This window comes from Eleutherodactylus coqui, chromosome 11 (assembly GCF_035609145.1).
Source record: "Eleutherodactylus coqui strain aEleCoq1 chromosome 11, aEleCoq1.hap1, whole genome shotgun sequence".
Lineage (NCBI taxonomy): Eukaryota > Metazoa > Chordata > Amphibia > Anura > Eleutherodactylidae > Eleutherodactylus > Eleutherodactylus coqui.
In genome coordinates, this window is record NC_089847.1 from 92,300,879 (window position 1) to 92,589,236 (window position 288,358).

Below are 288,358 nucleotides of genomic sequence, written 5' to 3' on the forward strand. Positions count from 1 at the left end.
TGAGATACATTGCTACATCATCGCTGGCACCTCTCAGTTTGACATGTGACAGTACATCCGGTTATTATTAACCCTTTCCAATCCACTGTCTGACGTCTAAAGACATTCTTATTGAAGGCTGTACAGCTGCGATGTCGGAAGACGTCTAGCAGGATATTCTTACTGTAGATCACTGGCCGCTCTGTTGTCGGGGGCCTCTCCAGCATATCCCATACCGCAGTACTGGCTCTAGCCAGCAGATGGTGCCATTGTATAATGGCAGAAAGAGAAAGCCCCCTAGGAAACCTTGAATCTAAAATTGGATTGCAAAGGGTTAACAGTCTCCCCACCCATTCGGAGAATAAGTTAAATTAGAGGTATCTGTTTCTAGCACACGCTTTCTAAATAGAGTCGCATTGTCATATAGTTGTGGTGTCCTGTGGCAGTCAAGGCCAGCCACTATAATTCCTGCTCCATTATCAAGGAACAAGGGTTTTGAAGGATACTGACATTTTTGGGCCTCGATGGGAAATAGACAACTCTCTGTCCCAATTTCTTTTGCTCTACTGCATCGCTAGTATTGGATTATTATAGGTTTGTCTGTGTTTAGGTAGTAGTCCCCGTTCAATTTTAATTTACTATCAATAAAAGTTATGTTTTAGTGGTTCCCATCAGTGATCTTGCACTGTCATATGTAGTGCAGGCACTGCAGTGTACAGAATATAGTTTATTAATAACTACTTCTCTTTTTTGGTCTAAATTAGCCATTTCATCCATCAGATATATTCCTGCCTGGATGCATGCGCTGTATGAGGAGAAGCCATCCTGTGCTGCATACAGCTTCTCCTCCTCACGTCGTGCCTGCTCCTTATAGAGACCCAATGCACTCTGTCAGTGACTCCGTGCATTTGGTGTAATACTGAATACTACAATATATTGACACTTGTTGCAAAATTTGTTTAAAATTAAAAAAAAGAAAAAAAAAAAAAGTACTAAAAACGTATAAAGAAAAAACAACCAAAAAATAAAGATACAGTAATTCCTGCCTTAAAGGGATTGCGTCATCATGAAATTATCAATTTTTTAAATCTAAGTTTTATGTTAAGCATAATTTAATTTTTTAATATAAAACAGTTTAATTTTCCATGTCATTATATTTAAAACCATCCTGAAATGTTGTAGTGTTGAGACTTCCTGTTCTGTATAGATTACTTCTCAGTAGTCATCTCATTATCATAACAGGCAAGATTATAATAGCAAGTAACACCTATACATAAAAGGATCTAAAATTCACAAGAAGTGACAATCAAGGCTCACCTACTTCCAAGTCAGCCCTATGCTGGTCACTGAGCATGCCTAGAACACTCTTCCATAGAAGTTAATAAAACCTCTCTAGACTACAAGACCCTATGGTTCATGTGTTTCCTGTAAGCATATAACTCAATGCTGTTAAGAGAAGCTTATTAAAGATGGCTCCCATAATCATGTACAGAAAAGAAGAATAAAAAGAAATCTTCAATTTGAAAATATTTCAATATGTGGTTTTAATTAGTAATATACCTTTAAAGCAAACTTTCGTTTTGGAACTAAAATTCTGTCCCGGGACCAGAAGGGTTGGGGATAGATTACTTGCAGTTCTTCTCTGCCATCCTTCCAGCCCGCCGACTCCTGTTTTGGACTGTCCTGCAATTTTCTAACCACCTACTGCTGAGCTCTGTCGTTGGCGGCAGCGCCTGTGACGTCCCATAAAAAGGATGGAGCAGCCTGTAAATATGATGTCAGATGGGAGACCCGGAGCGGCGGAGAGAGACACAGTGGGAGCCGGAGGAGGGGTGTATATGCCAATTTGTTATGTTGGTTCATGGAGAAGAAGCTTTTATATGGAAGCTTCAACACAGATAACCCCTTTAAAGATATATTCTGGGCAAAAACTATTGATAATCTATCCTCAGGATAGGTCATTAATGGTAAATCACTGAGAATCCCTATCGAGGCATAATCTCCGAGCGCGTTATCAGTGCAGTGGCCCAGATGTGAGTCAGAGGGGATGGCAGAAGTGCCCTAAGCTGGCTTCACTCCCATAGGGCACTAACCGCTAACCTAACCTCAGGATTGTATCCATAGGTTTTGTCCAGAAAACTCATTAAAAATATTTCCCAATACGTTGTTTGTGTAAATGAGGCAAAAAAAGAAAGGCTATGGTAAATGTGTACTGGATGATTTTTGGAGAAAACCAACTGATGATTTGGACACCAAAAACGCTTTCAAGAGCTACAACTTCTGAACTCCTATAGCACTGCATATAGATGGATAGGCCAAGAAACCTGCTAATCAATGTAGGAGGAGATCACGGCTGGTACTTGCACATGCCAGCTGGAGTGCTCAGGTTATGGTGGGTATAAGCAAGTCCAGTTCCAAACTATGCCGTTTCTGTACCTGTAATACAGAAGATTACTTCCTTATATCCACCACGACATGAGCAGTGGCCTCCTAGTGTACAGCTATTCCTTGGGGCTTACCCAGGGCTTCATCTTCAAGTGCGAGAACCAAACTGTGTACTACAGAACCTCTCTAGGTGAGGGCAATACTTACCCTCTGCTTTCCCAAAAATATATCCTGACTCAGCACATGAGGAACTTATTGCATTTCAAGTTTGCAAGATAGCTACAAGTATATATAATGCCTACAAATTATGTAAAGGTTTGGTCCCAATTGTTACCCATATATTAGATGCTTGAGCCTGTCTTCTATAAAGCTTGCTTTCTCTATAGAGGCCTTGTCTATCAAAGACAACCTCGATAATATGACAGCCCCCAATTCATTCAGCTAATTGATGTTGGTTCTGCTCCAAAGATGGCAGCAGCCCACCGATTTTGCCAGTCAATGTGGTTATCCCTTTACTACTACAGTGGTAGATGTGAGCCTTTAAACGAATGGCTAACCAGAGTCTCAAGCAAAAGTCTCCTCACCCATGATATCTAGAGTAGAGCTTGTTTTGAGTCGACAAGCCTTGTAACCATAACCCAAGATACAACAATAAGAGTGGCCATCATCATTAAATGCATACTGTCCCAACCTGCTGATTTCAGCAAGTCCGGACAATCATCTAATATGTATGACAGCCCCCAGCACTCCATTGATGGCAGATGTTGGGGGAAATAAGGATTGGGTAGCTGGATTTCAACTGCCGGTTTCATTGTATTCGGGAGATAAGCAGCTGCCAGAGGCTTTTCTTCCCTCTACTCTTAGGATATGTTCAAACAGCAGAATCGCCATGGAATTTCCTCCGTCAATGCCAATGGAGTTCTCAGATGCCGTTTCTGCATTGGAATTCCGCGCGTGGGTTTTGCCCATTGACAGGGCAGATTGCACGTGCCAAGCTGTGCCAAAAACCATAGAAAAATGCATGGTTTACAGAGGTGGGAATCAGAGCCGAATTCCGCTGAACATACCCTTCGAATGCATACTCGGCAGAGCAGACGGCCATCTAATGTGTATAGCTGCCCTGAGTGAACATACATGAAGATTACGTAGTTTACAATTTTACAGTCTTGTATGTAATCAAACAATCTGCAATAAAGGTCCATGAAAAGTTAGTACACTAATGAAAAAAAAGGAAAAGTAAATATAGCTATTATAAATGATTTTTATTTCTTACTGTATAGATATCGTGGGGGAAATAACTTGTACTTCACAGCAGCTATGGCTCTTTTTCAAGCACCAATCAGCATGTCACACACATCATACTGAATACTTAAATTAGGATCTTACTTAAATTTTGCAGATTTTCAGACTATTTCAGGTCTGAATTTTTTTCTTACTTCTTGGTATTGTAATGGACATTAAAGGGGTTGTCCCGCGCCGAAACAGGTTTTTTTTTTTTTTAACCTCCCCCCCCGTTCGGCGCGAGACAACCCCGATGCAGGGGTTAAAAAAACCACCCGCACAGCGCTTACCTGCATCCCGGCGGTCCGGCGTCTTCATACTCACCTGCTGAAGATGGCCGCCGGGATCCTCTGTCTTCATGGACCGCAGGGCTTCTGTGCGGTCCATTGCCGATTCCAGCCTCCTGATTGGCTGGAATCGGCACGTGACGGGGCGGAGCTACACGGAGCTACACGGAGCCCCATAGAGAAGAGGAGAAGACCCGGACTGCGCAAGCGCGGCTAATTTGGCCATCGGAGGGCGAAAATTAGTCGGCACCATGGAGACGAGGACGCCAGCAACGGAGCAGGTAAGTATAAAACTTTTTATAACTTCTGTATGGCTCATAATTAATGCACAATGTACATTACAAAGTGCATTAATATGGCCATACAGAAGTGTATAGACCCACTTGCTGCCTCGGGACAACCCCTTTAATCAAGAAGTACATAAGCAGACATGTCAAGGTAAAATTCATTACTTTGGAGCATGCCAAACAGATCCTTGTAATCAATGACATGACGTATTCCTTAAAGGGCCCTTCGGCTGAAATATGGGCATTGCATGCAGGACCAGGTTGCTCATCCAGAGATCCAGATTTACCTCTAAGGAATGATACTGATATTAGTACCATAATGACTAATAAGTTGTAGATCCGCTGAGTTGCCAACAGTCATGTCATTAACCCTTTTGTTGGCATTAATACTACCTGTGGTATACACTCAGCACATCCAGAAGGCAATACATTCCTGGATATGGAAATATAATACCCAGGTAATCATGGTTGACGGTTTACAGACGTCTCCACAGAAGGCTTGATGTCTTCTAATCTCTTCTAATAGTTATCCACCTGGGTATCTGGCACTTGGCCGGAGAAGCAGAACAGGGGAACACATTCAGGTCAGACTGTGACCTGCGATCCTGACAAGACAAAAAAAAAAAAAAAGAAAAGTGTAGTGTTATAACAACAACATGGTTGAGCTTTCCTGCCAAATTAGTGTTTACTTCACCTCTTGCTCTGCTCTGGGTGGTTTTGGGAGCCAGCTGGTAACAGCAGCTAAGTGGCTCAAACCCCTGACCAATTGAACCTGTTGCTCCGGCAGCATCTGTGTCATATTACCTCTACTTAAAGGGGTTGTCTCGCGAAAGCAAGTGGGGTTAAGCACTTCTGTATGGCCATATTAATGCACTTTGTAATATACATCGTGCATTAAATATGAGCCATACAGAAGTTATTCACTTACCTTCCCTGCGCTGGCGTCCCCGTGTACATGGCTCCGTCTAACTTCAGCATCTAATCGCCCGATCAGGAGGCTGGAATCGGCACACGTGACGGGGCGGAGCTACACGATCATGCGTAGAAGGGGCGGGGCCAGAACGCCGCTGCTGTCGAACAGACCCGAAGGCAGAAGACCCTTCTGCGCAAGCGCGTCTAATCGGGCGATTAGACGCTGAAGTTAGACGGAGCCATGGAGACGGGGACGCCAGCGCAGGGAAGGTAAGTGAATAACTCCTTATGGCTCATATTTAATGCACGATGTATATTACAAAGTGCATTAATATGGCCATACAGAAGTGCTTAACCCCACTTGCTTTCGCGAGACAACCCCTTTAAGTTACATGGGATTATAAATCATACTAAATAAGACATGCAGAGACCGATTTTAATGCATCCATGTTATACCACATTTCTAGATTTTTGTCCACCCGTTGTATATCTATTCTCCATAAACTATTTTATGCTATGACATGGGCAAAATGGGCAAAAGCAGTAGCCACAATAAATAGCTGACAATTTAATCTTAAGACCATAGACGTTTCTTAAAAGGGAACCCGGTCAGTCCCTTATATGTCTATCTGCGGGCAGCACAGTATAGTGACAGACATGCTGACTTCAGCAGTCTGTCACTTATACTGGTTTCACTGGGGCAGGAATAGTCTGAATTTACTAAACTTCATCACTGATTGTACTATAAAAACAATTAAAAAATAACTTTTATTATTATCACTAAAAGTACCTATACTCTGAACAAACACTCAACACAGAATGAGCCGGTTAATAAATTCCCACTAGATGCAAATGGAAGTCAGAATCAGGGCTTGGTGGAATACCAACTAGTCGTACATCCACCTCCGTATCTACCGTGCATGGTGTATATTGGCTAAGCCTCCTTTAGTAATTGTCTGCCAAAGTGTTTGGGGAGTAACCCCAACCCCCTTCCTCCTCTGGAGTGCTCCCAATCCAGAAGCAGTGACATACAGAGAATATGGACCGTATTCATCCTTTGTATCCTCCCTGTCTCTGAGCTGTAGCCTGTTACCATGTAAAGTGAATTGTACTTGCATTATCTGTTATACGAGTTATTCTTCAGTAAAAGTAATACTGGGCCCTAACTGTTCCTGGGGACCCGAGGTACTAAAGTCTCTGGGTTCATTTCTCCACCGCATAGAATACCGGTGTGTGGGAATGGTGGCGTCACAAGTGATTTGTACAACTACTCCCCCCCCCCATCCCTTTTATTGGCATTCTCTATCATAGGGGTGTCGAAACTGGCCTGCAATCCTGCTCTGGCCTTTGTAACATGTCATCCCTCAGGGACCAGAGCCTGGTAAGTACCACCGTGACGAGACAACACTTATCCCTTATCCCAGCTCTTCATGTTAGCCAGGTGCCCAGGGTCACCCCTCTGGGGTGTTGCAATTATCCTTCCAATCTAATTTTCATGAACTTTGGGCCAATTTTCCACCCTCTTATTTACGAAAAAAAACGTTTCTATGAATATAAGGAGTTTCGCTCAAGTCCTTGCCAACCACCACTGGGCTTTTTTTCTCCAAGAATCCCACAGCATCCATATAGTATGTTTCTATGGTGCGCACGCACGCACGCACGCACACACGCACGCACTGTGTTTTACAGCAGCAACAGGTTGATAAATCGGTCCAGTTTCTCCACAGAAAGAATAATTATATAGCTCCCTTATGTGGCCAAATGAATCTATTACATTAAACTGTACTTTTGTTAAAGTGACCCTTTTGGATTTAAGACTAAATTCTATCCTGGGACAAAAGGGTATATTATCTGCAGTTCTCTGCTGCCCCTCCGATCCCCAAGTCTTGAGTCCCATTTTCAGGCATCAAAGACGGCTGCAGCAATTTTCTCACTAGCTAAGGCACACTCTGTACTGCCTGCTGATTGACCAGTGCTGATCACGTGATCTGCTGATTGACCAGTGCTGATCACGTGATCTGCTTTGGCTAATCAGAGCATGTGCAGTACATTATTAGTCTATCTAATCCCCACAGTGCATTGGTAGTGTTAGTCTGATGTTTGCATCAGCCATCTCGAAAGGCTGAAAATGGAGGCTAAATCTGGCAGCAGGTAATATACCATTCTCCTCCTGTCCTGAGATACAATTTTGTGCAGAAGCCAGAGGGTCAACTTAAGGTTTTAAAACAAAATTCTGTATTTATGGAATGTGGGGAGCATTTATGAACATTTTGTTAGAAAACAGCGGCTGGCGACTTGCTTACCAGGGTCAGGATACAACGCACTTGCAGTTCAGACATCCCTTCTCGCTCTCATCGGGAGGATTCAGCTTCCGCAACTTATGCTGCCGGATCTCTCGCACGAGTGTGTAAAAGGCGTCTTCTACTCCCTGCGAGATACAGGAGACACCAAGGTACAAGACCACTTACAATCCAGGACACCAGTTGGAAGGGCAGAATAATATTATATACACACACCTGTATACAGATTTGTATAAAACCTGCCAGAAAGACCTGGTAACATCTGTTTCTCCTGCCCATGTGGAGAATCTTACATTTATCAACATTAACCGTCATTTGCCATTTTTCTGCCCAATCCCCCATCTTATCTAGGTCCTTTTGTAGCCGCACATTGTCCTCCGTTGTATTATCTTGTATCATTTTACTGTGCAGCCGCTCTATCAGGTCATTGATAAATATATTGAACAGAATGGGGCCTAAGGCCTCATGTCCACGGGCAAAAGAAGAATTAAAATCCGCAGCAGATTTTAACTCTTCTCCTGCCCGCGGATCCGCACCCCATAGGGATGCATTGACCACCCGCGGGTAGATAAATACCCGCGGATGGTCAATAAAAGTGATTTTAAAAAAAATGGAGCATGAAAAAATCTGGACCATGCTCCATTTTCGTGCGGGTCTCCCGTGGGGACGGCTCCCGCGGGCTTCTATGGAAGCCTATGGAAGCCGTCCGGATCCGCGGGAGACAAAAATCAGATTTTACTCACCCGCTCCGTTTCTTCTCTTCGCAGCGGCGCCATCTTCTCTCAGTCGCGGCCGGATCATTTTGCTTCGGGCCGGCGCATGCATGGGGCACGTCACCGACGTCATCCTGCGCATCCGCCGGGCCGAAGAAAGAAGATCCGGCCGCGACGCAGAGAAGATGACGCGGCAGCGAAGGAAGGATCCGGAGCGTGCGAGAGGTGAGTTAATTCTGATTTATTCTTATTTTCAGCGCTCATGTCCGCGGGGCAGAAGGGACCCGCTGCAGATTCTCCATGGAGAATCCGTAGCGGGCCTGATTTTCCCCGTGGACATGAGGCCTAATACTGAACCTGTGGCACCCCACTAGCGACGGTGGCCCAATCGGAGTACGAAGCATTTATTATCACCCTCTGTTTTCTATCTCTGAACCAGTTCTTAACCCAGATACACACATTTTCGCCCAGATCGAGCTGTCTTATTTTGTATATCAACCTATTATGTTGCACGGTGTCAAATGCTTTAGAGAAATACAGATATACAAGATCAAAAGACTCTCCCAGGTCCAGCCTAGAGCTTACTTCATCGTAGAAGCTGATCAGATTGGTCTGACGTGATCGACCCTTCATGAACCCATGCTGGTGAGGAGTTATTCCGTTGTTCTCCTTGAGGTATTCCAGGATGGCATCTCTCAGAAACCCCTTGAATATTTTTCCAATTAAGTGAGACTTACCAGCCTGTAGTTACCAGATTCCCTTCTTGACCCCTTTTTGCATATTTGAACCACATTGGCAATGTGCCAATCCAGTGATTGTCCAGTCTAAATAGAGTCCCAAGATGTAAGAAATAGCGGTCTGTTTATCATGTCACTTAGTTCTATTAGAACCCTTGGTTGGGGGGAGGGGCGAATAGTCATTTTGTTGCATTGTATACACTGTAGAAAATGGAGGAAACAAAAAAAAGGGGCCATGTCCTTAAGGGGTTAAAGGGCCAGTGCTTTCAGGGCAAATCCTTTTTTCCATTTATGTAATTGAAAAGTAGTTTAAGGGTTTTTTTGCTCTTTTTGGCAATAAGTCTTTCTGCCTCCTCCTTTGCAGGTTTTATCTTTTTCTTACATAATTTGTTTTTTTCAGGTTTTTTTAGCGCTTTTTCACTGTCCACTTGTTTTAGTCATTTAAAGGCTTTTACTTATTGCCCCCTTATGGTCATGTTGAGCCACATGAGGTTGGAGTATGAACTGCTCACATAAGGTTAATAGGATGTTTTTTAACTTCTCCCATTTGTCTCCTGTACTGTTATTTTTGAGGATGTTGTCCCATTTGATGTTGCCAAGAGTAATTCTCAGCTGATCAAATGTTGCTTTACTAAAGTTCAGTTTTTTTTGTTGCTCCCTGATAAGGCTTCCTATTGAATGACAGCTGGAAATTACTTATGGAGGTCACTATTTCCCAAGTGTCCCTCAATTTGCACTTAGGTCGATGGATAAATAAAAGTGTGACTCCTTTCCTAGCTGTACAGGACCAGACATGGTTTGAAAATTCTAGCAGTGTGAACAAAGACTTACAGCCATCGGTAAAACAGTAAAACAGTCATCCATACCAGTCAGATTGTATCTCATTACCAATAAAGCAAAATACATCCTGCTCCTACCTGCCTGGTTTTAGCAGAGGTTTCAATGTAAGGAATGCCATAACTTCTGGCCAGGTCCTGGGCTTGTCGGGTCTCCACAGTTCTAGCTGGGAGGTCACACTTATTCCCCACCAACACCATTGGAACATCATCAGAGTCCTTTACCCGTTTTATTTGTTCCCTGTGTAAAATATTAAAAAGGACTTGCATTAACATTAACCGATCGCTTTAGAGCACACAAGTTAAACTTGAGGCCTGAAGGCCAGACAGTGACCCAGCAGGCATTCCACTCACCCAGCCTGCATCTCTGGCCTGGTGGGGCAGTGCAGAGTCAGTGACCGCTGACCTCTTCCTCCAATGTCTGAGGGCGCCGTCCTGTATGCAGTTCAGATGCCAAGGGGAGAAGTCAGCGGTCACAGACTCAGCTGCAGATCGGACCAATGGAATGCCTGTATGGATGCTCCCTGGCCAGAGACAATAGAGAAGGGAGGGCAAGACAAAAGAGTCACTAATACTACTGGGATTACTATGGGGGTAAATTATTACTCCTGGGTCCAATATAAAGAACACCATTACTACTGGAGCCACTATGGGGTTCACCATTACTACTGGAGCCACAATGGGGGACCATATTACTACTGTGGTCACTATGGGGAACACTACTATTATACAGTTTTACAATTACAAATGACCCTTTGAAGGCAATAGGGCTGATACGGCCCTCGGTGAAAAGGAGTTTTTACACCCCTGCTTTGGAGACTCTAGACTACAAGTTTATCCTGATGCCCCAGTAAGGCATGGATGTGGGCATCAAAGTGTTCCCCACACGTGAGCACCCTTTATGAGCAGAGCAAGCTGCTGGAAAAGTCGGGTCCCATTCTAAGATAATGAACATGGCCGTGTATTACATAGTCGCTCATTCATCAGCTAAATATTAGGTTTCCCCAGCAGTTGGCATCTGATTGCAGTTATTTAGTGAATTTAGTTAATCCCTGAGGTTCAGTAGCTTCAAACCAAGAAGAGGTTGCCAAATGGGGTAAGACCTTTATGGGGACTACACATACAGAAGTTGTTGTTGACTGACAGCAGTCACGTTATAAACTTCTTCACGCAGTTCAGCTGACCAAGTATCTTAGTTCAATGGCAGACGGAGTGCTTGAGATAAAAGAGTCTACCAGATACATTACTGTTGTGGTATATCATCAATGACTGGGTGGGTTTATAATGTAACCTACCCATCTGGTTTCCCTGATCAGATGTCAAGGAACAGTTAGGAAAAATTCAACTACATCAGAGTTGTTGCAAAACTCTTTGTTCCATATATCCAGGAAGTGCATGGATTTTTACAAACCCCATTCAAATCAATGGGACAATCGCAGACATATCACCAACAAATCTGCAGATACACATTAGATCATATCCAATATGTAGGGTCACTTTCAGGGCCATTAATAATATGGGTGTCCATGCCTAGTATTACATTGGCAGGACCAAGATTAGTCTACGGTTTTCTGAGATTATCTATATTGTAACCAAATATTCTCACGTCACGCCAATTTTAAGGCTCTTTACCTTATACAATAAGTACATGTGCTGATATACTTCTGCAGAATGCAGGAAGGTCTTGGTGATATCAACCTCTACAGAAGGGCTCGGTACTATTTTCACTCTCCATCCTCTTTCTATGACCTTTGGACAGATTTTCGGGCGGCACTTCTGTGAACGTTGCAGTAACTATTGCCAAGCAGCAAAGGGCATGGGACCAACCATGATCTGGTTCTTGCTCGCCAAGGGCCCTATAGCATTTGCATGGGTAATCTATATTGTACATTCACGCATGGTGCCTTGTATAATGGTGGTATGTGCAGAGGAACATTGAAGGCAAAGTCAAGGAGATTCACAGAGCTCCTTACTTGAGGATTTCAAGCTGCAATGTATTGGTGGTGAAAAGGTTTTATGGGCTAAGTGTCACTTGAGGTTCTGGGTCACACACCTGTACTGGTGAATATCCTCAAAAGACTTGGTGTTGTTAATGGCAAATACACATAAAAATCCCTCTCCTGTTCTCATGTACTGGTCCCGCATTGCACTGTATTCCTCTTGACCTGCTGTGTCCAGGATGTCCAGCAAACAAGTTTCTCCATCTATGACAACCTGTTTTCTGTAGGAATCCTGAAATGTTAAATGGTAAAGTACGGGTTAGTTAGAAACCAAAACATGCCCTTACTTATTACTTACCACAGACTGAAGAATAGGACACATTTCATAATCTACGCAATTTAGTCAAGCCCAACTCGTCTGCAGCTGCATTTGTAGAAGCACTGTAAAGTAACGCAAAATGATATACCCAGTTTCCCTAAAATTAAGACCTACCCCAAAATTAACCCCTAGCATGATTTTCCAGGATTTTTGAGAATGCAACATAAATTTTTCACGATTTTTGAGGATGCTTGAAATATAAGCCCTACTCCAAAAATAAGTCCAAGTTACAGTTAAATAAAAAAAAAACAATTTTAATAGTGCCCAACCAGCTGTCCATGTAAAAAAAATGAATATTATGGAGCAAAAAATAATATAAAGACCCTGTCTTATTTTCGAGGAAACCGGGTTATGTTCAGTATATGTTTTGACGTTGGCTATTGACAACCTTTGGAGCAAACGTTTTTTCACATATATGCATACATTATATTACAGACAGACAGACAGACAGACACACACTGCTGACAACACTGGCCCGTTTACATGCAATGATTACACTGGTTAACACTGAAACTGTTTCTGACATAAAAAGCTCCTAATCTGTATCATCTCGGTGTGCTGAACACGAATAGGACCACAATTTTTTTTTTATGAGCTCTCGTTTTGAAGATATTGCATATAGTTTATTTTCTGTTTCACTGTGGAAATTTATCCAGGACTGTAACAACGTCCTTACAGTTATAACTTACACAGCTACCAAAGTCCATTGAGTATAACAAGTACAGGTGGCACCTCTGTGGTCATTTGAAGGTAGTTGCCCTTTTAATGGCACTGCAGCAGGGATATACATGTGTTTCTTATTTGAGTGAGATAGCGGAGTAAGGAAATTTCATTACTTGTGGAAGGAATGGACTCGCAGACAAAAAGTAGCAGTTGGAGAGAAGAATATCCAGCACCTGGCTCTGGTCAAGGCTCACAAAATCCTGCGGCCACCCCTTCACATCAAAGTGGGTTTGATGAAGAACTTCGTGAAAGCCATGGACCGGACTTCAACTTTCCGATACCTTCATGAAAAATTCCCTCTACTCAGCGAGGCAAAGATTAAAGAGGGAGTTTTTGTGGATCCTTAGATTTGAGAACTCTTCAAAGATGACCGGTTCAACAACTTTCTGCAGGGTAATGCGAAACAAGCATGTAATGCTGTCTGCCTAGTGTCTACAAACTTTCTCGGGAATGTTAGGGCAGATAACTACAAGGATCTAGTACAAGACCTGCTGATGCAGTATCAGAAGCTTGGCAGCAATATGTCTCTAACTTCCGCCAGTCCCATCTGGATTTCTTTCCAGATAACTGTGGTATGGTTAGTGATGAACATGGCGAACGTTTTCATCAGGATATCGAAACAATAGAACAAAAGATACCAGGGAAAATGGTCCACTACCATACTGGCTGACTACTGCTGGACAGCCTACAGAGATGCTCCCGAACAGCTAGACAAGAGGCAGGCAAAGAATTCTAAGACATAGTCTATGACCTGATTTTTACAGGTATTAACCATAGGCCTATTTATATTGCAATGCAGTTCATGATGTAAACAATTGTTGCAGATTACAAAAAGTCGTGTTGAGCACATAAAATTAGTCATTTAACAATTTTTATTTCAGTAACATGACTTTTGTAAATGTTTGTTGCTGACCAGTGCAATCATTTTTGCAATAGGGTTTAATAAAAAATTTGGTACCATTTGTCTTCCGCAGCTTCTACATATCACTGTATATAGACACTGCAGTCTAAGTCCTAATAGGAGATCAGCCAGTGAGGCTGGACTGATGACATTTCTTTTGCACTTTTTATTCAGCTAATTTCTGTTCACGGTGAAAACTTTGGTCATAAATTAGCTGATCAGAACATTTAAGCCCTTAACGACACAGGACATAAACTTATGTCATGGGCACTTAGTACTTAGTGCACCTGCACGTAAACTTAGGCCCCCTGTCCACGGGCATGTGTGAAGCTTTGCATAGTGTTGCTATGGAAAGCGCCGGCCCCCTGTTCACGAGCGGAGAATCATTGCGATCCTCTGCTCTCGGACGGCAATTTTCAGCATGCTGCAAATTGCCGCGATTCTCCACGGTCAGCCTATCAGATAGACGGAACTCCGCGGTCAGCCTGCCAACTCCTGCTCCCGCGGTGAATACCATAACGCCCGTGAACGTAGGGCCATACGTCCTGTGTTTAAAGAGTCGCCACTGATTATCATGGCAACATTTTACTGATAGCTGCTGACATAGCCAGCAGCCAATCACTACTTGCCACTGGGTGACCAATCACAGCAGTCCTGCCCCAGCGATTACTGTGATCGGTCAGTATATTAGTCTAATTAGTAAAGTGTAATTAGTCACCGAAAAAGAAATGTAATTCAGATTACTAACTTTATTAAATATTACTTTAAAACACAAATTTTGGACAGACTTACACATATACATAGAGTGAGGTGGAAGTCTAGTTGGATAGGAACCAGAAATCCTAACACCTCATGGTCATATTTCACTACGGGTACCACATATCCACCAGACCAGTATAGGTATTGGTGTGACATGTGGAAAACCCTGACACCGCAATGGTGCCAAGATATCACTGGATTGGGAAGGCACTTCCTTTTTATTATCCGAGAGCCTCCTTATTAGCTTTACAGCCTACAGATTGTGCAGGGACAACCTGCATATAAAGAAATTTCAATGAATCCATCAGATCAGAAATAGTCAGTGGTTCTTTATATCATATATTGGCCAACACTGCCTTCCAGACTCAGACACTTTTTTGTATGTATAGTTAAAGACAATTTTTTGTATGTAGCTCTCTTTGTATTCATTATTTTACCCCTTATTTCTGATCAGCAACAGAATACCCAGATATTAGGGCTGGTCCCCCTAAAAATCCATGACTTGATTTGATTCCTGGGGACTAATCAGACTTTTAGGGAAAGCAAAAAGGTATGAGTGCGCTAGCTGATATACAAGCTACACTCTATTGTCCCCCCAGTCCCTGGTAGATGGTCATAACGACACTGAGAAGGAGTTTGCAGCACTTAGGTTATAATTGGCTTATTGAGGCGCCCCTTCTAAAAGGAACAATATCCACTTTAGAAACTTTCCAGAAACTGAAGGACTCTCAGCTCATTGAGTTTCTCATGGACTTCAGTTTGCTGCTATTCTTCCAGATGCACATGAGACACCTCTCGACTGCGCTCACAGGGTGCCTACACCTAAGAACTTGTCTTCCGGTGTTCTAAGGGATGGCTTGGCCAGACTACATTTCTATCACTTCAAGGATGCATTGCTTAACCCCTTAGTGACGGCGCTATCGTAAAACTACGTCCTGCTGTTGCAGGATGTGTATGGAGGGAGGTAGCGGCGCTATCTCCCTCCATACAGCGCTGGCGTCAGCTGTTTATTACAGCTGACACCCGCGGGCAATAGCCCCACTCGGGCGTTTGGCCGATCGCGGCTATTAACCCTTTAATTGCCGCTGTCAATTCTGACAGCGGCATTTAAATCCCCCGACCGCTGTTCGGGGGTCCCGCACGGCCCCCCCCCCCCGCGGTGAGATCGGGGGAGCCATGCAGGTGTCATGGCAGCCGAGGGCCTTTAGAAAGGCCCCAGGGCTGCCTTAGCAGACTGCCTATCAAGCCATCCCCGTGGGCTGGCTTGAGAGACTGCCTGTGAAAAAGCAGTATGACGTAATGCTATAGCATTACGTCATACTGCAGGAGCGATCAAAGCATCGCATATTAAAGTCCCCCAGGGGGACTTCAAAGTAAAGTTTAAAAAAAATTCAATAAAGTTTTTTTAATTGTAAAAAAAAATAAATAAAAAAAAAGTTATAAAAATTTAAATCACCCCCCTTTTGCCATATCTATTATCAAAAAATCTAAATCATAAAATAAAAATATGTATTTGGTATCGCCACATCCGTAAAAGTCCAATCTATCAAAGTAACGCATTATTTTTCCTGCACGGTGAACGTCGTCCGAAAAAAACGCAATAAAAAGCGATCAAAAAGTCATATGTATTCCAAATTGATACTATTGGAAACTACAGGACATCCCGCAAACAAAAAAACAAAACAAAAAACAGAAAAAAAACCCCGCAGAGGGTCGATGGGTTGGCATGGCAACTACCGCCATACGCTGGTGTCCGGTTCTGCCATGAATTGCAATGACTATTGTTGAGTGATAATGAATTGCAAGTACAGAAATCTTGAGCTCATGTCATCCACAGGACGCAAGTCTAAAGGCCCATTTATACGGAACAATGATCACTCAAATGACAGTTTGAGTGACAGTTTTGAGCGATTATCTTTGCATAACTAAGTAGCTAATTAGCTAATTAAGAGTTAATGCAGGCAGAGCAGGATACCAAGATAGCTCAGAGAACAAAGCAGCTGTTTTATATATACAAACAGCTGCATTGTTCTCGGAGCTTTCAGCTGGTGACCCGCTGAGAACTGCCAGCAGGATACCAGCTGAAAGAATACCATCAGTGCCGCCTGCTAAGAAAATCAGCTTCTTAGCAGGCGGCACTGATGGTACGAATAGTGCACAATGGCCACGTGTTTAGACGCAACAGTTATCGCTCAAAAGATGGCTTTTGAGTGAATTTTGAGCATTAATCGTTGAGTCTAAATGGGCCTTAAGTCCTTGTGCATAGAATGCTCCCCTAACAGAATGTATAGTTACATCCTGTGACGTAAAGGTTAATGGATGTAATAAAAGGAGTAAACAAGGACTATTGGTTTGAATTTAGGAGTTACAGGGCGGCAAATAGTAATGCCAGGTTCAGATCTGATTGGAAGGTCTGTCTGAATAGCAAATGTAATTTCTTATCTAAAGGCCCATTTACACGCAACGATTATCGCTAAAAATTCATTCAAACGACAAGCAAAAGAGTGATAATCATTACGTGTAACCGTGCGACCATCGCGCACAATTTGTTCACTTATTGCTGAGTTTCAGCCGGCATAAAAATAGTTAGTTCATTTGATTTTCATTCCAGTTAAATGGCAGTAGTTCTTTCTTTTGAGCAACTTAAAGGGGTTGTCCTGCGGCAGCAAGTGGGTCTATACACTTCTGTATGGCCATATTAATGCACTTTGTAATGTACATTGTGCATTAATTATGAGCCATACAGAAGTTATCAAAAGTTTTATACTTACCTGCTCCGTTGCTGGCGTCCTCGTCTCCATGGTGCCGACTAATTTTCGGCCTCTAATGGCCAAATTAGCCGCGCTTGCGCAGTCCGGGTCTTCTGCTGTCTTCAATGGGGCCGCTCGTGCAGAATGCCGGCTCCGTGTAGCTCCGCCCCGTCACGTGCCGATTCCAGCCAATCAGGAGGCTGGAATCGGCAATGGACCGCACAGAAGCCCTGCAGTCCACAGAGAGACAGGATCCCGGCGGCCATCTTCAGCAGGTGAGTATGAAGACGCCGGACCGCCGGGATTCGGGTAAGTACTACCCGGTGTGTTTTTTTAACCCCTGCATCGGGGTTGTCTCGCGCCGAACGGGGGGGGGGGGGGGGGTTAAAAAAAAAAAAAAAACACGTTTCGGCGCGGGACAACCCCTTTAATCACTTGAGTGGAGAGGTGTTTGTTTGCCATTTTAAAGACAGAGACTACTTGTTTACTCATGTCAGTAGGAGACAAAGCAGATTCTTCACACTAATTAAAGTCCTCTGGCCAGAGTTTATCACATAAACACCCCGCCCCCCTTCAGCTAACGAGGGAAATGGAGAGATTACAGATGATTATCTGCACATATAAATGTTCAGCATTTTATGCAAAAAAGTCATTAAGTTGTTTAGTTGTTTCAGCGATAATCGTTGCGTGTAAAAGGGCCATAAGATATCTGCTCAGTCAGGAAACTGATTCCACCTTGTTTGACTATGTTTTGTTAACATGCTCTTTTCCTTGTTTATACGTTAGCAGCTACATTTGTTAGATTTGTTTGTACAGTCACCTTTTTCATTGTTTAAAAATCAACCTTATAAAAATTATGTTAGTAAAAAACCCTCCAGGGAACAGATAGATGTTTTATAGTGCACAGCGACATCTTGTGGTTAATTTCAGGTATGGCAGAAGTGTATGACAAAGAATGAAAACCACCGAATCAATTACTGACACCTATACAATAAACCCTGGTATAATACTAACTCACAAAACAGCAAGAGTTTAGTCTTATCTCATGTGACATTTCCTTTTCGTTAGGGAATACACTTGAATTGCACTGACACATGGAATAAATATAGTGTTTTGGCATGCATAAAAGGTAATGAGGTCTATGGATACACACAGAACAGAAAAAAAACTATGCAAAATGTAAATGTAAAAGAGCCTAATAAATACAGTATAGCCAAAAAAAGGAAAAACCTGATTGTTTGCTATGAGCAACTACTCAACTTTTCCGCTTTACGATTATAAGGGTATGTTCATACATGATGAACTTCACTCCTTGGGATGAATGGAGTGAAATCTGCTGTGAATCTACAATCTCAATATCAAAATCTGTACCTAAATCCTCCCTACTGACCACAATACATTAATGCATGATTGGCAGAGCCACATTGGTATCTGGGCGAAAGCATTATCTACCTTTAAACTTTTGATGGCCAATTAACTATTAACGACTTAGCTGATCTGTAGGAGTCCCAGGTAGTAGACCATGTCCTATCCTCAGGATGTCTGCAGAGTCAACGGGTCAGTGAATGGAGCTGGAAGTAGAGCGCTCTGAACACAGTCGGCTACTGATAAACTATTGATCTATTCTGAGAATAGGCCATCAATACTTTGTTAAAGGGGTTGTCCACTTTTGAACAGGTAAAGGCGTTTTTAAAATTTAAACCAGCTGTACACATTGAAGTGGACAAGATCGGCGGATGATCTACCGTGTGTGGGGGGAACCCAAACAGCGCCATGATGTCCACTGAGGGATGAGGCATATCGGATTTCAATATGCACAATCCAGAGATGTCAACCTGGGAGAGACTGTCACAGGACGAGTCTCTGGTCACAGCAAGAATGTGATTGGCCTTTTCATGACGTGGCTTATATAAGGGCCATGGCTATCCTACAGCAAGAGTAGTACATGGAGACACAATGGAGAATAAAGTACATGAGAGAGAAGATGAACAACATTGTTGCTGCTACACCAAGAACAAATATTACCATCATACAGTATCTATATACGGCTATTGAACAAAACAGTATCTAAAAACCAACAATACCTCCACATCATGACCACCAAGTAGTGAATGAATACCACCAGACTGAATAAAAACCACTGTCCTAACATCATAGTGAAGGTAGTGTTGGCACGCTGAGGGCTTGTGTGTGGGGGATGCCAGGGCTGGGGACATGCTCAGCCTCTGTAGTATGACACTGGGCGAAACAGAGAGGTGATTGGGTAAAGAGGCTTAGGAAATCGGGAGACTCCTAGGAATTCTGCCTGGGCTGACATGTATAACAATCGTATGTATGTATATATACACACTTGGCCAAGTCCAGTGTACATGTGAATGAGCAGTCTGACCGCAGCTGAGTATTCCCAAACACAATACAGATGTATTGTTCAATCACTAGGTTTTATTGTTGTTACTTGAAATACTGCAGGCTTGAAAAGGAGAAGCGTCCATCTTTGAACACCCTTTTGATTTTATTTTGTAGATCTTTATAGAAGTCAGAAGTCTGTTTTTCTGTTCTAGATCCATTCCATAGCCATTCTGATTGCCATGCAGCCTTATGAGCCTACTGCATACTATACTGTCTCGTTAATAAAACCACACGCAGTAAGCTCCCCCTAGTGGTGGCAACAAGCAGCCAGAATATCATCATTTAACCAGGTCTCTGCAGGAGAACTAAAGTTCTGTATCTATATGATTGTATTCCTTTTTTAAATTGTATACTGGTGTCCAAAATCCTTCCAACTTCTGATACACTTACTACTTTAGATGAATGTCAGAAAAGTGGAAAAGGTAATAATTTGTCACCAGCAATTGCTCCAAGCATGAATGCTGTGCAAGAGTTTGATCACACAGGACACCATTTGTTTTTTGTGAAAAGGGTTTTCCAGAACTTAGATACAGAAAGTCATCAATATCAGATCAGTAAGGATGCAACTCCCAGCATCCTCGGCAATCAGCTATTTGAGATGGCCACACCACTCAGGAGAACACTACGGCCTCTTCCTTGGCCTGAGACGTCACGCTCATTGGTCAGAAGGACTTAGCACAGCTCAGTCTCATCCAAGCGAATGGGACCGACCTGCAAAACTGGGCACCGCCACTACGAAATAACCTGCACTGTGCGTGGTATAAAGGTCACATAGGTATACAGTGAGGTGGCCAGGAGTTGGACCCCCACGGACGCGATATTGGCGACTTATCCCAAGGATAGGTTATAACCATCTACGTCATGAGAACCCCTGTAAATAACATCCCACTCCCCCCCAAACAGCTCTGTGTGTACAAGGGTATAGAGCGGTATTTGCCATATGCCGCCCTTTTGGTTACGTTTTTACACTTCTCCTCAATGAATAAAAAGCAAACATGAAAATATTAAAAACTATTTATAATAAAAAAATTCTTAAAACCCTTAGTTGTAATGGAAGCATGTTCAATATGATTCTGAGGTAAAACATAGTCCAGCGGGCGGTGGATTACATGGAGTCTTTTTCCGGTTTGCAAACTCAGGCCCTTTGGGTAAATTGTTCTATTCGCCATTAGCACGTCCATTCGCTGCCATCTACAGCCTAAAGCTTTGACCTAATTATGTACAATACAGAAAGGTTTTCATCACTTCTCCATATACATGTGTGAGAAGAGGGGTCTCCATGCAGATACACAGATACTAAAACGTATTTACATATACACATCAACTACTATATACTACAGCTATACAATCACATTGCTAATCCCATCAGCTCCCCTCCCTGTATCGTAATGCAGCATCACAATGGGCACTGCCAGCACAGCTGGAGTGGCAACAGCAGCAGCAACTTCTGGGCACCAGGATGGGGTCCGCCAGGTCCTTCCGGAGGGTATCCAGCTTTCTTCGTCAAACACATCCTTCTCATCTCGAAGCTTTTTGTTCATTTCCCTAGAAAATACAAGTTCACAGCTGCATGACCAGTTATAATGCAAGGTAATGTTAGAACAACGCTGGCACTTGTACAGAAGGCACATGGGGGCATATCTACCATAAATGTAGGGTACACCATCGCTAGGGTTGTTTTTGGTAGCGGACTCTAACCAAACTTGGCATTGCATCCTTATGTGCATTTTTTGCATTGTCCAAGTTCTTCACTTGCCTATCTAGATTTCTAGAACATTCAGGACTTTTTAAAGTCAGAAAGCAAGATAGAGCGCGTCACTGCCACGTTGTGTGTCTGTGTAGTGGACCAGGAGGCAGGGAGACTCTGCTGCTGCCATTTCCCCAGTACAGCTTACCCCTGACAACAATGGTATAATACTGGCAAGAACTCTTGCTGTAAGGTAATGAGCTGCATGTGTCATCGATGAGGTGAGTGATACTTTGTAAGCGGTGTCAGTGAGGTCATGCGCTATAATGGCACAAATGAGATGATAGTCTAAGTGGGGCTAGAGATGTAATGTCAGACAGGTGATGCCAAGAGGGTGAGGTGTGAGGCGGCTACTGCCCACTTTCATCACATTCTGCAGCACAGATTTTGAGAGGATTGGCTGCATTCTAGTATCTTTCACAGGCAGCAGAACTGGTGAAATAATGACACAAGTATGACCGCTGCTGCATTCATTCAGGCACACTTGGAATCCCAATTTTCATGACGATGGAGGCCAGGGGCGTACCTAAAGCCTAAGGGGCCCGAGTGCAAAAGTTCAGCTGGGCCCCCCCCCCTCCATCTGTACCCGTACCTATACCTAAAATGTGCTAATTTACAAACATGATGCAGCCCCTTGACGTAAGCCTTCTCATCAGGACTCCTTTCCTTGACTACGTAAAAACCTGTTGGTAATGTCTTAGGCTGCTTTCACACGGCCGCAAAAATTGCGTGAGATTTGTCCGTTGCAAGAACCACAAATCGCACATGAATATGACCCAATTCTTTTGAATACAATCATACACAGGAGCGATGTTTTGGTTTTCTCTGCATCGCACGAGAATCTGATGATGTGATGCGAGCTGGTTTTAACTTGAGTTTCAAGGCCCAATATCAGACTCACTCGTGTAAAATTAGCGTAAGGCCGGCTGCACACGGCTGGATTTGCATTGCGGAATATGGAGCGGGCGTCCGCCTACGGATTCCGCAGCATGTACCGGCCATAGCATGTTATGGAAAAGCGTTTTTTTCTTTACACGAGCGGAAAGCAATTGCGGTTTTCCACTCACGGAGGAAAAAGCATGGCGTGCTGTATTATAATGCATGTATATACCCAGGTTATACCAACTGTACATATATAATTATATACAGGAGAGGTATAACCTATACCAGCTGTACATATATAATTATATACAGGAGAGGTATAACCCATACCAGCTGCACATATATAACTATATACAGGAGATACACAGGTTACACCAGCATGCTACATATAGCTATGTACAGGATGTGTATCCCCCTGTATATAGTGGCATGTCCCATGCTGGTGTAACCTGTGTATTCCCTGTATATAATTATATATGTTCAGCTGGTATAACCTATACCAGCTATACATATATAATTATAATTCCTTCTCTACTCACCTCTGCAGCAGTCTCTGGGCAGCCTGTAATGGAAAGTTCCCCGTCGTTTATCACATGACCAGAGCCTGGTCATGTGATCTGCAGCCACAGGTCCTGTTACCATGCAGGGCGACGCTGGGTCCCGCGGCAGGCGCGCGCCGCTCCGAGGTCGGCTTCGGCGTCCCGGGGCTGTGCTGTCGGGGCTCTCCCGACGGCGTGGAGCAGCCAGAGTGCAGCGGCATGGGCGTGTCTGCCCGTAGGGTGCCGCCCGCTCTCCTCCACCTTCCATATGCAACAGTGGGAGAGTCGGCTCCTCCCACTCTCCGCCCCTGGGCGGAGGCTTTAAGTTAAAAGGCTGGCAGTGACCTGAGCTCACTGCCAGTTATTGGTTCTGCTAGCCTCTAGTCAGGTCTGGTCCAGTCTGCCCTAGTTGCTTGTCAATATCCTTTCGTTTGCCTGTGAGCTCCACCTCCAGCCTTGATTTACCTAGTAAGTTTTGTTGGTCTGTTACACCTGCCTCTTCTCTCAGCACTCTGTCCCCCGTTAGTTAGTTCCATCGTGGTAGTGGCCAGGTCCCTAGCTAGTACAGGGACCGCCGCCCAGTTGTCCGCCTGGGGTTAGCCAGGGCCGAGGCAAGTAGGGAAGTTCAGGGCACCCCACCTGGCGCTCGGGGGCACCGTGCCGTAACATAATAACTGGCCCTGGCCGTTTAAAACTGTTTATCATGGAGGCGATCAGTTCCCTCACGAACCAGCTGCAGGCCCTGGTGCCTGTGATCCAGGATTTATCTGCCCGCATGGTGGCCCAGGAGCAGCGGGGGGTGTCGCAGGGGTCGGACGCCTCAACCAGCCCCGATCCCAAGTCCCCTTCTCCCGAGGTGTTTTCTGGGGAGAGGAACAAGTTTTTTTTGTTTTCCGACAGGCGTGTCGCCTGTTTTTTCGGATGCGTCCCCGTTCTTCCGGGTCGGAGGCTCAGAGGGTCGGGCTGATAATGTCCCTGCTGCGGGGCTTTTTCCATCCCCGAGGGTTCCTCCTGCCTGCAGTTTGTGGACTCCTTTTTTTCAGGAACTCAGGGGTATCTTCGCCAACCCCGCTCGGTCGGGTTCGTCGGTTTCGCGGTTGTTGGCGCTGCGGCAGGGGTCGTCTTGTGTGGAGGATTATTGCTCCAACTTCAGACGCTATGCGGGGCATACGACATGGAACGATAGCGCGCTGAAAGACGTTTTTCTGCAGGGCCTCTCAGACGCAGTTAAAGACCTGTTAATTTCCCATCCCGTTCCCGGGTCCTTAAGGGAGGCTATGGAGCTAGCGGTGAAGGCAGATAGGAGGCTCAGATCTAGGAAGCAGGACAGGCAGATCCGTAGAGTCAGGGAGGTCGGTTGCCCTGGTCCCTCTCCCTCCTTACCAGTCTCTGTGCCTGAGCCGATGGAGGTGGATCCGCTGGACCCCAAAGAGCGCCGCCGGATCCGTTTGTTGCATCGTCTCTGCCTCTACTGCGGGAAAGCTGGACATCGGGTGAAAACCTGCCCACTGAGGTCTCAACGCTCGCAGCCGGAACCAGCGGAAAACTCCCGAGTCCTAGGCGATTGCAGGGAGGATCGCCTAGGACTTCAGGTACTTCCTAAACTTTTGGTACCGTGTCATGTTAGATTCCGGGATTTTTCCCGATCAGGGCAGGCGTTTATTGATTCCGGAGCAGCCGCTAACTTGATAAGTCTGTGTTTTGTCCGTTCTCTGATGGTGGAATTTGTGGCGCTGAAGGCGCCAATTCATTTTACCAGTATTGATGCTACCCCTCTCTCTACAGGCTTGGTACGATGGAGGACCCCAAGATTACAGTTCACGGTGGGGATCCTCCACTCGGAAGAACTGTCTTTCCTGGTTATGGAAAAAATGTAGGTTGATGTGGTGCTTGGTATGCCCTGGTTGGCACTGCACAATCCCCAATTTGATTGGTCCACCCGGGAATTGACTCATTGGGGATCATCCTGTCATAATCACCTGTCTACCATAGCTGTGTGCTTCGCAGATACTGTGCTCATTCCGGAGTGTTTGTCAGACTTTCAGGATGTATTCTCCAAAAAACTGTCTAAGGCTCTACCTCCTCATAGGGAGTGGGACTGTGGGATTGATCTGGTTCCCGACAGTCCCATCCCTAAGGGAGCCATTTTCAATTTGTCAGGCCGTGAGCATGAAGCCCTCAAGTCCTATGTCTCGGAGGCTCTGGCCAACCGACATATCCGGCCGTCCAGGTCCCCCGCCGGGGCAGGTCTCTTCTTTGTAGAGAAGGACGGGACACTAAGGCCTTGTGTGGATTATCGGGCCTTGAATAAAATCACTGTGAAGAACCAGTGCTCCTTGCCCCTAATTCCTGACTTGTTGAATCAGGTGGTAGGGGCCCACTGGTTCTCCAAACTGGACTTGCGGGGGGGCTTACAATTTCATTCGCATTAGAGAGGGAGATGAATGGAAGACGGCGTTCAACACCCCATTAGGACATTTTGAATGTCTGGTCATGCCTTTTGGACTTTGTAATGCCCCCGCTGTGTTTCAGGGTTTTATGAACGCAGTCTTCCACGACTTCCTGGGGGTATTTCTGGTCATCTATCTTGATGACATTCTGGTATACTCGCCTGACTGGGACTCACATGTGCGGCACCTGAGGTTGGTCCTGACCCGTTTACGCGAGTATCAACCTTTTGTCAAGTTAGAGAAATGCACATTTGGTTCTAAACAAGTATCTTTCCTTGGTTATGTGATCTCACCCACAGAGATTCAGATGGAGTCTGATAAAGTAGCAGCAATCTCCCAATGGGTAAGACCCGACAACCTCAAGGCTCTCCAGCGGTTCCTAGGTTTTGCAAATTTTTACCGCAAATTCATTAGGAATTACTCAGTTATTGCTCAACCTCTGACCGACCTGACTAAGGGAGCCGACTTGGTAAAGTGGTCGCCTGCAGCCCTTGAGGCCTTTAGCCGTCTAAAAAAGGCATTCACGACTGCCCCGATGCTAATACAGCCGGACGCACAACTACCCTTTTTTATTGAGGTAGACGCGTCTGAAGTGCGGACAGGAGCAGTATTGTCGCAGGAAGTCAGTGGGAGGTCTGGCTATAGCCCATGTGCGTTCTTTTCGCGAAAGTTCAATTCAGCAGAGCGCAACTACGATGTGGGTAACCGTGAATTATTGGCTATCAAATGGGCTCTGGAAGAGTGGCGACACCATCTTGAGGGTGCTAGACACACAATTACCGTATATACTGATCACAAGAATCTGGTATATCTCGCCAATGCGAAAAGACTCACAGCCCGTCAAGCCAGGTGGGCATTGTTCTTCGCCAGGTTTAATTTCGTCGTGACATATATCCCAGGAGAGAAGAACGTGAAGGCGGACGCCCTGTCACGGAGTTTGGGGGTACCGGATAGTGAGACCATGACTCCCGAGAATATCTTGGGCCCCGGCGTGGTGGTGGCAGCTGTAGAGTCTAACTTCGTCCCTCAACTACAGGATGCTCAGCAGGACGCTCCTTCGGGGGTGCCGGAGGGCAGATGGTTTGTGCCAGAGACCCTACGCCCTAGAGTCATGGATGAGTCTCACTCGTCGGTTCTCGCCGGGCATCCAGGGTTCCAGGGGACCCTGGAGCTTTGTTCCAGACACTTCTGGTGGCCAGGCATGTCTCAGGAGATCCGCAACTTTGTGAGGGGTTGCTCGGTCTATGCTCGCAATTATAGTCGGCGGCGTCCTCCGGAGGGTCCTCTGAGACCGCTACCGGTTCCTTCCAGCCCATGGTCGCACCTATCAGTAGACTTCATCACGGACCTACCAGAATCCCAGAAGTGCACCACTATCTTAGTGGTGGTCGACCGGTTCTCAAAGATGGCACATTTTGTGGCGTTAAAAAAGCTACCCTTGGCCAAAGAATTCGCCACAATTTTTGTAAAGGAAATAATTCGCCTCCATGGGGTTCCCCAAAATATTGTATCTGATCGCGGGGTTCAGTTTGTGTCGCAGTTTTGGCGTGCCTTCTGCAGGAACCTGGGAACATCGCTTTCCTTTTCTTCGGCGTTCCACCCGCAGACTAATGGTCAGACTGAGCGGAAGAACCAAGACTTAGTGCAATATTTACGGTTGTTTGCTAGTGAAAAGGCTCATCAGTGGGCAGAGTTCCTGCCGTTGGCAGAGTTTGCACTAAACAACCGCCTTTGTTCTTCCACTGGGGTGTCTCCATTTTTTAGTGTATACGGTCAGCATCCTCGCTTCCTTACAGCAATCCCTACTCCGTCGGTCTGTCCGGCAGCTGATGACGCCACAGATACGCTTCGGGGAGTATGGAAAGAGGTACAGAGAAACTTGGAGGCAGCGGGGGCCCGTATGCAGTTGCGTAGTGGGAAGAGTCTGTCTGTGTCTGAACCTTACAGGGTGGGACAGAAGGTATACCTGTCTTCTAAAAATCTCAAATTGCGGGTCCCGTCCTTGAAGTTGGCGCCACGTTACGTGGGGCCGTTTGCCATCACACGTGTGGTGAACCCACTTGCCTACGAGCTGGGGTTGCCAGCCACATGGAGGATTCACAGGGTATTCCATAAGTCGCTACTGAAACCTTTTGTCCCTTCGGTGATGCCCACCTCCGGTCCCCCTCCGCCCACCTTGGTCCGGGATGAAGTTGAATACGAGGTCCAGGAGATACTGGACTCTCGTCAGTGTCGAGGAATCCTACAATATTTGGTGGCTTGGAAGGGGTTTCGACCAGAAGATCATTCCTGGGTGGCCGCACGTGATGTTCACGCTCCCGTGTTGGTACGGCGGTTCCACCGTCGTTTTCCGGATAAGCCTGGTCGAGTTTCCGGGGGCCCGGAGGTCCCCCGTCAGAGGGGGGGTAATGTTACCATGCAGGGCGGCGCTGGGTCCCGTGGCAGGCGCGCGCCGCTCCGAGGTCGGCTTCGGCGTCCCGGAGCTGTGCTGTCGGGGCTCTCCCGACGGCGTGGAGCAGCCAGCGTGCAGCGGCATGGGCGTGTCCGCCCGTCGGGTGCCGCCCGCTCTCCTCCACCTTCCATATGAAACAGTGGGAGAGTCGGCTCCTCCCACTCTCCGCCCCTGGGCGGAGGCTTTAAGTTAAAAGGCTGGCAGTGACCTGAGCTCACTGCCAGTTATTGGTTCTGCTAGCCTCTAGTCAGGTCTGTTCCAGTCTGCCCTAGTTGCTTGTCAGTTAGTTAGTGGGTTAGCCAGGGCCGAGGCAAGTAGGCAGGGACAGTGGGGTGCGGGAAGTTCAGGGCACCCCACCTGGCGCTCGGGGGCAGAGTGCCGTAACAGGTCCTCTCCCAGGTCCTGTGCATCCAGCGCTCCGGAGGTGAATAGAGCCGCAGTAGCCCCTCCCCCTGGTAATCGCTGGCTGGCAGAGACTGATAGGCTGCAGCTGTGAGTGGTCACAGCTGCAGTCTATCAGTGGGGGGGCCGCGCGTCGTGGGAGTCTGCAGCCTGTAATTGGCTGCCGGCTCCAAGTCTAACAGCCCTCCCCTCTGCTCTTGCCGACCTGCGGCGCTGCCTCCCGTCTCTCTCCTCTCCCTTCTCAGCCATCATGCGGCCGACAGCACCGATCCCCTGGGCCCCCTCAGCTCAAGGGCCGGGTATATGCACTGAATGTGCATGTGGGTATGGCAGAGGGCGGCCCCGGGGCCGCCTGAGCGCAGGGGCCAAGTCGCCATGGCGACCCCAGCACCCCCTGACGCTACGCCTATGATGAAGGCCTCGGGTCGAATACCCACTGATCAGATACTTGGCTCCTAGGTGAGATAAGTACATTTTGTGTGCCGTTTAATGAGGAATGTTAGTTTTATTTAAATTCTGCCAACTTTCATGTTTCATTTCTTGGCCACATAACAGGTACACTCTAAGCCAAGTGTCAAACTGAAGGCCCGCGGGCCAAATCCAGCCCACTTTCCCAAGAGGATGGAGACGCAGGCAGCGCTTGGCAGAGGTGGCCGTTGCCATCTCAGCCCCCAAGCTTTAGAACACACCTCCACACCACTCTATTCAGCAACTCACAAGTGGTGGCACAACTGTGACAGCCCTACCCAGGCAAAAAAGGTACATAAACCATAACAAGTCTGCTGAGGCCCTGCCATTTGGTGCATTATACATCCTGTGTAACTCCTGCCCATTTACACGTTTTGTATGCAATCCAGCAAAACCTCATCATAGTGCATTAAGCTCTATAACCAAGTTAGGGAATGGTTACATTTAGGGCTCATTCACACGGGAGTATACAGGTTTGGTCCATGAAATACACAGCGTTTTCACAGACCAAAAATTAACGTATTCAGACCTTCTTGTGTTTTATATGTGCATGAGAAGAAAAAAAAAGCATACCGCCTCTAAGTTGGATACAAGATGTGATACGGGTGGGCATGGAGGCTCTAGTACCCTGTTGTACCGCCTCTAGCTTGTATGCAAGATGTGATACAGGCGGGCATAGAGGCTCTAGTACCCTGTTGTACCGCCTCTAGCTTGGATATAAGATGTGATATGGGCAAGCATGGAAGCTCTAGTACCCCATTGTACCGCCTCTAGCTTGGATACAAGATGTGATACGGGCGGGCATGGAGGCTCTAATACCCTGTTGTATCGCCTCTAGCTTGGATACAAGATGTGATACGGATGGGCATGGAGGCTCTAGTACCCTGTTGTACCGCCTCTAGCTTGGATACAAGATATGATATGGGGGGCATAGAGGCTCTAGTACCCTGTTGGACCGCCTCTAGCTTGGATTGAAGATGTGATACAGGTGAACATGGAAGCTCTAGTACCCTGTTGCACCGCCTCTAGCTTGGATTGAAGATGTGATACAGGTGGGCATGGAAGCTCTAGTACCCTGTTATACTGCCTTTAGCTTGAATGTTAATTGTGATATGGGCGGGCATGAAGACTCTAATACCCTGTTGTACCGCCTCTAGCTTGGATACAATATGTGATATGGGGGGCATAGAGACTCTAGTACCCTGTTGTACTGCCTCTAGCTTGGATTGAAGATGTGATACAGGTGGCCATGGAGGCTCAAGTACCCTGTTGTACCGCCTCTAGCTTGGATACAAGATATGATATGGGGGGCATAGAGGCTCTAGTACCCTGTTGTACCGCCTCTAAGTTGGTTACAAGTTGTGATACGGGTGGGCATGGAGGCTCTAGTACGCTGTTGTACCAGCTCTAGCTTGGATATAAGATGTGATATGGGCAAGCATGGAGGCTCTAGTACCCTGTTGTACCACCTCTAGCTTGGATTGAAGATGTGATACAGGTAGGCATGGAGGCTCTAGTACCCTGTTGTACTGCCTCTAGCTTGGATGTAAACTGTGATATAGGCGGGCATGGAGACTCTAATACCCTATTGCACCGCCTCTAGCTTGGATACAAGATGTGATATAGGCAGGAATGGAGGTTCTAGTACCCTGTTGTACCACCTCTAGCTTGGATACAATATGTGATACGGGTGGGCATGAAGGTTCTAGTACCCTATTGTACTACCTCTAGCTTGCGTACAAAATGTGATGCAGGAGTAGTGATGACAGCAGAAGATGAAATACTAATGACATGTGAAGGCTGGGAGTAGTAGTGACAGCAGAGGATGTAGTACTAATGATAGGTGGAAAATAAGAGTAGTAGTGACAGCCAGAGGTGTAACTATAGGGGGTGCAGTGGTAGTAATTAGAGATGAGCGAGCATACTCGCTAAAGACAATTGCTCAATCGAGCATTGACCTTAGCGAGTATCTACCCACTCGGAAGAAAAGGTTCGGCTGCCGGCGCGGGTGACAGGTGAGCAGGGGGAGGAGAGGGGGAGAGAGATCTCCCGTCCGTTCCTCCCCGCTCTCCCCAGCCGCTCTCTGCCCGCCGCCCGCACCCGACTCTTTTCTTCCGAGCGGGCAGGTACTCGCTAAGGACAATGCTCGATCGAGTAATTGCCCTTAGCGAGTATGCTCACTCATCTCTAGTAGTAATTGCTACCGGGTCCAGGAGACCAAAACACCAGTATTATAAATGGCACATGGTAGATAGGGGGCCCTGTTACAGATTTCACATCGGGGCCCAAGAGCTTCTAGTTGTGCCTCTGGTGACAGCAGAGGATGGAGTACTAATAGCAGGTGGAGGATGGGAGTAGTAGTGAAGACAGCAGAGGATGAAGTACTAATGACAGGGGGAGGATGGGAGTAGTAGTGAAGACAGTAGAGGATGAAACTAATGACAGGTGGAGGATGGGAGTAGTAGTGAAGACAGCAGAGAATGGAGTACTAATGAGAGGTGGAGGATGGGAGTAGTAGTAATGACAGCAGAGGATGAATTACTAATGACTGGTGGAGGATGGGAGTAGTAGTGATGACAGTAGAGGATAAAGTACTAATAACCGGTGGAGAATGGGAGTAGTAGTGATGACAGCAGAGGATGAAGTACTAATGACAGGTGGAGGATGGGAGTCATGAGGAGTGACGGCCGCGGGGGAGGAGTTCAACAAAAATTTTGAAAACGACCACGCTGACAATCAGAGGGTCATTTCCCAGAGAACACTTATCGGTCATATCCCCTGAAATATAATCTAAATACTTTATTATTCAAAAAACAAAGACAACATTGAAAGATATTTAAAATAAAGGGGCAAATGGTGGTAGCAATGAGATGTGACCAGCAGTCACCAATTAGTATCATGTGTGTAATTGTGCATATACACACTAAGGGCTCCTGCACACGAGCGTATATCACAGCGGCCCGATATACGCTACCCATCTGTTGCATTGGTTTCCAATGTAGGAGTTCAGATGGGCGTATACCCGATGTATATAGACATCTGGCCGGCAAATATAGCTCATATGGTATGCATTCCTGCCAGACGTTTTTACGCCAGCCAGAAAAGTTAGTTCTGTAACGGCAGCCACTGCCATAGCCTCCTATGGGAGCCTATAACAGTTGCTGGAGAAGGGAGGTGGGAGGGAGTCTAGCAGTATCCCTTTGCTGGCTACTCCCATAGGCTGGAGCAGAGGGGGAGGGACTAGCTCTGCTAAGTTCCCACCCCCTCCCCTTGTTGTAAGCCAGCAGGGGGCAGAAATGGGGCGGGAAGGGTGTTGGAGTTTAGCAGAGCTAAACTCCCAGCTGATGGTATCCCGGGGCTGCGGCGTATATGCACCGCAACCTAGGCCGTTAAAACGGGAGTTGCAGACGTGCTTTGGTCAGGACTACATCTTGTTTACGTGATTTTCGGCCTAAAACATAGGCCTGGATGGTCAACTTCCAAAAACCTATGTAGAGATTAGAAACTCAGCACTACGAAAACCCTATTAAAATCTAACCCTTAGCCACCCTGACATGTTTTACCTTGCGGTCTCCTCAGGGGGTACAAATACTTCTCAGAGCTGAGGGTTTACTAGACAGTCTCTGATCTCCACAGCTTCAACTCCAAACTGATACATTAGAACAAACTATCAGGGCACAAGAGAGATTCCCATTCACAGACAGCAAGCAGAGATCTTACAGAGAATTGTTCACTGTTTAGTGATTAGAGGGTCTGTGCTAAGTTTGAAACTTCTCCCCTGATTGGTGGGGTCCCACTGATTACAAGGTGTTGGGTCCCCACAAATCAGTAGTCACCTTCACTGCTCGTCCCTTGTGGTCAGCTCTGGTCTCCGCTGTCTACAGGCAGCTGTGATATCCCGTAAACCTGCTGTAGCAGCCAATTACAGCGCTCAGCCATGATCACCAAGCACTGTCATTGGCTGCTGCAGCTTGTTTGTAGATGGGCTCAGCATGCAGAGTGATGTCACAGGGAGATCAGAGCCGGATGATAAACGGGGGACCCAGTGACAGGGGTTTCCTTAACTCAGACAACCCTTTTAGGCATAGCTTCTTTAATTGAACCGTCCCCTTCTATGACATTCACGTTTTCCAGTCCTGTCATTACAGTTTGGCTGATTGCTGGGACTTGTAGTATTATCTTTGTAGACTGAACCATTAACAAATGTAGTCCACACTTCCTACAAACAAATTGAATGCGCAAGTTCATGTACACCATGGCTGAAACAATACAAGCAGCTGCAGCACTACTGCAAGCACTCAATATCTGAAGTTACATGACATTGTTGTATTTACTGACACATAATCTTGTGAGGTTCTTAGCACACATTTTGATCAAAACATGTGAGCCCATCTGCCACGTCAAGGCGACCTCTTGTAGATGGGACCCTACACTACACTAACCTCTCTTTAGGCCTGTTGGGCTAATCCCTGTAAGTTCTCCCTGTGGCAAGGGAAAACCTAGGAGAAGCGACAAGTGGATGCCTGCAGGGGGCGCTAGAATTTATGAGGAATCCATTACAATAGTCTGATATATTTGGTAAATTGTAGTGTGACTGATACTTGGGGTCGGAATTGCAAGACCTTTTCCCATCATTGTAGCTGTCTGAGGGCTTGTTTTGTGCAGGGCAATTTTTATTTTTTTAATTAGTGGACCATATGATGTACTGAAAAACTTACTGAAGATTTCTAAGTGGCGTTAAATGGAAAAAAAGCAATAATATTATTTTTCAAGTGTGTTTTTTACACAGGTTGCATAAAAATGAGATGATAACTTTATTTTGTGGGTCGGTATGATTGTGATACCAAATTTAAGTAGCTTTTTGTTGGGCGACTTTTGAAAAAATGAAATATCTTCTTAAACTAATTATTTTCTGCTGCCATGAGTTTTTTTTATTTTCCCGTTGATGCAGCTGGGTGAAGGCTCGTTTATTGTGGATAACTGACGGTTTCTATTTCTACTGTTTGGGGTACATATAACTTTTTGATCGCTTTTTATTACACTTTTTTCTTGGAGATGGGGTGAACAAAAAAGTGGAATTCTAGTGTTGTTCACCATGCAGGCAAAAAAATTACACTATTTTAATAGATCAGACTTTTATAGGCGTGGCAATACTAAAAATAGTTTTTTTAAATTAATATTATAAAGGGTTTTTTAAAAACTTTTAATATTTAGTATTTAAAAAAAACTTTTTCAACTGATTTTGAATCTTTTTTTAGGCTCCTAAGGAGACTTAAACTTGTGAGCGTTTGATCACTTAAACAATAAGACATCCAAATGGAATGCTGCAATCTTATTACTGGGAGGGGAGGGGCATTCAGGCAATGTAAATGTCGATTGGACCATTTAAATGACGCTGTCAGAATTAAATAGTTAACAGCGATTAGAGTTATCTCCAATCAGGGTTGTTGTGGCTGGGTGTGAGATGTTATAGACAGCTGACACCCTCAATATATGGAGCAGGCTCCGCTCCCGAGCCCACTCCATACAAACCCTGCACACAACTGCCAAACATGTACAGTGTATGTTGCCAGGATGTTTAAAAAAAAAAAAAATCCGGCCTCCTTCCACCCCTTAATAGCCGGCCATCGCGCACCAATGTGTTTCCCCTTCACCCGTGGCAGCACCATCAGCTGCTGCTGTCATTGGTTCGGGGAAATCCATCTACTGGTAAGAAAAAAACGGTATTTTTAAGGTCTTTAGTATAGTGCACATGTCTATGATTCTACATGGCGCAGATGTTGTGGCGCCGGTACTTACCGCCAGCTGGGTGGTACTGCTGGCACACTCCTAAGGGGTCCCACGGTGTCTTTTCTCCTGATGTACTCATGGGGGCTCAGGAGGACCGCTCGCTCTGGTGGTTGTAAAGCCGGAGTCCAAGAGGGTCTTCAAGTTGGAGAATGAAAACCCTCTGAACATGGCCTGGTCTTTAGCTGATGGGCGGAAGTCCTTGGCCTCTGCTGCTTCCACGGCGTCCAGGTGGAATGGCTGAAGATGTTGAGGTTTAGATGACTGCAAGAAAAGAAAATACTATTCTGATTATGGTGAGAAGGGTTTTCCCATGTAAGACAAACTACGGACGTGTTTGCTGACTGCATTCGAATCAGTGGGATTGAGCTGCAATACCAGGCATAACCACTAAACGATATATGACGCTGTGCCTGATATACAAGGAAAATGCTGCAGCGCTCACTTTTCACTGTTCTAATATTGATGACCTATCCTAAGAATAAGTCATCAATATTAGAAGTTTGGGGTTTTCCAGTTGTGAACTATTGATGGTCCATCCTCTAGATAGGCAATCAGTAGTAGATCAGGGAGGGAGTCCCTCACCATCCAGGATCTAGTACAATTCTGCTCATTTACTTACCTCAGGGATGTGCGGTGGGGGCACTCTAAGGGATTCCAGAGTCCCAGTCGATCAGCTGGAAGAACAGGTGCTTTCGGATGTTTCTGTTGACTCCGACGCTTGGCCGGGTTCTCTTTGAGGAGCTGAAATGAGAAATGTCACTGTTATTACTGACTATAATTACAAGAATCTGACTAGAAAAGGCAATAAAAGCATCACAAATTATTACAACATTAGAACTCAAAGAAATAAAAGTAACACTCTTACCTGTAAGATGATGTTCTTCGCTCCGGAGGTGGTCTCATTAAAGAGTTTTGGTTTATACTCACGCTCGCCAGTAATCATTTTATTCATGATGACTCCAAATGAAAACCAATCGACGGCGGCGTTGTATTCCTCTCCGGCGTCCATCTGCCATAAACAGTAAACAGTAAGTTGGGAAATAAGTTTTACATCATTACATGGGATCTGGGCACTGCACTAGGCGAGCGCTGAGACCGCAGTCCTCTATACCATCCCTGGACTGCTGTCTCCAGGATCCATGACCCAAGAACATTAATACACTTATGGCAAAAAATAGTATAAAGAGTCTATTCCTCTCACCTCAGGAGCAATATAGCCTTTGGGCCCAGCATGATCGGTGGCCGTTCGGTCTCCGTGCATGTTCTCCAAGGCAAGACCGAAATCTGTGATCTTCACATGGCCCGTCTCAGCCACCAGGATGTTCTCGGGCTTCAGATCTCTGTGGATGATCCCCTTGGCGTGGAGGTGCTGGATGCCGCACACCATCTCTGCAGCGTAGAATCTGGTGCTGTTGACATCGAGCCGTCCCTTCGACTGCAGGAGTTGGTCCAGGTCCCCGCAGCTCAGATACTCCAGTCCGAGTAGAACGTGCGTCTGTAATGTAGAAGAGACATATGAGAAGGTACAGGTCCATACAATGGAAGAATCTGTCTCAAAATGGCCGCTAGATACAAAATGGAGCATTATAAGATGTAAATAAGCTTGTGTGTAGTGAAACAATAATTAAAGCAGAAATAACTTGCAGAGCATGGCATTCGGTGCAATGTCTAATGATTTGTTTTTTTTCTATTCATCCGAGAACATTTGCCTGGTACAGTCGCTATCAGAAGAGACTCCCCCACTCCTGAGCTATGGGAAAAGAGCAAATCGTGCTGATATGACGCTGCGATCATCCAAACTCCAAGGGAGGACGGGATAACGTCCGGGAGGAGTAATCATTTGAAGGACATTTCACATATTTATTCTCACTGCGCTGATTGTTGAACAAAGCACAATTCTTGATGTTTTTTCTAACCCAATGAAATTAACCCCATGACTAATGATGACGTATTCCTTTCCTGTATTTAGAACTATACTCAGTCAATAAACGCTCAGAGTATGTACGCCTTAAGCAGAGTGAGCTATATACTTGCCGTGGCTCTCTCTCCGTATCTGATGAGAACTGGAAACCGACTCTTGTGTGGTTCTTGGCCTCCGTGCTGCAGCGGATACGAATTGATTTGGAACCCAAGACTTGAAAGGTTAATGTGACCTAGCGGTCCTTAACACATATAAGGAGGTTGGTTAGTATGACGTTATATTACAAAGTCCACATCTACGGGGCACATAGCGGTGGAGTTTGCAGATGTGCGATAACAACTATACCTTGGTCTGAAATGCGAATTCTGCATGGACGAGGAAGGGACTCCCAATCGTAAGCTGCAGAACACGGTGCTCCACCATCACATCCGCCATCTCCACTTCCGCTAGCAGGGCTTTCTTCCTGATGACCTTCACTGCGAATTGCTGGCAGGTAGCAGTGTCCTCTGCCAGCACGACTTTCCCGTAGGCTCCCCGGCCGAGTACATGTTGGAACCGCAGTCTCTCTCGGATGGTCGTAGAGGTGGTGCTTCCTGAGCCAGTTGGCCAAACACCGCTGGGTCCTCCTAACAGGGAGCAGAATAGTAGAAGTGATGATGTTTGTAATATCTGCTGCACATTATTCACACTGATGGGAATAATGTACATGTGTAATGTATATGTGGTGTAGATATTTTCGAATATACATACAGAAGCAGTAAATACTACCTTAAGGGCCGCTTCACATGAGCGTATACGCAAAAGCTCTCTCCAATGCAACGTATTTGCACATAACAAGGTTGTTGAGGTTGATTTGCAGTCATGCCTAGTACTGTACTTTTTGTGCACACGGGGCCAGGTCACGTGACACCCCCTTCCATGGATTAAAAGGCTATTTATCCTAATGAAGTCCAGATGTGTTTTTTAGCAGTTTTGCACAGTGTTTTACGCATTCCCCTGGCATATTTGCGCACCTATGACTTTAGACTTCTATGAGGGGCATTTGCTACGCAAAACACAGAAAGATGGAGCAGAACCTAATTTTTTGCGTGTAACAAGATGGCGCACCACCACACTACCAACCGAGCCGTGATAGAATATCTCCATGATGGTCTGCCAAAATGCTGGATAGGATGGAGAGGTGCTGTTGAATTCCCTCTCTGTTCCCCTGATGTAACCCCCCTAATGTCTACCTGTGGGGAGCCCTAACGGATGTGGTATACCGTGGAAAACTGGCTGCACTATGGAAAGAAACTGAAACTTAATGCAGATCAATCCCTGCGGACGCTGTAACCAGTGTTCTTCATGCAGAATCCCTTTTCTCCCTTTTTCCTTGGGCTATCTGATAACACATTTATATCATAGTGTACCCTTAGAAGTCCAAGTTGTTGCATATTTTTTCCTATCCATAAACATCCTTATTCAGGATCGCTGATCCTCTTGGCCACAATCGGCCTTCAGGGATTCCTGTCTAGTTGTGTAAATGTGGTATCCTGGTCTTGGGTTTTAAATTAATTCTGTATTTTTGTCAGTCAATCACTTTCACGTTCATTCCAGTATCTACTTGGTCTGACGTGGATTATGTGTGTTCAAGTGCCCTGGTTTTTAATAGTATCTCAATAAAGTTTGGTTTTAGACATCTAATATAGGGGACATTATTGCAACTGGGGCTAATACAGGGGTCACTATTGCTACTGGTGCCACTGTGGAGGTTACTGTTACTACTGGGGCTAATATGGGGGACACTTACTACTGAGGTCACTATTACTACTGAAGCCACTATAGAAGTCACTATTACTACTGGATAAGAAAAGTCAATTATAAAAACCCTGCGCTGGTTGGACAGCCTAATAACAATATTCAGCAGTCACTGGTGACCCTCATATCCAAATGAGAAGAGAAGAATAATGTGTGTATACATAAAGCTGATTGAAGCGCACCCCCATGTAAGGGAAGGCGTTATTGTTAATTTAACACTGTAGTGACCCCACAGCTGCATTGAGCGCATAGGCGTGGCGTCACGGGTTGCTGGGGTCGCCATGGTGACCCGGCCTCTGCGCTCAGGGGGCCCAGAGGCTGCCCTACGCCATACCTGCATGCACATTCAGTGCATTAATGGGTGGCCGTTTTGTGTGCAGCATGATTCCAATCAGGCTGCATGCAGAACGGCCAGCCCAAGTGTAGCCCGGCAGAGCAGGGGGGAGGAGGAGGAGGGAGGAAATCACATGGGCCGGCAGGGCACAATGATCATGTGCTGCCCCCTGCTTCCTGCTGAATGTGGAGTTGCAGCGTCGGGGTAAGTCTGTCCCTATCTGTCCCTATCTGTCCCTATCTGTCCCTATCTGTCCCTATCTGTCCCTATCTGTCCCTATCTGTCCCTATCTGTCCCTATCTGTCCCTATCTGTCCCTATCTGTCCCTATCTGTCCCTATCTGTCCCTATCTGTCCCTATCTGTCCCTATCTGTCCCTATCTGTCCCTATCTGTCCCTATCTGTCCCTATCTGTCCCTATCTGTCCCTATCTGTCCCTATCTGTCCCTATCTGTCCCTATCTGTCCCTATCTGTCCCTATCTGTCCCTATCTGTCCCTATCTGTCCCTATCTGTCCCTATCTGTCCCTATCTGTCCCTATCTGTCCCTATCTGTCCCTATCTGTCCCTATCTGTCCCTATCTGTCCCTATCTGTCCCTATCTGTCCCTATCTGTCCCTATCTGTCCCTATCTGTCCCTATCTGTCCCTATCTGTCCCTATCTGTCCCTATCTGTCCCTATCTGTCCCTATCTGTCCCTATCTGTCCCTATCTGTCCCTATCTGTCCCTATCTGTCCCTATCTGTCCCTATCTGTCCCTATCTGTCCCTATCTGTCCCTATCTGTCCCTATCTGTCCCTATCTGTCCCTATCTGTCCCTATCTGTCCCTATCTGTCCCTATCTGTCCCTATCTGTCCCTATCTGTCCCTATCTGTCCCTATCTGTCCCTATCTGTCCCTATCTGTCCCTATCTGTCCCTATCTGTCCCTATCTGTCCCTATCTGTCCCTATCTGTCCCTATCTGTCCCTATCTGTCCCTATCTGTCCCTATCTGTCCCTATCTGTCCCTATCTGTCCCTATCTGTCCCTATCTGTCCCTATCTGTCCCTATCTGTCCCTATCTGTCCCTATCTGTCCCTATCTGTCCCTATCTGTCCCTATCTGTCCCTATCTGTCCCTATCTGTCCCTATCTGTCCCTATCTGTCCCTATCTGTCCCTATCTGTCCCTATCTGTCCCTATCTGTCCCTATCTGTCCCTATCTGTCCCTATCTGTCCCTATCTGTCCCTATCTGTCCCTATCTGTCCCTATCTGTCCCTATCTGTCCCTATCTGTCCCTATCTGTCCCTATCTGTCCCTATCTGTCCCTATCTGTCCCTATCTGTCCCTATCTGTCCCTATCTGTCCCTATCTGTCCCTATCTGTCCCTATCTGTCCCTATCTGTCCCTATCTGTCCCTATCTGTCCCTATCTGTCCCTATCTGTCCCTATCTGTCCCTATCTGTCCCTATCTGTCCCTATCTGTCCCTATCTGTCCCTATCTGTCCCTATCTGTCCCTATCTGTCCCTATCTGTCCCTATCTGTCCCTATCTGTCCCTATCTGTCCCTATCTGTCCCTATCTGTCCCTATCTGTCCCTATCTGTCCCTATCTGTCCCTATCTGTCCCTATCTGTCCCTATCTGTCCCTATCTGTCCCTATCTGTCCCTATCTGTCCCTATCTGTCCCTATCTGTCCCTATCTGTCCCTATCTGTCCCTATCTGTCCCTATCTGTCCCTATCTGTCCCTATCTGTCCCTATCTGTCCCTATCTGTCCCTATCTGTCCCTATCTGTCCCTATCTGTCCCTATCTGTCCCTATCTGTCCCTATCTGTCCCTATCTGTCCCTATCTGTCCCTATCTGTCCCTATCTGTCCCTATCTGTCCCTATCTGTCCCTATCTGTCCCTATCTGTCCCTATCTGTCCCTATCTGTCCCTATCTGTCCCTATCTGTCCCTATCTGTCCCTATCTGTCCCTATCTGTCCCTATCTGTCCCTATCTGTCCCTATCTGTCCCTATCTGTCCCTATCTGTCCCTATCTGTCCCTATCTGTCCCTATCTGTCCCTATCTGTCCCTATCTGTCCCTATCTGTCCCTATCTGTCCCTATCTGTCCCTATCTGTCCCTATCTGTCCCTATCTGTCCCTATCTGTCCCTATCTGTCCCTATCTGTCCCTATCTGTCCCTATCTGTCCCTATCTGTCCCTATCTGTCCCTATCTGTCCCTATCTGTCCCTATCTGTCCCTATCTGTCCCTATCTGTCCCTATCTGTCCCTATCTGTCCCTATCTGTCCCTATCTGTCCCTATCTGTCCCTATCTGTCCCTATCTGTCCCTATCTGTCCCTATCTGTCCCTATCTGTCCCTATCTGTCCCTATCTGTCCCTATCTGTCCCTATCTGTCCCTATCTGTCCCTATCTGTCCCTATCTGTCCCTATCTGTCCCTATCTGTCCCTATCTGTCCCTATCTGTCCCTATCTGTCCCTATCTGTCCCTATCTGTCCCTATCTGTCCCTATCTGTCCCTATCTGTCCCTATCTGTCCCTATCTGTCCCTATCTGTCCCTATCTGTCCCTATCTGTCCCTATCTGTCCCTATCTGTCCCTATCTGTCCCTATCTGTCCCTATCTGTCCCTATCTGTCCCTATCTGTCCCTATCTGTCCCTATCTGTCCCTATCTGTCCCTATCTGTCCCTATCTGTCCCTATCTGTCCCTATCTGTCCCTATCTGTCCCTATCTGTCCCTATCTGTCCCTATCTGTCCCTATCTGTCCCTATCTGTCCCTATCTGTCCCTATCTGTCCCTATCTGTCCCTATCTGTCCCTATCTGTCCCTATCTGTCCCTATCTGTCCCTATCTGTCCCTATCTGTCCCTATCTGTCCCTATCTGTCCCTATCTGTCCCTATCTGTCCCTATCTGTCCCTATCTGTCCCTATCTGTCCCTATCTGTCCCTATCTGTCCCTATCTGTCCCTATCTGTCCCTATCTGTCCCTATCTGTCCCTATCTGTCCCTATCTGTCCCTATCTGTCCCTATCTGTCCCTATCTGTCCCTATCTGTCCCTATCTGTCCCTATCTGTCCCTATCTGTCCCTATCTGTCCCTATCTGTCCCTATCTGTCCCTATCTGTCCCTATCTGTCCCTATCTGTCCCTATCTGTCCCTATCTGTCCCTATCTGTCCCTATCTGTCCCTATCTGTCCCTATCTGTCCCTATCTGTCCCTATCTGTCCCTATCTGTCCCTATCTGTCCCTATCTGTCCCTATCTGTCCCTATCTGTCCCTATCTGTCCCTATCTGTCCCTATCTGTCCCTATCTGTCCCTATCTGTCCCTATCTGTCCCTATCTGTCCCTATCTGTCCCTATCTGTCCCTATCTGTCCCTATCTGTCCCTATCTGTCCCTATCTGTCCCTATCTGTCCCTATCTGTCCCTATCTGTCCCTATCTGTCCCTATCTGTCCCTATCTGTCCCTATCTGTCCCTATCTGTCCCTATCTGTCCCTATCTGTCCCTATCTGTCCCTATCTGTCCCTATCTGTCCCTATCTGTCCCTATCTGTCCCTATCTGTCCCTATCTGTCCCTATCTGTCCCTATCTGTCCCTATCTGTCCCTATCTGTCCCTATCTGTCCCTATCTGTCCCTATCTGTCCCTATCTGTCCCTATCTGTCCCTATCTGTCCCTATCTGTCCCTATCTGTCCCTATCTGTCCCTATCTGTCCCTATCTGTCCCTATCTGTCCCTATCTGTCCCTATCTGTCCCTATCTGTCCCTATCTGTCCCTATCTGTCCCTATCTGTCCCTATCTGTCCCTATCTGTCCCTATCTGTCCCTATCTGTCCCTATCTGTCCCTATCTGTCCCTATCTGTCCCTATCTGTCCCTATCTGTCCCTATCTGTCCCTATCTGTCCCTATCTGTCCCTATCTGTCCCTATCTGTCCCTATCTGTCCCTATCTGTCCCTATCTGTCCCTATCTGTCCCTATCTGTCCCTATCTGTCCCTATCTGTCCCTATCTGTCCCTATCTGTCCCTATCTGTCCCTATCTGTCCCTATCTGTCCCTATCTGTCCCTATCTGTCCCTATCTGTCCCTATCTGTCCCTATCTGTCCCTATCTGTCCCTATCTGTCCCTATCTGTCCCTATCTGTCCCTATCTGTCCCTATCTGTCCCTATCTGTCCCTATCTGTCCCTATCTGTCCCTATCTGTCCCTATCTGTCCCTATCTGTCCCTATCTGTCCCTATCTGTCCCTATCTGTCCCTATCTGTCCCTATCTGTCCCTATCTGTCCCTATCTGTCCCTATCTGTCCCTATCTGTCCCTATCTGTCCCTATCTGTCCCTATCTGTCCCTATCTGTCCCTATCTGTCCCTATCTGTCCCTATCTGTCCCTATCTGTCCCTATCTGTCCCTATCTGTCCCTATCTGTCCCTATCTGTCCCTATCTGTCCCTATCTGTCCCTATCTGTCCCTATCTGTCCCTATCTGTCCCTATCTGTCCCTATCTGTCCCTATCTGTCCCTATCTGTCCCTATCTGTCCCTATCTGTCCCTATCTGTCCCTATCTGTCCCTATCTGTCCCTATCTGTCCCTATCTGTCCCTATCTGTCCCTATCTGTCCCTATCTGTCCCTATCTGTCCCTATCTGTCCCTATCTGTCCCTATCTGTCCCTATCTGTCCCTATCTGTCCCTATCTGTCCCTATCTGTCCCTATCTGTCCCTATCTGTCCCTATCTGTCCCTATCTGTCCCTATCTGTCCCTATCTGTCCCTATCTGTCCCTATCTGTCCCTATCTGTCCCTATCTGTCCCTATCTGTCCCTATCTGTCCCTATCTGTCCCTATCTGTCCCTATCTGTCCCTATCTGTCCCTATCTGTCCCTATCTGTCCCTATCTGTCCCTATCTGTCCCTATCTGTCCCTATCTGTCCCTATCTGTCCCTATCTGTCCCTATCTGTCCCTATCTGTCCCTATCTGTCCCTATCTGTCCCTATCTGTCCCTATCTGTCCCTATCTGTCCCTATCTGTCCCTATCTGTCCCTATCTGTCCCTATCTGTCCCTATCTGTCCCTATCTGTCCCTATCTGTCCCTATCTGTCCCTATCTGTCCCTATCTGTCCCTATCTGTCCCTATCTGTCCCTATCTGTCCCTATCTGTCCCTATCTGTCCCTATCTGTCCCTATCTGTCCCTATCTGTCCCTATCTGTCCCTATCTGTCCCTATCTGTCCCTATCTGTCCCTATCTGTCCCTATCTGTCCCTATCTGTCCCTATCTGTCCCTATCTGTCCCTATCTGTCCCTATCTGTCCCTATCTGTCCCTATCTGTCCCTATCTGTCCCTATCTGTCCCTATCTGTCCCTATCTGTCCCTATCTGTCCCTATCTGTCCCTATCTGTCCCTATCTGTCCCTATCTGTCCCTATCTGTCCCTATCTGTCCCTATCTGTCCCTATCTGTCCCTATCTGTCCCTATCTGTCCCTATCTGTCCCTATCTGTCCCTATCTGTCCCTATCTGTCCCTATCTGTCCCTATCTGTCCCTATCTGTCCCTATCTGTCCCTATCTGTCCCTATCTGTCCCTATCTGTCCCTATCTGTCCCTATCTGTCCCTATCTGTCCCTATCTGTCCCTATCTGTCCCTATCTGTCCCTATCTGTCCCTATCTGTCCCTATCTGTCCCTATCTGTCCCTATCTGTCCCTATCTGTCCCTATCTGTCCCTATCTGTCCCTATCTGTCCCTATCTGTCCCTATCTGTCCCTATCTGTCCCTATCTGTCCCTATCTGTCCCTATCTGTCCCTATCTGTCCCTATCTGTCCCTATCTGTCCCTATCTGTCCCTATCTGTCCCTATCTGTCCCTATCTGTCCCTATCTGTCCCTATCTGTCCCTATCTGTCCCTATCTGTCCCTATCTGTCCCTATCTGTCCCTATCTGTCCCTATCTGTCCCTATCTGTCCCTATCTGTCCCTATCTGTCCCTATCTGTCCCTATCTGTCCCTATCTGTCCCTATCTGTCCCTATCTGTCCCTATCTGTCCCTATCTGTCCCTATCTGTCCCTATCTGTCCCTATCTGTCCCTATCTGTCCCTATCTGTCCCTATCTGTCCCTATCTGTCCCTATCTGTCCCTATCTGTCCCTATCTGTCCCTATCTGTCCCTATCTGTCCCTATCTGTCCCTATCTGTCCCTATCTGTCCCTATCTGTCCCTATCTGTCCCTATCTGTCCCTATCTGTCCCTATCTGTCCCTATCTGTCCCTATCTGTCCCTATCTGTCCCTATCTGTCCCTATCTGTCCCTATCTGTCCCTATCTGTCCCTATCTGTCCCTATCTGTCCCTATCTGTCCCTATCTGTCCCTATCTGTCCCTATCTGTCCCTATCTGTCCCTATCTGTCCCTATCTGTCCCTATCTGTCCCTATCTGTCCCTATCTGTCCCTATCTGTCCCTATCTGTCCCTATCTGTCCCTATCTGTCCCTATCTGTCCCTATCTGTCCCTATCTGTCCCTATCTGTCCCTATCTGTCCCTATCTGTCCCTATCTGTCCCTATCTGTCCCTATCTGTCCCTATCTGTCCCTATCTGTCCCTATCTGTCCCTATCTGTCCCTATCTGTCCCTATCTGTCCCTATCTGTCCCTATCTGTCCCTATCTGTCCCTATCTGTCCCTATCTGTCCCTATCTGTCCCTATCTGTCCCTATCTGTCCCTATCTGTCCCTATCTGTCCCTATCTGTCCCTATCTGTCCCTATCTGTCCCTATCTGTCCCTATCTGTCCCTATCTGTCCCTATCTGTCCCTATCTGTCCCTATCTGTCCCTATCTGTCCCTATCTGTCCCTATCTGTCCCTATCTGTCCCTATCTGTCCCTATCTGTCCCTATCTGTCCCTATCTGTCCCTATCTGTCCCTATCTGTCCCTATCTGTCCCTATCTGTCCCTATCTGTCCCTATCTGTCCCTATCTGTCCCTATCTGTCCCTATCTGTCCCTATCTGTCCCTATCTGTCCCTATCTGTCCCTATCTGTCCCTATCTGTCCCTATCTGTCCCTATCTGTCCCTATCTGTCCCTATCTGTCCCTATCTGTCCCTATCTGTCCCTATCTGTCCCTATCTGTCCCTATCTGTCCCTATCTGTCCCTATCTGTCCCTATCTGTCCCTATCTGTCCCTATCTGTCCCTATCTGTCCCTATCTGTCCCTATCTGTCCCTATCTGTCCCTATCTGTCCCTATCTGTCCCTATCTGTCCCTATCTGTCCCTATCTGTCCCTATCTGTCCCTATCTGTCCCTATCTGTCCCTATCTGTCCCTATCTGTCCCTATCTGTCCCTATCTGTCCCTATCTGTCCCTATCTGTCCCTATCTGTCCCTATCTGTCCCTATCTGTCCCTATCTGTCCCTATCTGTCCCTATCTGTCCCTATCTGTCCCTATCTGTCCCTATCTGTCCCTATCTGTCCCTATCTGTCCCTATCTGTCCCTATCTGTCCCTATCTGTCCCTATCTGTCCCTATCTGTCCCTATCTGTCCCTATCTGTCCCTATCTGTCCCTATCTGTCCCTATCTGTCCCTATCTGTCCCTATCTGTCCCTATCTGTCCCTATCTGTCCCTATCTGTCCCTATCTGTCCCTATCTGTCCCTATCTGTCCCTATCTGTCCCTATCTGTCCCTATCTGTCCCTATCTGTCCCTATCTGTCCCTATCTGTCCCTATCTGTCCCTATCTGTCCCTATCTGTCCCTATCTGTCCCTATCTGTCCCTATCTGTCCCTATCTGTCCCTATCTGTCCCTATCTGTCCCTATCTGTCCCTATCTGTCCCTATCTGTCCCTATCTGTCCCTATCTGTCCCTATCTGTCCCTATCTGTCCCTATCTGTCCCTATCTGTCCCTATCTGTCCCTATCTGTCCCTATCTGTCCCTATCTGTCCCTATCTGTCCCTATCTGTCCCTATCTGTCCCTATCTGTCCCTATCTGTCCCTATCTGTCCCTATCTGTCCCTATCTGTCCCTATCTGTCCCTATCTGTCCCTATCTGTCCCTATCTGTCCCTATCTGTCCCTATCTGTCCCTATCTGTCCCTATCTGTCCCTATCTGTCCCTATCTGTCCCTATCTGTCCCTATCTGTCCCTATCTGTCCCTATCTGTCCCTATCTGTCCCTATCTGTCCCTATCTGTCCCTATCTGTCCCTATCTGTCCCTATCTGTCCCTATCTGTCCCTATCTGTCCCTATCTGTCCCTATCTGTCCCTATCTGTCCCTATCTGTCCCTATCTGTCCCTATCTGTCCCTATCTGTCCCTATCTGTCCCTATCTGTCCCTATCTGTCCCTATCTGTCCCTATCTGTCCCTATCTGTCCCTATCTGTCCCTATCTGTCCCTATCTGTCCCTATCTGTCCCTATCTGTCCCTATCTGTCCCTATCTGTCCCTATCTGTCCCTATCTGTCCCTATCTGTCCCTATCTGTCCCTATCTGTCCCTATCTGTCCCTATCTGTCCCTATCTGTCCCTATCTGTCCCTATCTGTCCCTATCTGTCCCTATCTGTCCCTATCTGTCCCTATCTGTCCCTATCTGTCCCTATCTGTCCCTATCTGTCCCTATCTGTCCCTATCTGTCCCTATCTGTCCCTATCTGTCCCTATCTGTCCCTATCTGTCCCTATCTGTCCCTATCTGTCCCTATCTGTCCCTATCTGTCCCTATCTGTCCCTATCTGTCCCTATCTGTCCCTATCTGTCCCTATCTGTCCCTATCTGTCCCTATCTGTCCCTATCTGTCCCTATCTGTCCCTATCTGTCCCTATCTGTCCCTATCTGTCCCTATCTGTCCCTATCTGTCCCTATCTGTCCCTATCTGTCCCTATCTGTCCCTATCTGTCCCTATCTGTCCCTATCTGTCCCTATCTGTCCCTATCTGTCCCTATCTGTCCCTATCTGTCCCTATCTGTCCCTATCTGTCCCTATCTGTCCCTATCTGTCCCTATCTGTCCCTATCTGTCCCTATCTGTCCCTATCTGTCCCTATCTGTCCCTATCTGTCCCTATCTGTCCCTATCTGTCCCTATCTGTCCCTATCTGTCCCTATCTGTCCCTATCTGTCCCTATCTGTCCCTATCTGTCCCTATCTGTCCCTATCTGTCCCTATCTGTCCCTATCTGTCCCTATCTGTCCCTATCTGTCCCTATCTGTCCCTATCTGTCCCTATCTGTCCCTATCTGTCCCTATCTGTCCCTATCTGTCCCTATCTGTCCCTATCTGTCCCTATCTGTCCCTATCTGTCCCTATCTGTCCCTATCTGTCCCTATCTGTCCCTATCTGTCCCTATCTGTCCCTATCTGTCCCTATCTGTCCCTATCTGTCCCTATCTGTCCCTATCTGTCCCTATCTGTCCCTATCTGTCCCTATCTGTCCCTATCTGTCCCTATCTGTCCCTATCTGTCCCTATCTGTCCCTATCTGTCCCTATCTGTCCCTATCTGTCCCTATCTGTCCCTATCTGTCCCTATCTGTCCCTATCTGTCCCTATCTGTCCCTATCTGTCCCTATCTGTCCCTATCTGTCCCTATCTGTCCCTATCTGTCCCTATCTGTCCCTATCTGTCCCTATCTGTCCCTATCTGTCCCTATCTGTCCCTATCTGTCCCTATCTGTCCCTATCTGTCCCTATCTGTCCCTATCTGTCCCTATCTGTCCCTATCTGTCCCTATCTGTCCCTATCTGTCCCTATCTGTCCCTATCTGTCCCTATCTGTCCCTATCTGTCCCTATCTGTCCCTATCTGTCCCTATCTGTCCCTATCTGTCCCTATCTGTCCCTATCTGTCCCTATCTGTCCCTATCTGTCCCTATCTGTCCCTATCTGTCCCTATCTGTCCCTATCTGTCCCTATCTGTCCCTATCTGTCCCTATCTGTCCCTATCTGTCCCTATCTGTCCCTATCTGTCCCTATCTGTCCCTATCTGTCCCTATCTGTCCCTATCTGTCCCTATCTGTCCCTATCTGTCCCTATCTGTCCCTATCTGTCCCTATCTGTCCCTATCTGTCCCTATCTGTCCCTATCTGTCCCTATCTGTCCCTATCTGTCCCTATCTGTCCCTATCTGTCCCTATCTGTCCCTATCTGTCCCTATCTGTCCCTATCTGTCCCTATCTGTCCCTATCTGTCCCTATCTGTCCCTATCTGTCCCTATCTGTCCCTATCTGTCCCTATCTGTCCCTATCTGTCCCTATCTGTCCCTATCTGTCCCTATCTGTCCCTATCTGTCCCTATCTGTCCCTATCTGTCCCTATCTGTCCCTATCTGTCCCTATCTGTCCCTATCTGTCCCTATCTGTCCCTATCTGTCCCTATCTGTCCCTATCTGTCCCTATCTGTCCCTATCTGTCCCTATCTGTCCCTATCTGTCCCTATCTGTCCCTATCTGTCCCTATCTGTCCCTATCTGTCCCTATCTGTCCCTATCTGTCCCTATCTGTCCCTATCTGTCCCTATCTGTCCCTATCTGTCCCTATCTGTCCCTATCTGTCCCTATCTGTCCCTATCTGTCCCTATCTGTCCCTATCTGTCCCTATCTGTCCCTATCTGTCCCTATCTGTCCCTATCTGTCCCTATCTGTCCCTATCTGTCCCTATCTGTCCCTATCTGTCCCTATCTGTCCCTATCTGTCCCTATCTGTCCCTATCTGTCCCTATCTGTCCCTATCTGTCCCTATCTGTCCCTATCTGTCCCTATCTGTCCCTATCTGTCCCTATCTGTCCCTATCTGTCCCTATCTGTCCCTATCTGTCCCTATCTGTCCCTATCTGTCCCTATCTGTCCCTATCTGTCCCTATCTGTCCCTATCTGTCCCTATCTGTCCCTATCTGTCCCTATCTGTCCCTATCTGTCCCTATCTGTCCCTATCTGTCCCTATCTGTCCCTATCTGTCCCTATCTGTCCCTATCTGTCCCTATCTGTCCCTATCTGTCCCTATCTGTCCCTATCTGTCCCTATCTGTCCCTATCTGTCCCTATCTGTCCCTATCTGTCCCTATCTGTCCCTATCTGTCCCTATCTGTCCCTATCTGTCCCTATCTGTCCCTATCTGTCCCTATCTGTCCCTATCTGTCCCTATCTGTCCCTATCTGTCCCTATCTGTCCCTATCTGTCCCTATCTGTCCCTATCTGTCCCTATCTGTCCCTATCTGTCCCTATCTGTCCCTATCTGTCCCTATCTGTCCCTATCTGTCCCTATCTGTCCCTATCTGTCCCTATCTGTCCCTATCTGTCCCTATCTGTCCCTATCTGTCCCTATCTGTCCCTATCTGTCCCTATCTGTCCCTATCTGTCCCTATCTGTCCCTATCTGTCCCTATCTGTCCCTATCTGTCCCTATCTGTCCCTATCTGTCCCTATCTGTCCCTATCTGTCCCTATCTGTCCCTATCTGTCCCTATCTGTCCCTATCTGTCCCTATCTGTCCCTATCTGTCCCTATCTGTCCCTATCTGTCCCTATCTGTCCCTATCTGTCCCTATCTGTCCCTATCTGTCCCTATCTGTCCCTATCTGTCCCTATCTGTCCCTATCTGTCCCTATCTGTCCCTATCTGTCCCTATCTGTCCCTATCTGTCCCTATCTGTCCCTATCTGTCCCTATCTGTCCCTATCTGTCCCTATCTGTCCCTATCTGTCCCTATCTGTCCCTATCTGTCCCTATCTGTCCCTATCTGTCCCTATCTGTCCCTATCTGTCCCTATCTGTCCCTATCTGTCCCTATCTGTCCCTATCTGTCCCTATCTGTCCCTATCTGTCCCTATCTGTCCCTATCTGTCCCTATCTGTCCCTATCTGTCCCTATCTGTCCCTATCTGTCCCTATCTGTCCCTATCTGTCCCTATCTGTCCCTATCTGTCCCTATCTGTCCCTATCTGTCCCTATCTGTCCCTATCTGTCCCTATCTGTCCCTATCTGTCCCTATCTGTCCCTATCTGTCCCTATCTGTCCCTAGCTGTCCCTAGCTGTCCCTAGCTGTCCCTAGCTGTCCCTATCTGTCCCTATCTGTCCCTATCTGTCCCTATCTGTCCCTAGCTGTCCCTATCTGTCCCTATCTGTCCCTAGCTGTCCCTAGCTGTCCCTAGCTGTCCCTAGCTGTCCCTATCTGTCCCTATCTGTCCCTATCTGTCCCTATCTGTCCCTAGCTGTCCCTATCTGTCCCTAGCTGTCCCTATCTGTCCCTATCTGTCCCTATCTGTCCCTATCTGTCCCTATCTGTCCCTATCTGTCCCTATCTGTCCCTAGCTGTCCCTAGCTGTCCCTAGCTGTCCCTAGCTGTCCCTAGCTGTCCCTAGCTGTCCCTAGCTGTCCCTAGCTGTCCCTAGCTGTCCCTAGCTGTCCCTAGCTGTCCCTATCTGTCCCTAGCTGTCCCTATCTGTCCCTAGCTGTCCCTAGCTGTCCCTATCTGTCCCTAGCTGTCCCTAGCTGTCCCTAGCTGTCCCTAGCTGTCCCTAGCTGTCCCTAGCTACTGCATGCAGGTTCTAAGGCCGCTCTCACACACGTGTTCAGAAAACGCAGCTTGAAATAGTGAGCAGTGTTTTCTAACACAGGTTACAGCGTTTGACGGCGCTTTTTAATGCACCCCATCATTGTGGTGGGTGATGAGGTGTGTTAAAACCACGAAAACGCAAAAATAGAACAGACAGCTCTGAAAAATCACAGTGATAGGGATACCGCGTTCCAGCGCGGATGTGAGTAAGCTCATTGATATCTATGGGAGTGTTGTACCGTGGTTAGTACGGCACTCGGGGCGCTGTGCTCATAGCGGTAAAAAGCGGTGTGTGTGAGAGTGGCCTGCGGAGCTACAAACAAATTTTCATGTGCAGGAAAGATTACGTAAAGGGGCAGATCATGTTTGCAGCACGATCTAGGTATGAGTATGGGGGAGTGTGGGGTGGAGGCCCCAGGGGGGGGGGGGGGGGGGGGCCCGAGCGGAACTTTTGCACCCGGGCCCCTGAGCCCTTAGGTACGCCCCTGATTGAGCGTGTTCTCTCTCCAGTACTTCTATGGAGAAGGAACGCGCAGCCACAATGACGTCGATACCCAGACATCGGCACACTATGTCCTCTGCCCTCCGAATGGAACACAATATGCGTAGCAGCCGGAGATTAGCAGTAGAGACAGCGAGGACGTAATAACGTCACCAGGGGATACACTGGAAGAATGACCTCAGGATGGAGCGCAATGAGCATTCTTGCAGGAGACTAACAACGTGTGGATGTAATGACGTTACTAGGTGACGTACCAGTAGAACCGCCCCTCTCCCCTGGAGCAGATACAGGAACATGTGCTAACTACCTACACAATCATATGGGGTAAATTTGAATACTATACTATGTTTGTTTGTTTATGTATGGCTTAATAAAGGGACTGTTATGCACAGAAACGTGTTGCCAACTTCATCTATATACCGTCCGGAACATCGCATCTATACCTTCTATATACCTTGATGTACCATCACTAGGAGGGGCTGCTGTAGTTACCATATCCCCCTCCTTCAAAGAAAGTGCCAATTACTTCTCTGGATATTGTCACCAGTGACCGCTGGATATTGTTATTACCTGTCCTACCAGCCAGGGTTTATATAAGTGACTGTTTCTTTTCTAATCTATATGTCAGGGAGGTCCCCTCATTGGAGAGCTCCCCCGTAATCCGTATAGCTCTCCCCTTCTACAGTGGATACCACCGGTGTAGGAAACCGCCTATTAGACATATATCCAGGACCACAGGTGAGACACCTGGAGATCCACACTGGGTCCAGGTCTTCACACCAGGTGAGTCCTGATCCTTTATATCCCAAGGCACTTTCCTGCGGCTATATAGACTATTACTACTGGGGCTGATATAGGGGACACTATTACTACTGGGGTTAATGTAGGGGACACTATAACTACTGGGGTTAATGTAGGGGACAGTATAACTACTGGGGTTAATGTAGGGGACACTATTACCACTGGGGCTAATATAGGGGACACTATTACTACTGGGTTTAATATAGGGGATACTATTGCTACTGAGGCCTTTATGGAAAGTCACTATTACTACTGGGGCTAATATAGGGGGCACTATTACTACTGAGAGTGGAGAAGGCGCAACACTCCAGGTTAAAGCAAGTAGGAAGTGACCAAAGGTGTGGAACACTTCTCTTATTTCATAATTGGGACCCACCAATAGCTTGTATATTTTAAACACCAACCAAACTGATGAAGGGGTTATCCCCGAAACGCATTTTCATAAGCTTATCACGTACTTTATTAAATAAAAGGAGAAGTTTTCCACACCTTTGGTCACTTCCTACTTGCTTTAACCTGCAGTGTTGCGCCTTCTCCACTACCCGTTTTTAGTCCTATTCTCTTGCTCTATCACACCCCCCCAGGTGGTGCGTCATCTGGTCAGGCAGCACCTCCACTATTGAAGTTACCACTCCACTCTCTTCACCACGTATTTAGTATTATTGTTCACACGCCTGTACGCGTTTGGCTCCACCCTTTTCTTTCCTCCTCGTCCACAACTATTACTACTCTGTGGAAGTCACTATTACTACTGTGGCTAATATAGGGAACACTATTACTACTGGGTCTAATATAAGGGACACTATAACTGCGGGGTTTAATATATGGCACACTATTACTACTGGGGTTAATATAGGGGACACTATCACAACTAGGGTTAATATAGGGGACACTATTACTAATGAGGCCTCTGTGAAAGTCACTATTACTACTGTGGCTAATATAGGGGACACTATTACTACTGTGGCTAATATAGGGGACACTATTACTACTGGGGCTAATATAGGGGACACTATTACTGCTGAGGCCACTATGGAGGTTACTATTACTACTTGGGCCAATATAGGGGACGCTATTGCTACTGACGCCACTCTGCACGTGGCAGCAAAACTCAACTTGACTTACAGTATGGAAAAGCACACAGTGGAAATGCTGCGCAATGTCCGAATTGGAAATTTCTGCACCAAATTCCATAGCATTTCCGCATCCAAAAAATAGTAAAAATCTGCTTCATTGGTGCAGATTCAGACTAGATTTCGTACTATGCGGCGCCCCCCTCGCCTCCTTTTGTAGGTTTCCTGCCATCAGCGCCCCCTGGCTTCCGGTCCCAGCGGCCTGGTCAGGCAGGACGCCGCTGGTTAGGTGAGGCCAGTACAGGCCGCTGGGAACCAGAAGCCAGGGAGCGCTGACAATGGGAAGCCTTTGGAGGAGGCGAGGGGAGCGTAGCATAGTATGAAATTAGCTGCGGGTATGCAGCTGATTTCCAGTCAAAATCCGCACCATTGGTAATCCTGTGCTCCAACTTGGAAAAAGATACAGGGCGATCCTCGCTTTCTATTTTAAAATGGCTCTGTTCTTATTATAATGACGGTGGAAAAAAATATACATTGTCATAAGCCCCGCCCCCTGTCATATTGGCATTCTACGATAAATAAGTGGGTTTTGAGCACTCTGTCCCAAGCAGGTTTGCCATCACTGGTCTAGGTAATAAGCTTGGTTCTTGTTCTTGTTGTTGTGTCTATGTAGTAAGCTCAGTTCTGGTACTGTATCTATGCAGTAGGTTTGTTGCTGGTATTGTCTAGGTAATACGTTTGGTTCTTGTATGGTATTTATGTAGTATTTCTTCACAGAATAGGATTAAAAATTAACCTTTATGGACTTAGATTAAAACCAAAGTAAATTGGCAATTAGTGCCAGAACAAAATACAACATTGATGAGAGGTGAGCCTAGATATGGACTCATCCCTCCGATATCTCCTTATTACAGGGATTCTTACGACCAAAAATGATGCTACACTTCAGAGAGGCCCCTTTAGCAAAAGGCAGTCACCAGAAATGGTGTCTCCTCAGGGGTACCATCCTAGGTGTAAATCAATTATGTGATAAGGTAGAAGAGAATCTATTATGACCATAGAAGCATCAGATATTGTGTCTCCCAAAGACCACTTTACTAGATCCCTCTAGATTCTTGGTGGATACCTATGGTGGGTAATCCAGTGGCTAGTCAGACTGAGTAATGACATAGCATGACCCACCTGGCAAAGTACCACCATATATCTATGAACCCTCTTATCCTCCATGGGGACCCAAATTGAGTGTCAGCCCAACGAATACTAAATAAGCATAATGCTCACAAATGGGTTCCAATATTATGTTAAAGACTTAGCATAGCCCACCTATAGAATACCTAGTGTCTATGGATTTACACTGAATCACCAGTGGAAAACCAAACTGAGTGCCCGCCAAAGATGGATACTGACTGTGCGTAACACTCACAAACAGGTTCCAATCTATATATATAAAATTGAATGTATGTCTGTGTGTGTGTGTGTCTGTCTGTTTGTCCTTTATGCGCTACTACACCATTCATCCGATCGCCATGAAACTTTGGGAAGTTGTTGAGTACACTCCTGGGAAGATTACAGGCATAGTACATTTATGCTACGATAAATGGCGCGAATGCGTGCGTCGTCGACTGTTACGACCCCCCCACGTAGATCGTTCGATTTCCATCATTGCCACTAATTCTCTCACTTCCCGATGTTGTAGAAACATGAAATTTGGCAGGAGCATTGATTATGTCATAAATAGGAAAAGCTAATGGGTCCCAACTCGATTATTCAATTCTATGCGCAAAAGAATTAGCGTCCAAATTTTACGTACGGAATCGAATTCTCTCGCTTCCCAATGTAATACAAACTTGAAATTTGACACGAGCATTGATTATGTCATAAATAGGAAAAGTTAATGGGTCCCACCCAACTCGATCATTCAATTTTAAGCGCAAAACAATTGGCGTCCAAATTTTACACTAATAGAAACTTGAAATTTGGCAGGAGCATTGATTAAGTCATAAATAGGAAAAGTTAATGGGAAGTTGTTGAGTACACTCCTGGGAAGATTACTGGCATAGTACATCTATCCTACGACAGGTGGCGTGCGTGCGAGCATCGTCAACAGTTAAGCCCCCCCAGACAAAGATCGTTTGATTTCCATCTCAAGCACAAAAGCAAAAGGCCTTACGAGTAACGGGATGCGTGTTCAACTACAAAATGATGCATCCGCCGAACGTTTCGCAAGACAATTGCTGGATATTGAGAATGCTGAGGTAAAATAAAAGCTGTGCTGTGATTGGTTGCTATATATTATACCGCTGAGGTAAAATGAATGCTGTGCTGTGATTCGTTGCCATTTTTTATATTGCTGAGGCAGAATAAAAGTTGCGTTGTGATTGGTTGTTATTTCTCTTACTGCTGACGTAACATGACAGCTGCACTGTGATTGGTTGTTATATGTTATACTGCTGAGGTAACATATAAATCTGCGCTGTTATATATTATAAAGCTGAGGTAACATGAAAGCTGCGCTGTGATTGGTTGCTATATATTATACCGCTGAGGTAAAATGAATGCTGCGCTGTGATTCGTTGCTATTTTTTATATTGCTGAGGCAGAATAAAAGTTGCGCTGTGATTGGTTGTTATTTCTCTTACTGCTGACGTAACATGACAGCTGCACTGTAATTGGTTGTTATATGTTATACTGCTGAGGTAACATATAAGCTGCGCTGTTATATATTATAAAGCTGAGGTAACATGAAAGCTGCGCTGTGATTGGTTGTTATATATTATACCACTGAGGTAACCTAAAAAAGCTGCGCTGTGATTGGTTGTTATCTAGATATATAAAAACGAATGTATATCTGTCTGTCTTCGCAGCAACGCGAGACGGGTAAGCTAGTGTTTTATAAAATATTCAGAATACCGCCATATATCCAGGAGATTTATCTAAATCCTCAGTGGAAAACCAAAGTGGGTGCCGGCCAAAATAGATGCTGACTGTGCATAACACTTACAAATAGATTCCAACATGTTATAAAAGATTCAGAATATCACCATGTATCCACAAGTTTTATCTAAATCCTCAGTGGAAAACCAAAGTGGGTGCCCGCCAGCTGGCCACAGGGTCAGATTTTGCTGTGGGATTCCACATATGGAATCCAGTCTGCCCGGGTGCAGCCGGCCTTAGTGTGCCCTGCCAGCTAATAGAACAGATAGCATTATCTTCTCTACCTAGCTTTAGACTCCTGATAAGAGTATTTATCCGCATCTTAGAAAGGCGTTGGGTCTTATATAATGCGCTGGTATCCATTTGTGGATGTTACGCACAGTCAGTATCTATTTTGGCTGACACCCACTTTGGTTTTCCACTGAGGATTTAGATAAAGCTCGTAGATACATGGTGATATTCTGAATCTTTTATAACACATTGGAACCCATTTGTGGGTGTTACGCACAGTCAGCATCCATCTTTGGCGGGCACTCAGTTTGGTTTTCCGCTGGTGATTTAGTGTAAATCCATACACACAAGGTATTCTATAGGTGGGCTATGCTAAGTCAGTACTAAGTCTGGCCAGTAATCTGATCACCCACCATAGGTAGAGTCTTTGACATAATATTGGAACCTATTTGTGAGCATCATGCCTAGTTAGTATTCGTTGGGCTGACACTCACTTTGGGTCTCCACGGAGGATAAGAGGGTCCATAGACATATGGTGGTACTTTGTGAGGTGAGTCATGCTTTCTCATTACTCAGTCTGACTAGTCACTAGATTACCCACCATAGGAATCCACCAAGAATCTGGAGCAGTGATTCCCAAACTTTTTCCGCCATAGAGCCCTTTTTGAAGCAAAAGTTTCTCATGGAGCCCCAAAGTGGGACAGAGGGTGTGGTCAGGGGAGGGGTTAGGGGCGTGACTTACCACAACATGATTTTTTTACCTCTGTCCTTACAAAAAGGACAGGGCCATTAAAAAAAAACCGTAAGGAAAGCTAGGGGACCGGATGGGCTATTGATATACATTATATTTTAAATTAATATGCTGCGGAATTAAATCTCGCACCACATGTCAATATCTGCACGGGTTTTGTGCAGATTTTTTCCACAACATGTGGATGAGATTTTCAATATCTTATCAACTTTGCTGCTACAGCTACTGTAAATACCACAGCAAATCCACCCCATGTAGTAATAGTGACCCCCCTATATTGGTGGCCCTAGTAGTAATAGTGACCCTTATATTGGTGGCCCTAGTAGTAATAGTGACCTTTATATTGGTGGCCCTAGCAGTAATAGTGACCCATATATTGGTGGCCCCTGTAGTAATAGTGTCCCCCTATATTGGCCCCTGTAGTAATTGCATCCCCAACAGTGGCCTCAGTAGTAATAGTGTCCCCCTATATTGGTAGCCCTAGTAGTAATAGCGTCCCCTATATTGGCCCCTGTAGTAATTGCGTCCCCCACAGTGGTCTCAGTATTAATAGTGTCCCCCTATATTGGTGGCCCCCAGTAGTAATAGTGACCCCTATATTGGAAGCCCCAGTAGTAATAGTGACCCCTTATATTAGTAACCCCAGTAGTAATAGTGTCCCCCTATATTGGTGGCCCCAGTAGTAATAGTGACCCCTATTGCGGCCCCAGTAGTGATAGCAGCTTCAGTATTGATAGCGGCCCCGGTAGTAATAGGGTTTAGCAATGCGGATTACAATACGGACGATTGGGATGGCCGTGGGCTCACTTGGAGTCTTGGGCCTGGGGCGGTCACCCTTATTATAATCCTCCATTGGTCCCAGAGTCGGCTCATGTGATCCACGTTGCTATGCCAACCGCGGGTCTTGCATGCTGATTTTCTCTGTACGGACTATCCAGACACTGCTACAGCGGAGCACACTATGGGAAACCCTGATCTAGAGGGATCTAGTAAAGTGGCCTTTGGGAGACACAATATCTGATGCTTCAATGGTCATAATAGATCCTCTTCTACCTTTTCACCTTTGGGTGCCTTCACACTTGCGATCGCGATATCGATGCGTTTTTTTAACGCAAACGTCAATGGGACTTTCTAATGTTAAAAATGCATCACACAAAAATCGTAAGTTTGTGTTTTGTGATTTTTGTGCGATCCGTTTTTAACATTAGAAAGTCCTATTGACATTTGCGTTAAAGAAATGCAGCGATATCGCAAGTGTGGAGGCGCCCTTAGGATGGTATCCCTGAGGCAACACCATTTCTGTGATTCCTTTGTATTTATGCAGTAAGATTACTTCTGTTATTACATTTATGTAGTAAGCTCAGTTCTGGTAATGTGTCTATATAGTAGGTTTGGTTCTGGTAGCGTATAGGTAACAAGCTTGGTTCTTGTATGGAGTTTATGTAGTAAGATTAGCTCTGTTATGGTATCTATGTAGTAAGCTCAGTTCTGGTAATGTGTCTGTGTTAAGCTTGTTTCTGTTATCACATCTATAACAGCTTGGTTCTGTTACTGTATTTATAAAGTAATCTTGTTTCTATTGGAGTATGTTCCCATCGGAGATAAGCCTCTGCCGGAGGTGTTTGGTAGTAGCTCAGGGTACTTCTACACGGGATGATTTCCAGGTCCTGAAGCGCCCCACAGTCATCCCAGCGATAATTGTTCCTTTGCTTTCCCAGAGGAGCGATGATCGGTCAGTGACTGGAGGTGGAGCGGCTGGAGATCGCTTCGGCCGCCCCCATTCCCAGTAAACGCACAATCATTCATAGACCAGCAGCTGCCTGTTCACACGGGCGATCGGCGTTTGGTATTTATGCTACACAAAGTAAACGGTGAATGATAAATGAATTTTCATTCATCCTTCTGTCGCTGGTAGCATTTACACTGAACGATTATCTTCAGGTTCGTGCGATCCGGCGACAATCTGAAGAATAATCGTTCCATGTAAAAGGACCCGAAGTTCTTCTCCCCAATGGAAACTCCTTCACCCTCCGCCGAGCGTGTACCTGTATGGGGAGGTTGGGAGTGATAGTTGTTGTCCTAACGAGGGTTAAAGGTAAAAGGGATGGCATGGTGGAGGAAGAAGCAAAGGGGGACGGGTAGAAGCCAAGGGGTTAATGGGGTTCTTGTAGTCTCTCCAGTGTTTGAAGCAATATCCATCATGTAGTTTATAGACATAGACTTCCTTTGTGGCACACCAGCAGTCAGAGGAGCGGTTATTTAATATACATTACTAACATCCAGAAGTTAAGGGCACTTTGGATAAAACACACCGGAGTAAATGGTTTTATTTATTACACTCATTTATATAGCACATACATACTCCACAGCGCTGCACACAGTTCATCAGTTACATTGGGCTTTGTCCCCGTAGGGGCTCACAATCTATATGCACACATGAGGATGTCTTTGGAGGAAGCACACAAAAACATGATGGCAGATATGATACCTGGACCCAGTGCTTAAAGGGATTGTCCAGTTACAAACAATTGATGGATCCATCTGGAGGACAGCAGATTAGCAGGTATCTGCTTACCGAAATCTCTGCTAGTCAGTTGTCTTTTGTGTCAGTACACTTTTGCACTGAACAGATTTCTGCAGGTAGCAGACAGCTCCATTCTCGCTGCAGTGGCCTGGTTTGGTACTACAGGCCAAGTTGCCATTAAAGTAGCTTTGCTTGTAATACCACGTCTGACCTCTACAGTGGTAATGGAGCTGTCTGCTTCCTGCAGAACTCTAGGTAAATGCACAAGCACATCAGCCCAGATAACAGCTGATCAGTGGAGATCCTAGGTGGTGGAGCCCCACCAATCTACTATTTATGGCTTATCATGCAGATAGGCTCATCAATAATTTGGAACTGGACCACTCCGTTAAAGACAACAGTGCTACCAACTGAACCGTCATGTTGCCTGTAGTAAATCTGCCCCATAGTCTTTTTTTATTCAAAACCTGCACTTTTTTGAATTATGGTGTTTTTTAATCACATTTGTGCTGCAAAAAATGCTGCATCTACATGTTATCTGTCAGTGAATAGTAAATAATAAAAGCCAAAAAACCTGGTGTGTGTTGTGTTTATTTTTGTGGCACATTTTCTCTCTTTTGCAGCTTGAGTTCATGAAGTTGTTTTGGCAAACAGCGGCCTGTATTTTGCTGTAGCTCCTCAGTGGAGGTATTCACAGACCTGCCGCACTTACAGCGGGTTCAACGCTTGTCTGTAAACACTAATCTCTGTGGCTTTCATGTAACACAGAGGACGGGCAGCGATGGCGCTGTGATCACCTCCGCTGAGGAGCAATGGCCGGACATACACATCTCCTTATACCCACATTAAGGCTGCGTTCACAAGTCGGTGATTTGGTGCAGATTTTTTCACAGATTTGTATGCGGATCTGCAGCAGATTTCATCCTTTCAATTAAATTCAAATTGTATGGGTGAATTCTGCAGCAGATCTGCACCAAAATCCACAGCAAATCAGCAAATTGTGAACGCATCCTAAAAACACGTCATCTAAACACGACCTGGAAGAAAGCCAAAAACTGTACTTTTCAGCAGCACATCTATTAATCACAGTAACATTTCACATTACACAATGTACATAAATACAATATAATACAATGTAACATTTCTATCACTTTCCCCTTCTTTCTCCCCGGAATACAACATACATGAATTGTAAAAAGACAACTAACCAGAAAACTGTACATTTCAGCAGCTCATCTATAATCACAGTAACATCTGGTATTTCACATTATACAATGTACATAAATACAATGGAATACAATGTAACATTTCTATCACTTTCCCCCTTCATTCTCCCCGGCAGACAACATATAAACCATCAGACATGGCGGGTACAGTGTGTGGGACCCTGAGGGAGCGTTCACACCCAGCAGATCTGGTGCCGAAAATCCACACCAAAATCCATGTCCAATCACATGCCAAAACCCCCCTCACAATCTGTACTATTGGCGCGGACTCTGACACAGAGTTTGGTGTGGATCTGCACCAACATCTACCACATGCAGCGCTTCCCAGACCTCCGGCGGTACCTGAGCCTCCCGGGTCTTCTTTCTTGATCTTTACAGGTGGATCCTTTTCTTCCTCTGAAGAATCCAGATGCCTCTTCTTGGGTTGTTTCTTACCCCTGAGGTCTTTCTTCACCGAATGAGTCGGTGGAATGATGGACTTCATTGCAGTCGATGTTTTCTTCCTCCTCTTCCTCCTTTGGCTTTTCTTTGAAGTCAGTGATGAGTCCAAGACGTGTGTTGGTCTTTTCTCTCCTTTCTCCCTCCGAATTTGCTCCATAAAATCGCTCTGCCCTGGTCCAGCAGACATCGCCTCCTTCTCCATCGCCAGTCTCCAACACTCTCAACTGCCAACCACCGTGACAACACAATTGCCCTGGCTGTTACCATGACAGCAGTCATGTGATCAGTAACTGACCAATCACAGCCAACCATGATAAGTTTGAAAGCGTATGTCCACAGGTACTGAGATGTGAGGAAGGACATTTACAGGAATATTCTCACCAGTTTCTTCAGACTAATGATAATCTTTATTAGTAAAGTGGGAACTTGCCATGTCCGTGTGCTGAAGCTGTCCAGAACTTGCCGGGGGATGATATTTGAGGGGGACATTCACATACTTACAGTTTGTCTTTCTATTTGCCCTTTACTATTATTCTACACAATATCGTCAACTTGTATAAAATCGTGAATCCGTCCACCATATTAATCTGCTCATAGAGATGAACATCTGTAATCATCCACTTTGGGGTTGTGTCATTGTTTAGTAGATTTCTCATTATGTCCCCATTTTTCCCCATATGACATGATGATAGCTGATATCCCGGCCCGGTCTCTTGTATAGATATGGTGATTAATGATGATATCTCTCTACAAGGTGCCTCAATAATTCTACTTGTAATTGGCGCACACGCGTTCTGGGTCTCTAAATCCTTCGCATCCCCACGGCACGGACATAGAGAAAATGATAAAATCCTGACCGCCGCTGGCACCATCAGCTGATTATTGAAGACGGATCTATCAGGTGATTAATGACCTTTTAGGCCACTTTCACACAAGTGTGTCTATAAATGTATGTAATACGGATCCGCAATCTAGATGTATGACAGCGGAAATTGTATCAGTAACCGGATGCAGAAGCCGCCATGTGTATCAGCCATCCCTATACACCAATCATAATGGCGCCAAGAAATAATGAAAATCACAAAGTTCATTAAACATGTAATTATATGTACACACCACTAAAACAATTAACCCCTTAGTGATAAAGCCCGTTTGCACCTTTAATGACTAATTTGTCAGGTATTTTCATTGCCACATTCCTAGAGCCATAACTTTTTATGTTTTCTGTCACCATTGCCATATATTCGGCTTGTTTCTTAAGGACATCATTTGTAGGTACACAATGTACTGTATAAGTTTTATAAAAATTTTTTTACGGGGATTGGGGAAAAAAAAAAAGAAATTCCACCCTTTGTTTTTTGTATTTATTTATTACTTTCAGTGTGAAGGATAAATAGTGTGATAACATTATTCTCTGGTCGGCCCGCTCCGGCGATACCAAGTTTATACAGTTTTTTTTAATGTTTTGTTTTAATACTTTTGTGTATTTGGTATCGCCTAGGGCCGCCTTCACACGGGTGAGGAAATCGCACAAGATTTGTGCATTGCAAGACGCACAAATCTCTCATAAACATGAACCCCATTCTTCTGAATGGGTTCATACACACAAGTGAAGTTTTATCACATCACACCACAATCGCAACAATTTCTAAATCTTTTGTCACATCTCCCATTGTTCGTGGAGAATTCACATGGTGGCAAGTGCAATATTTGACTGTGATTCACGGCCTGACATCGCACTCGCCCGTGTGAAGTTAGCCTGAGGAGAGCAGCGAGTGTCTTAAATGTTTCCATGTGTAATTTGTCTAATCGTGGATGTATAGCCCGGTCTTTAGCAATGCTTTGGTAGCTTTTTCCAACTTTCTGCATCTCTAGAACACGTCCGAGGTCTTCTGGAAGTGTTTTGGCATTGAAACATAGTTTATGCTAACTAATCATTCATTGGAAGAACAGATTTGCTGGTAGCTGGACTTTTAAAAGCTTTGTGTGCCTTTTTTAGGAAAGGGCAAAGCACACGTGAACCGATTCTATCAAATTAGTCCTAAGGTTATTCTCACACATGCGTTCAGAAAATGCATTTTACCACGGTGAGTGTGAGAGCGGCCTAAGAGAAACCAAATGCAGAGGTTCACTTACTTTCTCTCCCTGCACTGTGGATGGTTACTCAATGCATTCAATAAAAGACGTGAACGGAACAACTGTTTGTTACAATTATAGACAAAGACAATGTAAATGATGTGACTGAGGCCTCCCTCACACAAGTATATACAGAAACGCATTTTTTTTTTCAACAGTTTGTTTACTGTGGTTTCAGCAGCGCTGGCATGCCTTGTGGCAGCGCTTTGGATACCTTTTCAGCACAGCTGAAAACATAGCCAATGAAGCTGAAAAGAAAAAAAAAAGCAATACTCACCTAGGAAGTGCCGTCAGGGTCCCTCCCGCTGGTCTCCAGCGCTGCTTCGGGCTTCCCCTGCACTGACAGATCATCTATTGTTGGGAGCGAGGTTTGAGAACCCCATCTCCAACAATAGATTACTGTGATTGGTTCTCAGCGCTGGCTCAGCCAATCAGAGCCGTGAAATCATTTTCAGCCAATCTGAAACTGCTGCCCATTCATTTCAATGGGCAATGAATGGCTGAAAATGGGCAAAGATAGAACATGAACAACTTGCTGTTGAAGACGCTGCATTTTGACGCGTGTGTGAACAGCCCCATTGAAATGAATGGTAGAGTTGTAGAGCATTTAGCGCAGGGCTGAAAAGGCACTGCTAAATGCTATACAAAAATATCTGTATGAGGGAGCCCTTAAGCAACATTCAGACCAGGTTATTAGTAAGCAATGCAGAAATGCAGTGGATTACATAGTAACATAGTATGTTAGGCTGAATGAAGACAATGTCCATCTAGTTCAGCCTGTTTCAACCCCTAGTTGATCCAGGGTAGTGTTTCCCAACTCCAGTCCTCATGGAGCCCCAACAGGTCATGTTTTCAGGATTTCCTCAGTGTTGCACAGGTGATGTAATTATAGTCAATACCTCAGACATTTCCACAGGTGTTCTTACTATAGGAGATCCTGAAACCATGACCTGTTGAGGTGCCTTGAGGACTGGAGTTGGGAAACACTGATCCAGAGGAAGGCAAAGAACCCCAAGAGGCAGAAGCCAATTAGACCATTTGGGGAAAAATTCCTTCCAGACTCCGTAATGGCAATCAGAATAATCCCTGGATCAACTTTCATAGTTCCTACCTAAATATAAGTCCCAGAACTACAAACCTGCTGGTCACCTAATGTCTATATCCTGTAATATCCTTCCACTCTAGATAGATGTTCCTTCCCCCGGCGGCGACTGCGGTGGGCCACAAGCAGCAACCCCCCAAACTTCGCCAGCAGTGAGGCCATCCTCAAGTGTGAGTGGTTTCCGTGGAGCACCCGTGACGGAGCACTGTTGCGGACGGCGCAACTGCAGTGACAGCCGAGGTCCGGGACGGAGCCCTGAGGCAGGGATGGAGGCTGCGGCCGGAATGAAGAGGTGAGCGGCCGCCCACCTATCACGCTTGGCTGAAATGCCGGGCGGCATGGAGAACACATGCTGCAGCGTCTGCATACATGTTTCCCAGCGCAGCAGCCTTACCCTTACTATAGTACTTAGCCTTACATCATGACATGTAAATGCTGCGATGTTACACCCCTAACATGCCAGCATTTACAGTTAATAATGCAAGGCTAACTACTACAGTAACCTGTAGGGTAAGGCTGCTGGGATGGGATCGATGTATGCACACTGTGCTGCTAGGAAATTTCTACCTTCACGCTATTGGGAGCTAGAGTTGTGAGAGGGGCGTTCCTCCTGTCAAACCCCTAGCTTCCGGTGGCGTCAAGGTACACTAACACCCCACCTTCCCACCACCTACCTCTGGGTTTACTTTGTCCAGAGGTAATAGGACCCCCCTCCCCCCAGTGGGGAACGACCCTCCCGAAGAAGAGGGAATGCCGCCTCCCTTCCGCATACCCCTGATCCTTGAGTCCTCCGCAACATCCTCCTCAGAGGATAGGAGCGGGTCCTCTCCTAGGAGCCTGTAGGGGTTATAGCATTCCACCAGCGGGGAGTCTACTTTACTTTCTTTTGGTATCTGGGCTGGTGGTGATAGAACCCTAGTACTTTTCCCCTGGCTTTTATGCTTCTTGGTTCCCTTCTTCCTTTTGTTTTCTAGCCACTCTCTACTGTCCTCATTCAGACTGTCTTTTGGATTGAATCCTGAAGCGGCATCCTCCCTTGCTAGTCTCTTGGCTCAGCAGAGGGAGAGGTCCCACAGCATTTTTGCTCACCACCACTGACTCCTGCACAGTGCTGAGCTCCTGCCACACACCAGCCACACCTGGGAGTGGTCAGACCCAGAGGTTGGAAGAGACCTCCAAGGTCATCTGGTCCAACCCCCTGCTCAGTGCTGGATTCACTAAATCATCCCAGACAGATATTTCTCCAGCCTTTGTTTGAATACTTCCATTGAAGGAAAACTCACCACTTCCCATGGTAACCTGTTCCACTCATTGATCACCCTCACAGTCAAAAAGTTTTTCCTAATATCTAATCTGTCTCTCCTCCCTTTCAGTTTCATCCCAATGATTGTGCAAATAAGAATAGGGCTGCTCCCTCTGCACTGTGACAGCCCTTCAGATATTTGTAGACAGCTATTAAGCCTCCTCTTGATTTAGTGAATCCTGCAATGAACAGGGGGTTGGACCTGATGACCTTGGAGGTCTTTGATTCTATGATTCTTGACCACTGGTGCAGCTGATTTCTGCCTGCAATGCCACTCATCTCAACTCAGAATACTGAACTCTCACTACAGTGCATGTGCTACTGAGCCAGCCGTCGGTCAGGTGATTTGTCAACTTCCACATCACCTGACTGGTGGAGGCACTTAGAAGTGGTTGCCACTTGAAGGATGTGCTCTGCAGCAAGGATTCAGTGTTCTGAGGCGAGAGGAGTGGTGTAACAAACTGAAATCGGCTCCAGGTCTGTAGCTGAAACCAAACCAAAATCCACGCCGATTTTTTTTTAAAAGAGAAAGTGCTGCAGACTTTGCTACAGAATTTTCTACTTCAGAAAATTAACAGCATTTTCACTCTGTGTGAACATACCTTACTACCCCTGGCTAGGGTGGACTTTACACTGACCACTATCACATGAGGGTGGCAACTTATTATTGCAGGTACCTATTTTAAAAGTGACTGTACTTAAAGGGCTTTTCAATATATTTTCATATATATGGTGATTTCAGCTATAGCAAACTGTTCACTTTGTTTCTAATTAGTGTACATGTTATTCTTGATATTGCTTCATTGTCCAATTTTCAGTAAAGTATTGTTCTTGTTATGAACCTGTATGCAGCCTTTCCATAAACGACATCATATTCCAAACCGGTTACACACAGAAGGACCCCACTCTATGACATATTAGGATATATGAAAAAGTCTTGGAGATATGAGACAACCCCTGTAAATAACCTCGCTGGTATCTTCTGCCACATCATCACATCTAACAGAATGACAGTACAATATGTTACTAAGCTTTACCAATGAACACAAAAAGGAGGACGGCAAAATTACTGTGATAGATTAAGAATTTGTTGAATTTGATGTGTAAAGAGGAAGGAATAGGATTACAAGTTAATATCTGCAAACATCCATTTCCTTGAGCTTATAAAACTCTGATGAAGTTTGCATACGCTATTGTTACAGTGCTTTTAATTAAAGAAGTTGTCCGAGTATAAAAAATTTTTTAAACGGCCAAACATGTGATAAAATATATGAGAGGCAGCACTTACCTCTCTTCTCCCTGCAAGAAACAGTGGAGCCGCTCTGGTAAACATCCGACTGTCAGTTCAAAAGTCAGCTGACTGCTCCAGCCAACCAATCCCATTTTGAACTCCTGGCATCAGGAGATGACACTTGGCTGTAGTGGTCCCCTGGCTTCCAGTCTGTGCATCCTCACTGGAGCAACTCTGCAGCTTCTTTTGTCATTTTATTGCATGGCCGACAGTTTAAAAAAAAAATTATTCTCGAACAATCCTTTTAAGAATAGGAGAGGTTCCAAAAGTAATCCCAATTGACACTGTAATTTTTCAGTACTGTATTCTTCAGTGTCATGCATAATCTAAAGGGTCCATAACAGCAGTCTTGGACTGGGTTGCCCAGGGCTCTTCTGTAAAATTAATTTTCGGGCCCCATTATACTGCCAAGTGTAAGCATTGACTGATTCCTGTTCGCAAATTCCCAGCCACTGTATTCTCCATACACTTCAGTTACAAAGGTGGCTGCATGCAGCCCTTCTCCCATATTGTAGATCAAAAGGGGTGTTGTTTCTCCTTAAGGAGAGCACCCAAAAAGTGTGTGGAGACACCTAGGGGGATGAGTGGGTCGCAGGATGGCATAGTCTCCCCCCAAGCAGAGCACCCAGAAGGGGTGTGAGAAGACACCTGAAAGGTGAGTGACTAGACTTATACAGCCACGCATGCTCTTGGTAATTAATGCAAATAAGGAAGATGGAACATGATGGCAGCATTCCTTCAAATCAATGTACAATTTTTTAACAAGTCTGTAAAACACTGATTGGGAATAGGAAACCAAACCAGAAAACCATACACAGACAGCTGTTTCAGGGCGTTTGCTCCTCATCAGTGTGCAGTAGGTTTCTGGGTTGGCTGGTGTAAGGCCTGTGATGTGGGTCAAGAGGGGTGTCATCTCTCCATAAGCACCCAAAAAAGTGTGAGGAGACACCTAGGGAGTGCGAGGTGGGGGTATGGCATCTTCTCTCCCCAAAGAGAGCACCCAAGAAGGGGTGTGAGAAGACACCTGAATGGTGAGTGAGGAGACTTATATGAGCATGCATGCTCCTCTGGGTAATTTATGCAAATAAGGAAGATGGAACAAATCACTGAAAACAGCATTGAGACCATACCCTGGATGGAACAAAAGTGAACGATGATCATTCACTCTAAACGCACGCCGACGATGAATGATTATCGTTTACTTTTCCCTTATCATTAATTTTATGTAGGTATAAAAATCATTGTTGGCTTGTTGAGTTTAAATAGCACTCGTTCAGTCGTTCTCATTCACTAATACAGAGATTGGGAACCACTGGCCGATTTCTCATTTGAACAAGCCAGCGATGTATCTGCCTGCATAAACAGTGTTAAGGACAGCGAGTGTGGATCCACTGTGCCAACTAACTGGGCTAATCCTAAGCGCATTATCCTGGCGGTTCTCCAGTGTTTACCCTTTAACCCCTGTACAGGGATCTGGCCTTCGCTTAACTGAGACAAACTGACACCAATATTCAGGCAAGGAGGAGGAGCCCCAGCTCTTATAAATAGAAGAGCAATCGCTTATTACCCTACAGCTGGGCTGAGAGCACTGGGGAGGATTAACATCTGCAGTGCTGATGGAAAGCACACAGCTATGAACCCATTCATACAGGAGGAGCAGAGTGATGCCTGCGTCTGCCCGGAACAGCAAGAGGCGGCAGACATGGGTAGCTGGCCTAACAAACAGGCTGCACGAGTGAACTAGCAAACTCTGATGCCATTTGCTCATTCAAATGATAATAGTTTGGTGTAAACTGACCCTTACTGTATACACAAACAGAGTGGTGCGGTTGGCAGCTAGTGAAGATTATCAGGGTGATGGCACACTCTTCTGCCATAAGTACATGTCCATGATGTAGTGGCCCAGTACATGCTTTCCTGGCCCCTCCATAATGTCATACATGTCTGTCTTAGGGCTCACACCCACTTGCGTTTTTTTAACGCTGTGATATCGTTGTGTTTTTTTCACGCGATCGTCAATGGGACTTTGAAATGTTAAAAACGCATCGCAAGTTGGTGCTTTGCAATTTTTGTGCGATGCGTTTTTAACATTAGAAAGTCCCATTGACAATCGCATGAAACAAATGTAGCGATATTGCGTGAAAAAAAAGTGCAAGAAAAACGCAAGTGTGCAGGAGCCCTTATGTAGATGTGCTGTGCAAAACTGTCTTGTCATTCTGTTATGTGTATTGCACAGCTGCAGCAAATGAGAGGTTAATGTCTGGTGAGCTGACTGTCTGGTAAATGTAACAATTTCTGTCCTGTCACGTGGTATGAGAGAGAGTATAAATGTGAGTGCTTGAGAGCGGCCAATGTAGTTGGGGGTTCCAAGGTCTTCCATCTTGGGTTCCATCTGGCTTCCACCTAAAGTACAGCGGCACATGGGGGCACCTTCAGCTCTCATGTGTTGAAGATAGAAGAGGAGCAGAGGTTTCCCGACAGCAAGAATCAGCCTGAATTGTAAGTGAGCCCCCAGAGAGAGAGAGCGTGAGCCAATCCAAGTCTTTTTCCTACACAAGGCCCATTGCAGAGGTTCTCTTATCTTCTCAATTGTTCACACCCAAGTGTCCTGAAGTCTGGGACTGCTGGGTGGAGGTATGCGATTACAATTGTCACACACACAAGTGTCCTAAGGTCTGGGATCGCTGTGTGGAGGTGCTAATCTTCAAGTCTGTCTGAATATGCTTTTAATTTTACCTGCGCTTGGAATACTGCTGATTTTTGTCTTGTATCATTGAAGTTACTATCCGGTAAAGTTATTCCATGCCCTGACCATTCCCGGGGACTTGAGGTACTCTATTACTGTCTGTGGCTCGTTTATTTCCCCGCCGATGTTCATGCCAGTGGGTGCCGGAACGGTGGCGTGACCCGTTACAACCCCTTCACCTGTCCTAATGTTTATTGGGCATCCCCGTTCCGGGGGTGTCCGGAAGAGACTCAGCGGTGCCCTGGCCTTGGCTATGTACGTCCCTCCGGGAGGGAGCATGGTAAATGCCGCCATGGCAAGCCAGCATCTTGCCCTCCCAGCTCCTCAGCGTATGCCATGTGTGTGGGGTCACCCTATGGGATGCTGCAATGAGAGGTCATGAGAGCACAGGGGCTCATTCACATTTACTTCACTTTTTCTGATGCGAAGATTGCTGATGAATACTAATGAACAGTGTACATCAGGTAGTCAGAGAAGCGGTACGGCCATCTTGGTTTGTTCAGTACTGAGGGTCGCTTTAAGGTTTCCAAGTCAAAACTTTCAGGGATTCCTTTGATTTAAGGACTGTTCCACCCTGAACGGACCTCATGTAGTGTTATTTAACATATTACGTGACTTTGCTCAGGAGTTCTGTGACAACTGCTGAAAAGCGCGCTGTGACAGAACCTCTGAAAAGAAATAATCGGGGCCATTCACGTCTGTTGCGAAAAGAACCCCTCTGTGGTGTCCGTTTGACAAGATTTCCATTTATTTCCGTCATATTTGGAGTACAGAATAGAGCAGCCAACTAGGTTATTCTGTACACCAAATATAATGGAAGGAAACAGAAACCTTATAAAATACACACCAAAGAGGTGTCTGTTTCACAATGGAAGTGAATGACCCCTATTGTTTCCTTTCAGGGATTCCGTCGCAGCGCTGTTTTCAGCAGCTGTCATGGAACCCCTGAGTGGAGTGACATAGTATGTATAAAAGCGCTATGTAAACACTCCTTAAATCTGAAATTTTCAGTCTTAGAGCAGTTATAGACTAAAAATTACAAACTTTATTGGAAAATATCTAAAAAACATGGGCTGACACACACACGTTACATATAGACAAACAAAACATCCAAAATTATCACAAAAGGACGCCTCTTCCTTAAAAAGGAAATAATTAGAGGCTGAAGATAATCGGTATTGCCAGAGGACAAATAGCGTTAGGACCTCTGTTTTATCAATCACAAGGGGGGGTTTTTTGGAAAGTGACTCAAACTGCTGTAAGGGCATAAAAATAGTGCCCACAGCAGGATGATAATTTTCGTAAGAGGTCACTTCCTACCAGAATTAGCCCCTATATGATAGAGAATAGAGCGCACAGCGTTCCATAAAATGGTCTAGGTATCATACACTACAAGAACAACAGTTCTCGCTTGCGCGATGTATATAGCGCAATACGTGGTCATTCAATTGTAGTAGACTTGGCTCACAATATGGTCTAGGTATCATAGACTACATGAACAACAGTTCTCGCTTGCGCAAGGTATATGGCGCAAAGCGTGGTCATTCAGTTGTAGTAGACTCGGCTCGACGCGTTTCTCCACACGAATGTGGTTCATCAGGAGCACTTGGATTATTTTAAGAGGACAAAGACCGATCTGACTTTTTGCTGTCAGTATTTGTGATAAACAAGAGTGCGGTAAATATTAGAATGATGCGGAGCAATAATTTGGGAACAACAGGCAAACTGAATACTCTGCCAAAACGTATCTATGTCCCGGCAAGTGGTTTATATTGAGATCCAAAATAGCCAGGATATCCTAGTGTAGTTTTGTCCCTTAATTGAGGACAGTGGCAAGAGTAATGCAGTAGGCTAGATAGCCTCAAAAATTCTATCTTAGGAGAAAATTGTTTTTCTGCCAGAGGATAGATAGAGGTTAGAGTGAGTAACAAAGGGTTACTAAAAGAATTAAGACAGTCCCCCTGAGTAATAGGTAATAGAGTCTAGTAGCCCTTCTTTTTCCGATATGTCTGGGATGATGCAGACAATCTGGAGGGTCATAGACAGAGACAGAGGACAGCAATTCTACCAAGTGCCCGATAGGCATAAGAGGAGTGCTATCTAGGCCTGTAGATAGTTTAGCCTAACAAAGCTTTCCCAAAGCCCCCAAAAAACATAAAGCAAATAAAGCAAAAAGATAAAGCCTGTGGCCCTGATGGTGAGCCTATCGGGCACTTGGTAGAATTGCTGTCCTCTGTCTCTGTCTATGACCCTCCAGATTGTCCTCAATTAAGGGACAAAACTACACTAGGATATCCTGGCTATTTTGGATCTCAATATAAACCACTTGCCGGGACATAGATACGTTTTGGCAGAGTATTCAGTTTGCCTGTTGTTCCCAAATTATTGCTCCGCATCATTCTAATATTTACCGCACTCTTGTTTATCACAAATACTGACAGCAAAAAGTCAGATCGGTCTTTGTCCTCTTAAAATAATCCAAGTGCTCCTGATGAACCACATTCGTGTGGAGAAACGCGTCGAGCCGAGTCTACTACAACTGAATGACCACGCTTTGCGCCATATACCTTGCGCAAGCGAGAACTGTTGTTCATGTAGTCTATGATACCTAGACCATATTGTGAGCCAAGTCTACTACAATTGAATGACCACGTATTGCGCTATATACATCGCGCAAGCGAGAACTGTTGTTCTTGTAGTGTATGATACCTAGACCATTTTATGGAACGCTGTGCGCTCTATTCTCTATCATATAGGGGCTAATTCTGGTAGGAAGTGACCTCTTACGAAAATTATCATCCGGCTGTGGGCACTATTTTTATGCCCTTACAGCAGTTTGAGTCACTTTCCAAAAAACCCCCCCTTGTGATTGATAAAACAGAGGTCCTAACGCTATTTGTCCTCTGGCAATACCGATTATCTTCAGCCTCTAATTATTTCCTTTTTAAGGAAGAGGCGTCCTTTTGTGATAATTTTGGATGTTTTGTTTGTCTATATGTAACGTGTGTGTGTCAGCCCATGTTTTTTAGATATTTTCCAATAAAGTTTGTAATTTTTAGTCTATAACTGTGATTCGGGCCCTATACTATAATTTATAGACTTATTCCGTCTCTGTGACTAGTCAGTCTTAGAGCAGTTGCGTCATCTTCAGCCTCATTGTAAGCATCCACTAGCTGATTGTCAGCTTCCGGGAAACTCCTCCATTATTTTAAGTGAGATGTTCTGTCACCAATTTATGTAATTTCCTTTTTTAAAACCTGTAAAGCACTTGAAGTGAACTTCTGTACAAAATGCCTGGGGTCACTTACTAAGGCCCTCAAGGTGAGTTGAGTGATGGGGATGGGTTAGTTAGTTGCAGTATTGTTTAGAGAATGCATGTGGATTCCATTAGCATGAGAAAATGTTCCCTGCTGTGATTCTGTCACTGATTTAGAGCTGTTCTGAGAGCAGGGCAGGCTTATCAGATAAGGACAGCTTAATAAAGTTTTCTCTACCTGTTTGCCTCCCTGACCTTGATCAGAGTCTTGACTCTTCCTCGCCCAAGGAAGAAAGGTTTTCACTTTGTTTGGAACTGCTTCTCTCCTTCTTGTAAGTAAATGGGCAGATGTATATGACATTACATGCATACTTGTTTAATAAACTTGGGAAGGGTGCATTCACACGAGCGTAGGCGTATTTACGTCCCCACGTGTGCAGCGTATAATCGCCGGAAAGAACGTTTTTCGGCGATCATGACCAGAGCTAGAAAGTGTATTATCGTTTGTTCCTACTTTGCAAACTATCTTTTCGGCCATCGAATATGCGTTGGCGCGTATTTCGGTCGCGTATGTTCCGTTTTTTTCGGGTTGCCGTTTTTACGCGCCGTAAAATCGCCCGTGCGAACGAATACATTTGAAACCAACGCCTGAGATGGTCACGTATATACGATTGGGCGCAAAAACGCGCCGTTTATGCGCTCGTGTGAACGCACCCTGATACATTAACAAAAAATTAAAAAGAAAAAAGTTTGATACCGTGCAGCTGAAAAACGGAATCTCTTAACGCTGATTTGAAGCAGCCCTCAACTAGTAAAACAAAATGTGACTGTTCTCAGTAAGAGAAACAAAGTAAAGGCTTCACATTGACATATATCGGCCGGGTTTTCATGCCTAGTCGATATACGTTGCCCCTCTCTGCAAGGGGAGGAGGTGGGATGGGGGCAGGAGCTAGTGTGCTGAGCTCCCACCCCCTGCGACTGCAAACAGTGGTAAGGGGCAGAGAGGAGGCAGGAGCTCAGCACACTAGCTCCCGCCCTGTCCCGCCTCCTCCCCTTGCAGAGAGGGACAGCGTATATTGGCTAGGCGTGAAAACACAGTGGATATATGTCCATGTAAATAAGCCCTAATTCTGTAGATATTGTACCTTTTTAATGGTTAGAAATAGAGATGGTGTTACAGCAAGCTTTCGTTGTCGGAAATGCGGTTTCTTCATCAGGCTGATAATAGAAAATATATGAAGACGCATGTATATACACATAACAAAAATGGCACAGACATAATATGATTAATTTTCACTTAAAACAATAAAAAACAGTTTTATGGTCTCTAATTTGCTGTTAGGGGGGCACAAGGTGTCTGTATTTTCTCTGCACCAGATTTCTCAAATAGCCCACCTACTGAATCCGACCCACCCATGTGCAGGTGGCATGAATCAAATAATGAATCAAAAGGGCTAGGTGCATTGTTAAAATTGTCTATTGTCCTCTCATATTATCATTAAATGGGTTGTCCCGCAAAAGCAAGTGGGGTTAAGCACTTCTGTATGATCATATTAATGCACTTTGTAATATACATCGTGCATTAAATATTGGCCATACAGAAGTTATACACTTACCCCCTCCGATGCTGGCGTCCCCGTCTCCATGGCGCCGACCGAAGCCTTCTTCTGCCTGGATCAGACGCGCTTGCGCTGGAGGGGCCGCTCCGGCGTGCTCGCGCCGCACAGGTCTTCTGCGCATGCGCAGAAGACCTCTGCGGCGCGAGCACGCCGGAGCCGGACAGAAGAGGGCAGACTGCGCAAGCGTGTCTAATCCAGGCAGAAGAAGGCTTCGGTCGGCGCCATGGAGACGGGGACGCCAACACTGGAGGGGGTAAGTGTATAACTTCTGTATGGCCAATATTTAATGCACGATGTATATTACAAAGTGCATTAATATGGCCATACAGAAGTGCTTAACCCCACTTGCTTTCGCGGGACAACCCCTTTAATCAAGAATCATCAACTCTGAGCATGCAAGTACATCAAAGAGACCAGAACACAACACTGTCAAATACTTTATTGAAAAATATTATTTAAAAGAAACCCCAAAAAGCAGAAGACCATAATCATGGAGTATTCCAGAAAAACATGTACCATATATACCCATAGAATATCTTAAATGTGTGGCATACAAATAGTTGGAATCAATAAAACATGAGCAATTATGTAGGATCACAATAGTACATTATTAACCAAATAGTCCATATTATACAATGCCATAAGTGACCCTCGCCATATGTCCCAGCATAAATACACCAAGAGCAACATTCACATATATAAAGTGATCAAAACCTACCCATAGGTGTTAGTCCATCTTTTGGAGTACAACACCTCCTATGTTATTCAGAATACAGGAGTTTCTCACCTTCTCATATATCTCATAATAAAACATGTTATCAGATTACCTTTCATTACTGATATACAGAATTAGAATAGCGCTGAACAGTGATGTATGGTGTTTGCTCGTCTCTGTTACATTGCTGTAATATTATGGTATGGCCAGGTGTGATCTTAATGTTTCCCTATTGTATGCCATGACCAAGGCAACCTTTAAACCGTTGGAAACATTTTGACTGAGGCCTCCTTCACACGAGCGTTGTTTTCACCTATTAGAGGCGCGTGAAAAGAGCGCCTCTATAAGAACCAATGATTTCCTAGAGAAGCGTTCACATGAAGGAATTTTAGATGCGTTAAATGCTCACACCAATCAAAGATAGGACATGCGACTACAAAGCTGAATTCATGAATGGGTGAGTGAGTGCTGCCTCTGATTGGCTGAGTGCAGGGACCAATCAGAGGCAGCTCTCAGCTGTCATTCAATAGCTGAGAGCTGCCTCTGATTGGACCCTGCGGTCAGCCAATCAGAGGCAGCACTCACTCACCCATTCATGAATTCATGAATGGGTGAGTGAGAGCTGACTCTGATTGGTGAGGGCTGTGACCAATCAGAGGCAGCCCATTCAGCAGGCGGGGATATTAAATCCCCGGCTGCTGAATACTACACAGAGCACTTCAGGAGAACTGCTGGCCGGGCGCGGCTGAACTCCGGCTACAGGGAAAAGGTGAGTATACATTTTTTTTTATTTTTACACATTTTAGGATGATTTTCAGGGAAAGGCTTATACTTTTAAGCCCTTCACGAAAATTCATCCCACGCTCGCCGGCAGCCCATTGCTTTCAATGGAGCCAGCTGTATTACCGGCTCCATTGAATTCAATGGGCGACATCGTTCTTCTCTGCCACAGCTGTTACAGCTGTGGCAGACGAGATCGATCTTTAGTATATGTTCTCAATGGGGCCGGCGGCAGCAGCGCATATATAGAACACAGCGATGCGCAGAATGCACATAGGCGCGTTCTGCGAATCGTTGTGTCCTATAATCGATTGCACATCCGCATAAAAAGCGGACATGTGACCGATCCCATTGGGATGCATTTGGTCTATAGATCTGCAGATCGCAAGCGCGTCTGCAGATTGGACCAAAAAACGGTCGTGTGACCGAGGCCTTAAGCTGCATTCACAGCGCTGTATTACAGTTCTGACTATACTCCATTATTTCGATCAAAACCTGGATCAGGTCCCATCATTGGAATGCATGGAAATTTTTCTCAAATGAATAGCTGTTTAGAAGTAAAGAGTTAATTGCAGTTGGAATGTCCTAAGGTGTAGCTGTGCAAATATGTGAGGGGATGTTGTCATTAAGTCACAAATAATTTGTGGTTAGCCTAACTAAACATTTCATAGAATTAATGCCAAGTTAGGCGTGATCAGTGTCACCTGTAATACCATGAAATATTACTATGTACTTAAGGTTTGTTTTTAGTTATTCAATGATCAAAAAGTGAATTTATAGCTCTATTTGTCTCCATATGTTACACTGTTTAACTAGTGTATATAAATATGTAAACAGAGTGTAAGAACATGGATGAACTACGATAATAATCATTTATAAAAATAGATAGAAATGAATTTAAATGTGTTCTGTTAAAGAGAAAAGAAGAATTGAAGGGGCATACTTAAAAGAATATTCCAGAATGAACTATATACTAAGTGGTATGAAGTGATAATGCATAGAGAAAGATGGAACATTCCCCTTTACAGCACCACATACCCCTTTTCCCCAAAAATAAGACAGTGTCTTATATTAATTTTTGCTGCCAAAGACGCGCTAGGTCTTATTTTCAGGGGATGTCTTATTTTTCCATGAAGAAAAATTCTCATTTATTGTTGAACAAAAAAAAAAAGAACATCTATTATATACCGTACAGTAGTTGTCATCACAAACCAGCATAAGCAGACAAACTGTGAATCCTATTAAACATTTCTTGTTACTACCATTATTTCCATGTAGAACAATCTATGGTACATTTACCGATCCCGATATTTATGAACACAAAGCAAGATTTATTCAAGGACAGTCATGTCATCATCTTCTGGAACATCATCATAACAATCCAAACCCTGAATTTCCTGGTGAATTTCTTGTGACTCCATTTCTTTCAGAATATTTGGCCCAAATCTCTCATGTCTAGCAACTGTACTTCTTGTCTTGCCTGACTAACACACAGGGCCACAAGAAATAAGGGCTGTAAAGTACCTGGCTCCCACACACTGTCTGGAGACTGTAACGATCACCCACAGCAATTACTGGACCACTTGTACAGCAGGGACGGTATTGCAGCTTCCGGCCACCAGGGGGAACTCATCTCAGCAGACATGCACAGCAGGGACAGAGCTAGGTCATACTTTTGGAGGAGGCCTTATATTTAGCACTTCAGAAAAACCTCTACTAGGTCTTATTTTTGGGGAAACACAGTATTAGAAGGTGGCATTTCTGCAAGTCAATGTCAGACTTTTTTTTACATTCCAAACTGCGCTCAGCTCACCTGTCCAGGCAATTGGAATCCACTCGTCACCCATCAGTATTGTAATGCATGGATTTCGCAGTAGCATCCAGAAGGAATTAAGGCAGACTCTGCGCAAAGCCTGCAGAAAAATCCGCTATGTGAACATAGCCTAAGAGCTCATACACCTGCTTGTTTCACTTATCCACTATGTACAGAGTCACAATACGGCTCCCTTAACCTATTAGGGTCACAGTCTCTGACTTTGTCTGCATTTACATTTTTATGCCACAGAGGGGCATCACCCGTAAACATGGGCATAGCTAAAGGCTCAAGGGCCAGAGTGCAGAAGTTCAGCTCAGGCCCCCCCACCTGTACCCATACCTAAACTGTGCGGCATACAGCTGCAAAACTAATTTGCATATATGATCTAGCCCCTTGGCATAAGCTTTCCTAACATGACTTATTTCCTGGACTATCTAAAAATTTGTTGGTAGCCCCTCGGTACACCTAGGCGGTGTTCATGGTTTTTCTTGCATTTTTGAACCACAATTAAAAAACATATCAAAAAATTACATGCAATATTCAAAGCCACATGCCTTTTTAGGAAACCGCATACACTATTAAAAACCACATGTGGATTTAAACAATACATGCAGTTTTCTTCAGAACTGCATGCAGGTTTTTGATGTGTTTCTTAATTGTGTGTAAAGTATGCAATCATATAAGGAGATACCCAGGTTATACCAGCATGCTCCACATCACTATAAACTGGGAAATGTAAAACTTATACCAGCTGTGTACATGTATAATTATATACAGGAGATACCTAGGTTATACCAGCATGCTCCATATCACTATAAACTGGGAAATGTAAAATTTATACCAGCTGTGTACATGTATAATTATATACAGGAGATACCCAGGTTATACGAGCATGCTCCATATCACTATATACAGGGAGATGTATAACTTATACCAGTAGACCATATATAATTATATACAGGAGATACCTAGGTTATACCAGCATGCTCCACATCACTATAAACTGGGAAATGTAAAACTTATACCAGCTGTGTACATGTATAATTATATACAGGAGATACCTAGGTTATACCAGCATGCTCCATATCACTACAAACTGGGAAATGTAAAATTTATACCAGCTGTGTACATGTATAATTATATACAGGAGATACCCAGGTTATACGAGCATGCTCCATATCACTATATACAGGGAGATGTATAACTTATACCAGTAGACCATATATAATTATATACAGGAGATACCTAGGTTATACCAGCATACTCCATATCACTATATACGGAAGATGCATAACTTATACCAACTGTACATATATAATTATATACAGGAGATACCCAGGTTATACAAGCATGCTCCATATCACTATAAACAGGGAGACGTATAACTTATGCCAGCTGTCCATATATAATTATATACAGAAGATACCTAGGTTATACTAGCATGGTCTATATCCCTATATACAGGGTGATGTATAACTTATACCAGCTGTACATATAACTACTAGTAATTATTAGGAAATTATAGTACAGCATTTCGGGTGGCGCAATGTGGCTCTCACTAATATAATATAGTGAAAGGGATTGGAGTTGGTCATAATTGCTAAACCAGCAGAGCTGAACAGCAGCCGTGTGCTTACAGGACCTGTAATGATGTCACTGTCATGTGATTATTTATGTGGCTGAGTGCCGCTCCTGATCACATGATGGTGATATCACGACAAGTCCTAAACCAGCAAAGCCAGACAGCAGCTGTGTGGAGCCCAGTGACTGATCACATGAAACCCCTCATTTAGTGCAGAGAGATGAAGGACCTGTGAGGATGTCACCGTCATGTGATCAGGGGTGGAGCTCAGAGCCCCAGTGACTGATCACATTAAAAACCCTCATTCAGTGCACAGGGATGAAGGACCTGTGATGAAATCACTGTCATGTGATCAGAGGCTGAGCTCAGAGGCCCGTTGACTGATGACATGATGATGACATCATCGCATGTAACTCAGTCACAGACAGGTGGTCATTACTATTTTGATATACAGGAAATACCCAGGTTATACCAGCATGGTCCATATCATTATATACAGGAGATATATATCTTTATAGCGATATCGACCATGCAGGTGTGAGGTACGTTTCACATCTGTATCTGAACATCCAGTCGATGATTCACAATACTGGAAGGAAAAGCTCTGCATCCAGTGCTTTTTCTTCCGTACAAAAGCTGGGCAAAAAGCGGACGGACCAGATTATAGTGGAAGAGAGAACCACGCGACGGCCATTAAAGGTCTGTACTTTGATGCTCTGTCAAAAGGCGGCGACGACATCAGAAACCTGGCACGGGTCTCCCGTGCCAGGGAGAGTAGATGCTCAGCTGTCGTCAGCCTGGCACCTGCTCTAATGGCGGGGGCTGAAGAAACCACAGATCTCCGTTGTTTAACCATTGACATGCCACAGTCAGTGCAACTGTTGCATGTTATATGCTGATAGAAGGAGTGGGCTCCCTCTCTCACCCATCAGACCTCCATGATCTGATCGCAGGGCTCTGATGGGTTGCTATGGCACTCAGAGACTTGAATATGGCTTCTCGGTCTGCCAGCTATGATGGCCTATGAGGCTCAGCATCAGGCTTCATTCACACGAGCGTATGTCAGCCGCGCTTTCAAGGCCGGACGATATATACGCTGCCCATCTGATGCATTGATTTAAATTACAATGCATCAATTCAGATGGGCATATTCCCGCAGTATAAAAGCGCTCGTCTGGCCAAGATAGCACATACAGTGTGCATTTTGCCTGGGCGCTTTTATGTTCAGTAACAATCTTCTGGCCAGAATACGGCGGCGGCTCCCATAGACTATATGGGAGCCTATGGGAGCTGCCGGAGAAGGGAGGTGGGATGGAGTTTAGCAGCATGTCTGCTAAACTCCCACCCCTTTCTTACCTACTCTCCGTTCCTTGCTGGCTGTTTGCAATGGGTGGAAGCGAGACCGAGTGGGAACTGGTTGCTAAGCTCCAGAGAACCGGTGAGTGGGTGGAAAGGGGGCGTCAGTTTAGCGGAGCTAAACTGTCTCCCCCATCTGACGGCATTGTGGGCTTGGCGTATATGCGCCGGACCCAGTCCGTCTGAACAGGTGCACAATTGGCAGATTTGTGCGCTCGTTCACGCGATATTCGGTTGCGCTGTGGCTGTAACACGGGCGACTGAAAATCGCTACACTTGTGTGAAAGAGCCCTCAGGCTGAGCTTCACAGGCTTTCTAATACACTACTATACTGAGGTACAGTAGTGTATTTAAAGAATAAAAATGTGGTGATATTCAAGCCCTCTAGTGGGACAAAAATAAAAAGTTAAATTTATAAAAAAAGTAAAAAAAATAAAAAATAAAACGCCCAAAGTTTCAAAAACTATATCAATTTGGTATTGACATAATCTTACAGGCCTGCATAATTAATTTAACATATCATTGAGGCCTCCTGCCCACGCACGGAGCGGTATACGCCCTCGGTTTTACGCAGTGGGGATACCACGGGGACAAACAAAAAAAGTCCCTGTTGGCGATTGCGTAAAAACGTGCCTTTTTCCGCCGTCTCCATTAATACAATATAACGGAGACCTCCCGCTGCAGAAAAACGCGTAGACTAGAACATGCTGTGATTTTTTGCCGCAACATAATTCCACGGCAGCATCCCACATGTGAGGACTGAGCCATTAGGTTCAGTAGAACATAATTGCTGCATTACTGCGCCACGGATTTAGTCACGGGGGAACGTGGCATAAATCTGTCTGTGGGCATTAGCCCTAAACTGTATGGTGAATGCTGTTAAAAAGAAAAATAAATAAATAAGGGAGATGGAACAATACCTCCACAGGGCCACCAATTGGAAGGCAGCATTCCTTGAAGTGAAAGTTAGACTCTTTATACAAGACTTGTAACAATGACCAGGAATTAAAAGCATAGCCAGACTCCATGCACAGACAGCTGTTTCAGGGTATTTGCCTCTCATCAGTGTGCAGCAGGATTCTGGCTTGGGACAGGGCTCAGAAATGCTATCCTTTCTCCTTAGGAAGAACACCTAGACAGTAGGTGAGTGAGGAGACTCAAAAGGCCATTTATGCTCCTCTGAGTAATATGCAAAAAAAATAGCAAACATGCCAGAATTGCAGATTTTGTTAATATTGCTTCTAAAAAAAATTGAATATAAAGTAGAGATGAGCAAGCATACTCGCTAAGGCAAACTACTCGAGTGAGTAGTGCCTTAAGCGAGGGGGGCGGGGAGCGACGGGGGAGAGCGGGGAGGAACGGCTTAGCGAGTACGCTCACTCATCTCTAATATAAAGCAATGTTTAAAAATGTTATATGTTTCCAAAAACTGGATAAATAAAGACTAGAGTTTATCCTGCAAAAAACAAGCCCTCATAAAGCTCCATCAATGGGAAAATAAAAATGACTCTTGGAATGCGGCGACACAAAAGCAAATCTTTTTTTGTAAAAAAGTGTTCTTTGCATACAAAAATAGCAAAACATAAAAAACTGTATAAACTTGGTATCACCTAGATCGTGCCAACCCAGAAAATAATGTTATCACATTATTTATTTTGCAGACTGAACGCTGTAAAAATGAGCTTCAAAAAACTAATTTTTTCTCCAAATCCGCCTAAAAAAACTAAAAGTGATACAATACATTATATGTATCCAAATATGATGCCATTAAAAAATACAACTTGTCCCGCGAAAACAATCCCTCATATGGCTATGTGGACAGAAAAATTAAAACGTTATGGCCCCTGGAATGTGACGATAAAAAAACGGAAAAATTAGTTGGTCCTTAAGGTGCAAACAGGCTTCGCTACTAAGGAGTTAAATTGAATAAATCTTGCTGTAAATATGACTGTCAGGTCTCCGGATATAAGAAAGCACATTTTGCATGGACCAGAGGTGTGGCTCACAATGCCCTGATTATGTAACAGGAAGTGTTACCAGGAAAACACTGGGCTTTACCATTAGCATATTACTGCAATATTTCACAAAACAACAGAATGGCAGAATCACAATGATGGCAAATAGAGTTCTTCATGCAGCATGCAGATGGTATATAGCTGCAGTACAGTCTGCCTTTACGAATAGAGGGACTTAAAGGGGTTGTCCCGCGAAAGCAAGTGGGGTTAAACACTTCTGTATGGCCATATTAATGCACTTTGTAATATACATCGTGCATTAAATATTGGCCATACAGAAGTTATATACTTACCCCCTCCGGTGTTGGCGTCCCCGTCTCCATGGCGCTGACCGAAGCCTTCTTCTGCCTGGATTAGACGCGCTTGCGCAGTCTGCCTCTTCTATCCCGCTGAAGGGGCCGCTCCGGCGTGCTCGCACCGCACAGCTGGTTTGTGCATGCGCAGAAGACCTGTGCGGCGCGAGCACGCCGGAGTGGCCCCTTCAGCGGGACAGAAGAGGCAGACTGCGCAAGCGCGTCTAATCCAGGCAGAAGAAGGCTTCGGTCAGCGCCATGGAGACGGGGACGCCAACACCAGGGGGGGGGGGGGGGCGTTGGGGTAAGTATATAACTTCTGTATGGCCAATATTTAATGCACGATGTATATTACAAAGTGCATTTATATGGCCATACAGAAGTGTTTAACCCCACTTGCTTTCGCGGGACAACCCCTTTAAAGCTTGTTTTATTTATAGCTTTTACATACAATTAGAGCTGAGCGAGCATGCTCGGTTAGGGAAATTACTTGACCGAGCATCGGCATTTTCGAGTAACTGCCTGTACGTCCGAAAAGATTCAGGGGGCAGCGGGGGTGAATAGTGGGTGGTGGTGGTGGTGGTGGGGGATCTCTCCCCCGTTTTCCCTTTGCTCTACCCCTGAATCTTTTAGGACGAGCAGGCAGTTACTCGAAAATGCCGATGCTCGCTCGAGAAATTACCCTAACCAAGCATGCTCGCTCATCTCTACATACAATATATTTCTGATGAGCACGTTGTCATTCTCCATACAGGCTTACGTACAATGACAAATACTATATTATAATATGCCTTTTCCTTCTTGCGTTGGATTGGGATAATTTAGAATTTAAGCCCTTGACACTGAGCTTGATACATCATGCAGGAAATATTGAGCTGATGTTCCTGGCATTTTCTACAGGGCTACAAAGGGTGGAGAATGTGCAAACAATGTTTCTTCATAGTTTGAGCTGTTCTTGAGTTATTATTAATATTCTTAGTATAACCAAACAATTTGCAACTTCTTCCTTCTTGGATTTCCTTCTTCCCTTATAACTGATGCCCTCAATAAAAGGAACACTGCTGTAAGGTACATGGATTATTAAAAACATTGGGTACAATACAACATTATATTGTTGATGAAAGGATGCGTATTTAGCAAGTATGGTTTGGTTCACGTTACGTTCAACAGCCGAATACATATCCCAGAGGTATACAGTATAAGTGCATGCATATACAGTTGCATACATGTGTAATTCATTTCCTGTGTACGAACATGTATGATAAGCCTTTGAGACAATTTTCTCAGGTGTACTCGAATAGAGACAAACTTGGTGGTCCCTGGCAAAAAATTTGGTTGGTCCTCCATCAATCCTCTAGGACTTGGACTACACTTGACCGCTATCTCAGCCACATATAAGAGAGGTGGACACTTCTTAGCTGGACAGGATCACTGAATGAGCATCATGCAGGATTGATAGTGAAGGCCCAAAGGCCCATGTCCTATGTGTTCTCTTTATAATCTGGCCCTGCAGTAGTACTGTACTGAGTACTACTGTACAGATATTTGAATGTTTGAAGTGTGCTGCCCAACACATGCATAGACCAGTGGTGGACTAAGTAGACCACAGGCACTGGGCTGTTAACAGAACTTGCCCCTACTATCAATAGTCAACAGCCTCTTTCTGTGCTAGTGTTAACAACTAACTGTTAGCATTCCCCCTTTCAAAAGACTGTGGCCCTTCAAACTGACAGTGTTCAGTCATCACTAACAGTAGCAGGCTGTGTAGGGACACATCCTCTTGGCAAGAGGAATGGGCTACACGGCAACTTTCTTTGGAAGTATTTACTTTAACAGACATATCAAGAAAGATGAGAAATTTTCCATAAATCCGGGGACTCACAGATGATGTCATTTGGAACTGGAGTAGTTTATTTTATTTTTCTTTATCTGGCTCAGATCACCATGATTACTTCTCCTAATAACTGCAGAGTATTCTTCTGAGACATCTTAGACCCCTTACTGCTCCAGTCATTTCCAGCCTCTATAGCAGCGTAAATAAATACAGAACCCTGACAAAACCCTCTAAACAAGTACAGACCTCTGATCTCCTTACTATTACAATACTTACAGTACTTAGACCACACCACCCCCAAGCAAATATAGACCCCTAAAATACAGCCTGTAAATTCAGCCCAAATACCAAACGTCCTAAACTAATACACACCTCAGGTCAGACACCTAAATACAGACTCCAGACACCATACACTTACTCAGCAGCTCATAATCCCCTACGCTGTGCAATCTTCTTACTACCCTCTGGTTATGTGTACTATGTCCCACTAGTATGCTTGAGAAAGACGCATTTCATGCACCGCAACGCATTACAATGGTTTTTATGTACCTTTAATGTATATGTATTCACCTGACACGCTTACTTTTTATATAATTTTTAATAATAATAAAACCAAAGATTCCTCACTGGGAAAAGTTTGGTAGACCATTTGTTCCATTTGGAAAAAACCCTTACAAGCATGGAGAAATGTTTTTTTTAGCTTTACCCTCTGGCTTCAGGATCTGAGCACATATGGTCATGTGGCCCTATCTGCACAGGTCCATCTGCAGGTCCTGCACACATTTGTGCCAAAGATCACTGTACAATTTTATTCAGCTTTTTGTCACAACTCCTCACGCTTGGTTCAGGTAGCTGGCTCAAGGTTGACTCAGCCCTCCATTCTTCTGAGGTCGGTAAAATGAGTACCCAGCTTGCTGGGGGATAAAAGGTGCCTGGGGAAGGCTATAGCAAACTACCCTAGGAGTCAATCATGACTTGGTGCTTGAACCAGGGGACTTTACACATTGTGCATCAAAATTTTGTGCCACAGATCATTACACAAACCCTTTTGTTGTGGTTTTTGCCATGATCTTTGTGCAATTTTGGCAGTCATTGGATCTCTGGCAGCCACTCAAACTGTCCATATCATAATCTCTCACTACCCCAGACATATACTACTATATTCAATACCTATATAGTTGTCTGACATTGACTTCCTTTAAAAAAAAGAGATACTCCCCAGTCTACATTCATTTGTCATTGTCCCACTACAGTGCACACACTGGAAGGTCGGAGACCAGTGTTATATGTCTAGCAGCTTGCTCCTTATCCCAGGTCCATAGCACTGTAAGCAACTTTCTGTAACCAACCCTCTGTGGAAATGGAGTCTCCTTTCACGTTACATGGCACTATCATCATCTTTGGCCCCCAGGTCATCAGGGCCCTGTCAGTGTCGGGTCACTTGACCCTCTGGCCGATCCTCAGAATGAAAATCTGGCCTGCTGCACTGCCACTCTGGAACAACCCCTGCCACTTTAAGAGCTGATGCGTCTGCTGCAGCTCTTTGGTGTTCTCTTTCTCTCCCTGTCCCTTTCAGTTGCTGTCCCACTGGTCTCTGGTCACATTCTGGATGCACAGTCACATGATCTGAGCATGTGACGGCTGTGGTCAGTCACTGACTTGGCGACAGTGTTAATGTGGTCAGCACCCAGGAAGCTAGCTAAGTTTGGTGGGATGTGGTTTGGAGTGGCCAGGGAAAGAGAAAGAGGTGATTGTTGTCATTTTTCTTATATTACAGTGTTAAACCAGTAAAGGGGCTAATAATTGAGGGGGCAACGGGGAGAACCTTAGGGACCAAAAAGAGGTGGAACTTAGGACTGCTGGTACCAGAAGTGGAATTTATAAATGCGGGGTCCACAAAGAGTGGGAAATAAAATCTGTGGGTGCTACAATGAAGCGAAATAATTGCAGTAGAGGTCACAAAGGGGCATTACTATTTTGTGGTAGGCTCACTGTGGGAACTTTTATTGTACAGGGAGCACTGAGAGGAGGATCGTGGGTAGTGACAGAATGAACAAAGTATGTAAAGACAAATTGTAGCTTGAATAAGCTTTCATGGAGTTGTAGGCCCAGATATAGAAGAAAAATAAATAAATTGCTGAGGCACAGTGTATTCTAATTTATTTGTGGGGCATAATGCGTATTCTAATTGTATATGTAAGTAGCACTATTTTCAGGTAACACAGTATGTGGTGCTACTATTTTCATAGGGACCCAAGATGTCTGAGCCATATACTGAGCAAAGGCAAGAAATATCTGGAGTCATGAAGGTCTGGAGCAAATGGAGAAGAAAAATAATTAATCCAGAGGATGTCACCTGTGAGTCATTCAATGTCCTTCTGTATTCTATCTCTAACTGTGTCACATCAGTATTATGTATTATGTTTACATGTAAGGTCTGCATTCTAGCTTGCAAAACTACCAGTCTCAATATATCTAAATTTTTTGTGTTTTTCTCTCTCTCTCCCTCTTTATTGTTCTCTTTCTCACTTGTGTTCTCTCACCTTTTTTGTGTTCTCTCTTCCCTCTCCCTCTTTTGCATCCTTTCTCTTCCTCTTTTGTGTTCTTTCATTCTCTGTCTTTTGCCCCCTCGTCTCACAGATGCCTTCTGCTGGTGACGGGGCTTTGCATACCCCACCTCCAGCAAAGCGAGCGCTGTGATTGGCTGATCGAGCACTGGCAGCCAATCACAGCCGGCGCTCGATAAGCCAATCACAGCCATTCACTTTGCTGGAGGCGGGGTATTCAAAGTCCTGTCGCTAGCAGAAGGTAGCTGGGAGATAGAGGAAGATGCCGGACAGCGCCGCCGCTGCTCCCACTGACACTGCCGCCGCTGCCACCACCACCGCCGACACCATCGGGAAGCCGTGGTCCATGTGAGTATTTTTTTTGCGGGGCACCCGAGATAGGTCCTATTTTCGGGGGAGGCCTTATATTTCAAGCCTCCTCCGAAAACCTGATAGGTCGTACTATCGGGGTAGGACCTATTTTCGGCGAAACACGGTAGTGACACCCCATAGGGTCCCCAGTGGTAAAACTGACACCCCAGAGCGGCACCAGCATTAATAGTGACCCCCCCCCCAGAGCAGCCCCAGCGGTAATAGTGACCACCTCCCCAGAGCAGCCCAAGCGGTAACCGCAACACTCCAAAGCCGCCCCAGCGGTAATAATGACACCCCACATCGGCCCCCAGTGGTAATAGGGACATTCCATAGCGGCCCCAGAAGGGCTCCTAGCAGATTATTGAGGGTGACAATAAGATACGTTTTTACTCCACATCATAATTCTTGCTATTATTTACCTTAGCAAGAATAAGATAATACGATATCCCCTTATTATTTGGTGGATTATCCACTATTCCACCCTCACCATTAAATCTGCAAGGGAGCTTTTCTTAACCAATTATTGTATTGCTGATATGCAATGGGTTTTGGAAAGTCACCAATGCATATTATATTGAGGTATATCGGGGTCCCTGAAGAGCTCCTTGTTGAGCGAAATGCGTCGTACCAGGACCGATTTACTGTCAAGAGTACTATTTCCTCCTCTTCATCTTTTGGGGAGTGATCTGATTAATGCCTCCCGTAGCCTCAGGGGGGTGGCTATATATAAAAAAACAATTATTTTTGGTACAGTGATACCAAGCACAACTATATACTTAGATCCTGACTTTATCGCCCACTATATAAGTGGGAAGTACTCTAAGATTTTAATAGCTCATCAGTATGAGGTACTTGTTTGTGAGTATTTGTAAAATAAATTTTTAGCAATAATATTAAAAGTTATGAGTCCAAAACAGTGAATAGACAGTAGTAATAGTGACATCCCACAGCAGCCAAAGTGGTAATAGTAACATCCCAAAGTGGCCCCCAGTGGTAATAGCAACATCCTACAGTGGCCCCCAATAGTAATAGTGATATTCCACAGTGGCCCCAGTGGTAATAGTGACATCCCACAGCGGCCCCCAGTGGTAATAGTGACATCCCACAGTGGCCCCCAGTAGTAATAGGGATATCCCACAGTGGCCCTAGTGGTAATAGTGACATCCCACAGTATCTTAGTAGTAATAGTGACATCCCACAGTGGCCTACACTAGTAATAGTGACATCCCGCTGTGGCACCAGTAGTAATAGTGACATGCCACTGTGGCCCCAGTAGTAATAGTGTCATCCAACAGCGGCTCCAGTAGTAATAGTGACATCCCACAGCGGCTCCAGTAGTAATAGTAGCATTCCATAGTGGCCCAGTAGTAATTGTAACATCCCACAGTGGCCCCAGAAGTAATAGTGACATCCAACAACGGCTCCAGTAGTAATAGTGGCATCCCATAGTGGCCCCAGTAGTAATAGTAACATCCCACAGCGGCCCTAGTAGTAATAGTGCCATTCCACAGCGGCTCCAGTAGTAATAGTGGCATTCCATAGTGGCCCCAGTAGTAATAGTGACATCCAACAGCGGCTCCAGTAGTAATAGTGGCATCCCACAGTGGCCCCTGTAGTAATAGTAACATCCCACAGTGTCCCTAGTGGTATTATTGACATCCCACAGTATCCTCAGTAGTAATAGTGACATCCCGCTGTGGCGCCAGTAGTAATAGTGACATCCCATAGTGTCCCCAGTGGTAATAGTGACATCCCACAGCGACCCCCAGTAGTAATAGTGACATCCTACAGCAGCTCACAGCAGTAATAGTGATATCCCACAGTGGCCCCAGTAATAATAGCGGCATCCCACAGTGGCCCCAGTAGTAATAGTGGCAACCCACAGTGGCCCCTGTAGTAATAGTAACATCCCACAGTGGCCCCAGTAGTAATAGTGGCATCCCATAGTGGCCCCAGTAGTAATAGTAACATCCCACAGTGGCCGCAGTAGTAATAGTGACATCCCACAGAGGCCCCCTGTAGTAATAGTGACATCCCACAGCGACCCCCAGAAGAAATAGTGACATCCCACAGCAGCTCACAGTAGTAATAGTAACATCCCACAGTGGCCCCAGTAGTAATAGTGACATCCCACAGTGGCCCCTGTAGTAATAGTAACATCCCACAGTGGCCCCAGTAGTAATAGTGGCATCCCATAGTGGCCCCAGTAGTAATAGTAACATCCCACAGTGGCCGCAGTAGTAATAGTGACATCCCACAGAGGCCCCCTGTAGTAATAGTGACATCCCACAGCGACCCCCAGAAGAAATAGTGACATCCCACAGCAGCTCACAGTAGTAATAGTCATATCCCACAGTGGCCCCAGTAGTAATAGTGACATCCAACAGCGGCCCCCAGTAGTAATAGTGACATCCCGCTGTGGTGCCAGTAGTAATAGTGACATCTCACAGAGGCCCCCTGTAGTAATAGTGACATCCCACAGCGACCCCCAGAAGTAATAGTGACATCCCACAGCAGCTCACAGTAGTAATAGTGATATCCCACAGTGGCCCCAGTAGTAATAGTGACATCCAAAATCGGCCCCCGTAGTAATAGTGACATCCCACAGTGGCCCAATGGTAATAGGGACATCCCACAGCGGCCCCCAGTGGTAATAATGACATCCCACAGTGGCTCCCAATAGTAATAGTGACATCCCACAGTGGCCCCAGTGGTAATAGTGACATGCCACCGTGGCCCCAATAGTAAGAGTGACATCCCACAGAGGCCCCCTGTAGTAATAGTGACATCCCACAGCGACCCCCAGTAGTAATAGTGACATCCTACAGCAGCTCACAGCAGTAATAGTGATATCCCACAGTGTCCCCAGTAATAATAGCGGCATCCCACAGTGGCCCCAGTAGTAATAGTGGCAACCCACAGTGGCCCCAGTAGTAATAGTGACATCCAACAGCAGCCCCCAGTAGTAATAGTGATATCCCACAGCGGCTCCAGTAGTAATAGTTTCATCCCATAGTGGCCCCAGTAGTAATAGTAACATCCCACAGTGGCCCCAGTAGTAATAGTGACATCCAACAGCGGCTCCAGTAGTAATAGTGACATCCCACAGCGGCTCCAGTAGTAATAGTGGCATTCCATAGTGGCCCCAGTAGTAATAGTAACATCCCACAGTGGCCCCAGTAATAATAGCGGCATCCCACAGTGGCCCCAGTAGTAATAGTGGCAACCCACAGTGGCCCCAGTAGTAATAGTGACATCCAACAGCAGCCCCCAGTAGTAATAGTGATATCCCACAGCGGCTCCAGTAGTAATAGTTTCATCCCATAGTGGCCCCAGTAGTAATAGTGACATCCAACAACGGCTCCAGTAGTAATAGTGGCATCCCATAGTGGCCCCAGTAGTAATAGTAACATCCCACAGCGGCCCTAGTAGTAATACTGCCATTCCACAGCGGCTCCAGTAGTAATAGTGGCATCCCATAGTGGCCCCAGTAGTAATAGTAACATCCCACAGTGGCCCCAGTAGTAATAATGGCATCCCATAGTGGCCCCAGTAGTAATAGTAACATCCCACAGCGGCCCTAGTAGTAATAGAGCCATCCCACAGCGGCTCCAGTAGTAATAGTGGCATTCCATAGTGGCCCCAGTAGTAATAGTAACATCCCACAGTGGCCCCAGTAGTAATAGTGACATCCCACAGTGGCCCTAGTGGTAATAGTAACATCCTACAGTGGCCCCCAATAGTAATAGTGATATCCCACAGTGGCCCCAGTGGTAATAGTGACATCCCACAGCGGCCGAAGTGGTAATAGTGACATCCCACAGTGGCCCCCAGTAGTAATAGTGACATCCCATAGTGGCCCCAGTGGTAATAGTGACATCCCACAGTGGCCCCCAGTAGTAATAGTGATATCCCACAGTGGCCCTAGTGGTATTATTGACATCCCACAGTATCCTCAGTAGTAATAGTGACATCCCGCTGTGGCGCCAGTAGTAATAGTGACATCCCATAGTGGCCCCAGTGGTAATAGGGACATCCCACAGCGGCCCCCAGTGGTAATTGTGACATCCCACAGTGGCTCCCAATAGTAATAGTGACATCCCACAGTGGCCCCAGTGGTAATAGTGACATGCCACAGCGACCCCCAGTAGTAATAGTGACATCCTACAGCAGCTCACAGCAGTAATAGTGATATCCCACAGTGGCCCCAGTAATAATAGCGGCATCCCACAGTGGCCCCAGTAGTAATAGTGGCAACCCACAGTGGCCCCAGTAGTAATAGTGACATCCAACAGCAGCCCCCAGTAGTAATAGTGATATCCCACAGCGGTTCCAGTAGTAATAGTTTCATCCCTTAGTGGCCCCAGTAGTAATAGTAACATCCCACAGTGGCCCCAGTAGTAATAGTGTCATCCAACAGAGGCTCCAGTAGTAATAGTGACATCCCACAGCGGCTCCAGTAGTAATAGCGGCATTCCATAGTGCCCCAGTAGTAATTGTAACATCCCACAGTGGCCCCAGTAGTAATAGTGACATCTAACAACGGCTCCAGTAGTAATAGTGGCATCCCATAGTGGCCCCAGTAGTAATAGTAACATCCCACAGCGGCCCTAGTAGTAATAGTGCCATTCCACAGCGGCTCCAGTAGTAATAGTGGCATTCCATAGTGGCCCCAGTAGTAATAGTGACATCCAACAGCGGCTCCAGTAGTAATAGTGGCATCCCACAGTGGCCCCTGTAGTAATAGTAACATCCCACAGTGGCCCCAGTAGTAATAGTGACATCCCACAGTGGCCCCTGTAGTAATAGTAACATCCCACAGTGGCCCCAGTAGTAATAGTGACATCCAACAACGGCTCCAGTAGTAATAGTGGCATCCCATAGTGGCCCCAGTAGTAATAGTAACATCCCACAGCGGCCCTAGTAGTAATAGTGCCATTCCACAGCGGCTCCAGTAGTAATAGTGGCATTCCATAGTGGCCCCAGTAGTAATAGTGACATCCAACAGCGGCTCCAGTAGTAATAGTGGCATCCCACAGTGGCCCCTGTAGTAATAGTAACATCCCACAGTGGCCCCAGTAGTAATAGTGACATCCCACAGTGGCCCCTGTAGTAATAGTAACATCCCACAGTGGCCCCAGTAGTAATAGTGGCATCCCATAGTGGCCCTAGTAGTAATAGTAACATCCCACAGCGGCTCCAGTAGTAATAGTACCATCCCACAGCGGCTCCAGTAGTAATAGTGCTCCCCTGAGACCAATATACTCACCCCCACCTTTGAGTATCACCTTGTAAAATGCTCTCCCAGGTTGACATTTCTGATAAATATACGCATTTTCATAAAAAAGTTAAAGTTTATATGGGTCATAATATGGGTCTACAACTTGAAGGTAGAACTGAGTCATAATATGGCTACAGGCATAAGGTCTAAAGATACAAAGAAGTATAAGCCTCCTAAGGATAACAAACATTTATTGCATTTTACTTTATGCAATATGCAAAATTGTCCGCATGTCTGTATGTGCTGAGCTATAAAGCTCCCCGGACTCACAGTAACTATATATGACCTGTATGTGGAGAGCTGTCAGTGCATTCTATGAGATGCGGCTTCACACTGCTCTACTCTGCCTCCTGCTTGTAAGAGCTAACATGGAGAAACTTATCACAAGCAGGAAGCATGAAGCTGCATCACATAGGATACACTGAGAGTCTGCAGTGTGAATACCGGTAGGAGACAGAGCTTTTGCAGTATGTCGCTGATCTATCACTTGTTGCCCTTAGGTAAGTCTAACAGCAAAGCAAGTGGAGTGTGATCAGACTTCACGTTCTCTCTGCAAATCCAGAGGCAAAATGGGAAATATAAGCTCCATTAGAGGAACCATATCAGGGACATATATGGGACATCAACTAAAGCCGGTATATACAAGACATACACAAGCAGGGCCACCATCGGGGCAGTATTGCTTGTACTCTCAGGAGGCGCAGCCAAAAGCTTAAAAAATAAACTGGCCTGCGGCTGCTGTCCGCTTCTTTTTGGCTTTAGAAATTTGGTGCCTCAATGGTACTTACTCTGAAGAAAGTAATTTCTCTGCAATGTAATGGGGCCATTTCTTTCTACAAAGTAACTACTAATGAGGCCCTGCTCACATGGTTTTGATGGCAAGGGCTTAAAGCAGGTGCACACTGAGACCATAGCACAGCATGCAGCGCTGCAACATCTAAGTGCCTAAATAAGGCGATGCCACACAATGCTGCACAGTTCACGTAGGGCAAGCAGTGACACTGTCATTGCCGGGATGGCAGTCATATGCAGAGAAGTGAGCCATGGATGGATAGAGGAGTAAGCCAGACCTCTGATTACTAGTTGTGAGCTCCTCTAGCAAACAGCTAAAAAGATGCTGTTTTGAATCTTCCTTCTGCCTAGAAGCAGGAGGTACATAAGGGTCCGGTCTGGGGTCTGATTTTTTTTTTTATTTTGTTTTAGGGGCTAGTTTGACAGTGAGGGTAATCAATGAATGGAACAGGTTGCCATGGGAGGTGGTGAGTTCTTCTTCAATGGAAACCTTCAAACAAAGGCTGGACAGGCATCCGTCTGGCATGATTTAGTGAATCCTGCATTGAGCAGGGGGTTGGACCAGAGGACCCCGGAGGTCCCTTCCAACTCTACCATTCTATGAGGTCTGAAATAATTTAAGGGTCTGACAAGATCAAAACAAATTTTTGGGTCTTGTCGTTGTGTGAAATTATTTTAGAATCTGGTTGTGGGTCTGAATTAATTTAGAGGTCTAATTTGGAGTTTCAATTAATTTTGGCATCTGGTCTGGAGATTAGTAGGTGATGTAGGTGCTGTAGCAGCAGCCAGCAATGCATCTTTGCAAAGTTATGCATTCTAGATGGTTCTAAAAAACTCTACCAAAAAATTACAAACTACAATATATGTTAATTTGTCAAAAAAATAGACCAAATGTCACATTTCAGAATAATTGTTTGGAGTAAATCAAGACTTATTAGTCCAATAGAAATGTTGTGGTGGGACCTGAAGCAAGCTTTAATACAAGAAAGCCACCAATATTTAATAGACTCGGTGCTGTGGCTAGGAATGGGCAAACATTTCTTTTAGGTGATGGGCAAGAGTCTATTTCAGTTAAGTGTGAAGGTATAATATGGGCCCACAGCAGTGCAAAGATGCATACAACACGAAACTGTAATCTCACCATGTGCATGGACCCAGAGGTGTAACTTGAAGCTTCTTGGCCCCCATTAAAAATCTGAAACAGGGCCCCCAAATATAATGCTTTTATCCATAGTACTAAGCTCCGTATGTGTAGAAAAGTCATCTTATGGACCCCCTAAGGCTCCTGAGCCCAGGTGGAACTGCATCTCCTGCACCCGCTACAGTTACGCCCCTGCATGGACCATAACTGTAGATATATGTTTGAATTCTATGCCTCTTGTTAGGCAGGGTTCACACGGGGCATATTCCTCTCGGAAATCTCACGGTTTGGCCGCAACAAAAACCGCGAGATTTCCACCGGGAGAACCGCCGCGGTTTAAGCCGCGCCGGCTTTGAAGCGGCCCGGCCGCTTGCTTTTCCGTTGCGGCCGGCTCTCCCATAGAGGAGAGCGCGGCCATTACATAAATAAAAAAAAAAACGAAAGTAAGGCTGCATTCACACAGGGCGGATTTGCCGCGGTTCTGCCGCAGCAGATCCGCCCGCGGCAAAACCGCCCGCGGCCGCTAATCTCGGGATTAGCCAGCCATGTGGACGAGGTTTCTCAGAAAGATAGACAGATAGATAGATAGATAGATATGAGATGGATATGTATGAGATAGATATGAGATAGATATGAGATAGATAGATAGATAGATAGATAGATAGATAGATAGATAGATAGATAGATAGATAGATAGATAGATAGTTATGAGATAGATAGATATGAGATAGATAGATAGATATGAGATAGATAGATAGAAAGATAGATAGATATGAGATAGATAGATATGAGATAGATAGATAGATAGATAGATAGATAGATAGATAGATATGAGATAGATAGATAGAAAGATAGATATGAGATAGATAGATAGATAGATAGATAGATAGATAGATATGAGATAGATAGATAGATATGAGATAGATATGAGATAGATAGATATGAGATAGATAGATAGATAGATAGATAGATAGATAGATAGATAGATAGATAGATAGATAGATAGATAGATATGAGATAGATATGAGATAGATATGAGATAGATAGATAGATAGATAGATAGATAGATAGATAGATAGGTAGATAGGAGATAGATAGATAGATACACAGATAGATAGATATGAGATAGATAGATAGATATGAGATAGATAGATAGATATGAGATAGATAGATAGATAGATATTAGATAGATAGATAGATAGATATGAGATAGATAGATATGAGATAGATAGATAGATAATCATGCACAGCTTCAGTGCTGTAAACAATCACTCTTACTTCTATTTTCGTAGATACTGAAGGGTTAAAGGAAATAATGTATTGGATATCTTGAAACCTTGGAAGAATGGGATGTGCCATCAATATACACTGCCTGGGACACAGCCAAGTCCCAGACAATATAAACTGGGCTAACTAGGAAGCTGTATTCACCTGCAAATATGGTCCTATTTGCTGAAGGAAGAGCACAGCTATGGCTTTGGATATGGATATTCTGTTCTTGGAGTCATGGTGGTAAGTGTAGTTCATTATTTCAATACGTGTTTTATCTTATAATGGCACAGACTAATCCACAGATATTTGTGTATAAAGTCTAATTACTAGTTAAAGCTATTCATGTGAAGCATCCTCAAAATGTAGTGGATATATCAGTGACTACTAACTCCATGTAAGTAAAATGTAGAAGGAGTGAAATGCACATTTTTCAGGACAATTATTTTTTAAATATTTGCACCATTGCTGTATTTAGTCATACAGAGCAACTTTGCTTTAGGACTCATGTACATGGCCATATTATGGCTCCACTTTGTACAATGCAAAGGCTCCCATTGAGGTATAAGTTACCTCTACCGTACCTTCAAATGCCTCCAATTTCTTGGAAGTTTTTTTCTGTTGGATTCTTTACAAAAAAAAGCTGTGGTATGTTTTATAGGATGCCATAGGTGCAGTTGTTACACCCCCAGGGGCAATGCTATAAGAGCAGAATAGCTTGGCACAAATGCCCCCGATGGAGCCTGTAGGGCTGCACAGACGTCGTGTAGCCCTGTAGTAGGGAGTTCACTGCTATACAGTCTCCATGCGTATGGCTCTGCCGATTCATAGTTCACATTTCAGCATCCCATGGGAATCTGAACAATTATCGTTCAATGTAAATGTATGCCCCCACTCAACGGCGAACGAGAATTGGTTCGCTTCTAGTTTGTCGTTCAGTTCCTGCATGCATAAAACTGAACGATGGATCGGCCCATGTAAATAGGCAGTGATTCATTTATGAACGACTGTCTGTTCACTGTGAATGGAGGCGGGCGGGCCAGAACGATCTGCCACCTCAATTCACTGTGTAAAAGTGCAGGAACGACTATCGCTGGGATGACCTGTTGGGCATCTGCGTCTGACAGCTCGTCCCATGTTAAAAGGCCCTTAGATTTCAGTGATGGTGGTGAGATATTGTTACTTTCGGCTAAGGATACTAGTAGTTTCAATCCATTCATAAAGTATGTGGAAGGGAACATTGAAACTGGATCCATTGTGAAATATACTATCTTGTACGAAAGAGGTTGTGCCAAGAGCACAATCCCCTGTTCATATGAACATCATAGAGCGGGGTCCACTGCTCGCAACCCCCTCCATGACCCAAAAAAGAGAGATGATCAGGAAGATTAGCTTCCATTCTGGTGAATATTCAGCCAATTTAGTATTACAAGACAGCCATTCATGTGAATTGTTCCACTGCAGGTGAAATATGTAGCTGGCTTCACCAGCAAAATCAGTTGATTGCCAGGAGAGCTGGGTTCGAGAATGGTGGTGAGAAGTTGGGCCCCCTTGACTGCGTATTCCGGGAGGGGTTGTGCATCTTGTATAAGTCCCTGTACAGGGCATAAACTGATCAATTTTCACAAAGTCTGCAGAGCAGTGCACGGAGTCTGTTAGGTTGTGTATTAAAGGAGTCCTACACGTTCTGTGTTCTGCTGTACAGTCTTTGTCGGACTCTACGAATACTTAAATAGCCCCTAGAGCTCCTACACACAGGCATATGCATTTTTACGCATACCTCAGTGCAATATATTTGCGCTATGTATGTAACCTTTTTTTGCGTGCGTATCAGCGTACTTTAAAGCAGAGGTCCCCAACTTCAGTGCTCAATATAATTATTGTCGGTGCCTCAGACATTGCCACAGGTGTTCTTACCATAGGATATCCTGAAAACATGACCTGTTGGGGGTCCCTAAGGACTGGAGTTGGGAACCCCTGCTTTAAAGTAGTTTTTGTGCACACAGGGCATGCGTGCAGGAGACAAAGACGATTTAAATGGCTATTTAACCAATTGAGTTCCAAATATGTTCTTTTTCAAGGAATTGCACTATTGCGCATCTGTGCATATAGATTGTGCGTGCACTTGTGCACCTACCATAGACTTCTATTGGGAGCTTTGTGGTGTGCACAAAAATAGATCCGGCCCAATTTTTTGGGTGCACTAGAAATGCATATGAAAGAGCAGCACTGTGTTAGGGCTTATTCTCACAACCACATATATGCAGCTATTTAGCTGCGTCCAAAAATAGGGCAAAAATTGCGACCATCTGAAGCATTGGATTCCAGTGTATTTATTCAGATGGCCGATTTTTAGCTGCGTAAAAAAAATTGCGTCGGGAAAAATAGCACATCCTTTTCTGTTGCCCATTTTATACCCTGCGTCAAAAGATAGGTCTTGCTCTATCTTTGGCCGAGATATGCTGGAAGCTCCCATAGACTTCCATGGGAGCTGAAAGACAAGGGAGGGGGAGGCAGTTTAGCAGCGTCCAATGCAGGAAAAAGAAGGCGGCTGCTCTATTTAAGCAATAATGGTTATTATGGGGATTTCTGCTGACTGAGGAATTTCCACGCTGCAGCGTATTTTTTTGCCGATACGCCGCAGCCGCCCAGGTGAATGAATACGTGGCTAAAGATCTGGACTTAATCATGGCTATTCTTCATTCATGCGATTATACAGCGCGTACGGGCAATCGTAAAAACACATACGGTCGTGTAAAAGAGCCCTTAGATTAAATTTGGTTTAAACAGCCATTTTCAGTAAACTTCTGCTCTGCCCCTAGTGGTGGCTAATGGCAGACAGAGATTTAACAGCTCTATGTAGAGACGCGGGGGCTTTGAAGCTGTATTTTAGGAAAATGCGACTCAGACCCTAAAGATATATCATGAAATTAATCTATACAGCGTTTTGGATCTATTTAGAGGATACATTAAAAATAAAAAGGTGAACATTTGATTTTATGTAATCACTACATTTGTGGGGTCTGTGATATCAGGTCATTTGTACCTCATCGAACAAATGCATTAAACAGTCTGAACAACAGGAAATCTTGTATAATTGGATTATCTGGACAGGAGGGGATATTGGATGTGAAAGTAACTAGTAGATGCAGATCATATTCATTATCCAATCTCCCTTGCTATAGAAAACTGCCAGAACAGGTATTTCGGGTGAAATGCAATATACGCTGTCCTCAGGTATTTGTTGCCTCCGTAGTATATAGCATATATGTACTTTACTCATCATATCTCGCCTCTGTCTAAACAGTTTATAGCAATATATACTGTAATATGTAAGCAATCTATCCTTTAGCACAGCTGAGTCTGCCTTCACATCTGTGTTCACGGCTCCGGTCTGAGGTTACATCGCGAATCTAGACCAAAATACCAGAAGAAATAGCGTTTCAAGCAGCACTTTCTCTTCTGGTAAAATGCAGGGCAGCCGAGTAGAAACTGAACAGACCCCATAATAGCTAATGGGGTCCGTTCTGCGCTGTTCCATCATAAGGCGGACCCGTTTGATCAGGGGATTCCCATTTCCTACTCCCCAAATGGAGCAGGAAAATGGAATCCCCACCGCAGATGTGAAAGGAACCTAAATCTGGCTAAACACTACTGGATTTGGATTGCGGAATCTGTGATCGTTAACCGCACGGATGATCCGCAGCATATCGGAACCAGTAGCAAGAATAGAACGAGCAGAAAGTGACTGAGATTTCCACTTGCAGAAAAAAAAATTGCAGTATGTTCTGTTTTTGTGCATAATCTGTGCGGACGGCTGCTATTAAAGTCAATGGAGGCCGTATGACCCGCGACCCTTCTGCAATTCCGGATTCCACGTCATCACCTAGTGATGGCGCAGGAAAAGTACTGCTTTAAAAAAAAAAAAACCTGTACTGCGCATGTCCAATGGTGAGCCATCCAGACCATCCGCAATACAAATAAATACAGGTACACACGGACGCTGGCTCGGCACAGGGTCCCGACCTGTTCGTGTGCAGTCGACCTAATTCAGCTGGTGGGTGAGTGGGGGAATATGATTATGAGCAGGATCATACAGTTGAAGCTATATGCGTACATACAATAGCTACATTCATTAACCCCTTGTAGATCAAGCCTGCTTGTACTTCAATGACCAAACAAAATTTTAGAAATCCGCCACTTTAATAGAGAATAATACTGTGAGGCTGGACCCATACAGGGTGGATCTGCTGCGGACCCTCCAGATGGAAAATCCACAGCATTTACAGCAGCAGCAAAGTGGATGAAATTTTGAAAATCTCATCCACAAGCTACGGAAATAACCCCGACAAAACCTGTATGGAAATTGACAAGCAGTGTGGAATTTAATTTTGCATCGCCGTTTACGCTTGCAGAATACACATCCATTCAATAAGAGAGAATTGGGGCCCAGGAGCTTCAAGTTACACCTCTGCGTTAAGGGGTTAAGAGAAGTTGGGGGGCTCCAAGATAAACTTTTGCACCCAGGCCATGAGCCTTTAGCTACGCCCCTGCAATGCACTATACTATACCTGCTCTCTGAATGTCTAGAAGTGTCACAGGATTGGTACATTGGATTGTTGAGGCTGTAACATGGCAGCAATGGATAATCAACTGCATGTATTGTATTTCAGGATTTGCAGGCCTTCAGCCAATGAAGCCGACCCCAGCTCCAATACGTAAGTAATCCAAAGATATGACTAATGAATGCTACTATGTTCACGTACTATGTGAGCTTGCAATGCCCTGCGTTGTATGTTTCCAGTAGCCTATTATTTAATTCAGTTCTGCAACTTCATTCCATTTTTAAATCATGGGACCCCGTAGCCAGTATCTAACCATAGCAGTAACGTCAAATGGGTACAGGCCAGTGATTAATTGTTGGGAAGTCACATGTCAGAAAGCCGGGACATTATCATGTACTGAAGAATACAACCATGTGGAGAGCTGATAACACATGGAGTGGGCATTTTAACCCTTTACAGAGCAAGGTAAATTTATGGCTGATAGCAAAAGTATGGTGTGGCATGAAAACTCCTGCTCCTGCAATGTAGTTACATCCAAGGACCCGGAGAAGAAGGTAGAAGCAGTTTTTAACCACTTCTCCCTTCTCCTTTACAGGCTACATAGTTCAATGAGCTCAATGAGCGTTATATAGTGCAGAGAGAAAGTGGAAGTGTCACTTCCATTATTCGATCTAGTGATCATGTTACTGCCGATGCTCAGCCAATCACAGGCAGCGCTCAGCCATTCATTCAATGAATGTCCGAGCGATGCCTGTGATTAGCTGAGCGCTGTGAACAATCACAGGCAGCGCTTAGTTGTCATTCAATAAATGGTTGAGCGCTTAGCCAATCAGACGCAGCCCTTTCAGCAGGCGGGGATTTTAAATCCCCGTCTGCTGAAAGAACTTCATTACAGTGACAGGACCCAAGCTGCTAGATGTGCCTGAGCCCCGGCAGCGGTGGAGAGGTGACTATATATATATATTTTTTATTTTTTACACCACATAGGAATGATTTTCAGGGAAGGGCTTATATTTAAAGCCCTTCCCTGAAAATCACTGCAGGGGTACCGACATCCTATGGCTTTTAATAGGGCTGCTGACAGTGGTGGCCCCATTGAAATTAATGGGAGAGCTTTGCGATCCTCTGCCATAGCTGTCACAGCTGTGACAGCTGTGGCAGGTGTGAGGGATTAGCGTCAGGATAAGGAAGCAGCCTGGGCATCAACAGCCAGAGACAGTGACACAAGGAGTAAAGTTCATAGTCCAGGCTTTGCCTGGGTTTATTTCAGCAAAATAAAGCAAAACAGGCCTTAACTCCAGGCCAACATAAATTAACACCTGCTCGTCTGAGCACCTACTATACATAGATCGGTGCTGACTACTCACTGCAAAAAAAAACAGCTTTCTGTGCACAGCCAGTCGTTTCCTCAGACCTGCAGAGGTCTCACCACACTCTCTCCCAGACCTGCAGGCCCAGGTTTTATAAGGCCTGATACCAGCCTCACCTGGTACGTGGCAGTGGCCATCCCACCCTTCACTTTGTCCACTACAGGAAAAGCCAGCCCGGACTATGCAGCTTGGAGCCAATACATTAACTACAACGTGTCAGTAACTTAGTGTTACTGACACACAAATGCTGGCTTCCTCCACCGAGCCCAGGCTGCTCGGTGACACGTATCTGTCCAAGTGCTCCCTAAAGCCACATAGGAGATCATACTAGGAGACACATATCTGCCCTCAACGACTTTGCCAGTCACTGTCTCACTCAGGGAATTCTTCACTCCCCGCAGGGAGTCCCCTTGTCATTGAACACTGTGACAGTGCTGTCAGTGTTCAGCGACAAGGGGTCTCCCCGTGGGGAATATTGACACGCATCACGGACCTATGGTGCACACTTGTCCTATGTTTTCAGGTCTATGCATTTGCACGCCTGTAAAACACAGACATGTGAACACAGCATAGGGAACCAATGGTTCTAATAGGCGCGTGTTTTTGTGCGCACCTTTGTACACACACGCTCGTCTGAATACACCATAAATGTACTAATTTTAAAAATAAACAACTATAACTTTGAAAAGAATATTTTTTTTAGCTTTTTGCCCCCAATAAAACTTAAAAATGGGAAAAAAAAGTCAGTGAAAAAAAGATATTAAAAATAGCTTCATGTGTCACGGGAAAAAAAAATTTTGGTAGCTGAAGAAAAAAAAATAGGATAGTAAAACCACCACCAAAATGTGTCTTCTCCTTTAGGACTGAAACACTATGGTCCTTAAGGGGTTAAGCTGTGAGCACAGCAGTCTATTATTTAGCTATTTGGAGCCTCTGGTTTTCTAATATTGTTGCAGGAAAACACCTTGAGGCTTTATTCACAGGAGCGTATACATGCAGCTATTTACCCGCGCAAATACGCTGGGCCATCTGAATGAATGCATTGAAATTAATGCATTGTTTCTGAATAAAACCTAAGGCCTCTTTCCCACGGGGTGCTAAGCGCGCAATAATTACGTGTGTAAAAAACATGTGGCTATTAGGACCAATGGTTTCTTATGGGAACGTTCAGATGAAGGAATTTTAGATGCGCAAAAAAACATCTGAACATTCCTATAGGAAACCGTTGGTTTTAATAGCTGTGAGTTTTGTGTGCGTAGGTCCCCGTGTAAAAGAAGCCTTAATTATATTACACAGTTTATAAGTTTAGGGATTCTTGAGTTGTTGGACAACCCCCATTTTATGTTGAAAATAGTGCATTCTGCTTATTTTTTTGTAAATGCACACGTTGGATTTGAATTGCGGAATTTCCACAGCAAATACCGCCCATAGCATGCAATGCAAAAGTGATTCTTCATGCATATGAATGGAGCATGCAGATGAAAAATCGCAGTATGCTCCACTTTCCTGCGGATTCCACAAGGACAGCTTCCAACCCTTGGCCTGTCCACAATTGACATTGCAGATGGACGGGAAAGGCAGAAGTTAAAAATAAAAATCTGGGGGGTGTGGCTTGGAACATGAGCAGATAGGACGCAGTGTATAGAAGCTCCCACCAGACCCCAGCTTCTAACCTGCATTTAAGGCTTCCAGAGGCTCCAACGTTGCACATGGGACGCAGCAGAAGAACCAGAGCGCAGGGGACCCCGTATCGCGGCGATTCAGGTCCCATGGATACTTATTTCGGGCCCCAAGCCAAGAAGAAAAGTCCCTCCACAGAACCCAAGATGGCACCGCTGCCGGTGGAGGGGGGCGGAGCCTCGGCTACCCGGCTCCCGGGCCCTGACAAGTCAGCTTGCCCGCTGCCTCAGGAGGATATTCACGGCACCCCGGCCCTTCAGGTGATCTCCTTGATCTCCTTACCAGAGTGGCCTCGGGTGGCGGCCCCAGCCCCAACTTCCCCTGGAGCTGGGTGGCACCCTGCTGGCCCTGCAAGCAAACGCCAACGCCAGGGGGGAAGGCCCCATCGGGAGGACCCCAAGACCTGAAGACGTTCTCCGCCGTTATTTCCTATCTGTGCGCATGTGCAACCATGACTCATTCTTCCTTATTTCCAGCTACTCCCCGACAGCATCTGACTGCCCTACCGTTTTCTTGGGACGTTATTGATCTTATATGTTTCATGATTCTGATCAGGGTGTCTTGCTTGGGCTCTGTGGACCTGTCCCCGACCCACTGGATGTTTTCCAGTGGATGGGAGAGAGCTGTGGACCTGGGGGGAGGAGAGGTGGCAGGAATACTTGGAGTCCTATCATCTATAACATCTTTTTCCCTTTTATCTTTCTCTTTTATTTCAGCCCACAGAAGCCCTTACCATAGCTGGACACCCCGAGGGGTGACTTAGCTCCAGTTAGGGTGTAGGGGGAGCGCGACCCTCCTTATCCTAGCCTCAATCACGTCCGCCCTAGGTCAGCAACACTGGATGTTGCTCTGACATCTGTCGTCAACTACCCTAGTTCGTGTTAGCACGGTTCTTTCTCTGTTTTCTTTTTTTTTTTCTTTTATTTCCATGTCTTTCCATTTCCCTTTTTTCTTTTACACCTGACTGTATTGGTTGGTCTGTCAAGCTTACCCCCACCCCTCCTCCCCTTCCACCCTCCCTCTCTCCCAACGGGTCTTTCTGGAGCCACCTTAAGACCAGAGACACCTATTCCAGTCACAAAATAATATGGCATCAATTGCAGTAAGCTCTTATAACGCTAGGGGCCTTGACATCCCAAAGAAAAGGAACCAGATCCTATATAGTCTCCACAAGAAACAAGTTCAGATGGTTCTTTTTCAAGAAACTCACTTTACGCTTACTGGAACCCCTAGTTGCCAAAACAGATACTACCCATACTGGCATTATGCCCCTCATCCTACTCGCAAAGTGTGCGGGGTATCCATTGCTTTGCACAGATCTTTTAACCCAACAGTTCTGGCGATCGAAAGAGATGAGGGGGTAGATATATCTTTCGCAGATTAAAGTTACATGAGGTTGTTTATACCCTGGCTAACCTTTATTTTCCCAACCAGGATCAGGTCTCTTTTGGTTCCAGAGCTCTCCAGAGACTGTCGGAGTTCGCCGCGGACTCAACTCTGATCGTGGGGGGAGACTTCAAAATGGTCATGGACCCACTCTTGGACACCTCAGGCCGCTCTTCCGTATCCTTCTCAGCTATACGAAAACTCAAGAAACTAATGGTGGGTCTCCATCTAGTTGACCTGTGGAGAATCTTGCACCCCTCCATGAGGGATTATAGCTGTTTCTCGCTGTCCATAACACATACAGCAGAATCGATTATATTTTTGTCTCGCAGAAGCTCTTAGAGGGTGACCCGAAATGCTCCCTGGGTAACTTTCTGTGGTCTGACCGTGCTCCTGTATACGGAGAACTGAGGCCCAGGGGACGGACCCCAGGGGGGTATAATTGGAAGCTGAATGACAACCTTTTAAAAGACCAAGCCTGTATGGCAGATATCTCCAAAGTGATCGATACATTTAAGGAGACTCATGAGTCGGATCCTACTCCAGCTCCGATCAAGTGGGAAACTTTGAAGTGCGTCTTAAGAGGGGCCTTTATCTCCCATGGCTCGAGAATTAAAAAAGAAAGATTCCTAAAATTGGCGCAGTTGCTACAGTCCTTGGAAACTTGCGAAACCGCAAACAAAAAGAAAAGCTCAGTTGTCTTGCAGGCTGAAATTTCCAAAATCAGACATGAGATTCTTTCCATTCTAGATAAAAAAAACCTACATCTCAGAGATAGACTTCGGACAGGTTATTACAAATATGGTAATAAGAGTGGGAGGTGGCTCTCCCCCCTCGTATGGCCCAATCCAATATCCTTTCCATCCATACCCAGTCCGAATTGGTAGCTCATGCCCCTGAGCAGATCCTAGAGGCCTTCAGAGCCTATTACGCTAAACTCTATAACATACCTTGCTCTGGGAAGTCAGGAGAAAATACCACGATCAACACTATATCTCGATACTTACAACAACATCTCACTAAAACCCTCCAACCAAGTGAGGCGGAGGCTTTGGAGAGTGATCTAACGCCTACAGAAATGTCTCAGGTCTTGGAGGATTTGAAGGTCGGGAGGAGCCCGGGGCCGGATGGGTTTACCCCTAGATTCTATAAGCTTTGTTTCAAACACGTAGCCACGCTTATGTTGGAGGTATTCAATGCAATCTCCGGGGGCTCCCCCTTCCCTCCCCATGCTCTTCAGGCCCACATCGTAGTGATCTTGAAGCCAGGAAAGGACCCCTTATCCTGCAACAGTTACAGACCCATCTCCCTCATCAACAGCGATCTCAAAATATTCTCCAAAATGATAGCCAACAGACTTAACTCCCTCATTCCACAACTCATCCACGATGATCAAGTTGGGTTTTTTCCCGGGCAGAGAAGCTCGCGACAACACAATTAAAACATTATCCCTAATAAACAAAGCTCGCATCTCCAGCTCCCCCGTATGCCTATTGGCGGTGGATGCAGAAAAAAAACATTTGACACAGTGAGCTGGAGCTTCCTAGAGGCAACGCTTAGGGAGGTGGGTCTGGGTCCTAGAGTTCTTTCCTGGATCATGGCATTATATAGTTCACCTTCGGCTTGGATCAGGGTAAATGGCCTTTTGTCGGAGCCCTTCAGGATCAAAAATGGCACCAGGCAGGGGTGTCCTCTCTCTCTGTTGCTGTATATCCTAGCAATGGAACCCTTGGCAAACGCCTTGAGAGGGAACCCCAACATATGGGGAGTGAGATGTGGGGATAAGGAACATAAGATTTCTATATTTGGTGATCTATATCTGAAATCCTTGGGTTGGTTTTCCGGGAGTACTGCTAGAACTGGCCAGTTATGGGAAATTAAGCAACTTCAAGATGAACTCACAAAAATCGGAAATTCTCAATGTTACTTTAACCTCCTCGGAAGCCAGACAGTTGAGGGAAACCTTCCCCTTCCAGTGGAGAGAGAAAGCTCTAAAATACCTGGGAGTCCAAATTCCTTCGGACCCTTCCCAGATTTATGAACTAAATTACAGACCCTTCTTGGCTGCCCTGGACTTGGAGCTGGAGCAGTGGTCCAAGATTCACCTGTCTTGGTTTGGCAGGATCAACTCCTTGAAAATGAACATCCTGCCTAGAATGTTATACACCTTCCAGACCTTACCCTGGGACCTGCCCAGACATTTCTTCACTCACTTTCGGAAGATCAATAATAAGATTTGTCTGGAATGGTTCTGTCCCCAGACTAGCTTATAAGACTCTGACTCGACCCAAAGATGAGGGAGGGGCGGGCCTACCAAACATAGCACTATATCACAGGGTGGTAGTTAGCAGCTGCATTCTGGACATTTTCCACCATGCATCCGCTAAGTCGTGGGTGGCTCTGGAGAGTGACCAGAACCGGTTCGACCTTAGGGGCGCTTTTTGGGTATCAGATGGGACGGTCTGGAGGGAGACTGGCGTATCTCCTCTTATGCAGAACCTACTGCGGGCTGGGAGATGCTTGACCCGGGGTGGAAGGGTGGTGACAATTCCTGGGCCAATGACACCACTGGTAGGGAATCCGCAGATCCTGGCCACAGCTACATTAACATGCCTTTCTTTCATGCCGAAGTCTGGCTTCCTGCGAGTCAAAGAGGTGGTGGGCCCGAGTGGTATACACTCAATGATCGAACTGGGAGAAGGTTCCAGTCCTAAACCAGGGGCTTGGATGCAGTACCTTCAAATCAGAGACTACATAACTCGTTTGGACCCCAGGACAGACTAACGCAGACCTCACCTCCTTTGAGGGCCTATGTGTAGCAGCAAATCCCCCTACTCACAAAATCTCTCTGCTGTATGGGTTGTTGATATGCAAGACGGTACAGGTCGAGAGACCAACATGGAAGGCACTCTGGAAGAAGACTCTTGGGAGAAGCATCTCTGGAGAGCTCTGGACCAAATCCTATGCCCTGTCTCATATGCTATCGATATCTGCTAAAGCCCAAGAACTGAACTACAAGATAGTGACGCAGTGGTATAGGACCCCAGACAAGCTGCATAGAATCTTTCCAGAGGTGACAAACGACTGTTGGAGATGCAGTTCTGAGATAGGCACTATGTACCACATATGGTGGACCTGTCCTCTCATAGCTTCCCTGTGGGACGACGTGGCCCGCCTGTATGAGACAGTAAGCAGAACCCCTTTGAACTTGTTACCAGACATAGCCCTCCTTTCTGTGTTCCTAGGTCCCATCTCAAGGGTCAAGAAGAGCCTACTGAGCCACTTTATAATGGCCATGCGCCTTACCATTCCCAAATACTGGAAGCTGGGGGGGAGCGGTACCAAAAGCTGCTTGGGTCGAGGCCCTGGACCACATTGAATATATGGAGGAGCTTAGGAGCGCCGACTCTGAGAAGGGAAATTCGGGCTTTTACGAAACATGGGCATTATTATGAACAATTTCAGCAGTTCCCCAGCCTTTCTCAGGTGGCTGGAGGAAGGCCTGCTCTGAGCATATTACGATGTCCCTAAACATCTTGCACTACAAAAATCCCATACTGCAATGGCAGGAAAGACCTCCCACCTCCCTCCCCCCACTTTTTTTTCTTCCCTTCCCCCTATTCTTCCTGTTCTCTTTCTAAACCTTTGCTCTTCGTCTTATTTTCTTTTCAAATTTTTCATTTTGATTAAAATAGTTAAAGCAGTTAAAGTGCATCTTTTCAGCCCTCCGCACATGACGGAATGTATGTAGACCTATATCACGAGGGATTCTTGCTCGTCTCAGAAGTCTTGTAACTGCCTAATGTGCCGTTTGGGGGACTTTTTGATATCTCAAGGGCTTGTTTGACATGTTTTGATTTGTTGCCCATGTTTAGATTAGTTTAGAGCTGTCATAATCACGAAATGGGTCTGGCTTGTGACCCAACCAATAGCTGTATCAAGGTTCTCAGAATTCTTTTCATAGCCTTATGTTATTGGCTCTGTTTATGGTGTCCCCGAACTCAGTCCGTTTTTCCCCAGGTGGATTTTTTTCTTTTTTATGTAAACCTGCGGGAAAACTCATAGTCCAGGGGAGAGGGAAAGGGTGTGCTTTCTTTTAAGTTCAGAAATGATATATTTCTAATGACATAGTCTATCATATCTATTTTTTAATGTACCGTTTGTTTGGTCTATGAAAACAATGAACACATTTTCGAAAAAAAAAAATCTGGACTGCACATGTCCAAAGGCGAGCCGTGTGCAGAAAAGAAAAAGAAAATACAGGTACACGTGGATGTTGGCCGGGCACAGGGTCGGATTCCACTGCGGGCTCACGCATACGGAATCTGGCCTGCCCATGTGCAGGAGGCCTAATAGTGGCTGTCGCTAGCACTAGCGATTTAGAACTCATTGCCAGACTGCGTTTGCAAGTCCAGGTGCATCCTGGCAATGAACTCTGAATTGTGTGCATTAATGGCACTCCGGCAATAATGCCTTTATAGATTGGTTGTAGAAATTCTGTTGCTTATCTCATCGATTCTCATCAATGCAGCACAATTCACAAGTCACAGTGGGCAGGTTTGCAGCACATGGGGAAATTACCACTTCAGGACACTTAATGGCGATATCTACCACTACCCTGGCACATGCAATTACTTGTTTGCCTCCCACTGCAAGAGCAACAATGAAGACTTCAACATTCAGATCCAACGCACTGTAGAAGATGGCAAGCCTGTTATAAGCCACATGACAGCAGTGCTATTAGGAGTGGTGGTAGAAATAAGGAATAAGACCATTACGTTGGATGGAGTTATGTAAGTTGTGCTTTTATTGCATTCAATATCCACGTTTCTTTAAGCACCTTCCTGTGGAATGGCTACTGATAGCATTATTCTTGTAGGGTGGAAGAGATGCCAGCTGAAAAGGCTAGGGTTCGGGTGGACAAACTCGGCAAGAATATCAAGATAACAGCATCCAATAATATTTTTATGTTAATGAATGAACAAGACAATCTACTGGTAAATGAAATTATGAGTATACCGTTATACCTTTCCACTGGCGTATTGCACAGGAGAGTCACTGCATAGGGGTTCAAAAAAAGAGTAAGCAATTCTTCGCATTAAAGTCTTTCTTGCCTAGTCTCCAGGGTTGTGTTGTCTCCCAAAAGAGCAAAGATGTCTTTGACTCCTACAGAGGAGGCAAGTGTCTTAAAAAGTCTGCTAGCAGCCTTAGTTATGAGTAGATAGGCTGTCTCTTATCTTGCTCGACACCCTCGTACACATGCATGCTCAGCTTGGATTGAAAGAAGTTGACAAGAGTAGTTGATGTTGGCCATGTAATGCATGGATGGGTCTGGTAGACTAGAGCAAGTGACACTTTTACCTAAAGTGATTCTCTGGTCTTGGAACAAGATTCCATTCCAGGACTGTAGGGGCAGGGAGGCATTACCTTCAGTTGTTCTTTTCTGCTGTCCCTCCAATTCGCTGGTTCTGGGTTCCATTTTCGGCTGTCCAACACAGCCAATGCAATCTTCAGATACCTAATCCACATGCATTAGTAGCATGCACTATATCTGCTCTCTGATTGGCCAGAGCTGCTTACGTGATCAGCACTGGCTAATCAGAGAACAGTGCACAGTGCACAGTATGTATTAGATGGTTGGAAAATGGCGGAAACGGGGAGTCCGGGGAGCTGTGCTTCATACTGACTGGGTTTCCTGTTCCTGCATTGTGTCCCTGTGAAGGTGGCGCATGCACACAGCTTGATTCATTTCAGCTGGCTCTGCCGCCATCTGAATAGAGTCATGCTGTAGACGTACGTGTACATATGCCAACTTTTTGTGGCATAACGCAGGAAAGGGACACCTAGTAAATATGAAACACGGCTCCCTGTTCTCCCCATTCCCTCACCTTTGAGCCCAATAATGTAGTTTATGAAGGTCAAAAATGATGACAGATTCTCTTTAATGGTCTTTTAATGGCTTATAGTCCAATTTCTCTATCAGGCCATCCAGAAATGCGTCTTCTTTTGATGCTAAAAAAGGCAATCAGTTATGCAGGGCACATACTGAGCTAGACATTGTCTTTATTGGGATTTTCATAGTTTTAGTAGTCATTTTAGAGAATGGGGAAGGGATTTATTAAATAACTTTTGCAAGAATTCTGGTATTAAAAAGCCACAATTTTTTGTGCAAGTCATGCTTGTGCAAAAATGTGCAACTTTTTTGGTGCTTTTCTAAAAGTGAGTTCTGCTGGACAATGCGGCCATGGCTCACAGCTGGCCTAGATTTCACATTCTGGTGCATGGACTGGTTGCACCAAATTTAAGGGTGGGTGCCTCTTAATAAATTTAGTGAACTTCCCTCCAGGGCATTCTTACTTAGGCCTCTTTCACACAGGTGTTGGGATTTTTGTCCGCCTGCATCACGGCCAAAAATCACATGAACAAAGAAAGCTGTGACTAAGACGCGTTTTCTCGCCCATTCGCATGGTTGTGTGCGGCGTGTATATACACCGCAGCCCAGAATTCTGTTTTCCGGGGGGAAAGCGTTTAGCGATGTTTAACTCTCTCCTCTTTTGCCCTCCCTTTTCTGGTTGATTGCAGCAATAGAAACTCCCATAGGAGCCTATGGGAGCTGCTGGCAAAGAGAGTGGGAGGGAGGTGGGAGGGAGTTTAGCATCACAAGCCATTGCTAAAGCCCCTCCCCTTCCCTTTGTCGGCAGCTCCCATAGGCTACTGTGGGAGCTGCTGGCTGATCGCGACCAAAAGATAGGGTAAGTGTCTGGCTGGAATCCGCAGCGTATGTGCTATCTTTTCCGGCCAGCCAATTTTATGTACCGGAAAATCGCCCATCTGAACAAATTCAATGCTTTATATATATATATGTATATCCGCGATTTCCAGACGACGTTTAATCGCAGCAAAATAGCCGCGATAAAATGTTCATGTGAATGAAGCCTTTTCTCCTGTCACTGTTATTTTAAAAGCACAAATTAATTCTTAAAACTTTTTTTCTTTCAGCTAAAATTGAACCGTAATAAATATGCTAATCAAACCTGTGGATTATGTGGTGATTTCAGTGGCGTTCGTGGATTCACATTAGATGGTAAGAAACTACTTGAATTTATCAGCATTGTTTCAGTGCAAATAGTAAAAATGTAGGAGCATCTACAGGTGAGGGAAGAGAAGCCACAAGAGAGAGCAGATTCTACAGGTGCAGTCAGTATCCTTAGGCCCATCCTTAGGCCTTATATACATGACAAAGCCATGAACAGGCAGTATGGCAGCACAAAGAGACCCTGTGTTCAGTATTATGGCCTTATTGGCACTCCATGTGCTGCCTTTTGGTGTCTCTGTGCAAAACTGTGTTCTCCTCAAGAAATAATATATAGGGGTGAATCTCATCATATTGTGACATGTGATGGAGCCGATTTTGAATTTATGAACCCTTGTGTACCTCTGCATAAAATTGAAAACACATAAAGGTCCTTTTACATGAGCAAATTATTGGGACCGATCACTCCTCCAAACACTCATTTGCTCGACAATTGAGCTGTGTAAATGAAACAAAGATCAGCTGATGCTTTTTCAACGAATGCTTTTTCATCAGCTGATCGTTTAGTTTCTATGAGCATAAAAATGCTTGGTGATCAATGGTACATCTACCCATATGAATAGGGAGATGCACAGCTGGCCGGTGGGGATGAACAACCATAGTAGCAATCGTTCGTCCCCATAAGTCAATTTACATTCATGTCAATCTACATGGCTGTCAATCGGCACTTGTTACATCGGACTATAGACTCGGCCTATGTAAGAGGACCATAACTTATTCTAATCTTGACATAACAAAAAGTTATTAACATTTCAAAAAGTTTGAGACTTCTTAAATTGCCAGCAAATTGTTCTAAAGGGTAACTTCAAACAGCGTTAAGCTCTATGTTTTTGGCAAGGGGTTCTGAGGACATAACTGAAAACGGAATTTAAACAGAACCCATAATGGAACCATTGACTTTAAGGAGGCAAACAAACTCCAAAAGGCGCAAACTGTGGACTCTCTTTGGTTTGTTTCCATCGTTTTGAAGGACACAATAGCATAGTCTTCTATACTATCCAAAGAAGAACATGAACCATGTCCAGCTGAGTACAAAACTTGCACCTTTGGAGTCCATTTGCCTCATTAAAGTGAATGGTTCCATTGTGGGTTTCACGGGAATTCTGTTTTCATGTACGAAATGGAAATCCTTGCTGGAAAACTCAACATAGAGTTTGATGCAGTGTGAAGCTACCCCAATCCCCTGACATGAATATAGTAATGCAGTACATAGTGAGAAATAAAGTGTCAGTATATCCTAAATAACAGTACGTTCCCTACTCAGGTCAAGAGATCACTCCAATACAATATGGAAATCTGCAAATAAGGAAAATCCCAACTGAAGAATGTGCAGATGTGCCCCCTTCTTCTCCAAATCAGTGCAAAGATAAGGTAAGACATATGCAAGAGAAAAACACCTTATTCTAGGGAAATTAGTGCTGGCAGCATAAGAAAGGTGATGTTTTTATGTCAAAAAGGACAAATATAAGTCCTAATAAACAATGTAGCAAAATCATTCTATTGAATCCAAATACAATTTGTTGTTCCAGTTATCAGCCTTTTTGGGTTTCGTGACTTTCATTTAAAGGGCCACTCCGGTGATTTTTAAAAATTCATTAATTATGTAGCTATACCCGTAGTATATATAAGTGACCTAGTGTTACCTTTGTTAGTTATTCCATTCAGACTGAAACTCCCAGCCTCTTTTTCCTCAAAAGGTCATGTGATACTTCTGACCAGGTCAAAGCTACTTGGGGGCTATGGATGCATTTTCCTTTCAATTTCTCAGTCTGTGAAGATCTATCACACAAGCTCTTTAGAGGGGAATACGGACACTCTGATAGTTAAGGATTATGATAGCACAGCTCTTGTCAAACAAGTATAATAGAGGAGATCACAGCTCAACCTCTTGATTATATACTTATGATAATTAATCAGTTTCCCGTGCATGCAAAAATGATATAACCTTAGCTAATGCAGGGCTAATGCATCATGGGATTGATTAAAAATAAAAGTAAAAGAAAATCTCAGCCTTGAGATGGTGCTAGACATGGGGCTGCACTGCAAGGAAGTGGCTGGAATACACAGAGGAGACCTCTAGAGTGGGATAGGCAATCAATTGAGGGGAGCCGGGGTGGAAAAATGTGTGTTTGCCGGAGTGGCTCTTTAATGTCAGGTATGATGTGAAGGCTGCTACATATCACTAACTATATATGTAACCTCTCCAGGAACACAAACATACAGTATATGTAAATTATATTACCAGCTCATTCTATAAACTTCAGCGTAATAAGTAGTGGACTTTATGTGCGACCTCTGTTCCTCATGTTATTTCCCTCAGTATACTATAGTATGGCCTAAGTATAACATACAATATTATGACTCGCAATTCTAAAATGACATTTCTATTGTCTTATTTGTATAAAAGTTATGTTTTTAACAAAGTTATACCCAAAAATACACATAATGTAGAACATAACTGTAAGCATAGACTTCCACACAACGCACCCTATGGAGTCTCAATTTGGACATAAGCTACCTTTACTAGACTTTTACTGGCCAGTTCCTATGACATAAAACCAGTATCCATCTATATGCACTCCTAATTCAGTAAGTAACGGACGTTTTCTGTGACTGTTTTTAATTTTTGTATATTTCCCCTTCTGTGATGCATTTATATTAGTGTAGGGTCCCACTACAACGCAAGGAACCGTGAAGTGGTTAGTGGGCTCATGTATCTTGGCCAAAATCCAACCAATGCCTTGCATCTATTATCTATTATTCACATACAGCGTGGCTTTAAGACTCCAGAGGGAGCTCAGGGTGGCAGTACCAATGTGGTTCACTGATGGAAGTGCAGGGCAACCCGCCAAATTATCATGGCGTCATTAATAGGTTGTTGGTCTGCATGGTGAACTACATATATCAGAATGGTCTGGCACTTTGTATCCACTATGTGTGGGAGTATACGCCAAGCAGCCACCCCCCCCCCCTATATCAAGAGGCAGTGTGAGTGGCTGTCTCATCGGTGTCCTGCACAGGTGTAATTTCCTCCTCCATTTGGTAGTCAGCTACCTGCATGGTGATAGGATGCATCTATATGCACTCCTCACTCAGTAAGTAATGCCCGTTTTCTGTGACTGTCAGTATCCATCAAGCACTTATCATGATACCAACCTACGTCTTTCCACCAATGCATATAACCGAAAGGGTGGGCAAGAATGCTGCTCTCCATGTGGCTACAGTCACACTACCAGACTTCTAGGGCCATTTCTTTCTCAGGAAAACTAATACTCAGTCCCTGTTCCTCTTCTACAGGGTCGGCCATGGAAAAGTAGCCCAACCTATGACAAAACTGTAGCAGGAAGAATGAGCAAGTGTACTGCTTTGTCCAAACTCCTGTGCACCTCTGGGCATGTTGCAAGATGTTGGCTGATACTGCCTATAGCTCTTCAAAAGTGATGCTGCATATGGTGCTCATGATAATTTCCATGAGTTCATCCAGGGTGGGGGGATTATAAGTTCTGCTTTACATTTCCTCACAGATAGAAAATCGTATGTGGACAAGTCTGCGGAACGTGATGGCCATAACCCCTTGCTCATGGTTAGGGGATCCCTAAGGCTTCAAACTGCAAAATGTGAGATTGCGCCCTCTCCACCTGCAAAACAGACAAAAAATGCACAAATTTTACAGGCAATCAAAGTGCTAATATACAAGATACCCAACACCTATTTGAACCGTTAAGACTTGTCTGAAGTGACAGAATAATAAAGCCCCCAGTAGTTGCCCCAATAGTAAATGTCCATCTTAGTGGCACCAATAGTACTAGTAACCCCCTTAATGGCCTCAGGAGTTATAGTTACTAAATTAGTGGCCCCAGTAGTAATAGGGACCCTCTTAATAGCCCCAGTATTTAGAGTGACCATGTTAGTGGCCCAGTTAGTAATAGTGAGTCCCATAGTGGCCCAAGTAGTAACAGTACTCCTGTTAGTGGTCACAATAGTAATAGTGTCCCCAATAGTGGCATAAGTAGTTCTAGTTACCTCCATAGTGACCCAAGTAGTAACAGCACCCCTCTTTAGTGGGCCCAGTAGTAACAGTGCCCCCTGTAGTGATAGTGTTCCCCATAGTGTTTCCAGCAGTAATAGTGTGCCTTATCGTGGCCACAGTAGTAATAGTGACCCCCATAGTAGTTCCAGTGGAAATAATGTTCCTATAATAGCCCTGGTAGTAATAGTGATCCTCATAGTAGTCCCAGTAGTAAGTGTTCCAGATAATGGCCTCAGTTGTAATAGTGGCCCCTATAGAGGCAATTATTTTTTACAGCTATTACTGGCCAATAAAAAATTATTACCAGCCAAATGACAACCTGCCCAACCCTCTGAGGTCTGTAGACTGCCACATGAGGTGGCAGTCTCAGGTCACCACATGGTAGGAGAATAAGACTAAAAACTAGCAGTGGATTTTAGCAAGTAGGAACCTCTTCTGCTTCTGCCCTGGCTGACACTCACTGCACAGGCAAACAGGATCTCATTATTAACCCCCTCTTGGGACCCACCAATTGCTTGTATATTTTAAATATTAGCCGAACTGGTGAAGGCGATATCCCCAAAACGCGTTTTCGTATGCTGATCATGTACTTTATTAAATAAAAGGAGAAGTTTTCCACACCTTTGGTCACTTCCTACTTGCTTTAACCTGCAGTGTTGCGCCTTCTCCACTACCCGTTTTTAGCCCTATTCTCTTGCTCTATCATGCCCCCCCAGGTGGTGCGTCATCTGGTCAGGCAGCACTACTGAAGTTACCACTCCACTCTCTTCACCACGTATGTAGTATCATTGTTCACAACAAACACGACTGTATGGGTTTTGCTCCAACGCTCTCTTTCCTCCTCGTCCACACCACATGGTAGGGGCATCCCTGCTCACAGTTTGCTCTTCCATAAACAGTTCATGGACCCCTGCCAGTGAATCATGGGAGGAGTCACATGTTGCTCCATCTTGCTGGAAAAGGCAGTACATTCTTTCTTCTGGCGTTAGTTGTTTACAAAACTGTTCAAACACATCCAGATAAACCACAGTATTCACAGCTGATTCAAAGAAAATTGGGCCTACTATTCACATTCTTGATACTTTGCACCAAGCATCAATTTTCCGGATGTACAGTGATATTTCGTAAATCAGGTGGGGATTATCAGTTGACCAGTACCTCGTATTGTATAAATTCACATGACCTGATAAATGAAACCATGCTTCGTCCGCCATAAAGAACAACAATGGGTTCAGAAATCTTCTAGAAATCATAGGCAGTAACCCCCGTACAGTAATTTACAGGTTTAGCTTTGTCGGGCTCTTTCAATTCATGCAAACTTTACTGGATAAGGTTTCAGGTTCAGAGATTTCAGCACATGCCAACACATCTTTTGTGATACACCAACTTGCTGGGCAGTCTACACATTGACTTTCAAGGGCTTTTTGCAATCCACTGTTGAATGTCATAGACAACTTTGGAAATCTGGATTGATAAAGACCCCAGTTTCTTCATGTTTACGAAAGAGTTGGTTTGGCGCCATTTCCGAACTATGTTATGAATACAACGTTAAGCAGGTGACTTTGTACCCAGGTCCTTGTTGGCAAAGACCCCTTGTTTTTCCTTAATTGATCCACTTCACACATAGTCTTCCGCAATAACTACCTGCGGTTGCAGATGGAGCACTATCTTTCTGACATGACACGCACCGAAGGACTAAATACCAGGGTAAAGTAAAGCCATAAGGCTGAGCACAGGGCAACAACTTCACCAAATAAGGTACAATGGGTTACAGCCTCCGCCAAAGAGTGCGATGCCAGGATTGGAAGTAGACTACTTTTCTGTAGCCCAACCAACTTCCATGGCCCACTTCTCAATGGCAGCAGCCAACAACCCTCCTCTCCAAATCAAGTCATGTCATTTCCTGCAGTATCACAGGCTACACTATGAGCCCAAAAGGTGTAGAAATCCACTGCTACCTACAGTATGCAACCACTATCGATATACTCACAACAAACTAGATATAGTTTGATTTTACACCAGATCATAATGATATTAGTGCGCAAATATTACTGGGGAGAGTAAATTAATTTCACACCACAAACATTTGTCTTTGTTACAGGCTGAAATATGTAAGAGTATTCTGACGGGTGAAGCTTTCTCTAATTGTAATGAGATTCTAAAGCCAATGGACTATATAGATAGCTGTGTGCAGGATCTGTGCCGCTGCAGTGCTGAGAACAGTATGTACTGCCAGTGCAGCATGTTTGCTGAATATTCACGGCAGTGCACTCACGCCGGTGGGGTTCCTAGGAACTGGAGAACACCCGAAATGTGCCGTAAGTATAAATAAAAAACAATAATGTAAAAGCAGTACGGAGACTTCAAATGTCAATGACAAAATTGCTGATTAATTTTTTATGCTCTGTTCATACTTCTATTAGGTATTTTCAACCATATTTCTATTGCACTGTGATGGTTAGAATAGCAGCAGACCCATTAAAGACTCAATTAAATCTGTTAAACGGAATCTGTTAGTTCTAAAATACTGTCCAAATTGCAGGCATCATGTTAAAAAGCAGGAAATGCAGAGCAAATTTGTAGTTTTATAGGGAAAGAGTCAGTAAAACTAGTATTTTATTCATTAAAACTAATGCGCATTCTGAGCAGAACAGTCCAATGGGCGGAGCTATCAGTGATTGGCAGCTACCCCTGTATGTACAATCATGCGCAGCTGTCAATCACTGATAGCTCCGCCCACTGGACTTTTCAGCTCAGAATGTGAAGAGGTTTAAATAAATAAAATACAAGTTATACTTAAAGGGGTTGTCCCGCGCCGAAACGTTTTTTTTTTTTTTTCAACCCCCCCCCCCCCGGTCGGCGCGAGACAACCCCGATGCAGGGACCTAAAGAAAGCTTACCGGAGCGCTTACCTGAATCCCCGCGCTCCGATGACTTCTATACTTACCGGTGAAGATGGCCGCCGGGATCCTCTTCCTCCGTGGACCGCAGCTCTTCTGTGCGGTCCATTGCCGATTCCAGCCTCCTGATTGGCTGGAATCGGCACGTGACGGGGCGGAGCTACACGGAGCCGGCATTCTGCACGAGCGGCTCCATTGAAGAGAGCAGAAGACCCGGACTGCGCAAGCGCGGCTAATTTGGCCATCGGAGGGCGAAAATTAGTCGGCTCCATGGGAACGAGGACGCTAGCAACGGAGCAGGTACGTAAAAAACTTTTGATAACTTCTGTATGGCTCATAATTAATGCACAATGTACATTACAAAGTGCATTAATATGGCCATACAGAAGTGTATAGACCCACTTGCTGCCGCGGGACAACCCCTTTAATCTTTCCCCATAGACAATATATCCATCTGCTCAGCTCTTCCTGCTCTGTAACATGATGCCTGCAGTTAGGACAGTGTGTTCCAGCTGACAGATTCTCTTTAAATTGTCTTCTCTAAAGATGGAAGCAAGTATGAACAGAGCTTAAAGCATAAAGTACTAGAACATTTCAAGATTATTCTTCAAGCTTTCATTGCTTTGGACTAACCCTCGAATCTCAAATTTGAGAGGACTCACTGTCCAATATAATACAATAGCTGCATTCACAAATATATTAACATCACACTCCACCAATTTTAATTGGGTTGTCAGCTTTGGAAATCTCTTTTGGTTGGAAGGGACCTCTAAATCTATGCTGTTTACTGGCTGTCTTGCTGCAGATACCCAACAAGATCAGCTGTAATATGTGGGGGAATTTCCCTGCAGCATCACCACTGAGGAAATTAAAGGAGTTGTCCCACCAAAGCAAAGTATCTCTTATTCACAAGATAGGGCATAACTTGCTGATCGTGGAGGTCCAACCTCTGGGACACCCGCCAATCATGAGAATGAATCCCGCGCATGTCTTAAAGTGTGGAGTGGAGGACACGCATGTGCATCTATGTTCCATTCCCTTTGGTGAGACCACCACACTCTTCTATCTCCAGTGGTGACACTGAAGTGAAAGGAGCGGTGGTGCACACGCAAGGGACTGCATTCTCGGGATGGGTGGGGGGGTCCTGATAGGTTGATCCCCACCGATCAGTTAGTTATTTCCTTTCCAGTAAATAAGGAATAGTTTGCTGTGGTGAAAATACCCCTTTAAACATTAGACAGCACTTTTCAATGGGTGATCCAATTAATGCACGGATGGGACAAATCCCTAAGAGTGAGAAGGGCTCTTTGTAGACACTTTTTAATTGGGCTACTAGGTGAATCCCTTTAACAATTTAGTGGACTCCAAGATTGAAACTCGTGTGCTCCTGTAGCCCACTGCATAGAAATAGTCACCTCAAGTACTGTAGATCAATCTTGGGAGGAACGACCCTTTGTGAGTAACTTCACATAAAAAGATGCACTTAGTAGTAATTTGTAAGATATCTTGTAGCCAGTTTCTGCTGCATTAATCTGATATTAACTAACCTAAGTTAATGTTTGTGTTCTCAGCCCAGTCATGTGATCATAATATGGTATACCAAGAATATGGCTCCCCTTGTCCCAATACATGCTCCAATACAGAAAGGACCATGGTTTGTGAAGACCATAGTATGGATGGATGCTTTTGTCCTCCAGGTAAATTGATTTTTATCAGTATGTATCGTAACCACTTTCATCACCAATTGAAAAATATGGATCTTTATTCAGACTTTGATTTAATGCTCGCTGCAAAAAATACAGAATATATATATATATATACACACAGGGCAGGGCACATAACAGACATACAGACCAGCTACAAGTACCTTCGTATCCTACAATTTCATGAGAACCATGCTGAAGAGAAAGAAAGATAGCAATATCCAAGGACTACCAAAGGGTTAGACAGGTCCTAGACACCCAGCTCAATAGGAAGAACAAGATCCAAGCCATCAACAAGTATGCCCTGCCAGTCATCAGATATTCATGCTGCTATAGTAAGTTGGCCAAAAAAAGACATGGGGGCTGCCGACGTGAAGACTTGAATTTTCTCACAATGTACAGTGGTTTCCACTCCAAGTCCAACACCCAGATTCTTTCATTATCCTAAATGAAACTCAAAGCATCCAGGAGTACATCAGTAAGTTGAATCGATCAAAAGAAAAAAACTAGGGTACTATACATACGGTGTTTCCCTGTCTTATGTAAATTTTTGCCCCAAAAGAGGCACTAGGTCTTATTTTCTGGGATTTTTTTTATGCTTACCTAGCAGCCACGGTCCATGTCTTCCCACTGGTCTCCAGAGCTCCGGCGCACTTGCTTGCAGTCCTCAGTCGTCTCCACAACACGATGGCTGTTGATTGGCTGAGCAGTGCTCCAAGAACCAATCAATGCAGCGGTTCGATGAACCAGTCACAGCCATCGTGTTGTTTCATCGAGTGCTGCATTGATTGGCTGAGCAGCGCTCGAGAACCAATCAGAGCCATCACTTCCTGGAGGCGGGATTTATGAATCCCAGAACCAGGAAGCGATCTTCTGTCGGTGGCTGAGGACTGCAAGTAAGCCCGCCAGAGCTTTTTGTTTTTTTATGTAATTCAACTAGGGCTCATTTTCGGGGTAGGACTTATATTTCAAGTCCCCCCAAAAAATCAGAGCTGTGTATTTTTTGGGTAGGTCTTATTTTCAGGAAAACACAGTATATACATAAGACTGTATGAACCAATCACCAGCCGTGTCTGTGTATATACAGGTGAGAAGCGCAATAGAGAGTGTGGGGGATACAGCAGGAAGAGAGGGAGTTTGGTTTCCAAGGGTGAGTGTAGAGAAGAGTTAGATTAGGGAATATGGTAGGCCTTCCTAATATTATGTGCTTTTAGGGCACAATTAATACTGTGGGCGTTAGGAATTAGACTGATTTTCTGGAGTGGTGCATTCCAGAGAACAGGTGCTACTCTGGAGAAATCTTGAAGATGGGAGTGGGGGGTTCACATTAAAGAGGGACTAAAGGCCCATTTACACAGGATGAATATTGGGCAAATGATGCCCGACACTCGTCCTTGTGTTTCCTCGCTCCTGTGCTGTTGCACGGGAGCTAGCAGAGCTGGGCTAGCTCACTGGGCGGCCAGCAAGGAGGTGGGGCAGTGCAGGAGATTTTTCTCCTCTCGTTCCCCTGCCCCTCTCAATTCACTTAATACAGCGACTGTTCAGTACTGAACGGCCACTATTTACACTGAATAATGAGCGATGAAGCTCATCGCTCATGGTTTATGCAGCATAAACGATGGACAATGAGCTCATTGTTCAGTGTAAATAGTGTCCATTCAGTAGTGAACAGATGAAGTGTTATGTCAACAGAGAGGGATGGGGGAGTGAGGGAAGAGAAATCTCCTGCACTGCCCTGCCTCCTTGCTGGCCGCTCTGTGAGCGAGCCAGCACTACTAGCTCCCGTGTGACAGCATGGGAGCGAGGACATGCGGGGATGAGTGTCGGGCATCGTTTACCTGACATTCGTCCCATGTAAATGGACCCTTAATCTAAGGTTATTAGCAGAGTGAAGAGCATGGGTAGGGTGGTAGACAAAGACGAAGGACGAGATATAAGGTGGCGCAGCACTGTGGAGAGCTTAATGGATAAGAATGATGAGTTTAGATTGCTGTCTCTAGTGGAGAGATAACCAGAGGCTTCAGTGTAGTGACTGGCACAGGGTGGAGGTATAAATGTAGTGACTGACACAGCGTGGAGGCATCAGTGTAGTGACTGGCACAGGGTGTAGGCAGCAGTGTAGTGACTGCTACAGGGTGGAGGCATCAGTGTAGCAAATGTGCAAAAAGATAACCCTGGCTTCTGCATTTAGGATGGATTGGAAAAGGGAGAGTTTAGTGAGGTGAAGACCGATCAATAGAGAGCTGCAGTAATAAAGCTGAGAGTGGATCAGGGCATGCAAATAATCCAAAAAATATACTGTATATCATTTTTTAAAAATTTAAGAATGCTTATTTGCTCTCTCCCTATCAGCAGAGTGGGAGGGTTTTACCTTGTCTGATGCTAAGGGCATGCTCAGCATTCCGAGCCACTCAGAAATCTCCTCACTTCTGCTCTTGTCTCACAGACAAACAGAAAGAGAGAAACTGCAGTTGCATCTCCCTCCGCCCTGGTTGTGTCAGTCTTCTACTCATTACAGCGGATTTACAAATACCGGGGTACATTTATGACTGGTGCTGTGCCAGAATTCCAGTGCAATCTGTGCCTTTTTTGGTGCAAATGTGACAGACTTACTATTGATTTGCACCAAAAGAACAGTTATTGCTCTTCTCTCTTCACTTTTTAAAAGTGTCTAGAAAAGAGGGCGTGGGTTTCTGCCTTGCCAGAATTCAGAGGAACGGGGAAAATTTGTTGCAATCTCATTTCAGTTGGTGGGAGGTATTCAAACTGGCTACATATCTCGAGGCATAGTTAAAGATGTGACAAATGTATTAACATCGTGTGACATTTGATAAATTTTAAACTGAAGAAGGGAATAAAAGTGTGCCAGAAAAGTGGTGTCAAACATGAGGATAAATTCTGCCCAGTGCCTAGTACTTAGAAAGCTGGACTAGTTAGTGTTGAAATGTGCCAGTGGCTTGTGTTGGATGAAAAATCTGGCAAACCTTTGGACCGCCTAGTCTAATTTTATACCACCTATTAGTTGATATGGTTTATGCCAAATTTTGGTGCAAGATGTCACATTTATAAGCATCGGTGCTGCATTTTCTCACAAAAACATCACCGCCACTTGCGTTTTTCTTGCTTGTTTTTTTCTTGCGATTTTGCGCGATTGTTTATCGTTGAAGTCAATGGGACTTTCTAATGTTAAAAACACATTGCATCGCATAAAAATCTCAAGTTCGTGCTTTCTGATGCGATAAAAAGGAGGCTCCATAGGGAAACATAGGAGATTAAAAAAATAACGCAGAAAGACAGGGCATGCCACAATTTCTTTTTCTCGCAACATCGCAGGATTGAAAACATCGCAAATGTGAAGGAAACCATTGAAAAGCATGGGTTTTATAATTCTGTGTTTTCACTCATTGTGAAAATCACACAATTTTAACCCCAGTGTCAAGGCTCCCTTAGGCCGCTTTCACACGGCTGAGAAAATTGCAGAAGATTTGTGTGTTGTGAGACGTACAAATCTCGTACAAATATGAACCCCATTCTTTCTTTCCAAATCACGGTATGTCCTATCTTTGGGTGTTCTCTCAGAACGTCTCGCCCTTTGTTTTCAATGGGGTAGGAAAACACAATGCACAGGGTCCGATACGAGGCTTCCCAATGAGAATCGCATCAGTAATGAACTGATGGGATGCGTTTTTGATAAAAAATATCACACATGGCCATGTGAAACTAGCCTTGAGCTACATAATCCCATTTTCCACTAAGCTACGCTCCTTTGTTGGATACAGCGAAAAAAGTGCCCAAAAGTGTCTAAAATGCGTGATAAATGTGGTTTAAGGTATGTAAGAAGTTTTCTAGCTCAATTTGTACCAGAAAATTGTCAATATTTAATAGTAATCTGCCCCAGTGTATTGAGAAGACATTTTTGGGGACCGAGGAAGTTATAGAAAGCTTTTAGACAGAACAGTGATAACTAGAGGGTGTTGGAAGTTGAGGGAGAAATCCTTAATAAAATACATTACAGAGTTTAATGTACTTACAGGTACTACTGATCGATGCTTTAAAGGGTTTTTCCAGGGAAAAACTGTAGATGACCCATCCTCAGGATAGGTCTTCATTAGTTGATTGGCTGGGGTCCTCCTCTTGGGACCCTAGCCGATCAGCTGAATAAGCACTCGCTGTCACTGCCTAACCAGCTGATTGGCTGGGGTTCTGAGAGGAGGACCCCAGCCAATCAACTATTGTAGACCTATCCTTTGGGGTCTGGAGTGGAAGCTGCTGCTCCATCCCTTGTGTAATTGATTTTAATGAGAGCTCAGGATAGGTCATCAATAGTATTTCCCTCCTTTAAATGTTCATACTTTCATTCTTTATCTAATACTGTTAACAAAAATGCATCTCTTTACTCAGGAACTGTGCTTGATGACATAAATAACACAGGCTGTATCCCCCAAAAGGAATGTTGCTGTATGTATAACAGTGAGATTTACAATCCAGGATCCTCTTTCAGTACTCCATGCCGAGAATGGTAAAGACAATTGTTATCCGTATGACTGTAACAATATAACAATGCCGGCATTAGTAGTCAGTGAGAGTGCCAAGTGATTTTGGGTTTGCCTTGCCAGTAATGGAAATAAAAATGATTGAGTTCTCCGAACTTGTAATCTGATATTTAAAAAGCTACAACATTCCCATGTTAACTGAACAAACGGCAATGATATTTTGTTACTTTGATTTTTATCCATAGTTCTCTTTGTGATTGTTATAAATGTATTCTTTTGTAACATCCAACACCCGATACCCTTAATCAGCTGTTTCCCGAAGCTGCGGCACGCCAGAACCAGCATAGCTCCATACACTGGGTAGTGGCCAGGAATAGAACTGCAGGCTAAAGTGAGAGAGTCAACAGTAGTATTCCGTGACGTTGCACAGTGTATGGAGCTATGCACTGTTTTGGCACACAGCAGCTCAGACAAAAAGCCAAGGGATGGGGCTGATGAATGTCAGATCCCCCTATAGACAAGCATGGAGAGAAGCTGTCGCTCTTGATGATGTGGTTGGGAAGAGGCCGTCTCTTTGACTCGAGAGTCCGCCTCTTTGACTCGCAGTCGACCTCTTTGACTCGAGAGCTCTGAGGCAAATGTCTAAAGGCCCATTTAGACACCGATTATCACTCAAAATTCGCTCAAGATACGTCTTTCGAGCGATAATCGTTGCGTCTAAACGCACGGCCACCGTGCACTGTTCGTGCACTATTCGTTCATTAGTGATTTCTAGCAAGCTAGAAATCAGGGATGACTCTTATCAGCGCCGCACGCTGATTTTCTCAGCAGGCGGCGCTGATAGTATTCTTTCAGCTGGTATCCCGCTGGCAGTTCTCAGCAGGACACCAGCTGAAAGCTCCGAGAACAATGTAGCTGTTTGCATATACAAAACAGCTGCATTGTTCTCAGAACTATCGCGGTGGTATCCCGCTTTGCCTGCATTAACTCTTAAGTAGCTTAGCTACTTAGAGTTATGCAAAGATGAGCGCTCAAATCTGTCACTCAAACTGTTGTTCGAGCGAATTTTGATCGATCATCGTTCTGTGTAAATGGGCCTTAAGTATGTTTTTTTTCTAAAACGTAGTAGCTTTTCCGAATACAACATGTATGTGCTGAATGGGTATGTCTCTCCTTGGTTCATGCTGCCTGGGGTTTAAGCAGAAGAACCTGTTGACAGGTTCCCTTTAAGGTGACCAAAGTCATTGTCTGGCCCTAACGGTGAAGGCAGAGGTTACAAATATGTTCCATTTCAGCCTTCATCCGCTAGACTATTATATATTGTTAGGTATTGAAGTGTCTCCTCCTATTTCACAATATACTGTATGATGATTTTTTCTTAGCACTTGTGCCTCGGGGAAATGGAAATGCCAAGAGTCGCCCTGCACAGGAACCTGTTCAGTAGAAGGTGGATCACATATTACAAGCTTTGATGGATCCCATTACACTATCAATGGGGACTGCACTTATGTACTTGTAAAGGTAAAATAGTAAAGAGCAGTTAAATCTGCTGCATGAAAATCTGCAATATAATGTCCCAACAAAGTGACAATGGCCCTTTGAAGTGAAAGACGTATTTTACAGGTAGCACAGAGGAATTTGGGTCAACTCCAGTCCTCAATACTAGAGTCGGATTTGACAATTAAAAACTTTGAATTACCCAATTTTTTGCTTTAAAGGGGTACTTCGGGAATTTAATATTGATGCCCTATCCTCAGGATAAGGCACCAGTAGTTGATAAGTAGGAGGGTAGGTCACTCAGGATCCCCACCAATCAGCTAATGCCCTGGCCCACTGTCAATGTAGTGGAGCCGGATGTTGTCATATGTGGTCAGACCTGGAAGGTTAATGGAAACGCTTTGCACCCATTGAAATCCATGGGAACAATTCATTCTATTGCACTTCCAATTCTGAGGAGCTGGAAGTGTAATGGAAAGCATCTATCTCATTGCAGAGCAATGCCTTTCTATTACATTTTGAACCTGAAGAGGATCAGCTGATTAGCGGAGATCCCAAGTGGCAGACCCCTGAGGATGGGTCATCAATAGAGATGAGCGAGTATACTCGCTAAGGCACATTACTTGAGCGAGTAGTGCCTTAGCCAAGTATCTCGTCTCTAAAGATTCGGGGGCCGGCGGGGGGCGGGGGAGAGTGGGGAGAAACGGAGGGGAGATCTCTCTCTCCCTCTCTCTCCCCTGCTACCCCCCGATCCCCGCCGCAACTCACCTGTAACCTGCACCAGCCCCCAAATCTTTAGAGACGAGCGTGGTAATACTCGGCTAAGGCACTACTCACTCGAGTAATGTGCCTTAGCGAATATACTCGCTCATCTCTAGTCATCAATAGTGAATCCCCGGAATACCTTTCAATTTAATGTGTCTGTCCTGGGTTCAGTCTGCCTGTCGTTCGGGCAGTAGAAACCCAGAGCAAGGTTCCCTTTAATTATTCTACCAAAGTTCAATAGTTCTTTACATTAGTTTTTAACTAGTTGTTTTGTGAAATTCTAGCCTTGAATTTGCAGGTTATTATTCTTTTGTTTTATGAGCGATACAATACTAATACCTTTAATCCTAATCCTTTCATGACAGCACAATGCTTTCACTGTGCTTGCGGAGCTGCGGAGATGTGCAATTGCTAACAAAAAATCCTGCATGAAAAGTTTAACTTTGGCCATGAAAAATGGGGAAAATGTAAGTATTTGTTTCAAGAAGCACTTTTATTTTACTACACAGAAAACTGCGTTTTATAACTGTTAATTCAGCAAACACCTTTATTTGCAGCAAAGAAATAAGATGATATGAAAGGTGACGCACACACATTACATAGCTGTAGGACAAATGAGAGTTTGACCGGCATCTATCTCACCTGACATCTGTCATCCTCTTACACATGTATACTTGGCTCACCAGAGTGTGCATGTGTTTTCTATGAAATGAGGGGAGAAAGTGGCTGCCAGATGCACCTGGCAGCAGCTTATCTTTCAAGAACAAAAGGATTGGGCAGTTGAAAATCTAAGACCCCATTTAAACTGCCAGATGATCGCTCAAAAGTCGCTACTAAAGAGCTATACAGCAAACAGCTGTATTATTCTCCATGGTTGCAGCTCGCGTCTCGCTGTAAACTACCAGCAGGACACAGGCTGTAAGAATCTTATCAGTGCTGCCGACTGTGATAACAGCCTGCACCACTGAAAAGAGTTTATCACTCAATTCAAGAAAAGTAGAATTAAACGATGAATGACTTGTGCACAAAAACTGCACGATGTCCATGCATTTAGCCCCAATGATTCTCGCTCAAAAGATGGTTTGAGCAATTTTTGAGCGAGAATCGTTGGGTCTTAATGGGACTTAACTGCCTGGTCCTTATCTTCCCGGTATTTGCCTTTGTTGGAAAGTCTAGAGGCAACTATAAACATCAGAGGATCGGCTGCTCCGGCCAAAATTTGGGTTCTGCCTAGCCATATCTACTGTATTGCGTATGGCAACTCTAATTTTATTAATTTATTCAGCTTTTTATGTACAGGGATAGTGGTTCTAAGAAAACCTTCCTAGGGGAGAAACAACTACATCTTAATCACATGCTCATATATATGCTACATGAAGGATTTGTATTTTACAGATCCGTACTATAATATTCATTAAAGTCTATGGGTTCATATAGTTCCTCTATATGCCTCTGATTTCATATTAGTTTATCTCTCATAAGATCATATGGAATGTTTTCCATTGTATGGCACATTACAAATGTTATGGCTCCCTGGAAATATTGTCTTATGGAGCACCTTACGGCAAGACTCAGAAGCGCCTACTTACTTAGACCGGTTTCATATACCGGTCTATGTAAACTCATCGCTGGGCCAAAGCGCCAGACTGAAACCTATGCCAGAATTGATACCAGTTTGTGGCTTAACGTATAGTAAACATGACGCATACAGCCATGTATGGTCCTAAACAATTTTTGATGGACGAGGTCTAAAAGTTCAAAAAGTCGCAGTTTTGGTCCGTGCATCCAAATTGCAATTTTTCTATCCCTGTAAACTGGTGTACAGAATTACATATGTCCCAGAGTGCCTATGGTTTCATTATACAGGACCACAGGGGTGTGATGTGCCATGACACAGGGTTTGAACCGACTGATTTTTCCATATGCATGAGACCTTGTTCAAATTTGTCAGGTCCTGCTTTGCCATAATACAGTACGGCATTGACAGATAGCTGCACAGTAAAGACCAGATCCCACTTAAAATGTGGGTTAACCCCTTGAGTGGCACGCCCGGAAAATTTCCGGGACGAGCTCCACTGCTCATAGCAACATAGCCCGGAAGATTTCCGGGCTATGTATCACTATGGGAGCTGCAGAGCACAATGCCACAAGCTGTGACACTGTGCTCTGCCTGCACAGACCCACAGAGAACAAAGCAAGGGCTTTGAAAAACCAGCAGAAGATATTGCCGACATGTCGGCAATGTCCTGCTTTGTTTACAGGTTGCCATAGAGACCATCGGCTTGTCAGAAGCAAGCCGATGGTCTCTGTGGCAGGGAGAGCTGGTTGTTAGCTGTCAGAGGACAGATAGGTACCAGCTCTTACAGCAGAGATCAGAGAAAACCTCCGATCTCTGTTGTGTTAACCCTTTACATGCTGCAGTCTATGTGACTGCAGCATGTAAAAGGCTGTCACTGCAGCATGTAAAGGGCTGTCACCATCGGACCCCCGGAATGTGATCAGGGGTCCTGATGGGTCCCTGTGGAAGTCCCCTAAAGGGACAAAAAAAAAAAATTTAAAAAAAATTAAAAAAAAAAAAAAAGTAAAAAAATTATTAAAAAAAAAAAAAAAAACACTTGTCTCCCTTTACTTTGTAAAAAATCAAAAATACAATCACACATGTGGTATCCATGCGTCGTAATGACCCAGAGAAGGAAGTTAATACATTATTTAACCCCTTAATGACATGGCCCCTTTTTTTCTTTTTTCCCCATTTCTTTTTTTCCTCCCCCCTGTTTAAAAAATCACAACTTGTCGCGCAAAAAACAAGCCCTTATATCGTCGTGTCAATGGAAAAATGAAAAAGTTATGGCTCTTGAGACGCAACTGCAAAACTAGTTGAAATTCAATGATTAGACCATTTTAAAAAACCTGCCCTGGTGGGCACGACAGGGTGGTAGGAAACCTGCCACTCAAGGGGTTAAAGGGTGAAGACCGTGACCATGGTCCTCAGGATTAGCCCAAAGTCAATTGAGTCAGTGACACAGTGGACCGATACCCACTGCACTACAGATATCTTTCCTTGGATACTTGATTCCTTAGCTCTTCCTTTTCTTCTTTTCTTCATTTGCCAACATGGACTTTCATCTTCTGATTGGGGAGCTATAAGAGAGTCACTTCTTATGTGTGGATCACCAGGGAAACAGACATTAAACCATATACTGCCCTAGACGTGTATGCTATTTAATACCATTTGCCTAAATACTATGAAGGCTCCTATATACAGCTGCTTTATAGCTAATTATTAGATGCTGTAAGTCAATATTTACTTATTCCCATTCTCTCTTTCCCAACTTAGAGAGATCAGTGTCCAAGGTTCTAGTTGCCCCACTTACTAGCTACACAGGCTTGGAAGTAATATTACCAACAATGCAGCTGAAATTTGCATACTAGTCACTAGTCATTTGCATTCTAGATGGCAGCTATGAAAAGAACCTAAATGAGGTGGCGTGCGGGTGAGGCTGGGGTGCAAGCTGACATTTTGTACCAGGGTCCATAAGCCTTTAGCTGTGCCTTCGATTCTTACATACCACACTCATCAAGTGACATTAGTGTTCATTAACACAAGAGTGTAAGAGTTTGCTCTGAAATCCACTGTTATGAGTTTTTACTTTACAGTAAAAACACTGTAGGTCGGGGTGAAGTACGAGTCTTTTTTCTAAGACCTTATCTGCTGTTACATTTTTAACTGCATCATTTCTTACTGTATAAAAACTTTTTCCTTTTATCCTCAGGTTCTTGTTATTAAAGACAGCGGTATGATGTTACTTAACTGGATACCAACTCAGCTGCCTGTGTCAGTTGGTGAGTATAGAAATTACTTATCGAGCACATCTGCAGCTGGTGTTTGCTGTATATTATAGCTGACACTTTGTGGCAATTGTTGCTATTAGCAAGGGCTCTTTTCCCCACTATTTAACCACCTGGATGCCAGTGGTTAAGCACAGAAAGGGGACTCCCTCTGTCACCCCATTGATGCCCCAGTATGAGATGTCAAAGACCAAAAGAGATGCCAGTTAAAGAAAAGGGCCTGTTTGGGAACAGACAGAAGGAAAAGTTCTTGGTGTTATAGAATGTGAAGAAATTGAGTCTGAGAAAGTGCCAGTTAAAAAGTGAGACCCACGGGCCTGGAATTGTTACCCTGGAGGGGCAAAAGCTATGATGCAGCATACAGCTGTCATCAGGGTGAAAGATATGTTGGAGTGCAATATACAGAATTGCCTGCAGAGGGAGATAGATAAGCATTCTGGAACCTGGGAAGTGAAAAGTGAGAGAAGACCTGTGGGTGTGGCAGGAACTAGGTGAAAAGATCAGTTCCTTCCACACTCAGGGGAAGAAAGTTGGCTGCTAGCTAGAGAGGGTGTGGGAGCCGCCATCAGGACTGGGAGCCTGTGGTCCATCATGGACCAGTTTGGGCCCATCACCTGTCTGATAGAGGAAGACACCCTTTAGACTCCCTGGGTGGGGGTAGTGACAGAGACCCTGTGGGTTGTGAACCTTGGACATTATATGCTGTACACGTTTGCTGTGTTGTGGAATAAAACTGGCAGGCACCAGGTTTAAAAGAAACAGGAGTCTCTGGAGTGTTTCACAATGTGTGGTGCCCGTTTCCTGATGGAGAGGTCAGCAATCCCACAGGCAATAACCCCGGCTTGCCTATATATACACACACAGACATATCTTAAGACAGCATTTATAGCTTGACAGTTTAGATACAATAGCTGATCTCTAGTACCCTCTATATAATGCAGTCACAATATGATAGATACCAGTTCTAAATCTACACAGTGCTTAAGTTTACAAAGCAGTTACCTCCAGTGATCACAGGTGGTATCTTCTCTGACTGGTGTCATCCACTTACTTTTTTTTCTTTTCCATCCAGCCCAGACTGCCATGAAGATCTCTTAAAGGGGTTGTCCGGCCATAAACATTAGATCTCATTACTTCTGTTTTCCCATTTCCATGCACTTTGTAATATACATTGTGCATGGTAAATGAGGCAAACAGAAGTTATTGACTTACCTGTAGGGGTGCCCCCCCCCCTGTGTTGTTCCTCGGTCGTCCCTGGTTACGACAAGAAATCTTCTTTTCTTGTCGGGCCGGCTCCAGGTCTTGACGGGACGTCGGGGAAGCGCGTCTCACTTCTGCTCTCTACTGCGCATGTGCAGTAGAGCTTCAGCTGCTGGGAAGCTCTCCTATGCCTGCAGGGGACACGCGGCTGCTGGCATCTGTAAGGTAAGTGGACGGCCGGGCTCTCGCAGGGGGGGGAGGGGGGGGGGGTGCTGCTGGTGGTGGCCGGGCTGTCAGGAGTCGGGGGGGGGGGGGGGGGGGGGGAGTGCTGCTGGTGTTGGCAGGGCTGTCAGAAGTCCGGGGGGGAAGGAGGGGGGGGGGGCATATGTATGTGTGTAGGGCATGCTTGGTGCTACTTTCACTTTCAATAGCCGACGATCGTCTGCTATTGAAAGTACTGCTAGAGATCACGATCTGCTCCTACAGCTCTGACAGGTGTAGCAGTAGATTCCTTCATCTCCCCAGCATGTCCCCTCATCACTGGAGGCTGTGACACTGCTGTCCCAGTGTCCAGTGATGAGGGGACACTGTTGGGAGATGAAGGAATCTACTGCTACACCTGTCAGAGCTGTAGGAGCAGATCGCACTGCTCTCCCTGCTCTCTCATTACTTTGAATGGCCGGCTGCTGGTTCCATTCAAAGCAGTGAAGCGTGCATGATGCCGGTCCTCCAGTCATGTGACCGGTGTCATCGGGACCGCGCACTAAGGAGAGAAAGGCAGCAGTGCATCATGGGAACTACCCAGTGGCGCCATCTTTGAAATATCCTTCAGGCAAACTTTATAAGGGGAAGAAAAGGAATAAAAAGGTGAGGAAAATATCGTTTTTCATGGTTAAAGCTGTAGTGTGTGATGCTTCTCCTCTACAGGGCATTCATGGGGGGAAAAAAATCAGTTTCGCCGGCGGACAACCCCTTTAAGGTTTAGACTTGACTGCACACAGCAATAATTGCCCTGTAGTGACCAACACAAGAAACTGTGCCTGCTTTGTGCCCCCACACTGTAATAATACCCCTTTATGCCCCACATAGTAATAATCCCCCACTGTGCCCCTCCACAAAGTAATATTGCCTACTTTATGCCCCAGAAAAGTAATAATACCCCTCTAAGATCACAAAGTGCCCTTTAAAATTAAGTATATTTATATGAAGATTTAAGCTCTATTGATTGGTGTTTTTTGGTATTGACATCACACAGTGAGGGATTTGTGACAGACGACACCTCAGGGGCTGCAGTGACAGAAAGAAGGCAGCACAAATGTGTCATTTCTAAGTTCATGTAAGCGAAACCAAGCGATGTTAGTGGTGAGAGGGCCTCCCTAGCCTAGGGGCCCAGGTGAAATTGTCACCCCTATGACCCCTATCACTATGCCACTGAATCCATCAATATTTGCCTTAGGGTGGCTTCACATGAGCGTGTGTTTGTGCGTTCATAGGTGCGTACATATTTGCGCACCCCTGTGCACGCAAAACCACGCGTGTATTCAGGAGCGCACATTGCCCTTAATTGTTTTTCAGGGAAGAGCTTTAAATATAAGCTCTTCCCTAAAAAAAACAACATTGTAGTGTAAAAAAAAAAAAAAAAAAAAAAAAAAAAAAACAATATATATATATATATATATATATATACTTACCTGTCTGCCACTGCCGTGTTCCCCATAGGGATGAAGAACACATATGCCGCATGCGGCAGATTTTTTCTTCATCCCCGCGGGGAATAAAGAATTCACTGCCTCACATGTGACAGATGCAGCAAAGGAATTCTTCATCTGTGACAGCTGCAGTAGAGGATCCAGCTGACGGCGCCCATTAATTGTTTTTCAGGTAAGGTTTGTAAATTAAAAAAACACATAATCACCTTTCTTCAGCTGCTGGGGCTCTGCCGCATCCTCTCTGCGCTGTCCACAGCTCTGAAATGAAGTTCTTTGAGCAAGCGGGGAATTAAAATCCCCGCCTGCTGAAAGAGCTGCTTCTGATTGGTTTATATTTAAAGCCCTTCCCTGAAAAACAATTAAGGGGTGCTGGCAGACTATTGCCTTCAATGGAGCTGCCAGCAGCACCCGCTGTTCCATTGAAGGCAATGTGTGCATTCCCTATGGTGCACGCATGTTCTATCTTTACAGGCACAAGCCTGTAAAACATGGACATGTGAACACACCATGGGGAATGCAGTGGTTGGAATAGACACATTTTTTGGGGCGTGCATATGCACACACAAAAACACACACGTGTGAAGCCACCCTCAGTATGCATATTCTCAGCAGGAAGCTATATTTAAAATGCCCCTGTCCCTTCATGCACTACTAGCTGCACAGGTTGTACTGATAAATGAATCTCTTTACAGTTATTATAGTTACTCTCATGTTTTATTTTCCCTTTCAGGTAATATAACTATGTTCCGGCCCACATCTTTCAGCATAAATATGCACACAAATTTTGATCTTTCAATGATAGTGCTGCATGTACCAACTCTGCAGGTGCATATCCATCTCGGTCCAACTTATCACAATCAGATTGTCGGTAAGATTACATTTTTTATTTCCCTAAAAAGTAAAGTAAAGTTATGTTGAAATATTAGTATTATACCTTCCAGCACCATAATATGGGATGTACAGTGTAGATACTGTTTACGTAACTAAGGACCCTCTCAGCTTTTATGCTGTGCCAAACTCTTCAAAGCAGGTTTGTGATCATGACAGCATCTGTCCATACACCCTATTAGGATATACAGGGGGTGGACAAAAATATGGAAACACTACAAAGTGTATGCCTTAAAATCGGTCTCTACATGTCTTATTGAAATATGATTTAGAATCTCATGTAACTTAAGTGGGGATAATATGATATAGATACTGCTAGGCAGATGTGAACAAGGCTCCATTGGTCAGGGGTTTGAGCCACTCAGCTTCTGTTACCAACTGGCTCCCAAAACCACCCAGAGCAGGGCACGAGGTGAAGTAAACACAAATTTGGTGGAAAAGCTCTCAGCCAAACAGGGGTCAAAAGGATAACTCAGTGCTAATGGTTAAAATCCCATGCATTTTGTATGGTGTTTCCATATTTTTGACCACTCCTTGTACTGTATGTATGTCAGACAGAGCAGTTGCTGCTGAATTTGAATACACACCATGTAATGCAACATTTTCTTGAAGGCATGATAAAATTCCATTAGAGAACTACCATAGAAAATATACAATGTCTTTATTATATATTTTTTCTTCTTACAAGGGTTGTGCGGAAACTTCAACAGTATCCAGAGTGACGATTTTATGACTATTAGTGGCGTGTCTGAAGGGACGGCTGCCAGTTTTGCTAATGCATATAAAAGTAATAGCAACTGCCCCAATATCAAGAACAATTATGAGGACCCATGTTCTCTGAATATTGAAGCAGGTATGTAAGTGATAAAACACTAGTATAATGGACATGGTCAGAAGGAGATGGCTCTGTATTGGCTTATTCTCTCACAGTCTATTGCTATATTTTATCAAAAACTGTATGAGAGTTAATGTTCCGTACGGCTGCAATGGTGTCACCTTAGTCAGACGGGCGTTTTTTCGCCCGATTTGCGCATGCGCATGCGTCCGGCGATTTTTTAAAACCATTGCTTTGCAATGGTATTGGACACATGAGCGCTTTTTATGTGCTCGTCCGATAAATTATAGAACAGGAATCGCAGATCGCACCTATCTGCGATCTGCGATTCCTGTTCTCTTCTCTATATGCGCTCAATGGGGCCGGCGGCAGCAGCGCCAACCCCATTGAGATCATATAGAAGACAAATCATTCTTCTCTGCCACAGCTGTAACAGCTATGGCAGAGAAGAACGATGTTTGCCCATTAAATTCAATGGAGCCGGCAATACAGCCGGCTCCATTGAAAGCAATGGGCTGCCGGACAGCGCTGGATGAATTGTCGGGAAGGGCTTAAATATATAAGCCCTTCCCTGCAATTCATCCAGAAAAGTGTTAAAATAAAAAAAATATATATACTCACCTGCTCCCGACAGCCGGAGATCCGCACGGTCGGCCTGCAGTGGGTGTGAAGGAGGTGTGACTCAGACTTGCCCCTGATTGGCTCAGCCTGAGTCAATCAGAGGCAGATCTCAGTCACACCCATTCATGAATTCATGAATAGGTGTGACTGAGACTTGCCTCTGATTGGCTCAGTGCTGAGCCAATCAGGGGCAAGTCTGAGTCACACCTCCTTCACACCCACTGCAGGACGGCCGCGCTGTACTCCGGCTGCCGGGAGCAGGTGAGTATATATATTTTTTTTATTTTAACACTTTTCTGGATTATTTGCAGGGAAGGGCTTATATATTTAAACCCTTCCCGACAATTCATCCCACACTCGCCCGCAGCGCATTGCTTTCAATGGAGCCGGCTGTATTGCCGGCTCAATTAAATGCAATGCGCTGGACAGCTCCGGCCCGTTTCTAATGAAACGCGGCTAGGAGCAGATTTTCGGGCGATTTTTCGGCGCCGGTCACGCGATTTGCCGTGTGACTAAGGCCTAAAGGTCAATTAAATGAGCCATTGAAAATGAACTCAAAGCTGCAGATACCAGCTGACAGATTGATATATATCTTTGTGGGAAAAGATTCTGTACAGCTAGTGATTTATTCATTTAAGGGGGTTGCACCAGAATTTCAAGTTATTCCCTATTCACAGGATAGGGAATAAGTTGCTGATCGTGGGGGGTCTCGTGAATGGGGGTCCTATGACCCCCGTTCTCCTCACTGTGGGGTTACTGCATTCCCTATAGTTAGGAGGATCCTGAACAAAGCATTGGTTGTGCCATTGCTCTAGCACTCCATTCACTTTCAATGGGAGTGCTGAGAAACTTGAACGGCACACACACGGGTATTTTTGTCAGCCCTATTGAAATTAATGGAGAGCTGACTGTGGATGCTCAACTAGCACTCCATTTATTGTGATGTCACTGCGAAGATAGGGGATAACTTGAAATTCTGGTAAGACCCCTTTAAATCTCTTCTCATTGGGGCTTAGAAGTCCAGTGGGCGGGCCTACTTAGTGATTGACAGTTGACTTTGTATGTTTACTCATACACTGAAGATGGTCGAACACTGATAGGACGCCCACTGGACTCCTAAACCCAGAATGGGAAGAGGTTTACATTAATAACTTAGGTGTACAGAATCTTTCCCCATAAGACTATACATCAATCTGCTCAGCTCCTCCTGCTCTATAACATGATGCCTGCAGATTGAACTGTATATACAACATGACAGGTTCTCTTTAAAGCTGTCAAATACATTACTAACAACATCACACTCCCTATTCCTTAACTCTATTTTTGCTGCATGCTGCATTAAACAAAATCAAATGATTGAGACAAAAGTACAACTTTTTTTTTGCACAGCTGTATATGTGGTTAACATTTTTTCCATATATTTTATTCAGGTAAACACTTTAGAGACTTTCACATAGGCGGACGTTTTCCTCATTCCCCACCGCTAGCGTGGTAAACTCTGCACCAAAATCCACATGGCTCAGTGCGGATTTTGATTCAAAATGAAAACGGCTCAATTCTGCCAGCAATTTTACATTAAAAACCACAATGAGACCTGCGGATTTTTGTGCGGTATTCTAAGCGGTGGATTAAAATGTGGATTTTCTGTGGGGAATGCAGAAAAATTCCTCCCGTGTGAAAGGCCCCTTACAAAACAGATCTTCCGAGATCTGCTCTTTTCTTTGATAAAACTCATATTAAAGGAATCAGAGACCACAGGCTACTTAAAAAAAAAAGTTTCATACATAGAGAACCTTGTAAAGGTTTTAGGCAGGTGTGACAAAAATGCTGCAAAGTAAGGGCTCCCTCAGACGAGCGGGTTTTTTTTTGCGCATCTATGTGCACAAAAAAATGCGCTCCACGCATGTTCAAAATGCGCATGACTGAAGCTCTGTGCCCATTGCTTTCAATGGGGCCGGCGCTACTGCCTTCCCATTGGAAGCAATTGTCTGCGTGCAACCCCCGCAGTGATTTGTGGGGAAGGGCTTAAAGTATAAGCCCTTCCCTAAAAATCATCCATAGCTGCTGTAAAAAATGTATATATATATATATATATATATATATATATATATATGTATATATAAAAAGCCCTTTATATATACACATCACCTCTCCGCCACTGTCGGCGCTCCGGCGCATCTTCTTGCTGGATCCCCGGCTGAGCACTGCTTCTGATTAGCTAGGCGCTGTGATCAATCACAGGCAGCGCTCAACTATCAATAATAAATGGCTGAGTGCTGCCTGTGATTGGCTGAGCACTCAGCCAATCAGACCCAACACTTTGAGAAGGCAGGGATTTTTAAGATCTCGGCCAGGAGAAAATACTTCAGAACAGTGCGGGGGAGCCAGTGAGCACCTATTTCATCAGGCAGTGATTTTAATTCTCCGCCTGCTGAAAGAACTTTAATGCAGATCCGGGGACAGTGGAGACAGGACACTTTTGAGCCCCGGCAGCTGAAGAAAGGTATGATTTTTTTTATTCTTTACACCAGTTTGGCTTGTTTTTCAGGGAAGGGTTTATATGTAAAACCCTTCTCTGAAAAACAATTAGGGGTGTCGGCATTCATGACAGCTGCGCTAGGGAATTCTTTATTCCCCGCAGGGATGAAGAACCCCTTTGCTGCATCTGTCATATCTGCGGCAGGTGCAGCAGGGAATTCTTTATTCCCCGCAGGGATGAAGAAAACATCTGCTACATGTGGCTGCGGACAGGTAAGTGTATATATAAATATATATATATATATATATATATATATATATATATTACACTAAGGCTACCTACTCACCAGAGTTTATTTCACTGCATTTTTTTCCCAATTGTCAATGGGACTTTCTAATGTTAAAAATGTAACACACAAAAAATGCAAAAACGGCAACTTGTGTTTTTTGTGCGTTGCGTTTTTAATAGAGATGAGCGAGCGTACTCAGCCACGCCCCTTTTTTGCCCGAGCACCGTGATTTTCGAGTACTTCCGTACTCGGGCGAAAAGATTCGGGGGGCGCCGTGGGTGAGTGTGGGGTTGTAGCGGGGAGTGGGGGGGAGAGGGAGAGAGAGAGGGCTCCCCCCTGTTCCCTGCTGCTACCCCCCGTGCCGCCACGCCTCCCCCTGCCCCCCGGCGCCCCCCGAATCTTTTCATCGCGGTGCTCGATCGAGTAAATACTCGAAACGAGTATACTCACTCATCTCTAGTTTTTAACATTAAAAAATCCCATTGACAATTGGAAAAAAAAAAAACGCTTGTGGTTAGGCACCCTAAAAGGGATGATTTTCAGGGAAGAGCTTATAATTAAAGCTCTTCCCTGAAAATCACTTCAGGATTGCCGCAGACCATTGTCTTCAATGGTGCCGCTGGCAGCAGCCGCAACTCCACTGAAGACAATTCATGCAGGACCTATGGTGCACGCATGTCCTATTTTTACAGGTGCATGCCTGTAAAACATGAACATTTGAACACACCATAGGGAATGCAGTGGTTGTAATAGACACGTGTTTTTGTGCGCACGTATGCACACACATAAACACGCTTGTGTGAATCCACTCCTACACAACATGTCCGCTCACATTCACCTTGTTACATTTCTAGTATAAGAGTGACTCTTACTGTAGGTCACACATTTAGGCCTCAGTCAGATGGGCGTTTTTTCGCGCGATTTGCGGATCGCATGACGGATGCGCATCCGCAAATCGCGTGACCGGGGCCGACAATTTGCCGAAAAATCTGCAGCTAGCAGCGTTTTCGGCGAAACGGCCCATCGCTGCCCGCTATCCTCTGCCACAGCTGTGGCAGAGGAGAACGATGTTCGCCCATTGAATTCAATGGAGCCAGCAATACAGCCGGCTCCATTGAAAGCAATGGGTTGCCAGCGAGCGCGGGATGAATTTTCGGGAAGGGCTTAAAAATATAAGCCCTTCCCTGAAAACCATCCTAAAATGTGTAAAAAAAAAAAAAAAAGTATACTCACCTTTTCCCCGCGTCCGGCTGGCAGTTCTCCTGAACTGCTCTGTGTAGTATTCGGCAGGCGGGAATTTAAAATCCCCGCCTGCTGAATGGGCTGCCTCTGATTGGTCACAGCTCTCACCAATCAGAGGCAGCTCTCACTCACCCATTCATGAATTCACGAATGGGTGAGTGAGTGCTGCCTCTGATTGGCTGAGCGCAGGGAACAATCAGAGGCAGCTCTCAGCAATTTTTTTTTTTTACAGATTTTAGGATGGTTTTCAGGGAAGGGCTTATATTTTTAAGCCCTTCCCGAAAATTCATCCCGCACTGTATTGCCGGCTCCATTGAATTCAATGGGCGAACATCGTTCTTCTCTGCCACAGCTGTTACAGCTGTGGCAGAGGAGAACGATCTTTAAGTATATGTTCTCAATGGGGTCGGCGCTGCTGCCGCTGGCCCCATTGAGCGCATATATAGAACACAAGGAATCGCAGAACGCAGATAGGCACGTTCTGCGATTCGTCGTGTCCTATAATTTATCGCACATCCGCATAAAAAGCGGACATGTGACCGATCCCATTGCGAAGCATTGGGTCTATATATGCGCGGATCGCATGTGCAAGTCGCTTGAAAAAACGCCAGTCTGACCGAGGCCTCAGTCGGTGTCAGCTTCATGTGCAACGGGTAAGTCGCCCGCAGGTTAAATGATGGCGCAACAGCTGAGCAATAGAGGCAGAGACAATTTTTTTCAAACTAAATAAACTTTACTAACAGGTGTTGCTTCACTCCATAGGAGGGCATGAATTACCTAAACATTATGTGTTTTAATTGAACTTCAAACCTGCAATATATTCCTATGTGAGAACGACAAGACACTTAGTCTTTTGGACTTCACTCGTACTAACCATCTACATTCTCCATAACTTGGTTGCTGATGTGCACACCTCTGTGCAAAGTTATTGGCTAGTTGTTGAAAGAACAATTGCATGTTTACACCAGACGATAATCAACCAGCAACTACTTTAAGATGAGCTGAAATAAAGTTACTAGTCAATGAACCATGTTGATGGCCATGTTTACACAGATCAACTGTTGCTTACATTCGCTCTATCGAGTGACTAGTCGGACAATAGTTGTCCTGCATAAGGCCACCCTGAGGCACATTGGACTGTATAACATTGTCAAGGACATACTAAGAGACAGTAATGTACTTAGTTTGTTCATAGCCCTAAATCTACTGGCATGCTTTTATTTATCAGATATTATCAAAGCGCTGCGGAATAAGTTCGCGCTATACAAATAAAGATTATTATATTATTATTATCATTCTTACTTTAACTTTTGGCAAATTCCTTGTGGTTATTGGTATAGAATAATTGGCAAAGCTAAAAAAATTGTATCTTTTTTACAGAAAAATATGCACAACATTGGTGTGGCTTACTTACATCGCCAACTGGACCCTTCTCCTCCTGCCGTGATGAAGTAGATCCACTTCCCTATTATACGGTAATGGTCTATTACCAACTCTTCTATCAAGGAAACAGAAATAACCATAACCTTTTGCATGTTTTGGATGCTATGGTGACTTCATGACAGTGCCAAGCATAGAGCCTTCAATGACATGACAAAATCTCCTATACAGTGATAGTGATAATAAGGCTCCCAAATACAAGAACTGCTAGACGGCAACCATATCAGCCATAGTCCACCATGGCACTGACAGACAAAGATCTCCATATAGTTAAAGCTATAGAATATACAGTGACAGTCCTGACCTGCCCTCCAATATAGTGACAGCCATAGGACCCTAAATAATGTACAGAGACAGCCACAGAGCCCCATTACAGTGACAACTATAGGCAATACATGGTGAGACGTACAAAAACATAACAGCAACCCTGAAGAAAAGTAAAAGGATGAAAATAGATGGAGCCCCATAGCAAACATCAAAATGATCAGCATTATGGTACCAGGTTTTGCCATCCAGGACAGAAGGGCCTGGTGTTTGTTCTATTCTCCAAGTCTTTTTCCTGACTATTGGGCCAGTAAATAAGAGAAGCCTCTTGATTACGGACAATGCAATTCCTCTTTATGGGTTGGTCTTGCACAGGTTGTCTACAGCCAGTAATAAAAGGTTATGGGACCAACCAGGAACAAGCTCCTTCTCTCCAATAGCCCCATAGTATCTGTATAATACTGCATGTATGCCTTTTACTGCAAGGCACACCTTTCATCCCTGCATAAAAATAATAGCCAAAGAACATTTGTGAGTTTCTTGTCATAGGAATTCCCTTATAGCGATTGCCTGAGGACCTCCTCTAATCTAATAACAACCGGAGTTCTCCAAAATGCACTGATGACCACAAACCCCCAAACAATGATACCCTTTAGTGCACCAAACACAGTCTAGGGGTAGTAACGACATGGGAGTGTATTATTTCTGTGGTTATTTTTTAAAAGTTTTCTTTGACTAATAGCCATCTATTTTTTCTGTAAATTGAGGATTTTGTTTAACTTGGCCTACACTTGCATGGACATAATTGCTCATTTAAGACCTATCAATATAAAATGTATTGTGTTTAACTGTTTATGTGCATCTGGTTGATGCTCCAGTATAAGGTACACTAGTCATGATGTGCACTTTAAGAAGTCCTAAAGGCCTGGCTCCCTGCCCTGGTCCAATGTTTTGGCAGTTGTCATCTCAGTAATTACAAGCACCCTAAACTTGTGTTTTATTTTTTGAAGAATTGCCTTTGGGATACATGTAGCTGTCAGGACAGTGAGGAATGTATGTGTGCAGCTCTGGCTTCGTATGCCTATGCATGTGCCAAGAAAGGTGTCACTGTCATTGGATGGAGAGACAATGTCTGTGGTAAGTACTTAATGTGTTCTCATTTGACTTGTGTGATTGTGTCATTTCCTATGTAACATTTTCTTCTACTTTTTCTATTTTTCCATATAGATAAGTACACAAAATCTTGCAAAGATTCCCAAGTCTACCAGTATGATGTGACACAGTGTCAGCCCACCTGTCGGTCTAGAAGTCATGATGACACAGCATTCAACTTTAACTTCTCACCCGTGGATGGTTGTGTGTGCATAGAAGGAACATATATGAATGACAATGGAGATTGCATAGCACCAAGTTTATGCCCATGTTATTACCAGGGCAATGCCATGCAGTCTGGAGAAATGGTTGAAGAAAATGGAATGAAATGGTAAGGATGTAAAGAGTGTGGGAATCTTTTACCTTGTGTCAACCTAGTTCTCCCTGTCATAACTGAACATGGCACGATTTCTAATTTGCAGAGCCCATAACTGTAAGATTCATAACGTATTAGGTTTAGCCCTTACATAAGCCAGTCTTTTGTATTTAAAGGATTGCCTCGTGGTAGATGTGGCCAAACCAGCACTTCTGGCAAACAACTGATTTTCCTGGGAAAAGCTGGACCAGCCAGACATTACACCATTCAGATGAATGGCCATCTGTAGTTTACTGGGTTGGTTGAGTCCATGAAAACAGAAGCTGCTTGCATAAAGTAGCTCTGTGTTCTGATTCATAGAGTGGGATACCGAATGGGGAAGACTCCTCTATAACTTCTAAATGCCCTAATAGGCCATATGGGTAGACTTGGTACCATAATGGGGGACCTATTCAGACCCTTGTCCCTTTCTGCTGTGTGCATGCCTGGAAATCAGCCACAGTTCCTTCATAGCATTTGCCCAGAGTGCCGCCATAATACACAACCAAAATATTTCCATAAGAGTTAGTCAAAGTGCTCACCCGTGCCTCATACAATGACATTACTAAGAGTTCCCTCATAACCAGCAGGAGTGCCCCATAAGAGACAACTAGAACAACTTCATAAAAGCAAGGCAAAGAGCCTTTTAGTCCTTCCTTAACAATTCCATTCACAGCTCCATGATAACAGCCAACTAGAGACCCTCCATAACAAGTAACTAATGTAACTTTCTTAAGTCACACCCTTCAGTCCCCCCATAACACTACTCCCCAGGTTCTCTCATAACAGCATGTGTAGGATAAGCTCTCTTGTTGCCCAAGACAAAAGTTTCAGAAATTGTGACCTGGCTGCCATAAAAACTGCTTTTCCTGGTCTTACAAAGTACGCTCACATGACAAAAGTCATGGGACAAGAACTGAATAAAATAAAGGATCAGGGCAGCACTCCACTAAATGACCTTAAAGTTTATATGAGACATACGATTGTAGGGACTTACCCGGTACTCAGTGGAGTTCCCTGGAGGGGCACCCCACCAGTACCTCCATGTCCCGGCAGGCATATAACAATTGGAAGATGTTCCTTCACAATCCTTCCCTCTATCCTGTGGATCAGGAGAGCTGCTTGGTGTTCTTGTGTCCTCTTAGAAAAGACCCAATTGCCAGTAGCCCAGATAAAGCCAAAGAAAAAACCACCTAGCGCTTCCAAGGGCAGGTTGCAGAAATCTTCTATCTTATATTATTTGACTTATATTATTTGACTTCTTTATTTGAAATGCGTTTCAGCCTGTAACAACAGAGCCTTTGTCAAGCGTTGCATTTTCAAATAAAGAAGTCAAATGATATAAGATAGAAGATTTTTGCAACCTGCCCTTGGAAGCGCTAGATGGGATAAAAACTATATCGTGTAGGACCCACTCTAGCCCGGTGTAGTGCAGCAACTTGACATGGCATTGATACCTCAAGTAGATGGAGGATGTCTGGAAGGATGTTAAGCCATGCCATGTTGTCAGCCATCAATACTTCCATGGCTTTTGTAGTTGCAGGGTCTTGGGTACAAATAGATCTCTCCACCACATCCCATAAATGCTCAATTGATGTCAGGTGAATGTGCAGGACACACCATTTCTAGGAACTCTTAAGAATGCTTCTAAAAACAATTTTGGACAACTTGGGCCTTAATGGCACAGTACATCATTGTAGGGATACATGAAGTTCATGAACGGTAGCAAATGGTCTCTAAGAAATGGAATGTACTGGGCACTGATTTAGATAGTACAGTGATCCTAACCCATGCCATGACAACACACCCCACACTAGTATGGAACCAGCACCTGCCTGCACAGTGCCATGCTGACAACTGGGATGCATGGCTTCATAGGGTCTGCATCACATACGAACCCTACTATCAGCTCTAATCAATTCACACTGTGACTCATCGGACCACTGTTACCAGTCCTGTAGGGTCCAGTTTGCAACCTGACAAGTTCAGGTAAGGTGCTGTGTCCAGTGTCATAGTGTTAATAAAAGGTATTCTGGCTAATCTTCTGCTACCATATCCAATGGAAGCTAAATAATGCTGCACTGACCCACAGGATATTAATGTGGGGTCTCTTGCATTGAATGTGGATGTGATTTCTTCCAGAGTCGCTTGTCTGTTCGCACAGACATTTCTAGCCAGACACCAATGACCACAATCATTAAACACCCATGAGCAGCCACTGCTCTGTCCACTGTGGGTGGTAATGCCTTCTATGACGTATTTTTGGTACACATGTGAAACTGTGGATAGAGGAATGTTAAATTCCTGCACAACTTCAGAAATAAAATGTCCTATCCGCCTGTCACCCACTTTCATGCCTCATTCATACTCCAAAAATTCACATCACCTTGCCATGAGCCCACTGGCCCGTGTTCAGCCTCACTCACAGGATAACACCCAACAACTTATACAGGTGAAAGCGTTCCCAAGCCGTTACCTGTGATAATGTAACATCATGAGCAATTTACATACTGCTATCCCATCACTTTTGGCATGTCAGTATATCTTAAAAGGAAATCATTCCAGTTTTGTGATTATGACATCTAACCTAACGCCCAGTGCCTGCGGTGCTGTATCATGCAATTGATATGTATTTTTACGTTGGGTTAGATTATGATAAATGTGAACACTCACTAAAATAAAATGTCATTGTACATAACATAGAAACCTGTGATTTTAATGATGATTACATTTTATACCATCTTTACAGCACCTGCGACAGAGGCGAGCTGACCTGTATGGGTGCAGTCATAAAACAAACAGGTAAATTAAAGGAACTCCTTATATCTTATGGCAATGTTTCATGGACTTGTACTCATTACTTTTATACTAACATGAAATGCTGAGTCCGCATAACAAGTGCTGTCAGTCTTGGCGCTTACAAACGCCTGATTCCGCTCCCAGTCCCCCTTCCTAGCCAGGTCCCGCTACTGAGGGGGTGGGGCTTACTTGAGGTGGCCAGAGCTGCCTGTCACAATTGCAGAGTCGCTGCTTCTGTAAGGGGCTGCATGACAGAGCTAATCCTTAAAGTCTAGGAATGGTAACCAGTCTCTCTCTCTTAGGCGAGTTGCACTTTTCAGGGAAGGTGCTTCACTTGCGGGATTTCAGCGGTTGTGGCTTAATTTTTTGTAAAAACCTTCATACCTGATTATATTAAGTCCTGTAATTATTAGTAGTCTGAAAAAGTCCCGTATTACCAGACATAAAGTTTCCTCTGCCTTATGTGAAACTTGTCACCTCTGGTTGATCCAGACGTGACGATAACATTTTGTAATAAATGCCTAAAAGTAGTTAGAAGCCTGATTGAAGTTAAAGATGTGCAGAGTTCATACATGACACATTTAAATAAGTTTTGTAATTGACAACTGCTGATCCTTCTGAAAATCTGTAATTAATAGAATTTTCCAAACTTCCGAAAAACAAAGTGAATTTGTAAAACCTTCCGAATGACGTCATCTGAGCATTTTATTATATTATATTTTTTGCAATGCATTAGTTTTTACCATAAGGCCACTCTCACACACACCACTTTTCCAGCGTTTAGCGCAGCTTTCAAACACCGAGCTAAGCGCTGTAAAACGCCTCCATTGATTTCAATGGGGCTTTGCGAACTAGTGATTGAAGGCGGCGTTTCTAACGCTGCGATTTGTGAACACTGTCTGCTTTATTTTAGTGCATTTTAAAACTTTTTAACGTACCTCATCTCCCATTGCAATGATGGGGTGCGTTAACAAAACGCTGTTCAAAAATGTGTTAAAATGGAGCGTTTAAACAGACGCTTGTGTGAGATCAGCCTAAAGAACAATGATGTACCATTCTAAAAGGTGATCCACAATTGTTATTTTAGAGAGAATACAATTATTTACTAAAAAGAAAAAAATTTGGTACCATGTTAGGCCACCTGCACACGAACGGATTTGCATTGCAGAATCTGTGGTTGGCATCTGCACTGCGGATCTGCAGAAAACACCATTCGTTACATGCTATAGAAAAGCGCTTCTTCCAGCATACTCACGGAATCGAATTGTGATTTCCGCGAGCAAAGGAAAACGTGCAGCATGTTCCATGTTGGTGCGGATTTCACACGAATGGCTTCCGTTGAAGTCAGTGGAAGCCGTCCGACCCATGGCCCTTCTGCAATTGACAATGCGGAAAGGTTGCAGACTCCACGTCATTGCCTAGCGACTAAGCGGGAAAAAGAAACATTTTATTAAAAATCTGTACTGCGCATGTCCGACGGCAAGCCATCGGGTCCATTCGCAGTACTGGTAAAGAAGAAAAAAAGACAGGTACGCACGGACACCGGCCGGGCCCAGAGTCAGATTCAGCTGCAAGCTCCCACATGCGGAATCCGACCCATTCGTGTGCAGGTGGCCTTAGTCAGTAGAGCAAAATGTGATTGCTCTCTGTAAGAGAACCAAGTAATCTTGTAGATATGATACCTTTTAATGGCTAACAAAAATGCATGATGTTACAGCAAGCTTTCAAACCTACTTAGGATTTATTTACTAAAACAGACAGAGATAAGACGGGTCCTTGTTAAGTGATTGGAATATTTCGATTTATATTTCTGCATTAGCTATTTTTACATATCATTTTTATCTTACCCCCTTCTATTAAAACTAAACCTCTTTCACCAGTATGCAGCGAACCACTGGTTTATCTTAATTGCTCCAGTGCTCCAAAAGGGACAAAAGGCGTGGAGTGTCAGAAGAGTTGTAATACACTGGACATGGACTGCGTAAGTAAACCTGGAAATGATGTTATCTCCTATCGGTGTAACTACTGGTACACACAAGAGCACGGATTGTGGGGGAGGCCTCGTGTTCCCATCCTGTAGATGGCAGAGTGAGTGGCTTAGGCCGGGCTCACGCAGGTGGATTTGTATCTGCGATCGCCAAGCTTGGCCTTAGGGGTAGAAAAGTGGTGACAAGTTCTCTTTTAGTCCTTAATGACTAGACACTTTTTTAGCAATTTTACAAATTTATTGTTTAACTCCCATATTTTATTCTTGCAGCATTTTTAATGATATATAAGACTATTTTTAATATCACTTTTATAGAATTGTTTTCCTTTTTGGTTTTATTAGGGTTAATGTGTACAAAAAATGTGTTTAAATAATTTTTAAAAGTGATTTATTTTTGATAATAGTAAATCTATATTAAAATAAAGTATAGGTATGGTTCCCCATTGTGATATATATATATATATCTGCATAGTCTTGGATTATATTTCAATGTCTATGGCAAGGGTTTGGGTTGGAGTAGGCGGTACTTTTTACCGTACTTTTTTATATATTTGTATTTTAGTCAATAATTTCCATACTTATTTTGTATATATTTTTGAACATAGATGTACCCAGTGATGTTATAAAAGACCTTGGGGGACACGTGCATTGGTATTTTTATTTTACTATCTTCAACTGTAATTGGGATATCCATAACAGCCCCAGTTACAGGTGAAAACATCCCCCTGTGGTGAGAGAGCTGATCTGAGTCTGCTAATATACAGAAGCTCTGCCATACCAGGGGGTGATGGCGATCACATGTTCGTGGGGTCTAGTAAAGGGAATGGCACTGTTGCTTTGACTATTCACTATATAGTACTCATTGAGCGCTACATAGGCTGGAAAAGAGAAGTCAAAATAGTTATAAACCACATCTGGCAGAGACAGCCGGGCTCCCGCTCTGCTCCTGTTATACTGCAAAAGCTGTCAATCCTTGCCATGCCTTTACCATGGCATGAGATTAAAGCCCACGGCTAAACACCGTAGATTCACACTGCTTGGTCATAATTGTGTTAAAGGAGTTGTGCGATCACTGGACAAAATTCCCGCTATAGCAGCAACTGTGCTAAAATAACAAAAGCAGCTCTACTTACCCATCATCTGCCGTGAGGATCCCGCACTGCAGCCCTGCCGTCCTCCCGGTGTTAGTTGTGGAAGATGATGGTTGCGGATATCACCTGACCACTGCAGCCAATCAGAGGCTGCAGCATCACCACCCTTTCTCCTGGCATCAGCGCTCGCAACATGAACGCCTTGATGCCAGAAGTTCAGAACGGTGACACTACAGCCTCTGATTGGCTGCAGCACTCAGGTCATATCCGATGACACCAACGAACACTGTCAATCAAGAGCTAGCCGACCATGGACAGCAAGCTAGGGGGAAGGGAAATAGCACTTTAGAGGGATTTTTCAGCATAAAAAATGTCATTTTAGGCAAATAAACTACATAGCAGCTTTATCACCCTGTCTATCATATTATCACAAGTTGTTTAAAAAGTTAGTGACGCTTTAAGGGTACAGTCTAATGATCGCTTTGAATGACTACCGCTTTAAACCGGAGCGATAAGCATTCAAGTGAATGGAGGTGGAGCAGGAGGGGATCATTCCGGCTGCCCGCCTCCATTCACCATGAACAGGAGGCGCTCAAAGATTGAGCGGCTCCTGTTCGGACGCCCTTTCAGTTGCTTGGCTTTCAATTCTTATAAAAACCAAGCGACTCCAAAACTGAACGATTTCTCTGCGCTTTGCCTTGTCGGCCGCTGCATGTACACAGAAGGACTATCTCCAGAATTCACTTTTTCAAGTCTAAAGTTACCTATAGGCACTGAAAGTCGGAGCTATTAGAGAAGCTGCCATCTTATTGAAGCAAGCCTGCAAGTACAGATTCAGCAATCATAAGCGTGATTGGTGCACTGTGATAACTTGCTTTACAACTTTTCAGTATAGTGTAGTTATCGTCATGCGTTAAATGTCAGGCTGACATTTACTACAGTTGCAGATCCACTTTTTATACTGACAGTACAGGCACTCAGGTTAATACAGAACAACCTCTTAAAAGTCTGTAAACCAGATGAATGATATCTTGTTCCTCCACAGTTCAGCTATCAGTGTGTTTCGGGCTGCGTGTGCCCTCCTGGCTGGGTATCTGATGAGAAAGGAAGTTGTATCCGCGAGCCGCAGTGTCCATGTATACATAATGAGGCTACATATCAACCAGGAGAAAGCATCTCAGTTGGGTGTAACACATGGTAAGTCTTTTGATTCTGATAATTAGCAGAATTTTAGGACATGTTCACATAAAGCAAACTTTTTTCTGCTGCAGAACTTGATGTGGATCCATGTCAAAATCCATATGAAAACTAGCATGTAAAGTTGCAGTTAGGGCGGAAACTGACGAAGGTGTATAACGCGGCGAAGCCATTCATTTCAATGGATTCATTCACACAAGCGTGTTTCTGGCTCGCAAAATCTGCGTACGAGAAAAGATAGGACTTGCCCTATCTTTATCCGTTTTACACAGAAAGTTGCCCTATATGTCTTAAAAAAAGGGAGGGATAAGAAGTCAGCTCACCCTAATTTGGTGTTTTATTGCCATTGCGAGTGAACTGGCATTTCAAGCGCAAAAATTACAGTACTATATGCTGTCACATCTATTTCTTGCCATCTCCCAACCTAGTTCATGCTCAAATACCATCCTGTAATGGCGAATGTATTTGCTCATACGCTCGTCTGAAGTAGCCCTTAGGAGTGGATTTAGGAGCAGATTGTTGAAGATTTCATCACCTCATTTGAAGGAGTGAAATGCTCAGTGAAAATCCACACACTGCAGACTTTTTCCTATTCAGTGTAGGGCTGATTTGAGACATTATGTACTAGTAGTAAAATGGCACAGAAATTCTGCAACTAGGTACAATTCTGGGCTTAAACAGATGGGGGAGAAAGCACAACTACCCTCACTACTACCGAACATAGTTGTGCATGAACCATTTTTTTTCAGACTATTCAAACTCTGCACTATAACATGCGAGTTTGAAGAAAAAAAAAAGCGGGAAGGTAGGTCCTGTCTAGAGATGAGCGAGCATACTCGCTAAGGACAATTACTCGATCGAGCATTGTCCTTAGCGAGTACCTGCCCACTCGGAAGAAAAGGTTCGGCTACCGGCGTGGGTGAGAGGTGAGTTTTCTTCTGAGCGGGCAGGTACTCGCTAAAGGCAATGCTCGATCGAGTAATTGCCCTTAGCGAGTATGCTCGCTCATCTCTAGTCCTGTCCTATCTTTCTCGCATGTAGGAAAACTACCAGGGCAAGTCCTATCTTTATCGCATGTAGTATTAAGTCCTGTCTTTTCTTGGCCATGGTGCAGTGAGCTGGAGTTGGCAGAAGTAACTTGAGTGTTTTTTCTAACTCAGGCCTAGTCACGGTGGTGGCTACTCTGTTTAAGATGATGGCCCGTGCAGCAGATGGATTACACAGAGGTGACTGATAATAATAGTGGTAACAGTTCAACGTGACGCCAGTGCCTCTGAGTATGATGTAATCGATGAAGTAAAGAGTCCAGATCAAAGAGCTTTTGAAAAACTGAAGGCACCCCGTTTTTACTGACTCTTGCAACTGACAGATTACCAGTTACTGGGTATTGTTAGCAGACAGTAGAACGCTTCAACAATTCGTCTTACAGGCATGAAACAACACTTTATAAATCCTGAACTCTCTCTCTTTGTTTCTTTCCTTCTCATGAAAGAAAAGCCTCCCAGGCTAAGTTATCTGGGTACTGAACTGAGTGGTTGTTTGCGGAGGAATGGAGGAGCTAGCGTGAGCTTGACAAAAGGCACACTGACTGTTTACTGCACTTGGGCTGATTGACATCACAAATAGATTGACTATTCTCAGTCCTGCTTCTGCGAGGTTTGCCTTGTCTCTGGTTCCTTATGGCAGAGTTGAAATAGACTCTGCTCTTTCTCAGGGGCTGTCGGGTCCCATTGCTCCCCAGCTCAACACTGTAACCCAGCGCTGCTCTGTCTTGCCCCTCTCCTCGCATGCCCGAAACTTCAACTTTTTCCTCCCCCCCCCCCCCAAGCTGTCTTTTATATTCCTACTCCAACAACCAATCCCGGGCTAGCGAACTCTCTTTGACCAATCCCAACCCTGGTCTGAGTGATTGACAGGTAGAGGGGGGAATTCTCCAAACTCACGCGGAGATGGACAAAACAGGCACAGATATTAACTGTTTAGTGACCTGTTAAGGCCAACATAAAAAGACAACGGCTACTGTACATAGACATACATTGAGACGCAAACAATCATATAAACACCACATGAGGTAGCCAAACCAGTGCTGTAGGGGCCCCAAGTATAGGCCACTACAATTGTATTAACGCCCAAGAATCCCGCCAGTGAAAACAAAACCATTGAAATCAATGGTTTCATCCCGTCCCATTATGCGGCTGTGATAGGGTTTTACTAACTCGATTCACCTACAGTGGAAACAATCTACTCCGGATTCTGATCATGTTGTAAATTTTCAAATCCACAGCATGTTCTATCTGTTGCAGATATACCGGCAACTTAGACCATGGATTTCATTAATCTCTATATAATAAGTCAAATTTACGGCCATTTCCGCAACTAAATAGTATGTGGATTTCGGTGCTGAAGTATGTGTTAAAGTCTGAAGAATGAAAGATGCTGTTGGCATCAGTGACAGAATTGACATGCTGCTGATTAGAGAATCCACAGCATGCCTTCAATTCCATATGGATTTTTTCTATTACATGTGTGTAAGGTTTTTAAAACCCATCCCATGTATTGTACTGTAAACTGCAGTCAATCGTCAGTGTGGAATCTACACTATATACACATCAGTTATACAGTATGTGAATTCACCCAAGGGCTCATGTCCACGGGCAAAATAAGAATTAAAATCCGCAGCGGATTTTAACTCTTCTCCTGCCCGCGGATCCGCATCCCATAGGGATGCATTGACCACCCGCGGGGTAGATAAATACCCGCGGATCGTCAATAAAAGTGATTTAAAAAAAAATGGAGCATGAAAAAATCCGGACCATGCTCCATTTTCATGCGGGTCTCCCGTGGGGACGGCTCCCGCGGGCTTCTATTGAAGCCTATGGAAGCCGTCCGGATCCGCGGGACACAAAAATCTGATTTTACTCACACGCTCCGGTTCTTCTCTTCGCCGCGGCGCCATCTTCTCTCAGTCGCGGCCGGATCATTTTGCTTCGGCCCGGCGCATGCGCGGGGCACGTCACCGACGTCATCATGCACATCCGCCGAGCTGAAGAAAGAAGATCCGGCCGCGACGAGAGAAGATGACGCGGCAGCGAAGGAAGTATCCGGAGCGTGTGAGAGGTAAGTTAATTCTGATTTATTCCTATTTTCAGCCCTCATGTCCGCGGGGCAGGAGGGACCCGCTGCAGATTCTCCATGGAGAATCTGCAGCGGATCTGATTTTCCCCGTGGACATGAGGCCTTAGATTGGATTCATATAGCTTTAAAGGGAACACGTCAGCAGTTCCTAGCATGCAAAACCGCCTACACCAATACGATGATTAAGTTTAACTGTTTCCAAATCTTCTGCTTGTATAACTAAGGGCAAAAACACATGGGCGCATGCGCCAATACACTCGTCGCTGCGTGTGTATTATTGTATATACTTAGGATATTCCATTAATGTCTCAGATGGGAATACCCTTGCAGGGCTTGGAAGTGGTTCAGTATGGCAATGTGGCCTTCAGACCAGAAAAAGTTGTGCACCCCTGGGGTAATATGTACCCAACCAGCAGGGTAGTGACACCACTGCAGCAATGGCAATGTTGTACAGAACTTAACCCTTTCCAGTCCACTGTCTGACGTCTAAAGACATTCTGATTGAAGGCTGTACAGCTCTGATGTCAGAAGACGTCCGGCAGGGTATTCTTACTGTATATTACTGGACGCTCTGTTGTCCAGGGCCTCTCCAGCATGTCCCATACTGCAGTACTGGCTCTAGCCAGCAGATGGCGCCATTGTATAATGGCAGAAAGAGAAAGCCCCCTAGGAAACCCTGAATCCAAAATTGGATTGCAAAGGGTTAATGTCGGTCTGGCAGCACAAGTAATGACACCATATATAATCTGACAGTGAATCTGGATGCCTTGTGTGGCTGTGCCCAAAGGATAATGAGGTAAGCTGCCTGAAGTGACTAGTAGTCTGCAGACACTGACAAACCACGGACCGTGCTGTTTTTGGTGCTTTGTCAATCATGACAACCACCGATCACCAGGCTGGAGGAGTACATTTTTGTTCCATTGCTATTGCTAGTCATTTGCACTGATGTAACTACCCTGCTTGTTGGGTAAATATTACCCTATTGCTTCAAGTAATGGTCTATCAGTACCCCCTAGCATAACTGATGAAGGGGTTCACCCTGAAACATGTATCTACTGCTGGTTTTAATATACTTCAAAAAAGAGAAGTCGGATGTTTTATCCTATTACCTCACGACTTCACTCTGCAGAGTTGCGCCAACATAGCAGTTCCTCATATCCACATATGCAGTCCGCCCACCACTTAGTGGATCTACCTAGTTGGCAGCATCTCCACAACTTGTTTTTGATAACTCTCCTCATAGCCTCTAGACCCCGGGCTCATGCCTGGGTCCTGGGCTTTGAGTTTTGTCCCACCCTTTTCTTTTATTTTCATCTTCCATTAGCAGGAACTTTTTAAAAGCTATTTTCCAAGGTATGCCACCTTCGTTGGTTATACAAGGAGAAGATTTGGAAATAGTTAAAGAGGTATTCAAAGTAAAAGTTATATGCTCCAGAACATATAATTTTGCAATATAATATCATAAATTATTTTACAAAGCTGCAGAGATATTGCTTTACCTGTGGTCTGCTTAGTTCTCCATTGGTATTCAGTGGTTATGACATGTAGGCTTCGCTGTTTTACTGGTCAGGTATGTTCAGGGCCTTCAAATGATATAATGATGACACAGTTTATATAGTCACTAATGTCAGTAACTGGCAATGGGGCATTGTGGAAAATGTAGTTTTTGTATTCCTCGGTGGCCATTTTTTTTTATAACAATGTGGAAATCTGAAGCTGGCTGGAAAGCAGTGGCAGCGCAGGTCGGCAAAAAAGGTACCAGAGTTCAGTTTGATGATTTAAGTGGGTATTTGGAATAATTTAATTAGTGGAAACATTAGAGAACTTTTTACAATTTTGCCTAGTCTCCGGAATATCCCTTTAAACTTCACCGCTATGTTATTATAAGCATTCCATTTAATACATATTCTGTCTACTATTTCACTATTTTTTAAAGTATACATGCTATGGTCTACTGCTACTTTATAGCAAAGTACTTTAAAGTCTACATACCCGGCATTTTTGTTTTTTGACATTTTTTGCAGCATTGTTGGCGTAACTGGTATTTTTTTTAAAAAGACAGCATGCTCTAAGTATGGTGTATTTTTGCATTTTTTCTATAGGACACTTAGTAGGAAACCAAGAAAAAAACCTTCACAAAATATTATATAACAAACAAAAGCCAAGAAAAAACTCTTGTAAAAATCATTATTAAATATGCTTCAAATGCATGAAGTTTTTTTTAAAAAAAAAACTGTTTAAAACCCTGAAAAAATAGTGTGGGAAGAATTTTTATGTTGTTTCTTCTCACCACTGTTCATATTATCCTCTTAAAACAAGGGGCAGCGCTCCAGGGGTATCCACATTAAATAACTCCTAAAAACCTGGAGGGCAAGGTCATAACTATAGAAGATGCAGGGGATGCGGTTGCACCCGGGCCCAGGAGACTTAGGGGGCCCATAAGGCCTCTCTTCTCCATATAGGGAACCCAGTACTATAAGTAGAGCATTATAGTTGGGGGCCCTGTTACAAGTTTTGCATTCGGCCTGGGACCTTCAAGTTACGCCTCTGCTGGAGGGGACTTACCTGGTGTGACAGATCTACCCAGAGCAGGGGCAGACCGTCACATCTGAAGACCCTGATCACCTCTCAAATACTCGTTTGAGATGGCCAAGGGTTTCCCTCATCACAAGGCCAACCAAAGGTGGAAAGCGTCATTGGGATTCTGAAGTGGTTTTCGGTCACGTGTGTGTGAGGACTAGAATAGATAAATATTTATATATTTTAATCATATTATCCTCTCAACTGCATGTTTTATATTTTCATCTCCCTTTTTGTCTTACCTTTACAGCACATGTAAGAACAGAAGATGGGACTGCACTCACAATGCTTGCCTTGGAACGTGTTCTGTCTATGGAGATGGGCATTACATCACTTTTGATAGCAAGCAATATACCTTCAGTGGAAACTGTGAATATGTATTAGTCCAGGTATATTTGTCTTAATCCTTTAAAAGCAAATAGAAGTTGGTCGTAATGGACTAATCATCTAATGCATGCACATTCTTTTTATACAGGATAACTGTGGTGGAAATGAAGAGAAAAGCTACTTCAAAGTCATCACTGAGAATGTGCCATGTGGGACGACTGGCTCCACTTGCTCCCAAACTATCAAGTTCCATATTGAAGTAAGAAATCATACTTATAAAGTGAACTAAAGTGACTAGAATAGAATTGCTTTAAACATATCTTACTAAGTCCCAGCCAAAGAAAAAATTATACACTTATTTGTTTTTTTGCATTGAGTCTTCCTTGTCATGCACTTAGAAAGTCTTATACTTGCAATGCCTCAAGTCCTCCATTGAGATTTGTGACTGCTGGTGTTCCCAGCACTGAATAGCACCAAATCAGCTCCCCTTCCCCTCTTCTCTGTCATAGGCTGTGTACCTACACCCACTCAATGCTATACAATGCTATCTCTTCATTTGTTATTTACTAGTCGGGAATATATTGGTGCTGGTGGAAAAGATAAGCTATCGCAGTGCAGTGCTAGCTCTTGATTAAATGACAAGGTGCTGGGACATCTGCTTCACTACAAATGCAGCCAAAGGGTGCTTTTACACAAGACAGTTGTTGGGAACATAAGCACTTGACATGCGTCCCATGCAGAGGCGTAACCTGAAGCTCCCGGGCCCCAATGCAAAATCTGTAACATGGCCCCCCAACTATAATGCTTTATTCATACTACTAGGCTCCCTATATGGAGAAGAGAGGTCTTATGGGCCCCCTAAGAGTCCTGGACCTGGGTGCTGGACCCTGGTTCCATGGGCTACCACCTCATTATTGCTCCTGTGCTCTACACAGGGGCGGTAGTCATTCAATGAATGAAAGTAGAGTGGACCAGGACCATTCCAGCCTGCTTGTCTCCAATCACAGTAAACTGGAGTCACTCAAACATTGAGCAGCTCCTATTTACATGATCCGATAGTTTCGGTAAAAAACAGTCGACTCTGACAAAGAGCGCTTCTTGCTCAGGGCCCTATCAATGGCTGCATGTACACAGGATGATTAGCAGCAGAATTTGCTGTTTCAAAAAGAATTCAGGCGATAGTCACCTGGTGTAAAGGTATCTTAATTGTACTATGGGCAGATGAGTGGTGGCAGGTGGTCTGGATGGAGAGCAAATCATAAGAAAATAGTAGTACTAGAAGGTGCAGGAGGGGCATGTGCCCTGGGTGCAATGAGGGTGGGGGGCACCAGACCAGATTACATGCTCATGACTAGGAATATTCAGACTCCAGGATGTGCTGCTGGAGGAGTTTCTGGCAGTTTTTATTATTATTATGTATGGGAGAAGAAGAGGGTACACAATACTTGGGGATTGTGTTCTTAATCTCTTCAGACCCTTGTAACACCCCTGGCTGCTAGTGCTACACAAATGAGTCATTTAAGACCATATTCAAATGGTGTTTCTTACTCTGAATTTGAATTGGAATCTACGTCAATTTTCTGTATGTGAACGTGAAATCCATGCGTGGAAGAAAAAGAAGTGACATGTCTTTTCTTAACATGGATTCTGCGCCGGAAAATTGCAGACAGATTTTCCCACTAACTAGGCTAAATCTGCATGTGGATCTGAGACTCTAACAATTGACAATCCATGTCAGAAACAAGTAGCTTTCTGATGTGGATTTTCATTTAATTTCACTCCATTTGAACAGCCTAAAAGACCGTGTCATGCAGTTGAAAGTTACTGATGGAATGTTGCCAGCAGCCACAAAAAAAAAATTGCATATAGAGGCTCCAAACTGGATTTTTGCACCAGGGCCATAGCGTGACATAGTCACAGTACAGCTGAGAACTGTACCAAGATACTGTTTGTCACGGTCTCAATTTGATTTATAATCGACTGCACAATTTTGCAGGTAAGCTTTACCTACAACATCGTGCAGCTGATAACAATCAATTTACAAACTATGCCAACATGCTGTCCAGCGCATATTTCTGCTGCATCGCGGCTGCCCAGAAGCCACACTGTGGGGTCACACTGTCAGATATCCAGATCCAGACCACACAACGTAGGAACTGAATAAATTAAAGAAGTTACGTTACATTAATTGGAGGGGTTGGGGTAGTGGCTTAGTCGAGTATCTGCCCGCTCGTGTCTAAAGATTTGGCTGCCGGCGCGGATGACAGGTAAGTTGCGGCGGGGAGCGTGGGGGGGGGGGGGAGAGAGAGATCTCCCTTCTGTTCCTCCCCGCTCTCCCCCACTGCTCCCCGCCCGCTGCTGGCACCCGAATCTTTAGACACGAGCGGGCAGATACTCCAATAAGGCACTACTCGCTCGAGTAGTTAGCCTTAGCGAGTATACTCGCTCATCTCTAGTGAGCACCCAGAAGGTGTGTGGAGACACCTAGTAGGTGACTGGGTTGAGGGGGGCATCTCTCTCCCCAAGGAGAGCCCCCGGAAGGGGTGTGGAGACACCTAGGAGGTGAGCATGTTTATTTGCGCACAATAAAGAAAGACACACCAATTGAAATGGCTAATTAGTTCAGATGTGTTCTTTTTCCATTGTAATTATGCAGTGTTTAGCGCATCTTGTTGCGTATTGCACATGCATTTGTGCACCAACCATTGACTTCTATGGTGACTTTTGGTGTGCAGATGCACAGGAAAATAGAGCATGCTGCAATTTTTTGCGCAACCGAAATGTGCAAGTAAAATACACACATGTGAACGATCCCATTGGAATCAATGGGTTCTACTCTCTGTGCGAATCTAGCCGTAGGGTGCATTCACACGTTCAAGAGCGAGTTGTATGCTCCATCTGTGTGCTGTGCGAAGTGCTAGAGATCACACATTTGCAAGTTCTAGAACATGCTGCAAAGTTTCCATCTTGCAATATCGCTGCAAGAAAAATATCGCCCATGTAAATACACCTATTACAAATTATGGGTTGTATTTTTGTGCAAGTTTTATGTGTCTCAAAACTCATAAAACTAGCATGATTTTCTTGCCCGTGAGAATACACCTCTGGAAAGGGCTTTTCCAAGAAATTCTGAAAATGCTTAAAATTTAGGAGGTACAGCTAAGTAGTGGCAACCTGTACCTTTTATTTGCCGCTCTGCACCCTCTTCTTCATCCCGATTTGCTGCCGTGTTTACATGTAGCACTACAGATTTTTTTTTCATGTAAAAAGTTTACAAAGATTTCTAACATTCTGTTTTCACTTTGTCATATGAGAATTTTTGTCAAATTCTATACAACTGCGCTACAGTGTTAGCAATATATCGTTTAACACAAAAACATCTGCTATCGACAGGGACACGAATTTCGTCTTACCAATGAAAGGATTGAAGTGGTGAAAAGAAACGGCAAGGAAAAGATCCCCTGTACTGCTATGCAGAGGGGAATGTATTTCATCTTCAAATGTGATAATGGGGTCATGCTCATGTGGGACAAGAAGACAACCATACACACCAAGCTTGACTCGCATTTCAAGGTGAGAAACCTCAATTTAATCCCTTTTGTTTAATTTAATTGTAGTTGATAAAGGTTTGTTACATTATAAATGGATCTGATGTTCAGAAACGTTTGTCCCCGCTAGCTTGAAACATCAGGAAAGGATAAAGCTAAAATCTACCCTCATCTTTAAAGGATAATTTACAGTATTTCTTAAAGTTAAAGGAGTTGCTTAAGTTGTAATATCTCGGTACAACCCCTTCCCCATGCAATAACGTAAGAATTAGCGATATACTTACCTCTCCCGCTAAGTCCCCCAGTGGTGCTCGGTTCCCCACTCCGTACTGCGTCCCACCTGGTTTATGAGACGTCACATGGGCTGCAGCCAATAGCAAAGGTCAGCGATCGATTACAGTTTACTGTCAACGGAGGCAGGCAGGCCAGAAGAATTATGACCCCCCTGCACCTCCATTTATTGAACGACTATCACTCCTATGTAAGGCACAAGAGTGATAGTGGGGCAATAGCCTGAGGGACAGATGTCAGGTATTTATGCGCCTGACAGACGTCCCATATAAAGGCTGCGTTTTTATTGGAGCTTATCTCCCAGCGGGAGAGGTGAGTATATCACTATTGCTTATGTTACTGCATGGGGAAGGGGTTGTACCAAGATACTACAACTTGGACAACCCCTTTAACATTTGCTCTTGGTTCCTATCCTTCTCAATATGTCAGAGTAGATAACATGTAGAAGATAAAGTGTTATAGACCAGCTTCCTAAAAAAAAATTCTTTTTTATTAACCCCTTAATGCCACAGGTCGTAAGTTTACATCTTGGCTGGGTCGTACGTAACGCAACAGGACGTAAGCTTACGCCCTGTAGATAAAGGCAAAGTACTGTAAATATACGGCATTTCATGCTGGGCTTTAATCCTGGACGACTGTAAAAGTATGGTGCAAAAATTAAAAAATCTGATCCTGTAATCAATGAGTGCTATGTACTAAAGAGTGAAAGTAGAAGTATTACTTGCACTATACTACCTGTCGATCATGTGACTGCTGGGTGCCCCCTGTCACAGCGGAGCTGCAGGGTCCTAGCAGATCTTGATCAGCTCTGTTAGTTACTATTGTCACTACAGGACGTTTTTCCCTGTAACTGGGGCTCCTATCGATGCGGCTCCTGTGGATGCCCCAGCTACAGTGGAAAAGTATAAAATGCAATGTGAAAATAGGATGGTAAAACTACCACATGGGTAAAATCCCTAGAAAGTGTCTGGTTCTTTAGGGGTTAAATTGAACTATTAATAACAAAGATTATGTTATAAGCTGGTCTATAACGCTTTATCTTCTGAACTGTTGGCTGTTAGACTCGCAGTGTGACCATGCTACTTGAGATCTTCAGCTGGATGTTGTCTGGGTTTTCAGGTTTTTGCCATTTTGTCACACCGTACAAGCAGAATTCAGATCATTGCAAATCTCACTAGTTAGATTTGTTGTTTTCACCTGATTTGGCTAAATCCCTCACTAGTCTTTGCATATTACTCCAGTCTATTGTCAATACAGCATTTGACAAGGCCTTTCGTATATGGGTGGTGGACATTTGGAGATAATGGCAAATAATTGGGAGGAGGGTTTGTACAGTTTTTTTTTCCAAACTGTATTTGGTGCCCATGGTACCCTAATCCAGACGTGCACAACTCCAGTCCTCAAGGCCTCAACAGATTATGTTTTTAGGATATCTTTTTTTAAAACATTAGTTTTTAAAAAAATATTTTCAGCAGAGTAAATGACAATAACAATAGAAAAAAAACATTGAGAACAGAAAACAGTGGTACAATTCTAAGCAGCAGTTTAGGCTGAAACCATTGTGTATACAAAGTCGGTAATCTGGGTGTTAGATACAGTTGATCCAGAAAACATTCCGTCTGTTTTCAGGATATTCTATAGTGTGAACGCCTATGGCAATGTCTGAGGCACTGACTATAATTACATCATGACCTGTTTGGGGTGCTGTGAAGACTGGAGTCCTGCACCCCTACCCTAATCCAATATAAATTCCTCTACAGAGTCTGTTACACCCCGGCTGAAAAGGCTAAATATCTCTGGTAGTGACATATGCTTCTGCCAGAGGCGTAACTTGAAGCCCCAATGCAAAACCTGTAACAAGGCCCCCAACTATAATGCTTTATTCATAGTACTGGGCTTCCTATATGGAGAGGAGAGGCCTTACAGGCCCGGGTGCAACCGCATCCCCTGCACCCTCTATAGTTACGCCAGTGGCTTCTGCTGTGACAATGAAGAGAGCTCTTCAATCATATAGTGCAACTGTGTAGAATAATGGTGCCCTTTTTGTCCGCCGTTCTGCTTTTTATGAAAATACATTTTAATTTTTCCAGAATTCTATTATGCCTCTTTGGGAATATTTGATTTTCTAGCTTTATGGACCAAACCATATTCTTCTGTTCCCTAATGTTCTGTGATTATAAAATTATTATTATGTCCTGGGAACTCACTGACCCTCCCGGCCTGAACCACTTGCTCAAACTGGTTAACTTTTACGTTCCACTATATAAAGTCCTGAACATGAGTTGCAAATGTCCACAGAAATGACTAGCTAGCTAACCCAGGTCTATGGAGATCTTCAAGAATTAATTTTTTGGCAGGGAGGTGGTGGGAGGCTGACAAACGTGTCTTTATCTTATGTTTGCATGAGTGCTTGTTTTTCTAGTCAACTGTTATTTAGCTGAGTAATGTCTGGTTTAGACACAGCGAATATCGCTCAAAAGATGTCTTTTGAGCGATAATCATTGTGTGCATTTACAGGGCAAGCTGATCGCTCAAACGGCAGTTTGATTGACAGTTTTGAGCGATCACTTTACGCTCCGAGCGGGGTATGCAGAAGACAAGTGGGCCGCTCTTCTCAGAGCGCCCAGCTGTTAGACAGCTGAGCGCTCTGAGCGGGATATGCAGAATACAGCTGGAATGTTGTGTTCTTCATACCCCGGCTGTTCACGGAGCGCTCAGCTAGTATCCAGCTGTGCGCTCCGTGCGGAGTATGCAGAACACAGCTGTATCGCTGTGTCCTTCATACTCCGGCTGTGTTCAGGGAGCGGGATACAGCTGAAACAATAGTATTAGCTGTATCCAGCTGTGAACTCCTGATAACTGATCGCTGATCTTTCAACATGCTGAAAGAAAATGATCAGTGACTCGTTCACAAAAACTGCACGATGTCAGTGCAGTTAGACTCAGCGATTATCGCCCCAAAGACGGCTTAGAGCTATTTTTGAGTGAGAATTGTTGTGTCTAAACCAGCCTTAAGGCTTCATGTCCACGGGTGGATTGGATTCCGACCCTGCCCACGGCCAAGGACCCTGCGGGATTCCACTTACCCGTCCAGGTCTTTTGCGGATCGTCTCTTTTCTTCACTGCGAATGTGTGCAGAGGCGCTGGCTGGTGTGCCGCTGCACATGCGCAGTGGAGACTTTGTTTCTTAAACTCCTGCTGTCCTGTGGAATCCGCGGCCTGTCTGCAATTCAATTGTGAATGGGCCGTAAATCGAACGGCTTCCATTGCATGCAACATTTTTTCTTCCAGGTAGCTGAGTGGAAACTGAATGTACCCCATTCTAGTCAATGAAGTCCATTCGGCACAGTTCGGTTCCATACTGAGATGCAGCTATTTAGCCACAGGGATTCCGCCTGCCTGCTCCCCAAGCTGTGCAGGAAAGCGGAACCCTGGGCACAAGTGTGAAACCACTCTTATTTGCACTCACACTGAAGTTATTTTATTCTTCCTTTATTTCAATATGGTAACACAGTATGTACACGCATACAATGATATGAATCTTACTCTCTTCAATAGAGCCTGATGTATCATTGCTTGACCTTATTTGTATTTGTCTTGCTTTTGTATTGTTCATTTCTAAAACGCTAAGTAAAAGCTTTAACAAAAAAAAACTTTATATTGTACCCCATATTACATTTTTTCTTTAATCCTATTTTCTCCTCACAATATTAATAATCCCTGTAGGGTAAAGTCTGTGGCCTTTGTGGCAACTATGATGATAAGGAAAGCAATGATTTTACGACGAGAACTCAATCTGTGGTGGAGAGCCTGATAGAATTTGGTAATAGCTGGAAGACTGACCCAACTTGTCCAGATGTCCGAGTCATCAATGATCCTTGCTCTATGAACCCCTACAGGAAAAATTGGGCACTGAGGCAGTGTTCAATCATCATCAGTGACGTCTTTGCTCGTTGCCATGCTCAGGTGAAACCCTTAACATTTACAGCATTTCAGTGACCATAAATAAATGACTCAACCCAGGTGTAATGAATGGAGAGCATTTTCAGGTAATCTATAGGTATACAAGGATTTAACCAATCAGCATTCTTATATGATTATGGGATTAGAACTAAATTCATACTAAAAAATGTAGCCTCAAAGAGTTGTCTCATCACGGTAACCCCTGGTGCTCCGTCCACCTCTGTGATCCGGAGCATAGCATGTACTCTGGTGAACTCAAACTGTCCATGTGTTATATAGTTGGCCATTTATAGCTGTCATGGTTTAAAGTAAATGGCCTTGTAATTGGCAGGGGATTGGAATAGGTTACTGAACACGATAGCTAATTGATACAATATACTTTGTAGACTGTTCAGACATGGAATGTAACCCAATTACAACTATAAAAGTTCCTGCTTTTATGAATCTGACCTTTTTATAGTTTATCAGGAGTAGACTATACAGGCTATTTGTATTGCAATGTTGCCGGGAGTTTAGAATCATATAGTTCATAATTACATATAGTATAAAGGACATTGAAGTGGCATTATTTCTCTTCTAAGGCTTTGGCCACAGGGTGGTTTCAGACGAGCATAGGCACAAATACGTTGTGGCATGGAGCGTAGTTGTGCCTGAACTATGGGAATTTCTTCCCCTTTGCCAGCTTTTCAAACTCTACACCAGTGAACAGGAGTTTGAAAATAACCGCTGGAAGATAGGTGCTGCCTGATCTTTCCCGCCCAGGTCCTATCATTTCTCACCATTAATGGCTAGAGATGAGCGAACCTACTCAGCCACGCCCCTTTTTCGCCCGAGCGCCACAATTTTCGAGTACTTCCGTACTCGGGTGAAAAGATTTGGGGGGCGCCGTGGGTGAGTGGGGGGTTGCAGCGGAGAGTGGGGGGGACAGGGAGAGAGAGAGGGCTCCCCCCTGTTTCCCGCTGCTACCCCCCGCTCCGCCACGTCTCCCTGGCTCCCCCCGAATCTTTTCACCCGAGTACGGAAGTACTCGAAAATCGCGGTGCTTGATTGAGTAATTACTCGAAACGAGTATATTCGCTCATCTCTATTAATGGCCAAGAAAAGAGCTAGTGAAAATTAAACCTAAAATTCTATTGATATCAGTGGTCTTGTTTTGTCCCGTTATATGGCTGTGATTATCACGGTCATATAAGGGGAGAAAAGCGCGGTAGTCTGAATCCGCCCTTAAGGCGCCTGTACACGTTTTTACCTGACGAGTCTATTTATCTCTACTCACAGGTTGAACCTGGAAGATATTATGAATCTTGTATCAGTGACTCATGTGCCTGTGATACAGGTGGAGACTGTGAATGCTTTTGTACTACTGTAGCATTATATGCTCAAGCTTGTGGTCAACATGGAATATGTATAAACTGGAGGACACCATTTATATGCCGTAAGTCTGAGTGTTCAGTCTCATGTCATGTTCATTTATAAACCGTTCAAGTTAGTCTTATGTAAAGCACAGTTTTAATTTTCAAAACTCATCCATCAACATCAACATACCAGAATGTCAACTTCATCCATTCGCTGTACCACCCATACAGTAAACATACAGATATGTTCTCCAGTGTCAGGGTTTGTATGGAATGGGATTCTGAGCCAATCCCACTCCATAAAGGGTGGGTAATGGCTGTTTCTGACAGCTGACACTCGCCGGCATTAGTCAGGATCAGAACTCATGTTGATCGCAGCTGTTTACCCTTTAAATGCCAGTGTCAGCAGCACTTAAATGTCCCATTAGGAGTTTGGGGATTCCATTGCCATGCCAGCGCAGACCTTTCTGAAAGCCCCCAGAGCTGCCATGCATTCCCGTCTAATAATAGAATGCTGTCAGAAATACCATATACTGCAATACTAAAATATTACAGTTTATGGTATAAGCAATCAAGTATTGCAAGTTCAAGTTCCAGTACATTATATGGCACATTACAGTAAATGGTACCATTGAATAATACAACTCCTCCTGCAAAATAGAAGCCCTCAGACAGCTACATTGCCATAAAACTAAAAGACTTTACAAGATTTTTTGAAAGTGAGGAGCAATAAACAAAAATTTTAAAAAAGCATTCTTAACCCTTTCCAATCCACTGTCTGATGTCTAAAGACATTATGATTTAAGGCTGTACAGCTCCGATGTTAGAAAACATTTGTCGGGGTTCTCTTACTGTATATTGCCAGCCTCTCTGCTGTCGAAGCCTATCCAACGTGTCACCTAATGCAGTACTGGCTTTAGCCAGCAGATAGCGCCATTGTATAATGGCAGAAAAAGAGTAAGCCCCCTAGGAAAACCAGGATACAAATTGGATTGGAAAGGGTTAAGGGTTAACTACAGTATTTCTTGGAGCACATATCTCACATGTCTTCTAACGTAACAAGGAGTCTTTTTAAAAGCTCGCAACACAGCAGTGAGTGCTGGAAAAGGACCGTGCCTTAAACTAGAACCCCCGCCAATAATAAATTCTCCATATTTGAGAGGTATGATAGAAGTGATGTTCAGAAGAATTATAGCTTATTCGCGTGGCCTAATACGTAAAACACTGAGTGTATTAGGGATTGAATAGATGAGCATATGTCACAATAGCAATACGCTCGCTCCTGCGCAATTTTTTTATGCTTTGAGGGAGTGTATTTTTTGCTCATACTCAGCGTATTTGCGCAGGCACCGCACAGGTGGGTGAATCACCCTCGCTCCCCTGATTTAAATGTCTGATTAGGATAACACAGTGCCAGTGATCACAGGTATGTGTAGCGTTTAGCCACGTGTGCAGATATGAGTGTTTGCACACCACCTATTGACCTTCATGGGGTGCAAACACGCACAAGACGGAGCAGGTCCTATTTTTTTGCGCCCGTGAAAAGAGTGGGTTATAAAAAAAAAAAAAAGATGTGAGAATGAACAGATTCAAAATCACTAGCAAAAACACGCTCATCTCTTTAAGCCCTTACACAAAGTTTTACCGCTGCTTGAGCCGGCTGTCGCTGCATATATTGGCGATTGTGCACTGCGAATGGCAGCGTATGTCACGCACACGGACATGCACAGTCTAACGAGGTTCTTTTATTTTTCTTCATTCCCCGCTCTGTCTCTTAGTGGCGTTGTGTATTAAATGCCTCGCATACACAATGGATTGCACCTATAGAGAACAATAGGGGTTTTATGCGCATAATACCGGTAAAATAGAACAAGCTGCGTTCTTATTTACGCACAGTTTATACGCAATGAAAAAACACTGAGTAGAAGATGCCAAAATCAATGTATTTGAATTGCTGCGACGTAGCGCATATTATACATGCGTACATCACACGCGAACTACGCAATTCAAATGTGTTTGTGTGAATGAGCCCTTACGCTTACACTGTATACAATAATGTTATCCTTGACTTTCCTTCTATCTTCCGCATAATAATAATGGCTGCACTTGTGTCATTCCCAGCTATGTTCTGTGATTACTATAATGATGTTGGAGACTGTGAATGGCATTATAAACCCTGCGGTGATAAATGTATCAAGACCTGCAGGAACCCCAAAGGAGAGTGCTTGCATGAAGTGTCCGGCTGCGAAGGTAAGCGACAAATCCACTTCAGTGGCTCCATTCACACGAATGAGCCCATTTGTAAACCTACAAGTTCAGGCTATAAACCGTGGCCATATGTAATATCGGTCCTGCCCAATCTTTCCCGCACTATTAACTGGCGAGAATACCACTAATAAAAACGAAAGCATTGAAATCAATGGTTTTGTTTCATCCCATAATAAGTCCATGATTATCACGGCTGCATAACACGCTCATGTGAAGAAGACCTGAAACAAAACAAGCGGCCCACAGGAACGCACCAAGCTCATTATTATAACCAAGACACTGAAATTTGCCAATGGGCAACATAAACCATGGGTTACTGTCCCTATTAAAATATAACCTTTATTCTAAGGCCTCATGTTCACGGGCTGATCGATTCTGCGTGTGTTAGTCCGCAGCGAAATCCGACCGTGCCCGCACCAAAACAAATCCACATGCCTTAATCCAAGTGTGGTTGCTCATGCTCTCATGCTTCCCTATGGGCAGCTTGATTTGCTGATCTTCCGCAAATCAGATCCGCCCATGGACATTGGGCCTAAATGTTTGAAGAAAAAAAAACACACTAGAAAAAACATTTAAAATACAAGACTCATAAATTACTATGGTAGATGGGATATCCACCAAATCACTATAATCTATAGCAATGTCAATTAGAAGGCAAAAATCTCCCTTCGGGCTTATTCCGACATGCATATATCGGCCAGGTTTTCACGCCCGGCCTATATACGCTGTCCCTGCGGAGGGAGGAGGCGGGACGGGCTGGGAGCAGTGCACTAAGCTCCTGCCCTCTCTCCGCCTCTTCTCCGTCCCTTGCCACTGTTTGCAATGGGAGGGCGGGCAGGGGCGGAGCTAAGTCCAGCCCCTCCCTGCCCCCCCATTACAAATAGTGGTGAGGGGCGAAGAGGGGGCGAGAGCTATGTGCACTGCTCCCGACTCGTCCCGCCTCCTCCCTCTGCAGAGAGGGACAGCGTATATAGGCCGGGCGTGAAAACCCGGCCAATAAACTGATGTCTGAATAAGCATTTCAGATGTAGAAAGTCTCTGCTGCAGATGAAGACATTACAAATATAAAAATAAGTTAAAAAAAGAGATATTTAAAGTTTAAAAGACACTCCTTTCATATACTAGGGTGGGTTGAATTTTTATTGGGTGATGGAACATATAGAGAAAGGTGCTTTGGACATATATATATATATATATATATATATAAAAAAGTCCAATCTATCAAAGTAATGCATTATTTATCCCGCATGGTGAACGTAATCAGAAAAAAATACACAATATCAGAATTACGCTTTTTTGGTTACTCCAAGAAGAAAAAATTGAAAAACGTTATCAAAAGTTGTATGTACTCCGAAATGGTACCAATAACAACTACAGCCCATTATGCAAAAAATGAGCCCTCATGTAAGCATGTTAACATAAAAATATTTTGATGGTGAGAGGATAGAAGCAGAAAATAATTTCTGCCTCTATGGCCTCCTGCACACGGACGGATTTGCATTGCGAAATCTAGAGCGGGAGTCCGCCTCCGGATTCTGCAACAAATCTAGCCAAGGGCATACTATAAGAACATGCGATTTCCTGCCCATGAGCGATTTTGTGCAGGCTATGCAAGGCTCACTTCCATTGAAGTCAGTGGAAGCCATCCATCCCGCAGCACTTTCACAGTCAGCACTGCGGAAGTATCGTGGGATCCACGTCATCGCCGACCTCCTCCACTTTCAAAGTCTACAATTTTAATGCCTGGTACTTTATATATCCCTTCCATCCATTTTACAGGCTGTTATCCCAAATGCCCACCATCCAGACCCTTCTTTAATGAAGACGCTATGAAGTGTGTGGACAAGTGTGGCTGTGAAGATGAAGAAGGCTCACATTATAACTATGGTGAAATCGTTAAAAGTCCAACAAACTGTTACAAATGGTAAGAACAGAGATAAGAATTTTATATAATTTATCTAGAGCCTAAGAGTAAGAGAAACGAAATTCCAGTTGTACAATTTAGTGGTTATTTTCACATGTCCTTGTTGCTATTGTTATTAACTAAAGGCTATGTACACATTTGTACTGATGCTTCCTAGATGCAAAATTTAGCAACTCAACATGAGTGCAAATGCGCATACACTGTACGATTTCATGAAAAGAATGCCATATCTGGACCGCATTAGGCTAAATAGGCTTTTTAACCACGGAAGGGGTGTGTCATGCATGCATGTGAACTGGCCCTGCGTGTGCAAAAAGTACAGTACTGTGCGCAAACACGCAGAAAAATCTACCTCATCCAACCTCATTCACTGCGCAAATAAGTTGCGCTGAGTTGAGCGTATTTGCGCATATGCTCGTCTGAAGCCGCCTGTCATGTCTGATCAGGATGTACGGAAACTGATCCCCTGAATAGCTCCTGGGCTATGTTTACACAGTGGTACAAAACACATGAACCACCACAGGTGTCATATGGAATAACAGAGGGAGAGGGAAACTTTTCGTATATGACTCAGAATAAGAGACCGTATTTGCCTGTGGCGGATGTCCCGCTCTGATAAGAACACACCTAACCCACGTTCCTCAGCCATTTACTGTCCCTTCCTGGGATAGAGGTAAACAACTAAGTGAAGGCTCTTTTACACACAACGATTATCGCTCAAAATTTGTTCAAACTAACGAATTTGCGTTTTAAACGTAACATGTAAACGCCGGCAGCCGGGCAGTATTCGTTCACTTGTTGTTTATTGCTGATTTTTAGCTGGCATAAAAATAGTCGTCAGCCTGCTCAAAATTCATTCCATTTGAATGGGAATTGTTCAGTCTTTGGAGCGTCTTGACAACTTGAGGGGAGTAAACAATGTACTCCTTGTGTTTGCCTTGCATAAATAATGAGTACATTTTTTTACTCACGCTGGGAGAAAAAATTGGAATCCTGCTGGCCAAATAATCCCTCGCATAAACACATGTCCACCTGAGCAAACAACTAGTACTGAGTTTACTTTAGCTAATGAGGGAAGCAGAGCTGATTTAAAGCCATTATCTGCACTGTAATTTTATGCAAAAAATAGTCACTTCTTTCAGTTGTTCAGCCGTTTTAGCCATAATCATTCCATGTAAAAGGACCTTAAGAATACAACTATCACCAATAACCACAACACTCAGCTTGAGATAAGCAGGGGAGAACAGGAGACCAAGATCCAGCTCTGATTCTAACAACCATCAGATGATGCCCCAAAAAATGGCTGAATTTCAGTTTTTTCCATTTCTCTCTACTTAGAATTTCTTAAACGTTTTTCAGTACATTATATAGTACCATTGAAAAATACAACTCATCCTGCAAAACACAAACCCTCATATAGCGACATCGATGGATGAATAAAGGAGTTAAGAATTTTTTAAATGGGGGAGGAAAAAAACGGAAATAGAAATAAACCAAAAAGCTCCGTCACTAAGGGGTTAAACAACCAGTGAATGGGGTCCTGTGGATGTAAACTGCTTTTCAATGAAAGTGGAAGGAGGATGTCAAGAATTGTTCTGATGAATTGTTCTGATTGCAACATCATGCAAATTGCAGCTGAGTACAACAGTGGTGCTGTAACAGCATGTCTGAACCCATATCCAGCGGAAGGCCTCATTCACACGAGCGTATTTATGTGCGTACAATCGTGCGCACATAACCACGCGTCTATTTAGAACAAGAGATGAGCGAATATACTCGTTTCGAGTAATTAGTCGATCGAGCACCGCGATTTTCGAGTACTTCCGTACTCGGGCTAAAAGATTCGGGGGGCGGGGGAGGCATGGCGAAGCGGGGGTAGCAGCGGGGAACAGGGGGGAGCTCTCTCTCTCTCCCTCTCCCCCCCACTCCCCGCTGCAACCCCCCACTCACCCACGGCGCCCCCCGAATCTTTTCACCTGAGTACGGAAGTACTCGAAAATCGCGGCGCTTGGGCGAAAAAGGGGCGTGTCCGAGTAGGTTCGCTCATCTCTATTTAGAACCATTGGTTCTCTATGCTGTGTTCACATGTCTGTATTTTACAGATGTGCAAACGCGCATACCTGCAAAACATAGGACATGCGTGCACCATAGGTCCGTGGTGCGCATCAATATTCCACGTGGGAAGTTCCCTTGTCACTGAACACTGTGACAGCACTGTCACAGTGATCAGTGCCAAGAGGACTCTCCGCGGGGAGTAAATAATCCCCTGCCACAGCTGTGACAGCTGTGGCAGAGGATCACGATGTTCTCCCATTGCTTTCATTGGGGCCCCATTGAGAGCAATGGGATGCCGGCAACTACTGCAATGATTTTCAGGGAAGGGCTTTAAACTTAAGCCTTTCCCTGAAAATCATCCTTAGCTGTAGTAAAAAATAAAAAAATATATACTCACCTCTCCGCCACTGTAGGGGCTCAGGCACGTCTTCTCTACTTGGTCCCCGGCACTGTAGTGAAGTTCTTCCAGCAGGAGGTGACTTAAAATCCCCGCCTGCTGAAAGGGCTGTATCTGATTGGCTGAGCGCTGAACCAATCTCAGGCAGCGCTCAGCCATTCATTGAATGACAGCTGAGCGCTACCTGTGATTGGTCACAGCGCTCAGCCAATCACAGGCAGTGCTCGGTCATTCATTGAATTCAATGAATGGCTGAGCTCTGCCTGTGATTGGCTGAGCGCTCAGCCAATCAGACACAGCCCTTTCAGCTGGGGACCAAGCAGAGAAGTGCTGGGGACCAAGCAGAAAAGACGCGCCTAAGCCCCGGCAGCGGCGGAGAGGTAAGTATATATATTTTTATTTTTTACACATGCCAGGGATGATTTTTAGGGAAGGGCTTATATTTAAAGCCCTTCCCCGAAAATCACTGCAGGGGTTGCCAGCAGCCCATTGCTTTCGATGGGGCCACCGGCACCAGCAGTAGCCCAATTGAAAGCAATGGTGCACGGAGCTGTATTCACATGTATTTTTGCATGTACATGGGCGCACGGTTTTGTGCGCACCTATGTATGCACATAAACATGCTCGTGTGAATGAGGCCTAACAGTCATTGGTGTTTAAGAGAAACAGAAAGGCAAGACTCCAGTGGGCAAAAAGGACAAAAATGGCATGTCTGAGCAGTGGCAAAACATTGACTGGTCAGATGAATCCAGGTGCTCATGGGAGGTAAAGGTTTAGCGCATACAGCATTAATTGATACCACCGTCAGCAGTTCAGAACATGTCAGTACTTCCCTCTAGTTTGCAAGAACTGCAGATAAACGAGCCTAATGAAATCTATGCCATGATAAACTACCATGTTTCTGAAGGCAACATGTTGCTAGATGGGTGTATCTAATAAAAGGGCTATTGAGTGTATTTAAACAGCAAAGCATTGGTTACCATCGCTGCCAATGAGGCCTGCTGTATGCGGCCTCTAGGCTACTTGTAGACTCAGGAACAAACTATCTTGCGGCTCAAGGCAAGTACATGACACTTGGTCTCAACAAGTTGCTACTTTGTTATTGACAACATACACAATGATAGAAGATGGTCGATCTGCACTCCCTATTGCCACTTTTCCATATATGGGCACTGCAACAAAACAGAAAAATGCCAATAACTTTGAAAGTAGAAAAAAATAAACCAAGTTACCAAACTCTTTCTAAGTTCTTATTTACAGATACTGTAGTGTAAATGAAACCCTTTATGTTTTAAGGTAGAATTGTTTTTTTAATTCCTTTTTTTTGTCATGGCTTGGCTTAGTTAATATGTGTCAGTTTTAGCACTGATTGTCATAGCTTCCTTCCCTGACAAGATGTGCCAGTCCTCTGTGCCTACTTCCATAGGTACACAAGAGAAAGGCAGTTGTAGAATAGGGCCAAAGCAGAGGCGTAACTTGAAGCTTGTGGGCTCCCATGCAAAATCTGTAACAGGGCCCCCAAATATAATGCTTTATTCATAGTGGATGGGTAAAAACTAAAAAAAAAAAGAAGAAAATTTAGTAACGAGAATACCCCTTTAAATTCAACTGGAGGAGCAGTCTTGCTAAAACAGGAGTAAAACTGAATGCATCCAACTTCAAAACAAAAATATAGTATGCTAACAATCAATATAACAGATTGTCCTTTCCTATTTTTTTCAGCGTATGTACTATGAATGAAGGTATAGATTGCGAATATGATATAAATGGTAAGTATATAATTATTGTAATATATTAACCAGCGAGTGTAAGGCCATCATTACACACATTGTAAATCATTACTAGAGATGAGCGAGCGTACTCGGAAAAGCACTACTCGCTCGAGTAATTTGCTTTATCCGAGTATCGCTGTGCTCGTCGCTGAAGATTCGGGTGCCGCTGCGGCTGACAGGTGAGTCGCAGCGGGGAGCAGGGGAGAGCGGGCGGGAGAGAGGGAGAGAAAGATCTTACCTCCGTTCCTCCCCGCTCTCCCCTGCAGCTCCCCGCTCCGTGCCGACACCCGAATCTTCAGGGACGAGCACAGCGATACTCGGATAAAGCAAATTACTCGAGCGAGTAGTGCTTTTCCGAGTACGCTCGCTCATCCCTAATCATTACATATAAGTAAACATCTGTATCATTTACATTTTTATGTATTCTATTTTTCTTAAAACTTTCTGATTACCTTTTGGGGTACTTTTTCAGTACCTAGCCTATTTTTAAGAATTTTTACTTTTTTGCATCACTTCACTCAGAGAGCCATACCTTTTTATGGTAGCGGGTTCCTCCCTCTCACATCATGACCTCTCACTGTTGAGACCCAATGCCCCCTGTGAGTGTCTCAGTGCATTGGGTGTAATAATAAAACATGAGACACTGACAGACTGCATCGATTCTTGGCAGCGAGTGGGCACAGAGCCCACAGACAGGTAGCAATATAGTCATCTGTTGGGGATATTGGAAAATGTAGATACATTAGCAGTAGAGATGAGCGAGCGTACTCGTCCGAGCTTGATGCTCGTTCGAGTATTAGGGTACTCGAGATGCTCGTTACTCGAGACGAGCACCACGCGGTGTTCGAGTCACTTCCATTTTCTTCCCAGAAAAGTTTGTGCCGTTTTCTGGCCAATAGAAACACAGGTCTTAGGGCCACATCTGACCGTGTGCAGTACTGTTGAGGCTGCTTTTAGCAGTTTTGCACATTTTTTTTTGTATATCGGGCGTGCAGACCATAGCGTCCTCAGTCTGCAGTCATTTTACTGAGTATAGGGCCAGTACTGGTGAGGCAGGGACAGTGGTACAGGGAAAGAGATATACTGTCTATATAGGCAGTGGGCTTTTTCAAAAAAAGGGGTCTTCACTGAGCAAATATAAAGGTACGTCTGCTTAGCCACATGACTAGAGTTTCTAAGATAAACATGGTTAGTGCATAATATGCTAATTTGATATCCCTAGTTACGATTACAAGCACCTTGGAAGTCCACCACACTGGAGTTTTTTATAGCTACTGATACACCAAGCACTTTCAATGTCAGTTTGACATAATTTTATGTCATTAAGTATGAAACTTGTTAACGTGAAAAAATGCCCTGTTTTGTATTCACTCAAATTGCAACAAGAACCGCAAAATAGAATAGATGTGTAATACTTTTAACCCTTTGCAATCCAATTTTGGATTCAGGGTTTCTCTTTCTGCCATTAAACAATGGCGCCATCTGCTGGCTCGATCCAGTACTGCCGTATGGTACATGCTGGAGAGGTCCCGACAACAGAGCAGCCATTAATATACAGTAATACCCTGCCGGATATCAGAGCTGTACAGCCTTCACTCAGAATGTCTTCAGTGGATTTGAAAGGGTTAATAATAGAGATGAGCGAGCACCAAAATGCTCGGGTGCTCGTTGCTCGAGTCAAACTTTCCGCGATGCTCGAGGGTTCGTTTCGAGTAAAGAACCCCATTGAAGTCAATGGGCACGCATTTTTGTATATCGCCGATGCTCTCTAAGGGCGAGCACCCACTGGCGTTTTTTTACCTGCGTTTTGCGTTTTGCGTTTTTCCTGCACAGGCATAGAGATAACATGTGTTCCTGTCCACTGGCGTTTTTTTTGCGTTGCGTTTGCGTTTTTAACATAGGAACTGTCAGTTGCATATGTGTCCCTATTTTTCTCCTAATGCACCCATGAATGTCAATGGAAATTAACGCAAAACGCCGCGAAAACGCCGCGAAAAACGCGCGGAAAAAATGCGAGAAACGCTGCGAAAACGCTGCGTTTTTTCCCCGCGGAGAACGCAAACGCCAGTGGGTGCTCGCCCTTAGGTTTTCATTTGTGCAAATCTTCAAAACGTACGAAAGTGATGGAAGCGACACAGACATGGATAGGGCAGGCGAGGGGCAACATGCTGGGCTGCATCTCAGGTCCCCAGGTCCCACTATGAAGCCACAATAGCGGGAAGAGTGCCCCCCCCTAACAATTTTTACTTCGGACAAACCCTCATTAGCAATGCATACCTTAGCTAAGCACTACACTTCCTCCAACCAAGCACAAGCACTGCCTGCGGGACACACCGCTGGGTTACATGCTGTCCAACCCCACTGCACGACCCTGCGTCTGCAGCGCACACAAAAGTGTCCCTGCGCAGCCTTCAGCTGCCCTCATGCCACACGCTGGCTGCATAGCCACACCACCCTCATGTCTATTTATAAGTGCGTCTGCCATGAGGAGGAACACACTGCAGAGGGTTGGCAGGGCCAGGCAGCGACCCTCTTTGAAAGGGGCGGGGCGATAGCCCACAATGCTGTAGAGAATCGATGAGAAATTGACGTTCGATCTTCATTCCAACAAAGTGCCAACCTCCGTCAGGAGCTGCAAACGTGGGCATGAGTTACATAGCTATGGGGAATCCATGTGCCCACACAGTATTCATTCTGTCTAGGTGTCAGATAGCTCAATTGACGCCGCAAGGGGAAAGCCATCTGCACTCTGCCCCCTACCCAACTCAGTCAGTGTCTTTGTGCCAGACAGGTCAAACACCACTATGGGAAGTCTGTATGCACCAACAGCATAGGTGGGTCCAACGCAACCCAAAACATGAACAATAAAGAAATCAGAGTGGCCAAACATGGCAGACTTACACTGCGCCGACGACATAGGCCTCGGGCCACAGCTTCAGCAATCGTAGTCATGAAGCGGACTTCAATGCTACTACACCTGTGAAGGTCTCATTAACCCTTTCCAATCCATTTATTTTTTTCTCACCCATTCTCCCCAGCTCCAAATAAATTGGAGCTGGGGAGAATGGGTGAGAAAAAATACATTTTCCCTGCACCCTCCTGATCTGACAGAGTTCAGGAGGGTGCAGGGAGGGACCTGCTTACCTGTCCGACGTCTTCCGTATTCTCCTTCTGCCTCCCGGCTCGGCAATCATGTGACCGCTGGGGTCAGGTGACACCTGGCGGTCACATGATCGCCGGGCCGGGAGACAGAAGGAGAATGCACAAGACACCGGTCAGGTAAGCAGGTACTTCCACGGTGCAGGCTCCCGGCTCGGCGTTCATATGACAGCCGGGGGTCAGGTAACACCGGCGGTCACATGATCGCCGGCCGGAATCTCTGCATTACATAGCGCTAATTGAGCGCTATGTAATGTGTAAAGGAGAAGGCAGAAAGGGGTCCTCGATGAGGACCAGTGCAGGAGTGCATCTGCACCCGATGTGCCTGACGATCGGGTGCAGATCCACTCCTGCACTGCAGTGTCGGGCCTGCCCCGACATCGGAGCTGTGGAGGGAAATTATGATGTCGGGGCAGGCCCGACATTGGACTGGAAAGGGTTAAATCACTTATGTTTTCTTTCACCGCTCCAAAGACTGGATTAGCCAGGAAAAAGTTCCACAGGCCCAACCTGGCGCCGTTGCAGTTCCCCCGGGACATAGGCCTCGGCCAACAGCTTCAGCAATCGTAGGCAGGAAGCGGACTTCGATGCTAGTACACCTGTGAAGGTCTCATTAATGCAGTTATGCTCCTCTCCTGTGGCCCAAACGAGTTTCTCAGATAACTGTGGTAACACGAGAGAAAATACATGATGCGCAATGCTGACCCCCTGATCCCAAGCAGGAGGAGGAGTTGGCCTCACAAGGCCCTGAAACCATGACCAGGACCCGCTGTAGCCTGTGCTGAAAGGATGTGAGCGGGCCCTTGGCCAGGCTGGGTCCCAGCAAACACCTTGTGTGGCCCAAGGTGCTGCGAGTGACATAGCAATGGGGAATCTATGTGTCCACACACTACTTATTCGGTTTGGGTGTCGGATACCTCATCGACAACGCAAGGGGTAAACCATCTGCACTCTGCACCCTACCCGAGTCTGTCAGTCTTTTGAGGACAGACAGGTAAAACACCTCTATGGGAAATCTGTGTGCACCCACAGCATGGGTGGGCCCAAGGAACTTAAAGACAGTACACATAAAGAAATCAGAGTGCCCAAACATGGCAGATTTTCACTGCGCCCAGGACATAGGCCCCTGCACAAACCCTCAGCAATCGCGGGCATAGAGCGGACTCCGATGCTAGCGTAGCTGTGAATGTCTCATTAGCGCTGTATCGTTACTCTTGTTTGTCCCAATGCAGTGCCCCGGATAGCTGTGGTAACGTGAGAGAAAATGCATGTTGGCTTCGGCCCACACTCCATGCCCTAGTCAGTCTGGGTTTTTTTTTAAGTGCCAGGCAGGTACAACTCCGCTATGGGAAGTCTGTGTGCACCCACAGCATAGGTGGGTCCCAGGAACCCAGAGAAGGTATATAAAGAAATCCCATTGCAGTGCCCCGGATAGCTGTGGTAACGTGAGAGAAAATACATGTTGGCTTCGACCCACACTCCATGCCCTAATCAGTCAGTGTTTTTTGGGGGGCCAGATAGGTAGAACACCGTAATGGGAAAACTTAGTGCACCCATAGTATGCACAGACCCCTGTAATATTCCTGTAGCAAAGGTATAAGCTGACCCCAGTAACAGTTATGTTGCAGAAGTCTAGGGAGACCCCAGTAACATTTCAGTAGTAACAGTATAGACAGACCCCAGTAACATTTCTGTAGTAACAGTATAGGCAGACCCCAGTAACATTCTGTAGCAGAAGTATAGGCAGACCCCTGTAACATTTGTGTAGCAGCAGTATAGGCAGACCCCTGTAACATTTCTGCAGCTGAAGTATAGGCAGCCCCCGGTGACATTTCTGCAGCTGAAGTATAGGCAGACCCCTGTAACATTAATGCAGTTACGCTCCTCTCCTTTGGCCCAAACCAGTGTCTCAGATAACTGTGGTAACACGGGAGAAAATACATGATGCCCAGTGCTGATCCCCTGACCCCAAGCAGGAGGAAGAGGTGGCATTACAAGCCCAAGACACCATGACCAGGACCCGCAATAGTCTGTGTGGGAAGCACGTTAGCGGGCCCAGGGTCAGGCTCGCTTCCAAGCCTCCACCTTTGTGACCCAAGGTGCCCTGAGTTACATAGCAACGGGAAATCCATGTGTCACAACATAGATAGTTCTACACTGGAAGGGGCAGTGTTTGAGTTCCTTGGCCTAGCCTATGCTGTAAGTGCACAAAGATGGTATTACACAGGAAGAAATCGGAGTGCCCAACCATGGGAGAGTTTCACCCCGCCAAGCAACTTGGCCTTGGCCAGCAATTCTGGCCTAGTCAGTCACTGTATTATTTGTGCCACATAGGTAAAACACCGCGATGGGAAGATTTAGTGCACTCATAGTATAGACAGACCGCTGTAACATTCCTGTAGCAAAGGTATAAACAGACCCCAGGAACATTTCTGTAGCAGTAGTATAGACAGTACCCTGTAACATTTTTGTAGCTGCAGTATAGGCAGACCCCAGTACCATTTCTGTAGTGGAAGTATAGGCAGACCCCAGTAACATTTCTGTAGCAGCAGTATCAGCAGACCCCTGTAACATTTATGTAGCAGAAGCATATGCAGACCCCAGCACCATTTTTGCAGCAGCAGTATAGGCTGTGAGGAAGGAGGAGCAGCAGCCAGAGGATTCAGAGTTTCAGCAGTGGACTGCGTAGAAGACTGGGTGCCCGATACATTGCTGGATGCATTTTCTGCCATCCACGACAGGACCTGCTCACACTGCTCTGTTTGTAATAACGGTCTACCACGTGGACCCATAAATTGTGATATGAAGCTGGGGACCCCAGAAACTTGCCTCTCTCCTAATCCCGCAGCAGACACAGACCACTGTAAATAATTATGGAATTATATGCGTACACTTTCACGCAGAGAGCGGAATCGTAACGCTAACTCCAGGCAGAAAAAAATGGAAGGAAGACCACAAACAGGCCTAGCAATGCAATATTGATGCACCAAAACTCCCTCCAGGCACCCAGTAAAATGCAGACGGTCAGAGGTAGCCCAACGGAGGAGCTTTTGGGGTTTCTTTTTGAAAAAGAAGACAGGCTATATACTGTGTATATCACTTTCCCTCTATAAGTACCTGTGTTGGCCGTACGCTGAGCGTCAAATTCACTGCCGACACAGGCCGGTGTAAATAATCTTGGAATTATGTGCGTAGTCTTTGTCGCTGAGAGCGGTATAGTAAGGCAAACTCCAGGCAGAAGAAAATAGTCAGGAAGGCCGCAAACAGGCCTAAGTGCAATAGTGATGGACTAAAACTCCCATCAGACACCCAGTGAAATTTAAACAGTCAAAGGTAGCCCAACAGAGGAGCTTTTTGTTTTTTTTTTTGTAAAAGAATACAGGCTATATAGTGTGTATATCACTTTTCCTCTATCAGTCACTGTGGCCGTATGCTGTGCGTCTCTAATTCACTGCAGACACAGGCCGGTGTAAATAATCTTGGAATTATGTGCGTAGTCTTTGTCGCTGAGAGCAGTATAGTAAGACAAACTCCGGGCACAAAAAAATAGTCAGGAAGGCCGCAAACAGGCCTAAGTGCAATAGTGATGGACTACAACTCCCATCAGACAACCTGTAAAATGCACACGGTCACAGGTAGCCGTAAGAAGGAGCTTCTATTTAAAAAATTTTTTGAAAAAGAATACCGGCTGTATAGCGTGTATATGACTTTACCTCTATCAGGGGCTGTCGCCGTACGCTGTGCGTAAAGTTAACGGCAGACACAGAGCGGTGTAAAAAATGTTGGAATTATTGGCGTACAGTTGGAGGCTGACAGCGGTTATGTAACGCTAACTGCAGCCAGAAAAAAATTATATGGAAGGCTGCAAACAGGCCTAGCTGTGCAATAGTGATGGACTACAACTCCCATCAGACAACCTGTAAAATGCACACGGTCACAAGTAGCCCTAAGAAGGACCGTTGGGTTTCTTGTACACAGGATCCTACACTACCACTTTCCCTATTTCAGCAACGCTGTCCCTACACTATGTAGTACAGACTGCAGCCTGAGAACGCTATAGCTGTAATGGAGCTGCACGCCCGATATACTAAAAAAAAAAAAATTTGCAAAACTGCTACCAGCAGCCACAACAGTAATGCAGACGGTGAGATGTGGCCCTAAGAAGGACCGTTGGGGTTCTTGAAGACAGGATCCTATACTAACACTTTTGCTATAGCAGCACCAGCACTGTCCCTGATCTCTCCTAGTGTGTGACTGTGGCGAGCCACGGGCGGCCCCACTTTAAATACTCGGGGGTCACTTCATCTCGCCAGCCACTCACTGCAGGGGGGTGGGATAGGGCTGGAACGTCACAGGAGGAAGTTGCAATGCCTTCCCTGCATTTCTATTGGCCAGAAAATGGCGCAAAACTTTCAGGGAAGGAAATGGAATTGACTCGAACATCGCGTGGTGCTCGTCTCGAGTAACGAGCATCTCGAGTACCCTAATACTCGAACGAGCATCAAGCTCGGACGAGTACGCTCGCTCATGTCTAGTTAATAATAAACTTCTGAAATGCAAATTTGTCTATTTTATGATGAAGTCTGTGGGAAACCAAATTATTTAAAGTGATCATCTAATTTGTACGTATCTAGACATTTTCTGAATTAAATCTCCACTGTCTTTCCTTCAGAAAGTTAAACTCCCTTTAAATAGCCTTATACACATATACTTGCTTAGGTTTATCTCAATAAAGCTTAGCACTTCACATGGGCATTAAGAGCTTGGGCTTCTAAGAACTACTGTCTATGGGTGGGTTGGATCTGCAGGCGGGATTCCAGCAGCCGAGTTCGACCTGGTGCCTGGCCGGTGACACCAGCTTACCTATATCTTTCCTGTGCTGCGGATGTGCTGGCCTGTGCCCTGGCACTAGAGATGAGCGAGCATTGCCCTTAGCGAGTACCTGCCCGCTCGGAAGAAAAGATTTGGCGGGCGGGGAGCTGTGGGGGAGAGCGGGGAGGAACGGAGGGGAGATCTCTCTCTCCTGCTCTCCCCCCGCTGCCCCCTGCTGACTGCCACAACTCACCTGTTACCTGCGCCGGCAGCCGAACCTTTTCTTCCGAGCGGGGAGATACTCGCTAAGGACAATGCTTGATCGAGGAATTGTCCTTAGCGAGTATGCTCGTTCATCTCTACCTGGCACGCATTTTGCTAACGATTCTTTCATCATTGTCTTTTAGCAAGCTGAAAGACAACGATTGGTCTTATCAGTGCTACATGCTGAGTTCTCAGCGGGATACCGCTGATACTATTGTTTCAGCTGGTATTCCGCTTGGAGAACACAGCTGGAGTATGAAGAAAACAGCACTCCAGCTGTGTTCTGCGTACCCCGCTCGGAGGGCTCAGCTGTATACCAGCTAAGTGCTTCATGAACACAGCAGAAGTATGCAGAAGACAGTGCTCCAGCTGTGCTTTGCATACCCTACACAGAGCGCACAGCTGTATACCAGTTGAGCACTCTGAACACAGCAGGAATATACAGAAGACAACGCTCCAGTTGTGTTCTGCATACCCCGCTGGATACAAGCTGAGCGCTCCAAGAAGACAACAGCTGTATGCAGAAGACAGCGGTCCCGCTTGTTTTCTGCATACAGCGTGAGCCTCATTTACACACTTATGCAAAGTGAACGCTCAAAATTCGCTCAAACGGGAGTTTGAGTGACAGTTTTGAGCATTCACTTTTGAGCGATGATCTTGCCGTGTAAGTGCATTATTGCCCAAAAGATGTCTTTGGAGCAACTTTTGAGCGATAATCGTTGTATCTAAATGGGTCTTAAGAAAGAAAAATTCTTAGAAAGTCTTTCCCTCTATTTGTAGTGCTCATAGTCCCTTTAAAGGTGTAGTGTGAATATCACAATGATGGCTCAGTGGTTTTAGTGTACCAAAACAGAATGCTCCAAAACACTGGAATAGAATTGAATCTATAGCCATACAGTTAAATGATAGAACCACCACTTTGGACATAGGAGCCTGCTGAGTATGATTTATGTGCTGTATTTAATAATAAAACTATATGCAGTAAGTTACTAAACTCCCATTAGTGGCAACTAATATTTTGGGTGGAAATCTAGTTTCATTGTATTGCTTTGTGAAGGGGGGTTGGTTATTTAGAATTCTGCATAAAAAAAACAGAGCTCCAGTCACCATTAAGATACCTTAAATTAACCAGAAAACCTATAAAAAGTTTATTTTAATAAAACTGATAAAATAAAGTTAATACATTAATACTAACTGAATAAAACTACTAATCAGAATTTATTTTTTACTTTTAAGCTTGTGTTTGTGAACACGGAGGCAAGCAGTATGAATATAATACAACCATTCCAAATGATAATCTTAACTGCACTGTAATGAAATGTGGGGAAAATGGACAAATTGTTACCATTAAGGACATCTGCACAACAACGAAAAAGCCTGCAACAAACAAAGTTGAAGCTGAGTCATCCACTACAAACATACCAATAACTACAACAACACAGTCTACAAAATCTGATTCTATTACATTGATTACAGACAATCAATCTAGCTTTCCAACGACTAAAACTCTGAGCCCATCCTCCACTGGTACAGCTCCACCAACTTCCAGAACTTCTACATCCAAAGTTACACCATCAAAGTCACAGAGTACCTTTCCTTCTTATTCAACAGCAGTAACTGAAACCACAACAGGCACACCAACGAGTACATCTGAAGCAACGCAAACTGAGCTTTCAACATCATCCCTCACATCGTCCAGTCCTACTGCAACTACAACAACTTATACACCTTGTCAAGAATATGACTGTAACTGGTCACAATGGATCGATACAAATCATCCAACGTCTAATATGACAGGAGGAGATGATGAGAGCTTTGAAAGATTAAAGTCTAAAGGAATAATGGTATGCCCTCAGGGAAAAGTCATTAGAGGCATAGAATGTAGAGCTACTTCCTACCAATCTGTACCACTTAAAGATCTCCCTCAAAACGTCACATGTGATCAAAAAACAGGTTTACTATGTAGGAACAAACATAATCCAGGAAACTCTTTCATGTGCTTCAATTTTGAATTGCGCTGCCACTGTTGCAAGTATTATTGTCCAACCACGGCACCAATAACTACAAAAACACAGTCTACTGAATCTCATTCTACTACATCAATTACGGACAATGGCACCAGCTCTCCTACAACTGAAACTCTGAGCCCATCCTCCACTGGTACAGCTCCACCAACTTCCAGAACTTCTACATCCAAAGTTACACCATCAAAGTCACAGAGTACCTTTCCTTCTTATTCAACAGCAGTAACTGAAACCACAACAGGCACACCAACGAGTACATCTGAAGCAACACAAACTGAGCTTTCAACATCATCCCTCACATCGTCCAGTCCTACTGCAACTACAACAACTTATACACCTTGTCAAGAATATGACTGTAACTGGTCACAATGGATCGATACAAATCATCCAACGTCTAATATGACAGGAGGAGATGATGAGAGCTTTGAAAGATTAAAGTCTAAAGGAATAATGGTATGCCCTCAGGGAAAAGTCATTAGAGGCATAGAATGTAGAGCTACTTCCTACCAATCTGTACCACTTAAAGATCTCCCTCAAAACGTCACATGTGATCAAAAAACAGGTTTACTATGTAGGAACAAACATAATCCAGGAAACTCTTTCATGTGCTTCAATTTTGAATTGCGCTGCCACTGTTGCAAGTATTATTGTCCAACAACGGCACCAATAACTACAAAAACACAGTCTATGGAATCTCATTCTACTACATCAATTACGGACAATGGCACCAGCTCTCCTACAACTGAAACTCTGAGCCCATCCTCCACTGGTACAGCTCCACCAACTTCCAGAACTTCTACATCCAAAGTTACACCATCAAAGTCACAGAGTACCTTTCCTTCTTATTCAACAGCAGTAACTGAAACCACAACAGGCACACCAACGAGTACATCTGAAGCAACGCAAACTGAGCTTTCAACATCATCCCTCACATCGTCCAGTCCTACTGCAACTACAACAACTTATACACCTTGTCAAGAATATGACTGTAACTGGTCACAATGGATCGATACAAATCATCCAACGTCTAATATGACAGGAGGAGATGATGAGAGCTTTGAAAGATTAAAGTCTAAAGGAATAATGGTATGCCCTCAGGGAAAAGTCATTAGAGGCATAGAATGTAGAGCTACTTCCTACCAATCTGTACCACTTAAAGATCTCCCTCAAAACGTCACATGTGATCAAAAAACAGGTTTACTATGTAGGAACAAACATAATCCAGGAAACTCTTTCATGTGCTTCAATTTTGAATTGCGCTGCCACTGTTGCAAGTATTATTGTCCAACAACGGCACCAATAACTACAAAAACACAGTCTATGGAATCTCATTCTACTACATCAATTACGGACAATGGCACCAGCTCTCCTACAACTGAAACTCTGAGCCCATCCTCCACTGGTACAGCTCCACCAACTTCCAGAACTTCTACATCCAAAGTTACACCATCAAAGTCACAGAGTACCTTTCCTTCTTATTCAACAGCAGTAACTGAAACCACAACAGGCACACCAACGAGTACATCTGAAGCAACGCAAACTGAGCTTTCAACATCATCCCTCACATCGTCCAGTCCTACTGCAACTACAACAACTTATACACCTTGTCAAGAATATGACTGTAACTGGTCACAATGGATCGATACAAATCATCCAACGTCTAATATGACAGGAGGAGATGATGAGAGCTTTGAAAGATTAAAGTCTAAAGGAATAATGGTATGCCCTCAGGGAAAAGTCATTAGAGGCATAGAATGTAGAGCTACTTCCTACCAATCTGTACCACTTAAAGATCTCCCTCAAAACGTCACATGTGATCAAAAAACAGGTTTACTATGTAGGAACAAACATAATCCAGGAAACTCTTTCATGTGCTTCAATTTTGAATTGCGCTGCCACTGTTGCAAGTATTATTGTCCAACAACGGCACCAATAACTACAAAAACACAGTCTATGGAATCTCATTCTACTACATCAATTACGGACAATGGCACCAGCTCTCCTACAACTGAAACTCTGAGCCCATCCTCCACTGGTACAGCTCCACCAACTTCCAGAACTTCTACATCCAAAGTTACACCATCAAAGTCACAGAGTACCTTTCCTTCTTATTCAACAGCAGTAACTGAAACCACAACAGGCACACCAACGAGTACATCTGAAGCAACGCAAACTGAGCTTTCAACATCATCCCTCACATCGTCCAGTCCTACTGCAACTGCAACAACTTATACACCTTGTCAAGAATATGACTGTAACTGGTCACAATGGATCGATACAAATCATCCAACGTCTAATATGACAGGAGGAGATGATGAGAGCTTTGAAAGATTAAAGTCTAAAGGAATAATGGTATGCCCTCAGGGAAAAGTCATTAGAGGCATAGAATGTAGAGCTACTTCCTACCAATCTGTACCACTTAAAGATCTCCCTCAAAACGTCACATGTGATCAAAAAACAGGTTTACTATGTAGGAACAAACATAATCCAGGAAACTCTTTCATGTGCTTCAATTTTGAATTGCGCTGCCACTGTTGCAAGTATTATTGTCCAACCACGGCACCAATAACTACAAAAACACAGTCTACTGAATCTCATTCTACTACATCAATTACGGACAATGGCACCAGCTCTCCTACAACTGAAACTCTGAGCCCATCCTCCACTGGTACAGCTCCACCAACTTCCAGAACTTCTACATCCAAAGTTACACCATCAAAGTCACAGAGTACCTTTCCTTCTTATTCAACTGCAGTAACTGAAACCACAACAGGCACACCAACGAGTACATCTGAAGCAACACAAACTGAGCTTTCAACATCATCCCTCACATCGTCCAGTCCTACTGCAACTACAACAACTTATACACCTTGTCAAGAATATGACTGTAACTGGTCACAATGGATCGATACAAATCATCCAACGTCTAATATGACAGGAGGAGATGATGAGAGCTTTGAAAGATTAAAGTCTAAAGGAATAATGGTATGCCCTCAGGGAAAAGTCATTAGAGGCATAGAATGTAGAGCTACTTCCTACCAATCTGTACCACTTAAAGATCTCCCTCAAAACGTCACATGTGATCAAAAAACAGGTTTACTATGTAGGAACAAACATAATCCAGGAAACTCTTTCATGTGCTTCAATTTTGAATTGCGCTGCCACTGTTGCAAGTATTATTGTCCAACAACGGCACCAATAACTACAAAAACACAGTCTATGGAATCTCATTCTACTACATCAATTACGGACAATGGCACCAGCTCTCCTACAACTGAAACTCTGAGCCCATCCTCCACTGGTACAGCTCCACCAACTTCCAGAACTTCTACATCCAAAGTTACACCATCAAAGTCACAGAGTACCTTTCCTTCTTATTCAACAGCAGTAACTGAAACCACAACAGGCACACCAACGAGTACATCTGAAGCAACGCAAACTGAGCTTTCAACATCATCCCTCACATCGTCCAGTCCTACTGCAACTACAACAACTTATACACCTTGTCAAGAATATGACTGTAACTGGTCACAATGGATCGATACAAATCATCCAACGTCTAATATGACAGGAGGAGATGATGAGAGCTTTGAAAGATTAAAGTCTAAAGGAATAATGGTATGCCCTCAGGGAAAAGTCATTAGAGGCATAGAATGTAGAGCTACTTCCTACCAATCTGTACCACTTAAAGATCTCCCTCAAAACGTCACATGTGATCAAAAAACAGGTTTACTATGTAGGAACAAACATAATCCAGGAAACTCTTTCATGTGCTTCAATTTTGAATTGCGCTGCCACTGTTGCAAGTATTATTGTCCAACAACGGCACCAATAACTACAAAAACACAGTCTATGGAATCTCATTCTACTACATCAATTACGGACAATGGCACCAGCTCTCCTACAACTGAAACTCTGAGCCCATCCTCCACTGGTACAGCTCCACCAACTTCCAGAACTTCTACATCCAAAGTTACACCATCAAAGTCACAGAGTACCTTTCCTTCTTATTCAACAGCAGTAACTGAAACCACAACAGGCACACCAACGAGTACATCTGAAGCAACGCAAACTGAGCTTTCAACATCATCCCTCACATCGTCCAGTCCTACTGCAACTACAACAACTTATACACCTTGTCAAGAATATGACTGTAACTGGTCACAATGGATCGATACAAATCATCCAACGTCTAATATGACAGGAGGAGATGATGAGAGCTTTGAAAGATTAAAGTCTAAAGGAATAATGGTATGCCCTCAGGGAAAAGTCATTAGAGGCATAGAATGTAGAGCTACTTCCTACCAATCTGTACCACTTAAAGATCTCCCTCAAAACGTCACATGTGATCAAAAAACAGGTTTACTATGTAGGAACAAACATAATCCAGGAAACTCTTTCATGTGCTTCAATTTTGAATTGCGCTGCCACTGTTGCAAGTATTATTGTCCAACAACGGCACCAATAACTACAAAAACACAGTCTACTGAATCTCATTCTACTACATCAATTACGGACAATGGCACCAGCTCTCCTACAACTGAAACTCTGAGCCCATCCTCCACTGGTACAGCTCCACCAACTTCCAGAACTTCTACATCCAAAGTTACACCATCAAAGTCACAGAGTACCTTTCCTTCTTATTCAACAGCAGTAACTGAAACCACAACAGGCACACCAACGAGTACATCTGAAGCAACGCAAACTGAGCTTTCAACATCATCCCTCACATCGTCCAGTCCTACTGCAACTACAACAACTTATACACCTTGTCAAGAATATGACTGTAACTGGTCACAATGGATCGATACAAATCATCCAACGTCTAATATGACAGGAGGAGATGATGAGAGCTTTGAAAGATTAAAGTCTAAAGGAATAATGGTATGCCCTCAGGGAAAAGTCATTAGAGGCATAGAATGTAGAGCTACTTCCTACCAATCTGTACCACTTAAAGATCTCCCTCAAAACGTCACATGTGATCAAAAAACAGGTTTACTATGTAGGAACAAACATAATCCAGGAAACTCTTTCATGTGCTTCAATTTTGAATTGCGCTGCCACTGTTGCAAGTATTATTGTCCAACAACGGCACCAATAACTACAAAAACACAGTCTACTGAATCTCATTCTACTACATCAATTACGGACAATGGCACCAGCTCTCCTACAACTGAAACTCTGAGCCCATCCTCCACTGGTACAGCTCCACCAACTTCCAGAACTTCTACATCCAAAGTTACACCATCAAAGTCACAGAGTACCTTTCCTTCTTATTCAACAGCAGTAACTGAAACCACAACAGGCACACCAACGAGTACATCTGAAGCAACGCAAACTGAGCTTTCAACATCATCCCTCACATCGTCCAGTCCTACTGCAACTACAACAACTTATACACCTTGTCAAGAATATGACTGTAACTGGTCACAATGGATCGATACAAATCATCCAACGTCTAATATGACAGGAGGAGATGATGAGAGCTTTGAAAGATTAAAGTCTAAAGGAATAATGGTATGCCCTCAGGGAAAAGTCATTAGAGGCATAGAATGTAGAGCTACTTCCTACCAATCTGTACCACTTAAAGATCTCCCTCAAAACGTCACATGTGATCAAAAAACAGGTTTACTATGTAGGAACAAACATAATCCAGGAAACTCTTTCATGTGCTTCAATTTTGAATTGCGCTGCCACTGTTGCAAGTATTATTGTCCAACAACGGCACCAATAACTACAAAAACACAGTCTACTGAATCTCATTCTACTACATCAATTACGGACAATGGCACCAGCTCTCCTACAACTGAAACTCTGAGCCCATCCTCCACTGGTACAGCTCCACCAACTTCCAGAACTTCTACATCCAAAGTTACACCATCAAAGTCACAGAGTACCTTTCCTTCTTATTCAACAGCAGTAACTGAAACCACAACAGGCACACCAACGAGTACATCTGAAGCAACGCAAACTGAGCTTTCAACATCATCCCTCACATCGTCCAGTCCTACTGCAACTACAACAACTTATACACCTTGTCAAGAATATGACTGTAACTGGTCACAATGGATCGATACAAATCATCCAACGTCTAATATGACAGGAGGAGATGATGAGAGCTTTGAAAGATTAAAGTCTAAAGGAATAATGGTATGCCCTCAGGGAAAAGTCATTAGAGGCATAGAATGTAGAGCTACTTCCTACCAATCTGTACCACTTAAAGATCTCCCTCAAAACGTCACATGTGATCAAAAAACAGGTTTACTATGTAGGAACAAACATAATCCAGGAAACTCTTTCATGTGCTTCAATTTTGAATTGCGCTGCCACTGTTGCAAGTATTATTGTCCAACAACGGCACCAATAACTACAAAAACACAGTCTACTGAATCTCATTCTACTACATCAATTACGGACAATGGCACCAGCTCTCCTACAACTGAAACTCTGAGCCCATCCTCCACTGGTACAGCTCCACCAACTTCCAGAACTTCTACATCCAAAGTTACACCATCAAAGTCACAGAGTACCTTTCCTTCTTATTCAACAGCAGTAACTGAAACCACAACAGGCACACCAACGAGTACATCTGAAGCAACGCAAACTGAGCTTTCAACATCATCCCTCACATCGTCCAGTCCTACTGCAACTACAACAACTTATACACCTTGTCAAGAATATGACTGTAACTGGTCACAATGGATCGATACAAATCATCCAACGTCTAATATGACAGGAGGAGATGATGAGAGCTTTGAAAGATTAAAGTCTAAAGGAATAATGGTATGCCCTCAGGGAAAAGTCATTAGAGGCATAGAATGTAGAGCTACTTCCTACCAATCTGTACCACTTAAAGATCTCCCTCAAAACGTCACATGTGATCAAAAAACAGGTTTACTATGTAGGAACAAACATAATCCAGGAAACTCTTTCATGTGCTTCAATTTTGAATTGCGCTGCCACTGTTGCAAGTATTATTGTCCAACAACGGCACCAATAACTACAAAAACACAGTCTACTGAATCTCATTCTACTACATCAATTACGGACAATGGCACCAGCTCTCCTACAACTGAAACTCTGAGCCCATCCTCCACTGGTACAGCTCCACCAACTTCCAGAACTTCTACATCCAAAGTTACACCATCAAAGTCACAGAGTACCTTTCCTTCTTATTCAACAGCAGTAACTGAAACCACAACAGGCACACCAACGAGTACATCTGAAGCAACGCAAACTGAGCTTTCAACATCATCCCTCACATCGTCCAGTCCTACTGCAACTACAACAACTTATACACCTTGTCAAGAATATGACTGTAACTGGTCACAATGGATCGATACAAATCATCCAACGTCTAATATGACAGGAGGAGATGATGAGAGCTTTGAAAGATTAAAGTCTAAAGGAATAATGGTATGCCCTCAGGGAAAAGTCATTAGAGGCATAGAATGTAGAGCTACTTCCTACCAATCTGTACCACTTAAAGATCTCCCTCAAAACGTCACATGTGATCAAAAAACAGGTTTACTATGTAGGAACAAACATAATCCAGGAAACTCTTTCATGTGCTTCAATTTTGAATTGCGCTGCCACTGTTGCAAGTATTATTGTCCAACAACGGCACCAATAACTACAAAAACACAGTCTATGGAATCTCATTCTACTACATCAATTACGGACAATGGCACCAGCTCTCCTACAACTGAAACTCTGAGCCCATCCTCCACTGGTACAGCTCCACCAACTTCCAGAACTTCTACATCCAAAGTTACACCATCAAAGTCACAGAGTACCTTTCCTTCTTATTCAACAGCAGTAACTGAAACCACAACAGGCACACCAACGAGTACATCTGAAGCAACACAAACTGAGCTTTCAACATCATCCCTCACATCGTCCAGTCCTACTGCAACTACAACAACTTATACACCTTGTCAAGAATATGACTGTAACTGGTCACAATGGATCGATACAAATCATCCAACGTCTAATATGACAGGAGGAGATGATGAGAGCTTTGAAAGATTAAAGTCTAAAGGAATAATGGTATGCCCTCAGGGAAAAGTCATTAGAGGCATAGAATGTAGAGCTACTTCCTACCAATCTGTACCACTTAAAGATCTCCCTCAAAACGTCACATGTGATCAAAAAACAGGTTTACTATGTAGGAACAAACATAATCCAGGAAACTCTTTCATGTGCTTCAATTTTGAATTGCGCTGCCACTGTTGCAAGTATTATTGTCCAACAACGGCACCAATAACTACAAAAACACAGTCTACTGAATCTCATTCTACTACATCAATTACGGACAATGGCACCAGCTCTCCTACAACTGAAACTCTGAGCCCATCCTCCACTGGTACAGCTCCACCAACTTCCAGAACTTCTACATCCAAAGTTACACCATCAAAGTCACAGAGTACCTTTCCTTCTTATTCAACAGCAGTAACTGAAACCACAACAGGCACACCAACGAGTACATCTGAAGCAACGCAAACTGAGCTTTCAACATCATCCCTCACATCGTCCAGTCCTACTGCAACTACAACAACTTATACACCTTGTCAAGAATATGACTGTAACTGGTCACAATGGATCGATACAAATCATCCAACGTCTAATATGACAGGAGGAGATGATGAGAGCTTTGAAAGATTAAAGTCTAAAGGAATAATGGTATGCCCTCAGGGAAAAGTCATTAGAGGCATAGAATGTAGAGCTACTTCCTACCAATCTGTACCACTTAAAGATCTCCCTCAAAACGTCACATGTGATCAAAAAACAGGTTTACTATGTAGGAACAAACATAATCCAGGAAACTCTTTCATGTGCTTCAATTTTGAATTGCGCTGCCACTGTTGCAAGTATTATTGTCCAACAACGGCACCAATAACTACAAAAACACAGTCTATGGAATCTCATTCTACTACATCAATTACGGACAATGGCACCAGCTCTCCTACAACTGAAACTCTGAGCCCATCCTCCACTGGTACAGCTCCACCAACTTCCAGAACTTCTACATCCAAAGTTACACCATCAAAGTCACAGAGTACCTTTCCTTCTTATTCAACAGCAGTAACTGAAACCACAACAGGCACACCAACGAGTACATCTGAAGCAACACAAACTGAGCTTTCAACATCATCCCTCACATCGTCCAGTCCTACTGCAACTACAACAACTTATACACCTTGTCAAGAATATGACTGTAACTGGTCACAATGGATCGATACAAATCATCCAACGTCTAATATGACAGGAGGAGATGATGAGAGCTTTGAAAGATTAAAGTCTAAAGGAATAATGGTATGCCCTCAGGGAAAAGTCATTAGAGGCATAGAATGTAGAGCTACTTCCTACCAATCTGTACCACTTAAAGATCTCCCTCAAAACGTCACATGTGATCAAAAAACAGGTTTACTATGTAGGAACAAACATAATCCAGGAAACTCTTTCATGTGCTTCAATTTTGAATTGCGCTGCCACTGTTGCAAGTATTATTGTCCAACAACGGCAGCAATAACTACAAAAACACAGTCTATGGAATCTCATTCTACTACATTGATTCCAAGTCACTCTATGTCTCCAATAACTTTATCAATTAGTACATCTGGTACAAGACCAGTATTCATTTCTACTGTGACATCTTCTATAACACCACCTGAGTCCCAGACCGCTGCTAATCCTTTCATAGTGGGAGGCAGTACATCTTCACATCAACCTGTAACAACAACTAAAACAAGCACTGTAACAGGTAAGCTTATCTTTGATTTAATAACTTTACTTTTATAATATAACTCACAGAAAAAGAAGCCAAACATTCATCACCTGATACTCAGTACAGGCTCAATCACCATATACCCTATTAGCATGCAGGACGCCTAATTGCATGCTACTAGGGATATGATGATTGAGCCTGCCCTGCAGTATCAGTTGGTGTATATTTGGCTTCTTTTGCTGTGAGTTATGTCTTTGTACATTTGTTCTCTCACCTCTATGATTTTGCTTTTATAATATATGTGTATTGTAGTCCATAGGTGTTCCTCTTGGTAAATGACGTAAAAATTGTAATGATCTGTTTAGGCTGGGTTCACACAGGGTGGATTTGCCGCGGAAATTCCACGCGGAATTTCGCCGCGGCAAATACGCCCACGGCCACTAATCTCGGGATTAGCCAGCCATGTGGACGAGATTTCTCAGAAATCTCATCCACACGGGTCGGCCAATCTGCTGTGGTAAGTCAGGCTGGAACGGTTTCAGAATATGCAGCATGTCTATTTATCTTTTCTTTCCGCCGCTCTCCTCTATAGGAGCGCCGGTCGCAGCGGGAAAGCGAGCGGCCGGGCTGCTACAAAGCCACTGCGGGTTTTTCCGCGGCGGTTCTCCCGGCGGAAATCTCGCGGTTTTTGCTGCGGCCAAACCGCGGGATTTCCGCCGGGAATACGCCCAGTGTGAACCCAGCCTTACACTTGCATTTTTTCCTTGTTTGTGTCAGATTTCTATTGCTTTTGATGACCAGTAAAAAATACACCCCTTGACAGATTCAATTCAATTTGGGGTGTGCTAATGCTTTATTTGAAAGACTTTTTTTGAAGTATAAGTTTGAAGGCCCTCCTGATGTATACCTCCAACAGAAGGCTATGAAGTGCGTCAGTGTATAGGTACCGTATACAGTGGCATACAACACCCATAGAATCCCATCATAAAATATATATTCCATGCAGCATACTTTTCATTTTTTGCATGTACATGGAATGTTCGTTTACTAAAACAGTCTTTTTAACCTTTTTAAGCCATGTAGCCCTTAGTGACAAATCATTTTATCCGAGTACCCCCATAAAAGCAATCAGTAATAAATGTTAACAAAACAAGGCAATGTTCCTACTGCTGTAATCTATAACATCTATAATATGGCCGGGGAGATGAAAGTCTTGCGTGAAGAATGTCAGTAGTCCCCATGCTAAAGCTATGAGAGAGCAGACAGGAGTTGTGGCCCTTCTCTGAATAAGGTGGGACATGGGACCTGTAACCAGTGCTTCAGTTGCTCCAATTACAATCTGGCCCTGCACCAGACCTTCTAAATAAAATTATTGACCTCAAGCCCCCTGCCCTACAGACCTCAGACCATAACCCTCCAATATGCTAGACTGTATCCTTCATATTCCCCATTGTATACTATATATGCAGACTCCAGACATGCTTAAGTGGAAAGCCTATTAACTGAGAGTGCTAGGCTCTTCTCGATACCTGTGGCCCCCTGCTGAGGAAGGTTCCTTCTACCAGCATTTCTCTCTTGACGTTCCTACAGTCTGACCCCAGCATGTAGAATGCTTTACTGCTGTTTAGTAGCAAGTATGTCTTTACTACTCAGCTTGCAATCTTTTCGGTTCTGACCAGACTCCCCCACAGCAGCCCCTCTACAGCATTCAGCACACCCCTTTCTCTGTCCATTCACACCCTCCACCCTTTGCAAGCCAATTCTAACCATTTTTTTTTCGCTCCGCCCCAGGCTTCTGCTAAGGTTTCACCTGTGGGGAGAACCAATCGTTGAATACTCCACTCTCCTGCTGTTGTTTCATTCCATCACCCATACCCAACATCACAGTTCATTTTTGGCTGCAATCAGAGGCGTAACTTAAAGCCCCAATGCAAAACCTGGAATGGGGCCCCCAACTATAATGCTTTATTCATAGTACTGGGCTCCCTATATGGAGAAGAGAGGCCTTATGGGCCCCCAAGTCTTCTGGGCCCGGGTGCAACCGCATCCCCTGCATCCTCTATAGTTACGCCCCTGGCTGCAATGCTTACTCACAGAGGCTTTGAAGCACACCACATGTACTATACTATTCCATACAGTGTGATAAAAGTTATTCCAGTACATACTGGCTGAATGGGGGACCTATTGATACATCAAAAGTAGTTCACGATTTGTGAACAGAGCTTAAATTCCTCACTTTTCATTAAGGCCTCTTTCACACGGGCTACAAAATCTCGCTACCAAATCATTGCTCCAAAATGCATGTATGTGAAGCCCATGGTTTCCAATGGGTTCTTTTAGGCTACACAACATCTCTCATATGAAAGAACAGACACAAAATATGCACACCTGCAAAAGATAGGACATCCGTGCCTCTCATGAGCAGCACAGACCTAACCAGCACACATAAAGAATCTCTGCAGGGAGTCCCCTCATCACTAAACACTGTGATAGCACTGTCACAGTGCTCAGTGATGAGGGGACAACCCGCTGGGGTTAAAGAATCCCCTGCCACAGCTGTCACCAGCTGTGGCAGAGGACCACAGTGCTACTGCATTGCTTTCAAGGACTGTCTCTGCAGCTAGCCCCTCGATAGCAGTGAGATGCAGGCAACCCCAGAAGTGATTTTCGGGGAAGGGTTTGAAATATAATCCATTACCTGAAAATAAGCCCAAGTAGACAGAAAAAAAAAAAAATAATACATCGCCTAGCGCTCCGGTGCGGCTTCTTTCTGCCGCTCCCTGGAAATTCTTCTTCTGTATTTTGGTGGCTGGGGATTTAAAAATCCATGCCTCCAGAAAGCACTGCTTCTGATTGGCTGAGCACTGTGACCAGTCAGAGGTTGCGCTCAGCCATTGAATGACAGCTGAGCGTGGCCTCTGATTGGTCACCGTGCTCAGTCAATCTGAGGCAGTGCTTTCTGGAAGCAGGGACCTTCCTGGAGCAGCTGCACTTGTACAAGCACAGCAGATCCAGGGAATGGAGCATATGCACAGACTTTCGGTCACGCGCATTTTGCTCATCCGTTGAGTGCATTCTTTTTTTGCGTGCATAGGTGCGCGCAAAAAATTGCTTATCTGACTGAGCCCTTAACCAGTAACTTCACTTAAAAAAAAAATTAACATACCATAGCAACATGTGATAAGTTATGATCAGTTGAGGTCCGGGTGCTGAGACCCCCACTGATCGCTGAAATAAAGGGGCAGAACTGCTCATATGAGTGCTGTGACCCTTTAGCTATGATTGTTACTTGACTGCTTTGTCCATCCTCGGCTGCCAAAAGCAGCCCACAATTACCAATGACAGCTGAAGGGGCATAGTGATTGATGTAGCGCTTCTGCCCCTTCATTTCAGCGATCAGTGGGGTTCTCAGCACCCGAACCACAACTGATCAAAACTATTGACATGTTGCTATGGAATGGAATGGGTTTTTTTTAAAGTGAAGTTACTGTTTAATGTTGCATTGAAAATGTAATTCCATAAGCGTCCACCAGATAAATGCATGTACACATATGTCATTCTACTAGTGGTTTCTCTTTTTGCTGCACTGGAGTTTTTATAAGTTTGGTAGTTTGTAGTCAGTGACATATAAAAGCTGTAAAAAGTAAAAGCATTCTATGCTCTGAAAAACAATGTTCAATTAAAACATCAACTCAAATTCCTCCAGTTCTCACTTTTATATCTCTGTACTATACCAATTCTCAGCCTGCTTAAAGGGAACCTAGCACCACCTATAACCACCATAAACTAAATTATGGTGCTAATGGGATGAGTCTTGCTGAAGGGGTTTCATTTTTATATTTACTGACTTCTCGTTCCCACATTGTCACCATAAGAAGTCAGAGGGCGATAGGCCAGTATGGCTCTTTTAATTCAGTCGATGCAAGCACACTCCCATAGGGATTTACATCACAAATTTTACCTCTTCAAATGAGCAGGATGAAATCGTGTATTACATGTGCATTTTGACATGAATTTTAATGCAAATTTCACATGGACTCACATCAAAATTTAAATCTAAAACGAATTTCCATATTAACATATTGCTGAGGTAGAATAAAAGTTGCGCTGTGATTGGTTGTTATTTCTCTTACTGCTGAGGTAACATGAAAGCTGCACTGTGATTGGTTGTTATATTTTATACTGCTGAGGTAACGTGAAAGCTGCGCTGTGATTGGGTGTTATATATTATAAAGCTGAGGTAACATGTAAGCTGCGCTGCGATTGGTTGTTATATATTATACCACTGAGGTAACATAAAAAAGCTGCGCTGTGATTGGTTGTTATCTAGATATATAAAAACGAATGTATATCTGTCTGTCTTCGCAGCAACGCGCGACGGGTAAGCTAGTGTGTATATAAATTCAAGGAAGCCCAGGTAGCACACATTGAAACTGTGATATCTATCTATCTATCTATCTCTCTCTCTCTATCTATCTATCTATCTATCTATCTATCTATCTATCTATCTATATGTATGTGCGTATATATTACATATGTATTTCCCTCTATGCAGAACGGCCTGATTTTTGTGTTTATGACGGTTCAATATATAAGGTGAGTTCAAACATTTATATAATAAATGTTGGGTTGCTATTAATGCCAACATTTCACTATGTTAAAAGCACAATGATATTTTAAGTTGCTATAATACATGTACGCTCATTGTCAAAATAAATCCCTCCCCTAGAAGTAGTTGTCAGAACTGAATGAATATTTCTCTGTATGATTGTAAAGTGGATATCTGTAAGTGATTACAATATCAGAACAAAAGGGTCATTTATTGCAGAAAACTGAACACTTGAATGGAGGCTCAAGTACCCTGTTGTAGCGCCTCTAGCTTCAATACAAGATGTGATATGGGTGGACATGGAGGCTCTAGTATTCTGCTGGGCCACCTCTAGCAGAGCACTAGAGGCATACAGGTTTTATATGGTATCCTGTGGAATATCAGTCCACATTTGCTGTAACTGAGCCTTCATATCAGGGAAACTCATAGACTGTTGAAGTTGACGTCCCAAATGATCCCATACATGTTCTATCGGCAATAAATCTGGCTACCAGGCAGGCCATAGAAGTGTGGCAATGTTGTGGAGACATTCCTGAGACCCCCTATTGTGTGCGGCCAAGCATTATCCTGCTTGAAAATGCCTCACAGAAGCTCGGCCATGAGAGGAACACATGTGGCTTCAGGATGTCCTGAACATATCACTGTGCTGTCATTGTCCTTCGTACCACTACTAGGGGTGACCAACTGTCATATGCAATTGCCCCCCCCTTCTAGACCATCACACCAGCAGTAGTGACAGTGTGCTGCTCCACAGCAAAGGCAGGATTGAGGCGCTGACTTCTAGGTCTCCAGACACGAACGTGACTGTCGTCGGAGCCCAAAATTAAACCTGGATTAGTCACTGTAGACAGCACGGTTCCACTTCATGGTAGTCCAGTTTCATCGTTAACAACACCACTGAAAAAAGAGGCAATGATATGTGGGTGTCAAATGCAGTACATGTAATGGGTGCTGTGAGACCAATGCTCTTCAACCAAGCTCCAGGAAATGGTTCCAACAGACACAGGGGTGGTACCACCTGTCTTTCGATACAATGAGTTGAAGCTGCTCGTGCTTGTCAGAAAATCAGACTATCCTCTCTACTGGTGGTCTGTCGAGGGTGTCCTGAGCTCGGTTGCCTTTTGTGTGTGTCCTAAGACATCAACTGGTCCCAACACCTCCTAACAGTCTTGTCAAAATGACCCAGGTGGCGGGCAATTCATTGATACGACCATTCAGCTTCTTGCATTCCTGTAACGCCCTGTCCTACCATCCAGGCCGGAGGCTCTGCTCTTTTGCTCTTAGCACTATGTTTCTCATGCTCTCTTACCTGCTATAACAACCCATATGGGCCAACCATCTAAAGCCTTGGGTTTTTGTAAGGTTTAGTGAGCTAACTCTAACCTGAGTCGCTCTGCTGGTTCCTCTTATTGCCACATTGAGCATTAAGGGAGTTTACTGGCTGCAGCTTTAGCTTTGAATCTGCACCACTATTAGGTGCTGTATATTAGAAAGCTAGAGCCAACTGATACTCTGTATGCTGGCAAGCCACTCGCATCTAAGTGGTTTTCCCAGCTAGGAGAAGTCTTTTGTACTACATATCTATTCATCTTCTCTGAGGCTAGAGTTGCCACGTATCAGTGTCACCAGCTCAATAATTAGACAACTAGTGCTAGCTATCTACACAGCACTGTATGACACAGTTTAAGCAAGAGGCACTTCTTATTTGCTTGGGTGACCTCATCGAACAACAATATAATAGCTTACCGTCATCTCTCTTTAGCTATCAGGTTGTGTTCTAGCACTTATACAACCTCAATCTTAGTACATATAGACTGATACATGATAGTAGCAAACAGTCCAGCTTAACCTTCTAGCGAATCAGTTCCTTCTAATCTAAGTACTCCTGATGAACCGCTGCTATCTGGCGGAGAAACGCGTCGAGCTAACATTACGAAAGGAAAAAACTTTCCATCTCTTTTGAATCTAACACACCTACGTGATTCATAATCAAACAGTACTCCTTTAGAGCTGTGCTCCGAGAAGGAAACTCTACTGTCATTACTAAGTCCACAGTAATCCACATCAGCAAAGATATCACATGAGCGTCTATGTGCCATTACGCCATTCTCCAGAGTCTTCAACAAGTGGTCTCTAGGAGACATTTAAGACACTCATGCATGTCCACTAAGATATGAGTTTGGGTTAACTGTGAAATCCAGAAACATAGTTTATGGACCTTTTTCATAGGAGTTAATATACACACAAACGACCATTAGCTTCATTAGCATCAAGTAGTTTCCTGTGTTCATACACTCCTCGCATCGTTCCTATCCAGTTGGATTTTGGAACCCTTTATGTTTGTTGCCCATTAGTGTCGCCATTCTTAAATTAATTTAATAAAGTTTACATGTTTTAAATTTTCCTTACTGTGAAGGGCATTCCTGTAATGTGCCCCTTCTTAAACTCTACCTAGACGAAATCTCTTTGATTGCGTCGTAGAGGCGTCTAGTGGTCAACAAGCTCTACACAAGCGGAAGAAGAGGTCACTACACACAAGGAGCCTCCGAGAGCCTCTTTATAGGTCAAAGGTGAAATACCTTTTAGGGCTTCAAGTGGTAAAACCGTTTATCTAATCATGCCACAACTGTAATCATTTGTCTATCCGCCTGTGAGGTAACTGCATGCCGAGCTTTACAGCAAAACGACAACTTCTTCTAGGCGCTGGATTTTTTTGGACAAATATTTGTTATTGCTTACTTTGCTTATCATTTATTTGTATTTTCATGCACTTCAATGGTAATGCAACAGTTTTATAGCTTTTTGGTTGTGTGATATCTACTTAATGGCGACTGATATCCAAAATACATGATAATTCCATGTATTTACTGTGAATGTAAAACTCAATGCATTTTTTGGGACTGCAGCTGCAATGCTATTCCCCAGCCTAATGAAGTATTCGGACATCAGTGGAAGTAGAGCATGCATTAAATGATACTTTCAACCTGTTAGTATATTGTGTGTTATCCTCTTAATAGTGGATTGTCTAGGCTCCCTCTTTATTAGGCAGGTTTTAGATTAATGGATTTTAATTCCATATTTGATCCGTGTTTTGCGGATCATAGCATGGAGCTATTGTAAATGTATGTATCTATTCACATGGCTTTATTTTTCCTGTCCATGTTTTAAAACCATAGTATGCACTAATTTTGTCTAGTTTTGCCCTGCATTTGCATTCATTGGTATTATATTCTATTGGATAAATATGGATCTGTATTTGGCGAGTAGAAAATCAAAGCAAAGACAGCAAATGCAGGTCAAATGCTATTGAAATACAGATGACATACGGTTGCATTGTTATCTGTAATACATCCGTATGATGGATCCATATTACGGGCATATAACAGTACACTAGTGTGAAACTGGTCTTACCTAGAGCAAAGCCACTAAGTAAGAGCAACTTCCGCCCTAATGACCCAGCCCAGCCATCTTTTTCCAAAAGCTTTTGTTTGAATTTTAAATCACTCCTGCAGATTAACAAGACTTTTGTACATTTGCTTTTATGGTAGTGTTGAGTGAACTTTTAAAAAGTTTGGTGCAGCTGATTCACCAAACCTAGGCAAAAGGTTCCGTTTGATCCGAATTACTTCGAACCTAACCGGAACTTTGCCATTACCCTTAAAACTGGATATAACACTGTCTAAGAGTAATAAAACTAGGTTTTCTCATCTTTCTTCTGTTCTATATAAATAAATGTGGTTATTATTATAAAGAAACCGACACAAACACAACGAGGAAATACAAACTCCATACAGATGTTGTCCTTAATCAGGTTGGAACCTAGGACACCAACACTGCAAGTCTACAGTGCTAACCACTGAACTACTATTCCTCCTCTTCTTCTTCCTCTTCTACTTCCTGCTTTTCTTCTTTTTCCTCATCTTCCTCCTCCTCATTTTCCTTCTCCTCTTCTTTCATCATCATCATCATCATCATCATTTTGGTGGGTTCAAGTTAGTGCAGAACCAAACTTTTAGCAATGTTTGACCCATAACAGTGTTCAAGTGGTTCGGTTTACTCAACACTATCCGTTGGCAACACATTTTCTGCTGTAGAGCTGTACCTTTTGTTAAGCTATAGATTCATGCTTCAGCACTGCATTCTCTGTGGTCTTTTATATAGCATACATAGCTTTTGGAATAAGAAAATCCCCCATGGTGAAATGCTCACATATTTGCACATCTCTAGTTCCCATTTTCAATGTAATGGTTGCTCTTATTAGCAGTGCTATATAGATGTTATTGATTTCAATTTAAAGCTAATTATAATTATAGCAAATTACAGTTTTATGCCATGTTTTTATAGTATCCGCAAAATCAAAATTTTGATATAGTTAAAAATAACTTGCGCATTTTCAGGAGGGATCCTTAGTGTCGAAGGATACACAGAGCTGTCAAGAATGCAGGTGCATAATGTTAGAAGATACTCCAATAGTGTCGTGCACAAGGATAGAGTGTGATATAAATTGCCCGCTGGTAAGTGCACTCAATAGATTGCCTTTTTAAATGTAAGTATAACCATCTTACATGGTTTTGAGAAAGGGAGTGGTCTATAAACCATAAGTAAAGCGGTTTTCATTGACAAGGGTCAACATATCCTGGAATTAATTTTTATGATTGCTATGATGTTTTGTCCCTTTGAACCTCATGACGCACCATGACTTTAATTAGGACACTTTGTACATCACAGTGATTGCACAGAAGCTGTACCCTTTTGATCACCATGGGGGGTCAGCAGTGATTGACAGACAATTCCTACTGTAATGATCATGGCGGTCAATTGCGGTGGTAACATCTAAGGCGTTTGGTAGAGGGATGTGGCTTACTCCGTCTGTCCATCGGCACCCCATGATATGTGTGGCTCTAATGGGTTAACATGACATCCAGGGGTCTAACAAATGTTATGGCAGCCATGAGTTTCTGCCTGATAGAGCATGCCAGAGACATAGCCTAATAGATTGCTGGTCAAGTATACCAGTGACAGGCAATATATATATTCCAAAGCATTTTGTATGTGACCAAGCGTTTGCTGCTTCAAGTCCCCTAAAGGGACAAAAACAATGTAAAATTTAATTTAATAAAAGGAATCAAAAAGAAGTCTCACCGAAAGGGAAATAAAATAAAAATATCTTTAAAATTATTATTAATTACTATTTCATTAAAACGCTGTAGCATGCAAAACATTTGGCACCACCCCAATCGTAATGACCTCAGTTCTTAGGCGGCAACATTGAAAAATAAAAAAGTTGTAGCTCTCAGAATACGGAGACATGAAAATGACTTTTTATTTCCATAAAACATGTTTTTGTTGTTCAAAAGTACTAAAACATGATAAACAAAAAAATGCTTGACCTTCGAGGCCTGAAATAGAGGAGACCTGAAATATTTTTCTTTGTGGGTAATGGATTGTATACAATATTTAAAGAAGTTGTGCCGTAACTGCAAATTATTTGAAATCCACAGGACAGGGGTTAACTGTGTGATCAGTGATAGTTTGACCGCTGTGATGTCCACCGATCTGAAGAATAAATGTCCAGAAGGACCCCTAATGAATGGAGCAGCAAAGTATGGCTAACACTGCTCCATTCATTTCAATGGGTCTGTCGGAGATAGTCAAGTACAAGTGGTCATCTATCTCCAGTAGAGATGAGCGAGCATACTCGTCCGAGCTTGATACTCGTTCGAGTATTAGGGTGTTCGAGATGCTCGTTACTCGTAACGAATACCACGCGGTGTTCGGGTTACTTTCATTTTCTTCCCTGAGAAATTTGCGCGCTTTTCTGGCCAATAGAAAGACAGGGAAGGCATTACAACTTCCCCCTGCAACGTTCAAGCCCTATACCACCCCCCTGCAGTGAGTGGCTGGCAAGATTAGGTGTCACTCGAGTATTAAAATCTGCCCTTCCCGCGGCTCGCCACAGATGCATTCTGACATTAGTTCAGGGAAAGTGGTATCTTGGTGGAGCTGCTATAGGGAGAGTGTTAGGAGTGATTTTAGGTTTCAAGAACCCCAACGGTCCTTCTTAAGGCCATAAATCTTCTCTATATGCTCTCAATGGGGCCGGCGGCAGCAGCGCCGACCCCATTGAGAACATATAGAAGACAAATCATTCTTCTCTGCCACAGCTGTAACAGCTGTGGCAGAGAAGAACGATGTTTGCCCATTGAATTCAATGGAACCAGCAATACAGCAGGTTCCACTGAAAGCAATGGGCTGCCGGTGAGCGCGGGGATGAATTGTCGGGAAGGTCTTAAATATATAAGCCCTTCCCTGCAATTCATCCAGAAATGTGTTACAATAAAAATATATACCGGCGTATAAGGCGACGGGGCGTATAAGACGACCCCCCAACTGTCACCTTATACGCCGGGAATACAGTGGAGCAAAGAATAAAAATCATTACTCACTTCTTCTGACGTTCTGTGGCGCTGCTGCAGGCTGTCGCTCCCTCCTGGTTCCCGGCAGAGCATTGATTTCTCTACGAAGGGCTTTAAATCCCCGCCTCCAGAAACACACGTGCCTTCAGCCAATCACAGCCAATGACAATGATGTCATTGAATGGCTGTGATTGGCTGTGTTTCTGGAGGCGGGGATTTCAAGCCCTGCGTCCAGAAAGCAATGCTCTGCCGTGGACCAGGAGGGAGCGACAGCCTGCAGGAGCGGCGCAGAACGTCAGAAGAAGTGAGTAATGATTTTTATTCTTTGCTCCACTGTATTCCCGGCGTATAAGGTGACAGTTGGGGGGTCGTCTTATACGCCCCGTCGCCTTATACGCCGGTATATATTTTTATTGTAACACATTTCTGGATGAATTGCAGGGAACGGCTTATATATTTAAGCCCTTCCAGACAATTCATCCTGCGATCGCCGGCAGCCCATTGCTTTCAGTGGAACCTGCTGTATTGCTGGCTCCATTGAATTCAATGGGCAAACATCGTTCTTCTCTGCCACAGCTGTTACAGCTATGGAAGAGGAGAACGATCTTTACGCTGACAGTGCGGGGGGCACTCTTGCCGCTATTGTGGCTTAATAGTGGGACCTGTGAACTTGAGATGCAGCCCAACATGTGCCCCTCGCCTGCCCTATCCGTTGCTGTGTCGTTCCCATCACTTTCTTGAATTGCCCAGATTTTCACAAACGAAAACCTTAGCGAGCATCGGCGATATACAAAAATGCTCGGGTCGCCCATTGACTTCAATGGGGTTCGTTACTCGAAACGAACCCTCGAGCATTGCGAAAATTTCGTCCCGAGTAACGAGCACCCGAGCATTTTGGTGCTCGCTCATCTCTAATCTCCAGCAATCCCACTAAAATAAATGGAGTGGTAGTGCGTATGCATGACCACAGCTGCAATCATTTGGTAACCTTGTCAGTGATGGGAGCCCTAGCGGTTGGACTTCCACCAATCAGTTATGCCCTATCCTGTGGATTTGTGATAATTTAGTTTTGTGGGACAACGCCTTTAATCACTAACCATTCACTGGTTATTGGAAAATACTGTACATTAAACTCACCATAAAATTAATCTTTAAGGGTTATTTATATGAAGAAGTACCCGGACAATGCTGTGGTAGGTGTGTAAAGAACGTCTGCTTCTTCGACACTACAGAGCTGGTCAAGGTATAGATGAACATTTGTTATCACCATGTAATATATATTTTGAATTATAGCACGTATAGCTTTATAAGTAATGATAAACTGGGGTGTGTCTTTTATATATATAAAAGAAAATGTTTACATTTTTTAAGTATATTTTTTAACATCTATGTCCCCCGTGACATCGTATAAGACCTCTAGGCGTCATTCACATTGCCTTTTTTTAATTTCTCACTTTTCCACTGTAACCTTTGCATCCATAGGAGCCCCAGTTACAGGAGAATACACCCCCCCTATAGTTAAAGTAGTCACTAACAGAACTGGTCTGGGTCTGCTAAGACGCTGCATTTATGCTGTGGCGGGGAGCAACTGGCAGAAACATGATCGCCAGGTCGAATAGCGGGAGCGACACTTCCACTTTCGCTATTCAGTACATAGTGCTCATTGAGCGCTATGTAGCCTGAAAGAGAAAATGCAGAAGTGGTTAGAAAACACTTCTGCATTCTCCTCCAGGTCCTCGGCTGTGACTGACAGATGAAAACTCGACTAGCTCTTGCTACATTGCAGGAGCAGGAGCTTTAATCCCATGCCATGTAAAGAATACAAATCTGCTTATCCGTAACTGCCATTAGGAGGAGCTAAGAGATAAAACATTTACTGCAACTCCCTAGGATTTCATTGTACAACGTTGCTCACCCCAAATTCTCTTTTATAATGCTAGCAATGGCAGACCTAAACAAGTGCATTGCCGTATAGTTGCTTACAATGTTCGCATACTGTTTCGTTATGTGTTTTAGGAATTAAAAATAACAATATATCCACCAGCTGTATGCCCCAGTAGTGAGATGAATGAAGCCGTATAGTGATATTCAAGAGTAGATATGTAAATGAATAAGACACTTACACTGTTTCCTCAAAAATAAGACCTACCTTGAAAATAAATCCTAGCTGCGTTACATAAAAAAAGGAATACATTACCTAGCAGGCTTGGTCCCTCCTGATGCTCTTCAGAACTCTAGCATGGTAACCAAAGTCCTCGGCCACCGCATACAAGATCAGGCCTTAGTCAGACGGGTGTTTTTAGCAGCGATTTGCGCATGCGCATGCGTCCGGCGATTTTATAAAACCATTGCTTTGCAATGGTATCAAACACATGAGCGCTTTTTATGCGCTCGTCCGATAAATTATAAAACAAAAAATCGCAGATCGCACCTATCTGCAATCTGCGATTCCTGTTCTCTTCTGTATATGCGCTCAATGGGGCCGGCGGCAGCAGAGCCGACCCCATTGAGAACATATAGAAGACAAATCATTCTTCTCTGCCACAGCTGTAACAGCTGTGGCAGAGAAGAACGATGTTTGCCCATTGAATTCAATGGAGCGGCAATACAGCCGCTCCATTGAAAGCAATGGGCTGCCGGCGTGCGCGGGGTGAATTGTCGGGAAGGGGTTAAATATATAAGCCCTTCCCTGCAATTCATCCTAAAATGTGTTAAAATAAAAAAAAATTGTATACTCACCTTTCCGCTGCAGCCGGAGTTCTGCCGCGGCCGCTGTCAGTTCTCCTGAACTGCTTCTCGGCACTATTCAGCCGGCGGGGCTTTAAAATCCTCGCCTGCTGAATGATCTGCCTCTGATTGGTCACAGCCCTGACCAATCAGAGGCCGGTTTCACTCACACACCCATTCATGAATTCATGAATGGGTGAGTGACTGCTGCCTCTCAGCGCTGAGCCAATCAGGGGCAGGTCTGACTCACATCCATTCATGAATTCATGAATGGGTGTGAGTGAGGCATGCCTCTGATTGGCTCAGCGCTGAGCCAATCAGGGGGCAGGTCTGACTCACACCCCCTTCACACCCACTGCAGGATGGCCGAGCGGAGCTCCGGCTGCCGGGAGAAGGTGAGTATACATTTTTTTTTTATTTTAACACATTTTAGGATGAATTGCAGGGAAGGGCTTATATATTTAAGCCCTTACCGACAATTCATCCCGGGCTCGCCCGCAGCGCATTGCTTTAAATGGAGGCGGCTCTATTGCCGTCTCCATTGAATGCAATGCGCTGGACAGCTCCGGCCCGTTTCTAATGAAACGCGGCTAGGAGCAGATTTTCGGGTGATTTGCGGGCGACTTGCGCGCACCGGTCACGCGATTTGCGGATGCGCATCCGTCAAGCGATCCTCAAATCGCGCGAAAAAACGCCCGTCTGACTAAGGCCTCACTTCCTGATTACGGGATTCATTAATCCCTCCTCCAGGAAGCAATGCCTGTGATAGGCTGAGCAGCGCTTGAAGAACCAATCATTGCAGCGCTCGATGAAACAATCACAGCCATCGCATTGGTTCATCGAGTGCTGCATTGATTGGCTGAGCAGCACTCAAAGAACCAATCAGAGCCATTGCTTCCTGGAAGCTGGACTTATAAATCCCGTAAACAGGAAGTTATCTTTTGTGGGTGGCCGAGGACTGCAGAAACCGCGTCGTAGTTCTGGAGAGCAGTGGGAGGAACCTGGACTGAGCCTGCTAGGTAGGTATAATAAGACATCCACGACAATAAGACCTAGTGCCTCTTTTGGGGCAAAAATTTATATATTATCTTATTTTCGGGGAAACACAGTACTTCTGTCAGAAAGCTATTTGTATATATATATATATATATATATATATATATATATATATATATATATATATATATATCCCCCAAGGAACACTAACAGAATTATCCCTATTTCCTTGCTGATTCTCTTGGGATGATCTGAATGGATAATGATCAAATATCGAAATTTATTTTTTAGGATGAGTCAGATGAAGGATTACCTGAACAATGCTGTGAGAACTGTGACCAGGACGTTTGTTCCCATAATAACACTTTGCTAATTAAGGTAGGTTTAAGCTTCTGATAGCAAATATTTAGAGCTTGATCTATTGCACTTTTTATTGTCTATTCTGATGCATGTACTGTGACATCCCTATATTAATAACTCTATACTAGTCCACGACTAGTGTGAATGTTATTCCTGTAGTGCGATGTCACTGTGAACGTATCCCTATACTATGCTATCACCATGTACTATAAAATTAGTGTGTGCATTATCCATGTGCATTTCGTCATGGTCAAGTGGTGCCCCCTTCAAAGTTAGACTATGGGGTCCTAAACAGTCAAAGTGGCCTTAGAAAAAAATTACAAAGTGGCCCAATGTTGTAGGTGGGCCCAAACCGTCAGCAAGTGGGGCAAATACAAGTAAGTAGGGGTCAGAAAATCTCCTACCGCAGCCAAGAAGGTGGTAAGAGGGGAGAGGCCTTTTCGGCGTGCTTAGCTCACCGCACCAAATTTACTAAGAAGCACAGAACATGTTAGAACTGACGCTGTACATTAAGGCACCTCCTATTTCCAACCCGTTAAGCTTCTTTTACGTACATTAACATCATAGAATGGCTTGTCTGTAGCTGCTATGGCAGACATTTATGTCATGTATCCTGTGCATGCATGATCCCTGTGCTGAATAACAGCCGTGCTCTCACTGTAATGGCAGCGATCAGAAAGACTCTGATCCCTGTCATTTAACTACCTAGATGCCACGGTCAATAGTGACCATGGCATCTAAGTGGTAAGACTAAGTGGTTAGACTCTGTCCCCCTTGGCCCCCCACAAATGCAATTGCAGGATGCCGATGGGTAACTATAGCAGACAAAGGCCTAGGAAAGAACCCCAGGCATGCCACAGCTGTATGACTCATAGGCTGAGCCTTTAGTACCGCCTAATAGATTGCTTTACAGTCTTAGATTCACGTGGAACAGGACCACTATACCAAAACTAATATTACTAATAATAGCACTATGTAAAGGCCAAACTGTACCACCAAACCAGGTTCACATATCACCACTACAGAGTGATTGTTACCAATGTACTGTCACTGAATGGATACCACTACAAACATGAATATTACCAATAATAACTCTATATGAGGGTCAAATAATACCCTCAGACCATGACTACATATTACCACCACAGATTAATACCAACATACTATCGCTGAATGAAGACCACTACAAAAAGATCAATATTACCAATAATAACACTATAAGAGGGCCAAATAATACCCCCAGATCATGAACACATATTACCACAACATTGTGTTGCTGAAAAATACGCCACACAAAAACCAATATTACCCCCCCAACCCCCCCCCCCCCCAAAAAAAAAAACAAAAGCAAAACACACGCAGTGAAAATATAGCTGCCTATACCAGATCTACACAGGCACTTAGCAGACCATATAAATGATTACAGTACTGTTATATCCAGTGATGACAGGTGATGTCGCCTCTGACTGGAGTTATTCACTTCCACTTTTTCTTTATCTGGGCCAGACCGTCATGATGACTTCTCCTGAACACAACTTATCTTTGCAGAATTAGACACATCCTAGACTCCTTAATTTTCAAGCGATCTAGCTTCATTTTCCAAACTTCTATATAATCTCGTCATTCATAGTGCCTCAGATAGCAGTAATGCCACCTGAAGTGAGCCACAGAATAACAGTATCCCTCCTTTTGTGCTTTCCACATAGCAAGTGCAACTTTTTGTAACCTACACACAATAAATGTGCCCCAACTCAATAATAATGCTCCTCTTTTACCCCCACTTCAGTAATAATTCCCCATATTGGCCTATATTACCTATATTCAGGGAGCTGAACCTAAATACAGCAACCAAAACTGCCAGGCAAGAAAATTAAGTTTTAGACATCAAAAGAAAGTTGGGTATTCAATATTGTACCAGTTTGTTACAGTATATTGACCATTAAAACCATTGGCCTCATTTATTCAAACTGTCTAACAATACTTCCCGGAGAGATGCGGTGACTTATCAGATGAGCATGTGAAAGATTTCACCAGGACATACGTGCAATTGAAGAATGGTATAAATGAAAGCAGGTGCCTGCGATGCCGGCTGATTACTGCTGGAATATTCCAAAGGAGAATACAGGCGGACATAAAAGAAATAAATGACTTGTGCCAACATTGCATCTAACTTCTCATATTTTCATGCTATTTATTAAAGTTCTTTGTTATTCTACATCTGCCACATGGTGATCTTATGTCCTGCTTTTAACTATATGTTACCCTATCCAGGATTTACTGTCTTATAAGTACATCTATGAAATACATGTAACTGCAATTATGTCTTACTGTTAAGGTTATTGTCTGTAAATCTGTTCCTGACAGTCAAAATCTGAGCACAAAACTCTGTAAGAAACACAAACATGTTGTCGAGTGTAATGCTTCATATTGACCCCCACCCAGTAATAATGACCCATATAGGCCTCTACTAAGTTATGCTCCATATAGGCTACCATTCATGCTTTATATACGCCCTTACTTAGTAGTAATGGTCCATATAGGCTCCCATTCAGTAATAATGCACCATAAAGCCTCTCAATCCCTAATAATGTCCCATAATAGGCCCCCAATCAGTAATAATATCAATATAGGCCCCCACTCAGTAATAGTGCCCCTCGCGGACCCCTCCCACTCACTCAGTAATAATGCTCCATATAAGCTCCCTCTCAGTAATAATGTCCCACACAGGCTCCTCCTCAGTAGTAATGCTCTGTTTAGGCTCCCATTCAGTTATATAGCCCCATATAGGCCCCCACTCAGTAGTATTGCTCTATATATACTCCCACTCAGTAATAATGCCCCACACAGGCCCCACTAAGTAATAATTCCCCTTACAGCCCCCCACTCAGTAATTATGTTCCATATAGGACGCCACTCAGTAAATATTCCCCATATAGTTCCCCAATCAATAACAATACAGTTATAGGCCCTCACTCAGTAATAATTCCCCTTACAGGCCCCCATTCAGTAATGATGCTCCATATAGGCCCCCACACAGTAATAATGGCCCATACAGGCCCCACTAAATAATAATTCCCCTCACAGGTCCCCACTCAGTAATAATGCTCCATAAAGGCTCTTAATTAGTAATAATGTCCCATATCAGTAAAAATACCTATGTAGGCCCCCACTCAGTAATAATGCCCCTCACAGCCCTCCCCCTACTCAGTAATAATGCTTCATACAGGCTTCCACTCAGTTATAATGCCCTATATAGGCCCGCACTCAGTAGTATTGCTCCATATATGCTCCCGCTCAGTAACAATGCCCCACACAGGCCCCACTAAGTAATAATTCCCCTCACAGGTCCCCCACTCAGTAATTATGTTCCATATAGGAACCTACTCAGTAAATATGCGCCATGTAGGCCCCACTTAATAATAATGGCCCTCACAAGCCCCTACACAGTAATAATGCCCCTTATAGGCCCATCCTCTGTAGCGATGCTCGTCATAGGCCCCAGATCCCTCATTCGGCATCCTTTAGATCTAATAAAAAAATTGTTATACTCACATGTTCTAGCATGCCACTGCTCTTACTTCCAGTCTCTGCAGTCTGCGCCTACTCAGCTCACCTGCTAACTTCCGGGTAGAGTAATCATGTGATCACATGTTAGTGCTACATGATTGCTCTATCTGGAGCTAATGAGGTTAGCTGTATGGGCTGCAGAGGTCAGGAGCAGCATGCCGACACAGGTGAGCATAACTTTTTTTCACATTTTACCAAAAAAACTCCTGCCCTCCACAAGCCCCAGGACCCAACCGTCCCACTGGGAATTTTCCCAGTGGGTTGAATGGCCAGTCCGTCTCTGATCCTAAACACTCTGCTTCCGCTGTGTTTGTTGGTTAAGAAGCCGGGAGGGTTCTGCAGACAGGATGTCATTGCTCATGTGTAATGGAACAGCACATTCATCAAAGTGATTAGTCTGGGATACCATGTGGAGCTCTCCCAGGACACTGAACAGAAGCCCCAATAGCTGAGTTCATGAAGACTACACTAAAACAAGAAGACATGAAGCTTACACATGTGGAAACAGCTAAATTGATGTAGCACAAGCCCGCCACAAACTTCAGTAACATTTGTTATAAATTTCATTACTTTATTTTACAGCCTGGAAAACTTTGGCGCCTTCCCAGTGATAACTGCACGAGTTATGAATGTGACACTCGAACTTTACAAACAGTCAAAAGAGTAATGTCGTGTCCAGTGATAAAGCCTTTGGAATGTTCACAGGTACAGTAGAAAAACATTGAAAGTACTTAAAAACTTATTTTCCCATTTCTATATATTTTTTTTCTTTTCCTTGAAATTATGGTCTATGGTGACTTTTTTCTGTCGGCAGCATACTGTACAGAGAATGTAGAGATAAAGTCTATAGGTAGCCCCATCGTAGCAAACTAAATGGCATTAAACAAATACAAAATTACTTGTTATTCCCACAGGGCATACTGGTTAACTTTACAAGTGCGGACGGATGCTGTACAATCCAGTATTGTGAGCCACGTAAGTCTTATGATCACCTCATTTTTTAGTTCATTAGAAGGTATAATGACAGTTTTGTATGGTGTTGGTGGTATTTCAGTGTATTATTATGCACTGTAGTTGACAAATTATTTTTGTAGTTGGAACTTCTGAGATAGTCATGATAACTATAATATGTTAAAGTGAAGAAGGCAGCATATTATGCTGCACTATTGGATGGTTACTAGGACAGATGGCACACAAATATTGTGCCATCTGTGTAATAGCACACTAGAAAGAATATGCCGAAGCATTTATGAGACCAATCATGGTCTAAAGTAGAAAAGAAATGAGCCGATCAGGTCAGTAAATTGGGTGTTTCAGAACTTTACAGTGAAGATTTGCTAATCTCTCGTGCAAATGCCCACTTTGTGAGGAGCGATACTGAGAAAATAAGATTCCTTTCGAAAGCTTGCCTTGACGTTTGGAAACCATGTTTCACTTCAGATCTGCAAAAAAAGAAAGTTAAGTAATCATGTTATTACTATAAAATTTAGGTCAAACATATAAAAGACAACAGACTTTGATGCAATAAAAGCATTATTAGTCTAAACGTAATTGAGATAGAAAAAGCCAAAGTCTTATCAGCATCTTTGGGGACTTTATATTAACTTAAAGGGGTTGTCCCGCGCCGAAAGATAACATTTTTTTTTTTGCCCAGTCCCCCAGCACCTGTAAAGGAAAACCGCTGCCATGTGTTATTTAAAAAAAAAAAATTCCCTTACCTGAATTCCCGTTCAGCAACTTTAAAAAATCTTCTGTCCAAGATGGCTGCCGCTGGTCTTCTCCCACAGTGCACCACGGGTCTTCTCCCATGGTGCACCGTAGATGGTCTTCTGCTGTCTGTGCTCCACTGCCGATTCCAGCCACCTCATTGGCTGATCGGCACCATGTGATGGGGCGGAGCTACGTGATGATGCTGAGAAGGGGGAGGAGCCAGGACGCAGCTCGTGAGCCTGGACCATCCAGGAGAAAAATCCTCTGTGCGCAAGCGCGACTGTTCGTGCGTCCAGAGAAGAAGTTTGATCGTCGCCATGGAGGGGGTAAGTGTATAACTTCTGTATGGCCAATATTTAATGCACGATGTATATTACAAAGTGCATTAATATGACCATACAGAAGTGTATAACTGCACTTGCTGTTGCGGGACAACCCCTTTAAATGCAGTATTCTTGGATGCGGCAATACCAGTTATATATAGTTTTTGTTTGTTCTTTTTATTTTTTCAATATTTAAAGTATTACGTAAGGGGGGAATGTTTAAAAAATAATTTTATTCTGAAAAACATTTAGTTAACACAGTCAGCAATGAGTGCAGCATATGCGGGGTTAAACAGCATAGAGAACTAGTTAGATGAACATGTGCTCAACATTTCACTTCTTTTCAGGGAAAGCAAACCCTATTATCTGATAATTAGAGAGCAAATATACTCTTTGTTTAATAAAGGGGTGTTAATATTAACCCTTTGCAATCCAATTTTGGATTCGGGGTTTCCTAGGGGGCTTTCTCTTTCTGCCATTATACAATGGCGCCATATCCTGGCTAAAACCAGTACTGCAGTATGTGACATTCCGGAGAGGCCCTGGACAACAGAGTGGACAGCAATACACAGTAAGAATACCCTGCCTGACGTCTTCCAACATCAGAGCTGCACAGGCTTCAATCAGTATGTTGGAAGATGTCAGGCAGTGGATTGGAAAGGGTTACCAAAAATCCATGTTACCTTCCACTGGGACAGGAGGACAGACAGGACAGCTGTAAATTCAGTGTTCCCTACCCCACTTCAAATAGCTGTTGCTCTCTTTTTATTAGGGCTATAGATACTATGTTATTTTAAAGTCAAGATTCTTGGCTTTAAAGGGACACTAAATTATGTTGGTAGCACTGATAGAACCGGAGCTATACCCATTTGAACCAGAGTGAGTTCAGTTCATCCAAAACTGTAATGTCCTTTCCTGCAGAACAAGCTCTGTTCATGGTAAATTGTGTGGTGGAAGGGTTAAAACCTAATAGATATGGCGAAGCAATAACCATAGAGCCTTAAAGGGGTTGTCCCGTGCCGAAACGGGTTTTTTTTTTTTTTCAACCCCCCCCCCCGTTCGGCGCGAGACAACCCCGATGCAGGGACGTACAGAAAGCTCACCGGAGCGCTTACCTTAATCCCCGCGCTCCGGTGACTTCTATACTTACCTGTGAAGATGGCCGCCGGGATCCTCTGCCTCCGTGGACCGCAGCTCTTCTGTGCGGTCCATTGCCGATTCCAGCCTCCTGATTGGCTGGAATCGGCACGTGACGGGGCGGAGCTACACGGAGCTACACGGAGCCCCATAGAGAACAGGAGAAGACCTGGACTGCGCAAGCGCGGCTAATTTGGCCATCGGAGGGCGAAAATTAGTCGGCACCATGGAGACGAGGACGCCAGCAACGGAGCAGGTAAGTAAAAAACTTTTTATAACTTCTGTATGGCTCATAATTAATGCACAATGTATATTACAAAGTGCATTATTATGGCCATACAGAAGTGTATAGACCCACTTGCTGCCGCGGGACAACCCCTTTAAGAGGGTTGTGCCACATTTTAAACTTGTTCCCTGTTGCTTATTCTGCAGTCAAACCTCTACTGATCAGACACTTAGGGAATAAGCTTAATACAAGGCACAACCCATTTAAGCTGTGTAAATGGCTCAACTGTTTCCATATATTCAGTTTCCTTATGCAGAGATGTAGATTTGGATGGCCCAACAGTCAGATCCCATAAGATGGCATACCTAGTCAAAATGTCAAAAAAAATTTTTTTTAGAAAACCTCTTTAAGCATTTACAATAAATGCAAAAACAACAAAAAGTAATATTTGCGCTCGTCGGGATAAAGAGTAAAAACAACAAAATTTAGTTTATTGTTTTTGCATTTATTGTATTTGATTCAAGCGCCCCGACGGAGTGCTTGCTTATATTTGCGGCTCTCCGTGGTTCACGGATCTGGGACTAAAGATACCTCTATATGCTTTTCCGGATTACGGGTGTCAGCGAGGTATATCTTGCCAGGTTTACCTCGCTAGGCACCAGGTGAGTGAACACCTACTCTTTCATCAATTGATTTCCTTTTCAAATTTTACTTGGCGCATCCCTAATCCACTTCCTCTTTAAGCATTTGATATCTACAAGAATGAACACTTGTGAAAAGGCACTATTTCAACAAACTTGAAGTGCCTAATATCAGTATTGAGCTAAGCAAACTAGTACAATCCTGTTTTGCTGATATTTGGTTTGCCATGAACTCGAACCAACCTTTTAGCAAAGTTCTACCCAAAACAGGGTTCTACTGGTTCACTTCACTCAACACTAGTGCTGAACACTGCTGTATAGCACTGCCTAAGAGCCGTAAAAGCCTATGAGAGCGTTATACATGGCTTTTATGGCTCTAAGACAGTTTGTGAAGTTTTAATAAACTTCTAGTTAGGGTCAAACTAATTTGAACCGAACCAAGCTCTTTGCAAAAGTTCACCGAACTGGCTCAACCGAACTTTTCAAAACTTCGCTCATCACTACTAACAATGCTTGTTTTCCTTTCCTTTACAGGCAAGTGTGATGTAATGAAGTCCTGGAAAGTGATAGAAAGTGACGGGTGTGAAGCCAATGTGACTCTAACAATCTGTGGTGGTTACTGTTCATCTATCTCCAGGTGGGTATATATTAATATGTCTGAATGAATTAAAGGGGTTGCATAAGATGAAAAAGCATGTCTGCATTCTGTCCAGTCTCTGAAAAATCCCTCCTGGTATGTAACCCAGACTTGTTGCTGAGACCCTTGGGGAAGGGCCACAGGGAAGGGGCAGAGCCTATCACTACACTGTGTTCCTCTAATGTCTAGAGCCAGTCAACCTGACAGGTACAAAGAGTATGGAATTAGGCTAAGCACTCCACCAGTGGTCCCACCCTTTTCCCCTTCCCCTCAGGTCTCATCAATCCATCCAAGTTACATACATGAATGGGTTGCAGTTTACAATCCTTTCACCATGAAGCAAAAAATGGAACTGAATAATATGAAGGAGGTTGCCATTTTGCTTGATGCCCAGAGCTTCACCCTTATACATAGAAGGCAATGCGTAGTAATGATGGCTCACTTGTTAAAAATCCACATTGAAATCTCATGTAACATGCAGATTTTCATGCGAATTTTGATGCAGATTAACTGCATGTCAAAAGTTGTCTGCAATATGTGGATTTTGATGTGAAGCCCCCCCCCCCCCCCCTCATTCAATTGTAATTTTTGGACACTCAATATACCGCTTTATGAATTACTTGAGGGGCTTAGTTTCCATATTCGGGTCTTTTGAGGAGCTTTTCTTAACTGTCAGCAAACTTTAAATGATTCCTAATAAATGGCCCAATAAAACGGAGGCTCCAAAATCCACAAGGTGCGCCTTCATTTTTGAGGTCTGTGTTTGAGTCATGTTGTAAAACTAAGACCACATGTCGGATATTTCTAAAAACTACAGATTCAGAGTTTTGCTTATCTGCCAGCTTCTGCTGTGTTACAGAAAATAATTATTAAAATAGAAAATAATGAAATGTTCAAATTTATCTTCCCCTTTGTTATAGTTCCTGTAAAACCTAAAGGCTTGACAGACCTTGTGAATTCCATTTTGAAAACTTTGCGGGATTTATGGGGGTTTCTAATATTCAGGTCTCTTTAACCCCTTCTGGGGGCCCCATTGCCTTTTTACGTCCTAGCTAAGTGGGCTTTATCCAATGGATAGCGCCGATCGCAATAAAGTGAATAAAAAGTAAAGAAAAGTTAAAGATTCAGCTTCCCGGATGGATCGGATCCATCAAGGCAGCTGAGATTACTCTCTTGCCTTCTCCCTGGTGTCCCTGGGTGAACTGGTCCTCCGGGACCCGTCGCTGCTCTTCTGTGCATACGCACCAGACATATGATGTCACGTGCATGCACAGAAGGCTGGAAGCCACGGCAAATTTGAAATCTCCTGGCTCTCGGCTCCTGAAGGTAGCCTGGAACCAGAAGATGTCACGGTGACCAGTCCCCAGGCCCATGAACGTGAAAAAGTTTTAAAAATGTAAAGTTTCTCCTCCCTTCATTGATCAGATCCATGGGGAGGTGAAAATACTCACTCTGCGTCCTCTGCGATGTCTCGGTCTTCCGGGACCTGAAGTCCCCTTCTGTGCATGCGCGCCGGATGCACAGAGGGGCTCACGCCCCGGGAAATTTAAAATCCCTCTGTTCCTGCCTACCATGTGTAGCCAGGAGCAGAGCGATCTCACCAAGGACCGCTGTATGCGGTTCCCGGTGACATGATCACTGTTATCCAATGGATAACAGTGATCATTTAAAGTAAAAAAAGGGTAAAAAAAAGTTTAAAAGTCTTATGTTTCATCTCCTCTCAAGGATCATATCCATGGGGAAGGATGAAATTCCGTACCTAAGGGCCCTGATTTATACACGGACCTTACCCCCAGCTTCTGCGCACGCACCCGTTGCAAAAATGGCAGACGCATGCTCAAAAGCCATGGATTGCCAGGGTTATTTAACCCCTTAGTGACCAAGCCTGTTTGCACCTTAATGACCAGGCCAAATTTTGCAAATCTGACATGTCACTTTAACATGGAAAAACACCAGAAAGGTTTTGCATATCCAAGCGATTCTGACATTGTTTTTTCGCCACATGTTGTGCTTCATTTAGGCGGAAAAAATAGACCGATAGAAATTGTGTTTATTTATTAAAAGCGCCAAAATTGGGAAAATTTTGAAAAAATCGTCATTTTTTCACATTTCCAACTGCAATATCTTAAATATGTGCAAACATAATATAGACATTTTTGCTAAGATTTATATTTCCACCCGTTTACTTTATTTTGGGCGCACATTGGAAAAACTTTCTTTTTTTTTAACCATTTAGGAGACGTACAAATTTAACATTACTTTTTAGCATTTTGAGGAACACTTTGTTTTCCTATACCAAGTCAAGATTGGAAAGGCTCATGAGTGTCAGAATAATAGATACCCCCCCAAATGACCTCATTTTAAAAACTACACCCCTTAGTGTATTCACTGAAGGGTGTCAGGAGTATTTTGACCCCACAGTTTTTTTTTCAGGAATTAATTCAATTTAGAGGAGAAAAAGTAAAATTTCATATTTTTGCAAATCTGTCATTTTAGAGACATTTTTTTCCCCCTATAGTTTACATGAAAATCAGGATTTACACCCCAAAATGGATACCCCTATTTCTCCCGTGTTCAGAAATATACCCATTGTGGCCCTATTGTAATATCTGAGTCCACAACGGGGCCCAAAATGAAAGGAGTAGTCAGTGTCTTTCAAAACAGAAATTTTGCTTGAAGTCCTTTTAGGCCCCATAGCACACATGTAGAGTTCTTGAGCGCCCAAAACCATAGAAAACCCCCACAAATGACCCCATTTTGAAAACTAGACCCCTTAAGGAATTTATCTAGGGTTGTACTGCATATTTTGAGCCCACAGTTTTTGAATGAATTCAAACCAAGCAAAAGGAAAAAATTGTGATTTGCGTTTTGTCGGCAATTCTGTCATTTTAAAAACAGCTTTTTTTGTACAGCACACATATGAAGGAAGACTTGCACCCAAAAATGGATACCCCTGTTTGTCCCGTGTTCAGAGACATACCCATTGTGGCCCTAATCTTATGTCTGGATACACAACGGAGCCCAAAATGAAAGGAGCGATCGGTGGCTTTCGGAACACAAATTTTGCTTGAAGTCCTTTTAGGCCCCATTGCCCACTTGTAGAGTTCTTGAGCGCCCAAAACCATAGAGAACCCCCACAAATGACCCCATTTTGAAAACTAGACTCCTTAACGAATTTATCTAGGGGTGTACTGCGTATTTTGACCCCACAGTTTTTGAATAAATTCAAGCAAAGCAAAAGGAAAAAATTTGGATTTTTGTTTATTTGGCAATTCTGTCATTTTAAAAACAGCTTTTTTTGTACAGCACACATATGAAGGAAGACTTACACCCCAAAATGGATACCCCTGTTTGTGCTGTTTTCAGAAATATACCCATTGTGGCCCTAATCTTATGTCCGCATGCACAACGGGGCCCAAAATAAAAGGAGTAATCGGTGGCTTTCAGAACATAGATTTTGCTTGAAGTCCTTTTAGGCCCCATTGCCCACTTGTAGAGTTCTTGAGCGCCCAAAACCATATAGAACCCCCACAAATGACCCCATTTTAAAAACTAGACCCCTTAAGGAATTTATCTAGGGATGTACTGCATATTTGGACCCCACAGTTTTTGAATAAATTCAAGCAAAGCAAAAGGAAAAAAATAGGATTTTCATTTTTTGGGCTATTGTGTCAATTTAAAAACAGTTTTTCTTGTACAGCACACATATAAATGAAGGCTTTCACCCCAAAATGGATATCCCTGTTTGTCCCGTGTTCAGAAACATACCCATTGTGGCCCTAATAGACTTACAGGACCCATGGCTAGGCCTACAATGAAAGGAATACCCGTTAGATTTCAGGGTACCACTGAATAAATTTCAGGCCCCATTGCCCACTTATAGAGCCATTGAGCGGCCAAAACTATAAAGAACCCCCTCAAATGACCCCATTTTGAAAACTAGACTCCTTAACGAATTCATCTAGGGGTGTACTGCGTATTTTGACCCCACAGTATTTGAATGAATCTAAGCAAAGCAGAAGGAAAAAGTTACGATTTTCAATTTTTTTGGCAATTTTTTCAATTTAAAAACTTTTTTTTTGTACAGTGCACATAGGAATGGAGACGTTCACCCCAAAATGGATACCCTCATTTGTCCCGAGTTCAGAAACATACCCATTGTGGCCCTAATCTACTTACAGGACGCATGGCAAGGCCTATAAAGGACGGAACACCTGTTGGATTTTAGGGCACAACTGAATAAATTCCAGGCCCCATTGCTTATTTGTACAGAATAAAGATTGACTCCCTAAAAATTCCCCCCCCCCCTCCGCGCCCTTTTTGGCGTTCGCAAATCTTAGATAAAAGTAAAAATGTGAACTGTGTAGTATTTCCGAAGACAGGGGTAATTACGGAGGCTGGTTGGAATGGGCCCATGGGGCAATAGAACCGGGTATCCCCCCCCCTCCTCTCATGCTTTTTGGGGGTATTTCGTGACCTCAGTGGCAGGTATGGGGTGTAAAAAGTGGCGTTCCGTGAGTCTCCGTAAGCTTGATGAGGTGCGGCGGTCACACACAGAAGGCGCTCAACAAGGTGCTCCTGGAACTGCAGGAAGGCGAGCTTTCCCGGGGCTTCTTGTAAAATACGTATCACAGGTAGCGATCTGAATAACGCCGGGCTCACGCGGGTGCAGGCGGAATCCGCTTGCGGAGGCCCACAGCGGATCCCATCTGTGAGCCCGGCTGTGACCCTGCGTACGGCCGCGTAATGTACTGCGCATAACTGCCTACTCACACAGGCGGTCATACACAGTACACCTTTTTTTTTATTTCCCGCACCGTCGCTTAGCGATGACGCGGGTACCCGCAGCCCGTATACAAGGCAGTTGCGTATGGGCAGCGGGTATATCCACGACCATGGAGCACAATGGGCTCTACGTTGCAAATATCCGCAGTAAAATAGAACCTGCTGCGTTCTCTTTTCTGCGAGTGGATTACGCAATTCCGACCCACTAATGTGAGCGGAATTGTGTAATCCAATGCGATTGATCTGCGTAATACCGTGGATCAGATGCATGCAGAATCCGTAATTCCTATCCGGTCATGTGAGACCGGCCTAAGGTAGATCGCTACCTTTTTATCACGTGACCGGGGAACGCTCAACGAGGCCACTCGTCACTGCTCCAGGCTCTCTGTGACCGTTGGTCGCTGGGAGCAAGGAGATTTTAAATTTCCTGGGCTCCCCGACTGCTGCGCATGTGTCCGGCTTTTTGCCGGCAATCGCATGTGCAGAATTCGGGAAGGTCCACGGAGGAAGATCGCGTCGGGGTTCAAATACGCAGGCCTCCGGTAAAAAGTTTCATCTCCTCTCACCGATCGCATCAGTGAGGGGAGATGAAACTTCAAATTTTTTTTTTTACTTTTACGTGATCGCCATTATTGGATAATGGCGAACACGTGACCAGGAACCGCTCACTGCGGACCCCCATTAAATCTCCATGCTCTTGGCTAAGTTTTGTAGCCAGGAGCAGGGAGAATTTAAATCATCCTGGCAATCCACAGCTTTTGCGCATGCGCCCGCCATTTTGGCGACGGGCGCGTGTGCAGAAGCTGTGGTAAGGTCCGCGGATAAATCTGGGGGCCTTAGGTACGTACTTTCATCCTCCCTCATGGATATGATCCATGAGGGAAGATGAAACGTACGCTTTTTAAACTTTTAAAAACTTTTTTTTACTTTTTTTTTTTTACTTTTTTACACTTTTTTTTCACTTTACATGATCACTGTCATCCATTGAATGACAGTGATCATGTCCCCGGTATAATCTCTCTGCTCCTAGCTACACATGGCAGCTAGAAGCAGAGGGATTTTAAATTTCCCGGGGCTCGAGCCCGTCTGTGCACGCGCCCGGTGTCAATCATCGGGCGCGCATGCGCAGACGGGGATTCGGGTCCCGGGACATCAGGACACCGCTGAGGACTAGGGGTGAGTATTTTCACCTCCCCTCATGGATCTGATCCATGAGGGGAGGTGAAACTGACTTTTTTAAAACTTTTTTTTAACTTTTTCGCGATCGCCGCTATACATTGTATAACGGCGATCGCGGTACCGGGGACCGCTCACCGCAGTCCCCGCTGACATCTCCTGCCTCCCGGCTACCTACAGGAGTCGGGAGCCAGGAGATTTTAAATCTCCCGCGCCGCCGGGCCTTCTGCGCATGCGGCTGACGTAATGCCGCCTGGCGCGCATGCGCAGAAGACCGGCTTCGGGCCCCGGAGCGGCAGGAGAGCGGGGAGCAGCGTGCCGGACCTGGGTGAGTAATTTCAGCTGCTCCGATGGATCCGATCCATCAGAGCAGCTGAATCTTTAACTTTTGTGTACTTTTATTTACTTTTTTTGCGATCGGCGCTATCCATTGCATAGCGCCGATCGCAATGCCGGGGGGGTGTCCGAACAGCCCGGGATGACAGCTCCTTGCTGTCAGCTACCTGCGGACACCGACAGCATGGAGCTGTCACGTCCACAGCCCGAGGGGCATTATTCTCTGCAGGAAGCATGTTTTTACGTCCTCAGAGAATAAAGCCCACTTCGGGAGGACGTAAAAACACTATGGGCTGGTCGTTAAGGGGTTAAAATCTCCCTGCTCCTGGCTACAAAACTTAGCTGAGAGCCTGGAGGTTTCACGGGGGCCGCACTGAGCGGTTCCTGGTCATGTGTTCGCCGTTATCCAGTGGATAATGGCGAACACGTCCGCTGCGGACCTCCGCAAGCAGATTCCACATCCGGCCATGTGATCCTGGCGTTATTCAGATCAATACTTTTAATACGTAATTTACAAGAAGCCCCGGGAACGCTCGCCTTCCTGCAGTTCCAGGAGCAGCTCCTTAAGCGCCTTCTGTGTGAGACCACCTCACGTCAGCAAGCTTACGAAGCCTCACAGAGCGCCCCTTTTTACACCCCATCCCTGCCACTAGGGTCAAGAAATACCCCCAAAAAGCATGAGAAGAGGGGGGATATTGTCTCATTTTATTGGCCTATGTACCCATCCCAACTAGTCCCCATGATTACCCCTGTCTTCGGAAATCCCACACCTTACATTATTACTTTTATCTAAGATTTGGAGAACACCAAAAAGGGCGCGCGATGGGGGGAATTATTTTTAGGAAGTCAATTTTTTTCCGCACAAGTGAGCAATGGGGCCAGGAATTTATTCAGTTGTGCCCTGCAATCCAACGGGTGTTCCCTCCATTATAGGCCTAGCCATGTGTCCTGTAAGTAGGTTAGGGCCACAATGGGTATGTTTCTGAACTCGGGACAAACAGGGGGATCCATTTTGAGGTGCAAGTCTTCATTCCTATGTGTGCTGTACAAAAAAAGCAGTTTTTAAAATTACAGATTTGCCAAAAAAACGAAACTCATAATTTTTTTCTTCTGTTTTGCCTAAATTCATTCAAAAACTGTGGGGTAAAAATGGGCAGTACACCCTTAGATGAATTTGTTAGGGGTCTTTTTGGCCACTTGAAAGCTCTACAAGTGTGCAATGGGGCCTAAAAGGCCTTCAAGCAAAATTTCTGTTCTGAAAGCCACAGGTTGCTCCTTTTGGTTTGGGCCCCGTTGTGCATCCAGACATAAGATTAGGGCCACAATGGGTATGTTTCTGAACACGAGACAAACAGGGGTATCCATTTTGGGGTGTCAATCCTCATTTTCATGTGCACTATAGAAAAAAATATGTCTTTAAAATGACATATTAGCAAAATATGAAATTTAATTATTTTCTCCTCTAAATTGAATTAATTCCTAAAAAAAATGTAGGGTCAAAATATTTATAACATCCCTCAGTGAATACATTAAGGGGTGTATTTTTTAAAATAGGGTCATTTGTAGTGGTATCTATCATTCTGACACCTATGAGCCTTTGCAATCTTGGCTTAGTGCAGGAAAACAAAGTGTTCCTCAAAATGCTGAAAAGTAATGTTAAATTTGTACGTCTCCTAAATGGTTAAAAAAATGAAAGTTTTTCAAATGTGTATTCAGAATAAAGTAAACTAATGGAAACATATATCTTAGCAAAAATGTGTACAGTATATTTGCACATATTTAAGATATTACAGTTGAAAATGTAAAAAAATGACATTTTTTTAAAAATGTGCCCGATATTGGTACTTTTAATAAATATACACAAATTCTATCGGTCTATTTTTACAACCTAAATGAAGTACAATGTGTGGGGAAAAAACAATGTCAGAATCACTTGAATATGAAAAACCTTTATGGAGTTATGCTATGTTAAGTGACGCATGTCAGATTTCCAAAATTTGGCTCCGTCACTAAGGCGCAAACAGGCTTGGTCACTAAGGGGTTAAGTTACTTCAGAACGTAATTGGTCTTAAAAATTGCAAATTTGTTACCATTTTTGGTAAATTTAGGATTTTTTAAAATTAATAAGCACAAAATGCATCGACCACAATTTACCATCACTAACATAAAATACAATGTATCAAGAAAAAACATTCTCAGAATCACTTTCCTAGGTAAAAGCAAAGTAAAGTCATTACTGCATAAAGCGATATATGTCAAATTTGAAAATTGGCACCTGGTCAAGAAAGCCAAAACTGTCTGCAGGGGAAAAGGGCTCAAATATTTTAATTTTGTAGTATAAGCAAAGTTTCAGCTGATTTTTTTCTCTTTTTCAGACACCCCAGCTTTCCTAAGATGGTGGAACATGACTGTACCTGCTGCCAGCCTACCCAAACCGCAAAAAAGAAAGTTCACTTACTGTGTAAAGACGGACAGAAAACATCATACAGTTACATCGATGTTCTGCAATGTGCATGTAGGGGCGCAGAATGTGTCTTCACAGAATAAAAGGATTTCTATAACTGGTCCCTTTGAAGAAAGCATAAACACTGCTAAACCAGCCCTGGTTTAGATATATATTACAGTAACTTTTAGAAAAGATGTATATTTGGTAATGTAAGCCTTATTATTATAAATCATCATAACGTTATTTACCTTCTAATTACAAGAACATATATCATTTAAAGCTATAATATTTAATACGTATATTACAAAGCCATATATGCGTTATTCCATGTACTCTCACAATGCAAGCTAATGAATATCTATGCAAACAATTAACTTGCAGCTTCTTCACATTTATATCTCTAAAGAACACATACTGTTATGTGATATATTAGTATATATATGCCATTAAAAGACTAATATGCATTTTAAACTAAATAGAAGTTGCTTGTGTCTTTCTTTGTTATCCATGAGGTTTCATTGGTCAGGTCTATATACAAAATGTTAGAAGTAATAAACTGTCATTGAATTAATTAAAGGAACATCAGGGCATACGGTATTTATTATCTGACTTGCACCAGACTTTTGCAGAATTTTGGGACAATTGCTGAAAATTGCACCTTTTTGAACATTTATGGCGGGACTTAGTGTTAGGGGGCTTAGCCAAGCATGGCCCATCACATTTAAAATGGTGTAGATTTCCACTTCGGTGCACAGGCGGCCCTTAAGATGAGACAAACATAATAAGAGACTTCAGCTTCTCAATACATTTAGCATAATTCATGGCAACGCTACCTGTACTTAGACTGGGATATAAAACTCCGGTCTAAGTAAATATATCCCATTTACTCTATATTGAGTAACAAAGTAGATCTTTTTAGTCTGCATCCAAATGAGCTTCAGTAGACGAGAAAGTCCAGCCACCAGAGGCAACTTGAAAAGATCTCCATAACTGTGCGATCACCTTCTATATAGAAGATTGACATGGGCCCCCAACCTTGGAGCAAGGAACATGGAGATTTCAATTGGCACAAGTATTTCTGTTTAGAAACTCATTTTCAAATAAACTGCGTATCTGGGGTAGAACAGAAGAAGGGTCCAGCCATACTTATTGATAGTAAGGTTAAAATTCATACAGAGATACCAGGACACATAGCTATTCCCCCGCTGATGTGTTTCTTGCACAATTCAGCATCCTTGATCATAGCAATAACATGTAGCATGCTGGCACAATATTTAAAGGTGTTATCCCACCTTGTAAAATTGATGACCTATTCCTCACTCAGTATGTGATCAGTCGGAATCTCTGCCAATTAGCTGATTAAAAGGGTGGTAGCACTCTTATGAGATCCGCAGGCTCTTACATCTGAGCATGACCGTGTTCGTACTGCAGAGTGCTCAGTTATTGATAGCTGCCATTCTGAGTATTACAAGCTTGTCCAACTGAAGTGAATCGGCAAAGCCTGTTGTAGTCAGGGCGGTCGTTAACAATTATACAGCGTTCTGCAGTACGAGCACAATTTTGTTCAAAAGAAAGCATTGAAGAGGCGGCAGGACAGCTACGAGCGCCTTAACTCCTTCCATTAGCTGATCGTGGGGATCCAGAGTAGTGATGATTGATTATAGTAGTAATCAGGTCAGTAATGATCATCTTAATTTTTCGAAAATAATTGGGAATCGGGACAGCCTGATCCTGATTCCCATTAAAGTCAATTCGAGTAAAAATTGGATTCACTCAATTGGCCTCCAGAAGGTCCTTAATGCAGCCGATTGTCTCCAGATTGCATGGGAATACAACCACATATCTGGTGGACACTGTGCTTATCAAAACAATTAGTAAAAATAGTGTACAGTGGTGTGGGGAGTCAATCAGAGCACAGGGGTGTCACTGAAAATAAAAGAAGACCCACATTAGGTCTGTAAGACCAAAAGTTCTGCCAAGGAAGACCACAATTGTGGTGCTTTTTTGCATTAAATTTAATTTTTAAAAAGAAAAAATATACATACCAAGTGAACAGAAAACCCAAACACAGACCTCCTCCAAGAAAAAACATTAGAGCTTATAACTCTTTCTCCTGAGTTTTAAAACTTTTGTTTTTGGAGAAAGAGAAAGTAGGGGGAGGAGAATGAAATGTAATGTTAGTAAGAGAAAGACAGCAACAGCTGCACCACAACCACCACAAGGGCAGACCATGCTACTCGTAGAAACATTAGTGCTGTGGCTCTTTCTTGTGCATTTTAAATATTTTTGTTGGGGAGAAGGAGAATTAGGAGGAGGAGGAAATCTGATGAAAGTAAGGGAAGGACAGCAGGAGCACCAACACCACCTTAAGGGCAAACTGTGCTCTTTTATAGAACTCTATGCTCCATCATATGTAACAAAAACTTTGCAGTGTGCTACAATTAGGCCTCCTGCACACATGGGCCTATTTACATTGCCGAGTCCGCAGCGGGTGTCTGCCTCCGGACTCAGCAGTAAATACAGCGCATAGTATTAAATGGCAAAACGCCATTTCATCTCCACGATTGGAAATCGATTGCCATTTTCTGCTCGCGGAGAATAATTCGCAGCATGCTGCGATTTTGTGCAGGCTATGCACGGCCGGCTTCAATTAACGTCAATGGAAGCCGTCCATCCCGCGGCCCTTCCGCAGTGAGCACTGCAAAAGTATCGCAGGATACGCGTCACCACCCAGCGCCGGCGGCTACTGCGCATGTGTGATGGAGTGCTGGCCAGCACATCCGAAGTGTGCGCAGAAGCCGGCGGACAGCTATGCATCGGGTCGCACCCAGCTGCGGGAATCCCGCATGCGATGTCCAACCCGCCCGTGTGCAGGAGGCCTAAATCAATGGAATATGCAAGGGGGTAAAGAATTCGTGTGAAATCAACACCTGGTTCAGTTTTACAGAGATCAGACGATCCATATTGTTTTCTGATAGGTGGATGCGTCTGTCAGTTATCACGGCTCACCTGTGCTGAACACCCTTTCTAATAGCACAATGACAGTGGGGCCAGCAACGCATGTTAGGCAAGCTCCAGCCACTCATCCAGCTTAGACACACAGAAGTAAAGGGGCAAATGTAACCATGTTTCACTATAGCCACGCAGGAGCTGACATAGTCTTGGACCATCATGGATAAGTGCTGCCTGTGACTGTGAGCCCTATCCTAGGGTGTGGCAGGCTGCGACTGGCTGAAAAAACTATGCCACATCTCTTAGACTTCCTTTGCCACCGCAACTTCCTGCTCATCCGTCATAAACTACAAAGCTGCAACTGCTTGCTATGCATCCTTGCTGCCACGGGGAAATGTTTTTCTCAAGCTGAGTAACAGTCTGCCCTGATAGTGCTGCATTTTGGAGCCCCTCTTCACTGCTGGGATGAGATTTGTCATTTTGGCTTATAGCCGGGATAAAGGAGGTTGGCCACCCAGTAATGATCTGATGTTTTGATGTCCGCTATGCAACGGTCCTTCTGCAAGCACTGCAAGAAAAAGCACTCGTATACCTCAAAGTGCCCACTGGTGACAGCCCACATTCCTCAGGGTCAGGCCTTAGACTGTCCTATAGCTGGTCCTGCCATGAATGTAGAATACCTGGTGTTAGTGATGGATGAAAGGAACATTGTGTAGCATCCTGCCCTGACTCTGGACCTATATTATCCCCCTCCTCTTCTTCTTCTCCCTCCTCTATACTTCTTCCATGGAAGAAGAAACGTGATGAAAAGATGTCCTTTCTTGCCCAAAGCCACCTTTCTGTAGTGTTAAGAAATGGTGGACTGGCCTGGCAGTTGGGAGATTGGTATCCCTTCCTCCTGTGATAACAACATGTCTTCTCCCTGAGGCCATGTAGCTTCTGTTCCAGCAGGCGGATAATAGGGATGGTCATAGTGATCACTACGTCATCACGACTAACCATTTTGGTAATTTCATCAAAACAGGTTAAAATGGCACACACATCCTTGATTTGTAGCCTCTCCATAGACATCAAGTGCCCAAATTCCATGCAGTGTCTGCTCACGGAAAATGCCATCTGTTACTCTGTGATTGCTCTCTGCTGCTGGCTTAACCTCTGCAACATGTAATGTGAATTCCACTATGTAGGCATGTTGCAGATGAGGTGGTTTGGTAGTAGCCCGAACTGCCGCTGCACCTCCGCCAGACAAGAAGCGGCTGGGTGTGAATACTAAAAATGCAATCACAGTTGCAATTTACACGAATGTAAATCTAGGTAATTGGTTAAGAAGCGTTGGACCACCAGGTTCAGCATATGGGCCAGGCAAGGTACATGTGTACGATTTCCTAGGTGAAGGACTGCAAGCATGTGGGTCCCATTGTTACACACAACCTTGCCTGGCTTCAGCTTGTGTGGGGTCTGGTACATGTCAGCATGGGCCTGCAGAGCCATCAACAGCTATTGAGCAGTTTGGCTGCGTTTACTTAGACAGTGTTTATATCAGTGTCAATATAGAGGGTGTTGAAAGGTGGTAAGAGGAGGTGAATAAAGCAAAGAAGGAGGTGGGGTGGGAAGGGAGCAAATATGAATGGTCCTGTAAGTCTTGGGGGTATCATGAAATGAGGGCCACCCTTTACGACTCCATGTCCCACCTCCAGGGCACTGGCCCAGTGCGCTGTTAAGGATATATAATGCCCTTACCCATGTCTGCCGCACTACATATTCGTGGTCATCTTCATTTGGTACTCCGCCAATCAATGAAGCACTTCAAGGACTGTGGGAACTGCGCCAGGGCTCTGGAGAGCAGCGGGAAGGACCTGGACATAGCCTGCTGGGTAAGTAAAATAAGACATCCCCCGAAAATAAGCCCTAGCACCTCTTTTGGGACAAAACTTAATACAAGATTGTCTTATTTTCGGGGAAACACAGTATCTTACTATATTAGAAACACTTTATAAGCTTTTCACTGCAACACAAATGAGGAAAATTGTATAAACCAGTACAATGAAGCAAGCAAACGCCACTGTCATCCCAGGTCTACAGAGAAAACAAATTAGTCTCAGATTCCAATTGCTTTGAACTTATGCTACGTCTAAATTATGTTTTCCATGTAACAATATTTATTGCATGGTCAAGGTGCACTGGGTCTACCTGTGCTGTGTAAAGCATTGTACATGTGTGATTTATTGTATATACACAGTGTCAACATAATTACACATTTTTCATATGCTTACTAAAAAAATGCATGTTTCATCATCAACTTACATTATACTAAAGAATACTGTGAGCCAAGCAACAAAAGAAAAGTTTGCAGAAACCGCATTCCTACAATACATGGATGAAACAAGATACAAATATTATAATCCAACATTCAAATGTACAAATAATAGTGATAGTGGTCATTTTTTTAAACCAAATTGTTTATAGGGATTGTCCAACAAATAACATTAAAAAAAGGCTCAGAAGGGTGTAAATTTAAAAAAAATAAATCATACTCACCTTACGGATCCCACAGGACTTCTATTCCAACCCTTCCCAGGCCCCCCACAAGACTCGGTTTTCTAGTCCCTCTCAACATGGACATGTGATCACTGTAACCAATCACTGGTTGCAGTGAGTCACCACTGTATCCAATGATTGGGTTAAGCAGTCATACACCTACCACTAGTAATTGGCTGCAATGGTCACACAGTCCATGTAACAAGGCAAGGCCATCACTCCTCCCATACCAGACTCCAAAAACACACAGGACAGGGTACCACTTCTGCTACCATAGGTCCTAAAACCTGTCCCAGTGCCAGCGAGACAGAGTCAGATATAGCATTATGGACATTAGGAACATGCACCGTGACAAAACGAGCATTTAAAACTAACCTTTACAAAACCAAGTGGCATAATAGGAGCACCAGCAGTGGGGAGTTCACATTCTGATTGTTCTTCATCTAAACACGCCCCAGATTATTACATTGGCAACATGCTTGTCTATTCTTTAAAATGTCACGTCCCCCTCAAATCTCAGTACATGTAATTACAATTATGAGTTATGGAGATTTGGTATACTGAGATTTGTTAAAATCTCATCAACTTGGTTATCCAAAGCAACTTACTACCGTACTCAGACTATAATAAGATCAGTAAACGTATGGCATTCAAAATTAGGCAGAAACACATAAAAGCTAGAATGCTCTACCTGATAGATCCACACTCAAAGCACAAAATTAGTAGCCCTCAAGAGATAGTGGAAGCATTTGTGAAAACCAATATAATCTTAAAGAAGACCCCCTTGACGCATCAACTGACCGAGGAAGATGTAGCCACTTTCTTGAAAAGCAATAACCTCCCCTCACTAGATCAGGATCAATTGAAATTTTTAAATGATCCTACTAGCATAGAAGAAACCTCAAAAACAGTAGCAGAAATAAAAAAAAGACAAAGCACCAGGACCGGATGGTTTCTCGGGAGTATATTATCAAATTTTCCTGGTTGAACTGATACCCTATTTAACAAGAATATTTAATGAAGCCATGAAAAAAGAAGCCCCCCAAAAGAGATGCTGCAAGCCATAATTGTAACCATCCCCAAACCAGATAAAGACCCCTCTTCCCCAGCTAACTTTAGACCCATACCCCTATTAATAATGATACAAAAATGTACGCTAAAATTATCGTTCAACGATTGGACAAGATTCTACCAGAAGTGGTCCATAACGATCAGGTGGGCTTTGACGATGGAAGACAAGCTTCAGATGGCACAAGGAGAGCCCTAAATCTTATATTTAAGGTAGAGGATGTGCAAATTTTCCTCTTTTGCTTCTAATGCTGGATGCAGAGAAGGCATACGACAAAATCCACGCTCTCCATTATTATTTGTATCAAATATGGAACCATTCGCTGAGAGCATCCAAACAAATCCCAACATAGTAGGCATTCCACTTCCCTTTCGCCGCCATAAACTAGTAATCTTCGCAGATAATGTGGTACTCTTTCTTACAAAGCCCCTAAAATCATCATCGACATCTAGCATGATAGAAAATTTTAGCCAAGTGTCATATTATAAAATTCAAGTCACAACTCTTAGGACTGAACATACCCAATTCTCTTAAAGAAAAAATAAAATAGGAGTTTCTATATTCATGGGAAAAGAACAGCATCCCATATCTGGGTATACAACTAATGTCTTCTATTGCTAAGATATCCAGAATTAATCTAGACTTTCTCTTAGACGCAATCAAAAAAGAGCTGAGGAACTTCAATAAGGTAGAATTATCATGTCCTTTATAAAACTATTATACCCCCCCCCCCCCCAAGTTACTATACATTTTCCACACACTGACTATCACCTTCCCCACAAAATACTTGAAGGCTCTTCAGAAACAAGTTTTAACATTTATCTGGAAATCTGAAGCTTACCAAATCAAACACTGATCACAAACTGGGCTATGATCGAATAAGAAATAATAAATAAACCCTCCCCGCGCACAATGCTAATAGCGGTCTCTGAAATGCCGAAAATACCATGGCCTAAATGCCCAACTATTCGAGCCTCACTGGAGACTTGGATATCTCACATCCAGTTGACTGATTCCCAGATCCCAAGGCATCGGATACCTCTCCCCATAGGTATCGTAAAGTTCATGATTCAAGGCTTCTCCCTGAATCGTGGAGGATCCGAGGAATCAAACTAATTGATGATGTCATGGAAAGTAAAACCCTGAAGACTTATAAAACCCTTGCCACAGAATTTATATTACCCATCTCAGGGATCAGTCAGACAGCATCGCGTGTAGAAACAATCGCGTGACCAGGTCCATTTGCACTCATATGTCCTATCTTTTGCTGGTGCGAATTTTTTTCCACTTCTAAAAAATGGACATGTGACCACTTTCAATGAAAAGCATTGGCTCTAATAGATCAGTTCTGCAAACGCGCCCATACATGTGTGAAAAAGTTGCTCGTCTGATTGAGCCCTCAGACAGATTTAAATGCCTTCAGATCAGGAATGTTATATCCAACCACTCAGATCTAACCCTCACCATACCTGAATACCTCTATGAGCATGTATTTACATCACCTCAAAGCAAATGCACAAAAAGATTTTTTAATGATATTTTTAACAGAGAAAAGGAGGAAGAAAAATACAAAAAAGCACATATCCTCAATTGGAGAAAAAGATCTAAACAGCAAATATTCCCCCACGCAGCGGTCCAGGGCTCTAAATTAGGCACAGAAGAGTTCATTCTGCGCCAGTTTAATGGAAGTACATTATAAAGCAATTACTAGTTGGTATTATTCTCCCATCAGATTAGCTAACTACTTTCTGGGGACCTCCAGTTCATGCTAGAAAAAATAAGGAGGGAGAGGATCCCTTTTAAACATTTTTTGGGGGATGTCCTCTAGTTTTGAACCTCAAAAAAAAATATCAAAATTTAAATTAACAACTGGAGTTCTAGGAATAAGAACTATACTGAATCCACAACTAAACTTGTTTCTATTGGGAATAGAAAACATCCCTATGAATTTCAAGAATTTCAAGAAGCTTTGGAACCACCACAAATCCAGATGATTATAGAATTCATCTCAGAACAATCTCAAAATGAAAAAATTTTTGCAACAAAAATGATAGGTTTCAAGCGTATAGTTCAACCCGGCACCCATGGCATAGTTATAGAAGCACATGTAATACCTGCATAACATAACATAATTGAGCCCCTGCGGATAAATTTTGAACGAAACAGGGCAAGTGGAAGTGCTGGTATATTATTTAAAATAATACCTTGGAACCACTACTCTGAACCTTACCCCCCCCCCCTCCCTGCCCTACCCCCTTTCCAGCACCCTTCCCAAACCCCTCGTGTTATTTCTTTGGTTAATCTTTCATATTTTCTGATAAATTGGCATACACAAGTTGTACTACCTAATGATTGTCTATGGATATCATGATGTTCTGTCTTTTGCAATAAAAATGATTGAACATAAAATCTCATCAACTTTGCTGCTCCAGTAACATGTTGCGGATTTTCTGCATATAATTCCACAGTCAAACGTCCAAAGCATTTTACTAAGGTGTAAACATATCCTCATTTCGCATGTATGCAAATCTCCAGCTTGGTTTGGCATAATGCTGTGGACCAAGACATTTGGTGCGCTTTATTTTACCATTTTACTGTTTATATAAAAACCACAAATGCCAACAAAAAAATTTGTCTGGTCACTTTACACAAATATCCCGTTATGGTGACTTCTCTCCTGCTACTTTAGCTTGATGAATGGAATTCGCTAAATACAACCAAGTTCTACGTGAATGTGGCATCTCATGTAGATGGGGGTTTTTAATTGAACTTCTTGTCTTCGGCAATGGAATAACTCATTCTCTGTCCTCCCAAAGATGCAGCTGCCTTACCTATCAGACAGCCTCTAGATGTATCAGTAGATGGCACCAAATCTCCTCCAAAGAAAAAGCCAGCAACTCACCCAGAAGTAGGCGAAAATCACAAAGAATGTCCACTTTATGCAACAGAAAGGCATTGTGAGATCTCTATAGCAGGTCTGTATCTGGCACTAACTAAACATACATTACGACAAAATACCACCTACACTACCTTCCCTGTATACCCTCGTTACAGACAAGTGACAACAGCACTTTAAGAACTTCACCCTTATCAAGTCTTTAACACTGCCAGTTATGGAAAACAATCTTATTACTGTAATTACCCATCTCTGGATTTCAAAGGCTTCATTTAGAAAGCCAGACAGCTCACATGGAACCGATTTTTGTATCAGATGTCCCTTATTCACTGCTGATGTACTTTCCTCTACTTTTACAAGTAATGTACAAAGATTATTATCCATGTTCCACAGCCTCGTTGAAATAAATGGATTGCATGCTTGACCACTGTTTATTCAATCTGACATCTCTACAGATGGGAGCAGTGAGCCCGCAGTGATGAGGAGGCCCCAATCCTTAGGGTCAGTGACGGTCTCAATAGTGATACCCTACCAATCAGACTTTTATTATCTATCCTATGATACATACATTAATATATAATTAGGATCAGCGCTCAGATGTAATAATATCCAATGTATTTAACAGAGAAAAGGGAGAGAGAAACTCACTGGTGCCCACGGTCTGACCCGACTATTGGGAGAGAAGAGAATTACCCTAGGACTCTGGTTGAAATGCTCAGGTAAGAACTCTTGGAAGTTACCTTCTGCCAGATGAGATTAGCACTGCTAAAGATAGAACTAGGAATAGGGTCTACAATAATGCAGAACAAAGTGAATTTAATACGGCTTTTGTAACACACTAAAATGTACAACATGGGGATCCTTTTTTGGGGAGCCTCATCCCTAGTGATCCAAAAGTAGTATTTAGTAGAAACCATATTTTTTTAGCCCCTTCCATTCCTAGTAATTATGGGACGAATAAAGGGGATTCTGCAAGAAGGTGGGGTCATTCTGATGCACTTCCACAAGATGTAAATGTTGCGAAAATATACAGGATAATATAAGGCAGGTTTTTATTGCTGCTGAGCGTTCAGCTACAAAAATGAAGGATTATAGGGATTGCATTTCTGGCTACATCATATATTTGATCGAATGCCGCTGTAAGCTTCGATATATAGGTCGGACTACAAAAAGCCTGAGAATTAGAATAAACCAACACAGATTTAATATCACTAGAGGCTATCTAAAGTGTGTCTATCTAGCAATCACTGTCTGTCACAATAAAGAAATATACTGGATATTCAGGCTGAACTATTTGGGTCCGGGTGAGGTTTTAGAGAAAATCTGAATTATTATCTTTATTTTATTCTGTTTTATGTCTTACAGCACATTATTATGCTGATTAGTATTATTAATAATTGATTACATACATTTTTGGTATAACACTATTTTTTAGTATACGGATGAAATATGCGATTTTATCATGCCACTTGTTTGATAGCGGTTTATTATAATTGAGATGTTGTTTGTCTATTATTAACAATATTTACGGATTTTATTAGAACATTTTTAATATATAGATGAAATAGGTTTTGGACATGTCTAGTGTTATGGGCATTTTAACTCATTTTTTTCCTTTAGATGAAATAGTATTTTATGTGTTTATAACCTACATATATTGTAAGATAGTATGTTAGGCTGAATGAAGACAATGTCCTTCTAGTTCAGCCTGTTTCAACCCCCTTGTTGATCCAGGGGAAGGCAAAAAACCCCAAGAGGTGGAAGCCAATTAGCCCATTCGAGGGAAAAATTCCTTCCTGACTCCATAATGGCAATCAGAATAATCCCTGGATTAACGTTTGATAGTTCCTACCTGAATATAAGACCCGGATCAGCAACCCGCTGGTCACCTAATGTCTATATCCTGTAATATCAGAGCGCTCTTGATAGACGTTTAGTCCCCTCTTAAACTACTCAATGGATTTTGCCGCGTACAAGTTGGGATTCCCTTTGGAACACCTTCTCGTGACGCAGCGCTGTCAGAGAGATAGAGAGATCTGCTCCTGCCCACTGATGACAGCAGCTTAAATACCTTTTCCAGAGCGATGGACTCTGTTGAAATCCATTGTGGATCGCAATGACGTGCTTGCGTAGCGTGTCATGACGTGATGACCTGGTCACGTCGTGATGCGGGTGTGGGGTGACATCACCTAAATGGAATAGCTTCTGCAGCTATTTAAGGGCGGTATAACATTTATAGTGAGACTTTATGACATATTAGATAACTAGAATTGAATAATTTACACTGCATGATCTCTGTTTTTGGCTTATGTTTTTAATTGTATTTTTCTTGGGTATTGATTTTTTTATATATATTCCATCTTTCTCTTGACAGTGCTGCGTCTTTGTTGGATTATGTGCCCACGAAGACGAGATGAAAATCTATCTATGAATGGCAACAGAGATTGATAATCTGTCTTCTGTTTATTATTTTTTGTCAATAAAGTGGTGATGCAGGGCTCACTGGCACAGGCTTGTGGTAATTAGCACATCGATTTAGCTATGATCTGTGGTCATGGCATTATGATAATCAGAATTATATATTGCATGTTTATATGCTCAGAGATATGTATGTTGAACTAATAAAGATTGATGTATATGAGATTTGAATATAATGGTATTTTTCGATACTGCTATTAAGGGGAGAGAGTCCTGGATATATGTCGATATGTCCTTATTTGGATAATGAGTTGAGCGAGTATACTTGCTAAGGCACATTACTCGAGCGAGTAGTATCTTAGCCGAGTATATCCCCGCTCGTCTCTAAAGATTCGGGGGCCGGCGGGGGGCGGGGAGCGCCGGGGGAGAGCGGGGAGAAACAGAGGGGAGATCACTCTCTCCCCCCTGCTCACCGCCAACTCACTTGTCACCCGCGCCGGCCCCCGAATCTTTGGAGACGAGCGGGGAGATACTCGGCTAAGGCACTACTCGCTCGAGTAATGTGCCTTAGCGAGTATACTCGCTCATCTCTAAAAATGAGTGATTCGACGTGCGTATATAGACATGTGTTTAATAACATAATATATATTCTTAATAAGGGCTTGGGAGGAGGTTAATAACATTGACAGTATGGAGAGATATGTAATGATCTCCACTCGTCCCCTCTATCTATAAATTGGACTGGTATGACAGCTCTGCCTTTCCTCCAGCCATGGGACATTTGAATATAGCAGCATCTATTGTGTATGCGTAGAGAGAAGACATGCTCAGTGGAACACTATGTTTGCTGTCATGAGTTCATGGCAATGACGTCTGGATAGTGGGATCACCGTACGATGGATCTTGAGACGTTGCCGTGATCTCATGCAAGCTCTTGAGACAAGATTCTCCAGGCACGTGCGCAGTGATGAGGATCAGAAGTAGGGTGTTGAACGATGGGACGGCCTGAGTGCACAGTCTCTGGCGAAGTGTGTATCCGCAGTGGATGATGGTGGGTGTTGTATGTGGATACAAGGTTGTGCAATCAAGCTAGATGCCAGATAGCCCTGTGTCCATGTAATTATGTAAATCTGTAGGTGTGAGACGTATGAGCTACTCTCATCCAGAAGTGGGTACACCTGCCATTAAGTTGGCAGTACCAATGAATGGATAAGACTGTTAAGAGGTGTGGTTTTTGTGGTTTGTGATTGATTTATGGGTTTTTATGGGTGCTTTATATGTGCTGGTTTGAATCGATCTGTATGCTTGACAAGGACCGGTGTCTTACAGGTCGAAACGTTGCATGCATTTTATGGAGGAAGAATAAAGTTCTGCAATTTTACTTACTAAACAATGATGCCGGATTGAGTTCCTGAGTGCTGCACCCCTATATGTATCTTGGTCTGAATATTGAGGGCTGAGGAGTCTAAAGCCCTATACTACGGAGCAAGCACCTCTGATGATTACTTCACCACAGAGTGGACTTATTTGGTGTACCACTGACAACAGCTATTCCTCTGGTATAACATGTATGAGGCAGCTTGAAAAAGGGGTGCAAGTACCCCAAAACGTGTCTCACTTGCCCTCTGTTTGGAACCTTTATGGGTTTTTTATATGTTATCAATCTGTTAATTCCAATAAAAAGGGTAATTTACTTCTGGGAAACTGTCTGGACTCCCTGTGATTGCCAGTGTGGGATACCAGCGTGAGACAAGAAAGCCTATATTTCAGGATTTGGAGGGTCTCCATGGAGGGGGTCTCCTGAGAAAGTAAGTGATTTGTACACTAGTAAATGAAAAGAGCTGAAACCTTCTCCTAAAGAAGCAGAGGGCCCTCTTTTTTATTTGTTTCTATGATACATACATTGTATCACTTTATATAAAATGAATACAAATTCAACCTTAGAAAGACCGAGATCCATCATTACTGACATTTCAATGACGCCACAAAAACAAAAATTCTTAATGTTCAAATGATTGCAGATGAATTTACAAATTACTACAACTCTTTGTAAAAACCAAAATAATGATTTTAATAACAACCGCCCCCCCCCACACACACCTGTCCTCTCACAAATTTAAAGAGACTCTGTCACCTATGTTTTGCCCAACGAGTTAAGCTTATAGGCTGAAAGTAGGTGACAGAGTCTCTAACAATTTCCTGAGTGGAATAAACCTGCCATCTTTATTTGTCTCTCAAAATGATTTCCTCAACATAGAATTTATATTTGGTAAGAATTTTGATTTCAGTTCTTCTCATTTCTTTAGAAAGAAGGGCAATTCTTGCGTGGAAATAAACATTTCATATATATTTTAGAGATAAGTCTTTTAGTTAAGCCTGGTTAAGACACAACGATTATTGCTCAAAAAATCTGTTGAGTGACGTTTGAGCAATAATCATTGTGTGCCTTTAACTGCAATGTGATCGCTCAAATGTAGAGCGATCAATTTGTGCTCCGAGCAGGGGATGCAGAAGACAAGCGGCCCCCGCTTGTCTTCTGCATCCAGCTGTTCTCTGCTCTGAGCGCCCGGCTGTTATACAGCCAAGTGCTTCGAGTGGGGGATGCAGAAGACAAGTGGGGCCACTTGTCTTCTGCATCCAGCTCTTCTCTGCTTGGAGTGCCCAGCTGTTATACAGCCAAACGCACCGAGCGGGGGATGCAGAACACAGCTGGACAGTGGTGTTCTTCATACCCTGCCTGTCTTCAGGGAGCAGGATACAGCTGAAACAATAGTATCAGCTGTATCCCGATGTGAATTCCTGATAAGGCTCATTGTTGTCTTTCAGCATGCTGATCAGCGACTGCTTAACGAAAACTGCACAATGTCAGTACAGTTGGACCCAACGATTATTGCTCAAAAGACGTCTTTGAGCAATTTTTGAGCGAAAATCAATAATTAAATCAGAGATTATTTTACAATGCTTATCCCTAATATTAGGGCTGTTATCAATTTAAATTCTATTAAACATGAATATAAAATAAAATCTTGTTATTTGTATAGCGCCAACTTATTCTGCAGTACTTTCAGAAAATGTACCTATTTATTACCCCCCACGAAGCTGGGTACTCATTTTACTGACCTTGAAAGGATGGAAGGCAGCCAACCTTGAGTCAACCTTGAGCCAGCTATCTGAACCATGCGGGGATTCAACCTGCAACCTTCAGGTGGTGAGTGAGAGCTGATTTAGCACTCTGCTCACATGGGGCTATATGTATATAAAATATGTCTAGACATTATCTTAATCCCAAATCTTGTATCCCACACCTTCTTAATTCCACAAAAAGTTTAATCGCAATGCATTGGGAAGAGACTGATAGATTAATGAGGTATGTCTGATTGAGTCATAAGAAAATAAGATGGAGCCTAGAACTCAAATTAGAAAAAATTGATGAAATGTGGAGACTTGCACCCGGTATGCAAAAATTGACCATTTCAAGACCACAATATAAATATAAAAGGGAATTTTCACTTATTCCCCTACTCAAGAATTCAAAGCTGTAAACAGACCCTTGTAGCCTTCCCCTCGTGCAAGAAGTACATTTGTTCAAACAAAAAGAGCATAAATCTGGTTAATTTTTGTATTTCTCAATCTCTTATAAGCATTGTGTATACAACTATATTATTACTTATAGGTTAACCCCCTTTTTTCTTTTATGTATTTCTCTTAACTCATTTATTTAAAAAACTAAGAATTTATAATTAGAGATGAGCGAACACCAAAATGTTCGGGTGTTCGTTATTCGAAACGAACTTCCCGCGATGTTCGAGGGTTCATTTCGAATAACGAACCCCATTGAAGTCAATGGGCGACCAGAGCATTTTTGTATTTCGCCGATGCTCGCTAAGGTTTTCATGTGTGAAAATCTGGGCAATTCAAGAAAGTGATAGGAATGACACAGAAACGGATAGGGCAGGCGAGGGGCTACATGTTGGGCTGCATCTCAAGTTCACAGGTCCCACTATTAAGCCACAATACCGGCAAGAGTGGGCCCCCCCCCTCCCAACAACTTTTACTTCTGAAAAGCCCTCATTAGCATGGCATACCTTTGCTAAGCACCACACTAGCTACAACAAAGCACAATCACTGCCTGGATGACACTCCGCTGCCACTTCTCCTGGGTTACATGCTGACCAACCGCCCCCCCTCCCCCCCACAGCGCACACCAAAGTGTCCCTGCGCAGCCTTCAGCTGCCCTCATGCCACGCCACACTCATGTCTATTTAGAAGTGCGTCTGCCATGAGGAGGAACCGCAGGCACACACTGCAGAGGGTTGGCAAGGCTAGGCAGCGACCCTCTTTAAAAGGGGCGGGGCGATAGCCCACAATGCTGTACAGAAGCAATGAGAAATATAATCCTGTGCCACCGCCATCAGGAGCTGCACACGTGGGCATAGCAATGGGGAACCTATGTGCCACACACTATTCATTCTGTCAAGGTGTCTGCATGCCCCAGTCAGACTGGTAATATGCACCTTAACAGTAACCGCGTTGGTGGTAATGTGGTGGTGACTGCGGACCTAGTAGCACGGTTGTATTTTGTTGGTTTTCGGAATGCGGCCAGCATTAAGTGGGCCGTGGCGGGGGGATGGTGTGGGGGCTCTCTTGTTGTGTCGGTAAAGGTGAAATTCTTGGACTGCCACCAGACGAACCAATGCAAAGGCATTTGCCAAGAATGTTTTCCCTGTTGGAGGAGGAGGGGGATGTTTTTGAGGCACTACGTGTCCTCTCCACGTGTCCGTGGTTATATGCACCTTAACAGTAACCGCGTTGGTGGGAAATGGCCTCGCCGCCATCATGTCTTTGGGAAGCCTCTGTTTCCACACCCCAGAGACATACCATTAGCAGCGGTATAGGCAGAGCCCAGAATTCGTAACATTTCAGCCGTAGCATTAGAACAGGCCCCACTAACATATCAGTAGCAGCATTATAGGAGGAGCGCAGTCTTCGTTCCATGTCAGCAATAGTAGCACTCAAGACAGGCCCCAGTAACAATTCCGAAGCAGCAGTATAGCGGGAGCGCAGTCTTCGTTCCATGTCAGCAATAGTAGCACTCAAGACAGGCCCCAGTAACAATTCCGAAGCAGCAGTATAGCGGGAGCGCAGTCTTCGTTCCATGTCAGCAATAGTAGCACTCAAGACAGGCCCCAGTAACAATTCTGAAGCAGCAGTATAGTGGGAGCGCAGTCTTAGTTCCATTTCAGTAGCCTTAGTATAGCCAAGGCCCAAGTTACATTTATGTAGCTAAAGTGTAGGCCAACCCCACACACCTTTCTGTACCATGAGTGCAGGCGAAGAACATACAAATTGCTATGATTACACTGTAGGTGAGGGCCCCAAAAAATTGGTGTACCAACAGTACTAATGTACCTCAGTAAAAATTGGCCATGCCCAACCAAGATGGCAGGTGAATCGCTTTGGTTAATGTGGCTTAAGTGGTAACTAGGCCTGGAGGCAGCCCAGTGTAACGAAAAATTGGTTCAAGTTAAAGTTCCAACGCTTTTAAGCGCATTGAAACTTATAAAAATTGTTCAGAAAAATTATTTGAGTGAGCCTTGTGGCCCTAAGAAAAATTGCCCGTTCAGCGTGATTACGTGAGGTTTCAGGAGGAGGAGCAGGAGGAGGAGGAGGAATATTAGACACAGATTGATGAAGCAGAAATGTCCCCGTTTTGGATGGTGAGAGAGAACGTAGCTTCCATCCGCGGGTGCAGCCCTACGTATTGCTTACGTATCGCTGCTGTCCGCTGGTGGAGAAGAGAAGTCTGGGGAAATCCAGCCTTTGTTCATCTTGATGAGTGTTAGCCTGTCGGCACTGTCGGTTGACAAGCGGCTACGCTTATCTGTGATGATTCCCCCAGCCGCACTAAACACCCTCTCCGACAAGACGCTAGCCGCAGGACAAGCAAGCACCTCCAGGGCATACAGCGCTAGTTCAGGCCATGTGTCCAGCTTCGACACCCAGTAGTTGTAGGTGGCAGAGGCATCACGGAGGATGGTCGTGCGATCGGCTACGTACTCCCTCACCATCCTTTTACAGTGCTCCCGCCGACTCAGCCTTGTCTAGGGAAGCTGTGACACAGTCTTGGTGGGGAGCCATAAAGCTGTCCAGGCCCTAAAAGACTGTTGCACTGCCTGGGATGTACATGCTGCTCGATCTCCGCACCTCCCCTGCTACCTTGCCCTCGGTACTGCGCCTTCTGCCACTAGCGCTGTCGGCTGGGAATTTTACCATCAGCTTGTCCGCAAGGGTCCTGTGGTATAGCAACACTCTCGAACCCCTTTCCTCTTCGGGAATGAGAGTGGGCAGGTTCTCCTTATAGCGTAGGTCGAGCAGTGTGTACACCCAGTAATCCGTTGTGGCCAGAATGCGTGCAACGCGAGGGTCACGAGAAAGGCATCCTAACATGAAGTCAGCCATGTGTGCCAGGGTACCAGTACGCAACACATGGCTGTCTTCACTAGGAAGATCACTTTCAGGATCCTCCTCCTCCTCCTCAGGCCATACACGCTGAAAGGATGACAGGCAATCAGCCGGTGTACCGTCAGCAGCGGCCCAAGCTGTCTCTTCCCCCTCCTCCTCATCCTCCTCATATCCTCCTCCTCCTCCTGTACGCGCTGAGAAATAGACAGGAGGGTGCCCTGACTATCCAGCGGCATACTGTCTTCCCCCGCCCCCGTTTCCGAGCGCAAAGCAGCTGCCTTTATGCTTTGCAGGGAATTTCTCAAGATGCATAGCAGAGGAATGGTGACGCTAATGATTGTAGCATCGCCGCTCACCACCTGGGTAGACTCCTCAAAATTACCAAGGACATGGCAGATGTCTGCCAACCAGGCCCACTCTTCTGAAAGGAATTGAGGAGGCTGACTCCCACTGCGCCGCCCATGTTGGAGTTGGTATTCGACTATAGCTCTACGCTGTTCATAGAGCCTGGCCAACATGTGGAGCGTAGAGTTCCACCGTGTGGGCACGTCGCACAGCAGTCGGTGCACTGGCAGCTTAAAGTGATGTTGCAGGGTGCGCAGGGTGGCAGCGTCCGTGTGGGACTTGCGGAAATGTGCGCAGAACCGGCGCGCCTTTACGAGCAGGTCTGACAAGCGTGGGTAGCTTTTCAGAAAGCGCTGAACCACCAAATTAAAGACGTGGGCCAGGCATCGCACGTGTGTGAGGCTGCCGAGCTGCAGAGCCGCCACCAGGTTACGGCCGTTGTCACACACGACCATGCCTGGTTGGAGGCTCAGCGGCGCAAGCCAGCGGTCGGTCTGCTGTGTCAGACCCTGCAGCAGTTCGTGGGCCGTGTGCCTCTTATCGCCTAAGCTGAGTAGTTTCAGCACGGCCTGCTGACGCTTGCCCACCGCTGTGCTGCCACACCGCGTGACACCGACTGCTGGCGACATGCTGCTGCTAACACATCTTGATTGCGAGACAGAGGAGGAGGAGGAGGGTGCTTTAGTGGAGGAAGCATACACCTCCGCAGATACCACCACCGAGCTGGGGCCCGCAATTCTGGGGGTGGGTAGGACGTGAGCGGTCCCAGGCTCTGACTCTGTCCCAGCCTCCACTAAATTCACCCAATGTGCCGTCAGGGAGATGTACTGGCCCTGCCCGCCTGTGCTTGTCCACATGTCCGTTGTTAAGTGGACCATGGCAGTAACCGCGTTGGTGAGGGCGCGTACAATGTTGCGGGAGACGTGGTCGTGCAGGGCTGGGACGGCACATCGGGAAAAGTAGTGGCGACTGGGAACTGAGTAGCGCGGGGCCGCCGCCTCCATGATACTTTTGAAGGACTCTGTTTCCACAACCCTATACGGCAGCATCTCAAGGCTGATGAATTTTGCTATGCGGACGGTTAACGTTTGAGCGTGCGGGTGCGTGGCGGCGTACTTGCGCTTGCGCTCCAACAGTTGCGCAAGCGACGGCTGGACGGTGCGCTGAACTACACTGCTGGATGGGGCCGAGGACAGCGGAGATGAGGGTGTGGGTGCAGGCCATGAGGCGGTAGTGCCTGTGTCCTGAGAGGGGGGTTGCATCTCAGTGGCAGGTTGGGGCACAGGGGGAGAGGCAGGGGTGCAAACCGGAGGCGCTGAACGGCCTTCGTCCCACCTTGTGGGGTGCTTGGCCATCATATGTCTGCGCATGGTGGTGGTGGTGAGGCTGTTGGTGTTGGCTCCCCGGCTGAGCTTTGTGCGACAAAGGTTGCACACCACTGTTCGTCGGTCGTCAGGCGTCTCTGTGAAAAACTGCCAGACCTTAGAGCACCTCGGCCTCTGCAGGGTGGCATGGCGCGAGGGTGCGCTTTGGGAAACAGTTGGTGGATTATTCGGTCTGGCCCTGCCTCTACCCCTGGCCACCGCACTGCCTCTTGCAACCTGCCCTGCTGATGCCCTTGACTCCCCCTCTGAAGACCTGTCCTCCTGAGTAAGCGTTGCACACCAGGTGGGGTCAGTCACCTCATCGTCCTGCTGCTCTTCCTCCGAATCCTCTGTGCGCTGCTCCCTCGGACTTACTGCCCTTACTACTACCTCACTGCAAGACAACTGTGTCTGATCGTCATCGTCCTCCTCACCCACAGAAAGTTGTTGAGACAGTTGGCGGAAGTCCCCAGCCTCTTCCCCCGGACCCCGGGAACTTTCGAATGGTTGGGCATCAGTGACGATAAACTCCTCTGGTGGGAGAGGAACCGCTGCTGCCCAATCTAAGCAGGGGCCCAAGAACAGTTCCTGGGAGTGTTCCCGCTCCTGAGCAGGTGTCATTGTAGTGGAATGAGTAGGCTGGGAGGAAGGAGGAGCAGCAGACAGAGGATTCGGATTTGCAGCAGTGGACGGCGCAGAACTGCGTGTTGACGATAGGTTGCTCGAAGCACTTTCTGCCATCCTGGACAGGACCTGCTCACACTGCTCATTTTCTAATAACCGTCTCCCGCGTGGACCCATTAATTGGGCGATGAATGTGGGGACGCCAGAAACGTGCCTCTCTCCTAATCGCGCAGCAGTCGGCTGCGACACACCTGGATCAGGAGCTCGGCCTGTGCCCACACCCTCACTTGGCCCTCCGCGTCCTCGGCCACGTCCACGTCCACGTCCTCTAGGCTTACCCCTACCCCTCAGCATGCTGTATTACCAGTGATTTGATTTCCCAGGCAGGAAATAAATTGGCGCAAGACTGTAGGCCAAATATAATTTTTTCCCTTTTTTGAAAACGAAAGGCCCCACTGCCTCTAGTGAATGAATAATCTAAGTTTAATAACTGTGCTCTGGCCCTGCTAATGTGTCACAGAACGTGAGGGTAGCAGAGTTATTAACTCTGGCAGAGCAGGTATTTTTTTTCCCAATTAAGGAAAGCAAATGGCGAAGCCAGCAGTAAACCGTAGCTGGGTGCGTCTGATTGTTAAACGTTGCACACGCAGCCGACACGTGTCCACCGCCCTTAGGACGGACAGAGGCAGGACAAATAGAATTATTTTCAGTTTTTTTCCACCAAAAGGCAGCACTGCGTATATTCAATGAACATGAGAAGTTTAATAACTGTGCTGTGGCTCTGCTAATGTGGCACAGAACGTGAGGGTAGCAGAGTTATTATAACTCTGGCAGAGCAGGTATTTTTTTTCCAAATTAAGGAAAGCAAATGGCGAAGCCAGGAGTAAAACGTAGCTGGCTGCGTCTGATTTTTAAACGTTGCACACGCAGCCGACACGTACACACAGCCCTTAGGACGGACAGAGGCAGGACAAATAGATTTTTTTCAGTTTTTTTCCACCAAAAGGCAGCACTGCGTATATTCAATGAACATGAGAAGTTTAATAACTGTGCTGTGGCCCTGCTAATGTGGCACAGAACGTGAGGGTAGCAGAGTTATTATAACTCTGGCAGAGCTGGTATTTTTTTCCCAATTAAGGAAAGCAAATGGCGAAGCCAGCAGTAAAACGTAGCTGGGTGCGTCTGATTTTTAAACGTTGCACACGCAGCCGACACGTACACACAGCCTTTAGGACGGACAGAGGCAGGACAAATAGATTTTTTTTCAGTTTTTTTCCACCAAAAGGCAGCACTGCGTATATTCAATGAACATGAGAAGTTTAATAACTGTGCTGTGGCCCTGCTAATGTGGCACAGAACGTGAGGGTAGCAGAGTTATTATAACTCTGGCAGAGCGGGTATTTTTTTCCCAATTAAGGAAAGCAAATGGCGAAGCCAGCAGTAAAACGTAGCTGGGTGCGTCTGATTTTTAAACGTTGCACACGCAGCCGACACGTGTCCACAGCCCTTAGGACGGACAGAGGCAGGTCAAATAGAATTTTTTTCACTTGTTTTACAAGCAAAAGGCCGCACTGCGTATATTCAATGAATAATAACTGTGTTGTGGCCCTGCCTACACAATTCTTTCCCTGCAGTATCAATGGAGGGTGCAATGCTCTGCAGAGGCGATTTTGAGAAGAAAAAAAATATGCAGCACAGCTAACAGCAGCCAGCACAGTACTGCACACGGTTAAATATGGCCCTAGAAAGGACCGTTGAGGTTCTTGAAGGCTACACTCACTCCTAACACTCTCCCTGCCTATGCAACACTTCTGTCCCTAATGCCGGGTGCAACGCTCTGCAGAGGCGATTTTGAGAAAAAAAAAAATTGCCACTGCTAACAGCAGCCAACACACAGCTATCAGTGGCCCTAATAAGGACCTTTGGGGGTCTTGAAGCCTACACTAACTACCAATTCTTTCCCTACAGCAGCTCCGGTACAAACAGCACTGTCCCTCATCTAACTCACAAGGCATCTGAGGCGAGCCGCGGGAGGGGCCGACTTTTATATTCGGCGGACACCTGATCTCCCCAGCCACTCACTGCAGGGGGGTGGTATAGGGCTTGAACGACGCAGTGGGAAGTTGTAATGCCTTCCCTGTCTTTCAATTGGCCAGAAAAGCGCGCTAACGTCTCAGGGAAGGAAGTGAAAGTAACCCGAACACCGCATGGTGTTCGTTACGAATAACGAACATCCCGAACACCCTAATATCTGCACGGATATCAAGTTCGGACGAACACGTTCGCTCATCTCTATTTATAAGTGATACATTTCTAGAAATATACACTTTTAAAAGTCAATATATTTCAGGGTCCAAATGAACTTAAAAAGGGAACTATGAAAAATTCTCCTGAATCCTACCCAGTTTTTTTAATTCTTCAGCCAAATTTCTCACACAGATAATGAATATCTGCAGAAATGCTACATGCCATCATAGCCACTACACCTAAATCTGGCAAAGCAGTGGATTCACCAAATAAGGGTGGATTCAGACGAGCGTGTTTATGTGTGTACAATTGTGTGCACAAAACCATGCGTTGATTAGAACCATTGGTTCTCTATGGTGTGTTCACATGTCCGTGTTTCACAGGCGTGCAAACACGCGCACCTGTAAGAGATAGGACATGCGTGCACCATAGGTCGGTGGTGCATGTAAATATTCCCTGCGGGGAGTCCCCTTGTCACTGAACACTGTGACAGCACTGTCACAGTGTTCAGTGACAAGGGGACTGCCCGCGGGGAGTAAAGAATCCCCTGCCACAGCGGTCACAGCTGTGACAGTTGTGGCAGAGGATCGTGATGTTCTCCCATTGCTTTCAATGAGACCGGGACATCTGCAGCCCCATTGAAAGCAATGGGCTGCCGGTAAGCCCTGCAGGGATTTTCGGAGAAGGTCTTTAAATATAAGCAGTGGTGGAGAGGTGAGTATGTATATATTATTTTTATTTATTTTTTTTAACACAAACCATGGCTGATTTTCAGGGAGGGGGTTATATTTCAAGCCCTTCCCTGAAAATCACTGCAGGGGTGGGGGCGGCATCCTATTGCTTTCAATCCCTGGCAGCAACCGTGGCCCCATTGCAACCGATGCTGCACTGACCTGCATTCACGCGTATTTGTTGCACGTAAGTGGGTGCAAGGTTTTGTGCGAACCAATGTATGCATGCTCCTGTGATTGCACCCTAATTTCAGACCCACCTCTGTTTTAAGCTCCAAATTATAAGCAGATAGACTAGTTACATCCGTTGACAAGCTATGAATAAGTGAACTACTGAAATGCGTATGTGCTGGGATTGATGGTTGTTATACTGACAGTTTTTAATAATGTCTAAAGGCTCGGTTAGACGAGCGTGTTTTTTCTGCGCACCAATAGTTGGCAAAAAGAGTGCCTCTAGAAGAACCCATGGGTTCCTATAGAAGCGCTCACATGAAAGAATGTTAGGTGCTCGAAATGACGCGCACCTAACAAACATAGAATATGACCTATCTATGGTGCGCTGCACAGGAGTTTCCATTGACTCTTATGGGAGCTGGAGTTTAAGGAAACTCCTGCACAGGGAATAGTTTTCCCACTGCTTAAAGCAGGACATTTAAGATGTGCTGCCCAAAAGCACATTTTAAATGTCCTGCTGTAAGCAGTTGGGTATTCCTCCTGCCCCCTGCTAGGCATTTCCCCAGCAGCAGGGGGCAGTAGGGGACTCCCCCCCCCCCTCTCTCACCAAGGGATTTCCCTATAGCGGGGAGAGAGAGAGGGGCAGGGTTACAGGGCTTTTCCCGAGGACTTCCCCGAAAGTGTGTGAGGAGGGGGAGGGGCTAGAGTGATTGACCCTCTATCCCCACCCCTCTAGCTCCACCCCCTCTGTGAGAAGCCATATTTTCCCGCTGCCCACTTTCTCTAGCCCCACTCTCTCTCTGTGCTATGGGGCTATCCCTCGGGGATTCCCATAGCAGGGAGAGAAAGAGCGGAGCTATGGAGGATTTTTTCCCATCTCAGGGAGAGAGCAGAGCTATGGGGGAATAAGCAATAACCCCGCTCCGTCTCTTCCTGCTATGGGTTAATCCCCCAAAGCTCCACTCTCTTTCCCTGCTATAGGGAGACCCCGGAGCCCTGCAGGGCTTCTTCTCTCTCTTCTCCTGGAGCAGCTGCACTTTTAAAAGTGCAGCTGCTCCAGTGAATGGGTGATTTTTATGCGCATGAAGCTCGGGTCTTCTGCGCATGAAACATTGCCTGTTCACACGATTTAGACACATGTGAGCTGCGATTTTTTTTGTGTGCCTATTGGTGCGCAAAAATAAACGCTCATCTGACTGAGGCCTAATAAGGCATTTCAGCCCTTATGTCCAGACTATTCCTCATATTCTATGACATGAGGCACGGTAACAAACTGGGATACATGTGGCTCACCAGGGAAATTGATTCTGAGGGTCGAATCTCCATCTATACAACGACAATGTATTGTCAATTAATTTCACTGACATAACTCAATCCGTTGTCGATGCTCACTGAAGCACAATTTCCCTTTTATATTGATGAGATATTTAATAAATTAGTAAATCCCACAGAATTGCTAAATTAAAGCAGTATGGGAATGGGAGAATGTATTGTACACACTGGTCAAAGCTCTTAGAAATTAGAGATGAGCGAACACCAAAATGTTCGGGTGTTCGTTATTCGAAACGAACTTCCCGCGATGTTCGAGGGTTCGTTTCGAATAACGAACCCCATTGAAGTCAATGGGCGACCAGAGCATTTTTGTATTTCGCCGATGCTCGCTAAGGTTTTCATGTGTGAAAATCTGGGCAATTCAAGAAAGTGATGGGAATGACACAGAAACGGATAGGGCAGGCGAGGGGCTACATGTTGGGCTGCATCTCAAGTTCACAGGTCCCACTATTAAGCCACAATACCGGCAAGAGTGGGCCCCCCCACCTCCCAACGACTTTTACTTCTGAAAAGTCCTCATTAGCATGGCATACCTTTGCTAAGCACCACACTAGCTACAACAAAGCACAATCACTGCCTGGATGACACTCCGCTGCCACTTCTCCTGGGTTACATGCTGACCAACCGCCCCCCCTCCCCCCCACAGCGCACACCAAAGTGTCCCTGCGCAGCCTTCAGCTGCCCTCATGCCACACCACCCTCATGTCTATTTAGAAGTGCATCTGCCATGAGGAGGAACCGCAGGCACACACTGCAGAGGGTTGGCACGGCTAGGCAGCGACCCTCTTTAAAAGGGGCGGGGCGATAGCCCACAATGCTGTACAGAAGCAATGAGAAATATAATCCTGTGCCACCGCCATCAGGAGCTGCACACGTGGGCATAGCAATGGGGAACCTATGTGCCACACACTATTCATTCTGTCAAGGTGTCTGCATGCCCCAGTCAGACTGGTAATATGCACCTTAACAGTAACCGCGTTGGTGGTAATGTGGTGGTGACTGCGGACCTAGTAGCACGGTTGTATTTTGTTGGTTTTCGGAATGCGGCCAGCATTAAGTGGGCCGTGGCGGGGGGATGGTGTGGGGGCTCTCTTGTTGTGTCGGTAAAGGTGAAATTCTTGGACTGCCACCAGACGAACCAATGCAAAGGCATTTGCCAAGAATGTTTTCCCTGTTGGAGGAGGAGGGGGATGTTTTTAAGGCACTACGTGTCCTCTCCACGTGTCCGTGGTTATATGCACCTTAACAGTAACCGCGTTGGTGGTAATGTGGTGGTGACTGCGGACCTAGTAGCACGGTTGTATTGTTTTGGTTTTCGGAATGCGGCCAGGATTAAGTGGGCCGTGGCGGGGGGATGGTGTGGGGGCTCTCTTGTTGTGTCAGTAAAGGTGAAATTCTTGGACTGCCACCAGATGAACCAATGCAAAGGCATTTGCCAAGAATGTTTTCCCTGTTGGAGGAGGAGGGGGATGTTTTTGAGGCACTACGTGTCCTCTCCACGTGTCCGTGGTTATATGCACCTTAACAGTAACCGCGTTGGTGGGAAATGGCCTCGCCGCCATCATGTCTTTGGGAAGCCTCTGTTTCCACACCCCAGAGACATACCATTAGCAGCGGTATAGGCAGAGCCCAGAATTCGTAACATTTCAGCATTAGAACAGGCCCCACTAACATATCAGTAGCAGCATTATAGGAGGAGCGCAGTCTTCGTTCCATGTCAGCAATAGTAGCACTCAAGACAGGCCCCAGTAACAATTCCGAAGCAGCAGTATAGCGGGAGCGCAGTCTTCGTTCCATGTCAGCAATAGTAGCACTCAAGACAGGCCCCAGTAACAATTCCGAAGCAGCAGTATAGCGGGAGCGCAGTCTTTGTTCCATGTCAGCAATAGCAGCACTCAAGACAGGCCCCAGTAACAATTCCGAAGCAGCAGTATAGCGGGACCGCAGTCTTCGTTCCATGTCAGCAATAGTAGCACTCAAGACAGGCCCCAGTAACAATTCCGAAGCAGCAGTATAGCGGGAGCGCAGTCTTCGTTCCATGTCAGCAATAGTAGCACTCAAGACAGGCCCCAGTAACAATTCTGAAGCAGCAGTATAGTGGGAGCGCAGTCTTAGTTCCATTTCAGTAGCCTTAGTATAGCCAAGGCCCAAGTTACATTTATGTAGCTAAAGTGTAGGCCAACCCCACACACCTTTCTGTACCATGAGTGCAGGCGAAGAACATACAAATTGCTATGATTACACTGTAGGTGAGGGCCCCAAAAAATTGGTGTACCAACAGTACTAATGTACCTCAGTAAAAATTGGCCATGCCCAACCAAGATGGCAGGTGAATCGCTTTGGTTAATGTGGCTTAAGTGGTAACTAGGCCTGGAGGCAGCCCAGTGTAACGAAAAATTGGTTCAAGTTAAAGTTCCAACGCTTTTAAGCGCATTGAAACTTATAAAAATTGTTCAGAAAAATTATTTGAGTGAGCCTTGTGGCCCTAAGAAAAATTGCCCGTTCAGCGTGATTACGTGAGGTTTCAGGAGGAGGAGCAGGAGGAGGAGGAGGAATATTAGACACAGATTGATGAAGCAGAAATGTCCCCGTTTTGGATGGTGAGAGAGAACGTAGCTTCCATCCGCGGGTGCAGCCCTACGTATTGCTTACGTATCGCTGCTGTCCGCTGGTGGAGAAGAGAAGTCTGGGGAAATCCAGCCTTTGTTCATCTTGATGAGTGTTAGCCTGTCGGCACTGTCGGTTGACAAGCGGCTACGCTTATCTGTGATGATTCCCCCAGCCGCACTAAACACCCTCTCCGACAAGACGCTAGCCGCAGGACAAGCAAGCACCTCCAGGGCATACAGCGCTAGTTCAGGCCATGTGTCCAGCTTCGACACCCAGTAGTTGTAGGTGGCAGAGGCGTCACGGAGGATGGTCGTGCGATCGGCTACGTACTCCCTCACCATCCTTTTACAGTGCTCCCGCCGACTCAGCCTTGTCTAGGGAAGCTGTGACACAGTCTTGGTGGGGAGCCATAAAGCTGTCCAGGCCCTAAAAGACTGTTGCACTGCCTGGGATGTACATGCTGCTCGATCTCCGCACCTCCCCTGCTACCTTGCCCTCGGTACTGCGCCTTCTGCCACTAGCGCTGTCGGCTGGGAATTTTACCATCAGCTTGTCCGCAAGGGTCCTGTGGTATAGCAACACTCTCGAACCCCTTTCCTCTTCGGGAATGAGAGTGGGCAGGTTCTCCTTATAGCGTAGGTCGAGCAGTGTGTACACCCAGTAATCCGTTGTGGCCAGAATGCGTGCAACGCGAGGGTCACGAGAAAGGCATCCTAACATGAAGTCAGCCATGTGTGCCAGGGTACCAGTACGCAACACATGGCTGTCTTCACTAGGAAGATCACTTTCAGGATCCTCCTCCTCCTCCTCAGGCCATACACGCTGAAAGGATGACAGGCAATCAGCCGGTGTACCGTCAGCAGCGGCCCAAGCTGTCTCTTCCCCCTCCTCCTCATCCTCCTCATATCCTCCTCCTCCTCCTGTACGCGCTGAGAAATAGACAGGAGGGTGCCCTGACTATCCAGCGGCATACTGTCTTCCCCCGCCCCCGTTTCCGAGCGCAAAGCAGCTGCCTTTATGCTTTGCAGGGAATTTCTCAAGATGCATAGCAGAGGAATGGTGACGCTAATGATTGTAGCATCGCCGCTCACCACCTGGGTAGACTCCTCAAAATTACCAAGGACATGGCAGATGTCTGCCAACCAGGCCCACTCTTCTGAAAGGAATTGAGGAGGCTGACTCCCACTGCGCCGCCCATGTTGGAGTTGGTATTCGACTATAGCTCTACGCTGTTCATAGAGCCTGGCCAACATGTGGAGCGTAGAGTTCCACCGTGTGGGCACGTCGCACAGCAGTCGGTGCACTGGCAGCTTAAAGTGATGTTGCAGGGTGCGCAGGGTGGCAGCGTCCGTGTGGGACTTGCGGAAATGTGCGCAGAACCGGCGCGCCTTTACGAGCAGGTCTGACAAGCGTGGGTAGCTTTTCAGAAAGCGCTGAACCACCAAATTAAAGACGTGGGCCAGGCATCGCACGTGTGTGAGGCTGCCGAGCTGCAGAGCCGCCACCAGGTTACGGCCGTTGTCACACACGACCATGCCTGGTTGGAGGCTCAGCGGCGCAAGCCAGCGGTCGGTCTGCTGTGTCAGACCCTGCAGCAGTTCGTGGGCCGTGTGCCTCTTATCGCCTAAGCTGAGTAGTTTCAGCACGGCCTGCTGACGCTTGCCCACCGCTGTGCTGCCACACCGCGCGACACCGACTGCTGGCGACATGCTGCTGCTAACACATCTTGATTGCGAGACAGAGGAGGAGGAGGAGGGTGCTTTAGTGGAGGAAGCATACACCTCCGCAGATACCACCACCGAGCTGGGGCCCGCAATTCTGGGGGTGGGTAGGACGTGAGCGGTCCCAGGCTCTGACTCTGTCCCAGCCTCCACTAAATTCACCCAATGTGCCGTCAGGGAGATGTACTGGCCCTGCCCGCCTGTGCTTGTCCACATGTCCGTTGTTAAGTGGACCATGGCAGTAACCGCGTTGGTGAGGGCGCGTACAATGTTGCGGGAGACGTGGTCGTGCAGGGCTGGGACGGCACATCGGGAAAAGTAGTGGCGACTGGGAACTGAGTAGCGCGGGGCCGCCGCCTCCATGATACTTTTGAAGGACTCTGTTTCCACAACCCTATACGGCAGCATCTCAAGGCTGATGAATTTTGCTATGCGGACGGTTAACGTTTGAGCGTGCGGGTGCGTGGCGGCGTACTTGCGCTTGCGCTCCAACAGTTGCGCAAGCGACGGCTGGACGGTGCGCTGAACTACACTGCTGGATGGGGCCGAGGACAGCGGAGATGAGGGTGTGGGTGCAGGCCATGAGGCGGTAGTGCCTGTGTCCTGAGAGGGGGGTTGCATCTCAGTGGCAGGTTGGGGCACAGGGGGAGAGGCAGGGGTGCAAACCGGAGGCGCTGAACGGCCTTCGTCCCACCTTGTGGGGTGCTTGGCCATCATATGTCTGCGCATGGTGGTGGTGGTGAGGCTGTTGGTGTTGGCTCCCCGGCTGAGCTTTGCGCGACAAAGGTTGCACACCACTGTTCGTCGGTCGTCAGGCGTCTCTGTGAAAAACTGCCAGACCTTAGAGCACCTCGGCCTCTGCAGGGTGGCATGGCGCGAGGGTGCGCTTTGGGAAACAGTTGGTGGATTATTCGGTCTGGCCCTGCCTCTACCCCTGGCCACCGCACTGCCTCTTGCAACCTGCCCTGCTGATGCCCTTGACTCCCCCTCTGAAGACCTGTCCTCCTGAGTAAGCGTTGCACACCAGGTGGGGTCAGTCACCTCATCGTCCTGCTGCTCTTCCTCCGAATCCTCTGTGCGCTGCTCCCTCGGACTTACTGCCCTTACTACTACCTCACTGCAAGACAACTGTGTCTGATCGTCATCGTCCTCCTCACCCACAGAAAGTTGTTGAGACAGTTGGCGGAAGTCCCCAGCCTCTTCCCCCGGACCCCGGGAACTTTCGAATGGTTGGGCATCAGTGACGATAAACTCCTCTGGTGGGAGAGGAACCGCTGCTGCCCAATCTAAGCAGGGGCCCAAGAACAGTTCCTGGGAGTGTTCCCGCTCCTGAGCAGGTGTCATTGTAGTGGAATGAGTAGGCTGGGAGGAAGGAGGAGCAGCAGACAGAGGATTCGGATTTGCAGCAGTGGACGGCGCAGAACTGCGTGTTGACGATAGGTTGCTCGAAGCACTTTCTGCCATCCTGGACAGGACCTGCTCACACTGCTCATTTTCTAATAACCGTCTCCCGCGTGGACCCATTAATTGGGCGATGAATGTGGGGACGCCAGAAACGTGCCTCTCTCCTAATCGCGCAGCAGTCGGCTGCGACACACCTGGATCAGGAGCTCGGCCTGTGCCCACACCCTCACTTGGCCCTCCGCGTCCTCGGCCACGTCCACGTCCACGTCCTCTAGGCTTACCCCTACCCCTCAGCATGCTGTATTACCAGTGATTTGATTTCCCAGGCAGGAAATAAATTGGCGCAAGACTGTAGGCCAAATATAATTTTTTCCCTTTTTTGAAAACGAAAGGCCCCACTGCCTCTAGTGAATGAATAATCTAAGTTTAATAACTGTGCTCTGGCCCTGCTAATGTGTCACAGAACGTGAGGGTAGCAGAGTTATTAACTCTGGCAGAGCAGGTATTTTTTTTCCCAATTAAGGAAAGCAAATGGCGTAGCCAGCAGTAAACCGTAGCTGGGTGCGTCTGATTGTTAAACGTTGCACACGCAGCCGACACGTGTCCACCGCCCTTAGGACGGACAGAGGCAGGACAAATAGAATTATTTTCAGTTTTTTTCCACCAAAAGGCAGCACTGCGTATATTCAATGAACATGAGAAGTTTAATAACTGTGCTCTGGCCCTGCTAATGTGTCACAGAACGTGAGGGTAGCAGAGTTATTAACTCTGGCAGAGCAGGTATTTTTTTTCCCAATTAAGGAAAGCAAATGGCGAAGCCAGCAGTAAACCGTAGCTGGGTGCGTCTGATTGTTAAACGTTGCACACGCAGCCGACACGTGTCCACCGCCCTTAGGACGGACAGAGGCAGGACAAATAGAATTATTTTCAGTTTTTTTCCACCAAAAGGCAGCACTGCGTATATTCAATGAACATGAGAAGTTTAATAACTGTGCTGTGGCTCTGCTAATGTGGCACAGAACGTGAGGGTAGCAGAGTTATTATAACTCTGGCAGAGCAGGTATTTTTTTTCCAAATTAAGGAAAGCAAATGGCGAAGCCAGGAGTAAAACGTAGCTGGCTGCGTCTGATTTTTAAACGTTGCACACGCAGCCGACACGTACACACAGCCCTTAGGACGGACAGAGGCAGGACAAATAGATTTTTTTCAGTTTTTTTCCACCAAAAGGCAGCACTGCGTATATTCAATGAACATGAGAAGTTTAATAACTGTGCTGTGGCCCTGCTAATGTGGCACAGAACGTGAGGGTAGCAGAGTTATTATAACTCTGGCAGAGCTGGTATTTTTTTCCCAATTAAGGAAAGCAAATGGCGAAGCCAGCAGTAAAACGTAGCTGGGTGCGTCAGATTTTTAAACGTTGCACACGCAGCCGACACGTACACACAGCCTTTAGGACGGACAGAGGCAGGACAAATAGATTTTTTTTCAGTTTTTTTCCACCAAAAGGCAGCACTGCGTATATTCAATGAACATGAGAAGTTTAATAACTGTGCTGTGGCCCTGCTAATGTGGCACAGAACGTGAGGGTAGCAGAGTTATTATAACTCTGGCAGAGCGGGTATTTTTTTCCCAATTAAGGAAAGCAAATGGCGAAGCCAGCAGTAAAACGTAGCTGGGTGCGTCTGATTTTTAAACGTTGCACACGCAGCCGACACGTGTCCACAGCCCTTAGGACGGACAGAGGCAGGTCAAATAGAATTTTTTTCACTTGTTTTACAAGCAAAAGGCCGCACTGCGTATATTCAATGAATAATAACTGTGTTGTGGCCCTGCCTACACAATTCTTTCCCTGCAGTATCAATGGAGGGTGCAATGCTCTGCAGAGGCGATTTTGAGAAGAAAAAAAATATGCAGCACAGCTAACAGCAGCCAGCACAGTACTGCACACGGTTAAATATGGCCCTAGAAAGGACCGTTGAGGTTCTTGAAGGCTACACTCACTCCTAACACTCTCCCTGCCTATGCAACACTTCTGTCCCTAATGCCGGGTGCAACGCTCTGCAGAGGCGATTTTGAGAAAAAAAAAAATTGCCACTGCTAACAGCAGCCAACACACAGCTATCAGTGGCCCTAATAAGGACCTTTGGGGGTCTTGAAGCCTACACTAACTACCAATTCTTTCCCTACAGCAGCTCCGGTACAAACAGCACTGTCCCTCATCTAACTCACAAGGCATCTGAGGCGAGCCGCGGGAGGGGCCGACTTTTATATTCGGCGAACACCTGATCTCGCCAGCCACTCACAGCAGGGGGGTGGTATAGGGCTTGAACGACGCAGTGGGAAGTTGTAATGCCTTCCCTGTCTTTCAATTGGCCAGAAAAGCGCGCTAACGTCTCAGGGAAGGAAGTGAAAGTAACCCGAACACCGCATGGTGTTCGTTACGAATAACGAACATCCCGAACACCCTAATATCTGCACGGATATCAAGTTCGGACGAACACGTTCGCTCATCTCTATTTATAAGTGATACATTTCTAGAAATATACACTTTTAAAAGTCAATATATTTCAGGGTCCAAATGAACTTAAAAAGGGAACTATGAAAAATTCTCCTGAATCCTACCCAGTTTTTTAAATTCTTCAGCCAAATTTCTCACACAGATAATGAATATCTGCAGAAATGCTACATGCCATCATAGCCACTACACCTAAATCTGGCAAAGCAGTGGATTCACCAAATAAGGGTGGATTCAGACGAGCGTGTTTATGTGTGTACAATTGTGTGCACAAAACCATGCGTTGATTAGAACCATTGGTTCTCTATGGTGTGTTCACATGTCCGTGTTTTACAGGCGTGCAAACACGCGCACCTGTAAGAGATAGGACATGCGTGCACCATAGGTCGGTGGTGCATGTAAATATTCCCTGCGGGGAGTCCCCTTGTCACTGAACACTGTGACAGCACTGTCACAGTGTTCAGTGACAAGGGGACTGCCCGCGGGGAGTAAAGAATCCCCTGCCACAGCGGTCACAGCTGTGACAGTTGTGGCAGAGGATCGTGATGTTCTCCCATTGCTTTCAATGAGACCGGGACATCTGCAGCCCCATTGAAAGCAATGGGCTGCCGGTAAGCCCTGCAGGGATTTTCGGAGAAGGTCTTTAAATATAAGCAGTGGTGGAGAGGTGAGTATGTATATATTATTTTTATTTATTTTTTTTAACACAAACCATGGCTGATTTTCAGGGAGGGGGTTATATTTCAAGCCCTTCCCTGAAAATCACTGCAGGGGTGGGGGCGGCATCCTATTGCTTTCAATCCCTGGCAGCAACCGTGGCCCCATTGCAACCGATGCTGCACTGACCTGCATTCACGCGTATTTGTTGCACGTAAGTGGGTGCAAGGTTTTGTGCGAACCAATGTATGCATGCTCCTGTGATTGCACCCTAATTTCAGACCCACCTCTGTTTTAAGCTCCAAATTATAAGCAGATAGACTAGTTACATCCGTTGACAAGCTATGAATAAGTGAACTACTGAAATGCGTATGTGCTGGGATTGATGGTTGTTATACTGACAGTTTTTAATAATGTCTAAAGGCTCGGTTAGACGAGCGTGTTTTTTCTGCGCACCAATAGTTGGCAAAAAGAGTGCCTCTAGAAGAACCCATGGGTTCCTATAGAAGCGCTCACATGAAAGAATGTTAGGTGCTCGAAATGACGCGCACCTAACAAACATAGAATATGACCTATCTATGGTGCGCTGCACAGGAGTTTCCATTGACTCTTATGGGAGCTGGAGTTTAAGGAAACTCCTGCACAGGGAATAGTTTTCCCACTGCTTAAAGCAGGACATTTAAGATGTGCTGCCCAAAAGCACATTTTAAATGTCCTGCTGTAAGCAGTTGGGTATTCCTCCTGCCCCCTGCTAGGCATTTCCCCAGCAGCAGGGGGCAGTAGGGGACTCCCCCCCCCCCCCCTCTCTCACCAAGGGATTTCCCTATAGCGGGGAGAGAGAGAGGGGCAGGGTTACAGGGCTTTTCCCGAGGATTTCCCCGAAAGTGTGTGAGGAGGGGGAGGGGCTAGAGTGATTGACCCTCTATCCCCACCCCTCTAGCTCCACCCCCTCTGTGAGAAGCCATATTTTCCCGCTGCCCACTTTCTCTAGCCCCACTCTCTCTCTGTGCTATGGGGCTATCCCTCGGGGATTCCCATAGCAGGGAGAGAAAGAGCGGAGCTATGGAGGATTTTTTCCCATCTCAGGGAGAGAGCAGAGCTATGGGGGAATAAGCAATAACCCCGCTCCGTCTCTTCCTGCTATGGGTTAATCCCCCAAAGCTCCACTCTCTTTCCCTGCTATAGGGAGACCCCGGAGCCCTGCAGGGCTTCTTCTCTCTCTTCTCCTGGAGCAGCTGCACTTTTAAAAGTGCAGCTGCTCCAGTGAATGGGTGATTTTTATGCGCATGAAGCTCGGGTCTTCTGCGCATGAAACATTGCCTGTTCACACGATTTAGACACATGTGAGCTGCGATTTTTTTTGTGTGCCTATTGGTGCGCAAAAATAAACGCTCATCTGACTGAGGCCTAATAAGGCATTTCAGCCCTTATGTCCAGACTATTCCTCATATTCTATGACATGAGGCACGGTAACAAACTGGGATACATGTGGCTCACCAGGGAAATTGATTCTGAGGGTCGAATCTCCATCTATACAACGACAATGTATTGTCAATTAATTTCACTGACATAACTCAATCCGTTGTCGATGCTCACTGAAGCACAATTTCCCTTTTATATTGATGAGATATTTAATAAATTAGTAAATCCCACAGAATTGCTAAATTAAAGCAGTATGGGAATGGGAGAATGTATTGTACACACTGGTCAAAGCTCTTAGAAATTAGAGATGAGCGAACACCAAAATGTTCGGGTGTTCGTTATTCGAAATGAACTTCCCGCGATGTTCGAGGGTTCGTTTCGAATAACGAACCCCATTGAAGTCAATGGGCGACCAGAGCATTTTTGTATTTCGCCGATGCTCGCTAAGGTTTTCATGTGTGAAAATCTGGGCAATTCAAGAAAGTGATGGGAATGACACAGAAACGGATAGGGCAGGCGAGGGGCTACATGTTGGGCTGCATCTCAAGTTCACAGGTCCCACTATTAAGCCACAATACCGGCAAGAGTGGGCCCCCCCACCTCCCAACGACTTTTACTTCTGAAAAGTCCTCATTAGCATGGCATACCTTTGCTAAGCACCACACTAGCTACAACAAAGCACAATCACTGCCTGGATGACACTCCGCTGCCACTTCTCCTGGGTTACATGCTGACCAACCGCCCCCCCTCCCCCCCACAGCGCACACCAAAGTGTCCCTGCGCAGCCTTCAGCTGCCCTCATGCCACACCACCCTCATGTCTATTTAGAAGTGCATCTGCCATGAGGAGGAACCGCAGGCACACACTGCAGAGGGTTGGCACGGCTAGGCAGCGACCCTCTTTAAAAGGGGCGGGGCGATAGCCCACAATGCTGTACAGAAGCAATGAGAAATATAATCCTGTGCCACCGCCATCAGGAGCTGCACACGTGGGCATAGCAATGGGGAACCTATGTGCCACACACTATTCATTCTGTCAAGGTGTCTGCATGCCCCAGTCAGACTGGTAATATGCACCTTAACAGTAACCGCGTTGGTGGTAATGTGGTGGTGACTGCGGACCTAGTAGCACGGTTGTATTTTGTTGGTTTTCGGAATGCGGCCAGCATTAAGTGGGCCGTGGCGGGGGGATGGTGTGGGGGCTCTCTTGTTGTGTCGGTAAAGGTGAAATTCTTGGACTGCCACCAGACGAACCAATGCAAAGGCATTTGCCAAGAATGTTTTCCCTGTTGGAGGAGGAGGGGGATGTTTTTAAGGCACTACGTGTCCTCTCCACGTGTCCGTGGTTATATGCACCTTAACAGTAACCGCGTTGGTGGTAATGTGGTGGTGACTGCGGACCTAGTAGCACGGTTGTATTGTTTTGGTTTTCGGAATGCGGCCAGGATTAAGTGGGCCGTGGCGGGGGGATGGTGTGGGGGCTCTCTTGTTGTGTCAGTAAAGGTGAAATTCTTGGACTGCCACCAGATGAACCAATGCAAAGGCATTTGCCAAGAATGTTTTCCCTGTTGGAGGAGGAGGGGGATGTTTTTGAGGCACTACGTGTCCGTGGTTATATGCACCTTAACAGTAACCGCGTTGGTGGGAAATGGCCTCGCCGCCATCATGTCTTTGGGAAGCCTCTGTTTCCACACCCCAGAGACATACCATTAGCAGCGGTATAGGCAGAGCCCAGAATTCGTAACATTTCAGCCGTAGCATTAGAACAGGCCCCACTAACATATCAGTAGCAGCATTATAGGAGGAGCGCAGTCTTCGTTCCATGTCAGCAATAGTAGCACTCAAGACAGGCCCCAGTAACAATTCCGAAGCAGCAGTATAGCGGGAGCGCAGTCTTCGTTCCATGTCAGCAATAGTAACACTCAAGACAGGCCCCAGTAACAATTCCGAAGCAGCAGTATAGCGGGAGCGCAGTCTTTGTTCCATGTCAGCAATAGCAGCACTCAAGACAGGCCCCAGTAACAATTCCGAAGCAGCAGTATAGCGGGACCGCAGTCTTCGTTCCATGTCAGCAATAGTAGCACTCAAGACAGGCCCCAGTAACAATTCCGAAGCAGCAGTATAGCGGGAGCGCAGTCTTCGTTCCATGTCAGCAATAGTAGCACTCAAGACAGGCCCTAGTAACAATTCTGAAGCAGCAGTATAGTGGGAGCGCAGTCTTAGTTCCATTTCAGTAGCCTTAGTATAGCCAAGGCCCAAGTTACATTTTTGTAGCTAAAGTGTAGGCCAACCCCACACACCTTTCTGTACCATGAGTGCAGGCGAAGAACATACAAATTGCTATGATTACACTGTAGGTGAGGGCCCCAAAAAATTGGTGTACCAACAGTACTAATGTACCTCAGTAAAAATTGGCCATGCCCAACCAAGATGGCAGGTGAATCGCTTTGGTTAATGTGGCTTAAGTGGTAACTAGGCCTGGAGGCAGCCCAGTGTAACGAAAAATTGGTTCAAGTTAAAGTTCCAACGCTTTTAAGTGCATTGAAACTTATACAAATTGTTCAGAAAAATTATTTGAGTGAGCCTTGTGGCCCTAAGAAAAATTGCCCGTTCAGCGTGATTACGTGAGGTTTCAGGAGGAGGAGCAGGAGGAGGAGGAGGAGGAGGAGGAATATTAGACACAGATTGATGAAGCAGAAATGTCCCCGTTTTGGATGGTGAGAGAGAACGTAGCTTCCATCCGCGGGTGCAGCCTACGTATTGCTTACGTATCGCTGCTGTCCGCTGGTGGACAACAGAAGTCTGGGGAAATCCAGCCTTTGTTCATCTTGATGAGTGTTAGCCTGTTGGCACTGTCGGTTGACAAGCGGCTACGCTTATCTGTGATGATTCCCCCAGCCGCACTAAACACCCTCTCCGACAAGACGCTAGCCGCAGGACAAGCAAGCACCTCCAGGGCATACAGCGCTAGTTCAGGCCACGTGTCCAGCTTCGACACCCAGTAGTTGTAGGGGGCAGAGGCGTCACCGAGGATGGTCGTGCGATCGGCTACGTACTCCCTCACCATCCTTTTACAGTGCTCCCGCCGACTCAGCCTTGACTGGGGAGCGGTGACACAGTCTTGGTGGGGAGCCATAAAGCTGGCCAGGCCCTTAAAGACTGTTGCACTGCCTGGGATGTACATGCTGCTCGATCTCCGCACCTCCCCTGCTACCTTGCCCTCGGTACTGCGCCTTCTGCCACTAGCGCTGTCGGCTGGGAATTTTACCATCAGCTTGTCCGCAAGGGTCCTGTGGTATAGCAACACTCTCGAACCCCTTTCCTCTTCGGGAATGAGAGTGGGCAGGTTCTCCTTATAGCGTGGGTCGAGCAGTGTGTACACCCAGTAATCCGTTGTGGCCAGAATGCGTGCAATGCGAGGGTCACGAGAAAGGCATCCTAACATGAAGTCAGCCATGTGTGCCAGGGTACCTGTACGCAACACATGGCTGTCTTCACTAGGAAGATCACTGCCAGGATCCTCCTCCTCCTCCTCCTCCTCCTCAGGCCATACACGCTGAAAGGATGACAGGCAATCAGCCGGTGTACCGTCAGCAGCGGGCCAAGCTGTCTCTTCCCCCTCCTCCTCATCCTCCTCATGCTCCTCCTCCTCCTCCTGTACGCGCTGAGAAATAGACAGGAGGGTGCCCTGACTATCCAGCGGCATACTGTCTTCCACCGCCCCCGTTTCCGAGCGCAAAGCAGCTGCCTTTATGGTTTGCAGGGAATTTCTCAAGATGCATAGCAGAGGAATGGTGACGCTAATGATTGTAGCATCGCCGCTCACCACCTGGGTAGACTCCTCAAAACTACCAAGGACATGGCAGATGTCTGCCAACCAGGCCCACTCTTCTGAAAGGAATTGAGGAGGCTGACTCCCACTGCGCCGCCCATGTTGGAGTTGGTATTCGACTATAGCTCTACGCTGTTCATAGAGCCTGGCCAACATGTGGAGCGTAGAGTTCCACCGTGTGGGCACGTCGCACAGCAGTCGGTGCACTGGCAGCTTAAAATGATGTTGCAGGGTGCGCAGGGTGGCAGCGTCCGTGTGGGACTTGCGGAAATGTGTGCAGAGCCGGCGCGCCTTTACGAGCAGGTCTGACAAGCATGGGTAGCTTTTCAGAAAGTGCTGAACCACCAAATTAAAGACGTGGGCCAGGCATGGCACGTGCGTGAGGCTGCCGAGCTGCAGAGCCGCCACCAGGTTACGGCCGTTGTCACACACGACCATGCCCGGTTGGAGGCTCAGCGGCGCAAGCCAGCGGTCGGTCTGCTGTGTCAGACCCTGCAGCAGTTCGTGGGCCGTGTGCCTCTTATCGCCTAAGCTGAGTAGTTTCAGCATGGCCTGCTGACGCTTGCCCACCGCTGTGCTGCCACACCGCGCGACACCGACTGCTGGCGACATGCTGCTGCTAACACATCTTGATTGCAAGACAGAGGAGGAGGAGGAGGAGGGTGCTTTAGTGGAGGAAGCATACACCTCCGCAGATACCACCACCGAGCTGGGGCCCGCAATTCTGGGGGTGGGTAGGACGTGAGCGGTCCCAGGCTCTGACTCTGACCCAGCCTCCACTAAATTCACCCAATGTGCCGTCAGGGAGATGTAGTGGCCCTGCCCGCCTGTGCTTGTCCACGTGTCCGTTGTTAAGTGGACCGTGGCAGTAACCGCGTTGGTGAGGGCGCGTACAATGTTGCGGGAGACGTGGTCGTGCAGGGCTGGGACGGCACATCGGGAAAAGTAGTGGCGACTGGGAACTGAGTAGCGCGGGGCCGCCGCCTCCATGATACTTTTGAAGGACTCCGTTTCCACAACCCTATACGGCAGCATCTCAAGGCTGATGAATTTTGCTATGCGGACGGTTAACGTTTGAGCGTGCGGGTGCGTGGCGGCGTACTTGCGCTTGCGCTCCAACAGTTGCGCAAGCGACGGCTGGACGGTGCGCTGAACTACACTGCTGGATGGGGCCGAGGACAGCGGAGATGAGGGTGTGGGTGCAGGCCATGAGGCGGTAGTGCCTGTGTCCTGAGAGGGGGGTTGCATCTCAGTGGCAGGTTGGGGCACAGGGGGAGAGGCAGGGGTGCAAACCGGAGGCGCTGAACGGCCTTCGTCCCACCTTGTGGGGTGCTTGGCCATCATATGTCTGCGCATGGTGGTGGTGGTGAGGCTGTTGGTGTTGGCTCCCCGGCTGAGCTTTGCGCAACAAAGGTTGCACACCACTGTTCGTCGGTCGTCAGGCGTCTCTGTGAAAAACTGCCAGACTTTAGAGCACCTCGGCCTCTGCAGGGTGGCATGGCGCGAGGGGGCGCTTTGGGAAACAGTTGGTGGATTATTCGGTCTGGCCCTGCCTCTACCCCTGGCCACCGCACTGCCTCTTGCAAGCTGCCCTGCTGCTGCCCGTGCCTCCCCCTCTGAAGACCTGTCCTGTATAGGCGTTGCACACCAGGTGGGGTCAGTCACCTCATCGTCCTGCTGCTCTTCCTCCGAATCCTCTGTGCGCTGCTCCCTTGGACTTACTGCCCTTACTACTACCTCACTGCAAGACAACTGTGTCTGATCGTCATCGTCCTCCTCACCCACAGAAAGTTGTTGAGACAGTTGGCGGAAGTCCCCAGCCTCTTCCCCCGGACCCCGGGAACTTTCGAATGGTTGGGCATCAGTGACGATAAACTGCTCTGGTGGGAGAGGAACCGCTGCTGCCCAATCTAAGCAGGGGCCCGAGAACAGTTCCTGGGAGTGTTCCCGCTCCTGAGCAGGTGTCATTGTAGTGGAGTGAGGAGGCTGGGAGGAAGGAGGAGCAGCAGACAGAGGATTTGGATTTGCAGCAGTGGACGGCGCAGAACTGCGTGTTGACGATAGGTTGCTCGAAGCACTTTCTGCCATCCAGGACAGGACCTGCTCACACTGCTCATTTTCTAATAACCGTCTCCCGCGTGGACCCATTAATTGGGCGATGAATGTGGGGACGCCAGAAACGTGCCTCTCTCCTAATCGCGCAGCAGTCGGCTGCGACACACCTGGATCAGGAGCTCGGCCTGTGCCCACACCCTCACTTGGCCCTCCGCGTCCTCGGCCGCGTCCACGTCCTCTAGGCCTACCCCTACCCCTCAATAAATTGCCGCAAGACTGCAGGCCAAATATAATTTTTTCCCTTTTTTGAAAACGAAAGGCCCCACTGCCTCTAGTGAATGAATAATCTAAGTTTAATAACTGTGCTGTGGCCCTGCTAATGTGTCACAGAACGTGAGGGTAGCAGAGTTATTATAACTCTGGCAGAGCAGGTATTTTTTTCCCAATTAAGGAAAGCAAATGGCGAAGCCAGCAGTAAAACGTAGCTGGGTGCGTCTGATTTTTAAACGTTGCACACGCAGCCGACACGTACACACAGCCCTTAGGACAGACAGAGGCAGGACAAATAGATTTTTTTTCAGTTTTTTTCCACCAAAAGGCAGCACTGCGTATATTCAATGAACATGAGAAGTTTAATAACTGTGCTGTGGCCCTGCTAATGTGGCACAGAACTTGAGGGTAGCAGAGTTATTATAACTCTGGCAGAGCAGGTATTTTTTTTCCCAATTAAGGAAAGCAAATGGCGAAGCCAGCAGTAAAATGTAGCTGGGTGCGTCTGATTTTTAAACGTTGCACACGCAGCCGACACGTACACACAGCCCTTAGGACGGACAGAGGCAGGACAAATAGATTTTTTTTCAGTTTTTTTCCACCAAAAGGCAGCACTGCGTATATTCAATGAACATGAGAAGTTTAATAACTGTGCTGTGGCCCTGCTAATGTGGCACAGAACTTGAGGGTAGCAGAGTTATTATAACTCTGGCAGAGCAGGTATTTTTTTCCCAATTAAGGAAAGCAAATGGCGAAGCCAGGAGTAAAACGTAGCTGGGTGCGTCTGATTTTTAAACGTTGCACACGCAGCCGACACGTGTCCACCGCCCTTAGGACGGACAGAGGCAGGACAAATAGAATTTTTTTCAGTTTTTTTCCACCAAAAGGCAGCATTGCGTATATTCAATGAACATGAGAAGTTTAATAACTGTGCTGTGGCCCTGCTAATGTGGCACAGAACTTGAGGGTAGCAGAGTTATTATAACTCTGGCAGAGCAGGTATTTTTTTCCCAATTAAGGAAAGCAAATGGCGAAGCCAGCAGTAAAACGTAGCTGGGTGCGTCTGATTTTTAAACGTTGCACACGCAGCCGACACGTGTCCACAGCCCTTAGGACGGACAGAGGCAGGTCAAATAGAATTTTTTTCACTTGTTTTACAAGCAAAAGGCCGCACTGCGTATATTCAATGAATAATAACTGTGTTGTGGCCCTGCCTACACAATTCTTTCCCTGCAGTATCAATGGAGGGTGCAATGCTCTGCAGAGGCGATTTTGAGAAGAAAAAAAATATGCAGCACAGCTAACAGCAGCCAGCACAGTACTGCACACGGTTAAATATGGCCCTAGAAAGGACCGTTGAGGTTCTTGAAGGCTACACTCACTCCTAACACTCTCCCTGCCTATGCAACACTTCTGTCCCTAATGCCGGGTGCAACGCTCTGCAGAGGCGATTTTGAGAAAAAAAAAATTGCCACTGCTAACAGCAGCCAACACACAGCTATCAGTGGCCCTAATAAGGACCTTTGGGGGTCTTGAAGCCTACACTAACTACCAATTCTTTCCCTACAGCAGCTCCGGTACAAACAGCACTGTCCCTCATCTAACTCACAAGGCATCTGAGGCGAGCCGCGGGAGGGGCCGACTTTTATATTCGGCGGACACCTGATCTCCCCAGCCACTCACTGCAGGGGGGTGGTATAGGGCTTGAACGACGCAGGGGGAAGTTGTAATGCCTTCCCTGTCTTTCAATTGGCCAGAAAAGCGCGCTAACGTCTCAGGGAAGGAAATGAAAGTAACCCGAACACCGCATGGTGTTCGTTACGAATAACGAACATCCCGAACACCCTAATATCCGCACGGATATCAAGTTCGGACGAACACGTTCACTCATCTCTATTAGAAATGTATCTGATTTCCTAGACTGTAAAATAATAGAGCCACACACTGCATTAATTAAAGTAATAGTAACGCCATAAATGTTTGATAAGTGCATGACCTGCTTCTCTCTCCACAACTAGCCTCTCCCATCACCACTTTGGCTCAAATTCTGTTTTCTGCTACCTGTAGTCATTGAGATTACAAAAAAAGTCCCCATCTTGATAAAATCCTGCTTTCACACTTTGTGTGTACAGTGTATAGTGGTATTATATGTGTACAGGGCAGCATTATATTTACGGTATATAGCTGCATTATGAATATGTACATTATATAGTTGGATTAGATATTTGTACAGTATACGGCAGCATTATGTATATACGCAATATATGGCAGTGCTAGATGCAGTCAATAACTGAATAATAAGTACAGAAATAAGACACAATCCTAAAAAAACAACACTACCGTATCAGAAGTGTAAATAGTGCTGCTATATATTGTTTGTATAATTTTGTGCTATTTAACACATGTTGTTAATGTGTTTAACTGTACACATATATTGTACTGCTAACTATATAGCAACTAAACGCAGGATAGTGCCAACCACCGTATTACCCATAGCCATGTATGGATGTGAAAGCTGGACTGTGAAAAAAGCTGATAGAAGGAGGATTGATGCATTAGAGCTGTGGTGCTGGCAAAAGCTGCTGCGTATGCCCTGAATGGCAGAGTAACTAACAGAGAAGTCCTGAATCATATAAGACCCGTTATATTACTAGTGGGGAAGATGGCCATACTCAGACTCATGGAGGACAGATGACCAGACTCAGGCTCACGGATTTTGGCCATGTAATGCGAGCAGAGTCGCTAGAAAAATCAATAATGCTTGGACAGATCAGTGGCCAAAGAAGATCGGGCCGCCAAAGGATATGATGGCTGATACTGTCAAAGCGGATACTGGCATGGATATCGCACAACTGAAAGAAGCAGTGCAAAACCGAAAAACATGGAGGGAGCTCGCCTTTAGGGTCGCTAAGGGTCGCGAACGACTAAACGGCTAACAGCAACATCAACTATTTGCATATTAATACTACAGAAGTACACAATATAAAAATATATTACGTTATGATTACTTCATATTAAAAAGAAATATATGATCCATAATATAAAAAAAGTATTTATATAATGCATTCACTATTGAACCACCCAGCCAACACCACCTGATAACCTACTGGCCATGGAGAACAAGTAAATATACAGGGTGCAAGGCATGTATGAGCTCCCAATACGTCATTCATATCCCTTATGAATCTCAGTGCACAATCCATGTAGCAAATGCATAAATACATGCAAAATACAAGTTCATGAATTCACATATAAATGACCAAATAACAGGACAGTCAGATTATAAAAATGGAGGGTTTTAGTTCTACAATCACTTGGCAGCTGCTATAGCATTTTTTTTAGCATCTCTCAACCACCATATTATCAACCATAAAAAGTCCTGGTTGGAAAACCTAACTCAAACTGACATAACAGGCGTCAGACGTGTTGGCATAATGCAGATGTACTACGTGTCAGTTACAAGGCGCCACAGTAATATACACTTCAACAAATCATTCCCCACACAATAGGGCCACCCAAGTGCAACAAAATGAATAGAAAGCCCAGTAGATTAGTTCATTCTGACATCTCAACCAAATGTCGCCAAGGCTAATCAAATCAGACATTCAACATAGCAGTTCCTGCTGATACACGTTGCTGCTGTAACTCAACAATGCCACAAGTGTTCACTAAGCATATTGGCATTTATCATTCAAAGTGCTTTATTAAACACACAACTCACATAAATAGCACAACTAACAGGATATATAACTAGTACAATACACAGCTGTGGCCTCTGATACATATAAAGATATGCAGAGCATTGATAGATATATATGTATCTATATATATCTATATATGTAGTATACTAGCTGATTACCTAGCGTTGCCCGTGTGTTTTTTTTTAGACATGAAAAGAATTTAAATATGTGTGTGTGTATGTGTGTACTGATTTAATATATTAATATATGAGGAGGAGGTCGTCTGTGTAATATATTAGTATTTGAGGAGAAGGAGGTTGTCTGTGTAATATATTAGTGTATAATGAGAAGGAGGACGTCTGTGTAATATAAAAATGTGAAAAACACCCCATTCTGCTCAAGTGCAATAGAATCATGCTGGTGTGAAGCTGTGTGATAGATAGATAGTGGCCCAGTGCTAGTGGGAAGCTGTGCGCTAGTTGGAGCATCAATGCTGGTGTGAGGCTGTGTGGTAGGTGAAGCCTCAGTGCTGGTGGGAGGCAATATGGTAGATGGGGGCTCAGTGGTCATGTGAGGCTGTGTGGTAGATTGTGGCTCAGTGCTGGTGGGAAGCTGTGTGGTAGTTGGAGCATCAGTACTGATGTCAGGCTGTGTGGTACATAATAGGCCATTGCTGGTGGGAATCTGTGTGGTAGATGGAGGCTCAGTGGTCGTGTAAGGCTGTGTGGTAGATGAAGGCTCAGTGCTGGTGGGAGGCAATATGGTAGATGAAGGCTCAGTGGTTGTGTCAGACTGTGTCGTAGATGAAGGCTCAGTGCTTGTGGGAAGCTGTGTGGTGGATGGTGGCTCCGTACTGGTGTGAGGCTGTGTGGTAGATGGAGGCTCAGTGGTCATGTGAGGCTGTGTGGTAGATGGAGGCTCAGTGCTGGTGGGAAGTTGTGTGGTAGATGGAAGCTCAGTGGTCATGTGAGGCTGTGTGGTAGATAGTAGCTTAGTGCTGGTGGGAAGCTGTGTGGTAGCTGGAGGCTCAGTGGTCATGTGAGGCTGTGTGGTAGATGAAAGCTCAGTGATGGTGGGAGGCAATACGGTAGATGGAGGCTCAGTGGTTGTGTGAGGCTGTGTGGTAGACGAAGGCTCAGTGCTGGTGGGAAGCTGTGTGGTGGATGGTGACCCAGTGCTGGTGTTAAGCTGCATGGTAGATGAAGGCTCAGTGGTCGTGTAGGGCTGTGTGGTAGATGAAAGCTCAGTGATGGTGGGAGGCAATATGGTAGATGAAGGCTCAGTGGTTGTGTCAGGCTGTGTGGCAGATGAATGCTCAGTGCTGGTGGGAAGTTGTGTGGTGAATGGTGGCTCAGGCTGGTGTTAAGCTGCGGGGTAGATGGAGGCTCAGTGGTCGTGTCATGCTGTGTGGTAGATGGTGGCTCAGTGCTGGTGGGAAGCTGTGTGGTAGATGGAGGCTCAGTAATCATATGAGGCTGTGTAGTAGATAGTGGCTCAGTGCTGGTGGGAAGCTGTGTGGTAGTTGAAGCATCACTACTGGTGTCAGGCTTTGTGGTAGATAATGGCCCATTGCTGGTGGGAATCTGTGTGGTAGAAGGAGGCTCAGTGGTCGTGAGGCTGTGTGGTAGATGAAGGCTCAGTGCTGGTGGGAGGCAATATGGTAAATGAAGGCTCAGTGGTTGTGTCAGGCTGTGTCGTAGATGAAGGCTCAGTGCTTGTGGGAAGCTGTGTGGTGGATGGTGGCTCCGTACTGGTGGGAAGCTGTGTGGTAGATGGTGTCTCAGTGCTGGTGTGAGGCTGTGTGGTAGATGGAGGCTCAGTGGTCATGTGAGGCTGTGTGGTAGATGGAGGCTCAGTGCTGGTGGGAAGTTGTGTGGTAGATGGAGGCTCAGTGGTCATGTGAGGCTGTGTGGTAGATGGAGGCTCAGTGCTGGTGGGAAGTTGTGTGGTAGATGGAAGCTCAGTGGTCATGTGAGGCTGTGTGGTAGATAGTAGCTTAGTGCTGGTGGGAAGCTGTGTGGTAGTTGGAGGCTCAGTGGTCATGTGAGGCTGTGTGGTAGATGAAAGCTCAGTGATGGTGGGAGGCAATACGGTAGATGGAGGCTCAGTGGTTGTGTGAGGCTGTGTGGTAGACGAAGGCTCAGTGCTGGTGGGAAGCTGTGTGGTGGATGGTGACCCAGTGCTGGTGTTAAGCTGCATGGTAGATGAAGGCTCAGTGGTCGTGTAGGGCTGTGTGGTAGATGAAAGCTCAGTGATGGTGGGAGGCAATATGGTAGATGAAGGCTCAGTGGTTGTGTCAGGCTGTGTGGTAGATGAATGCTCAGTGCTGGTGGGAAGTTGTGTGGTGAATGGTGGCTCAGGCTGGTGTTAAGCTGCGGGGTAGATGGAGGCTCAGTGGTCGTGTCATGCTGTGTGGTAGATGGTGGCTCAGTGCTGGTGGGAAGCTGTGTGGTAGATGGAGGCTCAGTAATCATATGAGGCTGTGTAGTAGATAGTGGCTCAGTGCTGGTGGGAAGCTGTGTGGTAGTTGAAGCATCACTACTGGTGTCAGGCTTTGTGGTAGATAATGGCCCATTGCTGGTGGGAATCTGTGTGGTAGAAGGAGGCTCAGTGGTCGTGAGGCTGTGTGGTAGATGAAGGCTCAGTGCTGGTGGGAGGCAATATGGTAAATGAAGGCTCAGTGGTTGTGTCAGGCTGTGTGGTAGATGAAGGCTCAGTGCTGGTGGTAAGCTGTGTGGTAGATGAAGGCTCAGTGCTGGTGGTAAGCTGTGTGGTGGATGGTGGCTCCGTACTGGTGGGAAGCTGTGTGGTAGATGGTGTCTCAGTGCTGGTGTGAGGCTGTGTGGTAGATGGAGGCTCAGTGGTCATGTGAGGCTGTGTGGTAGATGGAGGCTCAGTGCTGGTGGGAAGTTGTGTGGTAGATGGAGGCTCAGTGGTCATGTGAGGCTGTGTGGTAGATGGAGGCTCAGTGCTGGTGGGAAGTTGTGTGGTAGATGGAAGCTCAGTGGTCATGTGAGGCTGTGTGGTAGATAGTAGCTTAGTGCTGATGGGAAGCTGTGTGGTAGTTGGAGGCTCAGTGGTCATGTGAGGCTGTGTGGTAGATGAAAGCTCAGTGATGGTGGGAGGCAATACGGTAGATGGAGGCTCAGTGGTTGTGTGAGGCTGTGTGGTAGACGAAGGCTCAGTGCTGGTGGGAAGCTGTGTGGTGGATGGTGACCCAGTGCTGGTGTTAAGCTGCATGGTAGATGAAGGCTCAGTGGTCGTGTAGGGCTGTGTGGTAGATGAAAGCTCAGTGATGGTGGGAGGCAATATGGTAGATGAAGGCTCAGTGGTTGTGTCAGGCTGTGTGGTAGATGAATGCTCAGTGCTGGTGGGAAGTTGTGTGGTGAATGGTGGCTCAGGCTGGTGTTAAGCTGCGGGGTAGATGGAGGCTCAGTGGTCGTGTCATGCTGTGTGGTAGATGGTGGCTCAGTGCTGGTGGGAAGCTGTGTGGTAGATGGAGGCTCAGTAATCATATGAGGCTGTGTAGTAGATAGTGGCTCAGTGCTGGTGGGAAGCTGTGTGGTAGTTGAAGCATCACTACTGGTGTCAGGCTTTGTGGTAGATAATGGCCCATTGCTGGTGGGAATCTGTGTGGTAGAAGGAGGCTCAGTGGTCGTGAGGCTGTGTGGTAGATGAAGGCTCAGTGCTGGTGGGAGGCAATATGGTAAATGAAGGCTCAGTGGTTGTGTCAGGCTGTGTGGTAGATGAAGGCTCAGTGCTGGTGGTAAGCTGTGTGGTAGATGGTGGCTCAGTGCTGGTGGGAGACTGTGTGTGATAATAGAATATTTATGACAGCATGGCCATAACCCCGTACTGTGTACGTATGGGTATGTATGTACACACATACACACACTTCCCCCCATACACACATACACACATTTCTGCCTCCTCCCCCCTGGGGTAGTGGAGCTGTCTTATCCCCACCAAATATGTCCCCATGGGATGAGTTATATGTGTACCAAGTTTGGTCGAAATTCCTCAGGCGTTCATGAGTTATGGTGGCACATACATATATACACACCCCTTTTTTATATATACTGACATAGTTAATATTACACATATTACAATTATGCTACACACGTGTATATATATATATATATATATATATATATATATATATACAGGGTGGAGCGCGGTAATTTGCTAATTTGGGAGTGAAATAAAAAAATTATGAACTTGTAAAAACTTTATTTTATATTTTATTTACATTGAACAGTAGTGGAATTTACAAATTATTTGGTTTTAAATATTGTATCTGGCAAATGTTGACCTTCGCTATCCACACACTGCTGCATACGTTTTCTGAAGTTCTCATGCACTCTTTCAAGCATGTCGACTAGTATTCTGGCAATCTCAGCGTCAATATTGTTTCTTAGGTCTTCCAGGGTGTTGCTTTTTTGAGTTGCAGGTTGTGGCAGCGCTGTTGGTCGAAGAGAGGGGAGAGTGGGCGTTGCTTATAGTGGCTGACGGGAAGTTTGTCTGCAGCTGCTTTTCAGTTGCCATCATGCAGTGGACACGTGAGGAGCGTTCATTTTGTGTTGAAGCGTATTTTTCAAATAACCACTCGATCATTGCAATGCAACATATGCAGCAGTGTGTGGATAGAGAAGGTCAACATTTGCCAGATACAATATTTAAAACCAAATAATTTGTAAATTCCACTACTGTTCAATGTAAATAAAATATAAAATAAAGTTTTTACAAGTTCATTATTTTTTCATTTCACTCCCAAATTAGCAAATTACCGCGCTCCACCCTGTATATATATATATATATATATATATATATATATATATACACACATTGCACATGAGCATATATACACTCCTTGTCAAACAGAATAAAGTACCTAAAAGAAGTTGTCGTTTTGCTGCAAAACTCGGCATGCAGTTACATCTCAGGCAGATATGTAAATGATTAGAGTTGTGGGGGGATTAGAGGAACGGCGTTGTCACCTGAAGCCCTAAAATGGTTCCTCCCTTGGCCTATAAAAAGGCTCAGAGGCTGCTTGTGTGTAATGACCTCTTTTTCCACTTGTGTAAGGGCTTATGCCCACGAGCGTCGTGGGATATGCTCGTGGACTTACGCCGCAGGAGTACTGTCTTTAAAACCTAAAAGTGCCTGCTGGTGATTGCGGAATTCCGCGGTCTCCAATAATGCTATATTAATGGAGACTGCCTGCGTCGTAAATCCGCAGCAGATACAACATGCCCCAATTTATTTCCCGCTGCGAAAATCTGCATGTGAGCATTAGGTTCAATAGAACCTAATAGCTGCGGAATTCACGCGCGATTTCCATCCGTGGGCATTCACCCTAAAGGTGGCCCAACAGGGTACTAGAGCCTCCCTTCAAGTGTGCAGTTTTCCGTAATAAATTCTCCCTTTGCTCTTATATTGTAATCACTTACTTATATCAATGTTACAATCACACAGAGAAAGTTTCATTCTATTTTGACAAATCCTTCTAGGTGATGGATTTTTTATGACAATAAATAGACTTGTGTGTATATATATATATATATATATATACTCATATGCCCACATTGTGGTTGTTGTTGGTAGCCGTTTAATCGTTCATGACCCTCGACGATCCTAAAGGCTTCTTCCCTCCATGTTTTTCGGTTTGGCACTGCTTCTTTCAGTTGTGTGATATCTATGCCAGTATCCGCTCTGACAATATCAGCCATCATGTCCTTTGGCGGCCGGGTCTTTTTGCCACTGATCTTTCCAAGCATTATAGATTTTTCTAGCGACTCTGCTCGCATTACATGGCCAAAATATGTGAGTCTGAGTCCGGTAATCTTGGCCTCCAGTGATATATCGGATCTTATATGATTCAGGACTTCTCTGTTTGTTACTCCCGCCATCCAGGGTATACGCAGCAGCTTTCGCCAGCACCACAGCTCAAACACATCAATCCTCCTTCTTTCAGCTTTTTTCGCAGTCCAGCTTTCACATCCATACATGGCTATGGGGAATATGGTGGTTTGCACTATCTTGCATTTAGTTGCTATACCAATATCCCTACTTTTCCAGATTTTGTCCATGTTCAGTATTGTGCTTCACCCCAATGCTATCCTACATTTTATCTCTGGCATAGATTCTCCAGCCAATTTTTGATCCAAGGAAGATAAAGTCTCGCACACATTCTACGACCTCGTTGTCGATTTTGATTTAATTCTGGCCTTTTTTTGCAGTTGTCATAATTTTAGTCTTCTTTAAATTCAGGTAGAGGCCCATTTTTTCACTTTCAGGTTTAATATTCCATATCAGCTGCTTCAGACCGGCTTCTGTTTCTGCAAGCAGAGTTGGGTCATCTGCATAAAGGAGATTATTGTTTCTTCCACCTATTTTCACCCCGATTTCCAATTCGTCTAGGTCCATTTTTACACATGATCATTTCCATATATAGGTTAAATAAGATGGGTGAGAGGATGCAGCTCTGCCAAACGCTTTTGCCAATCCCAAACCAATCTGTGCCCCCATACTATGTTCTCACAGGGGCTTCTTGATTGGTATAAAGTGATTTTATTATCTTGACTAGATGTGCCAATGAAGCACATGTAAATATATCACAGGCCTTGATGTAGTCGATGAAGCACATATAGATATTCTTCTGGTATTCTCAAGCTTTTTCCATGGTCCATCGCAGGCATGCAATATGGTCGCGGGTGCCGCGTCCTCACCAGAATCCTGCCTGCGCATCACGGAGTGCCGCTTTGACTACTGATCTCAGTCTTTTCTGTATACTTTAGAGAAGCATCTTGCTTGCATGCGGAATGAGGCGTATTGTTCAGTAGTTGGAGCAATTCCGGGAGTCACCTTTCTTTAGTAGAGAGATGAAGACAGATCGTTTCCAGTCCTGTGTCTATTATGTTGGTACCCATACTGCCTGGCACAGCACTGTGATGGTTTTCACTGGTACTCGCAGCAATAGCTCTGCCAGTATATAATCTATGCCTGGTGCTTTATTTTTGGCTAGTTGTTTCATCGCCATAACCACTTCTGACTTCATAATGGAGGGCTCCAAGTCCACAGGCTCCGTGCAATTGTCCAGGTATGTGGTTGAAGACATATAGTTCCTCTGAGTATTCCCTCCATGTATCCTTGATACTCTGTTTGTCATTCAGTTCCGTCCCATTGTTGCCTTTGATTGTGCTGTTACGTGCCAAGAAAGGCTTTCAGGCCATCTTGACCTGTGAGTAGACCTCGCATATGGCCTTTAATGGCTTCTGCTTCACGTTGTTTGCAACGCTCATTCCAGTCCATTTACTTATCTTTCCACATTACAGATATATTTGCACGTTGTATGTACAGGGTGATCATACTTAAAGTATCCCTATGCAGTAATGTCTAGAGAGACATCTACTGGGTGTAATTTAACAAAACTGGGTAATAATGCTATCCAGTATATGCGGAAGTCATCCATGTGAAAATTTTTTTTACAAATCTCACCATCAGAAACAGGATTTTCAGCACTATTGACTGTGCCGTGTCTGTCATAAAATAGCATGTGCACTGCTTGGCCCTTGCACATTCAGGATTGACCTCTTTAATCTTCTCTACATCACCTCTACAACTTTGAATAGGGATACTTAAATTATGATCACTCTTTTATTTACTGTATGCACTGTGGCAAGCCAGATTTAACTCACCTCTGCATCGTCGACCTTTCGGTCCGGAAATGGGCACCAATGCTCTCTGCCTCTCTCCTCCACTCTAGCGTTTGGAATGGGAGGAGGCAGGATAGGGTAAAGCTAAGCTCCCCTCTGTCCTGCCCAATCCTATTGCTGGCTATGGACGAGGGGTGGGAGTTTAGCTCTGCTTGCCTCCAGCCCACTCCCACTGAAAACCGCTCGGAGGGGAGGAGAGAGGCAGAGAGCCGGTGAGAAGGTGGGAAGGGAGGGGACTGCTCAGATGGAAGTGTATATCGGCCGGCCATGAAAACGCCATTGAAAAAAAGATGTCATTGAAAAGCAATGGCTCTAATAGATGCAGATCGCACATGCAAGGTGGAGGGAGTCCCCTACTGCCCCGACGGCTGGGCATTTAAAAAGTGCTGCCCAGAAGCTCATTTTAAATGTCCTATAGTACATTTCTGTTAGTCCCTGTGGGGATTAACGGAACCATCAGAGAGTCCTCTCATCCCAGCAGGGACTAAAATGTGCTTCTGGGCAGCATGTTTTAAATGTTCTGCTGTAAGCAGCGAGGAATCTATTCCCTGCGCAGGAGTTTCCATAAACTAATGCTCCCATAGGAGTCAATGGAAGCTCCTGCATAAGAAGAAAGAAGCGAGTGGCAAAATAAATTGGTGCAAAATATTAAAGAAGTTTTATTCCTCCATGCCATGAATAAATAAAAACAAAACGCTGATTTCGACCACACAGGGTCTTTTTTTTTTTATTCTTGGCATGGAGGAATAAAACTTCTTTAACCCCTTAACGAATGGGCCATAGTGTTTTTACGTCCTGCCCAAGTGGGCTTTATTCTCTGAGGACGTAAAAACATGCGTCCTACAGAGAATAAAGCCCCGTGGGCTATGGACGTGACCGCTCCATGCTGTTGGTGCCCGCAGGTAGCTGACAGCATAGAGCTGTCATCCCGGGCTGCGGGGACCTCCCCCCCGGCATTGCGATCGGCGCTATCCAATGGATAGCGCCGATCGCAAAAAAGTAAATAAAGCAGTGAAAAAAGATAGATATTCAGCTGCCCTGATGGATCGGATGCATCAGAGCAGCTGAAAATTCTCACCTGGCTTGTCGGCAGTGTCCCCCGGAGATCTGGTCCTCCCGGACCTGCCGGCGGCCTTCTGCGCATGCGCGCCAGACGATTACGTCAGGCGCGTGCGCAGAAGCACGGGAGCCCCCGGCAAATTCAAAACTTCCTGGCTCCCGGCTCCTGAAGGTAGCCGGGAATCAGGAGGTGTTACTGGGGACCACAGTGAGCGGTCCCCGGGCCCGCGATCGCCGCTATCCATTGGATAGCGGCGATCGTGAAAAAGTTTAAAAAGTAAAAAAAAAGTGCTAGTTTCACCTCCCCTCATGGATCGGATGAAAATACTCACCCAAGTCCTCCCCGATGTCCCGATGGTCCGGGACCCGAAGTCCCTCTCTGCGCATGCGCGCCCGATGATTGACATCGGGCGCGTGCACAGAGGGGCTCGAGCCCCGGGAAATTCAAAATCCCTCTGCTCCTAGCTGCCATGTGTAGCCAAGAGCAGAGGGATGTCACTGGGGACATGATCACTGTCATCCAATGGATGACAGTGATCATGTAAAGTTAAAAAAAAAGTGTGAAAAAGTAAAAAAAAAAAAGTTAAAAAAGTTTTAAAAAGTTAAAAAAAAGTTTAAAAACCGTACGTTTCATCTCCCCTCATGGATCATATCCGTGAGGGAGGATGAAAGTACGCACATAAGGCCCCCATATTTATCCGTGGACCTTACCCCAGCTTCTGCGCACACGCCCGTCGCCAAAATGGCGGACGCATGCGCAAAAGCTGTGGATTGCCAGGATAATTGAAAATCTCCCTGCTCCTGGCTACAAAACTGAGCCAAGAGCCTGAAGATTTCACGGGGGGCCGCAGTGAGCGGTTCCTGATCACGTATTCGCAGCTATCCAATGGATAATGGCGATCACGTAAAAGTTTTTAAAAAAATTTGAAGTTTCATCTCCCCTCACCGATGCGATCGGTGAGAGGAGATGAAACTTTTTACTGGAGGCCTCCGTATTTGCACCCCGACGCGATCATCATCCGTGAACTTACCCGGATTCTGCATATGCGACCGCCGGCAAAACACCGGACACATGCGCAGGAGTCGGGGAGCCCAGGAAACTTAAAATCTCCTTGCTCCCAGCGACCAATGGTCGCCGAGAGCCTGGAGCAGTGACCGGTGGCCTCATTGAGCGCTCCCCGGTCACGTGATAAAAAGGTAGAGATCTACCTTTGGCCGGTCTCACATGACCGGATAGGAATTACGGATTCCACATGCGTCTGATCCGCGGTAATACACAGATCAATCGCATTGGATTACACAATTCCGCTCACATTAGTGGGTCGGAATTGTGTAATCCACTCGCAGAAAAGAGAACGCAGCAGGTTCTATTTTACCGCGGATATCCGCAACATAGAGCCCATTGTGCTTCATGGTCGCGGATATACCCGCAGCCCATACGCAACTACATTGTATATGGGCTGCGGGTACCCGCGTCATCGCTAAGCGACAGTGCGGGAAATACAAACAAAAAAAAGGTACTGCGCATGACCGCCCGTGTGAGTAGGCAGTTATGCGCAGTACATTACACGGCCGTACGCAGGGTCACAGCCGGGCTCACAGCTGGGATCCGCTGCGGGCCTCCGCAAGCAGATTCCGCCTACAGCTGCGTGAGCCCGGCGCTATTCAGACTGCTACCTGTGATACGTATTTTACAAGAAGCCACAGGAACGCTCGCCTTCCTGCGGTTCCAGGAGCAGCTTGTTGAGCGCCTTCTATGTGAGACCGCCGCACCTCATCAAGCATACAGAGACTCATGGAACGCCACTTTTTACACCCCATACCCGCTACTGAGGTAAAGAAATGACCCCCAAAAAGCATGAGAGGAGGGGGGATACCGGTTTTATTGCCCCATGGGCCCATTCCAACCAGCCTCCGTAATTACCCCTGTCTTCGGAAATACCACACAGTTCACATTATTACTTTTATCTAAGATTTGCGAACGCCAAAAAGGGCGCGGAGTGTGTGGGGGAGGGGGGGGGGAATTTTTAGGGAGTCAATTTTTATTCCGTACAAATAAGCAATGGGTCCTGGTATTTATTCAGTTGTGCCCTGAAATCCAACGGGTGTTCCCTCCTTTATAGGCCTTGCCATGGGTCCTGTAAGTAAATTAGGGTCATAATGGGTATGTTTCTGAACACGGGACAAACGGGGTATCCATTTGGGGGTGAAAGTCTTCATTCCTATGTGCACTGTACAAAAAAACAGTTTTTAAATTTAAAAAATTGCCAAAAAAAATTGAAAATCGTAACTTTTTCCTTCTGCTTTGCTTAGATTCAATTCAAATACTGTGGGGTCAAAATACGCAGTACACCCCTAGATGAATTTGTTAAGGGGTCTAGTTTTCAAAATGGGGTCATTTGTGGGGGTTCTTTATAGTTTTGGCCACTCAATGGCTCAATAAGTGGGCAATGGGGCCTGGAATTTATTCGGTTGTACCCTGAAATCCAACATTGTATTCCTTTCATTGTAGGCCTAGCCATGTGTCCTGTAAGTCTATTAGGGCCACAATGGGTATGTTTCTGAACACGGGACAAACAGTGGTATCCGTTTTGGGGTGAAAGTCGTCATTTATATGTGTGCTGTACAAAAAAAACCCTGTTTTTAAATTGACGCAATAGCCCAAAAAATGAAAATCGTAATTTTTTCTTACTGCTTTGCTTAGATCTATTCAAAAATTGTAGTGTTAAAATACACAGTACACCCCTAGATAAATTCGTTAAGGGGTCTAGTTTTCAAAATGGGGTAATTTGTGGAGGTTCTCTATGGTTTTTGGCGCTCAAGAACTCTACAAGTGGGCAATGGGGCCTAAAAGGACTTCAAGCAAAATCTATGTCCAGAAAGCCACCGATTACTCCTTTCATTTTGGGCCCCGTTGTGCATGCGGACATAAGATTAGGGCCACAATGGGTATATTTCTGAAAACAGCACAAATAGGGGTATCCATTTTGGGGTGCAAGTCTTCCTTCATATGTGTGCTGTACAAAAAAAGCTGCTTTTAAAATGACAGAATTGCCAAAAAAACGTAAATCCTAATTTTTTCCTTTTGCTTTGCTTGAATTTATTCAAAAACTGTGGGGTCAAAATACACAGTACACCCCTAGATAAATTCGTTAAGGAGTCTAGTTTTCAAAATGGGGTAATTTGTGGAGGTTCTCTATGGTTTTTGGCGCTCAAGAACTCTACAAGTGGGCAATGGGGCCTAAAAGGACTTCAAGCAAAATCTATGTTCTGAAAGCCACTGACTACTCCTTTCATTTTGGACCCTGTTGTGCATCCAGACATAAGATTAGGGCCATAATGGGTATGTCTCTGAACACGGGACAAACAGGGGTATCCATTTTTGGGTGCAAGTCTTCATTCATATGTGTGCTGTACAAAAAAACCTGTTTTTAAAATGACAGAATTGCCAAAAAAATGAAAATCCAAATTTTTTCCTTTGCTTTGCTTAAATTCATTCAAAAACTGTGGGGTCAAAATATGCAGTACACCCCTAGATAAATTCCTTAAGGGGTCTAGTTTTCAAAATGGGGTCATTTGTGAAGGTTTTCTATGGTTTTGGGCGCTCAAGAACTCTACATGTGCGCTATGGGGTCTAAAAGGACTTCAAGCAAAATTTCTGTTCTGAAAGACACTGACTACTCCTTTCGTTTTGGGCCCCATTGTGGACTCAGATATAATATTAGGGCCACAATAGGTATATTTCTGAACACGGAAGAAACAGGGGTATCCATTTTGGGGTGTAAATCCTCATTTTCATGTAAACTATAGGAAAAAAATATGTCTTTAAAATGATAGAATTGCAAAAATATGAAATTTTACTTTTTCTCCTCTAAATTGAATTAATTCTTGAAAAAAAACTGTGGGGTCAAAATACTCATAACAACCCTCAGTGAATACACTAAGGGGTGTAGTTTTTAAAATGGGGTCATTTGTGGGGGGTATCTATTATTCTGACACCTACGAGCCTTTCCAATCTTGGCTTGGTGTAGGAAAACAAAGTGTTTCTCAAAATGCTAAAAAGTAATGTTAAATTTGTACGTCTCCTAAATGGTTTAAAAAAAACAAAAGTTTTTCCAATGTGCGCCCAAAATAAAGTAAACGGGTGGAAATATACATCTTAGCAAAAATTTCTATATTATGCACATATTTAAGATATTACAGTTGGAAATGTGAAAAAAATGACGATTTTTTCAAAATTTTCCCAATTTTGGCGCTTTTAATAAATAAACACAAATTCTATCGGTCTATTTTTTCCGCCTAAATGAAGTACAACATGTGGCAAAAAAACAATGTCAGATCGCTTGGATATGCAAAACCTTTACGGTGTTTTTCCATGTTAAAGTGACACATGTCAGATTTGCAAAATTTGGCCTGGTCATTAAGGCGCAAACAGGCTTGGTCACTAAGGGGTTAAGATTTTGCACCAATTTATTCTGCCACTCGCTTCTTTCTTCTAATTTAGCATGTCTAATTATTGTTCATGTGATTGCTTCTATAGGAACCCATTGGTTCCTATAGAAGTGCTTTCTGTGCGCACCTCTCATGCGCTAAACGAGCGCACATCTGAACGAGGCCTAAGAGTAGTTATTCTAAAATCAAAAGTTATCCCTTATGCACAAAATAACGGATAACTTTATGATCGGGAGGGATCTTCATTATCCCCTTCTCCTCACTGCATGCTTACTGCACCTCCTGCAGTGCGGAGGAGATTGAACGGAGCAGTTGTCCACTTCTCTTTCAATGGGACTGTTAGATGGTAGCCGAGTAAAAGCACTTTTCTGTTAGCTCCATTGAAATGAATGGAGCAGTGGCCATGCATGGAGGGCAGCATTCCATTCAGTCTGACATCACTACGGATGGGCAAAGCAACCCCACAGTTACAAGAGAGGGGGAAATGGAATGCCTTTTCTCGGGATTGGTGGGGGTTTCAGCAGTGAGAACCCCACATTTTAAAAAGTTATGCCCTAGCCATTGGAAAAAACACCCCCAAAATGTCCCTTTTTAATGTAAATTTTGAATTGATGTCTCATGTAAATACACTGTGTTTAATGCAGAACTCAATTGTCTTAAGTGTATTTTAACCCCTTAATGACCAGGCTTATTTTAGCCTTAAGAACCAATAAATTATTTCTCATTTTCCATAGGTCATAACTTTATTTTTGCGTCAGTGTAACTGTATGAGACCTTGTATTTTGTGGGACAAGTTCTAGTTTTTATAGGAACCAATCTCGGGTACTTATAATATATTGAGTAATTTTTAATAATTTTTTTTGCTGCAGGCTAATGGAAAAAAGTTATGTCACCATTGTATTTTTGGAATTTATTTTTATGACATTCACCTTGTGGTATAAATATTATGTTAAAGTTATTCTATGGGTCAGACTCATTATGATTATGATAAGATCAACTTTATAGAGGTTTTATTAAGTTTTACTAATGTTGCACACTTTACAATTTATGGTTTTGTGTGTAAGCATATTTGAAGAACAGAGAGTTTTTATTTTTCCCTAAACAGAACTGTAGGAGGGCTTGTTTTTTGCAGGATATTTAAAAACGACTAGCACACATTAAGGACATAGGATGCAAAAAAGGGAAAATGTATTGCATATCTCCAAATGAGGACAGATGGAAGTGTACTGTTTCTGGCAAAGCTCTTTATCAAGTTAATGAAGCATGAAGCATAGGGACCAAGGTCGTCAGGTACCTGGCGACCTTGGTCCCTATGTCACATGCTTCATTAGCTTAAAAAAGAGCTTTGCCTGAAACATTGTGCTGCCATCTATGTCATCATTCGTAAAAATATATTACATTTTACATTTTTTGCATCCTATGTCCTTACAGTTTGCTTTTTTTAGAATGTTTATAGGCATAGAGCCATTGACAATGTGGCTTTAGTTCTAGTTCCACTTACACACAACTTTTTGGGGTAGTGCTACCAACTCTAGTAGGTTTTGTGTTCTTCCAGAATGACTTGTATTTTTTTTGGTACCATTTTGAAGTATATGCTGTATTACTTTTTGGTTACTTTTTATTACTGTCTTAGAGGAGTGAGATGAATAGACAACAGCTGTTTTAAAATGAATTTACTGTAGTAATAAAGAATGTAATATTTTATAGTATAGGTTGTTACAGATGTGGAAATACCACATTATGGGTAGTTTTTTTGTCTTTTTTCAATATTAAGAGCATTTTGTAAGGTGGAAAAGACTTTTAGAAATTCTGGAAAAATGTTTAGATGCCATGGTCATCAAGGATTGTGGCATCTGCAGTGATAAAATGCATCTCCTCACTCCTTCTGGAGAGAAAGCACCTCCATATGTAATAATCAAAGAACAAATAAGTCCTATAATTGAAAAGGGGTAATGTGAAAAGTCCATGTTACCTTTCCCTGGGACAATCTGGAGAATCGGATATAAATTCAGCATTCCTGACCCCACTTCAAATGGCTGTAGCTCCAGTTCTGTCAGTGCTATACATATGCTTTGGCTGTCATTTTAAAGCCAAGAGTCTTGGCTTTGAAATAACTTCATAGGTTATCAAAGGTGTTATCAAAAGTGTAAAGCTGTACAGGTCCCTTAAGGCTCCAATCAGAACTGAATGGAGCCTCCAGTTGGAGATTCATTGGGAGGATTTTCTAATATGTACCTCCAACATAACCCATTGCATAGGCTTCAATATTATTATTATCATCGAGAGAACAATCACATAATTATATTTTGCTCAAAGGTCTGGAACGACATTTGAGCTCAGCTGGTCTCCTGACTTTGTTTGCTTGTGTGAATCACTCTAATTTACATATTTAAAAATGTTCCTGCCAATAGATGGTAGTATAAGCCTTTATAAAACTTAAAAGTCTTGGTCTTAAAGTGACCTTCCCGTTCTGGAACTAAATTCTGTGCCGGAAGGGTGGAGTATATTTCCCGTTTTTGCTTTTCTCTGCCAATATTCCTCTGATCTGCTGGTTTGGGATCTCGTTTTCAACTATGCAAGATGACAATTTTAATTTTATGCCTACCTAATCAACACTAAGCACTGCTACCTGCTTGGCCAGCAATGATCATGAGAGCA

At 44.8% G+C, this 288,358-nt stretch overlaps 2 protein-coding genes and 1 long non-coding RNA gene across 3 annotated transcripts; 1 reads left to right on the forward strand and 2 right to left on the reverse strand.

Annotated features, from left to right (window-relative positions):
- Positions 1–4,389: 4,389 nt before the first annotated feature.
- On the reverse strand, positions 4,390–11,976 carry LOC136581744 (GTPase HRas-like; the record flags this gene model as incomplete). Its single annotated transcript, XM_066582367.1, has 4 exons — positions 4,390–4,824; positions 7,435–7,559; positions 9,799–9,958; positions 11,771–11,976. Coding segments are annotated over 3 exons (486 nt in total), but the record flags the coding sequence as incomplete, so codon positions are not given.
- Positions 11,977–20,816: 8,840 nt separating this feature from the next.
- On the reverse strand, positions 20,817–35,025 carry LOC136582811 (uncharacterized). Its single transcript, XR_010787227.1, has 3 exons — positions 34,928–35,025; positions 34,318–34,569; positions 20,817–21,123 (listed from the first exon to the last, which is right to left on the reverse strand). It is a non-coding gene; the product is annotated as an uncharacterized lncRNA (long non-coding RNA).
- Positions 35,026–96,765: 61,740 nt separating this feature from the next.
- Positions 96,766–227,638, forward strand: LOC136582197 (mucin-5AC-like). Its single transcript, XM_066583047.1, has 37 exons — positions 96,766–96,828; positions 101,259–101,303; positions 110,118–110,379; positions 110,466–110,583; positions 112,586–112,670; positions 113,944–114,050; positions 118,811–119,027; positions 121,181–121,306; positions 125,714–125,831; positions 127,188–127,326; positions 128,433–128,534; positions 131,841–131,910; positions 135,556–135,693; positions 136,402–136,566; positions 142,560–142,654; positions 143,894–144,020; positions 144,111–144,366; positions 147,140–147,192; positions 149,070–149,170; positions 151,313–151,464; positions 157,430–157,568; positions 157,655–157,765; positions 160,900–161,079; positions 165,072–165,311; positions 166,587–166,743; positions 168,785–168,913; positions 170,711–170,855; positions 175,030–175,076; positions 184,551–195,101; positions 199,621–199,661; positions 204,072–204,188; positions 207,247–207,333; positions 210,105–210,191; positions 214,323–214,445; positions 214,655–214,715; positions 218,312–218,414; positions 227,087–227,638. Exons 2-37 carry the CDS (start codon positions 101,279–101,281, stop codon positions 227,256–227,258), a joined length of 14,946 nt encoding a protein of 4,981 aa, XP_066439144.1. The 5' UTR covers positions 96,766–96,828; positions 101,259–101,278; the 3' UTR covers positions 227,259–227,638.
- Positions 227,639–288,358: the final 60,720 nt, after the last annotated feature.

Bases quoted from the DNA above. Each gene is read 5' to 3' on its own strand.
- LOC136582197 (XM_066583047.1), top strand. From the start codon at position 101,279: ATGAAGCCGACCCCAGCTCCAATAC. The intron at 165,312-166,586 runs GTGAAACCCTTA...CTCTACTCACAG, and splicing joins TTGCTCGTTGCCATGCTCAG to GTTGAACCTGGAAGATATTA. The intron at 175,077-184,550 runs GTAAGTATATAA...TTTACTTTTAAG, and splicing joins TTGCGAATATGATATAAATG to CTTGTGTTTGTGAACACGGA.